Here is a 288,358-nt window from a genome sequence, read left to right as displayed (position 1 = left end):
GGAGGGGAGGGGCCTGGAAGGGGGCGTGGCTGGGGAAGGAGGAGGGGCTGCAGCGGCGGCCCTGGCCACGCCCCCTCCTATCTATCTCTGTCTATATAGACAAGTATGCTTGAGACGTATATATACAGTATATACAGATGTATTCAAACACACATATATACACTTATATATACATATATATATATATGTATCCATACACTTATATATACATATATATATATGTATATGTATCCAAACACACATATATACACTTATATATACATATATATATATATATACACACACATATACACTCAAGCGCACACATACTGTATACACATACATACTTGTATATGTGTGTTTATATATATATATAATATATATATACACACAAACAAACATATATATATATATATATACACACTCAAACACTTATATAGACCTACATATACATGTATACATATACTATATATATATATCCACACACATGCACTCTAACATATATACACACATATATATACACAATGAGGCACACATATATACATGTACATATATATATATATGCACGCACACACTCACACATTATATATATATATACACATACACTTAAACACACATATACTGTATACACATAATACTTGTATATGTTTGTGTGTGTGTGTATATATATATATATATACACTCATATATATATATACATACACACACATTCAAACATATATATATATAGACACTCAAACACTTATATAGACCTACATATACATGTATATATATATATATATACTGTATGTATATATATATATATATGTATGTATGTACACATAAACACACATATATACAAATATATATATACACACACACACACATACATTCAAACACTTATATAGAATGAGAATCATAGAAGTGTGTTCAAGTGTATATGCTATGTGTGTATATATATGTGTGTATGTGTGTGTATAGACATATATATATATATATATACATACACACACACTCATAGTTATATAGACATATACATATAGAATGATAGAGTTGGAAGAGACCCCAAGGGCCATCCACTCCAACCCCATTCTGCCATGCAGGAACTCTCCATCAAAGCACCCCTAACAGATGGGCTAGACTACCTTTTTAGATCTCTTCTGATTCTGGGCCTTGGTATCATGAGACGTCCGTGAAATGTCAGGTGCAGTTGGGGTGCCAGAAAGATCTCCTAACGCTGGATTTCCACATTTTCCGTCCCTGGAAGCTGAGGACGTAACTCATTGCTTGGGGAAACGGCAGGAAACCTGGCCTCTGGCAAGAATAATTTGTAACTGCGCATGAGGATAAATGTTGAAAAGGCGTTTTGGAAAGATAAATCTGTGCGCAATGCTCAGGAGAGGCATCCAGGAGGGTAGGCAGCGGGAAAGGTGGGACCGGGGGAGGATCAAGCTGATAAATCTCAAAATGGGCACTTAAAGCCTGTCTGTCATAGATCTAAGGTTGCGCCTGCACTCTGTGCACATGCCTTTGAGGGAGTAAATCCCATTGATTCAGCTTCCGAATGCAGACATGATGCGCAAGGTCAAGGTGTAAATCTGCTTTCTGAGAGGAGAAGATGCCAAGATATCCCTCTCTTGGGAGCTTATCAGACAAGGGAAATTGGAAGTATAATCCAATAGCAATCCGAACGCAATCATGGGGTTTCACGTTATTGCATGATAGACTACCACACGCAGTTTCGGGCAATGGGAAGTCAGTCCGAACGCAATCATGGGGTTTCACGTTATTGTGTGAGAGGTGATCACACGCAATTTCGGGCAATGGCAAGCTATTGTTGGGCAATGGGAAGCCAGTTCGAACGCAATTTGAATTCACGTAAATTCGCTGAACTAGCGACTTCACATGAATGCGTTCTGGCCCCACTTTCTTTTCATTCCAAATCAAGAGTGCGATAAAGTCCTGTGTGTTATCTCCCAAAGCAAATTGCGCAGCACAGGAAACTTGCGTCGGTGGGTTTCTCGTCAGGATGTCTGGCTATATCGCGGCACGTGACAATGAGCCAGTCATTATATCAAAGTTGGTATATCACAGTGGGGCTAATTTCAGCATTAAAGATAGATTCAAGCCCACAAATGAAGCAGAAATGGTGCGCGATCGTTATCACACGCAATTGCGCACATAAAGCAATGTCGGAAACACAGTTGCCGAAATCCCGAAAGTAAAAAAGGTGCGCGGTAATGCTTCTTTGCGACCACTTTAATGGCGGGTAATGAAAGTCACTCAGATAAAGTCACTCAGATCCGCTCCGACTTGGATGCTAGAGTTGCTGCAATGTCAGTGGATGTAACCTTGGCTCCTATCAGTCCAGTGTCAATGCATACTTTTCAACTTGTGCATCCTGATGATGTGGACAGGATCCTTGGAAAGGTAAGAGCAAGGTACTGGAACGTGTGGTGGCTTCCCAACTCCAGGGGTTTCTGGATGAAGCGGATTATCTAGATCCATTTCAATCTGGTTTCAGACCTGGCTATGGAACAGAGACAGCCTTGGTGGATGACCTACGCAGGGAACTGGACAGAGGGAGTGTGTCCCTGTTGGTTCTCCTGGACCTCTCAGCGGCTTTTGATACCATCGATTATGGCATCCTTCTAGACCGCCTCTCTGGGATGGGGCTTGGAGGTACTGTTCTACCATGGCTCCGTTCCTTCCTGGAGGGGTGAACTCAGAAGGTGGTGCTGGGGGACTCCTGTTCGACCCCCTGGCCATTGACCTGTGGGGTCCCTCAGGGGTCTGTGTTGTCCCCTATGCTGTTTAACATATACCTGAAACCGCTGGGAGAGGTTGTCTGGAGTTTTGGGGTGCGGTGTCATCAATATGCAGATGACACTCAACTCTACTGCTCCTTCCCATCTCAATCCAAGGAGGCTGTCCTGGTCCTAAGCCAGTGCCTGTCTTCAGTAATGGACTGGATGAGGGCAAACAAGTTGAAACTTAATCCAGACAAGACAGAGGTGCTCCTGGTCAGTCGGAAGGCAGATCAGGGAATAGGGTTCCAGTGTGTGTTAGATGGGGTCACACTCCCCCTGAAGACACAGGTTTGCAATTTGGGGGTACTCTTGGACTCAGCTTTGAACCTGGAGGCCCAGGTCTCTGCTGTGACCAGAAGTGCTTTTGCACATTTAAAACTTGTGCGCCAACTGCGCCTGTTCCTTGAGAAGCCAGATCTGGCCACGGTGGTACATGCCTTGGTTACATCCAGTTTGGACTACTGTAATGGGCTCTACATGGGGCTGCCTTTGAAAAGTGTTCGGAAAATTCAACTGGTTCAAAGAGCCACTGCCAGGCTGTTAAGAGGGGCAGATTACAGAGACCATACAATGCCCCTGTTGAAACAGCTTCATTGGCTGCCAGTTTGTTTCCGGGCACAATTCAAGGTACTGGTTATAACCTACAAAGCCCTACATGGCTCAGGTCCACACTATTTGGCAAACCGTTTCTCCTGGTATGAAGCGGTCCAGACTCTGAGATCCTCTAGAGAAGCCCTTTTCTCCATCCCAACATCATTACTAACACAGTTGGTGGGGACACGAAAGAGGGCCTTCTTGGTGGCTGCCCCTAGACTCTGGGACTCTGCCCAGGGAATGGATCACAACGGCTCCCTCCTTGATGGATGGCCTTCCGCCGGCAGGTGAAGACCTACCTATTTACACAGGCATTTAGGGAATTACTATAAGGACAGACTGGGATGTTCGATGTTGGACCAGTTTAAAAAAATGTTCAATGTACTTTTTATTTTAGTGTACTATTTTTAATTAATTTATTTTAATACTGTGAAGCCGCTCTGAGTCCCAGTCCTGGGAAAAGAGTGGGATACAAACAAACAAACAAATAACAACTGTAACAGAGTGGTAGAATTCATATATATAGCCATGTTTGTCTGTAGGATTAATATGTAGGTGCTACAAGATCCCTCTACAGTTACTTTTATAATACATTGGGACCTTGTTATACGCTGCAGTTTGGTTCCAGGACCCTCCATGGATCACAAAATCCATGGATGCTCAAGCGCCATTAAATACAATGGCAGAGCAAAATGGTGTCCCTTATATAAAATGGAAAATCAAGGTTTGCTATTTGGAAATGTATACTTCTTTTGAATATTTTGAAGCCGTGGATGCTCGAATCCATGGATAAAAATAAATCCATGGATAAGGCGGGCCGGTTGTAATGTGGGGGTCCCCTTGCTAAATAATGGAGGACGGAGAACGCATGGTTCGCATGCTGCTTTGTACTGTTGCCTCATGTTTGGAGGGATGAGAGTATATATATCTTTTTAAAGTGTACACAAGTGCACCCACACAATGGCAGTTTTATAATAACGGGCTGTTTGGCTTAGAATCATAGAATTGTTGTTGTTGCTGTTTGATTTTTATCGTTGATCCTAGGCAAGAAAATGTTACTTACTTGGATTCCCCCCCCCCCCCATCCTATGTCTTTTCCTTTTTTCTTTCTTTCCCCACACAAAGGAACATCTTTCAATGCTCTCGCTAAAGAATCCCAAGCACTTCTGGCAGTACAATGCACATTGCTAGGGCACTTACTGCACAAGAGATTTTGAATCCCACTCAAGGAGGGTACTAATGTGCCTGAATCCTCCAACAAAAAGGGCATCTTGAGAACTGAAAGCACAGTCTATCCCTCTTGATCTAATACTTACCACAAAGGCAGGGGCTTTCTGGCGTCTGTAAGCATCCTCTAAAAACACAGCCGCTCTCCTCTCCAGCCATGTTCCCTTGACATCAAGGCCTTGTTCCTATTACCTTTTAAATTGGATCGCAAATCGGTTTGAATCGCAATTGACCCGATTACTGAAGCGATTCGGAGAGGGAGGCCATGCGTAGACCCATTTAACCCGCTTCTTTTCGACGCCGATTCTTTCCGCCTCCTTTTAGATGAATCGATTCCCCGCAAGTGTGAACCAGATGTGGATCAGAATCGATTTAAATTTGCCCTTCAGCTGGCCGGAGCGGGTCCATTTTGAATCGATTCATGCGTCATGCAGCAAGAAAATGTGATCGGAGCAAATGTGGTGTGAAACACGCTCCGCTGGCGAACCGATTCGCCGATTCGGTTCACCAAGCAATGTATTTGTAAGTGGGAATGCAGCCCAAAAAAGAAAGAACATGTTTATTTGGAAAGCTGAAATGGGTGCCAGTGACGGAGCTCTCACAAGGGATATCTGGAGCATCTTTATTTACTGACGCTACAACTCCCAGGGTTTCTAATGGGAAAAGGTGCCCCACTTGCTCGTTTTTGCTGTTCTGAACTGGCTGATAACATTACAGAGCACCTTTTCTCATCAGAGACCTGAGATCTGTGGTCCAGTGTCATTTCCTAGTGGAAACACATGCTTCAGGGGTCTATAGGAGCAGCAACCTGTCAAGACTGGGATGTGGGTCTGGAGCAAGTAAAAAGGCAGGAACCATCTTGATTTCAGTAAGACCTTTGACAAGGTTCCCCATTACATTCTTGCAAACAAGGGTGCAAAATGTGGGCTAGACAAGGCAACTGTTACATGGATTTGTAATTGGTTGACCAGCCGAACCCAAAGGGTGCTCAACAATGGCTCCTTTTCATCCTGGAGAGAAGTGACCAGTGGAGTCCCACAGGGCTCTGTCCTGGGGCCAGTGCTATGCAACATCTTTATCAATGACTTGGATGACAGAATTGGGAGCATACTTATCAAATTTGCAAATGACACCAAATTAGGAGGAGTAGCCAATACCCCAGAGGACAGGATCAACATTCAAAACGACCTGAATAGATTAGAAAGCTTGGCCAAAGCTAACAAAATGAACATCAACAGGGAGAAATGTAAGGTACTGAACTTAAGGCGGAAAAATGAAATGCACAGATATAGGATCATGGGAGACACCTGGCTGAAGGAGAGACTTATACGTGTGAAAGGGATTCATGGCGGAATACAGACCACCCAAAAAGTGCGGTCTCCCGCCGCCCAGGTCTGCTGCGCGAGGGAGCTGCAGTGGACAAACCGCGCGGCTCCCTCGCGCAGCAAAAAGAACCCACAAAAAGCAGGTTCTTTCTGCAGCGTGGTTGTGATGCTGCAAGGCGCCAATGGTGCACTTGCGGCATCACAAAGGCACCGGAGCGTACAGACACTAGGCATCCGTCGTGTCAAAATGGCGGTGCCCGTATATACAGGGCACTGCCATTTTGATGCCCTCATCACGTGCGAGGGTCAAGTCACATCTGGAAACGCTGCCCCTCGCACCTAACGACAGCGCCCCGTAGGGCCCGTCTGTCCAGCGCCTAGGGGTCCAAGTAGACCACAGCTAACAAGGCCAATGCGATTTTAGGATGCATCAATAGAAGTATAGTGTCTAGATCAAGGGAAGTAATAGTGCCGCTCTATTCTGCTTCCAGGCCCCTCCTGGAATATTGTGTCCAGTTTTGGGCACCACAATTCAAAAAGGATGTGGAGAAACTGGAGTGTGTCCAAAGGAGGGCGACTAAAATGGTGAAGGGCCTGGAAACCATGTCGAATGAAGAAAGACTCAGAGACCTGGGGAAGTTTAGCCTGGAGAAGAGAAGGTTAAGAGGTGACATGATAGCCCTGTTTAAATATTTGAAGGGGTGTCATATTAAGGCTGTTTTCTGCTGCTCCAGAAAACAGTCCATGGAGCAATGGATTCAAACTACAAGAAAAGAGATTCCACCTAAACATTAGGAGGAACTTCCCACCAGTAAGAGCTGTTCAACAGTGGAATATTCTTCCTTGGAGAGTGGTGAAGTCTCCTTCTTTGGAGGTGTTGAAGCAGAGGTTGGGTAACCATCTGTCAGAGGTGCTTTGACTGAGATTTCCTGCATGGCAGAGGGTTGGACTAGATCAGTGATGGTGAACCTTTTAGGGGCCGAGTGCCCAAAGTGCAACCCAAAACCCACTTATTTATTGCAAAGTGCCATGTCCCTTTGAGCTTCTAGCAACAAACTCTGTGCTGGGGCAATGGCACCTATGCCCACAGAGAGGGCTCCGAGTGCCATCTCTGGCACGCGTGCCATAGGTTCGCCATCACTGGACTAGATGGTGCTTGGGGTCCCTTCCAGCTGCATGATTCTGTGATTCTACCTTATTTCTTTACAGGTCTCTCTTGTTGAAATGCCCTGCTCTTCTCCTCGTGTGCATCTAAGTGAACCTCCCGTGCTTTAAAAATAAGTCCACTCCATAATGGCCATGCCTTCAGCTCCAGTTCAAACAATGTACCCTGGTTTCCCATGCCATAAGGAAAGGCAGAAAGCCTTAGAACAGCTCTATACATCTGCTAACATGCATGAGTGGATAAATGGTCCGAATTAGAACATTTCACTAGCTGGATGCCTTTGGCAACACTAATGGCTTACCAGCAGCACTTCTTGCTGTGCCCACCACTGTTGCCTTCTAATGTTTGTGTGTGTGTGTATGTGAGAGAGATCATGAAACGGATAATCTACTAGCTCATCCACGTTCGTTGCACTCCAGCTTCATTTATTGCTGGAGAGAAGAAGTATGGCCTGCAATAACGGCTGGGTCCTGGGTCCTGTTTTATTTCTCTCCATTGCCGGCCTGAAAGCATCTTCCTTCATCACTTGGTTGCTGTCGAAACGTGCGATCGCCGGTGAAAGAGAAATTCTCCAAATAGAGGCAGCGGAGAGGCAAAGCAGGTGGGAAATTGGGAAAAGGAAGCCGGCACTAAAAAAGAAAGCGATAATATGATGAATGCTAATGGTCAGATCTAGCCGGATGAGGTGCATATTGGCTACTGGTTGTTGTATGAGATGAGCAAAGTGCTCTATGAGCAAAGGAAAGGTCGGATGGCGAGGGAAATGGAAAAATACTTAAAGCTAAATGGCAGTGCGTCATTGCAGGGCTGTAATGAAACTCCCTGGCCTGGGTCTGAAGATGCTATCAGACCCAGAGCTTGCCTCCTTCGGCTTTGTTTGAAGGAATACGGGGAGGTGGAAAGGTGCTCAGAAATAATATCCCTGGCCAGACCGACATTTAATTACGTTCAGTTGCCCTTCGCTACATCCTGCATATAGACTATTATAATGTGTTTTACAGGGGACTGCCTTTGAAAAGTGGGATCAAATGTTAGCAACTCTAGCCAAACTGCTTTCCTCTTTTGGAGGAACATTCAGCACAGAAACATGTAAGGTACTGCACTTAGGGCACAAAAACCCCCATGAAATGCATAGATTTAGGATGGGGGACACCTGGCTTAAGGAGACTTATACATGTGAAAAGGATCTAGGAGTTAGACCACAGGTTGAACATGAGTCAACAGTGCGATGCGGCAGCTAAAAAGGCCAATGCAATTTTATGTTGCATCAATAGAGGTATAGTGTCTAGATCAAGGGAAGTCATAGTGCCACTCTATTCTTCCTTGGTCAGGCCTCATCTGTAATAAGACTGTGTTCAGTTCCGGGCACCACAATTCAAAAGGGACATTGAGAAACCGGAGCCATGGGTCCAAAGGAGGGCGACTAAAGTGGTGAAGCCCTATGAGGAACACCTTAGGGAGCTGGGGATGTTTAGCCTGGAGAAGAGATGGTTAAGAGGTGATATGATAACCCTGTTTAAATACTTAAAGGGGTGCCATATTAAGGAGGGAGCAAGCTTGTTTTCTGCTGCTCCAGAGAATAGGACCTGGAGCAATGGATGCAAGCTACAGGAGAAGAGATTCCACCTCAACATTAGGAGGAACTTCCTGACCGTAAGGGCTGTTCAACAGTGGAACACACTCCTTCCTCAGAGTGCAGTGGAGGTCTTTAAACAGAGGCTGGATGGCCATATGTCGGGGATGCTTTGATTGAGAGTTCCTGCATGGCAGAATGGGGTTGGACTGGATGGCCCTTGGGGTCTCTTCCAACTCTACAGTTCTATGATTCTATGATCATTTGCATGCTTTCGGACGGCTAGGTTGGCGGAAGCTGGGACTAGAGATGGGAGCTCATCCCATCATGCAGCACTTGGACCTCGAACTGCCAACCTTGCGATCATCAGAACTGGTGTCTTAACCACTAAGCCACCGCATCCCCTTGTATTAGACTACAACACTTATATTCAATGGAGAGAGCAAAGCCAGGCACAGTCAGCTGGGCCTTGAAGTGAGATGCACTGTTCAGTGCATCTGAAGAACCGGATTGAAATCCACAACAGCTCATGACGAAACAAAACCAGCGTCCATGGCGCTGCTGGATCCGTTCAGTTCCCCCCATTTCGATTTGATACTCTAACAGACAAATGTGGCTGTGTCTCTTTCAAAAGTACAATCACAGTTGTTCATCTCTCTTCTCAGATCCTCCTTTTATCAGTTGCGTCCATCCCTCCCTCCTTTAAAGCTGAAGGTTAATTTCCCGTCTCCTAATTAGACAACATTCTGAGGCTCTAATTTGTTATCCTATGTTCACAAATCTTTTTAATTACAGCATATGCCTTTGATATGCTTGTCTTTATTTAGCACCAGCAATTAAACAGTTCAGCAACTAATTAACAAACAGGGGGGGAAAAAACAACTCTCCATTAAACGGAAGGAAGGAAGGAAGGAAGGAAGGAAGGAAGGAAGGAAGGAAGGAAGGGGAAGGATGGATGGATGGAAGGAAGGAAGGAAGGAAGGAAGGAAGGAAGGAAGGAAGGTGGGAAGGAAGGATGGAAGGAAGGGGGGAAGGAAGGATGGAAGGAAGGAAGGAAGGAAGGAAGGAAGGAAGGAAGGAAGGAAGGGGGGAAGGAAGGAAGGATGGAAGGAAGGAAGGAAGGAAGGAAGGAAGGAAGGAAGGAAGGGGAAGGATGGATGGATGGAAGGAAGGAAGGAAAGGGGGAAGGAAGGATGGAAGGAAGGAAGGAAGGAAGGAAGGAAGGAAGGAAGGAAGGAAGGGGGGAAGGAAGGAAGGAAGGAAGGAAGGAAGGAAGGAAGGATGGATGGATGGATGGAAGGAAGGATTTTTCTTGGAGATGCTGATGCATACCCCAGTGACCCCGGTTATGCGCCAACTCTTTGGAAAAGTGGAAATATTGTTTTTGGGGACCTTCATGTTGTTACTTCCAAGTGTCTAGGGATGTACGCACAAGTAGATGACTCTGGCAGATTGTAAAGCAAAGAGATATGGAGCGTGAGGCTGTACCACGTTGTAGTGGTTTGCATTTTGGACCATGACTAGGGAGATCAGGGTTCAAATCCCCACTCAAGCATAAAAATACACTGGGTGACCCATTCTCTCAGCCTCAGAGGATGGCAATGGCAACCCTCTTCTGAAGAAACTTGCCAAGAACACCCTACGATAGGGTTGCCATAAGTTTAAAAAAATGACTTAGAGGCACACAACAACAACAACAAGAACAACAAGGGTAAGTGAACAACCCAATCCAAAATTGTGCAAATATACATGCAAGCTGCACTTATGCACAGGAAAGTTACTGTGGGGGAAGCCATGTAGGAGATGCATAACAGCTTTTCAAGTGGAATTCAAAGATATAGCCGTGTTCGTCTGTAGACTCAGTACATACAGAGATCTTGTATCACCATTGAGACTAACTGAAAGAAAGAAGGTGGCAGCATGAGCTTTCATAGACTTCAGTCCACTTCATCAGATGCATTTGATTTTCAAGTAACTCATGAAGACAGATCTTCAGTGGAGTCATGGTTAGTACATTTGGAGCAGAGCAAGGAGATTGTCACGTTGTTCCTTCCATGTCCACGTTCTTGAACATAACGTAGGGGCTATACAGACGGGCGGCTGTGCCCATATTTGCCCCTGGTTGGTGCCGCGGCAGCCGCATGCTGCAGCACCAGTCTACTGCCTAAAAAGAAGCCGCTCTAGGCAGCTTCTTTGAAGGGGTGCCATTGTGGCGCTTGTGCACCATGAAAGTAGGGCTGGGTGCAGGTAACCGCTCAGCCCTATCTCCCTTGCATGTTCTGCCTCCATCCCAGCAGACTCCAAAGCAAAGGGAGGAGTTGGCCTAAATTTTACTGGCGCTCCCAATAAGAGCAGGACAGTTGCAATGGCAAGTCAACCCTTATCTATCTTCCATTGATCCAATGGATTTGCGCCAACTGGGACAAGCTATAGGCTGCCACTTCTTTCACTCTGACTTGGCTTGAGGATGGTCAAAGCGTTCAGAACAGGAGGCTGCACTTCTATGTTGAATCTCAGCACCCAGAACCAACGATTCCCACTACCGCCAAGATTAAATAATAAGGATGAGCATCCCAAAAGTTTATACTTTTGCTTTGGGCATCTACAAAAAAAAATGCTTGTGAATATCTAGTTCCATTGCCTAAAGGCTTAGCAACTTTCTTGTAGCATTCAGGATGCATTTAGGAGCCCCTATGCCAGGAGGAAGGTAAGATATAATAATAATAATAATAATAATAATAATAATAATAATAATAATAATAGATGATGATGAAGATGACGACGACGATGTTTTAGATCACTGACACAATATATATTCTCAATAGTGATGGGGCTGGGACTGCAAGTCTCAGCATCCCCGGCAAGAAATGGATGCTATTCATGCCATTTTCCATGGAGAACATCTTCTAGAAATGAGCGTCTTCTTAATATTCCAGTGCTTTTCTAGACTCCATGCTCTGCTTTGGATACCAGAGGATGCAATACAAAAAGCACATTTCCCTGACCATCCCAATTGTTCGGATTGCTTTGAGACTTCCAACTAAATCTACACCGGTTTTATTTCTCCATCTGTTCATCTCTTCCAGCATGCTTTCGTTCTTCAGACAACGCATCAAGTAGTTCACGTATCTGGTTCTCTGCTCCTCTCCCTTTACATCCATCACACCTGAGTGTGAGCTTCCACTTCGAAACACAATATTTGTGATCAGAGCTCAGCTCAATAATTCTTTTTTTTTTCCTTTCCTTTTCTTCTTTCGTTTCGTTTCGGAGGGATCAAAACAACTTCCTGGCAGTCACTTCCCTTTTGATGTTGTTGTATATTTTAGTTTGGCGATGGAGCACGCCAGATCTTGCGTGTCCTTCTTACAGAAGGCAGCATTAGATGAGCTGACTGTTCCTTACAACCCACATACAGCTGCTCTGATAGCCTTTTGGCTGAAGAGCAGGGTATAAATAAATTATTGTTATTATTATTATTATTATTATTATTATTATTATTATTTACCAAGTTGCCGCTCCAATGACAGCGGCAGATCAAGGGTAGCACTTGGTCTATACTGAGAAGGGACTGAATTTGTTCAGAAGATTTGTGGGCAGGATCAGAAAAACTGATTTCGGGGCTAAAACTCCCCATCAGTCTATCAGATTGGCCCTTGACCATGCTGGCTGTGGTATTCTGGGAATTGTCATACAGTGTAGAACAGATAATGATCCCTCCCTCTTTCCCTTCCTTCCTTCCTTCCTTCCTTCCTTCCTTCCTTCCTTCCTTCCTTCCATCCTTCCTTCATTCCTTCATCTTCCTTCCCTCCCTCCTTCCTTCCTTCCTTCCTTCCTTCCTTCCTTCCTTCCTTCCTTCCTCTTCCTTCCTTCCTTCCTTCCTTCCTTCCTTCCTTCCTTCCTTCCTTCCATCCTTCCTTCCTTCCCCTCCCTCCCTCCCTCCCTCCCTCCCTCCCTCCCTCCCTCCCTTCCTTCCTCTTTTTCCTTCCTTCCTTCCTTCCTTCCTTCCTTCCTTCCTTCCTTCCTCTTCCTTCCTTCCTTCCCCTTCCTTCCTTCCTTCCTTCCTTCCTTCCTTCCTTCCTTCCTTCCCCTCCCTCCCTCCCTCCCTCCCTCCCTCCCTCCCTTCCTTCCTCTTCCTTCCTTCCTTCCCTACCTCCTTCCTTCCTTCCTTCCTTCCTTCCTTCCTTCCTTCCTTCCTTCCTTCCTTCCATCCTTCCTTCCTCTTCCTTCCTTCCTTCCTTCCTTCCTTCCTTCCTTCCTTCCTTCCCCTTCCTTCCTTCCTTCCTTCCTTCCTTCCTTCCTTCCTTCCTTCCTTCCTGAATGTTTATCTGGGCAGCTTTTGACGGAACTGTCACAGTATGAAAATAATTCTGGGGCTTTCTGCCATGTTGGTGGAGGGTTGGGGGCTATGAAATTTATGATTCATTGTATTGTATTTTTATCTTTTTATTGTAAGCCGCCTCTATCCACAGGGAGAGGTGGGCTAAAAAGAAGGAAAGAAATTATTATTATTATTATTATTATTATTATTATTATTATTATTATTATTTAATGCAGGGTAGGTTGACAGCTGGCCACGTTGTCTTGGGCAGATATAAAATGTGCCATCCAAAATCTGGAGCGCATCCAGATGCTTACCATGGAATCAATGAGTGAAGAATATCACATAGATGTGCTGGACTTTTTAAACGCTTTATCGCTTTTTAATGATTAGTGTGGCATTTCGAAATTAATTGGTAGTTGAATAGCATGATTAATTTAATTCCAATCTCTCTTTCTCTCTCTCTGTGAATCCTTTAAAATATGATGGAAGGTGCCTTATTGCCCACACTTGGGAGATAGCTGGGAGAAATCAAATCAAATTTAATTTAATAAAACTGATATCCCACTTGCTCATGTGGTTTTGTTGTTGTTGTTGTTGTCATAGAATCATAGATTTGGAAGAGACCTCTAGGGCCATCCAGTCCAACCCCATTCTGCCATGCAGGAAATCCAAATCGAAGCATCCCCGACAAATGGCCATCCAGCCTCCGTTTGAAGACCTCCAAGGAGGGAGACTCCACTAAACTTGTTGTTGTTGTTGTCACTGGATTTATACCTCACCTCTCAGGATATAAATCCTCCCAAGTCACCATTTGAATTATATGGGCTGCATGGTTTCCAGACCCTTCACCATTTTGGTCGCCCTCCTCTGGACACGCATTAAAGGCTTTCAAACAGAACCACTTAGGGCCCAAACAGAGAGGCCAAAATAAAGCTGCTTCAGGTCACTTTGGAGGCATGCTATTTAGATGCTGCATGCGTCCGAAGAGGCCAGAAGCCGCTCCAAAGCTGTGCTCAAGTCCTGAGGAAACGGTGAGTGATTGCGCGAGTGATTATCGCACGCAATTGCTCATATAAAGTGATACCGGAAACACATCATCACGGAAATCCCGAAAGTATAAAGATGTGCGTCAATGCTTCTTTGTGACCACTTTGTGTGATAAATTCCTTATTTGGAGTCTGGAGTACTGATTCGTTTGGATAGCTCCTTTATTCAGGCCTTTCCTGAATAGACGCCCGGCCACCAAACAGAGAAAGTAATGGATCGACCCCGTTGGCTGTTTATTTGTTTATTGTTGTTTGTTTGTTTTTATTTAGTGTTCAAGTTGCTATTTGTCTATTAACATGTTTGAATTGAAAATGTAAAATATTTGATTTTATTTTAAGAGAGGGAGGGTTGGGGGGTATGATTTGTATGGTTTTAATGCTCTAACCCGCTCTGATTGCCTGGGTGCAGATGGGGCGGGATATTATTATTATTATTATTATTATTATTATTATTATTATTATTATTATGTTCTGTGAACATTAGTGTAACCATCCCCAATGTGTGAACTTCCACTTACTCTGCACACTCAAAGAAAACTGCCAAAATTTACATGCAGGAAGAAGTTGGCAGCATGAACTTTCATAGACTTAAGTCTACTTCCTCAGATACAAGCAGTGGAGTGGTAAGCCAGAGACAGATATTTGCACATCGGGGATGATTTCACTAACTAAGGCCTGTCACAGACTGCCAAAATAAAGCTGCTTCGGGTCTCTTTGGAGGTATGCTGTTTAAATGATGCATGAGTCCTAAGAGTCCGGAGGTTGCGCCAAAGCCACACTCCATTCCTAAGCACTGGAGGGCAGCTTTGGTGCAGCTTCCGGATTCTTAGGACGCATGCATCATTTAAACAGCATACCTCCAAAGAGACCCCAAGCAGCTTTATTTGGGCAGTCTGTAACAGGCCTAACTAACTAGTGTGTGTGTGTGTGTGTGTGTGTGTGTGTGTCTGGCCCTGGCTTACCATTCCACCAAATGGTGACGTGGCAAAGGACCGAGTGCGCAAACCTTTCCTTTTACAACGCCACCAGTGCCTCCTGGTTCCTGCAGTTCCTGAGCATCACTTGCCTTCGGGGTCTTATTTCTGTGCAAAGCAATGGAGAGATACCTTTCAACACAATCCTTCTGCGCAAGTGCTTCCAGAAAGGGTGAAATTGTAGCAGAGAAGGGTTATAATCACAATCAATGCGGTAAATGGAGGTATCAAACTAGAAAAAGATTGCATGGCATTAAGGATAAAGGCACCACTCACTCCAGCGATGGGGTTATCGGGCTTTGGCGAGAGCATTTTCCTGTCTGTTGCATTGACATCCTTCGAAAAGCTCATTGATTCACAGCTAATACAGAGTTGTCATAGTTTCATGAATAAGCGTGCCATGGCTCAGGGCATCAAAGCTTTCCTTCCCTGCCTCAATCAATGAGAACAGATTCAGCAAGATTGCCTGAGCCCCACTGCGAGACAAGCAACACATTTAGTTGTAGGCTGTAAAAACTGAGGAGGGCATTGAGAGGCATGGGATGGAGACATACAGATGTGCGCGCGCACGTAAATGTGTGTAAGTATGGATCACGATGAAAACGGCAAAGGTGACGATCGGACTCACTCAGCTGCTATTCCCCGCACTCAGTCATATTCAGAGATATTGCTTTTGGATGTGAAGGTTTGACTTCATATTCTTGCTTGTAAGGTCTTGATAGCATATCCATAGAATCATAGAGTTGGAAGAGACCCCAAGAGCCATCCAGTCCAACCCCATTCTGCCAATCAAATCATCCAGCCTCTGCTTAAAGGCCTCCAAGGAAGGGGACTCTGCCACTCTCCAGGGAAGCATCTTCCACTGTTGAACAGCCCATATGGCCTGTTACAGACTGCTTCAGGTCTCTTTGGAGGTATGCTATTTAAATGATGCCTGGGTCCTAAGAGTCCGGAGGTCGCTCCAAAGCCACACTCCATTCCTAAGCACCGGAGTGCAGCTTTGGTGCAGCTTCCGGATTCTTAGGACCGATGCATCATTTAAACAGCATATCTCCAAAGAGACCCCAAGCAGCTTTATTTTGGCAGTCTGGAACAGGCCTTACTATCAGGGAGTTCCTCCTAATGTTAAGTGTAATCTCTTTTCCAGCAGCTTGCATCCATTGCTCCGGGTCCTGTTCTCTGGAGCAGCAGAAAACAAGCTTGCTCCTTCCTCAATGTGACACCCCTTCAAGTATTTAAACAGGGCTATCATATCACCTCTTAACCTTCTCTTCTCCAGGCTAAACATTTCCAGCTCTTTAAGTCGTTCCTATTAGATTATGTCTGTATATTTTATATATTGTTTTATTATATTAAGAAAATACACATATTTAGCAGGAGGGGGGGGGGATTAAATATATGTTGGTCATCAGTCGGAGCTCTCCTTGTGATACATTCCAAATGTCAGGTTGTATATTTGTTGGATTTTATATTAAACATAGATGGAATCAGCCTTAGAAAGACTGCTAACAGAAGTCAAAACCGAAACAGATGACAATTATTATCAAGGCCACAATAAAACGTATAGTTTCTTCCCTCCCAGCAAAATATGACTGTCATTATTCAAACTGCTCTGGGTATTAATTCCCGAGAGAGGAGTAAAAGTCATGAACTACTAAGGAGTAATCTTTACTTATTTTTTGAAGCTGCATATTCTAGTTCAATTGCAAAGCTGTTTTCTGGTATTTCGCCACTATTTATTTTGCTCGGCTTGGAAGAAAAGAAGATGCGGGGAAGAAAGGCGGACTGAGAGGGTTTAGAGAGAGAGAAAGCAAAAGACAACTGCATACCTGAATATGTCAGCTACAAATTAAATGCACATCTCTGCAAACCCCATAAGTCACTCCAGTCCAAAAAGACTGTTTAGTCTAATATCAGTCACCATTTTCTGTCATAAACCAGCCGAGCGGAAAGTGGTTTGAGGCAAGAATGCAATTATTTCGCATAGTCTCCCGCTGAATTGTTGTGGTTTATTCCCTCCCCGAAACCTGAATGATCAGGCCTCTAAGAAGTAAATATAACACATATAGTCATGCTGTTGAAGAGAGGAGAAATGAGAGGAGGGGGGAAAAAGGCTCCTGGATGCCTTCCGAAAACTCTGTGGTCCTCGATCCCCAACGGCAAGAAGAAGCAGATTCTTAACTGTTTATCTTGTCCCAAAATATACCTGCAAACAATCTATACCAGGGGTAGGCAACCTTTTTGAGCCGGGGGCTGGGTTGCTGTCCCTCAGACAACTGGGGGGCTGAACTCAAAATGGCGTCCGGAGTGGCGCGGAAGCTGCGGCGGGGGCAGCAATTGGCGGCAGGACCGGGCTGGGGCCGGACCCAAGGCCTCACCAGGCCGGACCCGGCCCATGGGCCGTAGGTTGCCAACCCCTGATCTATACTGTCGTTTTTTGTGGGTTTTTCGGACTATGTGGCCATGTTCTAGCGGAGTTTCTTCCTGATGTTTCCCCAGCATCTTCAGAGAATGTTTGCCTGGAAAGGACTTGGCTATATTCTCTGACGATGCCAGCCACAGATGCTGGGGAAACATCAGGAAGAAACTCTTCTAGAACATGGCCACATAGCATGAAAACCCCACAAAAAACTATGGCTGCCGGCCATGAAAGCCTTCGACTTCACAATCTATACTATAGGTTTTTTGGGGTGGGTTTTTTGGGGTTATGTGGCCATGCTCAAGAAGAGTTTACTCCTGACCTTTCTGGGATGTTTATCCTGGAGAAGAAAAGATTAAGAGGTGCTATGACAGCCCTGTTTAAGTATTTGAAGGGGTGTCATATTGTCATATTGAAGATGGAGGAAGCCTGTTTTCTGCTGCTCCAGAAAATAGGATCCAGAGCAATGGATGGCAAGTTACAGGAAAAGAGATTGCACCTAAACATTAGGAGGAACGTCCTGACAGTAAGAGCTGTTCGACCGTGGAAGGCGCTCCTCAGAGCGTCGTGGAGTCTCTTTCTTTGGAGGTCTTTAAGCAAAGTCTGGATGGCCATCAGTCGGGGATGCTTTGACTGTGAGTTCCTGCACGGCAGAATGGGGGTTAAACTGGATGGCCCTTGGGGTCTCTTCCAACTCTATGATTCTATGATCCTATGATTCTTGCATTTGCATGCTTTCGGACGGCTAGGTTGGCGGAAGCTGGGACTAGTGATGGGAGCTCATCCCATCATGCAGCACTTGGACCTCGAACTGCCAACCTTGCGATCATCAGAACTGGTACCTCCTTCAACAACAGCCAAGAAATTGGACACCTTGTAGGTCTTAGAGACTGGTGACTGATGGAGATGGAAAGGCTCTCCGACTGAGTAAGCAGGCTTCTGTTTGCTTGGGTAAACCAGAAACTCTTGGGAAGCGTACCAAGTTGCGCACCTATGTAGAACACATAGGCATTGCCTGTATGAAGGCCTGCTCCATGTCACTTGGCCCATGGGGCTCTCTTGCTGAGCTTGTTCGTTGCCCAGAGGGACTGCTGCAGTTGCCACTCAGTGAATGAAATATAATTCAATCTTTGTGCTTGCTCACTCATGGGTTTTCTTTGAGCAGTTCCTGAGCCAGCCATGCTGAAAGTCAGCCTGGAAATAATGTGCTCCATCTCTCTCCCTCTTTCTCTCTCCCTCTATAATGCATTGCTTGAGTTCAAGTGCTGCGGATTTTAATTCCGCCTTTGACCTCGAGCCACCCGCGGTGTAAATAAAAGTCAAACGCAATGCCTAGATGCTCAGGAGAAGTGAACAAGGTTGCCCTGGGAGAAAGCAGATCCTTTGCTTCTCTACAGATTTTGTGTCTGCAAATGACGAAAGGGTGGCATTGGTTTTGCACCTCAGAGTCGGACCTGGCTTTTGCCGAAACTTCATGAAGCCAGTTATTATGAACATGTCCAATGTCATAATAACTGACATCTTGGGCCACTTTAGTGGCAACCGGTGGCTCTGATATTGAGGTGCTGAACCTATTTAGGAGCTGGAGTCCTGAGTCGATGGAGAGGAAAATCCAGGTCAATCATGGTTTTTCCGAAACCAGTTGGAAATCCTTGTCTACATGGCCTGCTCCCAAGGTGGACCAAACATCCAGACCACATCAAGCCACACTTAATACAGAGGTTGCAGAGGTGGACAATATATATAATTGTCTGAGCTGACTAAATGCAAAATACAGTATGATATGATAGCCCTGTTTAAGTATTTGAAGGGTGTCATATTGAGGAGGGAGCAAGCTTGTTTTCTGCTACTCCAAAGAATAGGACCCAGAGCAATGGATGCAAGCTCCAGGAAAGGAGATTCCACCTCAACATTAGGAGGAACTTCCTGAGAGTAAGGGCTGTTCGACTGTGGAACACTCTTCCTTGGAGAGTGGTGGAGTCTCCTTCTTTGGAAGTCTTTAAACAGAGGCTGGATGGCCATCTTTTGAGGGTGCTTTGATTGTGAGTTCCTGCATGGCAGGAGTTTGGATTGGAGGGCCCTTGTGGTCTCTTCCAACTCTATGATTCTATGAGTCTACAATTGGCAGCATCTGGATCCATTTGTGGGTTACAAAACTGATTATATATATATATATATATATATATATATATATATTTCTTCCTTATTAAACCAAATTATAATACAGTGTGCCCACACTGTACTCAGGCTCACCATACATGGACTTGATGTCATGTGGACAGCAAGCCCTAATATGCTGAATGGGGTGCTCACCTGTGGCGTTCCATTTAAATGAATGGGACTTGATCATACACATAATTTGCTTTACTGCAGGGGGGGGGGGGATCTGGAATGGATCTCCTACATAAGGCAAGGGCAGATTGTATATTGAATTGGTATACAGTCAGGGGTGTAGCTAGGATTTTAGGAAGGGGGGGGGGGTCCAGATTAAGTGCCACCATTATAATGGGGCTTGGGTGCGGCGGCACAGCAGCACACACCATTCATTTTTCTAATGGAAGGGAGGGGTCCCGACCCCATGAACCTCCCCCCTTGGCCACGTCCCTGATACAGTTGCCCCTCTTAATGCACGGATCTTAGATCCACTACCTTGATTATGCGCGGAGGGGCGACCTCCATTAATTCTAATAGCAGGTGCGCCCTATTCAAGCCTGTGAGGCTTGAATACACATGACCCTCCATTTTCACAGGGTGGTGGTGGTCCAGAATGGATCCCCTGCACAAATGGAGGGCCAACTGTACTTTCCAGCTTATATACATCCCTATGTATCTATCGTTTACCCTGTATACCATAAAAACTAGAGAGGTTATACAAAAAGCATATTTTCTTTTCTTCTTATTGCGTACTTCCTATTAATACATTTGTTTGTGTGACGACAAGCTTGTTTTCTGCTGCTCCAGAGACTAGAACACGGAACACTGGATGCAAGCCCCAGGAAAAGAGATTCCAGCTCAACATTAAGAGGCACTTGCTGACAGTGAGGGTTGTTTGACAGTGGAAAATGCTGTCTCCAAGAATGGTGGAGTCTCCTTCCTTGGAGATCTTTAAACAGAGGCTGGAGGGCCATCTGTCAGGGATGCTTCGAGTGAGAGTTCCTGCATGGCAGGGGATTGGACTGGATGGCCCTTGGGGTCTCTTCCAGCTCTAGGATTCTACGATTGATGTAGTAGTTCAGAGATCCACAAAACTAGAGAGGTCAAACAGGGTTGCATGGAAGTTTGGGAGCTATCGGCAGCAATGGAATGGGATGAGATGAGCGGATTTTATAGCCGGTACTTAATCAGCTCAACTGGCCTCTTTAGCTCCATATCCTGTAATTCAAGTCAAGCAGAGGGTTGCCTGGCCTTTTGCTCCTGGTAGTTTATTTTGCAAAGCCTCTGTATTCTCTAAATCCAATATGCAGCTGCTGCCTGGGATGGATCAGACTCGGCCGCTGCCGCTGCCATGACAGGATTGCTAGTCTGTTCTGGGTCCATCTTGGACCTGTCCATAGAATCATAGAGTTGGAAGAGACCCCCAAGGGCCATCCAGCCCAACCCCTGCCATGCAGGAACTCACAATCAAAGCATCCTTGACAGATGGACATCCAGCCTCTGCTTAAAGACCTCCGGTTAGCTTGGCACATCTTCACCTTTCTTTGTCTGAGGAAGCCTCCTCCAGGGACTGATTCCCACTACCTTTTAAACCGGATCACGAATCGGTTTCATCCAGTCCAAATGGCCCTGGTTCCCACTTGAACTGAATCGCTGAAGCCATGCGCCAGACCCATTTAACCCGCGTCTTTTTGACCTGGATTTCCCCCCCGCGTCTTATTTAATACATCGATTCTGCACAAGTGTGAACCAGATGCGGGTCGGAATTGATTTAAATATTCCCTTCGGCCAGCCGGAGAAGGTCCATTTTGAACTGATTCATGCGTTAATGTGAACCGCAAGTGGGTTATTTTTAATTATAACACAATACTAAAACTGTCCATATAACCCGCCGCTTGATCTTTGGATCTGCGACGCCTGTCATGAGCCAATGTGCATATCTTCTCTTAACCTTACATGATATAAAATAGCACCGATGCGCTTGCTTTAATAAATTCTGTTTTGAGTTCGTCGCAATCAAAGTCTGTCTACATTTGTGTCTATCAACTGCCAGAGCGCGGCACGTTTCCCTGACATATGCATATTTGTGTACAGCTTTCCTTTGGAGAAGGCTGCCTCTAAATTCTGGTTGCGTTCTGGGTCGCCTATGGAGAATATGGTAAATTCTTATTGAAATGCTAATTGGATGAAATTCTCCCCATCACTGGCGGAGCACATGATGCGCATGCAGAAAGGCCCTGTTTTGATCTCTGTCATGTCTAGTGAAAAGGGATAAGGGAGCAAGAGATGGAAAAGACTTCTACCCTACGACCCAGGAGGCTACTTAGAGTAAATAACACTGAGACATACAGGCAAGCCATCTGAGCTGGCGCATAGTACCTTTCTATGGCCTGAATCCCTAGTCAAACTGAATTCATTGTTGGCTGGTGAGGTCAGTTCCACTCAATCAAAGGTTCTGATCAATTTGAGACTAATAATAATATCTGGGCCTATGTTACCTGATGTTCACATATCAACCCGCACCCATGACAGATAGTCAATGGAGTAGAATATAGTGGCATGTTGGGATCATAGAATCACAGAGTTGGAAGAGACACCAAGGGCCATCCAGTCCAACCCAATTCTGCCGTGCAGGAACTCACAATCAAAGCAACCCATCCCGCCTCTGTTTAAAGACCTGCAAAGAAAGAGACTCTGCCACTCTCTGAGAGAGTATATTCCATCCAAGTCATTGATCAAGATGTTGAATAGCACTGGGCCCAGGACAGAGCCCCACTGGACACCCCACTGGTCACTTCTCTCCAGGATGAAAAGGAGCCATTGCTGAGCACCCTTTGGCTTCGGCCGGTCAAACAATTACATGTCTTTGTGTAGGGACAGCAAGCCCAACAAAGGTATCCAAAGCCCACAACGTGATCACTCTTAACATTCCCTTCCCACCCCTTTTTCCTCATTGCCCTGCGGAGAATCCACTTTGAGAATCGCTGATAGAAAGGAATGCTGTGATTACTAAGAAGCAACATGGGGTTCTTACAAACCAGTAGTAGCAGACTGATCTTATGTCTTTTTGATAGCGTTCCAGGCTTGGTAGATCAGGGGAGTGCTGTGGGTTTCATTAAGGCTTTCGACGGGGTCCTATAAAATACTCTTACAGACAAGCCAGTAAAATGTGGGCTGGACAGCACTAATGTCAGGTGGATTTAGTATGTAGAGAGATCTTGTAACCCCTTTGAGACTAATGGAATGAAAGACATTGGCAGCATGTACTTTGACCATATGCATATCTAGACTTCAGTCTACGAAAGCGCATGCTGCCAATGTCTTTCATTCCATTAGTCTCAAAGGGGTTACAAGATCTCTCTACATACTGATTCTACAGACTTTGAATGCTACCATTAGGTGGAATTGAAACTGAATGATGGACTGAATTCAAAGAGTTCCTGTTCATTGTGAAGAGAAGGAACTAGTGGTGTGCTGTTTTGGGGTCTGTTTTGTGCCTTGTGTTGTTCAACATCCATACGGTTTAGATTGCGGCACAGAAGGCACGCTTATAAAATGTGCACAAAGGGTTGCCATAAGTCAGAAATGACCACTACTACTTCTACTACTACTATACATGGGATGAGTCCTTCCTGAATCGTCGTTCGCAAAGCAAAGCCAGAGAGAGAGATCATTTACAGCCCAGCGGATGGGACCAGAGTTAAAATGAAATGCTCAAATATAGGATGCGTAGTAGACTGCTTGCCTTGGCAGAAAAGGCTCTAATTGTGTCTTGGCATTGACTTTACTAGCAGAAAAAATCTAGAATGATATTGAGAGGAACTGTGCATTCAGAGGTGAGAGATGATGTGATCCTAGCACTAAGGAAGAAGAAAATGATATAGAGCACTCCGGTTCATTTATACCATCTTCATTCATTTATATCCTGGGATCCTTCTTGACATCTCGCTGCTTGAAAGGAACCGTTCCCGGCGACTGCGGAACAAGAAAGCTTACATAGTGTTTGCTTACGCTATCCAAATGCACTGTCCACGAACGCTGGCGGAGAAGACATTTCCGTTCCGTATCCCCCAGCCTTATCTATCTTCCTTATCTATCACCCAGTTTTAGATCCAATAGTTACTTTCATCTTGGCCTCTTAAAATAGGAGGCTCGGAGTTTTCTTTGCCTTTATTTGAAAGGCATTAAATATTGAGCAGCTTCCTAAAGGCACCTTGGGATGAAAGCACCGAAGTGACAGAGCTGTCATTGTTACCCTTCTTAATCATATTTCTCTTCGGGAAAACAACGCGCACCTTGTTGGCAAGGCAACTCACAACTGGAAAGAAAGCCATACGTTTCAATTATCAGAGGTGTGGTTTTTTATAAGTTAAGGCTAAGAAAATGGTAATATATATATATATATATATATAGAGAGAGAGAGAGAGAGAGAGAGAGAGAGAGAGGGCGCAGGGGGTTGTTTAAAAGACACTTGCATTTAAAAACTGTTTAGTGAGGTTGTTATAGGACGGGAGGACATGGCAGCTGAGAAGGGAAGGCTCGGATTTCAGAAGTACATTGCAGAGCATCTGGTCTAGCCCCTGCTCATTGCAAGGACTCTTAGGCCTGTTCCAGACTGCCAAAATAAAGCTGCTTGGGGTCTCTTTGGAGGCATGCTGTTTAAATTATGCATGCATCCGAAGAATCCGGAAGCTGCACCAAAGCTGCCCTCCAGTGCTTAGGAATGGAGTGTGGCTTTGGCGCGACCTCCGGACTCTTAGGACCCATGCATCATTTAAATGCATACCTCCAAAGAGACCCGAAGCAGCTTTATTTTGGCAGTCTGTAACAGGCCTTAGTAAGTTTATTGCACGGGGCTTGGAGATTGGGAACGGAGCAGAACGGAGGGGAACAGGAAGGGAACGGAACGGAATGGAACGGGGGGAAAACACATATTATCTCATGGGAGAATGCTGCCATTGCAGCCGGGAGTCCCCAATCTGTTCCCCATCCGTCCCACAGCAGCTGATTTTGCAAGAACTGTTCAGAATCGTTCTTCGAAATCGGCTCCTCTGGGACAGATGGAGAACGGATTGGGGACTCCTGGCAACATCAGTGGCATTCTCCCATGTGACAAGATGCATTCCCCCCCCCCCCCCGGTTCGGTTCCATTCCCGTCCCATTCCCTTCTGTTCTGCTCCGTTCCCATTCTCCAAGCTCTGTGCAATAAACTTATTGGGCCCAGATTCTCTGCAAAGACTGTATTTACCTGGGCTCTAAGGTCCACCACTATCACAGACAATAGATGAGAAAGGTGAGCCAAAGCTAACAAAATGAATGTCAACACGGAGGCTCACGCATATTCAAGTCCCATAGGTGCGCCCCATTAAAAATAATGGTTTTTAAAAAGGGTATGGTTTCCAGATGCTTCACCATTTTGGTCGCCCTCCTTTGGACACGCTCCAGTTTCTCCACATCCTTTTTGAATTGTGGTGCCCAGAACTGGACACAATATTCCAGGTGAGGCCTGACCAAAGCAAAATAAAGTGGCACTATGACTTCCCTTGATCTAGACTTGATGCAGCCTAAAATCGCATTGGCCTTGTTAGCTGCCACATCGCACTGTTCCAGTGGCACCTCACTGGTCACTTCTCTCCTGGAGCAATAGGTGAGCACCCTTTGGATACATGTTGTATATTGGATTCCACACTAGGAGAAAAGCTAGAAATTAAAGCATCTAAACAAACAAACATTTAACTGAAGCTGAGGTGTCCTAAGCTCTACAGGCAATGGGGCGCAGCGCATGCGAAGGAAGCATGTGGTTTGCATTTGCTTAACGTGCTTGCATGGAGATCCGTGGGCGTCTGTCCAGAAACATCAGATGCGTGGATGCCCTTTCATTCATTCCGCTGATAACCAGTCAGCTCCATCCCTGTTACATTATTCACTGCAACCCACCACTTAGAATTTCCCTGACACCTCTCTTATCTCATTGCCCTGGGATGCTTCTCTGTGGTTGACCTTCTCAGTGTTGCACATTTGGATCGGCGGGCTTGCCATGTGCTTTCACTGTTATTAGCCTCCCGCGGTGGGAGGGAAGCAGCTTCCAATGTGAATGCAAAAACACCCCCAAAAAGAGCACGGCTGTGCTATTACAATCAATCACCATCTTTCTGACAATGAATCGGGTATCGCAATGATGATGTATTGCCAGGCGGAGGTTGGCAAGAGACCAGTGCAACCCTCGAAGGTCAAACAGCCAGATGGGAAATGGGATAAACATTTCCAGCCAGGCTCTTATTATAATCTTGTGACTCCACTTTGGCTGTCAAATCACTGCGATGATAAAAACCACCCGCGTGATCTACGGCGCATCTTTCGCAGGAAACAATTTGGAAGTGACAGGGGGAGCAATGGAAATTAAATAGATGACCTGTGCCAAGATCATGAAGATCAAATCTTTGAGGGGGATGATTTAGAAGGAAAAGGTTGAAACTTATGATCTGCCTGCCCTTTGGTTGCGCTGCGTCTTCTTTTGTATCTCTGACAGTCAGAGCAGGGAATAATTAATTGAATAATAATGATAAATCAGAGTCACATTGACCAGAGGTGCGCCATACTGAACTGAGGAATCAGTTCATATAATCATATAATCATTATTCAGGGGCCTTCTGATGAAAGAGTTAAAAACAGATGAATGGCCTTCTGGATGGACCTATTATTATCCTGGAGACAGTTGATCTGCACTCTATATGGTAACATCAGCTGCCATTACTTGTAGCCTACACCATCAACATGAGAAAATGGCATCAACTTCTATGGTGAAATATTTAATCACCATACATATAGCTACCAATGAAACTGCTAATGAAAAGCCCAATGTAGTCCCAATCTCCCCAAATTCTGCTGTAAACCAAGGCCTGTTCCAGACTGCAAAATAAAGCTGCTTCGGGTCTCTTTGGAGGTATGTTGTTTAAATGATGCATGCATCCTAAGAATCCGGAAGCTGCACCAAAGCTGCGCTCCAGTGCTTAGGAATGGAGTGTGGCTTTGGCGCGACCTCCGGACTCTTAGGACCCATGCATCATTTAAATAGCATACCTCCAAAGAGACCCGAAACAGCTTTATTTTGGCAGTCTGTAACAGGCCTAGGTTTAGTACTTTCTTTAAACCTGGGATGAGGTGAGCATTAACCTTGAGATGTTCTTGGACTACAACTTCCATCATTTGGGACTTCTGAAGGATTTGGGCAGTTGCAAAACGAATCCTTTGGGACTGATCTGGCTCATACACTTAGAGATGTTTTGCTGGACCTGGTGGTCTTTGCACGATTACCATCAACACGCCGATATGTCTATTGCTCGATTATAATAGGAGTTGTCGTCCAAACTCCATCTTGGTGACTCCAAGATCCAGTCATTGCTCCATCCTTTGCATCCTTGAAATGTTCCTGGGGAGCGGATTTTCTATGAACGCAAAGGAAATCCACTCCCGCTGCGACGATTCAGGAATGTTAGAGGGAGTGACATTTCCCAGGCGATTGAGGAAGTGCACCTGGCTTCCAGACATATGCGCTCCTTCCACCTTTTCAGGACGTTTGACGGACATTTTAGAAGCGATGGAGTCAGCTGTGGAAATCTTCTTAGCGTTATGTGTATTAACATTTCAAAAGACGTAAGCATACAGGGAGGGCATGGTGTGCATGCTATCTCCAGTCTAGGGCCAGGTGAGACTCACCGAACTTATGGCAGTGCCATATGCCTTAGGTTTGGTGGCAGAATATTTTATGCCAGCATTTGATGATGATGATGATGATGATGATGATGATGATGATGATGATGATAGGATTTATTTATATGCCTCCCAATCACTGGGAATTTAAAGCCATCAAATGGGAAGCTAAGTAAGAAAATAGATTGGTTTCCAGAGAACGGATTCCTCCATTTGGCCACATTCAAACATCTCTGGGGCAACGTTCCTCTTTTCCATTAACCAGTTATGATCTAAAAATGTGGACATGGAAGGAACAACTTGACAATCCCCTTGATTTGTTCCAAATGTACTGGCCATGACTCCACTGAAGATCTGTCTTCATGAGTTACTTGAAAATCAAGTCTATGAAAACTCATGCTGCCAACTTCTTTCTTTCCGTGAGCCTCAGAGGTGCTACAAGATCTCTCTACATACCGATTCCACAGACTAACACGGCTATGTATTTGTATTCTACTTCTATTTATATGTTATCTATACATTCCAGTTATGGGTTGGCGGTCCTGACACGAATGGTGGCGACACGGTCTGGGTGCGGACCTTGTGCGCCTTACATACACCCTCCTCCTCTTCTAGTGTATGTATTCATTGTTTTGCAGCCCAGTAGAAATCACATTGGAAAGGAATGAGGAAAATTACCATGTTGACATTCTCCAACAAGCAAGCTGTTGCTCTATGTACTCAACGCATACGTCCCACTACTTATAAATGGTGCCCATGGTCCATTTAGCTTTGCACGCGCGCAAAAAGATTACTCACCATCTTGCTCTCGGGAGCCATATAGAGTCCAGATGGGGAACTAGGTTGCCTAGCGACTGCTGGGACATCCGAGTGCGCTGATAAATCAAGTCAATGTGGAGCCGATGTGTTCCCGGCTTTTGGAAATCGAACCAGAGCCTTCTCCACAAATCCTCAAAGCTGTTCATTCTCCTTCTCCCTTTGACAGAATGAGGCATGGTGTGTTCTTCTTCCACGCCATCAGTGCGTATGAAGCCTTGACAGAGTTACATGCGCTGCAGAGACAGGCCTATAATAGGAAGGTAGGAAAAAGGCTGGGAAAAGGCCATTAACCATATTTAATGTCTGTTATAGCTAGAATCACAGAATCATAGAGTTGGAAGAGACCCCAAGAAGGGCCATCCAGTCCAACCCCATTCTGCCATGCAGGAACTCTCAAGCAAAGCATCATGGACAGATGGCTATCCAGCCTCTCTTTAAAGACCAAGGAGGGAGATGCCACTACACTCCGAGGAAGGAGTGTGTTCCACTTTTGGACAGCACTTACTGTCAGGACGTTCCTCCTAATGTTGAGGTAGAATCCCTCAACAAGCTTGATCCATCCTCAGTATGACATCCCTTCAAATACTTAAACAGGGCTATGATACCACCTCTTAACCTTCTCTTCTCCAGGCTAAACATCCCCAGCTCCCTGAGTCTTTCCTCATAAGGGATTCATGGTTCCCAGGCCCTTCACCATTTTGGTCGCCCTCCTTTGAACACGCTCCAGTTTCTCAACGTCCTTTTTGAATATTGGTGCCCAAATTGATTGAAGTGCCCAAATTGATGCAATTTTAACCATAGAGTAAGTCATTCTCCTGGTATTTCTTTAGGGAGGTTGATTTTTTAAAAACGTTGTCTTCTGCTCTAGTAGGCTCCAGGGGCCACAAAATTGGATTAGGGGACACAATGTGATTTTTAGGCTGCGTCAATAGAAGTATAGTGTCTAGATCAAGGGAAGTAATAGTGCCACTCTATTCTGTTTTGGTCAAGCCCCACCTGGAATATTGTGTCCAGTTCTGGGCACCACAATTCAAAAAGGATGTTGAGAAACTGGAGTGTGTCCAAAGGAGGGCAACTAAAACGGTGAAGTGTTTGGAAACCATGTCCTATGAGGAACACCTTGGGGAGCTGGGGATGTTTAGCCTGGAGAAAAGAAGGTTAAGAGGTGATATCATAGCCCTGTTTAAATACTTGAAGGGATGTCCTATTGAGGAGGGAGCAAGCTTGTTTTCTGCTGCTCCAGAGAATAGAAAACAGAGCAATGGATGGAAGCTGCAGGAAAAGAGATTCCAGCTCAACATTAAGAGGAACTTCCTGAGAGTAAGGGCTGTTCGACAGTGAAACACACTCCTTCCTTGGAGTAGAGTGGAGTCTCCTTCCTTAGAGGTCTTTAAACAGAGGCTGGATGACCATCTGTTGAGGATGCTTTGATTGAGAGTTCCTGCATGGCAGAATGGGGTTGGACTGGATGGCCCTTGAGGTCCCTTCCAACTCTAGGATTCTATGACTCTAAGTAATCCCCCAGTTATGTGAGTCCCTTCTTTGCTTTCAAATGAAGATTCCTTCCACTTTCCCGTGTGCATATCTGCTTTTTAAACAAACACCCACCGAGAAAAAGGGAGTTGACTGGAGAGAGGGGTTGATAAGAAGAGACGAAAATAATTACAGGTGAAAACCTGAAGTTTTGACGTGGTTCTGAATTCTCCGAATGCTTCCGCACACCAGGCACGAACTCCAAGGCGGTCTGAGCTCTCTTTTCCCCACCCTTTTTATCATGCCTGCCGTCAGTCAGCCTCTTCCCTGTTATTTTGCGCTGTGCAGGGAGCCCGAGCATTGAAACCGAAGGGTATAATCACAGGTGCCAGACGTGGGATGAAGACGAAACAGCGGAAGCAGGGTAAGCAAGTCTGCGGCGAAAAGCAAAGTGGGGAAGGAGTAAAACTTACGCTGAATAAAAACATATACATGAGTTGTAAAAATGACATCCAGGGGTCTGGAAAAGATGGGGAAGGAGGAATCAAAAGGAATCAAAAGGAAACCCGATAGCCAGGTTTTCATACAGAGAAGCCTTAGAATGGAATTGGGGAGCAGGAGTTGATGTGCATTTTGAAAAGCTTACCAGGGCTCCATTCCCACCACCTTTTAAACCCAATCGTGATTCGATTCGAACCGGTTTAAACAACCATGGTTCCCACTTGATCGAAATCGCTCCAAGAGGGGGGCCATGCGCTAGACCCATTTAACCCATTTGGACGCTGATCTTTTCCGCTTCTTCGCCAATAAATCGATTGCGTGCAAGTGTGAACCACAAGTGGATCAGAATCGATTCAAATTTCCCCTTTCGGCCAGCTGGAGCTGAATCATTTTGAACCGATTCTTTTGTGAACGGGAACGACAAGTGGGTTCCTTTGGTGTCAGAAAATGCGATCGGGGCAAAAGTAGTGGGGACCACGCTCCGATGCCAAATCGATCCATCGATTTGGATTGCACACCCTTGAGACTAACTAAAGAAAGAAGTCGGCAGCATGAGCTTTCCTAGACTGAGGTCTGCTTCCTCAGATGCTGTATTTTATGGCCTTTCCTGCAACATAGAAGCATAGCTTTGTTGTTGTTGTAGCTGTGTACCTTCAAGTTTCCAATGGGAGGAAGATGGGATGGATTTATGGACGGACATATTTGAAACGGATACAGAATGGAAATAAACCGATTTATCCATCCCTCGCTATCAGGTCAGACTTCTAACATGTGGCTGGTTATTTCACTGTTGTCGTGTACTGAACCAAGAAACAATTGTCCATTGGCCAGAGTTGGCTCATGCGCAGCCAGTTGACCTGGCAAAGGCTCGTGTTGTTTCCAACTTCTGTATTCTTTGCCAGTGATCCATGATAATGACTCTTGTAAAATGTCGCAGAGAGAGAGAGAGGTGAGATTTAATAAAAGCGGGCTCAGAATAGACAGAAAACCGTGAACTTGCCCATCCATGCGGCTAAGAATTGTGCTGAATGCTAAAATGGGAGTTTACGCACTCGGGCTGCTATAAACGCAGTGTCTCTTTGCCGCATGGGCCACTTTTAAAAGGATACAACACTACAGTTATGCAATCTGTTTAAGGAGGCCAACGTCCTTAATGGCAGAAGGGAGAACAACATGATACGTGGGGTTTGGGAACATTTTTATTATTATTGATTTATCATTAAATTATTGATTTTTTTTCTTCTGCATCACCTCTTTTGTCCTGCATGAAATAAAGTGGCATTAAACAACAGTTGATGGGAATGCTGATTCCTCTGTAAGTTAGGAGCTCATTGTAGACATGCTCTAATCGCTTCCTTACGGCAGTCCTTTCTTGCAAGTCAGCCAGAAAGGCACAGTTGTTTATCTTATCATGGAATCATAGAATCCTGGAGTCGGAAGAGACCCCAAGAAGGGCTATCCAGTCCGCCCCCATTTTGCCATGCAGGAACTCAAAATCAAAGCACCTCTGAGAGATGGCCTTCCAACCTGTTTAAAACCCTCCAAAGAAGGAGACTGCCAAAATAAAGCTGCTTGGGGTCTCTTTGGAGGTATGCTGTTTAAATGATGCATGCACCCTAAGAATCTGGAAGCTGCACCAAAGCTGCACTCCGGTGCTTAGGAATGGAGTGTGGCTTTGGCGCGACCTCCGAACTCTTAGGACCCACGCATCATTTAAACAGCATACCTCCAAAGAGACCCAAAGCAGCATTATTTTGGCAGTCTGGAACAGGCCTGTAACAGTTTACTCAGAATTCTGGAACCAAGTCTAAATCTCCTTCCCATGATACTTATTCCATCCAAATGCACAGATATTCACAGGTCTCCATCCAGCCTCCAATTTCATGAACACATGTGTGTTGTCAGGGGTGAAAATTAAGCATACTATTAAAACAGATTTCCAAACAATGCCATGTATCACCAGGCAAATGAAAATAAATGCTGCTAACAATGCTCCTGTGCATGGGGTTTTTTCTTATTATTATTTAAATTATGATTATTTATAACAGCATTACAAAATTTCAGGAAATTAAAGTAGATGTCAAACTGAATGTAATAATTTTTCCCCCAGGGTTTAACGCGTTTGGGAGTCTGACAGCTTCCCATTTTTCTTTATTTCCGCTTAAAAAGGGAGGCCGGCAGGGCTGTGTTTTCACTCCTCACTTTGTTTGAGTTGGTTGTAAATTAAAAAGAGCCTGGAAAACAGGGACTGGCAAAAATCAATCCAGGAGGTTTTGCGTTTCTAAAATATCTTTGATTGAAATGTATGCGAAGTCTTGGGTCGTTTGAATTCTTCTCCCAAACTATCCCAAGGGTAGGTTACAATCATGCCTTCTGTTTCTCAGAGGTGTATGTGGGTCAGGGCAGATAGCCAAAATGTGTCCATCAACACAGACTAACACAAAAGAAAGTATGCTTGCGAGAATCTGCAGATTTGCTGAAGACTTAAAAATCAAAAAAGGAAGCAGGGACGTAGCCAAGGGGGGGTTCTTGGGGTCCGGACCCCTGTCTTCCATTAGAAAAATGAATGGTGTGTGCTGCTGTGCCACTGCTCCCAAGCCCCATTATAATGGTGGCACTTAGTCTGGACCCCCCCCCCTTCCTAAAATCCTGGCTACATCCCAGAAGGAAGGAAGGAAGGAAGGAAGGAAGGAAGGAAGGAAGGAAGGTAGGTAGGTCCCTATCAGCAAAATATTCCAGGGCCTCATTCTCACTTACAGATAAATTGCTGTGTGATCCGAACTGATGGATCGATTAGACAGCGGAGTGCAGTTCCCACTACATTTGCCCCGATCGCGTTTTTCCCCTCCAAAATAATCCACTTGTGGTTCACATTCATGCGTGAATCGATTGAAAATGGAGCCGCTCCAGCCGGTCGAAGGGCACATTTAAATCGATTCCGATTTGCATCCGGTTCACGCTTGCGCGGAATTGATTTATCGAAAAAGACGCTGTAAGCACCAGAGTCCCAAAGATGTGGGTTAAATGGCTCTAGTGCAGTGATGGTGAACCTTTTCGAGGCCGAGTGCCCAAACTGCAACCCAAAACCCACTTATTTATTGCAAAGTACCATGTCCCTCTGTCTTTCTAGTAACAAACTCTGGCAAACTCTGTGCTGGAACGATGGCACATGTGCCCAAAGAGAGGGCTCTGAGTGCCACCTCTGGCATGTGTGCCATACGTTCACCATCACTGCTCTAGTGTGTGGCCCCCTTCTTGGAATTGCTTCAGTGAATCGGTTTAAGTGGGAACCAAGGTTTGAAGCGGTTCAAACCGATTTGCGATCCGGTTTAAAAGGTAGTGGGAATCAGTCCCAGATTCATTGTGCAGTATTTTGCCCAGATTTCACTGCTTATGCCACACTGTCTCATAAAAAATGAGATTCAGATTGTATCAATAGCCATATATTTTTTTCAAGACAAAATCAAACTGGTTCAAAAAGGTGCTTCCTCCTTTTCTTCCTTCTTCCCCTTCTGTGCAATCATAAACCTGTCAAGCAATAGCCTTTATTGTTTTTCTGCCACTCTTCCCACTTCATTTTCACACTCATTGAGTGGTTCCCACATCTAATCCCCTTACTCCCTTTGCAACCCAGCGAGTAAATAAGGAAACTTTAAACACATACATAGGATGGCATGTGAGTCTCCTGTAAGGATATAAGGAACAGATGGACATGTGGAGGGGTGTTCGCTCAAGGGGGAAATAACCGCTTGGCTAGAGAATGCAGGTTTATTGGAGGAAGAAACGGGTACAAATTCCATCAAGTCCAGTTTGTAGAAACCCTGAATGCGCTTAAAGTGAACATACAGTACATGAGAAAGGTGGGTAAATAAGAAGGGATGCAAGAATGATTTTGCTTATTATTTACAAGATGGGACATTATCAGACTGGGCACAAAATATATATTAATAAACAATATCGAGGTGAAAATATCTCCGTCTGCAATTGTTGGCATATGTTTGAAAACTAATCCGGCAGTCCTCCACCCCACGAAAGTAACCAGCTGAGATGCACGGACACTGTAGTAGTAGTAGTAGTAGTAGTGGTGGTGGTGGTACTTTCTCTGTAAGATGCGCTCAATAGCAAGTAGATTTGGACGCCTCTCATTTGTGAGAGTTAAGAGATACTATTCGCGCTGAGGTTTGCATAAGTTGGCCAACAAGTTTGGAACAGTTAGACCACATCGACTTTTGACAATCATTGACTTTTGACAATCTAGTTTTAATACCTGTTTGGTTGCTTGATGACTCTCCCATTGAGATGGAATGTGCAAGTGTGCATATAGCTTAGGAGTAAAAGGAAGGTATATTGATGTAGACCCACCAGGCATCAAAAATAAATGCGTTCACTTCAAATCCAGAGGAACGACGCATCAAGCATCAAGGTAAGTACGAATTATTTTACATGTGTGGATTCAACCAAAGTGAAAGAGAGAGAGAAGAAAACCATTAACAGCCATGTGTCCCAGCTTGAATCACCCTTTCAGCTGGCAAACATAAATACTGCCCTATTGACAGTAAGAGGAGTTTGGCAATTGCCTAGAAAGTTGCTGGGGTCTTTCTCTCCGGGTATCTTTTTCGAAAGGCTAGACAGGTACCTGCTAGGGATGCTCTAGCTGAGATCCTGCACATTTTCGAAATATGCTCGTGGTTTTGTGCATACTGTATAAACCAAAAATGCCCTATCGGCATCAGTGGCCCAGTCCAGATGGGCCAAAAAGGACACCCTCATCACATGCGAGGGGTGCCTCGGGGCGGCACTTCTAGATGCCCCTCGCCCCTCGTACGGGACGAGGGTGTCAAAATGGCGGCACCCTGTACAGACAGGCACTGACATTATGACGTGCCAGATGCATAGCGTCTACATGTCACAGTGGCATTATGACATCACGAGTGCGCCATTGGCGCACTGCAATGTCGTAACGGCGTCGCAAGAAGAACCTGCTTTTCGCAGGTTCTTTTTGGTCCGCGGGGTCTGGAGGCTGCGGCTTCCCTGCGGACCAAAACTAGGCGCCGGGAGACCGTCATTTTTTGGGCGGTCTGTACCCCGCCAGTGATATGTGAATGCTCAATGCAAGTGCGCATTTCCTCATAATAAGTCTCAGGAGATGCAAAACTGCTACTTTTGTCAAGCCTGTTAAATCCAGTGAAACTCTTCCCATCCTTAGAGGAAAAACCTGAGAAACAGAATGGAGCATTGCGGAGGAGAACCTTGCTGACTGGCGAGCGATACAAGTGAGCGGCAATCCTCAGTGCTGCAAAACTTTCTTGCAGGCCCCGTTTTTGTTAACCTTTGGGCCTGAACAGACAGACCAAAATAAAGCTGCTTCGGGTCACTTTGGAGGTATGCTGTTTAAATGATACATGGGTCCTAAGAGGCCAGGAGCTGTGCCAAAGCCACACTCCAATCCTACGGAGTAGCGCGCAGCTTTGGCGCAGCTTCCGGCCTCTTAAGATGCACATGCCATTTAAACAGCATACCTCCAAAGTGACCCAAAGCAGCTTTATTTTGGCCTGTCTGTTTGGGCCCCGTTCTTATCATGAATTTGCTCAGCTGGAAGGTGACCCCCCCCCCCCCAGGTTACTATTTCTTCCTCGCCCATCCTTCAGTGATGCTTTCCCAAAATTTGCGCCTTTAATAGAGCCATCAGAGGAGCTGCAATTTGTGGCAACAGACAAGCTCTCTCCTGCTGATTCCACCCATCTGCCATTCCAATCTGCATTTCACCTTGCTCAGATGCAGAAAAATCACAGGCTATAAATAAAACAGCTCCAGCGTGGTGAGATTGTACATACAGGATGGAACGGTGGCATGCCAGGTTCATTTCTGTATTGTTTGGACATTATATTCTTCTGCTAGCCACATGGGGCTCAAGATGGAGAGCTGTATAAATAGGCAGAGAACACCCTGATAATGACAGCTGGGCCCTTGCAGCAACTGAGAAGTAATCAGGAATGACCAAAGGCAATACCCTCCTTAAGACTGACGCCATTCCCACTTACAAATGAATCGCTTTGCGATACGGATCGGTGGATCGGTTCAGCAGCACAGTGTGGTTCACACCACATTGGCCCCGATCGCATTTTCACGCTGCAAAATAAAATAATAACAATGTGGATTGCATCGACAAATGAATCGATTCAACGTGGAACCGCTCCGGCCGGCCGAAGGGCAAATTTAAACTGATTCCGATCCGCCTCTGGTTCACGCTCCCGCGAAATAGATTTATCCGAAAAGACGCAGGGAAAAAACAGCGTCAAAAAGACACGCGGATCAGAAATGATTTAAATTTCCCCTTTGGCTGCCTGGAACCGAATCATTTTGAATCCATTCATGAATGGGAACCACAAGCGGATTATTTGGGGGGGGATGCGATTGGGGCAAATGTGGTGGGAACCACGCTCCGCTGTTGGATCAATCCATCGATTCAGATCGCACGCTGATTTATTTGTAAGTGGGAATGGGGCCTCTGTTCACCACCTTTTGGTGTTAGTGGATCAGTACATACTACAAGCGAAAGCAGGGACGTAGCTAGGATTTTAGGAAGGGGGGGTCCAGACTAAGTGCCACCATTATAATGGGGCTTGGGTGCGGTGGCGCAGCAGCACACACCATTCATTTTTCTAATGGAAGGGGGGTCCGGACCCCAAGAACCCCCCTTGGCTACGTCCCTGGCGAACGGATTTTTTAAGGGTGTCCATTATAAGACCATTAAGTCTATAGAGTCTAAAAATACATAAGCATACCATTGCTAAGGGCTCTGTCTTTCCCACCCTCTGCTACCTGATTCTTTTAAGCTGCAATGCTGAGATCAAACAGGAGATCTTGTTCATCCCAAATATGTGCTTTGTCATTGAGTTTGGGTTCTCTTTTAAAATCGTTTCGAAATGGCCATATGAATTGGCCGCCTTCCCATGTCCTGCGGTGGCATTTTTTGCTTGCAGAGGGGCTTATTAGGTCATGATGAGGACAGAGAATTAACTGGGCAGATCGAGAGTGACAATTTATTATGACGCTGACAAGGGAAATGAATGGTCTTCCCTGCATGTCACTCTCTCTCCCCCACTTTCCATCTTCTTCTTCTTTTTGCCCTGAGCAAATTTAATTTGAGTTCCTCACAAAACACCAGCAGAGTAGCCCACTCCTGATATTGGAAAGGTCACCGACAGCCATGGCAAACATGATCTTCTCACTTTCAGACAGCAGTGCCAAGCTACCAGTGGCTCCTATGCTTCTCTAAGCGATTGCGCATCCGACCGCCTCGTCTGCTGTTGCTCTCCAGGTAGATCCAGATATTTACCAACCTTTATTTCATTCATCCTCACAGAAGCGCTGTGGGCACATTCATTGGCACATTCTGGAAATGCACTGAAAGGCATGAAGGAATGCAACTCGGTTTAAAAGTCGGGAAGGTCATGCTCAGAGGCTGCAGAGGTGGCGCCAGTGCGTTTCTTGTTTCTGCTGCTGCTGTTGTTGTCCTTGTTTTTCTTCTTGAGTCACGTTTGGCATGGTGACCCTAGGAATGAGAGACAAACAAATGACCATGTCATCAACAGGTCTTGCAAACTCAGGGCTATGGCTTCCTCAATCGAGTCGATCCAGAATGCAGTCTTTCTATTTTCCTGCTGCTTTCTACCTTGCTCAACGTTATTCTTTTTCTAGTGAGCCATGCCTACTCATGATACGCGGTTGTTTGATTTGATCTGCCTTTCTCCCTGCAAGGGGACCCAAAACAAAATCATAGAATCATAGAATCGGAGAGTTGGAAGAGACCACAAGGGCCATCCAGTCCAACCCCTCGCCATGCTGAAAACATGAAATATATAACACAATTGAACAATATACACACAACACAGACAGACAGACAGACAGACACATATATATATATATATACTCATTGTGCCCAGAAGAGTAACAACCCCTTACGAACATTTCATCAAATACAGCTAGCCATGACACTTGAGTCACAGAGGTACTCCTCCTAACCATTGAAATACTCATGAAACCTATGCTGTGTATCTTCATAGAAGCAGACCCGACAGACCAGAAAGAAGGATAATATAGAGACCGCGTCCTTGTTAATCCTTCCCTACCTATCTCCCATTATCATATCTTATGAGGACGTCCCATAGACTCACTGTTTCTGCTCCGCTGGAGAGAGGAAAACGATGTCTTAAGGAGAGATGTGCCCTAGTGCCGATAAAGGACCGTTCTGTTCATCCTTCGTAAGAAAAGAGAATGCCAGGCAGGGTCTGTCGAAGTACGTTTCACATCATCTGACGGCATGCGTTTCCCGCCAGCATTTCCAAAACGCACCAAAATGTATCAAAGCGAAAGGTGGCCAAAAAAAAAATCAAGCATCATCTTTCACTCCAAAATAGGGGATCCCCGGCGGATGAAGCAAAGGATGCCTTAGGCCTGCTCTACCATTTTGACCAGGCCTATGAGGAAAGCAACTGATTGTTGTTATTTACTTGTATTTTAAACCCTGTTGTTACCTGCCTCGGTCCCCAAAAAAGGAAGAGGCGGGATATAAATACATATATTATTATTATTATTATTATTATTATTATTATTATTATTATCTTGCAAAGTCAGAAGTGAACTTTTGGCTAATACCACAAAAAAGGGGGGCATTTTTGGCACTCTGTCCTCTTGCAGGTAAATTTTGGAGAAAGATCCGCGACACAACAAATGTGGCATCTTTATAAATAAAAAAACGGAAATGTTCGTTTGTTCTAAATCTTAAATCTCCTGAAGTTCTTCACCGATTGCTTTGAAAGTTTGATACAACGTTCCATTCAACTACACACATGTTTTTATGCACATATACCTACTATTATATCGATGTCACACCTGTGACAGGTAAAAATATGTGGTTTTGGAAAAACAGCGCCATCTGTTGGACGTAACAGCAACACACGCTCTGCTAAATATTCGACTGGCGTTTGCCATCACCATCAACAAAGCTCAGGGCCAATCTTTCGAATTATGCGCTTGAGATCTAGACGTGGATTACTTCTCACACGGATAATTATATGTTGCGTGTTCTAGAAGCGGCAAACCAGACAATCTCTGTATCTACACAGACAGTGGAACAACAAAAAATATTGTATACCCACAAGCATTGTGAAAGGAGTGTAGTGGAGCCATGCAGGAACTCTCAACCAAAGCATCCCCATTGACAGATGGCCATCCAGCCTCTGTTTAAAGACCTCCAAGGAAGGAGACTGCACCGCTCTCCAAGGAAGTCTTTTCCACTGTCGAACAGCCCTTACTGATAAAAGTCTATATAGTAGAAGTGGAACGCCAACACCAATATGTCCGAAATATAGCAGGTACACCTCTCGCATATTAAGAGATAAAAAGGTAAGCATATCCACTTGATAAGCAGCATATTGGAGCGCATCTGCCAATGATGTATCCTGATATTCATAGTCAATTGAGCCACTAGATTTCTCTGGCTGAGGATTCGAAAAACCCCTTCCTAGACTGCAGCTCCCAAGCATCCAGAGGATATTGTCATGGCAGTTGAAATGGGATCATAGCACAGTAAGTGTGTAATGTGGATGCCAGTCATGAAAGCCTTTGACTGCACAGTGCTATCAAGATCTCTCTAGATACTGATTCCACAGACTAACACGGCTATATCTTTTACTTCTTGCATATTATCTTTGCAGGGGAGGAAGAGAACTGACCTTTTAAAGAACGAAAAGCAGACTCCCAATTATGGACCGAGTTGGGAAGGTTTGTTCCGATGCTATCTGGGATGCTAAATATGATATAACCAAATGAAGAAGGACCATTGTTTCTCATAACCATTCAGAGTCCCAGAAGAGAAAAGCAAAAACTCGTCGGGAAATACAGTGCGCCCGCCGGCGCACTTTACGCGGCTTGCAGCATATGCTGAAAGACACGCAGGGAGGAAGGGGCGGCATGTCCCATAGGGATGAATGGGGTGTGAACCCGTGGCGCACGCACGCCACCACATCGCCGCGTGCATGAGTGGCATTCATTTAAAGGGGGCTCAAGAATAGGCGAATTTTATTTTACGCGGGGAGTTCAGAACGGATCGCACGCGTAAAATAAGGGCGCACCGTACAACACATGAGAGCAAATATTGAAATAGCACTGATATCTTCAATATAGCTGCTGTGGACATGAAGGAGCCTTTCAACTTCGAAGGTTGCTTTCTCCTAGCCGAGCGCCAAACGATGCTACTGATATTACTTAAATATCTCTCCGAACAGAGTAAAGAGTCTTTCCTTCAAATAAACCAGAATCATCCAGTGCACCTAGATTTAATTTCATGCTGAAGAGTCTGTGAATATCCGTGTTAAAAACAAATCACCGACAGCCTAAATTCAATTTGCGCAACTGAATCTCTGCAAAAAGCAAGACCCTCTTAAAACGACCGTTCAAAATCCTGGAGAATATTAATGAATCTTTATAGCATTACAGCAGCGTTTTTGGTTTTTGTTTTTTTAATAACCAATATAAGCTTTTAGTTTAAAATAGATTTCATTATGAATGAGAACGTGTGTGAAAATTAAGAGCCGCTCCATTATTATTTGAAACTAACATTCATGATGAAAAGACTATGGCTTCTCTGAAGGCATCATAATTATTGTAGGGGAAGGGAGGGAAGCGCCTGAGTCTCGGTAGATAACATAAACACAGTGGCACTCTTTTAAAATTATATATATATATATATATATATATATATACACACACACACACACACACACACACACACACACACACACAGATACACACTCCTCCATATTTGTGGATTTGATCATTCACGGATTTGATCAATACGTTCTCTCTAGGAATATCTAGGTCCTCCGGCGCAACTCTATTATCAACTGTAACTAAAAGTTGCATTGAAAGGCCTAGAGCAGTGATGGTGAACCTTTCAGAGGCCGAGTGCCCAAACTGCAACTCAAAACCCACTTATTTAATGCAAAGTGCCATGTCCCTCTGGCTTTCTTGTAACAAACCCTGGCAAACTCTGTGCTGGGGCGACGGTACATGTGCCCACAGAGAGGGCTCTGAGTGCTACCTCTGGGCACGCGTGCCATAGGTTCACCATCACTGACCTAGAGATCCCTAGAGAGAATACTCTACTAGGCCTTTGTAGCTCCTCCAGCGCAGTTCTATGGTCAGTGTCTGTCGGACGTTGACCACAGAGTTGCACTGGAGGACCTAGAGATCCCTAGAGAGAACACTCTACTAGGCCTTTGTAGCTCCTCCAGTGCAGTTCTATGGTCAGTGTCTGTCAGACGTTGACCACAGAGTTGCACTGGAGTACCTAGACATCCCTGGAGAGAATCCTCTACTAGGCCTTTGTAGCTCCTCCAGCTCCTCCAGAGAAGGAGAAGAGTTAAAAAACACTACTTATATTGACCCATGTCTAGCTTTCTCGGTCTAGATTTATGCATGAGCATATACAGTATTTCTACGGCAGGAGAAGGAATCAAGCAGCTCTTGAGATATCAGCGTAATGTAACTCGGAGAACTCACCACAGTCCATGCTCACTAATGCTGCTGGGCCATTCAGTCCAATCACATCTGAAGGGCATCATGGTTGCCATACTTGCTCTAGATGAATGTCATTATTCATTTTCTACCTGACTACTTAGCCAAGGGGGTGAAGAACCATAACCATATCACCCATTGTTCCCAGCCATCTATCATACTGGTTGTGGCTGATGGGAGTTAGAGTCATGCAATATGTGGAGGGCAACAGGCTTCTTGTCCTTGAGTCAAGTAAGGCGTCATATGTGCAGCCAATGATGAGTCCATGTAATGGCTCAATATGGTTGTGTCTCTCAATGTGTTTGTGTCTTTCAATGTGTTTGTGTCTCCATGGCTGAAGTATGGTTAACAGAGTGCGATAATGTAAAGGAGATTACCTTACTAGGGCCAGTTCCACAACAATCACATTTCTGGAAGACAACAGAAGCATAGCGCCATAGCGATCGATATTTCCACAGAGTCGCACAGTCACTCTATAGCAACGATATAAAAATGAAAGAATGCAATTACATTTCGCACACATCATTTGTGTATTGTCATGGTAGCGTTATTGAATATTTCACACATGCACCGTATCGACGCTACTGCGCATGTCTGAAAACCATGGCTCTGTCCCGAGCGCAATGAAATAAAATGTATATATTTCCCTCCATTATTTTTTTCCGGTTCAAATCAAGGCATTCCCTACACATCAAAATAAGGGAGGAATCCACTTTTAAAACCATCCTAGCAATGAGAATGAATTGCCTGTACCGAAATGCACTCTGGGAAAAGTTGCTGGATTGCTCCGCAACAGCGCAAATTGGTTTCTGCACCTTCGCAATAACACAAATGAAGCACTGTTCATGGGGTTTCCCTGTTAATTACTGTTTGTTCACAGTAGAAGTACTGGATGAGCGCTACGTCGTGTGAAAATGGTCATGCGATCGCGCAATCGTGGCGGGAGCATTTCGTTTTTCTCCCGTTTCTTATCCCCGTGTGATAATCTCCCATTCAAAGCCTTGCGATGTTTGCCATGGGCAGAAACCAAAATAAAAAGAGAAGCAGAAGGAAGACATTGGTCTGTTACAAACTGCCAAAATAAAGCTGCTTTGGGTCTCTTTGGAGGTATGCTGTTTAAATGATGCATGCGTCCTAAGAATCCGGAAGCTGCACCAAAGCTGCCCTCCAGTGCTTAGGAATGGAGTGTGGCTTTGGCGCAACCTCCGGACTCTTAGGACCCTTGCATCATTTAAACAGCATACCTCCAAAGAGACCCAAAGCAGCTTTATTTGGGCAGTCTGTAACAGGCCAATCTCTCCTGCCATGCGCTCCAGGATCACGAGAACCGGTTCTGTTTCAAGTCTACATCGCAAAACAACATATTAGATTCATTCGGATTCGATTGTCAAAAACGATCCCAGGCTTCCAAGCATGTTCCAGCCGTTTTTGAATGGCTCCATCTAAATGCAAATGGGCATCTGTTCGGCTGACTCAGGAGCCAAAAGCATTTTTGCATTTAAAAGGTATGAAGGGGTTTTTGTGTGTGTGTGGGGGGGGGGGGGGGGAGATTAATTCAATGCTAAAACATTTCCTTGGCTGGGAAAAAATATTTTCTCTGCGCTTTGCATTGTTTCCTACCCATGGAGTCCCCAGAACTGGCAATATCACAGATCTCTTATTCTAACCCTCCTTACTCCAACCCTTGGCTGCATCCATACTTAAGGGAACCACAAAAATAATTTGTTTCCAAAAACGGTTTTATCGCTAGCACTATATCAACTAAAATGCAGATATCTGTATTTATTTCTTCCCGAGAAATGCCCGGGGGAAATGGGAAACAAATGGAAGATGGCAGCAAAACAGGAGATTGTTCACACATGTACAGTTTGCAAAGTGAGAGCAGTTCCGCTGGAGCACTGGTAGTAAGGACTGCCTTTGGGAATAGGCCCTTCCATTTATAAATCTTCCCTGTAATCCAGGGATGGGAATGGCATGGTGTTGCTGGACTGCAATGCCCAACATTCCTCACCGCTATCTATACTGGTTGGGGCTGTTGGGAATAGCTGTCCCAGTCCAACTGTCCCTGATGGTCACCTAATCCAAGTCTTCATTCCCACTACCTTTTAAACCGGATCGCACATCGGTTTGAACCGGTTGAAATGACCATGGTTCGCACTTGAACTGATTCGTTGAAGTGATTCGGAGAGGGGGGGTCATGCGCTAGATTCATTTAACCCCAGAAGATTTTTTCCCTGCATCTTTTTGGATAAATCGATTCTGCGCAAGTGTGAACCAGATGCGGATCAGAACTGATTTAAATCTGCCCTTCAGCCGGCCGGAGCGGGTCCATTTTGAATCAATTCATTCATCATTGTGAACCACAAGTGGGTTATTTTATTGGCCTTTTTAGCTGCCGCATCACACCGTTGACTCATGTTCAACTTGTGGTCTGCTAGGACTCCTAAATCCCCTTCTCATGGACTGTTGTCAAGCCAGGTGTCCCCCATCCTATATCTGCGCATTTCATTTATTTCTCCCTTACATTTCCCCTTGTTGAAAAATGTTTTCCTTGATATTCTGTTTTTTGGAACCATATCACAGATCTTTTAAAGATCTTTTATTTGAACTCCCCTTACTCCAACCCTTGGCTGCATCAGGGACGTAGCCAGGATTTTGGGAAGAAGGGGGTCCAGACTAAGTGCCACCATTATAATGGGGCTTGGATGTGGCGACGCGGCAGCACACACCATTCATTTTATCTAACGGAAGGGGGGGGGGGGTCCGGACCCCAAGAAACCCCCCCCCCTTGGCTACGTCCCTGGCTGCATCCAAATAAATTGTCTAGCTTGCATCCAACTGTTTATATGAATTTCTCTCCCGATGTCCTTTTTGTGCTCCGCTACGATATTGTTTTGGCTGCATCTGGGTAGACTTGTCCCCAGACTGCGCTGGCAGTTGGCTTTCCCCTTGCCAACCCTCCATGGCACTATCCAAGGAGCTGAAACTTGGCCTCAAAATAGGTGCGGCACCCTGGACAGAACTTCTAAAGCTATCCAAAACCCAAGCTGGTTTCGCTGCTCCGTAATATGGGAGCCACCACCTTCTGAACAAAAACCTTGCCTCGCACTTCCCCAAAACCCAGGCCCTTCTGACATTGTGGGGAAATGTTAATGATAGATGGGGTTAACTGGCAAGACTGGGTCGGAGGGCCTTGATCGCTTGCTTCTTGTTAAACTGACCCACCAATGCAAGGAAACGCTGGTGCCACATCACCGCTCTGCGCAAGAACATAGTCTCCTAGCTGGCAGTCTGTACCCGCTATTCATTTGCAACAAAGCACAGCAAGGCAAAGGCCGAGCCCATCAATCATTAGCCATTTCTAATAGGAGGCATAACAAAGGCTACTCCGTATTATGCCTCCGTCTGCCCTCCCCCACTTTTTATTAGAAAATGATGAAGCAGAAAGCTATCTGAGAGCATCTTGAAATGCACTGCCGAGAGCAACCCACCTTTGTTCAGGAACAAACCAATGGCATGCCAGTGGCATTTTGTTCATGAAACGTTGAAGATGTTCTGACCGGATGGAAAAGGACCAGTTAGCTTTGAATCAGAGGCTGGTTTTATTTCCTTCCTAACTTGAGCCACACATTTCTGGGAGAAAATTTTCCCGATGCAAAGCCAGCGGTGGGCATAGTCAAAAGAGAGTAAAGCTGTATCATCTCCAATTCCTGGCGGTCTCACATTTATACGTCAACCATGACCTGATGGCAAACAAGTGTATCACTGTTTTGTGGGGTTTGGAAGAAACTGTACTAAACTATACCTAGTTGTCCAGGTATGCAGCCAGCTCTTCATTATCCTGTGGTGCTTGACTACGGAAACAGAAGGCTCCCATATTTAAAACAAAACACCCAACTTGAACGATCAATGCTTGGCTTTAATTATTTTTTGAAGGGTCTTTCATCAGGAAAGGTTAATCAGAGCAACAGCAGGGTAATAATGGGGCTCCAGCAGCTGCCATAACCATATCATTGACCTCACTGATATGTTAAGTGCCCTGTACTTCACCTTGCTACAGTGGATGGCTTTCCCCAGTCAATTATCCCACCGTGATCACAGCTTCGGAAGGGCCACAAACGGGAATACTAAGTACATGTTCAGATCACTCAGCCCTTTCTGAATCTGAATTCTGGCATGCACTTTTTAACCTGTCCCCAACACAATGACATGCACAGAGTTTCCAAGCCTAGGGCTAGTGTCTCCCCTAGGCAGGGCTACCCCAGGAATAACAAAATCTGTGGATGCTCAAGGCCTAATTCCCGCTACTGTTTAAACCGGATCCTGATTCCATACAATCCGGTTTAAACGGACATGGTTCCCACTTAATCCGAATCGCTTAAATGATTCGGAAGGGAGGGCATGCTTTTTGCCCATTTAACACGGGTTAAAAAGACGCTGATTTTTTCTGCGTCTTTTGGGATGAATCAATTTATTGATATCCACAGCCAGCGGATTTGAATCCACAGCCAGTGATAGGGGCGGGCAGCTGCAATGGCCTCAGCCTTCTCCCGTCCCCGGCTTCTCCGACCCCGAACCCTTGCCTTCTGGTTCCCGCAGCCTCCCCTTGCAACTTCCTTCCCAGTTTCCCCAGTGTCTTGCGACCTCCTTCCATTCCCAGCTAACCCAAGGAAGCTGGGAAGGAGGTTGCAAGAGGCCAGTCGCAAGGAGAGGCCGGTAAGGAGGGTCGCAGGGAAGCCATTAAAGAGGAAGCGGGGGAAAGAAGGCAAGGGGCCAGGGACAGAGAAGCCAGGGATGGAGCAGGTATTTGGTGGAAGGAAGAAGGAGGGAGGCATGGTCAGAGAGACCGGGAAAGCCAGGATGTCGGCATGCCGATTCCTGAACTGATTCCTGAAACCAGTGCAAACACAGTGGGAACTACTGTGTTTGCTGAACTGGTTTCAGGAATCGGTTCAGGAATCGGATCAAAAGATAAGTGGGAATTAGGCCCAAGTCTCATTATATACAATGACAGGGGACAACATGCTGAACCCTTCTCCAAAATAGGTTCAGCATTTTAGATGGCTTTTTCAATGTTGAGAGTAAAGACCCCAGCAGCTGGCCGCCTGCCAGCCCTGGCACCAAGCCGCTGCTTTTCTCATCCGTTTCCAATGGTCTCTGGAACACGTATGAGAAATGGTGACACAGTCAATCCCTTTCCTTGTCAGCTGTGTTGCGCTAGTGTGTGTGTGTGTTTTAAGACATCTGAGTGGCCCTGCCACTTAAAGGTTTCAAACCGCAGTAATGCCCACTGGGGAGAAACCCTTTAAAAAGGTCTCTGGAACACAGGAGCCGTGGCAGCTGCCATCATTTTCACAGCGGTCCCCTGAGTAAGTGATGGCTTTTTCCTGCTCACATGTCACCTTCCTGTTATTGGACTGGTAGGGCACTTTTCCTCTCTCTCTTAGGCCCCATCCATCGGAAACTCCCGTCTGCTGCTTGATCCCATGAGCTTTAGGATGGGAAATCCACTGCCTTCACGCCTCTTGCAAACCACAACCTACTTTCACCTCGCATTCCTTGAACCTCTCCTAGAAGCCCAACAAGGATCCCAAGTCAGCCAAAGGAAAGGAAGTGAGCAACATCGCATCTGGTTTTGATTTTGGGCAAGTTTTCAACGGTTATGGGGCCTTTTCAAGGCAATTGGAAAGGCTGGGAGAGGGGACAAAGCCTCAGCATTTTACAGGGGTTTTCATAGAATCATAGAATCATAGCGTTGGAAGAGACCCCAAGGGCCATCCAGTCCAACCGTCTGCCATGCAGGAGCTCTCAATCAAAGCATCCCCATTGACAGATGGCCATCCAGCCTCTGTTTAAAGACCTCAAAGAAAGGAGACTCGACTCCACTACACTCCGAGGGAATGTCTTCCACTGGATGGCCATCTGTCAGGGATGCTTTGATTGAGAGTTCCTGCATGGCAGAATGGGGTTGAACTCTAGGATTCTATGATTCTATGACAGTAGTTAAATTAAGGGAAGGTTATATTTTGTGTGCATCAGGCATCTTCCTCCCCAGACTCTTTCACCTGCCATTTTCCCCTTGAGATTCCTTCCTGAACTTGACAATCGCAATGGATCGTCCATTGTGTATCATGCAGCACTAGAGCACTTAAAAGCGCATGGCTTTCTCCACAAGGACGCCGGCTCATCGCATTTTCCTGCTCTTAGCTCAGACCTTTTTATTGTGATAGCTAAACAGTTATTTTGAAAGCTTCCAGGAGTGTCATTAAAAGATCACTCGAACTGCGCTGTTCCAGGTTGAATGGCAGTGGCTGGTGCGCTACGCAACCATTGGAATAAAATGAAGACGGTACTCCGCTGTGTTTCTGCTGCCTCTCTGAGAAACTTTGGATGAGCACCGTATTGCTCTTCTAATAGCTGCCAGAAAAGGATTCACAAGCTGTCAATACTGTAATGATGATACAATAATGATTGGACTTAAAATGTTTCGCTTAAATATATGTTTTGAACGTCATATAAACTTTAATGCTTAGTCGTGTTTCTTTACATAGATCTAATATTAATTGTCATCCTTGAGTGGCTAAGGCTAAATCACTAGTAGATCCTAGCAATGCCATTCCTCCTCTGTTTTATCTCTCTTATAATAGCTGTCAATATATCTAGCCTTTTAGCATCTCTTCAATTGATTATCAATTCCTCTTCCATAGGAATTTGGGTATTTTCCCAATATTTCCCACAGAGGTGCTCCATTTGAAGCAAGCTTGCTTTCTGCTGCTCCAGAGAATAGGACATAGAATCATAGAATCATAGAGTTGGAAGAGACCCCAAAAAGGGCCATCCAGTCCAACCCCATTCTGCCATGCAGGAAATCCAGATCAAAGCATCCCCATTGACAGATGGCCATCCAGTCTCTGTTTAAAGAGCTCTAAAGAAGGAGACGCCACTATATTCCGATTGGACCTGCGTCAAATTTTGCACTGTATGCGGATGATCTGTCCATCCCTTCCTGGAGATGCACAACCTTCTAAATTCTTCCACCGGCGAGTTGGTGAACAAGCTGCTATGCTACGATGGGCGCTTGCAGTTACAAATGTCATTGAATGAATCGAGGATGGGCCTGTTCATTTTATCCACAAGAACAGGATGTTAGCATATTTGATCGGAATACAGAAAATTACATCTCCGTTCATAAAGGCCTTTTTATCAATCTCTTGGGGAAAATCAATTAGCTACAGACCCTTATGGACATACTTTATATTACCGACAATCTACACCTCCACAGATAATTAACCTCCCTGTCTGAATTAGCTGCCAAGTAAGCCCATTATTAGATTTCTTCTAATGACTAGAACTCGATATTTTGGATAGCTAAGCACTCCGGAGTTTAATTTAAAGCAGGCATACAACAGCCATCCCTAAAGTGTTCTTCAGGCCATTAATACTTTTCAACCCTCCACCGTACACTGGACTGACAACGTTTCCTCCAGAGCGCTCTGATGGCAGAAACCCCCTTGAAGCAGCCTGCGGTTTGGTCTCCCAAATAAGAGCTCCTTGATATCTAAAAGCCTCCAGCTAATCTAATCTAATCTTGGATTCCTTCTCGTTTCAAAGAAAATGGAGGGGAGGTCTTATGACCGTATTAGATTAGAGGAGGGCAAATGTTATCCCCATCTTCATAAGAGTGGTGGAGTCTCCTTCCTTGTAGGTCTTTAAACAGAGGCTGGATGGCCATCTGTCTCGGGGATGCTCTGATTGAGATTTCCTGCATGGCAGAATGGGGTTGGACTGGATGGCCCTTCTTGGGGTCTCTTCCAACTCTATGATTCTAGGGACTCTGGAGTAGTCCCAAAAGTAGCATCCTTCTCCGCATATGCAACAGTTTTAAACAGAGGCTGGATGGCCATCTGTCTCGGGGATGCTTTGATTTAGACTTCCTGCATGGTAGAATGGGGTTGGACTGGATGGCCCTTGAGGTCTCTTCCAACTCTATGATTCTACGATCCTATGCTCAAGTGACACACAAATAATCGTTGGCATCAGAAACACTGGGAGACTGAGAAAGAGGAAAGAAGATGATGAAATCTACACCTTTCCCCTTCAGAACTGGAGCAATTGCTCTGCTTGCATGGTGGGTTGTTACCACCAAGACCCTTTGAACGTCCAAGACCCTTTGAATGTAAGCCATGCCTTCTTTGTCCTCTCCCCATTTCCCCCTTTAAGTGTCATGTTCTTTCATCTCATCTGTTTGAATTTCTGTAATACTCTTTTTGTAAGTCACTCGTCACTCCTCTAGTTCTTTGTTTCACAATCCTCCGTGGGTTTGTTTCGTTGGCATGTATCTTCCACCTTTTTGAACACAGAGGTATAAACACCGCCATGCACATTTATTCCATCTGCCAGCTGCTGCTTTTATCAACGAATGACATATTTTCTTTCCCAGAGGCATCTTATTGTACTTGCTGAACCCTTTTAACAAGGGTCCGTGTGTTATGTCCACGGTTTACACATTTTCTTTCCACCGCGGCTGCATTTGCGCTCGTTGTTTTCTCGTTTATTGCACAGCCTCTTTCCTCCTATCTGTAGTGGATGCTTTATCACTTCTCTATCTTACTTATCCTCTTATATGACTCTTCATTGCTTTGTTATCACTATTGGTCTTTCCCAGGCAATAGGAATATTGATAACCGCCTGGAAGAAACCGGCTTCGGATTACAGCTTATTTCTTTCCTTACAAGGAGATAGCAGCCCTTTGGCGGCTGGTAATTCCCAGTCCAGTAGATCACTGAATCCAATCTAGGTTTTCTTTCATCCCAAACCAAATTATACTTCCTTCTTTTGATGATTCGGCGCTTATCCCTTCTTATAAACCTTCACTTTCGTTTTCTTCCGCCTCTATGTAACTTTTTACTTTCGCCATATTGGAGCTTATCCCTTGTTTTAAACCTCCACTTTCTTTTTCTTCCTTTTCCGATGCCTCTATGACCTCATTCCCACTTAAAGATAAATCGGTGTGCGATCCGAATCGATGGATCGATTCGACGGCGGAGCATGGTTCCCACTGCATTTGCCCCAGTCGCAATTTTTTCCCTTCTAAAATAACCCACTTGTGGTTCACATTCATGCGTGAATCGATTCAAAATGGACCCGATCCAGCAGGCCGAAGGGCGAATTTAAATGGATTCCGATCCGCATCTGGTTCACGCTTGCGCGGAATTGATTTATCGAAAAAGACGGGGGGAAATCAGCGTCAAAAAGATGCGGGTTAAACGGGTCTAGCGCATGGCCCCTCTCTTGGAGTCCCTTCAGCAATTTGGTTTAAGTTGGAACCAGGGTCGTTGGAACCGGTTCAAACAGAATTGTGATCCGGTTTAAAAGGTAGTGAGAATGAGGCCTATGTAACTTTTTACTGTCGCTATATTGGAGCCCTGGTGACACAATGGTTAAATCCCTGTACTGCAGCAACTCTCTCACAAACCACAAAGTTGTGAGTTCAGTACCAGCCAAGAGTTCGGGGTCGACTCAGCCTGGCATCCTTCCATAGGTCGCTAAAATGAGTATCCAGCTTGTCGGGGGCAATTACACTTTGTAATCCGCTTAGTACATTGGTAAGTTGTATAGAATTGTACTTGCTATTCCTACTTGATATGTGACTTCAGAAGCTTTAACATTCACACTAAAACCTACAGCAGGTTCACTGCCCCACAGTCATGGGAGCCACCAGCCGCCATAGAAATGGACTCCATTTTGCTCTGAAACAGTCCTTAAGCCATTCCGCTGTGTAGCCTTGTACTTGACAAGCCATGAGTGTGGGTCTCCCAGGATAGGGGTCTGTCTGTTTAAGGCACAACGTTCCTTTTCTCTTTTGAAAATAGGTAATAAACTACTAATTCTAAAAGCTACAGATCTGACTTTTGCGGATTTGATCCTTTGCGGTTTCGATTCATACGTTCTCTCTGGGAATCTCGAGGCCCTCCTGCGCAACTCTGCCAGAAGTTGGTAAACAGAGTTGTGCTGGAGAACCTAGAGGTTCCTAGAGAAAGCACTTCTCTAGGCATTTGTAGGTCCTCCAGCATGACTCTATGATCAAACTCTGGCGGATATTGACCACAGAGTTGCACTGGAGGACCTGGAAGTTCCTAGAGAAAGCACTTCTCTAGGCATTTGTAGGTCCTCCAGCATGACTCTATGATCAAACTCTGGCAGATACTGGCCACAGAGTTGCACTGGAGGACTTGGAAGTTCCTAGAGAAAGCACTTCTCTAGGCATTTGTAGGTCCTCCAGCATGACTCTATGATCAAACTCTGGCAGATACTGGCCACAGAGTTGCACTGGAGACCTGGGAATTCCTAGGGAGGTGTTCTCTTAGGTAAAAAGAGATAGCCCTGTTTAACTATTTGAAGGGGTGTCATATTGAGGAGGGAGCAAGCTTGTTTTCTGCTGCTCCAGAGAATAGGACATGGAGCAATGGATGCAAGCTGCAGGAAAAGAGATTCCACCTGAACAATAGGAGGAACTTCCTGATAGTAAGAGCTATTCAACAGTGGAAGATACTCCCTCGGAGGGTGATGGACTCTCCTTCTTTGGAGGTCTTTAAACAGAGGCTGGATGGCCATCTGTCAATGGGGATGCTTTGATTGAGAGTTCCTGCATGGCAGAATAGGGTTGAACTGGATGGCCCTTGGGGTCTCTTCCAACTCTACGATTCTATGATTCTATGTCCTGTTCTCTGGAGCAGCAGAAAACAAGCTTGCTTCATATGGAGCACCTCTGTGGGAGTTTTGCAAGGACCACAGCTACTTGCTGGCGCTTGGTAAATTATCACCAACAACTCTCAGCTTTCATATCAAGTTAATTTTCACCCGCTTTGGTGTTACTCCGTTTAGTTATGTGTTTTGACATTTGTGAAGCTGCGCTGTAATATTTCCCTGTTCTTACAGGACGATTATTGCGTAGACTTGATTCTTGTGTGTAAAGTGTCCACGCAAACGCTTCTGCGCAGGCATGTGTTGCAGAAACTGATCTGCTTCCCGAAGCGACACTGAGGTCCAAAGTGTCCTTATTTGTGGGTATTCATAGATCCTGTGTGAAAATGTCTCACGGGCCTCATCTAACATAAGGCAGATGTGCGTATTTATATATATAATTTTGCATCGTGAGTATATACTATTTGTAAAGCCCATCTTCATTTTTGATTCCTCCTTTCTTCTCAAACTGACTGCCATCCTCCAACCCTAAAACCAGCCATTTGGATCGCACACCGATATATCTATAAGTGGGAATGAGGCCTTCGAACTGCAGAAAGAATTTGAATATTGAAGAATGCTGGAATGCTAGAATCATAGAGTTGGGAGAGACCGCAAGGGCCATCCAGTCCAATCCCTTGCCATGCAGGAATTCTCAATCAAAGCATACCTGAAAGATGGCTGTCCAGCCTATGTTGAAAGACCTCCAAAGAAGGTGACTCCGCCATCTTCCAAGGCACCATCTTCCACTATTGAACTGCTCTTACTGTCAAGAAGTTCCTCCTAATGTTGAGGTGGAATCCCTTTTCCTGTAGCTTGCATCCATTGCTTTACATCCTATTCTCTGGAGCATCAGAAAACAAGCTTGCTCCCTCTTCAATATGGCATCCCTTCAAATATTAAACAGGGCTATCATATCATCTCTTAACCTCTCCAGGCTAAACATAACCAGCTCCCTGAGTCGTTCATCCTAGGGCATGGTTTCCAGACCCTTCACCAGAGTGGCACTATTCCTTCCCTTGATCTAGACACTATACTTCTATTGCTGCAGACTAAAATCACATTGGCCTTTTTAGCTGCCGCATTGCACTGTTAAGTACAGTGTGCCCCTTGAGGAGTATTATCTAAACCAGAGATCATTGGCAACGGGCATAACAACACAATCTGTTTATGACACTATATCTAGGAAGCGTATATGAACTGTCACAACTGCTGATTGTTACAGTCCCCTCCACACATGACAACAACTTGGCAGCCTCAATGCTGACTGCACAATTCACCTTCCCCAAGCCACCTGGCTACTTTGATTTATGGATCCTCTCTAGTCCCTATTTGGATTAACCACATTTCCACATCCATATATTTGACATGCTGTTGAGTAAGGCATTTGTTATCTTTCCCAGCGACACACTTGTAGCTCGGTAAATCTATCTCCAGCCTGTCTCCCAAGACAGATCCCACAATTGTTCCTTCTGAGACATCAGTTTATCTGACGCAAGGGACAAGATATGTAACAGATGTGAAAAGAGTCTTTAGACACCTCGACATTAGGAGGAACGTCCTAACAGTAAGGGCTGTTCGACAATGGAACAAACTCCCTCGGAGTTTGCAGGAGTCTCCTTCCTTGGAAGTCTTTAAGCAGAGGCTGGATAGCCATCTGTCGGGAATGCTTTGATTGAGAGTTCCTGCATGGCAGAATGGGGTCGGACTGGATAGCCCTTGGGGTATCTTCCAACTCTATGATTTGGCCCATTTGGACAGTCTCGTCTTGCTGCCTTCCATACTCACAACACATATACAAAAAGTTACATCCCCTTTTCACAAGTTACTTCCAAGCTATGGATGCCAGGCCAGCAGTTCAACAAGGTGGTGCCCTTGGGAAACACGGCGTCCGTCTGCAAAGCTTGCGTCAAACACACATCCCTGCGGGCAGGTAGTAAAGTGATGGAACCTGCCTACTAGGGCTTGTATGAAACACAGGCCGAGCACCAAACAGACATGGAAATTACAGGGACAGATAGTAGCTCCCTTGTCAATGAGACAGTGGGCCCAAACAGACAGGCCAAAATAAAGCTGCTTCAGGTCACTTTGGAGGTATGCTGTTTAAATGGCGCATGCGTCCTAAGAGGCCGGAAGCTGCACCAAAGCTGCGCTCCAGTCCTAAAAACTGTAGTGCAACTTTGGTGCAGCTTCTGGCCTCTTAAGATGCGTGTGTCATTTAAACAGCATACCTCCAAAGTGACCCAAAGCAGCTTTATTTTGGCCGGTCTGTTCAGGCCCAGTGACTCCAATCCAGGTTTTAGTTTGAACTTTAGATGATGCGGCCAGTTTTAGCAATCATGTTCTACTCTTAAGATAGCCAAGGTTCATTTAAAGGTTTAATGAACATGCATAATGAATTCACAGCCCCACCGACATGAATGCCCCCAGCTGCAACTTACAAAACATCCTGGCATTATGGGGCTGAGCAACACCAGCAACAGGAAACAAACTTTGAGTTTGTTAAGATTTAATTGTTAGCCATGCAGATATTCACTGTCAGCGTAATAGCTAGTTTTCCAGTGGGCAGATGGAGTAATGAATAGGCTGCAGAATGCACAGAGAAAAGCAAAGGCATTTATTTATTCATTGCTTTTGATATCCTAAGACACTTGCTCTCCAGAGCTTTCTTCTCCTATCATTTTTTATTTAAAACAATTGTAAGCCTTCATAGTGTATCTCTCTCTCTCTTTTACTCAGTCTTTGTAAACATGCATGCGCAACTTACCTTTCGTAGCAGGGCGATAAAACTTTTACAGCAGCAGAACTATTGTGCCAAAACAGAACTTTATCGCACCCGTTTTTGTCTCCGTTACGGGTACGGAAAGCGGACGCTCATGTGTGCGTGCGTCCTGTCAAAAATGGATTTTACCGCACGCCAAAGCATCCTCCAAAAGGCCCCGTTTCGTCCCCCGTCACCAAGCCGTCCCGCTTCAATGCTGATGGGCACCATTTTCCTCGGTCGGAAGACTTCCAACCAGAACTTTTCATGCGCCCAGGCACTGAATGGGGACGGCTTGGTGCCAGGGGATGAAACGGGGCCTTTTGGAGGATGCTTTGGCGTGCGGTAAAATCCGTTTTTGACAAGTCGCTCGCGCGCGCGCACATGAGCATCCACTTTCCGTACCCGTAACGGAGACAAAAACGGGTGACTTTACAGTCAGGAGCGTCATTATGTAGTAATTAAAACAAGTTCAAGTACGTGTAAATATTACATTGCGGTAGCCGCAGCGAGACACATACAGGATCTCTGGCAGCACCTCTTTAAAAATGAAACGCTGGCAATTAATCTGTCTTAAAAGGCTGAGGATGTGGCATCCGACTGTTTGACTGTGCCAACGTTTTGTAATACTTGACTATGCCAATGTCTTATAATAATGTGTGAATTTTGTGATGCTCTGGGGGATGGGACTGTGGGCATTCTCCCCTCCTACTTGGATGTATAGATCTCCGTTGGAGGAGAATGTATATATATTTGTGCTATGACAGTACACCTGATGTTATATGTTTTGTATTTTTGCTCTATTTTGGTGCTGGCCATGCGCTGTAATAAATTCATTCAATTCAACACATGGTTGGAGGTCACCACAACATGAGGAACTGTATTAAAGGGTGGCAGCATTAGGAAGGTTGAGAACCGCTGGCAGTGGAGTTTATCAGACGAGGGAAATTGGAAGTATAATCCAATGGCAATCCGAACGCAATCATGGGGTTTCACGTTATTGCGTGATAGACTACCACACGCAATGTCGGGCAATGGGAAGTCAGTCCTAACACAATCATGGGGTTTCACATTGCGTGATAGACTACCACACGCAATGTCGGGCAATGGGAAGTCAGTCCGAACACAATCATGGGGTTTCACGTTATTGCGTGAGAGGTGATCACACACAATTTTGGGCAATGGCAAGCTATTTTCAGGCAATGGGAAGTCAGTTCGAACGCAATTCAAATTCACGTAAATTCGCCGAACTAGCCCCACTTTCTTGCTGAGTGGTATAGAAATGTTCATGCTATGGCTATTGCTATATACTCCAATGTCATCCTACAGTCCCTTAAACGCCAGGAGCCTTCAAATCCTTGCATATCAAAGTCACCCTTGTAACGCCAAGCATTGCACTACTGACATAGTGACAGCTTTGCAACTTTGTGCAAAAGTCAACCATTTCCGAAACCCAGCGGAGGGTGCGCCTTCCCAAAGGAGCCACAGGAATGAGCGGCCGACCGCCGCGCTTGTTAATTCATTAAAACCCGGTTATTTATCCTCTCAGGAAATCACAGCTTTCACACTTACTGCCAGGTAATAATGTTCAAGGGCTGCGCTGTTGCTTTTGCTCACAATATCAATTATTCCCTTTTCTGCCAATTCCGATTAGGTCTCTCCGGCTGCAGAATGTACACCGAGTTATTGAATTAACGCGCGCGCGTGCGCAGGCGCGCATATGTATGCGCGGAGCTTTAGAAAAAGCTTTGGGGAATTCAGACTAATTAGAATTTGTAAACCTCTTTTTTCATGGTAATTTGTTTACAAGAGTCGCTCAACCTTTTAATTATAGTCTGTTTGCAGACCGCCGACTGTACCTCCAATCCTTTCTCTCTTTTTCTCACGTGCGTCGGTTGGATTTGAAAAGAACAAACGTGGTGAAAGTGATTTTTGGTTTAATGAGCGGCGCTGACTTAGTTCTGTAGTGCTTGACCTAAAATGCAAGGATGTTTAATTATACAGATGGAAAATTAAATGCCATGTGTGCGGCAATGGATATAGGCTCTGTTTCACATCTGCCATCCCATGGAAACCCTATTGGTATGAGACAGCTGCCTCAGGTTATAGGTTTTGGGTGGTATACTTGAGGCAAAAACCTTGAGTCATCGGGGAGAATCTATAGGATGTTACCGAATTAGGGAGGGATTCATAGCATCCTAGAGTTGGAAGAGACCCCAAGGGCCATCCAGTCCAACCCTGTGCCATGCAGGAACTCTCCATCAAAGCATCCCCAACAGATGGACATCCAGCCTCTGTTTAAAGACCTCCAAAGAAGGAGACTCTGAGACTACATCTTCCACTGTTGAACAGCCCTTACTCTCAGGAAGTTCCTGCTAATGTTGAGGTGGAGTCTCTTTTCCTGGAGCTTGCATCCATTGTTCCGGGTCCTTTTCTTTGGAGCAGCAGAAAACAAGCTTGCTCCATTCTCAATGTGACATCCCTTCAAATACTTAAACAGGGCTATCATATCACCTCTTAACCTTCTTTTCTCCAGGCTAAACATCCCCAGCTCCCTAAGTCATTCATCATAGGGCATAGTTTCCAGACGCTTCACCATTTTAGTCACCCTCCTTTGGACACATGGCTCCAGTTTCTCAATGCCCTTTTTGAATTGTGTTGCCCAGAACTGGACACAATATTCCAGGTGGGGCCTGACCAGAGCAGAATAGAGTGGCACTATTACTTCCCTTGATCTAGACACTATACTTTTATTGATCCAGCCTAAAATTGCATTGGCCTTTTTAGCTGCCGCATCGCACTGTTGACTCATGTTCAACTTGTGGTCTAACCAATTTACTAATTAGTTCCTTTTGCATGCGTTCACCCAAGTCCTTACTGTTTCGTTTCCACATCCAGTTCTGCATTAACCTCACATTTAAATACTCTATCGCACATTTTGTTTTCATGTGCCTTTTATAACTGGTGCTACAATCCACCGATAGCCGCCTTACTGCACCGTAACCTGGGCTATTCTGAAATGTTTAATATCAAAATGCTGTTGCAAGAAAAAGAATGCATAAATATTACCTTGTCTGTTGCAAATTCTTTTGTCTTTAGCTGTTAAAATTAAAGAGATCGGATGATCAAAAAGGGGTCAGGCTAATGGCAAGGGACCCTTAGACCTTTTATTATATTACCAAAAATAATCTCCAACGTCGTAACCGAACCCGATAATTTAATTTTATGTAAACTTCCAGGTATATTTTTAATGTAACCTTCCTATTTTATATGGTTTTAAGTTATATGGAACCCTTCTATTTTATATGGTTCTAAGTTATAGCATGTCTCGCCGGGTCTATTGACCATGAATAAAGACTGGATTGAATATGGAGAGACGTATCTCTAAATGTATTTTTTCCTCGCAAAACGTGCATTTCTAAACCGATTTGTTTTCCAAATGCATACCTTAAAAAGATATTGTGATATGATTTTTTGAGATGAGAATAGCACTGGGACATCGGACAATCGAGGGTCATTCTGTAGATTCATTCAAGAGGAAGGTGCCCTTATAATGGTATCATTTCACATAATGCTCTTCTTATTTGTGCCTAGGACACACAACCAGACTCAATGGGAACCTTCACGTTGTTTGATTTTAAGTCACTTCCGACAAGTTTATCCTAATAACGCAATGCTATCGTAGGGCTTTCTTGGCAAGGTTTGTTCAGAAAGGGTTTGCTGTTGCCTTCCTCTGAGGCCGAGACCAATGAGTTTCCATGGATGGGATCTGAGATTCGAACCCTCGTCTCCCAGTCTTTGTTGCCCTAAAACAGTGGTTCCCAACCTTCCTAATGCTAATGCCGCGACACTTTAATACAGTGCTTCATGTTGTGGTGACCCCCAACTATGTGTCTCGTTTCCTAATACCGTCAGAAATATGTGTTTTCCAACAGTCTTAGGCAACCCCTGTAAAAGGATCGTTCGACCCCCAAAGGGGTAGTGACCCACAGGTTGGGAACCACTGCCCTAAAACCACTATAACCGCACTGGTTCTCAGCCTTTATCTAAAAAGCAAAAAATCTATTGCCCCAACTAAAGAAAGACGTTGGCAGCATGAGTTTTTGTAGACTTCAAATGCATCTGAGGAAGTAGACTTAAGTGTAGGGATGCTCCTGCTGCCAACGTCTTCCTTTAGCTAGCCTCAAAGGCACTACAAGACCTCAATACATACTAGAGGAGCTTTGTTTGGCTGCATTATCTACCATGCAACGACGAATCAAGTCAGGGTTCATCTTCCTAATGTTAAGTGTATACGCACTCATACACACACACACACACACACACACACACAGACTTTTGCGTGTGTGAAGTCAAAGGCTTTCATGGCCGGCATCCATAGTTTTTTGTGGGTATTTTGGGCTATGTGGACTCATTCTAGAAGAGTTCGTTCCTGACGTTGCGCCGGCAGCTGTGGCTGGCATCCGCCACATGAATGCTGGCATGGAAGTGAGTAGGGTATGTGTGTGTGTGTATATATACATACACACACACTGTGTCACTCCTCCCTACCCAGGGTACACAGTACACACACACACACACCACTCTCTTCCATGCCAGCATTCTCTGAAGATGCCAGCCACAGATGCTGGCGAAACGTGCGTGTGCATGATGCGCCCATCCCCTTCGTGGGCTGCGGTCCTTGCTTCCTGCTGGTACTTTTTCCCCCCCTCCGGAGTGTTCATACCCCGCATGTTCGATACTCAACTGTTTTTATTTAAAATGCATTCAGAGAGCTCTGCCTAAATCTTTTAATCCTATTTGATCTACAAACAGAGCGGCAACATGACAGGTCGGATTAGCACATTTGGGGCCGGCGTGAAATTATGGCTCTCAAGCCCCGTTACAAGGAAACCGACAGCTGTAACGTCAGATAGAGTTTTGCCCCCCTGCTTTTTGTTTGTAACCCTGGGCTAGACAGAGGTAAGCCTCTCCATCTTCTATCTCCCTGTGATTGAAAGACAGGCGTCCGCTAAGTTACAGGCTCAACGGGAGATTGATTTTCTGTTGGGGCTTTGAGGCTTATTCCAGGATGCTTCTCGGGGTCACTTAATGTGGATTAGTTAACCTGAACAGAGCTACCCCTCTGTACAAATGATAAGGAGTGTTTCCCATTGGTATGCACCATCCTGGTGGCTAAGCTCCCAAACCACACATGCGTTTCCATTTTGGCCACTAGCCAGTGGCTAGTAGGCCCCAAAGGGTAACGTTCCCAAGGTCTCCATCCAGCTGGCCCTCATCACAGAGGTCAGTCTGCCTTGGAAAGCATACTCTATTGGACATCACCATTTGGTCTGAGACACTTTTGAATCCTGGATGGCCATCTGTCAATGGGGATGCTTTGATTGAGAGTTCCTGCATGGCAGAATGGGGTTGGACTGGATGGCCCTTCTTGGGGCCTCTTCCAACTCTAGGCTTCTATGATGCTATGTCTCTACACTAATCGTTCCCACCTGGTGTCACAACTCCTTCGTGGAAAAGCTCTAATCCAGTTACCATAACCACAGGGGTGTTGCTGCCTTTCCTTTGGTTTTTGGAGCCATCGTGAATCCTCCCATGTTCCACATCAGCCTCCCACAGCTGGAAGTCACAGACGGACAGGGGATGCGCCTTCATCTAATTAAAACGCCTTTGTGCTTCGCAGGTTGGAAACGCTTCTTGGTCGAAACAGCAGCTGTTGGTTACATAAAGCTACGCAAATGCTTTTGCAATCATGGCTGGAGTTGGTTAATCGCAGGGTTGGAGAGTTTCCTGCTGCGTTTTCCATTACCTTGTAATTTTCGTCTCGTTCGCTGTCGCTGCAAAGCCCACTCGCTCCGTTCTGCTTTGAATTCTTCCAGCATCTCCTGCTCATCTTCCACCCCCATATATATATATATATATAGTTGCATGCTTTTGCTCTGGGATTTATTAAACCCAGTTAGGTAAGTTTGGCAGTAAAGCAGGCTTCTGATATGCTACTTATCTCCCAAATTTACGTCCTCCCTTTTGAAGGCCCAAATGTAATCTGAAACAATTTGTTTAGGGATGGCATTTTAAAAATTCATAATTTGCTTATAAAATGTGTGTGTGGCAGAAAGGGAAGGGAGAGGAAAAACCCACAGCATTTGTGGCTCATTACCAGTAGATTTGCAAAACATCTGGCTTTTTCCTCTCTCTCTCTTTCTTTGATGGAATTGCATATTGCCTAAAGTTTTGCATTCATTTCACGCATTTCAATGAAACTCACAATTGCTTTGCCAAGAACTCATTAAACCTACAAGTCAAATGGTATAATCCATCAAATGTGCTTGCGCAGAATTAGGCGTCTTCTCCCCTCCGCAACACCCTTCCAGACCATTTTTTGGTTCCTTGTATCGCCCGGACAAACGCAAATATCAGCGTCCACAAATTGGAGTCCTCCCCGTTTATCTTTAAGGGGTCATCTTATAGAAATGAATAGAAATGCCTGACTTGGCCACGGAGTGTGTAAAAAAATAATAGCGTTCTAGGGTACCATGATGCCTTATTGGCCATCTACTCCAACCCTCTGCTCTCTCGGAACTCATCACCAACCGATACTTTTATCACCAACAGATGCTAAATCATCACCAACAGATACTTTCACCAACAGATACTTTCACCAACAGATACTTTCATCACCCACAGATGAAAAGCTCTGGAAACCAGGTCCCATGGAGAACAATCGAAGGAGTTGGGCATGTTTAGCACGGAAAAAGGAAAGAACCAGAGATTATACGATGCGTTGTTGTTGTTGTTGTTTTGTGCCGTCAGCTCATTTATAATTTATGACGGACCCTAAGGTGAACCTATCGCACCGTTCCCTTGACATGATTTTTCAGAGCGGTTATGTTTTTGCCTTCCTCTGAGGCTGAGACAGTGAAATTGCCCAATGTTGGTTTCAATGCTTGAGTGGGGGGTTCAACGCTGGTCTCCAGCTGTGAAGTCGAAGGCTTTCATGGCTGGCATCCATAGTTTTTTGTGGGTTTTTCGGGCTATGTGGCAGAGTCCAACGCTCAGACCATTACACCAGCTCTCTGAGTGGTATGACAGGCAAATACAGTGGGCCCTTGTTATCCACTGGAGTTTGAGACAGGGAGAGGTGGCCGGGAGGTGGATGTGAAAGTGACAGAGCAGGTTACCCGATGCCCAAGGAGGGAGGGCTGGCCTGCTCCACTACAGCAAGGGCGAGGAAGGCTTTCTGCTGGCGGTACTGTTGCAGGACCCAGCCTGGGACGGAGACTTAGGGGTCAAGAAGGAGAGCTGGTATCCCTTTCCATCAAGAGGAAACCCAGACAACCTCGAGGGCACCTGGTGGGATGCGAAGGGACAGTGCTGGGAGCATGGACCCCTTCCCAAAGCGACAGAGAAGGCCGAGCTGGAAACCAGCGAGAAAGGGCGACGAAGGGTGTGAAGTGGGTGAGGCGTGCAAGAGGGAGAAGTGAAGTAACTTCCTCCCTCCTCCCATGGACAGTGGTTGTGGGGAAGTGGGTTTACTTTATTAAAGGGTTCCTTGCACTGCAGCACGTGTGTAGAGCGTTTGGTTTGGTACTCATGGAGGTGAGGAGCTCCGGCGGAGCCCCGGGAGCACAAGCCACACATAGTAAAAGTCAGATAGTACAGGGACGTAGCCAGGATTTTAAGAAGGGGGGGGGTCCAGACTAAGTGCCACCATTATAATGGGGCTTGGACGCGGCGGCACAGCAGCACACACCATTCATTTTTCTAATGGAAGGGGGGTCCGGACCCCAAGAACACCCCCCCCTTGGCTACGTCCCTGGATAGTAGGAACCATAAAAGACTGGATCTAGTAGGCCTGAAATGTATCTTAAACCAAAACCTATAAGTTATGCATTCAATCCCAGTTCCGCATAGAGAGTCAGATGGTGCGCACATGGAGGTACAGAAAATAGTCTCCTGAAAAAATGCCCCTGCAAACGTTCAATCTCCTTGTTAAAGGTGAATATGCGGTAAAGTAACTGCGGTCTCAACTTGGCTTTGTAACATTTTAAGGCCGCTAGAATATCCCGGGTGTTTTCAAGCTGTGGATGCTTGAATCCGTGGATTACAAAGATCCATGGATAATCAGGGCTGACCGTATCTGGAGTGCGATCGTATGAGAAATGTTGTTTTCTACTGCACCGGAGGGGACGGCTATTAAACTGATGGATTCAAACTGCAAGAGAAAGGAACAGAGCTATACCCACCTTTAGATCTGTTCTAAAGGCCTTTGTGCAGGTAAGAAGGAAGCCTATAATCCAATAATATTGTTGCTAATTAGTCCGATTTAAATGCCAATGGAACATTTGGCAGACTTGCGCTTTTCACGCTGGAGGGAAAGCGGCTTTTGAAGAAAAACGGTCCGATTAAAACTAGCTTTGCCAGTTGTTCTTTGCCAACGAATCCCCGGTCTAATTAAACGCACCGGACAATTGATTTAACTAGTAATCAGCGGTTGTAATTAAAGGTTGCTGCAAAGCAGATGCGTTCTGTGCGTCTCCCAAACTTCTTAAACTCTCCCTGTTTCCTCTAAGCGGCTTACAATTATATACTTCAAAGCCATGCCTGGAGAACATTTTAATCGGTCTGTGTTTGGCGTGATAGAAATGTGTGCATTTTGTTGCTGTGTATCCGTATCATGATACAGCATGATTTGGGTTAGAAGGTTTGCAAATCTTCCCCTTGTTTGTTGTATCTCTTCACAAGAGTGCATAGAATCATAGAGTTGGAAGAGACCCCAAGAAGGGCCATCCAATCCAACCCCCTTCTGCCATGCAGGAACTCTCAATCAAAGCATCCCCGACAGATGTCCATCCAGCCTCTGCTTAAAGACCTCCAAGGAAGGTCTACCAAGCTGATAATTTTATCAAAAAAGAGATTAGATTTGACTTGTTTCTCTGAAACCCATGTTGACTTTTTGTGATTACGAAACTGCCTTCGTGAAAAGATGGTTTTCTCAGTCTAAGCACCTCTGAAACTTTCTGAGATCAGTCATTGTTACAATGGCTACAAATCACATATGACTTCTGGCGAGCCTACGGTGAGGTTCCCTTGGGAAGATTTGTGCAAAGGAGATCTGCCATTGCCTTTCTCATGCGCTAAGAGAGTGTGCCTCGGAGCATTTCTATGGTTCAGCAGGGGCTTAGATTCAGATCCAACACTCAGACCACTACACCACACTATCTCTCCATATTTATGATGATGGAACCAAAGAAATCAGGTTTAATTTTTGTGAGAGTAAGGGCTTATGCGTAACATAATCGATGAAAAATGGCACCGTCAGTGGCCACCATCGTCATTGGACCTAGTCACGATAGACATAGGTCAGTGATGGCGAACCTATGGCACGTGTGCCAGAGGTGGCACTCAGAGCCCTCTCTGTGGGCACATGTGCCATCGCTCCAGCACAGAGTTTGCCAGAGTTTGTTACTGGAAAGCCAGAGGGACACTACACTTTGCAATAAATAAGTGGGTTTTGGGTTGCAATTTGGGCACTCGGCCTCTAAAAGGTTCACCATCACTGACATAGGTATTCCTCTTGATACCACATTGCTTGGAAACATGAGCAGAAGACCTCTTCTTCCCTCTTTTCTGGTTGGACAACTTTTAGAGATGGACCATAGAACTCTTGCAACTCTATTATTTTCATAGGATGCAAGATGAGAAAAAAGGTCTTAAGTTGAGGATAAAGACAGACAAGCATAAGAAGGGTCTTGAAGTTCTCCAGATATCCGACAGTGACAATATGAAATTGGCATGACGCATGATGTCTGATCCATACTGGAGACCACCATGACCAGTAGCCATTGATTCCTTGGGCCTCTTATGCCTCAGAGCAGAAGCAATGGCTCTGGAGAAAAGCATCAGCTGGACTTTTAAGTTGAGTTCAAGGGTGATTTAATGGCACCTGGTTTCCCTGTTTGTCTGGATTGTCGATTCCTTCTGTGTTAAAACGGGGTTTTGCAAAACTATCTGGACCTGTGACCGTCTGCGTATGGCTTTGGTCGCACAAATTAACCTCCCAAAAATACCGGACTCCTAGCTATTACTTGTCTTTAGAAATTCCCTTCAGAGCTGTGCTTTGCTCAATTCCACTGTAAGGGTGGAAAAGATTGGCCAGAGGACTTGGCGGCGCACCGTTTTCTGCGGGCGGCAGTAAATCAAAGCGTACATAATTTAAAACAAATGCTGCATAAGGGCTTGTAAAATAACAACCCACCGCAGCCTTAAATTTTCCCAAGTGTCAAGCAGTCCGTTTGCTTGCCAGAACGCCAGCTCAGAGGTGTGCTGTGGCCAAGCATTTAAAACATACCTATCTGGATACGATTTGGGAGCTGGAGACAATGCTCCTCAGGAGGCTCCAAGAACTGGGTCTCTGAAAGGTCAAAGATGAATAGAAGGATCGTGTCTAGATCAAGGGAAGTCATGGTGCCACTCTATTCTGCTTCGGTCAGGCCCCACCTGGAATAATACTGTGTCCAGTTCTGGGCACCGCAGTTCAAAAATGGATGTGGACAAACTGTGTCCAAAGGAGGGCGACTAAAATGGTGAAGGGTCTGGAAACCATGCCCTATGAGGAGCAACTTAGGGAGCTGGGGAGGTTTAGCCTGGAGAAGAGAAGGTTAAGAAGTGGCATGATGGCCCTGTTTAAGTATTTGAAGGGTGTCATATTGAGGAGGGAGCAAGCTTGTTTTCTGCTGCTCCAGAGAATAGGGCAAAGAGCAATGGATGCAAGCTGCAGGAAAAGAAATTCCAGCTCAACATTAGGAGGAACATCTTGACAGTAAGGGCTGTTGGACAGTGGAACACACTGTCTCAGAGGCTCCTTCTTTGGAGGTCTTAAACAGAGGCTAGATGGCCATCTGTCAGGGATGCTTTGATTGAGAGTTCCTGCATGGCAGAATGGGGTTGGACTGGGTGGCCCTTGGGTCTCTTCCAACTCTATGACGATTCTATGATCTCTGCAAAGGTAGGAGATAAATGTCACAAGAGGCCATCCAAAGTGACAGATGTTTTGCACAGGTTTCAGGGGAACTGTCACCTGTGCTGCGATGGGAGGCAGCTCCCACTCTCTAAGTGTATTCGGGGATGCTTTGATTTGGATTTCCTGCGTGGCAGAATGGGGTTGGACTGGATGGCCCTTGCGGTCTCTTCCAACTCTATGATTCTATGGTTGAGATTGCTGGGTAGAGATTACCAATGGCAGATGGCTTACCAGCGAAACTGAAGGGACGGCTCTCCAAATCCCTTTGGACCCTTAAGTAGCTTTTGCCGATCCCTTTGTGGCTTGTCTTGTTTTGAGACAAAGCATCTGATCCCTATTAGTGAACCAGCCAAGCAGGGCAGGTAGCGTCAGATTACACTAACAAGCCAATTTCGAGGTCTTATCCAAGGAGACTGGCTCAGCAGACCAAGGGAAAGTCGAGCCGCTGTAACAGTGTGGGAGGCTGCTGTATATCAGCCTAGATGCTAAAGTGGGGACTTAATCCTTTCTGTGGCCAGCCTTGTAAAGTTGGCTAGATGGAGTAGATCTGATTGCCAACTTTATATCTGTAATCCTATAAGATACGTCCAAGTCTTCTCAATGGATTCGTTCCAGTCTCAGCCGTATTTTGCAGTAGGTCATTTGAGCCACTGGGACTTATTGTATATAGGGCCTGTACAGACAGGCCAAAATAAAGCTGCATTCTAGTCCTTAGGCCTGGATTGTGGCTTTGGTGCGGCTTCTAGCCTCTTAGGGTCCATGCAGCATTTAAACAGCATACCTCCAAAGTGACCCAAAGCAGCTTTATTTTGGCCTGTCTGTGCGGTCTCTATATTCGACTATATGTCAACCTCATGTATAAGTCGAGGGCAGGTTTGGGAATTCTGATATGACCCATGGATAAATCGAGGGTAACGCTTAGGGGCATGCAACATAGGCTGAAGCAAAGAAAAACGATGCCAAAGCGCTTACAAAATTCCAGCGGACATTAACTGTTTGTGCTCATCCTAAAGGCCAGATGCATGAGAGAGTAAAGGGGATCGATGCTTCTTTGAGATGCTCCAAGGAGGCATGAAGCTCTCCCCTTTTGCAAGGATATGGTTCCTTTGTAAAATAAGAATTAAAGTACTGTACCTACATGAAACCATGGACAAATCGACCCAGGTTTTTGGGGTCAATTTTTTGACTAACATTTCTAGACTTATACATGAGTTTATATGTGCGTATACATGCGTGTGTGTGTGTGTGTGTGCATGTGTATAAGTTAGTTGTGAAGAAGGCTCTCAATTTCGAAAGAGAAGATAGCAAGGTCAATTCGAAAATTCACGCAATTACGTGATTCCTTATCACACCTTAAATTTGGACTAATGGCCTCCCCGAACGCAACCCAGATTCTATGCAAAGTAAGCCATGTCCAAAGGAGCCATGCACCTCATGCCAAACAACAGCGCACTGAGTGCAAAGTTGCGTAGGAATAGGGTTTGTGACTTCGCTAGTTCACCGAATTTACTTAACTGTGGACTGATGCGTGATTGCATTCAGAGTGCATTCGGGCTGCCAGCGATCGCATGTGGTAACCTTTCACGCAATAACGTGAATACGTATGATTGCGTTCAGGATGACACAGGATTATACTTCCAATTTCAGTCATGTGATATCCTCCCTTGGCAGCACAAAATGGAGGGCCTTCCAGGGAAAGCGTGGAGGATGTGGCCAAAGAAGAAGCTCTAGAGTCTAGAGTCCAAGGGTCCTAGGTGACCCCTGCTGTGAAAGGGTCCTGCAACCCCCAAAGGGGTCCCGACCCACAGGTTGGGAACCACTGTCTTAGGGAGTGCTTAAGTGCCCTGATAAGCGGTATAGAAATGCACTTGCTATTGCTATTGCTAACCCAGCAGTAAGCGCACACAGCCCTATGCATGGCCCTAGTGCTAAGCCACACAAAGTAGAGAATTGGCATAGCTCTTTTTATTATTTTAAAACAAGCCGAAGCAAAATCAAAACCAAGTGAGGTGAGTACGTCCCTATCATCCCCATCTTAATTCCACATATCTTGTTCTTTGGAGAGCAAATGTAAAGATAACAGAAGTAAATCAATGCTTTTGAGATGCTGACACCCGAAGAGACATTTCATGCAGATAGTTCCATAACCGGCTTCTTTCCGGAACAGAAGATCTAATCTCAGCATCTTCTGATCCTTTTCCATAGTTCATTACTTTCTAATCACTTATAGCCCTTATCGAAAAGGAGCTCTGAGCCTCTCTCTGACTGGAACAAATCCATAAATCAAACTGAGAGCTCTAGCAGAATGCCTTTTCTTCCGGATTTCACTTGCCTCGACGCCGAGAACTGCAGTGTATGGATATATATATATGGATGTAACTTCCAGAAACGGAGCTTCACTGAGCATTCTCCCATTCATATTTGTTGGCATCAAGAGTGGAATATTCAGGTGGAGGATTAATCCCTGGGAGGTGATAAGATAGCCCTGTTTAAATATTTGAAGTCATATTGAGGAGGGAGCAAGCTTGTTTTCTGCTGCTCCAGAGAACAGGACAAGGAGCAGTGGATTCAAAGTAAAGGAAAAGAGATTCCACCTCAACATTAGGAGGAACTTCCTGACAGTAAGGGCTGTTCGACAGTGGAAGACACGTTCGGATAGTAGTAGAGTCTCCTTCTTTGGCGATACTTAAACAGAGACTGGACGGCCATCTCTTGGGGTTGCTTTGATTGTGAGCATGGCAGAATGGGGTTGGACTGGATGGCCTTTGGGGTCTCTTCAAACTCTATGATTCTATGACTTAAATAAAATGATAACTGCAGGGATCAATAGCTTAATCAACCCAGTTGTTCCAGATCCCCTATGTTTCTTAGGGTATCCTTTATTAGAAGCATAGAATCCTAGAGTTGGAAGAGAGCGCAAGGGCCATCCAGTCCAACCCCCTTCTGCCATGCAGGAACTCACAATCAAAGCATATCAAGCAGATGGCCATCCAGCCTCTGCTTAAAGACCTCCAAGGAAGGAGACTCCACCACAGTCTCCAAGGAAGTGTGTTCAACTCTTGACAGCTCTTGTTGTCAGGAAGGTCCTCCTAATGTTGACGTGGATTCTCTTTTCCTGGAGCTTGCATCCGTTGCTCTCGGTCCCATTCTCTGGAGCAGCAGAAAACAAGCTTTCTCCATCCTTAATATTCAGATATTTAAACAAGGCTATCATATCACCTCTTAACCGTCTCAACGCATGGCTAAACATGCCCAGCCCGCTAAGTCTCTCCTCATAAGGCATATTAGTTTGAGTCATTAGCCACGATAGTTGTTAAATTAAGGGAAGGTTATATTTTTGTGTGCATCAAACATCTTCCTCCCCAGGCGCTTTCACCTGCCATTTCCCCCTGGAGATTCCTTCCCTAACTTGACAATCGCAATGGAGCATCCATGTCGGTTTCCATTAGGCGAGTCCGTCAGAATATTAATGTGAGGACGGAGTTTGGCCTTGAAAGGAAGCTGATTCAGCAGCAGCCCTCGGAGTCCACATCGTACGAGACTTGAATTTGCAACTAGTATTCCGATGTGCTTCTGTTGTAATGAGTCCGTTTGGGATATTGGTGCTCTGGTGCATCTAGGTATGCAGTAGTTGCTCTCCTCCTCTGAGTAGAACTGCAGAGACAAAATGACAAATGTATAAGAGCAGGTGTAGCGCACAGTGTTGCTTTCTGTCTGTTCGGCTGCAGATCTCATAGATAGGAGTAAAGGTAAAAGGTAAAGGTAGTCCCTTGATATGAATGTCTAGTTGTAACCAACCATAGCGGGTGATGCTCATCTCCATTACTAAGCCGAAGAGCCAGTGGTGTGCAAAGACAACTCCAGTAGTCATGGGGACTGCACCGAACACTGTTACCTTCCCATCGAAGTGGCACCTATTTATCTACTTCCATTTGCATGCTTTGGTTGGCAGAAGCTGGGACTAGTGACAGGGGCTCAAAATAGGCACAGACCTATTTTCATTTATCATTTCGCAACAGGCAAAACATGGCTTGAACACTGTGCAGAGGACAGATTGTGGCTGAAGCAATAACTCAATGTCTTTGCTGATGAAGCATCTGCATTTCCCCAATTGTACAGCCACCTCTGAACACATACATTTCATGGGATTGAAAGAGGATGGTTCGAAGGAAAGGATTTACTTCCGCCTTATCTGAATAATGCATGGAAATGTCTAAGTTCAGGTCCATTGGATTGCTGGGGGTTAAAAGACAGAAAGAACAGAATACACACCCATCGTGTGAGCCAAGATAGGACAAAATACATAGAGGGCCTGTACAGACAGGCCAAAATAAAGCTGCTTCGGGTCACTTTGGAGGTATGCTGTTTAAATGATGCATGCATCCTAAGAGTCCGGAAGCGATGCCAAAGCCATGCTCTGATCCTAAGGACTGGAGCGCAGCTTTAGTGCCACTTCTGGCCTCTTAAGATGCATGTGTCATTTAAACAGCATACCTCCAAAGTGACCCGAAGCAGCTTTATTTTGGCCTGTCTGTATGGGCCCAGAGATGGGGTTTTCAGGCTATGTGTCCATGTTCTAAAAGAGTTTATTCCTGACGTTTCGCCTGCATCTGCAGCTGGCATCTTCAGAGAATGCTGGCATGGAAGTGAGTGGGGTATATAGGGTCACATAGTATAAATATACCCCAGCATTCTCTGAAGATGCCAGCCACTGATGAAGGCGAAATGTCAGGAATAAACTCTTTTAGAACATGGCCACATGGCCTGAAAAACCCACAAAGCTATGGATGCCGGCCGTGAAAGCCTTCGACTTCACATATCAGAGAGTTAAAAGGGACCCTATGGGCCTTCAGATCCAACCCCACGCTCAATGCAAGATCTCCAGGTAGAGCATCCTCAGCGAAAGATATCCTGAGAAGGAGACTCCATCGCCTCTCCAGGCAATTGTGGAACTGCTCTCACCCTGAATGTCAAACCAATGTCCAGTCAAAACCTACCCTCTTCTAATTTAAAAAACTCATTTTGAAATATCTCCGTAGCTACCAAAAAGATCACATCTGAATCTTGGCCAAGGTGATCATTCCAACCTCCGTCGACCTTTCCGTTGATCACGTCGCAAGACGGATTTTGATATGTCTGCTTTTCTGGACGACGATTGCTGGTCATTGACCGAATAAAAACATATCTATCTGGACCACAACTCCTATAATTCCTCAGATCACATTCTGAGAATTGTAGTCCAGAAAAGCTACTTCTAAACTCTCAAATCATGCCAAGGAAACCTCATGAGATGTTCGCCTTAGAGTAAATAGGATACAACTTGGAAGCACACAACGGAAACGCTGTCTTCTATGGATGGGTTCATGTTGTTCACCATCGTGGATACAAGATCCCAGCCATGAACAACTTTAACTATTGGAAGAAGAATTTGACCAGTCTCCATAGTGAAGGAGAAATCGACTCCGTGGTTAAGACACATCTCAAAACCCACTTACGTTTCTCCGGTCACTTATTACATGCGTCGATTCCGTTTTTAGCATTTCTAATGCATGCCGCACCTATGCAACGTCAAACATTTTGGAACACCTTGAGTAAACAGGTTCGGTTTAGCATTGTGAATTGCATGCACCTCTTGCTGGCGCAAAAAGCAAGAGTGCCTGCCTCCGTAGCTACTTAATTCAATTTGATTATTAATGTGTCATTTGGCAATGAAGTAATGAGCATGGATTGGAGAGGGACTTTCTCTCTCTCTCTTGATTTATGCGTTTGTTTATTTACTTGTAAGTCTAAATGTTCCCTGTTGCATTTCACACATAATCCAGAAAATCAAAAGGATTTGTTTCTGTTCCCCGGTGCTATTGATTAGAAAAGTCAATGCTTTACACAAAGGATTAAAAAGAGACATCGCTCCTTATAAAAAGCTATTATCTTGCAGCACACTCTCAGGCATTCAGAAATGTGCATTTTGTCAAGCAAAGGGAAATGAATGGAAGAAGAAGGCAATGCAGGTTTTTCACGCAAGGTCACTGGAGGTTGGTTTTATTTTATTTTATTGAAATGATATCCCACTTTTCTCCCAAAATGGGTTTTCAGGAATGAGACAGTTGTTCCGATACTAAAAATAAATAAATAAATAAATATTTTATTCTAACTTTTCTACACTTTCTGGAATGTACTTTAAGAAGAAAGCGTTTTCTGGGAGGCTCCATAAGTGATAACTGCTGTTTTAAATGGGTTGCGCTCCTTTCGGTGGCAGGAAATCTCTTTTTAAAGACAAAATCAGCCCTTGAAGTTAATCCAATTTGAAGTTAAACCCCAAATGGTACTTCGCCCCGTCGAAATTGCAAGAACCACTAACAACACGTTAGTAAGGGCGAGGGCGCATATTTGCACATGCGGATGGCATGTGCCATAGTCAGAGAATGAGACGTTTCGTAAACCTATCAAAGAGACCTGGTTCCCTTTCCAAATGTCCAAACCCGGCAGTTTATCCCTTGGGTTCCTGGGACGACGTTATACAAGAGGTTTCGTAAAGGAATCATACTCCGAGACGGTAATAGAAGACCGTTAATTTCTCCTCCTAAGTATAATTTCGGCCTTTGAAACACAGCTTCTCCAGACTATTTTGTCGTATCGTCGTTTGTTGGTGGAACTGCCAAGTTTGTTCTTACTGAATTCATGCCTGTTGGCTTGACTGATCTTATATAATTACAGCCAACATTACTTCACAACATTACAGCCACATAGCCCCAAAAACCCACAAAAAACTATGGATGCTGGCCATGAAAGCCTTTGACTTCACGACGTAAATACTGTTTGACAGATGGTAGTCATTCATTAGTATGCACAGCGGTGGATGCTGTATCAAACAGCTCTAAAATACTAGAGACTGGAAAGAAAGGTCTCTGATATTGTAGAGGCAAGTCCAGCAGACAAGTCAGTTAAACTATCATGCCCAGAACCTGCTTTTTAAAAAATACAATAGAATTGGTAATTCAGAGAGTTAGGGGCTCGGCAGACAAGCAGCTCCATGCCGCCTGTCTTTGCGCCAAGTCGGTGCTGCAGCAACCACACATTGCAGCACCGATGCGCTGACAAAACAAAGCTGCCTGCAGCGGCTTCTTTTTCACAGCACCGCAAGCAGGAAAGGGCGCCGCGTTGATACCGCTTCCTGTCTGCGACGTGCGGACTGGAGGCCGCCATGATGGCACAGGCGCCGCACACTAGGGCTCTGGAGCATGCGGCTGCTGTGCGCTCCCGGATCCTAGTTTCGGACCTTCCCATCCATCTGTACCAGGCCTTAGTTACAATTCTCCACTACAGAATATACTAGCATGTGCATTGAGCATATACATTTCTATGCCACTTATCAGTGCACTCAACACTCTCTAAGCAGTTTACAGTCTGTAAACCAATTGCCCCCAACAAGCTGGGAATTCATTTTACTGACTTAAGAAAGGATGGAAGGCTAAGTCAACCTTGGAGCCCATGGGATCGAACCCTCAACCTTGTGGCTGCATGACCAGCATTTAACCACTGCACCACCAGGGCTCCCTTGACTTGCAATGCTCACTCAGTACGCTCCCTTGCACTTCTGAAATGCAGCCTGATATAATCTACAGCACCTCTTTTTGTGGTACTTGTGAATGCACTAGAGCAAGGGTAGGCAACCTTTTTGAGCCGGGGGCCGGGTTGCTGTCCCTCAGACAACTGGGGGGCCAAACTCAAAATGGTGCCCGGAGTGGCGTGGAAGCTGCGGCAGGGGCGGCAATCGGCGGCAGGACCGGGCTGGGGCCGGTCCCAAGGCCTCGCCGGGCTGGATCCGGCCCGCGGGCCGGAGGTTGCCAACCCCTGCACTAGAGCCTGCTAATGTAGAACTCAAAAGTACTTCACCAAAGGACTCTTTAGGACAGTCGACAGCTGTCAGAAATATTTTCTTTACAAGAGAGTTACCATATATACTTGACTATAAGTCAAGAAATTTGTGCCACAAAACTGACCCTAAAAACTTGGGTAGACTTATATAAGGGTCAATACAGTCGAGTCTCTCCTTACGCGGGGGATCCGTTCTGGGCCCTCCCCACATAAGGCGAATTTCGCCTATGCTTGAGCCCCATTCAAATGAATGGAGCTCATGTATGCGGTGGCCCTACAGCTTGAGCATGTAAGCTCAAAGTATAGTGCACTCGCGTATAATGCGGGCACGCTGTACATCAGTAGTTCTTAGAAAGGTCCTAAAGCAAGCAAGCCTGACGCCCCAATCTCCACTGAACACCAATTCCTTCCCCCTCCAGTCCGTTCTGCAAGCCTTTGCTTCCAATCGGAAAAACCTCTCCATTTAAATCCACTTGCTTCTCTCTTGCTCCGTTTTGCAAGACAGGGACGTAGCCAGGATTTTAGGAAAGGGGGGTCCAGACTAAGTGCCACCATTATAATGGGGCTTGGGCGCGGCGGCGCAGCAGCACATACCATTCATTTTTCTAATGGAAGGGGGGTCCGGACCCCAAGAACCCCCCCTTGGCTACGTCCCTGTGCAAGACCTGGCTTCCCATGGAAAAATATGCCCATTTAAACCCATTTGCTTCTCTCTCTGGTCCCTTTTGCAAGACCTTGTTTCCTATTTAAAAAACGCCTCTCCATTTAAAACCATCTCTCCAGTCCATTTCGCAAGACCTTGCTTCCTATGGAAACAACTCTCCATTTAAATCCGCTTGCTTCCTTTCTCAATCCGATGTTAAAACCTCTCCTTCTGCACCTGGGAATCGGTTGAGAGAGGTCCAGAGAAGGAGGAGGAGGGACGGAAATGGGATTTCCCCCTTTCCATCCTTCCTTATAGCCCCCTAAGTTTTACTCTTGACTTATCCATGAGTCATATACAAACTCAAGATTTTGACCCTGAAACCTTCCCTTGAGGTATACATGAAATCAACTTGTACATGAGTATATAGAAGTGTTTGCTGTGGTGATAAACCCCAGATTGTCATGCTACCGGATCAAGTTGAGTTTGTACTCCATCCACTCATCTATCATCACCTGTGGAAGATCTGTGGTTTTGCAAGCTGGTCCGTTTTGCAAAACTAGAAAATGCCCGGAATAATCTTGTCTCCCCACCCTTGACATCTTGCCCAATTTGTTTCGCCATGAGAAAAGCCTAGTATGGCCTTGTTTCCCTACCCTGGTTTTGTTTGATCTCTCTCCCTCTGTCTCTTGGAAAATGCTGGTTTCGAAAGCACTCGCTTCCCTTTGACCAAAGCGCTCCAGATTTCAACAAGACGTGCATCTTTTATTTTTGAACCTAATTAGACGATGGTAATTAGTTGTGGGAAGAGGGGATTCTGATCGTGGAGAGACAATCGAAGGAAAGATAGTCTATTTGCAGCTCCTCCCTTTTATCCGCGCACTGACGACAAAAAGGGAGCATTTCTTGACATTCCTCTGGAGTGCGCTTGACAAAAGGCAGCAGTTTTATTTTTGAGAAGGAGGGCAGATCTTCTTGGTCCTGTTTGCAGCATCACTGCGATGTGACTTGGGACCTCAGTGAAGCCAGGAAGCGGTCCAGCAGAGCAGAAAGCGAACCGACGGAAATATTGCTGAAGCATCCAGATGAGCTGAACACAGCGATGGAGTTAGGAAAACAAAATGCATGCACAAGCAAAATCAAAGGAGGAACTGAACGCCTTCCAGAGAGCGACTCATCGGCTCTTGTTTAAATTGCTGATTCAGTTTTCCATCTTGACCAAGCTTTAGCGTCAAAGGTCCCACCATCTCAGAGGCCCTGGGGTGTTTGCACAGCGATAGGAAGGCGTTCGGATAGCAAGTTGGTGGCTATAAATTTACAAGTCAAAAACTGAGTTGAGCCAGTCTGTCATTTATTGCCAGGTTGAGTCCAAGTCGAGTCATTGCACCAATGCGTCTGACTTGAGTTTACGTCACTGAGGTGCAGACAAAGCCACCAGCGCCTATGATCCCCCCTATGATAAATGGCTCAGTGCAGGGAGCTATGTAGGGTTGGGGGTCATGCATGGATCTGTGCACTTGGTAGCTTCTTTTTATTTTTAAGGGTCTGATTTTTAAGGGTCACAACCCTCCTACTGGTTCTGGGTCTTCTGGTTCTGGGTGTTCCTAGCAAAGAAATGGTGGGATGGGACTTTTTCCACCCGTTGACGGAGCAGTCTGCTCTTGCCCCCGGAGAATTGCTTGCTCCAAAGCAAAGAAACATGTACTTGGCTCAGAAGAGAGTCTGCTCTTCACGGCGGAGACAGTCCTCGCTGCGCTCCCTTGACATGTACAGCTTCAGCGAAAAGAACAAGCGGATTGTTTTGTGGGTATTACTGGAGGAACACGGTATAAATCAAAGGAGAAATAACGGCTGTGATATTAGACAGAATATTTATACCCACTTGTCATGCCGTTTCAAGAGGAAATAATTGGTCTTGAGAGGAGCTTGTGCCGCGCATACAAAATGGCACCAAAGGCCCCGGAAGAGAGAGTGCTCTCATCCGGATTATGAAATTTCGGTAATGACAAAAAGGCCATGTACACACATTTGTTCTGCTATCTTTCAGGGGTTTTGTCAATTGGGATACAATCCTTTGCACACTAATGAAGGAAGGAGACTCAGCAAATGCAGCCAGCCTTCTGTATCCACAAATCCTTTATCCGTGGATGCAGCCATCCTTAGGAATATTGCAAAAAGACATACATTCCCAAAAGCCGGCATTCATAGTTTTCTGTGGGTTTTTTGGGCTATGTGGCCATGTGGTGAGCATGCACAGATGCTGGCGAAACATCAGGAACAAACTCTTCTAGAACATGGCCACATTGCCCGAAACACCCACAAAAAACTATGGATGCCGGCCATGAAAGCCTTCGACTTCATACTTAATTGCTGTCACCAAATGGTCCTTTTTTTTATCCCAGTTTCCTTGATTTAATTCAGGGATGCTTTCCAGCCAGTGGCCAGAACATCCCCTTTCAGCTTAACTAATGAAATACATAATTAATCTATATTAACGGCTGTTAACGGTGCCCCAAAGTCAATTGGCCGAAACCTTTTAATAGCTTCCTTTCGAACAGGGATGTCCAGGACTGTCTCAAGCGATAAGAGCAAGCGGCAAATAGAGGGGAAACCTCTGTAGGTTTCTCCTTAAGGAGTGTGTGGGCCGTCTAGCGGATCTTGCTTGGCGTCTTGGATAAAATGGCTGCCTCAAGAAAACATGCCTTACTGGGTTTGGGGCATACAGTTAGTCCTTCATATCCACAGATTCTGCATCCACAGGTTCAACCACCCACAGCTTGTAAATAATGATGATGATGATTGCCCCAGAGAAGTATGTTTGGCCTGGAGAAGAGACGGTTAAGAGGTGATATGATAGCCCTATATAAGTATTCGAAGGGGTGTCATACTGAAGAGGGACGAGGAAGCAAGCTTGTTTTCTGATGCTCCAGAGAACAGGACCCAGAACAATGGATGCAAGCTGCAGGAAAAGAGATTCCAGCTCAACATTAGGAGGAACCTCCTGAAAGTAAGAGCTGTCCGACATTGGAATATGCTCCCTCGGAAAGCGGTGGAAACTCCTTCCTTGGAGGTCTTTAAACAAAGACTGGATGGCCATCTGTCAGGAATGATTTGAGTGAGAGTTCCTGCATGGCAGAATGGGGTTGGACTGGATGGCGCTTGGGGTCTCTTCCAACTCTATGATTCTTGGTTATGGGCACCGCTCTAGAAATGAATATCCTCTTTTTAAAAGAAGGAGATTTCACCACTTTCCGAGAGAGCGTTGTTCCATGCTCTGTTCTCTGGAGCAGCAGAAAACAAGCTTGCTCCCTCCTCAATGTGACACCCATTCAAATACTTAGACAGGAGTATCATATCACTTCTAAACCATCTCTTATCCAGGCTAAACATTCCCAGCTCCTAAGTCTTTTCTCATAAGACATGCTTTCCAGACCCTTCACCATTTTGGTGGTCCTTCTCTGGACACGCTCCAGCTTGCAGCAGGTTCTCTGATGAAGAGCATGATGAAGAGGCCATAAGATAAAACACCGCCTGGTGCAACATGACAAATCAAAGCAGAAGAACATCCACATTAGTTGCTGGGGAAGCCACAGTTTTGCCAACGGACACGTCAGCTTGTTGCTTAAATTTTTCTGGCCAGTTAATCCTCCCACCCTGAGGCCTTGCCATTCAACAACAGAACAATACAAAGATTGTTTCTTGTGCGTTTTTGGGGCTATGTGGCCGTGTTCTAGCAGAGTTTATTCCTGAAGTTTAGCCAGCATCTGTGGCTGGCATCTTCAGAGAATGTACCCAACTCTCTTCCATGCCAGCATTCTCTGAAGATGCCAGCCACAGATGCTGGCGAAACGTCAGGAAGAAACTCTTCTAGAGTTATAGTTTTTTGTGGGTTTTTTGGGCTATGTGGCCATGGTCTAGAAGAGTTTCTTCCTGACGTTTCACCAGCATCTTCTAGAGTTCCTGCATGGCAGGCGGTTGGATGGCCCTAGTGGTCTCTTCCAACTCTAGGATTCTATGATTCTGTGAGAGTTCCTGCATGGCAAGGAGTTGGACCGGACGGCCCTTGGGGTCTCTTCCAACTCTACGATGCTATGATCCGATGAGAGTTCCTGCATGTCAGGGAGTTGGACCGGACGGCCCTTGGGGTCTCTTCCAACTCTACGATGCTATGATCCGATGAGAGTTCCTGCATGTCAGGGAGTTGGACCGGACAGCCCTTGGGGTCTCTTCCAACTCTACGATGCTATGATCCGATGAGAGTTCCTGCATGTCAGGGAGTTGGACCGGACGGCCCTTGGGGTCTCTTCCAACTCTACGATGCTATGATCCGATGAGAGTTCCTGCATGTCAGGGAGTTGGACCGGACAGCCCTTGGGGTCTCTTCCAACTCTACGATGCTATGATCCGATGAGAGTTCCTGCATGTCAGGGAGTTGGACCGGACGGCCCTTGGGGTCTCTTCCAACTCTACGATGCTATGATCCGATGAGAGTTCCTGCATGTCAGGGAGTTGGACCGGACAGCCCTTGGGGTCTCTTCCAACTCTACGATGCTATGATCCGATGAGAGTTCCTGCATGTCAGGGAGTTGGACCGGACGGCCCTTGGGGTCTCTTCCAACTCTACGATGCTATGATCCGATGAGAGTTCCTGCATGTCAGGGAGTTGGACCGGACAGCCCTTGGGGTCTCTTCCAACTCTACGATGCTATGATCCGATGAGAGTTCCTGCATGTCAGGGAGTTGGACCGGACAGCCCTTGGGGTCTCTCCCAACTCTACGATGCTATGATTCCATGAGAGTTCCTGCATGGCAGGGAGTTGGACCGGACGGCCCTTGGGGTCTCTTCCAACTCTACGATGCTATGATTCTATGAGAGTTCCTGCATGGCAGGGAGTTGGACCGGACGGCCCTTGGGGTCTCTTCCAACTCTACGATGCTATGATTCCATGAGAGTTCCTGCATGGCAGGGAGTTGGACCGGACAGCCCTTGGGGTCTCTTCCAACTCTACGATGCTATGATTCTATGAGAGTTCCTGCATGGCAGGGAGTTGGACCGGACGGCCCTTGGGGTCTCTTCCAACTCTACGATGCTATGATTCCATGAGAGTTCCTGCATGGCAGGGAGTTGGACCGGACAGCCCTTGGGGTCTCTTCCAACTCTACGATGCTATGATTCCATGAGAGTTCCTGCATGGCAGAGAGTTGGACCACATAGCCCAAAAAACCCATAAAAAACTAGGGATGTCGGCCATGAAAACCTTCGACTTCACAGTTAATTTGGTACCCAGGACATCACTGGTATCTGCTGCTTTGATCGGAACAGCCAACTCAACAGAAGCATGAGTAATTGTGTTTTTAGGCCACGTAATTCAATTGGAGTTTTATTGGAAAGGGACGAGCAGCTGAGAGAAAAGAACTACCCTTTTAATGTCAGGAATTCTTTATCTCATTCAATGTCTTCCGTTGTCTACTCCAGACCCACTGCCAGCAGGCAACAATAGGCCATAAAGGGCTGCTTAAAACAAAAGAATGGTGTCCTCTGGATTTGGTTTTGCCTGCCAAACCTTTACGTTGTTTCCCCACCTGCCCGTGTTTTCTTTCATCCCTGCCATGTTTTTATTTGCTCCGTTTCCAGACTTACAAAACCCAGACAACCTTCTGTTGCACCAATTAAAATGTGAAAGCTAGATCGCACCTCTCCTTTTTTTACATTCATTTATTTTTAACCAGCGTTTGTCTTTTTTCCGATCGAAAGAGGAATACCCGTGCTGCTTTTATGGGCTTGAATCCTATATGCGCCATTCTGGCGATTGGTCGGTTTTGCTGCTTAATAGCCCTGCTATTTTTAATGTAATTTGGAAAGGAAAGGCTTTTGGAAGAGCTAGCTACAGCAAGGAGAAAGAAAACAGATGAGATTATTTAGATGTTGGACTTCAGCCCCAGCAAATGGCTTGCGATCAGGGTTGACGGGTATTTTAGTGCCGCCGCATGGAAAGGAACAGATTGCCCACAACTAGTTTAAAACCAGAACTCTTGCATGTTCACTTTATAGTGGGAAAACAAGGATTTTCAGCATTGGCCCGGCCACAAAAATGATGGGTCATGTTCTTATATAGCTTAGTCAATAAGTGATGTGGTGGCTAGATTTAAATTGGAATTTTACTATGCTCAAGAATTGGGAAATTATAGTACTGAAATATTGAGAGCAAAGGTTGTTATTCAGGCCATGTCAAATTCTCTGCTTTGGAATGTAAAATATTTGGAAATGGCTCCTAACTTATAATTATAAAGGATCTAGGAGTCCAAGTAGACCACAAGTTGAACATGAGCCAACAGTGCAATGCGGCAGCTAAAAAGGCCAATGCGATTTTAGGCTGCATCAATACAAGTATAGTGTCTAGATCAAGGGAAGTAATAGTTTCACTCTATTCTGCTCTGGTCAGACCCCACCTGGAATATTGTGTCCGGTTCTGGGCACCACAATTCAAAAAGGATGTTGAGAAACTGGAGCCATGTGTCCAAAGGAGGGCGACCAAAATGGTCCAGAGAATAGGACACAGAGCAGTGGATAGAAACTACAGGAAAAGAGGTTCCATCACAACATTAGGAGGATCATCCTTACTGTAAGAGCTGTTCAATAGTAGAAGACACTCCCTCGGAGTGTAGTGGAGTCTCCCACATTAGAGGTCTTTAAGCAGAGGCTAGATGTCCATCTGTCGGGGATGCTTTGATTGAGAGTTCCTGCATGGCAGAATGGGGTTGAACTGGATGGCCCTTGCGATCTCTTCCAACTCTACGATTCTATTATTTTATAACCCAAATAAAGGAAGTACTGCAAGAGGCAGTTTAGAAACAAAACATATCAATAAAAGATTGATTGATGGCTAACCCACGTGAGACAGAGACGTAAGTTAGGACATCCGATGAATATACAGGGGTGTCAACGTTCAATTCAACGTAACCGATGGAAATGTGATTTGTAGTTTCCTTTGTTCAAAATACTGTGAAAACTTGGTTCGCTTTAGAATCATGGCCCCAGAATTTGGAATATGGTTTTCCTCTGGGAACAATGCTGCGGCTAAATAAACTATGGGGCTTGACAGTCTGCCCCAAAAGGACGGGATGGAGCTGTCCATTTTTGCTGCTGAGGGACGCCGCAGCTAAACCGCACGGCGTCCCTCTACAGTAAAAACGGTGTAGTCCAGACGCCATGAATGCTCCATTGATGCACTGCCATGCATCCATCACATAAGCGCGGCACAGTGACATCTGGATGCTGCGTCATGCTTGTGTCGCCATGAAGGCCCCCTTGTGGACGAGAGGCCTTACAAACTGGGATTCATGAGCGTGCGGATGCTGTGCACTCCCGAACCCTAGAATAGGCGCTGGCACGCCACTTACCGCAGGTCTGTACCAGGCCCATGTTTCCTTTTCAATCATGACACCTTGGTCTCTCTAAGGAAAAGAAATCCACAACATGATAATGTACTCAGGCTTGAAGCAGACAGGCGGCAAAGTGCCATCTTAAATATTCCAGTCTATCCCTTCTATAAAACTCAGACTAAATTCCAGAGCAGATGTATCACCCTACCGACATAAAAGCCATCGGCTCCCACTGGTTGTCAAAGACGTGGCCCCACAGTTATGCGCGAGCTCCAAATTCGAGGAAGGGCATGAGTTCGGAAAACAAAAACCCACGCGTCAAAGGTGTTGCGTGTGCATCTTCATCCTTCACGGCAGCCCTGTAATACAAGAGGCAGCATCTCCGCTGGCAAGGAAAGAAAAAGTCGTGCCCCGTGGGCAATTTTCTCTCATTGCTCTTTTATTACAGGAAGTAAGCCCTCGGTGATCGGAAAATGAAAGCAAGTTAAGCTAATTTTCTCTCCAATAAAACCTGTAATGTTTTTCCGCCCTCATCATAAAAGTGGAGGACGGTTGTCTTTGCTGCTTGAGTGTGCTTTTCCCCAACGCTCTTTATATTCCCGTGTTTTGAGGAGCGATCAGAAAGGATGCCTCTTCCTTTTCCTGGTCCAAGGTGATAAAAACCAGGGTTTTTCTCCACCTGCTTGTCACCATTCCATGTAATGCAGTCTATGTATTAATACTTTACAGAGAGGCTGGATGGCTATATGTCGGAGATGCTTTGATTGAGAGTTCTTGCATGGCAGAATGGGGTTGGACTGGGTGGCCCTTGGGGTCTCTTCCAACTCTAGGATCCTATGATAAATCAACACAGACATACAACCCAAACCCTCACAGCTCAGCAGACCTTGGCCTCCTATAGGTTAGTCCCATCAGTTGTTAAATGGTGATGCAATGCAATGGTAAATCCCATTGTCACAACAGGCTGTTGGGACTTCCAATGGGATTCAGATGCATATCACACCCACCAAGACACAATAGGTACTTCCCTGCAATGTGTTTTGTGCTTCATGTTGTATTTCTTGGCAAGAAGACATATCTCCAGTACAGACACCTTCTCTAATGCCCACATTATGAAGGTAGGTATAGTTGTCTCCAAACTGGGCTCTTTAAAGGATTTTGGACTTCAGCTCCCAGAAACCCTGACTATGGGCGAAGATGGCTGAGGCTTCTGGGAGCTGAAGTCCAAAGTCTCTTAAAGGGCACAGTTTGGGGACCACTGAGGCCTGTTCCAGACTGCCAAAATAAAGCTGCTTCGGGTCTCTTTGGAGGCATGCTGTTTAAATGATGAATGCATCCTAAGAATCCGGAAGCTGCACCAAAGCTGCCCTCCAGTGCTTAGGAATGGAGTGTGGCTTTGGCACAACCTCCGGACTCTTAGGACCCATGCATCATTTAAATAGCATGCCTCCAAAGAGACCCGAAGCAGCTTTATTCTGGCAGTCTGTAACAGGCCTGAGATAGGATATTGTCATATCAGTTCCATCAGCATTGGCTGATGGCGTCAGGAACTGTCCTTCCGCTTGTCTGCCATAGTTCAGAATAGTTTGGCTTGTTGATCATAGCTTTACTTTGCTTGTTCGCAATGCATTATAGATACTCTTGCTAAATGATACGGACATGTAGTAGTAGTAGTAGTAGTAGTAGTAGTAGTGTGTTAATTGCAAAGACTGTTCCCATTCCTTTGTGATTAATGAACAGGAGTTGAGGCTATGCCAGGAGATGCAAGGTCAGATGGAGTGAAAGCAAAAGGAAAAGTACCTGTGGGGAAAAAGGAGAAAGGAGAGTGTTTTAATGTGTGACAAATAAGAATGTCATATGCTTAAAATTTAAATTATAGTATATGCATTTGTTGTTGTTGTTGTTAACTGCCTTTGCATTGATCTCGACCCATGGCGACCCTGTAGATGAGACATCTCCAAGTCTTCTACTGCTCTGCCCAACTCCTGCAAACCCATACTCCTAATCTCTTTAATAGAGTCCATCCATGTAGCATGAGGCCTTCCTCTCTTTCTGCTTCCCTCCACCTTTCCTAGACTTATTGGTTTTTCCAATGATTCATGCCTTCTCATGATGTGTCCAAAGTACGACAGCCTCAATTGTGTCACCTCGACTTCCAGGGAGATTTCTGGCTTGATCTGCTCTAGGACCGATTTGTTTGCCTTTTTGGCCGTCCATAGAATCATCAGCGCTCTTCTCCAGCCCCACGTCTCAATGAATGTTCTTCCTATCTTCTTCCTTAATGGTTCACCTCTCACATCCACGCATGGTAATAGGGAATCCGTTAACTAGGCTTAATGTAATGTGGTGGCTTAGCGGTTAAGAAGCCAACTCATAACTACAATGTTGGCAGATCCGCAGTTTGAGACCCAAGCACCGTGTGCCAGAGTGAGCTCCGGTCACTAGTCCCAGTTTTTGCTAACCTAGAAGTTGGAAAGCATGTAAAAGGACAAGTAGATAGATAGGTACCACTTTGGTGGGAAGGTAACAGCATCTATGCGCCTTGGCATTTAGTCATGCTAGCCGCATGACCACAGAGTCATCTTTATCCCAGCAATTGAACCTGCAACCTTCTGAGATTATAGACCTTGGGATCTCTTGGACTGACTAATGACTTGTGTTTTAATGATGTATCTGCTCCATTTGTCACACGTTTGAACACTTAATTAGCCTGCATTGCAAGGCCATTAGGTACCAAATTAGGATAAATTAAACTTGCTGGCTTTCAGGGACATGTAGAAACCATAAACGGAAAAAAAGATGTGGTCGTGGTCTATAAACCTCTTAAAGGATCTGATCACGCTCGCTGTTTAAAGATCTATGAGATGGATACAACTGTAAGTATCTGACACATTGGAAGGGGCTTCTGCACCCATGGAGTAGTGAATGTGCTCTAAGGTTGAGTCCAAAATGCAAAGGCGCTTTCCAAAACGCTGAACCGTAATCCACAATTGGGTCAACTCTTAGACAGCGTCTTTTAAGCTTGGACTAAAACCTATAGCAGATTCACTGCCTCATTGACATGGCAGCCACCAACTACCGATGGAGGCAATTCCATCCGTGGAACACTATTCCAGATAAAGTTGATGGATCATAGACTCATAGCATCGAAGGGTCATCGTGTCCAACCTCCTTGCTCAATGCAGGATCTCAAATGCAGCAGGTAGTTGTCCAGCCTCCTTTTGAAGCCATCCAGAGAAGAAGAGGCCACCATCTTTCTAGGCCAGTGATTCCCAAACTTTTGGACTTCAACTCCCAGGAGTTCTGTGATATGGTCAAACTAGTTGAACACAAGCCAACAAGAAATGCCCCAAGAGCCATCAGGAATTCATCTGGATCCATAAATCTCCTGGGGTGGATTATCTGCATAGGCTCCGTGTCCCAGGGAGTCTTTTAACCCTACCATATAGTCCATGACAACGGAGCTACTGAAAGTTCCTCCACATCCATATCACCATCATCTTGCTCGGAACAGAAAACCAGGCCCAGTGTGTCCCTTGCAGCATGGAGACCACCACTTTGAACCATCCCATTGCTGTCACGGCAGACTTGAGGTCCTGAGCTTCTCCTGACAGAGCAGTCTGTGCATGGCTATCCAACATACTGAAGTCTACATATATATGTAGACTCAGGACCTCAAGTCTGCCGTGACAGCAATGGGACTGTTCAATGGTCTCCATGCTGCAAGGGACACACTGGACCTGGTTTTCTGTTCTGAGCAAGATGACGGTGATGTGATGGTGATGCTGAAGCCTTCTTTGAAAGCTCACGCCGAACGAGTCTGGAAGAGAAACGACGACGTAGAAAGAACCCCAACCCGGAAACATCACCCAAGGAGACGTTCTGCTGTGCTTTCTGCAACCGGACTTGTTTATCTCGGAGTGGCCTTTTTAGTCATCAACGCGCACATTTTGAACTTGGTTATGTTCTTATGGATCCGCACAGTGATCTCCTTCTCCTTCTTCCTTTAATCTGTAAGGAGCCTGACCGACATTGCCAATGGAAAATTGACATTAAATCTGGCATATTGGGAAACCGTAGAAAATAAGTCCAGTCTCTTGCACCAAATTAACTCTCCCTGCCTGCATCTTTTTCTCTTTTGGGGCGGGGAGGCGTGATTATTATGAATCTCACTCTTGTTCCTACCACTCCGATGATGATCAACGTCCCTTTTACATCCTGTCATTTTTTAAATTGCCATGCCTGGCATTGCAACTTTGCAGACTTGGGGGCGATTACAAGCGTACAAATTGCCACTCTGAGGAAAGCTCGCTGCTTTGGGGGATGACAAGCATTGATTTCCAATCTCTTTCCAAAACGACTCTATCATTTGGGAGAGTCAAGTCAAACAATTTGCTTCCCTTTTACACTTCAGGACAAAACGCCCAAACAGGTAGATTGAAGCTCTTCAGCAGATGCTTAATTAGAAAAAGCAAAAGCAAAGGGCAATTGTAACTCAACATCTCCTTAGCATGGCCATGCCATTGATAGTGCGCGCCTGCTGGCATCATTCATACTCCAGAATGCCAGAGGTGCCATCCTGCCCTCTGTCTTCAAAATCCCGTCTCACAATAATAACATTCTTCTTTTCATTTTCGTTGAGGGTGAAATCCTAAGGCACACAATTACTTGTGAATAAGTCCCATTGAGCTTACTGTGGTTGTGAAGTCGAAGGCTTTCAAGGCTGGCATCCATGGTTTTTTGTGGGGTTTTTGGGCTATGTGTCCATTTTATAGAAGAGTTGATTCCTGACGTTTCGCCAGCATCTGTGGCTGGCATCTTCAGAGAATGCTGGCATGGAAGTGAGAGGTAGGTGTGCATGCGTGTGTGCGCACGTGTGTGTGCATGCATGGGTGCGTGGGTGTGTATACACACTCCTCCCTACACATGGTCACACTGTATAAATACACCCCCTCTCTTCTATGCCAGCATTCTCTGAAGATGCCAGCCACAAATGCTGGCAAAACGTCAATGGCGAATGGCAACTTCAAACCAGATTTCATTGCCACAGAGAGATTCGCTGCCTTGAAACGTAGTGGGAACGGTGAATCAACTTTGATTCTATGATTTGGATCATTGTATGATTCTGTGAATCGATTCACGGATGCGAATCTCTACGTGCAAAAAAACGTAAGTGTGACTGACCCCTGTCTTTTTTTATCTTGAAGAAGGAGGGAATTAAATCTCCACATTATAGGAGGTTTCAAAGTGTCATGTAAGTTGATGTCTAAAGTTATGGGGGAATGGTCTGAATATAATATTGATTCGCTTTTGGTTGAAACTACTTTTCCCATTAATTAATTGTGTGTGTGTGTGTGTGTGTGTGTGTGTGTGTGTGTCAATATGGGAATAAGAGTTATGGACAGAGGAACAGTACGTATAATCTTTAGTAGTCGGATGGAGAGTTCTCCAAGGATCTGTTAAGACTGCATCGGTTATCAATTTCATTGATTTCGAATTTGGATGTATTGGATCTATCCAAGGCATTATTTAAGGTTGCATTAGAGTCTCCCCCCTAATAATATTTCCCCTTTATGCCACAATGTTTACAGTTTGGAGAAATGTTTCCATTTTAATGTGTCATTTACATTGAGCATGCTGTGTTGTGCGTTTTGTTATTGGCCCACGGATGATGCGCCGAATCTTAATTTTCCAGCCTGGTTGTTGATGGACATCTTTCTGAATTCATCTTGTAGTGAGGTGGCAACATGGATCAATCAAAGGAAATATGCAGTCTCCTTGGCATCTGATTTGGCGCCGTACGTTTTCGCAGGAGGAGGAAAAACGTTGCGCTTCCACCTTGCTTTCTTCATTTGTAAATTCACCCGGTATCATCTATCATCCTAACTACAGCGCTGCAGCAGTCCATATGCACACAGCCCTGAGCCAAGGGGCACCAGAAGGATCACAGGAAGACAGATGGGACCCTTCAGGAGTCACATCAAGGCGCACAGTGGGACCTCCCAGCCCAAACAGCACAGTGCGCAAATAAATCATCTTTACGCTGAAATGTCGGTGGTCTTTTCCAAAGGAAAACAAAAATCGCTGCGAAGTGACCAAATATTTTTATAGTACAGATCTTGCTTGACTTTGCAAATTTCATTTTGCTGCAATGGTCAGGGAACGATATTAACAGTGACAGTAGGAATAACACTAGCATTTGTACAGTGCGCCCGCATCATACACAGGTGCGCGATACATGGCTTATTCTGAAAGCCGCGTGACAAAGAGGAAATGGCGTGTGTGCCCATGGCGCATAGTTTCAATGAGGCTCAAGCACACATGGAACTTGCCTTACACGGTGGGGCCTGGATTGGAGCCGCCATGTAAGACAAGGACGCACTGTATAAGAAACAGTGTATGTAAGCGAGAGAAAGGGAGAATGCATATACACATGTGCCTGAAACTGTACGGTCTTCAATGGCATGCCTTCAGTATTTTATTGGACTATAGTTCATTGAGCACTGCCCTACTATCTTGGCCTGCAACCAATGGGACTAAGTTGGATGTAGTGACCAAAGGGTTGTGCTTAAATTCTCATGGAGATCCTGGGCCAGTCATTCTCTCTCAGCTTGGCCTTTCCATGGGGTTGTTGTGAAGATTAAGGTGGATGGAGAAGAACCATGTATGCCACCTTGTGCGCACTGAAAATGTAAATGTTGGCTTCATCCTTTGAATGTGTGACCGCCATGAGCCCCAAGTCGGCCTTCCTCCTTCTTGCAAGCAAGGGATTTCTTGAATCAACCCATCTCTAATGCAGTCTTTTCCTACTGCCTTTAGTAGCAGGGACATAACCAAGGGGGGGGGGGTTCTTGGGGTCCGGATCCCCCCTTCCATTAGAAAAATGAATAGTGCGTGCTGTTGCGCCGCCGCGCCCAAGCCCCATTATAATGGTGGCACTTAGTCTGGACCCCCCCTTCCTAAAATCCTGGCTACGTCCCTGTTAGTAGGAAAGCATTATTGTCGCTTCCATTGCATCGTCCATTGAGCCTCATGAGTTTTGGCTTCTAGGGAGAGTTCGGGCTTGATTTGCTCTTGGCCCCATTCATTTCTCTTTTGGGCAATCCAATTGTATCTGCAGAACTTTCTTCCGGCACCACATTTCACATTAATTTCTTATCTATCACTTGTTCTGGGTCTTTCGGTTTATGTGGCCATGTTCTAGAAGAGTTTATTCCTGACGTTTCCCCAGCATCTGTGGCTGGCATTTTCAGAGAATGCTGGCATGGAAGAGAGTTGGGTGTATATATACTATGTGACCCTGGATAAGGAGGAGTGATTTCCATGTTAATCTGTGCGTTATTCTGTTGTCGATATGCCTTAGGGATATGCAAGGCCTCAGGGATATGCAAACGTTTACATGGAAATCACTCCTCCCAACCCAGGATCCTACAGTATGCATATATATTATACCCAACTCTCTTCCATGCCAGCATTCTCCGGAGATGCCAGCCACAGCGGCTGGCGAAACGTCAGGAATAAACTCTTCCAAGACGCGGCCACATAACCCAAAAAACCCCACTAAAAACTATGGATGCCGGCCATGAAAGCCTTCGCCTTCACAGTTTATTATCTCTTTGTCAGGTTTCTTCACGTTCATAAATATCCTCTACTAGAAGTACTACGATTCTGACTTTGCTATTTTGCGATACATATCTTTACAGTTGAATTTTGGTATTCAGTGATATATCTTTATCCGCTAATGTATTTATAAACATTTATAAAGCATGTATTATGATATAAATATTTATGAAGTGATGGATGATTAATCGGTTCAGTCCTCGGTCTGTTGCAAAGATTCACACACACCCAAACATATAGCTTCAAAGGTTTTTGTGCTTTTTGTGGTTAAAGTGTGTTTTACTGTAAAACGGAAGGGCTAAACAAGAACGGAAGGTACTCCCCGTCCATAATTGATTTTCAGGCTGCATGGATGATGACGCATTGATCTTTTCTCCAAAGCAGGAATGAGAGTTTCATACAAAGTGAGAGGATGAAAATTAATGCTTTCCCTCACAAGTCCATTTACTGGCTGCTAGTGCCAACAGAACTGTGCTTGGTTTTGTTTTTTAGATGAGAGACAGATCTGAAGTGAAACGGCTGAAAAGATAATACACTCGCAACTCCATATTCGCTGGGGTCGGGGGCACAAGACCCCCGTGAATATGGAAGAACCGCAAATAACAAAAACGCCACCTGAGAGGACACCTCTCTAGGGATCTTTAGGTCCTCCAGTGCAACTCTGTGGTCAACGTCCGACAGACACTGACCAAAGACCCGCGTTGGAGGGGCAACAAAGGCCTAGTAGGGTATTCTCTCTAAGACTCTCTAGGTCCTCCAGTGCAACTCTGTGGTTAACGTCTGACAGACACTGACCATAGAACTCCAATGGAGGAGCTACAAAGGCCTAGTAGAGCATTCTCTCTAGGGATCTCTAGGTCCTCCAGTGCAACTCTATGGTCAACGTCCGACAGACACTGACCATAGAACTGAGTTGGAGGAGCTACAAAGGCCTAGTAGAGTAATCTCTCTAGGGATCTCTAGGTCTTTCGGTGCAACTCTGCGGTCAACGTCCGACAGACACTGACCATAGAACTGCGCCGGAGGAGCTACAAAGGCCTAGTAGAGTGTCCTCTCTAGGTCTTCCAGGGCAACTTTTAGTTAAAGATGACCATAGAGTTGCATTAAAGGAGCTACAAAGGCCTAGTAGAGTATCTCTCTAGGGATGTCTCGGTCCTCCAGCGCAACTCTGTGGTCAACGTCCGACAGACACTGACCATAGAACTGCGCCGGAGGAGCTACAGAGGCCTAGTAGAGTATTCTCTCTAGGGATCTCTGGGTCCTCCAGTACAACTCTGTGGTCAACGTCCGACAGACACTGACCATAGAACTGCGCCGGAGGAGCTACAGAGGCCTAGTAGAGCATTCTCTCTAGGGATCTCTAGGTCCTCCAGTGCAACTCTGTGGTCAACGTCCGACAGACACTGACCATAGAACTGCGCTGGAGGAGCTACAAAGGCCTAGTAGAGTATTCTCTCTAGGGATCTCTAGGTCCTCCAGTACAACTCTGTGGTCAACGTCCGACAGACACTGACCATAGAACTGCACTGGAGGAGCTACAGAGGCCTAGTAGAGTATTCTCTCTAGGGATCTCTAGGTCCTCCAGCACAACTCTGTGGTCAACGTCCGACAGACACTGACCATAGAACTGCGCTGGAGGAGCTACAAAGGCCTAGTAGAGTATTCTCTCTAGGGATCTCTAGGTCCTCCAGTACAACTCTGTGGTCAACGTCCGACAGACACTGACCATAGAACTGCGCTGGAGGAGCTACAGAGGCCTAGTAGAGTATTCTCTCTAGGGATCTCTAGGTCCTCCAGTACAACTCTGTGGTCAACGTCCGACAGACACTGACCATAGAACTGCGCTGGAGGAGCTACAAAGGCCTAGTAGAGTATTCTCTCTAGGGATCTCTAGGTCCTCCAGTACAACTCTGTGGTCAACGTCCGACAGACACTGACCATAGAACTGCGCTGGAGGAGCTACAGAGGCCTAGTAGAGTATTCTCTCTAGGGATCTCTAGGTCCTCCAGCACAACTGTGGTCAACATCTGACAGACACTGACCATAGAACTGCGCTGGAGGAGCTACAAAGGCCTAGTAGAGTATTCTCTCTAGGGATCTCTACGTCCTCCAGGGCAACTCTGTGGTTAACGTCCGACAAAGACACTGACCATAGAACTGCGCTGGAGGAGCTACAAAGGCCTAGTAGAGTATTCTCTCTAGGGATCTCTAGGTCCTCCAGTGCAACTCTGTGGTCAACGTCCAACAGACACTGACCATAGAACTGCGCCGGAGGAGCTACAGAGGCCTAGTAGAGTATTCTCTCTAGGGATCTCTAGGTCCTCCAGTACAACTCTGTGGTCAACGTCCAACAGACACTGACCATAGAACTGCGCCGGAGGAGCTATCATTCTGCACAACTAGGCAATTTTTCCGTACTGTTTTATTGTTATTGTTTACTGTTATAATTTATTAGTTATGGGGGGGGGGACATTGTATTTTATTGTATTTTAACACTTTTAATGCTGTTAGCCGCCTTGACCTCATTGGAGAAGTGGGGTATAAATAAGAATAATAATGATTATTATTATTATTGGCAGCATTGTTTTATTTTATTTTAACTGATTGTATGAATAGCACTGTGTAAATTTACAGAATAAATAATAATAATATAATAAAAACATTATTTTCATCCCGCCCCTTGGCACAATAAGGCATCTGGGGCGGCTTTTAAATAAATAAACAGTGCTTAATAAATAAAGCATAATAATAATAATAATAATAATAATAATAATAATAATAATAATTTCAGCTAAGAAGATTGAAACCGCACAGATGAGGTTGCCGGCACGCTCCGACTTTTGCTTAATCCGTTATGGCAAACACTGCATCCTAACACAAAACAAAATACTAAATGTGTTGTATGTGTCACCCAAAAAATGTCCATGGAATAAACAGGCAATCCAGCTGCTTTGAGTGACATTCTGTGCTCAGTTCGGACTTGCGCGATTTGTTCTTTGTGTGTCTGCTTTGTTGAAACAGCCCCAGAGGGGCAGCTGATAGCGACACGGGGTCAAAAGAAGTCAGGTTTTGGTGTGTCTTTCCAACAGCCTCCTCTACTTTGCATGCCGACTTCACAAACACCATTCATTTTGCACAGGCTTTGCTTACTCCCGCAGCCATTGCTCTTCCTATCCTCACACTTGTTGGCAGTCTCATATCTCATAAGTCAACAAATGTACAGTGCAGATACAGGATCGTACATGAAAGCCTGTCCTAGTGGCAATCCACTAGACAAGTATGGTGACGAATATGTGGTGATACATATAGAATCATAGAGTTGGAAGAGAGTGCAAGGACCATCCAGTCCAACCCCATTCTGCCATGCAGGAACCCTCAATCAAAGCATCCTTGACAGATGGTCATCCACCAAATGAACATGAGGAACTGAATAACAAAGCAAGCGGTCCATGCTCCAGTTTTAGAATTCAGTTTAGAAACCATTTTGGAGCCTATGGGCCTCATGGGGTCCTTCAAGGCTACATTTATAGCCCCATATTTATAGTTGTGCACAATTTTTGAACAGGGTTGCGCTCCCATCATTGGAGAAAGGGGAGATGTGAATAAAATATAAATGATCTGAGAATGGCATTGCAAAATTGGAAGAGTGCAGAAGTTATGTTCCTATCCACATACTATTATTACGTATTAGGATTTTATTTCATTATATCCCGCCTTTCTCCCGAAGAAGGGATTCAAGGCGGCGAACGACAAGCACAAAACCATACAATTTAAAAACAGTACAACGATTTTAAACATATATAAATATAACATTTAACGCACTGCTCCACTCTGAGAATGAACTTAGGTCACTTAAAAATGCGTACCAAACAAGCTTCTTCCAGCATTCCTAATGCGTTGTTTGCGAAATCTAGAGCTACCATGCGCAGGCCTCTTCCATGCGGCGCATCACTGAGCATGCTGCCTCTGTTGTCGCTAATTCAAACGCCGAAGGTAGACACAGAGGGACCAAAGATTTACCAGGCCAGCAGACTTGAACAAATATGAACAAATGCAATAATATAATTTGTGCTGACAAGTTTTGGGAGAGGTATTCCCAACAGACGGACATCTGGCTTCCAGTCACATAGTGCTTACACTTTGTCAATAAACCAGCGAAGGAAGGTGCAAATGAATCTTATTTCATTGGACAGGCAGCTTGGAATACAGATAAGGCAATGGGAGCATATAAACCTTTAATAAATGTCTTGGAAGGAGAGGATTGCCATTGATCCCAATCTTTTCTGACGGAAAATCAGTTCCTCTTATGCGCTCCAGGCAACAAGCTCTAACTTGCATAACTTGCATCTGTTCCATATATATATATATATATATATATATATATATAGGTTCAGTCAAATAAATATGTTGTCATTGGTGATTTAATAGTGCCAGTGAATGCCCCACTAGATTATAGTTTCATTGAAATATTATACTGGATAGTGGGTATTCTATGAAAAGTATTGTATATCCTTCTTAGGATGTAGACCATTCAAGGCTGGTCTTCGATGACAGTGTTCCTCAGCCTTTCTTAAACTGACGCAGGTTTCAATGGTGGCCAAAAGTGGCAACTGGTGGCTTCCATGTCAGTGGAGTAGTTGATTTACTCAAGGTTTTGACTTAAATCAGTAATTCATAACCTTTGGGCCCCCAATTGTATTAGACTTCACGGCCCAGCATGTGTTGCTATTGGGCACAACTTATGGCAACACTAAGGCAAACCTATCATGGGGTTTTCTTGGCAAGATCTGTTCAGAGGACATTTGCCATTGCCATTCCCTGAAGCTGAGAGAGTGTGACTTGCTTAAGGTCACCCAGTAGATTGACATGGCCAATCTGGGAATTGCAGTCCAGAGTCATCGTCCAACATTCAAACCATGCTGGCCCCCATATACCCAAGCAATGAAACACTCCTGACATCAATCCAAATCAGTAATGTAACAGTAGAAATCTAGAAGACAGCAGCCATAGCCCTATGCGCTTGGAGAACCCATAGCCTCACACTTTGAGGATGCATTTACTGTTGCTGTTTACACTCATAAGCATACTCCTTCCAAAGAGGAAGCCATTAAGGCTTCCAGGAGGTACATATACCCATAGATGAATTATTGTCGACCTTTGGTTCCCTGAATACGTCAACATTGTCTAGGCTGGTGAAGACCTCCAGGAACTGAAGTCGAAATTGCCTTGATGACAATTAGTAATAAAAGTCTAACCCAATCACACTATGGAATTATAGCACTATTGTGCCACGTTAACTTCCATGGTTCTGTCCTATCGAATACTGGGATTGACAGGTCGGGGCACATCAGAGCACTGCAGTGCGTCTCCAAATTACAAACATGGATGAAACCACGGCTGTTAAAAGGAATAGCAGTGCTCTAATCACTGAGTGTGAATGGGGCCCAAGGAGTCGGGGTGCCTCTGATCCACAAGGCCCCATTTCCACTTACTGATCAATTGGTGTGTGATCAGAATCGATGGATCGATTCGACACTATATTTGCCCCAATTACATTCCCCCCCCAAAACATACAACCCTACCCTTCGCCATTGCCTTCCAGCTTGTCCCACCATTGGCGCACTGTGACACGTTCATGATGCGAGCACAGTTTTCGGTTCAAGGATGCATATACCACCTGATTTCTCCTCATTCTGTGATAGCATTCTAAGATATCGCATCCCCCCCTGTCAGCTCCGAATTATTCTCTGCCTACAATCCAGATCCCATACAGTGCCCACCGGCATCTGAGTTCGCCAGGCAGTTCCTCTGTACCCCAAACCAATGTAAACGGCAAAAGATTTATACGATCCGAAGAGAAACCAGGGTTTAAACCAATAGTCAAAGGAGTAGCCAGCTTGTTGGGGGCCATTGGCTTATAGATTACAAACCGCTTAGGGAGAGCTAGTTCACTGATAAGCGGTATAGAAATGTATATGCTATTGCTATATATCTATATATAGTTTTATAAACAAGCTCCTGGCTGCAAAAATTCTCTCTCTTTTCATAATTATCTTTATTGCTCTGCCATACTTTCTCTGGCTTTTCAAAAACGAGACATACGTTTAAAAGCATGATCTGATCTTGCTTTGATTGCGGCCGCATTGTGCGCTGGGTAATTACTATTCATTTGGTTTTGGAGGGCGCCGAATGAATTTTCCACATGAGATTCCTTAATTTGTACACATTTTATTACTCGGAAATACACACATTGGCAGGATGCCTGAACGGCAGAGGAGCCCGCTATAAATCCCTCTCGACCCCCCCCCCCCCTCGGTTGGATAAAAGCAAATGAAGTGTGACCTCAGAGGCTTAAGGGATTATGTCCCCTAGAAAACATTTTCCTTGCTCTCCTCTGTATCGCCCTGACATGGGATTAATCGGGAAGCAGGTGAGATTACAGTCTCTCTGTTCTGCTTGACAACATTACATTTCTGGGCATTTCCCTAGAATCATAGTATCGTAGAGTTGGAAGAGACCCCAAGGGCCATCCGGTCCAACTCCCTTCCATGCAGGAACTCTCATGGAATCACAGCATCCTAGAGTTGGAAGAGACCCCAAGGGCCGTCCGGTCCAACTCCCTGCCATGCAGGAACTCTCATAGAATCATAGCATCCTAGAGTTGGAAGAGACCCCAAGGGCCGTCCGATCCAACTCCCTTCCATGCAGGAACTCTCATCGGATCATAGCATCGTAGAGTTGGAAGAGACCCCAAGGGCCGTCCGGTCCAACTCCCTGCCATGCAGGAACTCTCATAGAATCATAGCATCGTAGAGTTGGAAGAGACCCCAAGGGCCGTCCGGTCCAACTCCTTGCCATGCAGGAACTCTCATCGGATCATAGCATCGTAGAGTTGGAAGAGACCCCAAGGGCCGTCCGATCCAACTCCCTTCCATGCAGGAACTCTCATCGGATCATAGCATCGTAGAGTTGGAAGAGACCCCAAGGGCCGTCCGGTCCAACTCCCTGCCATGCAGGAACTCTCAGAGAATCATAGCATCGTAGAGTTGGAAGAGACCCCAAGGGCCGTCCGGTCCAACTCCTTGCCATGCAGGAACTCTCATCGGATCATAGCATCGTAGAGTTGGAAGAGACCCCAAGGGCCGTCCGATCCAACTCCCTTCCATGCAGGAACTCTCATCGGATCATAGCATCGTAGAGTTGGAAGAGACCCCAAGGGCCGTCCGATCCAACTCCCTTCCATGCAGGAACTCTCATCGGATCATAGCATCGTAGAGTTGGAAGAGACCCCAAGGGCCGTCCGGTCCAACTCCCTGCCATGCAGGAACTCTCATAGAATCATAGCATCGTAGAGTTGGAAGAGACCCCAAGGGCCGTCCGGTCCAACTCCCTTCCATGCAGGAACTCTCATCGGATCATAGCATCGTAGAGTTGGAAGAGACCCCAAGGGCCGTCCGGTCCAACTCCCTGCCATGCAGGAACTCTCATAGAATCATAGCATCCTAGAGTTGGAAGAGACCCCAAGGGCCGTCCGATCCAACTCCCTTCCATGCAGGAACTCTCATCGGATCATAGCATCGTAGAGTTGGAAGAGACCCCAAGGGCCGTCCGGTCCAACTCCCTGCCATGCAGGAACTCTCATAGAATCATAGCATCGTAGAGTTGGAAGAGACCCCAAGGGCCGTCCGGTCCAACTCCTTGCCATGCAGGAACTCTCATCGGATCATAGCATCGTAGAGTTGGAAGAGACCCCAAGGGCCGTCCGATCCAACTCCCTTCCATGCAGGAACTCTCATCGGATCATAGCATCGTAGAGTTGGAAGAGACCCCAAGGGCCGTCCGGTCCAACTCCCTGCCATGCAGGAACTCTCAGAGAATCATAGCATCGTAGAGTTGGAAGAGACCCCAAGGGCCGTCCGGTCCAACTCCTTGCCATGCAGGAACTCTCATCGGATCATAGCATCGTAGAGTTGGAAGAGACCCCAAGGGCCGTCCGATCCAACTCCCTTCCATGCAGGAACTCTCATCGGATCATAGCATCGTAGAGTTGGAAGAGACCCCAAGGGCCGTCCGATCCAACTCCCTTCCATGCAGGAACTCTCATCGGATCATAGCATCGTAGAGTTGGAAGAGACCCCAAGGGCCGTCCGGTCCAACTCCCTGCCATGCAGGAACTCTCATAGAATCATAGCATCGTAGAGTTGGAAGAGACCCCAAGGGCCGTCCGGTCCAACTCCCTTCCATGCAGGAACTCTCATCGGATCATAGCATCGTAGAGTTGGAAGAGACCCCAAGGGCCGTCCGGTCCAACTCCCTGCCATGCAGGAACTCTCATAGAATCATAGCATCGTAGAGTTGGGAGAGACCCCAAGGGCCGTCCGGTCCAACTCCCTGCCATGCAGGAACTCTCATGGAATCACAGCATCCTAGAGTTGGAAGAGACCCCAAGGGCCGTCCGGTCCAACTCCCTTCCATGCAGGAACTCTCATCGGATCATAGCATCGTAGAGTTGGAAGAGACCCCAAGGGCCGTCCGGTCCAACTCCTTGCCATGCAGGAACTCTCATGGAATCATAGCATCGTAGAGTTGGAAGAGACCCCAAGGGCCGTCCGGTCCAACTCCCTGCCATGCAGGAACTCTCATAGAATCATAGCATCGTAGAGTTGGAAGAGACCCCAAGGGCCGTCCGGTCCAACTCCCTGCCATGCAGGAACTCTCATCGGATCATAGCATCGTAGAGTTGGAAGAGACCCCAAGGGCCGTCCGGTCCAACTCCTTGCCATGCAGGAACTCTCATGGAATCATAGCATCGTAGAGTTGGAAGAGACCTCAAGGGCCGTCCGGTCCAACTCCCTGCCATGCAGGAACTCTCATCGGATCATAGCATCGTAGAGTTGGAAGAGACCCCAAGGGCCGTCCGGTCCAACTCCTTGCCATGCAGGAACTCTCATAGAATCATAGCATCGTAGAGTTGGAAGAGACCCCAAGGGCCGTCCGGTCCAACTCCCTGCCATGCAGGAACTCTCATAGAATCATAGCATCGTAGAGTTGGAAGAGACCCCAAGGGCTGTCCGGTCCAACTCCCTGCCATACAGGAACTCTCATGGAATCACAGCATCCTAGAGTTGGAAGAGACCCCAAGGGCTGTCCGGTCCAACTCCCTGCCATGCAGGAACTCTCATAGAATCATAGCATCCTAGAGTTGGAAGAGACCCCAAGGGCCGTCCGGTCCAACTCCCTGCCATGCAGGAACTCTCATAGAATCATAGCATCGTAGAGTTGGAAGAGACCCCAAGGGCCGTCCGGTCCAACTCCCTGCCATGCAGGAACTCTCATAGAATCATAGCATCGTAGAGTTGGAAGAGACCCCAAGGGCCGTCCGGTCCAACTCCCTGCCATGCAGGAACTCTCACAGAATCATAGCATCGTAGAGTTGGAAGAGACCCCAAGGGCCGTCCGGTCCAACTCCCTGCCATGCAGGAACTCTCACAGAATCATAGCATCGTAGAGTTGGAAGAGACCCCAAGGGCCGTCCGATCCAACTCCCTTCCATGCAGGAACTCTCATCGGATCATAGCATCGTAGAGTTGGAAGAGACCCCAAGGGCCGTCCGGTCCAACTCCCTTCCATGCAGGAACTCTCATAGAATCATAGCATCGTAGAGTTGGAAGAGACCCCAAGGGCCGTCCGATCCAACTCCCTTCCATGCAGGAACTCTCATCGGATCATACCATCGTATAGTTGGAAGAGACCCCAAGGGCCGTCCGGTCCAACTCCCTGCCATGCAGGAACTCTCATGGAATCACAGCATCCTAGAGTTGGAAGAGACCCCAAGGGCCGTCCGGTCCAACTCCCTGCCATGCAGGAACTCTCATAGAATCACAGCATCGTAGAGTTGGAAGAGACCCCAAGGGCCGTCCGGTCCAACTCCCTGCCATGCAGGAACTCTCATAGAATCATAGCATCGTAGAGTTGGAAGAGACCCCAAGGGCCGTCCGGTCCAACTCCCTGCCATGCAGGAACTCTCATCGGATCATAGCATCGTAGAGTTGGAAGAGACCCCAAGGGCCGTCCGGTCCAACTCCTTGCCATGCAGGAACTCTCATGGAATCATAGCATCGTAGAGTTGGAAGAGATCTCAAGGGCCGTCCGGTCCAACTCCCTGCCATGCAGGAACTCTCATCGGATCATAGCATCGTAGAGTTGGAAGAGACCCCAAGGGCCGTCCGGTCCAACTCCTTGCCATGCAGGAACTCTCATAGAATCATAGCATCGTAGAGTTGGAAGAGACCCCAAGGGCCGTCCGGTCCAACTCCCTGCCATGCAGGAACTCTCATAGAATCATAGCATCGTAGAGTTGGAAGAGACCCCAAGGGCCGTCCGGTCCAACTCCCTGCCATACAGGAACTCTCATAGAATCATAGCATCGTAGAGTTGGAAGAGACCCCAAGGGCCGTCCGGTCCAACTCCCTGCCATACAGGAACTCTCATAGAATCATAGCATCGTAGAGTTGGAAGAGACCCCAAGGGCCGTCCGGTCCAACTCCCTGCCATACAGGAACTCTCATGGAATCATAGCATCGTAGAGTTGGAAGAGACCCCAAGGGCCGTCCGGTCCAACTCCCTGCCATGCAGGAACTCTCATGGAATCATGGCATCGTAGAGTTGGAAGAGACCCCAAGGGCCGTCCGGTCCAACTCCCTGCCATGCAGGAACTCTCATAGAATCATAGCATCCTAGAATTGGAAGAGACCCCAAGGGCCCTCCGGTCCAACTCCCTGCCATGCAGGAACTCTCATGGAATCATAGCATCGTAGAGTTGGAAGAGACCCCAAGGGCCGTCCGGTCCAACTCCCTGCCATACAGGAACTCTCATAAAATCATAGCATCGTAGAGTTGGAAGAGACCCCAAGGGCCGTCCGGTCCAACTCCCTGCCATGCAGGAACTCTCATAGAATCATAGCATCCTAGAGTTGGAAGAGACCCCAAGGGCCGTCCGGTCCAACTCCCTGCCATGCAGGAACTCTCATAGAATCATAGCATCCTAGAGTTGGAAGAGACCCCAAGGGCCCTCCGGTCCAACTCCCTGCCATGCAGGAACTCTCATGGAATCATAGCATCGTAGAGTTGGAAGAGACCCCAAGGGCCGTCCGGTCCAACTCCCTGCCATACAGGAACTCTCATAAAATCATAGCATCGTAGAGTTGGAAGAGACCCCAAGGGCCGTCCGGTCCAACTCCCTGCCATGCAGGAACTCTCATAGAATCATAGCATCCTAGAGTTGGAAGAGACCCCAAGGGCCGTCCGGTCCAACTCCCTGCCATACAGGAACTCTCATGGAATCACAGCATATTAGAGTTGGAAGAGACCCCAAGGGCCGTCCGGCCCAACTCCCTGCCATGCAGGAACTCTCACAGAATCATAGCATCGTAGAGTTGGAAGAGACCCCAAGGGCCGTCCGATCCAACTCCCTTCCATGCAGGAACTCTCATCGGATCATAGCATCGTAGAGTTGGAAGAGACCCCAAGGGCCGTCCGGTCCAACTCCCTGCCATGCAGGAACTCTCACAGAATCATAGCATCGTAGAGTTGGAAGAGACCCCAAGGGCCGTCCGGTCCAACTCCCTGCCATGCAGGAACTCTCATAGAATCATAGAGTTGGAAGAGACCCCAAGGACCCTCCGGTCCAACTCCCTGCTTTTTCCTATTCAGACCTAGCAAAAACAGAATGCTGGCTAGTCCTTCAACATTTGCAAGTCTAATCCAGCATATCTATTTATTAAAACACAAACTGAAACCTCTTGATGCATATTGTCTCACTTCTCAAGACTTGGACAGGAATAAAAATACTCCTGGCCTAACCCTAACCTCTGTGTAGTTCATTAATGAATGCTAAAGAGCATTATGTTTAATTCTGCTCCTGGGTTGACATCAGTATTATCGACAGCCGCACCACCTGCATGGAAATGGTGCAATACCACCCCCGTGTGCAATAAATCTGTCTAGCAGCAAGAACGCAAACAAAAGGCGCACCTCTTCTTTCACATCCACTCACTGCACAAAGCCAGAAGTACAAATAAATACACGACTTATTAAAGCGCCATCAGGTCCGGAAAAGATGCTGGAATGGATTAACCCTTAAGAAGCTTGCAAGATGTTCAGGTTGGAGGGAATCTGTCCGGGTGCATTTGGGAGGCAAGATGCATGTTGGACGCTTGGTAAAAAAGAAGGCAATCGTGAAAGAGGATAAACACAAACCAGATGGATGGATTAAGTGAGATATAGATATAGATATAGATATAGGAGTTTATGACACGGGAGGAATTTCTCTTAATTTCGTTGGAAAGGAAGGTGGGCCAGAACACATTTATGTGAATTTGCTAGTTCAGCGAAGTTATGTGAATTCGAATTGCCTTCAAACTGACTTCCCAGTGCCCCCAAAATAGCTTGCCATTGCCTGAAATTGCGTGTGATCACCTCTCACGCAATAATGTGAAACCCCATGATTGCGTTCGGACTGACTTCCCTTTGCCCAAAATTGCATGTGGTAGTCTGTCACGCAATAACATTAAACCCCATGGTTGCGTTCGGATTGCCATTGGGTTATACTTCCCATTTCCCTTGTCTGATAACGTCCATAGATACAGATATTATTAAGTGCTATATTTTATGTTAGTGGTGGGTTCTGGACTGTGAAATTTTATGATTTACTGCATTGTGTATTCTATTATTTTGATTATAACCCACCTCAATCTGCAGAGAAAGGCAGGCTAATAATAATAATAATAATAATAATAATAATAATAATAATTTATCCCCCTCTCCCTGTGGATCGAGGTGAGTTACAATAAAAATAATAATGTACCGGGAGATGCCTAGAGAGGTAAAAAGAAGATGATTTTATTATTATTTGTGGTTTTTCCACATTCTCAAGGGACCTTCATCCCAACCCTAGAGATTGTAATTGGTTTTCTGGTCTCTGCCATTGATATGGAAATTGAGAGTTATAGGCCCTTGCCCCTAAGGAGAAACATCACAGCAAGGAGACAACAAGTCTGGACATTCCATCAAGCAAAGAAGCAGCAGCTGCAGGGATTTTCCTTCTCTACCATTGCCAGAAACATCTAGTCCCATAAACTATGTTGGTTGGTTGGTTGGTTTGACAGTATTACAACATGGTTGCATTCAAAGATATAGCCATGTTAGTCTGTAGAATCCTACAATTCTAGAGTTGGAAGAGACCCCAAGGGCCATCCAGTCCAACCCCACTCTGCCATGCAGGAACTCTCAATCAAAGCATCCCCATTGACAGATGGCCATCCAGCCTCTGTTTAAAGACCTCTAAGGAAAGAGACTCCACCATTCTCTGAGAGAGTATATTCCATTGTTGAACAGCCCTTACTGTCAAGAAGTTCCTCCTAATGTTGAGGTGGAATCTCTTTTCCTGTAGCTTCCATCCATTGCTCCGTTTCCTATTCTCTGGAGCTGCAGAAAACAAGCTTGCTCCCTCCTCAATATGACACCCTTCAAATACTTAAACAGGGCTATCATATCACCTCTTCTCTTCTCCAGGATAAACATCCCCAGCTCCCTAAGGCATTCCTCATAAGGCATGGTTTCCAGACCCTTCACCATTTTAGTTGCCCTCCTTTGGACACGCTCCAGTCCCAATGTCCTTTTTGAACTGAGATGCCCAGAATTGGACACAGTATTATTCCAGGTGAGCCCTGACCAAAGCAGAATAGAGTGGCACTATTACTTCCCTTGATCTAGAATAGATACATCTATTGATGCAGCCTAAAATCGCATTGGCCTTTTTAGCTGCCGCATCGCACTGTTGACCCATGTTCAATCAGTATGTAGAGAGATCTTGTAGCGCCTTTCAGACTAATTGAAAGAAAGAAGTTGGCAGCATGAGCTTTTGTAGACTTCAGTCTACTTCTTTCAGATGCATTTGGTCTTTTTTTGTCCTTGAAGAGGTTGATGGATTTCCACTCCGCCCACTCCATCAAATGTATCTGAGGAAGTAGATTTAAGCCTACGTAAGCTCATGCTGCCGACTTCTTTCTTTCCATTAGTCTCCAAGGTGCGACGAGATCTCTCTATGCACTTTCTGTGCAATATGGGAGCACTTTGGCCAACGCTTCGCATCAGGCATGTGGGGGACTAGCAATTATTTGTCGCCAGCGTGCCAGCCGGGACCATCACTACATTTGTGCCCATAGGATGCAACTGTTTCCCCCGCTGGGAAGATGCCAGGGACCAGCAACCAACAGCTCAGGGACTGGCACTGGTCCAGGGACCACCGCTTTGAATAGCTTCTGCATGGATTTGTGGCAGAGCCGAGATCTGCAGGCTCCGTTTCCCACGCCATCAAACCCTCTGGGATCTCCCTTGGCTTTTGGGAAGGTGGGCCATAGTCCCTCCAAGAAACATTTACTTCCTAGACCTCCGGCGCATCTCCCCACACATGCACACACATGCCTCCTGTGTGTTTTTTGCTGTTCATGAATTTAATATGAGCTGCTTCTCTGGAACCATTCAAGGAGGAAACCATTGCCAGCTGGCGTCGCCCAGAATCATGCATTGCTTTGGTTGCTGAGGCCTCCTGCTCCGAAAGCGGCATTTCCACTTTTTGCAATGCTTCGCGTCCCCAAAGCTAGGCATGTTCTGCTCAGAAGCCAATCTCAAACTTTTCAGTGTGAAGGAGGATTGCATCCTAAGGCCTCATTCCCACTATCTTTTAAACCAGGTTGCAAATCAGTTTGAACTGGTTTAAATGGCCATGGTTTGCACTTGAACCAAATTGCTGAAGAGATTTGAAAAGGGGGGGAGGCATGCGCTACACTAGACCCATTTATCCTGCGTCTTTTTGGATAAATCGATTCCGCACAAGCGTGAACCAGACACGGATCGGAATCGGTTTAATTAGAAGGTCCATTTTGATCCGTTTCAACCGTGAATGTGAACCACAAGTGAGTTGTTTTACAGGGGAAAAAACCCGATTGGGGCAAATGTAGTGGGAACCATGCTCCGCTGTCAAATCGCTCCATCGATTCGGATCAAAAATCGATTTATTAATAAGTGGGAACGTGGCCTAAGACTAGTAATAATTGAATTTTTTTTTATAGGAGGTGTGTTATTGCTTCTGCTGTGTTTCTTCAACTTGTTAACTTACGTTGTAAAGTTCAAAGACATAGCCATGTTAGTCTGCAGAATCAGTACCTAGAGAGGTTTTGGAGCATTGAAGTCTAGGCAAGCGCATGATGCCAACGTCTTTCTTTCCGTTCATCTCAAAGGGGCTGCAAGATCTCTCTACATACCGATCAGTACAACGTATCGCTTGTCGGCCGATTCAAGAATCGGTTGCTTGAAAGAAGGGGATGAATTCTCCAACTGCAGATCTTACACATGTTTACTCAGCAGCCAGTCCCCCTGGGTTCAACGTGGCATACTCTCTGGCGAGTGCTTTAGGACTATCATTTGCATAAATACACCGCTAACAACATTTCGGCATCCCTCAAAAGGCCTAAGAGATAAATAAATGGGAACGCCATTTGTCAGGGAGCGGGATTAAGAAATCAGAGTTGTCCATGGCTGATGGGGACAGGAGAAGAATATGCCCTCCAGAAATGATAGGAGTTTGGGAAGGCAGGAAGAAAGAGTCAAGAGGAGACAACAGTGTCTAATCATTTGAGGTTTGGGTTCCCCCCTGAAGACAAAAGCCTGGTTTTCCAAAGACATCTGCTTCCCGAACTTACCTTCCTTGCTGTTTACCGCAGGCTGTCTATCTGTTTTAACAACCTCCGGAGGGATTTTGCACACCTCATTATGCAAAATTGCTACTTACGCATTCGCTCCGGCGCTTGTCTAAGTAATCTGCACACGCACAATGCCTTCCATCAAAGATCACGCAGCATCCTTCTTCAGAGGCGGCCGATTAAAAAAAGAAACACACCGGGAAAAAGAAAGAAAGAAAGAAAGAAAGAAAGACACACACAAAAAGTCGGCTATGTCGCAGCAAGACAAAACAACACCTCTTGTGTATCACGGTTGTGATACAGGGCTGATCTGAACCTCTGCTTGGCATTATCTATTTAAAAAGAAAATAAGACATCTTTCTCCCTGTGCTCATACACAAGAGAGATATAACTACATTCGTTCTATTTTAACTCATTATTTATTTCCTTCCTTCCTTCCTTCCTTCCTTCCTTCCCTCCATCCCCAAAAACTGGTGTTAAAGCATTTCTTATAGGAGACTGGACTGGAAAGAAAAGAAGAGAGAGAGAATGAAAGAAAGAAAGAAAGACAAAAGGCTAGCACATTTCAGATTTGATGTCAGGAACTAAGAGAGACCTTGTGGCACCTTTGAGACTAACTGAAAGAAAGAAGTTGGCAGCATGAGCTTTCCTAGACTTCGGTCTACTTCCTGAGTCTATGAAAGCGCATGCTGCCAACCTCTCCATTTCGGTGAGTCTTGGTGCTCATTCCCACTACAATAAGCTCCGAATCTTGATATGATTAATCACAAAAGCAATAGATTGGTAAAGCAACTACTTGCAAGGAGAGACCCCGGCCCTGATTCCTCCAAAGCCGGCCGCCGCTTGCCCCGCTGCCGCCTGGCTCCCTGCGCTGCTGTCTGCCGTGATGATTGACAGATGAGCGACGCCAATGGGAACGACTTTCGGGACAAAATAAAGGCATTTCGCTCCCAGTAAGAAAAAGACCTGCTTTATATTGGGAACTGGGGACCTTCTGAATTCGATTATCAACATGGAGCGGAGCCGGATTGGGATTTGGACTATACCGTAAGTGGGAATGACCCCTCGAAGGTGCTACAAGATCTCGCTACGTACTGATTCTACAGACTAACATGGCTACATCTTTGAATTCAGCAACTAAGGGTCTGTACAAACAGCCGCCCCTCCTTCATCCGGATCGGGGCCGCAGCAACCTCACACCATGGCCCCAATCTGGCCTCTGGAGGGTGCAAAAAGGAACCACAAAAAGTGGGTCCTTTTTGCACCCGACAAAGAAAGCCATAGCCGCAGCGGCACGTATGGAGCCCCTTTGGCACTGCGTCATTTGGATGCAGCACCGGAGGGCGCACCTGTATGGCGCCCCTTAGGTGCTGAGTCATTTGGATGCAGCACCAGAGGGCATACCTCTATGGTGCCCCTTTGGTGCTGAGCCATTTGGATGCAGCACCGGAGGGCGCACCTGTATGGCACCCCTTTGGTGCTGAGTCATTTGGATGCAGCACTGGAGGGCATACCTGTATGGCACCCCTTAGGTGCTGAGTCATTTGGATGCAGCACTGGAAGGGTGTTATGATGCCGCACGCTGTCTGGAGTGGCGCGTGGCATTATGGCACCCTAGTGGCATCAAGTGCATGCGTCATCTGGATGTGATGCCCTGTACAGGGCCTCAGTGTTTGTATTATGCCATTATCTTTCTAAAAATAGGACGTTTTACAAAAGCCATGGCTCCCTTGCTACCAGTGGGAGATCCAGAGACATATATTGGTAATTTATATGAACTGTGTACATGTGCATTGTATAGTATGTTCTCCATACGTCTTAAGGTCAACACTGCTAACCCCTGCATTTGTATGCCATATATTTACCTCGGCCTCATTCCTTCCACTCTTTCTGGACACCTTAGCTTTTGGCAACCCGTAAATGTGGCCAAAGCCATTTCCCCATCTACTACATGGCTAATAAACGCCCCGTGATTCACGTCATGTTTTGATTACCTCTTATAAAAGCGACACTTTTGCTGTGCTTTCCCAATTACTGCCTCTCTAATGTCCAATTATCTCCCCAGTATTAATATTCAGCATTAAATACATTAAATAATGTTTCCATAGCAATGCCAGCCTGCTCTAATGTGGCTTTCGTTTGGGCTGTAAGAGGAGGAAATCCCATTTTGGTTTTAATCCGAAACGGAAGACAGGAGCTTCGGAAAGGCCGTGACCCTTTTGCTGCTGTTTGGACACCGAGAGTCCGATCGCAATGTACCACCTTGCCTTTAAAATGCAAAATGCTTTTACTTTACTGATGGAAAGCAGCAGAAAACAAGCTGGCTCCATCCTCAATGTGACATCCCTTCATATATTTAAACAGGGGCTATCATATCACCTCTTAACCATCTCCTCTCCAAGCTAAGCAAACCCAGCTTCCGACTTTATGATCACACTCCATTTTTCACCGGATCCGGGCAAGGGGTGGACACAGGCTTAAACAGGTGGAAATGGATCTTATCTAAAGACAAGATAGAACGGATCTTGTCGCATGCCTCCTTGCCCAACTCAGCCACATTGAGTACCCGATCCAGACTTGTGACATACCTTTCGAAGCATGGAAAAGTATTGTTCAATGGAAAAGTATGCCAGGGGTATGGACTGGGTATGCGATGCGGCCGAGTTGGGCAAGGAGGCGTGCGACAAGCTCCATTTTATCAACTAAGGAATATAGCTTCGTTTTGAATTGACTGTTTATGGATCAGATGCATCGGGGTAAGAATACACAAAAGCTTCTATTCGTAAATTAGCGTCCTAAACCTTGTATCTAAAAGCTGCCCCAAAGAACGTTGGCAGTTCCTGCAGCTTGCATCCATGGCTCCAGGTCCTATTATCTGGAGCTGCAGGAAAAAAGCTCGCTCCCTCCTCAACATGACATCCCTTCAGATACTTGAACAGGGCTATCATATCACCTCTCAACCTTCTCTTCTCCAGGCTAAACATCCCCAGCTCCCTGAGTCGTTCCTCATAGGGCTTCATGGTTTCCAGAATCGTCACCATTTTAGTCCCCCTCCTTTGGACACATGGCTCCGGTTGTTCAACATCCTTTTTGAATTATGGGGCCCAGAACTGGACACAGCATTATTCCAGGTGGGGCCTGACCAAGGCAAGGGGCCACTAAAGGACAAAACTGCAGGAATGCGAGAGCAAGAGACTCCAGCACCATCCACAAACTGGTTTCTTGCATCTCGAGATGGCTCCTTCTCCATTGAACGCAAGTTTAGTAGCCAAGAGATAGAAACAGAGAAGCATCAGGACATTTGGTTTCTTACCAACAGCTGGCCAATTGCTGGGGGACATTATCGTTCTCCAAAACAGCCATGTCTTGCACAGCTGTTTGCAGCCAAGGGCCTGGCAGTGTCTCATCTCCTCCGCGTTCAATATTCATCTGTTCCATTGGCCCTCGGAATACCTTGGGCTCCTGGTAAACACATTAAAATTTAAAGAGATTCTTCTTAACTAATCGCATCAAGCGGCATTTGCGTAATGCAAATATTTGCTTTGTTCCTCCGGCGCGCTTCCAATTACGTTGACAATTTCCGAGGAATCAAATTATGGCAGGTTTAATATTAAAAAGGAGGCGGGGTGGGACAAAATGGAGAGGGATGGGAGCCTGCAAACGTCTAAAGGGGAAATCAGGTTTGATTTGGTTTGCAGACTCCAAATGAACCAGGTATTCCCTCGCCGGTTATGCCAGTGTCAGAAATGAAAATTACAGGTAATAAGACAAGCGCTCTTTAAATTCGAGGACGCAGGGGGAAACGATCACATTTCTGCATTGTCTGTTTTCTACAGGAGTAAATGACATGTGATTAGCTCTCCCTTTAATCTCATTAAACTCCGTCTGTCCATCAAAACACAAATGACAGTTTGCGGTAAGACAAGCAACCATTTTGTTTTCTCCCCGAGCTGCTGATGGATCCGGATAAAACGCTTGTTTGTGCGGACCTCAACTTCGCTTATTAGAAAGTGACATCCAACAGAACTGTTATGAAATACAGCAAGGAACAGGGACGTAGCCAAGGGGGGGGGGGGTCCTTGGGGTCCGGACCCTCCCTTTCCATTAGAAACATGAATGGTGCGTGCTGCTGCACCACCGCACCCAAGCCCCATTATAATGGTGGCACTTAGTCTGGACCCCCCCCTTCCTAAAATCTTGGCTACGTCCCTGCCAGGAATATTCATAGGCCTAGACTTAATAAAGAGATTATTTATTCCTAGTCAAGAATAGGGACGACTTGGAACATGGGGGTGATTAAAGCATCCACTGGACAAAATAATCTGGTTCTGAATGCACAGAGCAACAACAAAATCCTCATTTGGCACCCAGAACAAAATGCTGGACTACATAGGCTTTTGTCTGATCTAACTTCAGGGTATTTTTAATATTATTCTTTAGACTCCCAAAGTGTTAAAATGTTAAAATAGTAAAACAAATGTGAGGAGGAAGAGGAATGAATGTACAGTGGGGTCCTTGTTATCCGCTGGGGTTTGGTTCCAGGATCCCCCGTGGGTAAGAAAATCCATGGATGCTTGAATCTCATTAAATACCATGGCATAGTAAAATGGTGTCCCTTATATAAAATGGAAAAATCAATGTTTCCTATTTGGAATATATATATATATAGAGAGAGAGAGGAATATTTTCAAGCTGTGGATGCTTGAATCCATGGATAAAAAATCGGTGGATAAGGGTGTAATACAAAACAGGAACAGGAGTAGTATAACAATACTTCCAGTTCTAGCTTCAGCTCCGATGTTTTGGATGTCCTTCAGTCCCGACTTCTGTCTTTTTCATCAACTTTGTGTCGTAGATTGACATCCGGTACTAGTATGTCCCATGGTTCCTGGCTCCCAGCTCCTAGTTCATCTCTGGCTGCTGCCCAGAACCCAACCCTTCCTATAGTAAAGAGATGGGAGAATGACATAATAGTGGGGCTTGACAGACGGGCAGCTCAGTGCCGCCCGTCTTTGCCCCGCATCACTGCCGTAGCCGTCAAATGGCAAGGCAACGATGCTCTGCCGGAAAGAAGCTGCCTAGAGCAACTTCTTTTATGCTGTGACATAGGTGTCCAATGGTGCCACTTCCTGCGAACGACGTGTGCATGCTGCACGGCACACGTGTCATCGTGGCGCCACGCCGAGTGGGTAGCGGCAAGCCATGATGGCTGCGTCCTCGCAGACTAGGGCTGCTGGGCATGTAAATGCCCAGTCTCATCTAGCCCTAGTTCACGGCGAGGATGCTGCAAAATACCTGTTTGTACCGGGCTTATTATTATTATTATTATTATTATTATTATTATTATTGGTTTTATTTATATCCTCTCTCTCTCTCTCTCTCTCTCTCTCTATATATATATATATATATATATATATATGGTGAATGGCAAGAGTTTAATCTGCCCTGGAAGCACTGACCCCCCTCTACTCTCTCATCCATCCAGCCTTTAGTATGAGCACAAATAGTAATGCCTGCTGGGATTTTGTAAGTTCTTTGGCACTGTTTTCCTTTGCTTCATCCTTTAGAGCCTTTATTACATGCCCCTAAGTTTTATCTTAGACTTATCCATGGGTCATATCGAAATCCATAATTTTGGCCCCCAAACCTGCCCTCGTCTTATACATGAGGTCGACTTATAGTCAAGTATATATGATACATACCTCTCTAGCACAGCTACTACTCCACATTCCGGCTTTGACTTTTGCGGACTGGATTATTAGCAGTTTTGGTTAATGTGGGCTCTCTAGGAATCTCTTAAGTCCTCCAGCACGATTCTGCGAGAGGTTGACCATAGAGTTGTGCTAAAGCAGCGCACATTTGGCTGTCAGGTTGTTCCCCAACCCCTCCATGCTTCTCACCAACATGAATTCCAAAGAAGCATGGGAGGCAGTGCACTTTATAGGTTTTCATGCGGGGCCGGTGGCTGCCTGTCTTGTTCCATCTCAATTAGCAAGTGGGGAGCACAATTAGAGCGTTGACAGCAACTATTTGGGGAATAAATGATCACTGATTTATGAATATTGAGTGGCATCCCAGCAACCCAAGCTGAGCAGTCACTCATAGACGGCTATTGCTCTCCCTGCCATTATCGTCTCTTGTAGTCACTCAAAGACAGTTAAATGATCTTGATTTATGACCTTAACCTACGGAGGCCGGTGCGTTTGCTTTATCAGTGTGTAAATTCCTCCGACGCAATTCCCTGCCCTTCCAAAGAGCCAATTTAAAAGCAACATTATGCATGAGCTGGGCATTCTGGAACTCTCCAAACTCTTTCTTCCGCTCATTAAATTTGCACCAAACAATATTGCAATTAAAATTTCATATCGATTTCCTACTTATGATTGGCATTTGGCCTTGGCTTTTTAAAAACACACACACACACACACACACACACACACACACACACTCAGATTTTGTTCCCTCGAAGAGCTTAAAAGTGGCTCGCTTGATCTCAGCGCACAGCAACGAGAGAGGGCTAATGTCGTAATGAGGGTCTGTGACCCGCTTGTGGCAGTAAGAGGGGCACAACGGCATGGTTCTCTATAAAAATCGGAAGTGAACATGAATCCATTTGTCAAAATGGTGCACCAAGGATTAACCTCACCAATTCATTCCTCAAAACGGAACGAAGAAATAAATTAGGAGGCATCTTGGACCGTGCCAACCCAGAAGGAACCTGACCCTGGCACAGAAGGAAATCCCCCTAAATAAAGCACCTGCCATCTTTAAAACAGCATCTATGCTGAATAATATGTACCTACTTTATATACTCATGTATAAGGCCTGGTATACACCACCAGGAAGCGGTGTCCTGACAGCGATATTAGGGCTCAGGACTGCACACCAACCACATGGGCCCCAGCCCTACTACAAGCAGGCAGCATCCTGATGGCGGGTGTTCTGTCCACACGAGCACCGCAATCTTTACGTAAGGGACACACAGCGTCCGCATGTCGCTGCGCTTCTGTTACACAAGTGCACATAACCCAGGCATCGTAAGAACAACTCAGAAGTACTGGGTTCTTTTTACTCCGGAGGGACATTGCACTGTTTGGCAGCTGTGGCGGTCCTCCGGAGTTAAAATGGGCGCCTGTAGACCGCCGTTTTCAGGCGGTCTGTACTGCGCCGAAGTATAGAAATGTAGGTGAAAAAATTGACCCCAAAAACCTGAGTCGACTTATCCAAGGAGCAATGTAAGTACTGTATCTTAACTCTTCTTTAAAAGAAGGAACCATCCCCTGGGGAGAGGCAAGAGTATAATCTGTCCTGGAAGCACCGATCCCCTCTATTCGCACATCCATCCAGCCGTAAGAGTAAGCACAAAGAGTTATGCCTGCTGGAATTTTATAAGTGCTTTGGCATTGTTTTGCTTTGCTTCATCTTTTAGATCAGTGATGGTGAACCTTTTACAGACCGAGTGCCTAAACTGCAACCCAGACCCCACTTATTTATTGCAAAGTGCCACATCCTTCTGGCTTTCTAGTAAGAAACTCTGGCAAACTCTGTGCTAAGGCAACATCATGTGTGCCCACAGAGAGGGCTCTGAGTGCCATCTCTGGCACGTGTGCCATAGGTTTGCCATCACTGTTTTAGATCCTTTGCTCCATGACCCTAAGTTTTATCCTTGACTTAGCCACAGGTCATAGCAAAATCCATCATTTTGGCCCCAAAACTTGCCCTTGACTTATACATGAGGTTGACTTATAGTCGAGTATATACAGTAATTTCCCCATTACACAGCAATGCATCTGCCACAGTTCAAGCATTCCCCATGTGCACAGACTACAATCCTCTCTCACGCACACATGCATGCACACCATGGTTCTGTCTAGCAAAGGAACCTCAGCTCTAAGGATGAGTATGGCTCTCCATTGGGTCCCAATCTGGTTGTCTGGGGTTCACCTGATGGCCACATCTTCATCATGACACCACTGTTTGTTGGTTTCCCTCATTATGTATTTCCCCCTATTTTTAAAAGGTTGCATTGGTTCCCTTAGCAAGAACCTTAACCTAAGCTATGCTGTATGTAAAGAGCTCTTGTAGCACCTTTGAGGCTCACTGAAAGAAAGAAGTTGGCAGCATGAGCTTTCCTAGACTTTAGTCTACTTCCTCAGATGGTTTTGGTGCGGATTTGCAACTTTGCAAGGTCGATTTTTGCACATTCCCCAGCAACCCATCTCTTCGTTTCCTCTTGTCCCCATTCTGTTTTCTATCACTGAAGTTTGGAACACAAAGGACCTATGGAAAAAATACAAAAGCAAGGAGTGGGGATGGTGAGACTGACGGACGTAAGAAAGCTGACAGTTACATCTCAATACAAGATCTCAGTTCCTATCATTCCCATTGACAAATACTTCACACCGAAGGGTTTCAAAGGAGTGGGATGTCAGGAGAAGACGAAGTGGCAGGAGGAGCGTGGAAATGAGATAATTTTATAGCAAAAGATCTCTTGCAATATCTCTCTCTCATATATATATATATATATATATATATAATGGCAGCATGCCTTATATGTGCAGGCCTGTCATGGTGATCTATAGCTCTCAGCTCGCATTGCAATATAAGCCAAATTGCCCGCGTCAGAAGCAGCGATAGAGCCATTCCGCAGGAAACTGGAAATCAATTCCTGTCATCAGTGTTCATTAACTTCTTTATCAGTTCCAGAATACCAGCAGAACACAAGGGAGAGGAGCGGCATGCCAGCAAATCACGACAGCGTCAGTTCACGCATGAGCGGAAATATACACACACAAATCCACACAGGAGACGTCCAGTTTGGCTACGAAGGAACCATTTGAAAGAAAGGTTCAGAAAGCCCAAACAGAGTCATCTGCTTCCCTTTAAAATGCTTAAAGAGATGGTGATTGTGATTGTTGTGAACCTTTTTTACTCCCTAATAGTAAGAGCTGTTGGAGAGTGGGACACATTCCTTCGGAGAGTGGTGGAGTCTCCTTCTTCGGAGATCTTTAAACAGAGGCTGGATGGCCACCTCTCAGGGATGCTTTGATTGAGACTTCCTGCATGGCAGAATGGGTTTGGACTAGATGGCCCTTGGGGTCTCTTCCAACTCTATGATTCTATGATTTGATTAAGGAGGTCATGGGTATGAATGTGCAGGATCTGAGCAGAGCAGTGGAGCATAGGGAGTCTTGGAGATGCCGTCGTGGGTCGAGATCAACTCGAGGGTGGATAACAACAACAATGATTCAATGAAGGTTGTGAGTTCGATCCTAGAAGAAGGCTCCTAGGTTGACTCAGCCTTCCATCCTTTCATAGGCCAGTCAAATGACTCCCCAGCTTGTTGGGGGCAATTGGCGTACAGATTGTAAACCGCTTAGAGAGTGCTGAGTTCACTGAGAAGCGGTACGGAAATGTACATGCAACAACTTACTCCGTGTTTCAATCTAAACTTTACAAGAGCAACCCGAGACTCCAGTCTTCGCAAAGAGCACCTCAGGCCCAAGACAGACCGCCCAAAAACGGCAGACTGGAGGCGTCCATTTTAAATCCGGAGGGACCCCGCAGCAGCCAAACCGCATGGCATCCCTCCGCAGTAAAAAGAACCCGGAAAAAAATGGTTTCTTTTTGTGGTGTCTGTGGCACACGTCACAAATGTGCCATAAGCGACACACAGTGACGTCTATATGCTGCACGTCACTTATTTCAAGATGGTGGCCCCCATATGGACAGGAGGCCGCCATTAGGCCGCCACTATGATATGCTAGGGCTCGGGAGCGTGCGGTTACTGTGCATTCCCGAGCCATAGTATCGGTGGCACACCACTTCGGGCCCGTCTGTCCTGGGCCTTCGATAGCTCCTTTAAAGTCTGGAGTAAAACCTGGAGCATATTCACTACCCCACACACATGGAAACGAGCAGCACAGGTTGCCCTGGTTTCTTCTTCTGGAGAGCATTTGGAGGTAGTTAAGCAGAGGCCCGATGACCATTTAGCAGGAATGCTGTGACTCCACTGGGATGGAGGCTAGGCTTGATGACCAAGAGCATCCATTTCCAAACAACATTTCTTTCTATCTGCAAGCTGAGCCTCAGCAACAACAAAGCAGAGGTGGGTTGTGTCAGAGCCAAAAAAAGCAATGAGGATTTGTGTGTGGCAAGAGTGCCATCACCTGGAGGAAAACAGGTAAGAGCTGTAATGGGAGGGTGCCACAAGTAGGTTGGTGTGTTGGTGGTGTGTGTGTGTGTGTTGGTGGTGTGTTGCTCTGTGATATTTCCATGCGATGTTAGAAGCATTGCTTACAAGGCACTAGCCAGGAGGGCCAGCGGAACAGATTTGATACCCAGGAATTTAATCTATAGGTTTCATTGCTTTTCTCAACTCTATGGATCTTCTTCTGGCATGACATACAACAATAGAATACAGTGCTGCGAACACAAGCATAAACACACACACGGGCGCAAACCCGAAACAGTAACAGGTAAAATACAATGAGGAGGCATCCCAAACCCAAAGCCTGATCGGGAGAACATTTACTCCAAGTGCACCAGCGTGCTGCTGCATCAATACACCATAAACCACACTACTTCATTTTCCTATAGCATACAAAGGCTTAACTGTCGGTTGGGCAATACAGTTATGAAGTTCCTACCAGGGTTTTATGGGTTGGCTCAAGACAAGCCAGCTTTAGACCCGACCCATTTAAATTGGTGAAATTTGAATTAATTGTGATTCATCGAGTCTCACTGTACTTTCAGTGGTTCTCCTCTAAATACAATTATGTCTGGATCCAAGCCTTTGCTTCCAAGATGCCAAAGACCAGGGAGCCTTGCCAGGAGAAAATATACTTGGCACAGCTGAAGGACTTAATGAACTCCTGGCACCTCCGCAGAATATGTACAATCCCTTTTCTCTAGACATCTGCTCTCGCGCCATCTGGCAAAATATGAATAAAGGTTACGCTTCATGGTTTCCAGATCTTGGGTTTATTAAACCCCTTGCTATAATACGTCGGCCAAGACTCAAGCTGCTGAGGTCCTCAAACCTTCATGTACATAGTTTAATATATATCCTGTCATCTGCTTTTAGAGGTGCTTACATTTTAGCGATCCCAAGGCTGCTGCTGTTTCGCTGCCTTCGTTTTACGGGGGCTCTGTTAATACAAATTTAAACAGGTAGTTCAGAGATCAATACCGCCTGACAGTTTGGGGACTGAACTAAATCACAGATCAGGCTGGGAGTAAGCCCTACCCACCCACCGAGCACACTGTGATCCCCAAAGAACCATGGATTTATGCGCCATGACATTTCCAGTTGTAATTCTCGGAAGCACTTGTGCCTCTCTTATGGCCCAGGGTTCATAAAGAGAGAAAAAGAGAGAGAGAGAAGGAGAGCAATGACAAATTGATATAATAACGCAAGACCAATTAGTCATTGTGACAAACACTTGCTATTTAGAGCTTTGCTGCAAAATCTAAAGTCACCTGGGACGCTTGAATGACTAATGTGCAACCGGGAAGAATGTGACATCTCATGGAAGGCTGCAGAAGTAGTCCTGCCATAAAATAATTCTCCCTCCTGTATAGGACGGAGGAAGGGCAAACGGGATGAAACTTCTTTGCCTCTGTGTTCTCAGAAAAGGCAAAGGGTGCTCAACCTGAGGATAAAGGAGCAGAGGACAGAATAGGGGGATTTCAGCACAGAATAAGTAGAGAGATAGTACAGGAATACCTTGGCCTGTTACAGACTGCCAAAATAAAGCTGCTTTGGGTCTCTTTGGAGGTATGCTGTTTAAATGATGCATGCACCCTAAGAATCCGGAGGTCGTGCCAAAGCCAGACTCCATTCCTAAGCACTGGAGGGCAGCTTTAGTGCAGCTTCCGGATTCTTAGGATGCATGCATCATTTAAACAGCATACCTCCAAAGAGACCTGAAGCAGCTTTATTTTGGCAGTCTGTAACAGGCCCTTGTTAATCTAAATGAATATAAGTCTCCAGGACCAGATGAACTCCATCCAAGGGTATTAAAAGAACTGGCAAATATAATATCGGAGCCATTGGCAATCATATTTGAGAACTCCTGGAGAACAGGAGAAGTCCCAGCAGACTGGAGGAGGGCAAACGTTGTCCCCATCTTCAAAAAGGGGGAAAAAGAGGATCCCAACAATTATCCTCCAGTTAGTCTAACATCAATACCAGGAAAGATTCTGGAGCAGAGCATTAAACAGAGAGTCTCTGAACATTTAGAAGGCAATTCCATAATCACAAAAAGTCAACATGGCTTTCAGAGAAACAAGTCATGCCAGACTAATCTGATCTCCTTCTTTGATAAAATGACCATCTTGGTAGATGAAGGGAATGCTGTGGATATAGTATATCTTGATTTCAGGAAGGCCTTTGACAAGGTTTCCCACGACATTCTTGCAAACAAACTTGTAAAATGTGGGTTACATGGATTTGTAATTGGTTGTCCAGCCGAACAGAGTGGTGGAGTCTCCTTCCCTGGAGATCTTTAAACAGAGGCTGGATGGCCATCTGTCGGGGATGCTTCATTTGAGAGTTCCTGCATGGCAGAATGGGGTTGGAATGGATGGCCCTTGGGGTCTCTTCCAACTCTATGATTCTACTTCCTCAATAACCTATGAATATCAGGAGAACTGGCTAACTTTGGATTTTAAACGCTAGCCCCATTTAACCTACGTCTTTTTGGCACTGATTTTTTTCCCCGCGTCTTTTTGGATAAATTCCACAGAATCGATTTAAATTTGGCCTTCGGACGACTGGAGCGGGTCCATTTTGAACTGATTCCTTGGTGAATGTGAACCCCAAGTGGGTTATTATACAGGGGGGGAAATGCAGATGCAACGAAGCATGAACCCAAACACGGCCCTGTTATTTCTGACACCATTTTCAGAAGAAACGGTGCTACAAGATCTCGCTACATACTTCGGCGGCAAAGCCAAAAAGAGAAGAGAAGAGAAGGAAAGTATGTTTTCCCCTGAGAAGCTTCAATGATCTGACTAATTCTGACCGCAGACTTGTGAGCCACCCTTGCACCAACCGCTGGACTGACTTTTTTAGAAGACCTTTACAGCTTTTTCCTCGCTCAGAGGCATGTTATGACCAGATCAATGGGCACAAACTGAGTTCATTATGTATGACTTACCTTGCCCGATTCTTCCCCGTTTCTGCCTCGGAGGCTCTTCCGAATGCACTCATGGCCTTGCTGGGGAATGCCATTTAATATCTTGGCAGCGCATTCAATTCCTCCTGTCATATCCTTCAGGCGGACCTATAAATAAAGGCCAGCGCAACTCATTACTGGAGTCAGCAAAAAGAGCTGTAGTCGCAACAGGCTAAACCCCACAGGTCTTGGTGAAGACATCCACTTTCAACTGGGCCAGAGATGAGAAAAGCTCCCGCAATCTCCTGACTGTGCTGGGAGTTGTAGTCCAGCAAAGAATGGCCTGTTACAGACTGCCCAAATAAAGCTGCTTCGGGTCTCTTTGGAGGTATGCTATTTAAATGATGCATGCACCCTAAGAATCCGGAGGTTGTGCCAAAGCCAGACTCCATTCCTAAGCACTGGAGGGCAGCTTTAGTGCAGCTTCCGGATTCTTAGGGTGCATGCATCATTTAAACAGCATACCTCCAAAGAGACCCCAAGCAGCTTTATTTTGGCAGTCTGGAACAGGCCTAACTTTCCAAAACTCCGATACTAGATTATCTCGAAATATAAAGGAAGGAGGATAATAAACCGATACAGGAGGATTGGGAATTGATAACGACGTATTGGAAAAGAAAGTTAGAATCAATGTAAGTAAGGTGCAGTACAGACCGCCCCAAAAAGGCGAGGTGGAGCCAGGCGTTTTTCTTCCGAAGGGACAATGCAGCAGCCAAACTGCGTGGCGTCCTTCTGCACGAAAAAGAACCCAGAAAAACCAGGTTCTTCTTGGGACGCCGCGCAAATGTCATGGGTGCGCCATTGGCACACAGTGGCACACCAGTGACGCAACTGACGTCAGTGCCACACAGCGATGTCTATACCAGTGGTGGTGAACCTATGGCACGCGTGCCAGAGTTGGCACTCAGAGCCCTCTCTGTGGGCACATGCACCATTATCCCAACACAAAGTTCACTAGAGTTTGTCACTACAGAGGGACACGGCACTTTGCGATAAATAAGTGGGTTTTGGATTGTAGTTTGGGCACTTGGTCTCTAAAAGGTTCAACATCACTGGTCTGCACATCACTTACGTCACAATGGCGGCCCATGTGGACTGGAGGCTGTCAATACGCTGCCGCCATCACATGCCAGGGTTTGGGAGTATGCGGTTGGTGCGCGGCCCCTAACCCTAGAATCGCCGCTAGGACACCGCTTCCTGGCGGTATGTACCAGGCCTAAATGAAGTTGTGAATGGTATTAGATATATAAATATGTATGAATAAATCTAAATTTACCCATAAACATCGAAAGTAAATCCAAAAAGAAAATAGAGCATATAGAGACGTAAGATCTACATAGACGTAGAAATTTTCTAATGGTAGTCCTTATAGAATTATATTTCTAAAATATAATTCAGAGTTAACAAAAACATCATTTTTATTTGATATGACAAATACGATAAATATGACTATAAAAGTCACGTACTGAAAACTGCAAAAATTTGCTGATGTACAAATATCTCTGTTTTTTGTTAATTTTTACTATGGAAATAAAGTTTATAACAAATACTGAATTCACCCTATATATTCCAGAGGAGAAACGCTGCAAGAAGCAGCAACAACAAATTCAACTTCCTTATAAATGCAAGAACATTCCTTGCATTTATAAAGGTAGGCATTCAAGGAGGCAGGCCTGAACCTAGTTTATTCCAGAAGTGCCGGAAGACAGAAGGGACATTTTCATCCTACACAGATATAGCGCTGTGATGCCACATCGTCCGCCAAGGTTCTCTCCTATTGAATCCTGGGATCTGATGTTTACGGACGTTTCCACATTTACGAATATGTATTTGGAAGTCTCAACCAGGGAGCACTGATGCCTCACCAAACTGCAACCCACAGGTTTGCATTTGATGTAGCTGTCAAAGTGGAGTCGTAGGAGCCGTTCAGATGCGGATCACCGTAATGATGCATATCACGTTTGTTCCCATTTGGTTTTGGGGTTCGCGAATCTCTTCGAGTCATTATGTAGAGAGATCTTGTAGCACCTTTGAGACTAACTGAAAGAAAGAAATAGGCAGCATGAGCTTTCGTGGACTTCAGTCTACTTCCTCGGCTTAATAAATAATGCTTAATACGATGCCTCTGGATGTAGTGATGGCTGCCAACTTAAGATTTAAGCATTGATTGAGAGTTCCTGCATGGCAAGGGGTTGGACTGGATGACCTTTGTGGTCTCTTCCAACTCTATGATTCTATGATTCTAAGACAGCCAGATAAATTAATGGAGGTTAAGGGGAGCCATGACTAGTGGTGAGGATGGCTATATATCATTGGTTTCAGAGGCAATGGGCTTCTGTACCAGCTGTCACTGGAGAGTGAAAGATGGAGATGAAGCCGAACTTACCTCCTGCTGAAAGGCTTCCCATAAATAAAGTCGCACCAATGTAAACAGCACGTTGGAGTACGTAAACCTTTTGGTTCTGATGGAGCAAGTCTCTTTTTATGTTCTTATTTACAGTGCTTTCAAGTCTGCAGAACACTTCCCCTTCAGAGCACTTCTTGGGGCCTTTTCAAACTACTCAGTTACAGCACTATGGTCCCATTCCCACTACGAAAATAAACCAGGATGAATCCAAGTTGAATCCTTGTTGTTCGTAGACTTCAGTTTACTTCCTCAAGAGCAATCCAAATCGATCCTGAGGTCTTTTAAACAGAGGCTGGATGGCCATCTGTTGGGGATGCTATGATTGGGAGTTCCTGCATGGCAAAATTGGGTTGGACTGGATGGCCCTTGGGGTCTCTTCCAACTCTAGGATTCTATGATTGTAAGTCACTGGCCAAGTCTCTACAAACCCTCCGCAGAATCCCCCATCGCAGCCCCATTGGGCAAGTCATACTCTCTCACCCTAAGAAAAACTCAGAGGTAAACTACCTCTGAACTACAGCCAAAACAAGTGCTGGCCTTGCTCCTGTGCAACATCTAAAATGCAAACTACTAAAGGTCCATTAGCTACATTAAAGATTTAACAGATTATTTTCATCACCGTTTGTGGCACACCAGGGGATGGGGAAAAAGAAGCAAGGTCAGTCCATTCAAGAAAAAGAAAACAGAAGGGGCACAAATTGCCATCATCAGCTTCGCATGAAGCTGTTCTGGGCTTCATTTTGGATGCCAAGACTGGCAATGTCTCTTTTGTATGTAACCCCTCCGCATCTCAGATTTGGTCTGATTCTCATTACTTTTTAAACCGGATCACAAATTGGTTTAAAGCAGTTCAAATGACCCTAGTTCCCACTTGAAGCAATTTGTTGAAGCGATTCGGTGATGGGAGTCATGCGCGAGACACATTTAACCCACCTCTTTTTGACTCTGATGTTTTCCACATATTTGGATAAATTGATTCTGCGCAAGTGTGAACCAGACGCGGATCAGGATTGGTTTAAATCTGCCCTTTGGCCGGCTGGAGCAGGTTCATTCTGAACCGATTCATTTGTGAATGTGAACCACAAATGGGTTATTTTACAGGGGAAAATGCGATCGGGGCAAATGAAGTGGGAACTCCGCTCCGCTCTCGAATCGATCCATCAATTCGGATGGCAAACTGCTTTTTTTGTAAGTGGGGATGAGGCCTTTTTTATTAGCCATGAAGAGTGCTAATGGAAGAGCAAAGGTAATAATAGACCACCGAAAACAGCAGCAGCTCTCCGCTTGACATAACCATCCAAAGCCCTTCAAAATAACTGGAAAGGACAATTGCTCTCCGAGGATAAAGTTCATTCTGCAATTGGATTTTGCAGGTCTTTAACAAGCCAAAGAGATGGAGATACATATCCATATTTCCCTCGATAGTGCATAGGTTATCCTTGTTAAAAGAAACAAAACCAACCTTACCTTCTCCTTTTGACTTGATTTAACCGATTCTATTCTCAGAGCCATGAGTGACTATCGGTGTCACATCTTGTTCCTTCCTTGAGGATGGCTGGAGATTTCCGACGGAGGAAGCAATTGCAAGAAGCTGAGTCGATGTGTCATTCCCCCAAATCAAATGTTGAACTTTAATGCGGCAGCACTTGTCAAGTGAACTTTAGACTCAGCCAGAAAATAAGTGGTACTCTAGGAAGGGATTTCCCCCCCCAAAAAAGTAGTGCCACGCCGCACTTGGAGAAGGGTGAATCATGTTCTTTCCCGTGCCACACATTCTCCCACAGCCTTCGGGACATCAAACCTGCAAGCAGATTCGCTTGACAGGTTTGCTGTAGTGTCAAAGGATAGAAATAAATGACAACAGGAATGGACTGTGGCCTTCCAGATGCTGCTAACCCCAGGCCCTGCCAGCGTGGCAAATGGTCAGAGAAAATGGGAGTCCGAAAAGACAGGTTACCTTGTCCTGTTGTTAAAAGGTATGTTTCTGGCAACTGATGCTTTGCTGGACTAAACATTTCAGAAAGTCTAATACCATGCGGTAGAATTCAAAGACATAATAGCCGTGTTAGTCTGCAGAATCAGTATGTAAAGAGATCTTGTAGCACCTTTGAGACTTAGGCTCTGTACAGACTGGCAATTTGCACCAGCCTGGGGCCGAAATTAGGGTTTAGTAGAGCTGAGCGTCCACACGCGCCCAGCCCTGCTATCAGCATCCGTGCACCATATTGCCATGCTTCCGTCCACATGGGGTGCGCCATTATCACCCCAGGTTTCCTTAGGATGTCATAATGGTAGTTTAAGTAGTGTCGGCACTAACAATTTAGTGCAGATTACGTGTCTGAACACCCAAACGGTGCTCGCCGGAAGTGGCGGCATCATGGCATGCGAGCGCCATTATGATGCCCCTAAAAAGAAGCCGCCTAGAGCGGCTGCTTTTTAGGGAGCGCGTCGGTGCCGTGCCATACAGCTGGCACAGTACCGACGAGGGGCAAAAACGGGTGACGTGAAACCGCCTGTCTGTATCCTCCCTAACTGGAAGAAAAAAGTTGGCAGCATGAGCTTTCGTAGACTACAGACTACTTCTTCAGATGCATTTAGATACACTTCTAATACCATATGTAAGCCAGTCTACGAGGCTGCCATAAGACTCTGGTTAATATATATTTGTTGTTGTTCTTATCTGCCCTCGAGTCAACCTCGATTCACAGCAACCCTGTAGATGAGCTACCTCCAAGAACCCCTGTCTCAGTGATGGTGAACCTTTTAGAGACCGAGTGCCCAAACTGCAACCCAAAATCCACTTATTTATTGCAAGGTGCCATGTCCCTCTGGCTTTCTAGTAACAAACTCTGGCAAACTCAATGCTGGGGTGACGGCACATGTGCCCAAAGAGAGGACTCTGAGTGCCACCTCTGGCACGTGTGCCATAGGTTCGCCATCACTGCCCTATTTTCTACTTCTCAACTTAGTTTCCGCAAACCCATGCCCATGTCCCCTCAACTGAGTCCATCCAACTGGTGTGTAGTCTTTTTCTCTTTCTTCTGCTCTCTACCTTTCCTAGCATAGAATCATAGAGTTGGAAGAGACCCCAAGGGTCATCCAGTCCAACCCCATTCTGCCATGCAGGAACTCTCAATCAAAGCATCCCCAACTGATGGCCATCCAGCCTCTGCTTAAAGACCTCCAAGGAAGGAGACTCCAGTGACTGTTGTCCAGTGATCCTTGCCTTCTCATTATATGGCCAAAGTACGTCGGCCTCAATTTGATCATCTTGGCTCCAAAGGAGATCTCTGGCTTTATCTGTTTCAAGACCCATCCACAAATTTCCCAACAACCTTGTGCAGTTGTCTAGTTGAGAGTCAGGAGTCCACAATCACATGGCGATTTTTGGGTTTGGGGGCTGTCCACGTTTTCTTCTCCAGCACTACATCTCAAGTGCGTTGATCCAGTGGAGAAGACAAGGGACACGGATCCATAAAAGTTGTTCCATTGGGGAAAACAATGGAGTGGATGGCGCAGGGACGTAGCCAAGGGGGGGTTCTTGGGGTCCGGGCCCCCCCTTCTGTTAGATAAAATGAATGGTGCATGCTGCCACACCGCCGCACCCAAGCCCCATTATAATGGTGGCACTTAGTCTGGACCCCCTCCTTCCCAAAATCCTGGCTACGTCCCTGGATGGCGCGGTACATACCACCCCGAATGGTGGGCTGGAGGCATCCGGTTTTCTTCCGGATGGATGCTGCAGCAGCCAAACCGCGCAGCGTCCCTCCGCACTAAAAAGAAACCGGAAAAAACGGGTTCCTTTTAAGGCACCCGGCGCACGTCACAAGTGCACCATTGGTGACGTAAGCGACGCGCAGAGACATCTAAACGTTGCATGTCTCTTATATCACGATGACATCCCCCGTGTGGACGACAGGCTGGCATGATGGTGGCAGCGGCACGTTCTAAGGTTCCAGAGCGTGCGGTTGCTGTGCGCTCCGGAACCCAGGAATTGGCGCCGCCATGCCACTTCTTGCCCGTCTGTCTCGGGCCGATGAGTCTAACATTTCCATACTCTCCATCCACCATAAACTTCACCAGCGCAAGCACCCAATCTAGAAATTTTGGACTTGACTGGGAGAAGAATTAGCAGCCAGTAGCTTTCCTATATAGCTGCAGTCTTAGGCTCTGGAGCTTGGCGAAGAGGTTTGGAAAACAAGAGCGTTTTAGATGGTTGTGGAGGAAGATACAGCAGATGAGGAAGAAAGAGTGTGTGAGACTGAGAGAGCGCACAACACATCTCCCTACATTTTGGGGATTCCCTTTGTGGTTGTCGGTGTAGGCACTCCCACGGGGAGGGTGTGTAGTTCAACGTATCCCATTACATTTCGTAGTAATTTGGGTGACTGCTTTTGTAAAGTGCATCCAAATTGATTTGGTTAAACTGAACCCCGGGCTCTGAAACGTTTGGTAGTTCTTAATTCAAATATCATGTGTATCCAGATGAACACCTGAAATTAAGAGCTAACCACCAAGAGCCCCTGTTGTTTTCTACCTCTCTTTAAATAATGTGGAGGAGGAGAAATCCTAGCTGCCCCACCTTAAAAAGGGTTTGTTAAAAAAATTGTGATGAAGCCACAGAGTCATCTAGTGGTCATTCCCTGTGAAGACACATGAAAATAGCACATGGTAGCCAGCTGTATGCTGTCTTTCCACCTAGAATCATATAATCATAGAATCCTGGAGTTGGAAGAGACCCCAAGGGCCATTCAGTCCAACCCCATTCTGCCATGCAGGAATTCTCAATCAAAGCATCCCCAACAGATGGCTATCCAGCCTCTGTTTAAAGAAGGACATTCCACCACTCTCCACGGCAACATATTCCAGTATGGAACAGTCCTTACTGTCAGGAAGTTCCTCCTAATGTTCAGCTGAAATCTCTTTTCCTGTAGCATGCATCCATTGTTCTGGGTCCTGTTCTCTGGAGCAGCAGAAAACAAGCTTGCTCCTTCCTCAATATGACATCCCTTCAAATATTTAAACAAGGCTATCATGTAACCTCTTAACCTTCTCTTCTCCAGGCTAAACATCCCCAGCTCCCCAAGGTGTTCCTCATAGGACATGGTTTCCAAACACTTCACCATTTTGGTTGCCCTCCTTTGGACACGCTCCAGTTTCTCAATGTCCTTTTTGAATTGTGGTGCCCAGAACTGGACACAATATTCCAGGTAGGACCTGACCAAAGCAGAATAGAGTGGCACTATTACTTCCCTTGATCTAGACACTATACTTCTATTGATGCAGCCTAGAATCACATTGGCCTTGTTAGCTGCCACATCACATTGTTAGCTCATGTTCAACTTGTGGTCTACTAGGACTCCTAGATCTCTTTCACACGTAGTTTCATTCAGCCAGGTGTCCCCCATCCTATATCTATGCATTTCGATAGATAGATAGATAGATAGATAGATAGATAGATAGATAGATAGGAATGCTTCTGTCAATACCTAACAGACAAGTCAAAACTAGATAGACTACACAAGAAGAATCTCACCCAGGTTTTAGCAAAAGGTGTGTTGATGGGTCTAAAGGAGGCAAGGTCCTCTTGAGGTAGAGCCAGGTGAGTAGAACAACAACAACAACAACAACAACAATAAATGTTATTTCTATACCGCCTTTCCAAAGGATCAAGGCGGTTTACAAAGTTACATAAAGAAATACATGAAATAGATAAACGATTTACATGAGCAAATACATAAAATACCGAAACAATACACAATGTGTACAAACTAAGGCTCCATCCCATGGTCTCAGGAGTGTGGGATCCTTTGCGTGGCCCTTGGGGTCTCTTCCCAACTTCATACTGTTTTCATTTATTTATAGGCTTTGGGATAACTTTGGAATCTCCCTCCGCTTTCCGTACCCCAGTTTTCCTGTTATTAGGAGTAATAATACCCAGGGAAGTCGAAGGCTTTCATGGCCGGCATCCATAGTTTTTTGTGGGTCTTTCGGTTTATGTGGCCATGTTCTAAAAGAGTTTATTCCTGACGTTTCGCCAGCATCTGTGGCTGGCATCTTCAGAGAATGCAACTATAAATAAATACATTCTTTCTTTCCTTTCCTCCTTCCTTCCTTTCCACCCTCTCTTTCCTTTCCTCTTTCTTTCTTTCCTTCTTTCTAGAGAATGTACCCCACTCTCTTCCATGCCAGCATTCTCTGAAGATGCCAGCCACAGATGCTGGCAAAACATCAGGAATAAACTCTTCTAGAACATGGCCACAGAGCCCAAAAAACCCACAAAAAACAATACCAAGCGACTTCTGTGATGGAGGTAAAATGTATTTGGGTCAAATAAATGAATAAATGAGATCCGCACCTAACATCATCCCAAAAAGTATCTCTTTATCTCTTTGCAGACAGTGATTTGGTGTTTAAAAATCTTCTGGCAGAGACTTTCTGGCAGTATGATCTGGAGAATATACTGTATGCAAGACACCTGCCCTTCAAAGCAGAGGAGGAAACCACATGGCAACCCTCTGGTCAGGTTTTGAGAGTAGCTTTGTGACCCGGAACCTAGCCTTTGTTCTAGACACCAGCTGAAGCACTGTAGCATTTGCCTGGTGACTTTGGCCCTGTTTTGGGAGTCTGGGTGTTTTGAGAGTGTTTTGTTTCTGAGAGTCGGCTTGGCTGGCACTGAGAACCTCAGAGACACCATGCACAATGCGAAGAGTATCGCCAAAGTGAGTAGCGCCACTGGCCACAAAAGGCCTTGGAGGGGGAGAGGTCAAGGCTTTGGCTTTTTAGGGTGAGAATTGGGAACATGGGTCTGGCCAGTCATCCCTTTTCTGGCACTCATGGATCTCTTTCTCACTCTCTGTTTGTAGGGGATTTGGAAGTCCGTGAAGAGGACATTTGCGCGTGGCACGTCCAAGAAGAAGGTGGCTCCGATGTAAGTCCCCATTTCCTCCCTCCCTCCCTCCTTCCTTCCTTCCTTCCCAGGTACCCAGCCAAGGGGATAAAGGCTGGGTGCCCATTTTGGGGAGCCAGTCCTTTTGGTTGGCAAGGGAGGGTATACTGGCGTTTAGGCCTGCCAGTAATAGCATATTTGCTACAAGGAGGGCCATGGGGAAATACTTGTGTATGTTTTTAATGTGGTGTTATGTTTAATTTTATATCGTACGTACATCTTATACGATTGTAGATGTGATTTCATATGGAGACGTTTTTAATGGCTGGATGTTATTTCGGTTTTGAATGCGCGCCACCAGTGAGCCGCTTTGGGTCCCTCCGGGGAGAAAGGCGGGATATAAATGAAACAAACAAACAAATAAATAAACTATGGAGTCAAAAGCTTTCATGGTCGGCATCCATAGATTTTTGTGAGTTTTTCGGGCGATGTGCCCATGTTCTAGAAGAGTTTATTCCTGACGTTTCGCCAGCATCTGTGGCTGGCATCTTTAGAGAATGCTGGCATGGAAGAGAGTTGGGTACATTCTCTAGAAAGAAAGAAACAAAGAGGAAAGGAAAGAGAGGGTGGAAAGGAAGGAAGGAGGAAAGGAAAGGAAAGAAAGAATGTATTTATTTATAGTTGCATTCTCTGAAGGTGCCAGCCACAGATGCTGGCGAAACGTCAGGAATAAACTCTTTTAGAACATGGCCACATAGCCTGAAAGACCCACAAAAAAACTATGGATGCCGTCCATGAAAGCCTTCAGAGAATGCAACTATAAATAAATACATACTTTCTTTCCTTCTTCCCTTCCTTCCTTCCCTCTCTGCCTCCCTCCTTCCTTTCCTCTTTCTTTCTTCCTTTCCTCTTTTTCTTTCTTTCTTTCCTTCCTTCCTTCCCTCCCTTTCCCCTTCCTTCACTCTTCCTTCCATCATTCTCTCGCTCTCTCCTTCCTTTCCTCTTCCTTCCCTTCCTCTTCCTTCCTTCCTTCCTTCCTTCCTTCCCTCTCACCTTCCTTCCCCATTCATTCCTTTCTTTGGGCATTGAACTGTATAAATGTCTTCATTATAGAAAATCATACCTTGAGATCATCTAGTCTGACCCCAACTAAAAGTAACTTGAGGGCCTTGGTTTGAACCAAACCCTATCAGATATCAATGGTTCACTGTAATAATAATAATAATAATAATAATAATAATAATAATTCCCTTTTCTTGCCCCTGTTTTAGACTCCCACGCTCCCCGTGTCCCCAGTGCTCAATCTGTAGCATCATCGTAAGTGTAGCATCATCGAAGGCCCCATTGTATGTAATGGGACTGGAGCATCCATGGATTTTGGTGCCCATTGGGGTTTTAGAACCAAACCCTAGCAGATATCAAAGACCCATTGTAATAATAATAATAATAATAATAATAATAATAATAATAATAATATTTGGGGGGAGCCAGTCCTTTTGGATGACAGGGGAGGGTATACTGGTTGGGCTGGTTTGTTTTGTAGGCCTACCAGTAATCGCCTATGCGCTACAAGGGGGGCAAGGGGGAAATGCCTGTGTGTTTCTAATGTGGTTTGATATTCTATTTTATATTGTGGGTATATCTTATATGATTTTACACGTGGTTTTATATAAGGATGTTTTAATTGTTGGGTTTTATTGCAATGCTAAATGTGAGCCACCTGTGAGCCGCCTTGGGTCCCTCTGGGGAGAAAGGCGAGATATAAAGGAAACAAACAAACAAACAAATCAATTCCTTCCTTCCTTCCTTCCTTCCTTCCTTCCTTTCCACCCTGTCTTTCTTTTCCTCTTCCTTTCCTCTCTTTCCTCCCTGTTTCCTCCCACACTGTCTTTCCTTTCTTTTCTTCCTTCCTTTCTCTTTCCTTTCCTCTCTCCCTCCATCATTTCCTCTTTCTTTCTTCCTTCCCTCTTCCTTCCTTCTCTCTCTCTCCCTCATTCCTTCTTTCTTATTCCTTCCTTTCTTCTTTCTTCCTTTCCTCCCTTCTTGTTTTCCTCTTCCTTCCTTTCTGCCTTCCTTCCTTTTCTCACTCTCCTTCCTCCCCTCTTTCTTCTTCCTTTCTTCCTTTTATATCTTTCTTCTTCCTTGCTTCCCTCCCTCCTTCCTCCCTTCTTCCTTTGCTCTTCCTTCTGTCCTTCCCTCCTTTCCTCCCTCCCTCTCTCCTTCCTTCTCTCTCTTCCTTCCTTTCTTCCCTCTTTCTTCTTCCTTCCTTTCTTTTCTTCCTTCCTTTCTCTTTCCTTCCTTCCTTTCCTCTTTCTTCCCTTCCTTCCTTCCTTTTCTCAGTTGGGTGGGTAACTGGTGGGAGCCTGGCAAGTGGCCTTCTCAACAGTCCTGGCTGTAGTCCAGGGGTTCTTAACTTGTGGGTCACAACCCCTTTGGAGGCCGAACAACCCTTTCATAGGGGTCACCTAAGACATATTTCCAATGGTCTTAGGAACCGAGACAAAAATAACATTATGGTTGGGGGTCACCACAACATGAGGAACTGTATTAAAGGGTGATGGCATTAGGAAGGTTGAGAACCACAGCTGGAGACTCAAAGCGTGGCACCGAAAGATGCCCTGTGTCCCCCAATTCACTTTGTATAACATCATCATAAGAATAAGAAGGCCCCATTGTATATAAAAGGATTGGAAAATCTACAGATTTTGGTATCCACTGGGGTCCTGGAAACAAACCCTAGCAGATATCAAGGGCCCACTGTAATGGTAATAATAATAATAATAATAATAATAATAATAATAATAATAATACCCCATTGTATACAATGGGACTAGAGCATCCATAGATTTTGATATCCACTGGGGTCCTGGAAACAAACCCTAGCAGATATCAAGGGCCCACTGTAATTGTAATAATAATAATAATAATAATAATAATAATAATACCCCATTGTATACAATGGGACTAGAGCATCCATAGATTTTGGTGTCCACTGGGGTCCTGGAACCAAACCGCAGCAGATATCAAGGGCTAATAATAATAATAATAATACCCCATTGTATACAATGGGACTAGAGGACCCATTGATTTTGGGGTCCATTGGGGTCCTGGAAACAAAGCCCAGCAGATACCAAGGGATAATAATAATAATGATGATAATAATAATACCCCATTGTATATAATGGGACTAGAAGACCCATTGATTTTGGGATCCATTGGGGTCCTGGAACCAAACCCCAGCAGATACCAAGGGCCACTGTAATAATAATAATAATGATGATAATAATATCCTTCTCCTGCCCCGCTTTCAGATTTCCAGAACCACGGAGGATATTTGTTAAGCCATATGTCCCTCAGCCTGGGTCGAAGCCTGTGTCTTTGGTGGTAAGGAATCATCATCATCATCATCATCATCATCATATGATAATGATAATCCATAGACTGGGTCATCCTTTCCCCTCGTGCCCCATAGTGCCTGAGAAGGGACCACATTCTGTGGTCAGGCAGTGAAGGACCCTGGCTGCACCTCTTGAGGGTGCCCAGGCGTCCTCCTTTTCCATGCCCTACGTGTCAACCTCCTGACCAGGAGGAATTCCAAAACTTCCTCTGCTGAGAGCATAACTAAGAAGCATGAATTTCCATTGCTGTTGGTGCGCTTTGCTTCTATTTTGTAATGTCCTGCATTTTCCTTTCCCAGGCTAAAAGGGCACCACCTGCTTCGAAGGAGGCAACTCAGCGTCCCCAGGATGACCTGGAAATGTCAGCACCAGCATCCCCAGAACCGGAAGACACCAGTTTCTTGGAAGAGACTGAATCTGACATTTTGTGGGTAAGCCTCACTCTTTGCTGGGAAGCAAATATGTGGCAAGCCTTGCAGAGGGTCAGCAAAGGGGAAGCAAATCTGTGGCAAGCCTTGCCAAGGGTCAGTCGCAAAGAGAACCTTGCTGACCTTGGCAAGGCTTGCCACACATAACAAATTGCAGTTCTCTTATGTTTCCCCCTCTCTTTTTTCCTCCTGACAGACCAAGGAGTATCTCCACTGCCTCTGCCAGCGGTTCTTTAGTTTGGACCCTGAGAAGCAGGAAGAAACTGCAGATGCTGTTGCTTTGGAGCATTTTGACCTCTTCGTTGAGCATGTTTTTGAGTCAACGGAAAGGTCAGCAGATTCTCCCATGCCCCCCTATTTTTGCTCTTGGGGGCTAGAAGGCCGACAACAATGCAACTCCACGCTTCTTCCCTTTTTCTCTTGGCAGTGCCTGCGAAGAGTTCATGTGCTACGTTGTCAGCTCGCCCCACTGCAACGTGAGGGAGGCCATGAAATTCTTGGTGCCCAAAGCGTATGGCAGCGAGGAAGAGAGCAAGGAAGAACTCATAGGCGTGGTATGGAAAAGAGCCAGAAGGGTCTTCCCATCTGCACCTTGTCCTTTTAGCAAAGGGGCAGGTGACCCTCTCTCTTTCCTTATTACCTGCAAGAGTGGTCCTCTTACTGAGTCTTGCGTCTCCTTCTCTCCTCAGTTGAAGGCAACTCGACAGATCGGCGCCATCATAAGGTACGGCAGTGATCTGGAGGAGCTCAGCAAATGGGTCCGACCCATCTACATGGTCTTCACCAAACGCCTGTTGAAGGCACCCGAGCGACCACCGGGAGAATTGACCAGAGAGGACTACAGGACCTATATGAATCAAGGGTATGTTTGTTTACAAGGAAAGGGTCGGGGGAAGAAATTGTCTGCAGAGCTTCTAGCCCTCTTAATGGGGCTAGAAGTAGGGATCCATAGAATCATAGAGTTGGAAGAGACCCCAAGAAGGGCCATCCCCATTCTGTCATGCAGGAACTCTCAATCAAAGCATCCCCATTGATAGATGGCCATCCAGCCTCTGTTTAAAGACCTCCAGGGAAGGAGACTCCACTACACTCCAAAGCAGTGTGTTCCACTGTTGAACAGCCCTGACTGTCGGGAAGTTCCTCCTAATGTTGAGCTTGAATCTCTTTTCTTTGAGCTTGCATCCATTGCTCTGGTTCCTAGTCTCTGGAGCAGCAGAAAACAAGCTTGCTCCCTCTTCAATATGGCATCCCTTCCAATATTTAAACAGGGCTATCATATCATCTCTTAACCTTCTCTTCTCCAGGCTAAACATCCCCAGCTCCCTAAGGTGTTCCTCATAGGGCATGGTTTCCAGACCCTTCACCATTTTAGTCACCCACCTTTGGATGTATTCCAATTTCTCCACATCCTTTTTGAATTGTGGTGCCCAGAACTGGACACAATATTCCAAGTGGGGCCTGACCAGAGCAGAATAGAGTGGCACTATTATTTCCCCTGATCTAGACACTATACTTCTATTGATGCAGCCTAAAATTGCGTTGGCCTTTTTAGCTGCCCCATCGCACTGTTGACTCATGTTCAGCTTGTGGTCTACTGGACTCCTAGATCCCTTTCACACATATAAATCTCATTCAGCCAGGTCTCCCCTACGTGGGAACAATCTTCACATGTACAGATTCAACCTAATTTTGATTACTCTTAGGTCCCTTTTACAACACTGCAAGGTTTTTCCAGAAAACCTCATGGGATTTGGAGGAAGCACAAAAAAAAACCTTCTAAATGAGCCTGGATGAGAAAGTTCCCAGCTCACCAATTTATAGGGTTGCCACCTTTTCTCATCTGGTCCCACCAAGTGGCAGTTATGCAGCAGACGCACTTCCTTGGCAAGGGAGGCATTCATTCGGGAAAAGTCCTATCATGCTGCTGTTAAAGGAACAAGGTGTGTGTTTGGGGGGGGGGGGGGGTTATAGGAAAGACATAGCAATGCAACAATATGGGTGCTGCCAATCTGATGCCTTGCAAGCACCCCATTCAGCATGTCCAACAGTATCGTAGAATGAGTGTTGTGTGACCTAAAAACATCTCCAGAGTACTCATTGACAGGGTTTCTATGGCACACTTAGGCCTGTTCCAGACTGCCAAAATAAAGCTGCTTCGGGTCTCTTTGGAGGTATGCTCTTTAAATGATGCCTGGGTCCTAAGAGTCCGGAGGTCGCGCCAAAGCCACACTCCATTCCTAAGCACTGAAGGGCAGCTTTGGTGCAGCTTCCAGATTCTTAGGACCCATGCATCATTTAAACAGCATACCTCCAAAGAGACCCGAAGCAGCTTTATTTTGGCAGTCTGGAACAGGCCATAATTTCTCTGCTGGAGAGTCCTAGCACCATAATTCAGTGAAGTATGATAGAGCCCTCAAGTAGAGAATTCTGGGTACCTTACCAAATGGCAAATCTCTGTATTAAACATCCCAGTATATTCTGTGGTATAATGTTGCTCCATGTCTTCTGCACAGGCAGAATCCATAATACCCAAAGCCAGAAGAAGAGATGCTCATGTGAGATGCAACACTTGTTCTGAATAGCTGCCAGTCCTATTTCTTTGCAAAAACAAATTAGAGCCAACACAAATGCAAAACATTTGTTGTGAGGATTTTTATCTCAACCCCTTTTTGTCTGTAAAAAATAACACAACACCCCAATCCTATATCTGTGCATTTCGTTTTTCCGCCCTAAGTGCAGTATCTTACATTTCTCCCTGTTTAAGTTCATTTTGTTAGCTTTGGCCCAGCTTTCTGGTCTATTCAGGTCCTTTTGAATTTTGATCCTGTCCTCTGGGGTATTAGCTATTCCTAATTTGGTGACATCTGCAAATCTGATAAGTGTGCCCCCAATGCTGTCCTCCAACGTTGAATAGCAGCTGTCGAATAGCACTGGGCTAAATCTCTACTGCAAGTTTTTCTGACCCCTCTCACTTTGCTCTCTCTTCCCTGCAGCGAAGCAATGAACACGATACAGGCCTTCATGAAGAGGCTCCATCTGGTCGAGGATATGAAGTTCAGGCTTGCTGGGCCCTCTGATCTGGACAAGTGAGTCTGGGTTCCCTCTGTCTCTCTCTGGGGGAGACTTGGCTTTCCTTTCCAAAGGGAAGATGCCCAAGTCAAAAACGTCTCTGTTTTCTCTGTTGGTTTTCAGGTACATGGAATTCCAATCTCCACCCGGCAGTAGCCCTACCCCCAGCTCTTCCTTGGAGAGCACCGGAGTGAACTCTGGGCCCCCTTGCCCAGAGTCCTAGGGTAGAGGATATCAGCAGAATAGCAGCAGCTCCATATTAGGACCCTTTAATAATAATAATAAATAATAAAAACTTTATTTGTATACCGCCCTTCTAAAAACCAGGGCGGTGAACAACAATTCCGAACAATATAACAACAAGTCATACAAAACATTAAGAACAGATTAATAAAAATAACAAGATGTCCATGCCGGCAAGACAGTGCTGACAAGGGGAGGGGGGGAGAGTAACTGGTCAGGGGTAAGCTTGTTCAAATAAGTGGGTCTTTAGCCCCTTCCTAAATTGGGCTAGGGAGGTGGCTGAGCGGAGCTCGAAGGGCAGCGCGTTCCAGAGGTTGGGGGCTGAGATGGAGAAAGCCCTCCTGATGGTAGAACTATATTTCGCCTCTGGAACGGTTAACAATAGCTGCCCTGATGATCTGAGTGTGCGGGGCGGATTGTACGGAGAGAGGCGGTCCTCCAGATACCCTGGGCCCAAGCCATTTAGGGCTTTATAGGTAATAACCAACACCTTGTATTGCGCCCGGAAGCGAATAGGCAGCCAATGTAAGTCTTTAAGGACTGGTGTTATATGACTGGCCCTGGCAGTGCCAGTAACCAGACGGGCTGCCATATTCTGCACAAGTTGCAGCTTCCGGGTATGGTACAAGGGTTGCCCCATGTAGAGCGCGTTGCAGAAATCCAAACGAGAGGTTACCAGGGCGTGTACAACCGTTTCAAGGTCTCCCCGGTCGAGGTAGGGACGCAGCTGGCGTATCAGCCGAAGCTGATAACAGGTGCTCCTGACCGTCGCATCCACCTGAGATGTAAGGTGAAGCGACAAGTCAAGGAGCACCCCCAGGCTGCGTACAGAGTCCTTCACGGAAAGCGTGATTCCGTTCAGGGCTGGTGGAACCACCGCCAACCCCGGACCGGGGGAACCTATCACGAGTACTTCCGTCTTCTCTGGATTCAGGCTGAGTCTGTTGTCCCTCATCCAGCCCATTACCGACTCCAGACAGGCCACGAGAGGAGAGACGCCAATCCCGGTCACTTTGGGGTCTTGGGGAGAAGAAGGCCCCTTTCCCATCCTTCCACACTTTCAGTTAGAGGTTGGGTGGGTTAGGCACCCGTCTCATTTAACTTCTCCCTGTAGCATCATCAAGGGTACCCATCCCTTCCCCAGCCAGAGGCTACTGCCTCCCCTCCCCTCCTGGGTACCAAGGGGTCCAGGGGGCAGGAAGGAGGAGAACACCCAGGCAGGCGTGGGGGAACCAGAGGCAGATGGGTGTCTGCCCCACCACTGCCCAAGACTGGAGCACTGCCCAGGGAACTTCCCTTCTTTCAGTGCCAGATCCAGTCTCAGGTGCAAATGTCCTTTCTCCTCCTACCATCAGGTTGCCCTTTCAGAGAATGTGAGGCACCAGCTCCCTGCACTTCTGGCCAAAGCCCTTCTGATGCTGGAAACTGGAGGAGGCATGGAAGAAGCGGAAGCAGTGGCCAGAAGACTAGGGAACTGGTTCCTCACATTCTCTGCAGGGCAACCTGATGGTAGGATGGATAATAATAATAATAATAATAATAATAATAATAATAATAATAATAATAATAATTTATTTGTACCCCGCCTCTCCCTGTGGATCGAGGTGGCTTACATAGATAAAACATGCTACATAATACATGGAATCCATACAGTAACCAATAACATAAATTAAATCCTCTATCCCCATAGTCAAATAATCCAGACCTTAAATTCCACAAAATTAACACAAAAACCCCTTTAAAAATCTATAAACTCTATTAAAACCATTGGGACATTCACGACAGGGCTTCATGGGATACAACAAGGGCAAACCACATATTGGAGATCTCAAGACATAGGTGCAACAGTCAGTCAGGGAAGATCTGCCGGAAGAGATCCGTCTTGACGGCTTTTTTGGGAACTAGTAAGGTTCGTAATTTGACGGATCTCCTCTGACAGGCCGTTCCATAGGTTAGGAGCGGCCGATGAGAAGGGAAACCGTAGCCAACCTTGTTTTAGTAGGCTTTAGTAGGCTCGTCCCAGATAGGGCATTTACACCTGAGACTGGAGCTGGTGCTAGAAGAAGGGAAATTACCTGGGCAAAGAGGATGGCAACCTGGCAGTGCTCCAGTCCCAGGTGGAAATGTTCTTTCCCCTCCTACCATCATGCTGGCCTACAAGGAATGTGAGGAACTAGCTCTCTGGTCTTCTGGCCAAGGCCCTTCTGGTGCTGGAGAGTGGCCAGAAGAGCAGGGAGCTGGTTCCCCACGTTCTCTGAAAGCCAGCCTCATGGTAGGAGGGAATAGGGCCGTGCTGGTGAACCTATGGCATGCGTGTCACAGGTGGCACGCGATGCCATTTTGCCAGGCATGGGCCAGGCAGAAGAAGGAAGAGGTATGCATGTGTCTGTTCCTCCTCCTCCCTGCCTTTTCCTGGCCTCCAGATGTCTCTCCGAAACAGCTGGAAGCCAGAAAATGGTGCTGGCGCATGCCTCTGCCTCTTCCTCCCAGCCTTCAGCTGCCTTTTCGAAACAACTAGATGCTAGGAAAATGGCGGGGAGGGGGGGAGGAGTGACTGGTGCGTGCCACTTGCTCCTCCCCAGAGACCTTTACCAGTCTCCAGCTATCTCTGGAGGGACAGCTGGCAGCAGGGAAAGGTCCATGGGGTGGAGGAATGGCCATTTGCCGGCTCTTTTGCCCCACGGGCCCTTCCTCGCCCATAGCTGGCTCCCCAGGGACAGCTGTGGGTCAGAAAAGGCCCCTGGCGGGGAGGACTGGGCCCGTGCCCATGGCTCCGTCCCCTCGTGGGCCTTTTCTGACTGACAGCTGTTCCTGGAGGGAGAGTTGTGGGTCAGAAAAGGTCCATGCGGGAGAGGACTGGACCTTCGGAGGGCGGAGGTCCCGCCACCGGCATGCAGCCCCATCCTGGGAGGCAGAAGTCTTGGTACACAAACCTGAAAAGGTTCACCGTCACTGGCATAGGGCCTTTCCATCTGAGACTGGAGCTAGTGCCGGAGGCAGGGAATTTCCCTGGGCAAAGAGGATGGCAACCTGGCATTGCTCCAGTCTTGGGCAGCAGTAGGGCAGAGACCCATCCGCCTCTGGCTCCCCCACACCTGCCTGGGTGTTCTCCGCTTTCCTGCCCCCCGGACCCCTTGGCACCCAGAGTCTGGCGTAGGGACGGAGGTAGGGGGACTCCGCAGGAGGGGAGGCTTGGAGAGAAGAGGAAGAGAAGCAGTAGCCCCTGGCTAGGGAAGAGGTGGGTGCCCTTGATGATGCCACAGTGCCCAAGGGTGAAGGCAGAGGAGTTGAGGGAAAGAGGTTAATGCAGACGGGTGCCTACCCCACCCAACCTCCAGGTTAAAGTGTGGAAAAGATGCCTTCCCTTCCCCTACCATCAAGGCTGGCCTGCAGAGAGTGTCCACCGGCTCCTGAGATTATTGACCGCCCAGAGAGTTACCTCCGTCTTCCAGCAGTTGACCACAAGTGGATCCCTTAAAGGAGGCATTTATGAGGTTTGTAGAAAACCAGACAATGGATTTGGATGCTATGGCACAGACGTTTTGCTTCAAATATCCAAAGCACACTGTGGAAGCAATTACTAGGGAATACTAAGGACAAACGTACTCCCAACCAGATAACAGAGAAGATAGAAATTGGTGATCAGAGAGAGAGGTCCGACATCCTCGGAAGTGTGAGAGACGGACACTCTGCGATCCCGCCATTAAAGGAGAAAGACATATCAATTGCAATGATATTCTTCAACCTAAACAAGTGACTTTACAAATATTAACGAAGGGAATCAATAAGGGAAGATGGGGATCAAGAAGCGCCGCCGTTTCATCTCTAAGTCAACTGCTATATTGCAAAAGACAATCAGCGAATCCACAGAAGGCCAAATGGCTTCCACCCAAAAGAGGTTATGGAAGAATTTTACTCATCTTCAACAGATATACAATTCCAGATATGTTGCTTAAAACAAGGCCTTTGTACAAAATCTTTTTGCAATCTCACCAACACGAGTCTTTTGCACAGAGAGATTAAAGTGCACTTTTAACTCAATCTGAGCCAGAGACAACCATCGCCCCAAAGATCAAAGATGTCAATTTAATTCCAGATAACTTCAGAGATAGTCTATCTGTATTATCCTTGAATCATGTTAATCTGGGAAAACAATTGGTCCCCCCTTCAACAAGACAAAGGGAAAATGAACCTCTGGAAGAGAACCTGATTAACTCCTTCAGAGTTGGAACAGACTGATATTATGGATAGATTGGATGACCTATCAGAGATTTTAATGGTCATAAAACAGCTAAACCATTAATCGATCTGGCTATACCAACTATTCAGTTGGCAAATACAATAAATGGAAGAATATTCCAGACAACTTTACGATGGGTTGCACTAACCAAAGTCCAGAGGAAGGCTCTTCATGTACAGAAAATGAGGATAGCCTGCTTTTGCGCGACAAAAGATCCCCGCTCTCCAGAGAAAACAGCATGGGTCAACCAAGCATCTGCAGAACCAGAAGACAGACGACTCTCCATCAAAAGAGTGTTATTATACTTAATAACGGCGGCAAGAATATGTATAGCTAACATATACATATAGACATTAGAGGATTGGACAACAAAAATACGAGATCTAAGAGGAAGAGATTAAGGGCCCTTTGTGGTGTGGCGGCATCGCAACTAGGGTTAGGGACTGCATGGCAACAGCACGGTCCCTAACCGTGGCAGGTATTGGCAACACTACAATGGTGGTGCCCTGGGTACACAGGCGTCACCATTGTGACGTAACATATGTACAGTATCTGCACATCGCACCGTGCCAGTTAAGTCACAAGCGCACAGTTGGCGCACTCATGATGTAAGTGGCAGGAAAAGAACCCAGTTTTCCGTGTCTTTTTTCCTCCAGTGTGAAGCCGCGCAGTTTGGCGACTGTGGCTTCCCTTCGGAAGAAATTAGGCCACCGGCCAGCTGCCCTTTTTGGGTGGTTTGTACCACGCCATATTTAACAATAATAATAAGATATGACAACTATAAGAAAAAGACATGTATTGGTATATGTTTTACTCTGTTTTGTTTTTTCCTTTTTATATTGGTTACTACGACAGTAATAGGAAAAGGTTAACCCTAAAAATACAAATGTACAGTGCAATTATAGATGCATTTAAATGTACAATTGCACCTTTCTTAAAATATATATCCAAAGTGAATAAGAAAAGAGAGGTGTTTATAACAGGCATGGAAATGAAGGCATAGGAAGGAATCTTATTCCAACTTAAAGGATTGGATTTCAATGAACTCAATGCATAGGGTCAAATAATCAGTAAAGAACAATAAAACCTGATCCCAAAGCAAAGCAAAGTGATGAAGTGAAGTCACACCTTTAAGTAATGGAGGAAAAGAAATATGGTTCAGACAAGCAAATGGGAAAACCAAAGCTGTCCTGAAATATGAATGGTATCATTTACAAGCAAGGAAGTCAAGCAATGTTATGCAACAAGGATCAGCGTTGTTGTTCTTTGCAAGACACTTGTTTCCATGTTCTATCTTTGTATTTTTAAAAATTCATTAAAACTTAATAATAATGTTTTAAAAAAGAGTGGAAATCCTTACTCACCGGAGATCCTCATTTTGCATCCCACGCAGCTCTGGTCCATTCAGGAACCTCTGTCGAACCAGAACAAAATCTAGGTAAGAAAACCTCGACTGCACCACAAGAACCTCTTGCACTAGAGATGCTACAACCTCAACAATAGGAGCCACCATCTACAAAGAGTACATTGTCTCCTACAAGGTTGCATACTCATCTTGTAAATGGAACAGTAAATAGCTTTTTGTGGGTTTTTCGGGCTATATGGCCAAGGCCCCCTGACTCTGAGTGGTTTCCCATTTCCATTTGCTGAGTCCTCATTTTGCTATTCTTCAGGACTGGAAGCCAAACTTTGGCATGTTACAGACGGCCAAAATAATGCTGCTTCTGGTCTCTTTGGAGGTATGCTATTTAAATGACGCATGGGTCCTAAGAGTCCGGAGGTCGCGCCAAAGTCATACTCCGTTCCTAAGCACTGGAGTGCAGTTTTGGTGCAGCTTCCGGATTCTTAGGATGCATGCATCATTTAAATAGCATACCTCCAAAGAGTTCCGAAGAAGCTTTATTTTGGCCGTCTGGAACAGGCCTTTGTTCACTTTGGGGGTTTCTTCTTTCTGGTTGAAATTGTCCAGATGTTTATGGATTTCAATGGCTTCCCTGTGCATTCTGACCTACAATCATAGAATCATAGAGTTGGAAGAGACCCCAAGGGCCACCCTTTCCAACCCCATTCTGCCATGCAGGGAATCACAATCAAAGCATCCTCAACAGATGTCCATCCAGCCTCTGTTTAAAGACCTCCAAGGAAGGAGACTCCACTACAGTCCAAGGGAGTGTGTTCCACTGTTGAACAGCCCTTACGGTCAGGAAGTTCCTCCGAATGTTGAGGTGGAATCTCTTTTCTTTGAGCTTGCATCCATTGCTCTGGTTCCTAGTCTCTGGAGCAGCAGAAAACAAGCTTGCTCCCTCCTCAACATGACATCCCTCCAAGTATTTAAACAGGGCTATCATATCACCTCTTAACCATCTCTTCTCCAGGCTAAACAGGCTCTTAGTAGAAGACCGTAGCTACTATGCTCCTAGAAAGTTTCAAACACACAACCAATGCTTTCAGTTGTACCCCAGAAGGAGAACGGTCGGCACCGCGGCTCTTTTGGAGAGGTCCCATGTCTCCAACCTGGAAGTAGGTACAATGGTGCCCACGAGTCATGGCACAACATGGGACACTGTTACCTTCCCACCGAAGTGGTACCTATTTATCTACTTACATCTACTTGGAGTTACATGTTGCAAGCTTTCGAAGTCACACTGGCCTCTTCATCAGGTGTGTGTGACTTTGGAAGCTTGCAACAAGTAACTGTGTATTTTGGTTGGCCAAGTAAAGGTATCATTGTTTGGATGTTATTGGATTTGCTATATGGCCAACATGACTACCCCTAGATGCTACTTGGAGTTGTTTCAGTCACCTGCAAGGTATGCTGAAGCATTGTCGGGTTTTACTCGTAGATGCAATGGCAATGAATAAACTGTGCTGGAGATACTAACTCCCTGAAGTGAGAAGAACCTCCTGACTCAGGCAGATGAGTATTTGTTGCTACGTTGCTTGCTTTTCGACTCCGAGAGGGGGATCTTTCACAAGAGCAAAGGCAGCCATTCAATTGCTCTTAGGCAACTGCTGATAAGGTGAATTGTGTGTTTGCAGAGGAGCTAAAGATGGAGCCTGGGATTTAAGCGTTAATCTTTTGTTTGCTCACACAAACCCTTGAGTGCCAGCGCCAGGTTAGCCTCCAAAACAAAGTGCTAACCTTTATCTATGGCAGCCGATGGTGACACTGGCTCTTCCTTGCTCAAAGCTGCGGTACGCAAACATATTAATGGCTCCCCTGGAACAACACTTCCACAACTTACACCCCAAAAATGGTATTCTAGCTGAGATGCAATTTTCATTCTACCAACAATGCCAGCCTCTTAGAACAAACCGCACAACAGGGTCACTTTCTTTTACAAAACATATAAGCAACATGTTATATCAAATGCCCGCTCTCTGGTACAAAATAACATGCCCGAAATGCACTAGTCTCTGATACACAACCCATCTGCACATGACAAGAACTCAAAAAGCTCAGGTATTTCTCAACGTACAATATCCCCCCCCCCCCCCCCCAATGAGATTAACAAAGAAACCTAAGGCAAGACTGTTAGGAATAATCCACTGCTAGATATACTCCGGACAGAAAAGGACACAACTAGCTGTCATCCGCTGGAACGACTGAAGTACATATTCAATGGGCTAAAACACATTTGGGGCAATAATGCCAGTCGCTCACAAAGCTTGGAGAGCAGCCCAAGCTGGGGAGGAGAGCCAGCAGCTGCACTTCATTTTGTGATCCATGGGAGAGTCCTAGAACCGAACCCAAGCAGATAACAAGGACTTATCTGTCCGGAGACATGGGGCGCGGGGTTATCAGTACGCTGATGACACCCAAATCATTTTCTCTATGTCTCCGACTGATGCAGTGACTGGGGATGGCGTCTCTCCTCTCGCGGCCTGTCTGGAGTCAGTAATGGGCTGGATGAGGGAAAACCGACTCAAGCTGAATCCAGAGAAAACGGAGGTACTAGTGATAGGTTCCCCTGGTCCAGGAATGGCGGTGGTTCCACCTGTCCTGAACGGGGTCACGCTCCCTGTGAAGGACTCTGTGCGCAGTCTGGGGGTGCTCCTTGATTCGTCGCTTCACCTGACTGCTCAGGTGAACGCGACGGTCAAGAGCACCTGTTATCAGCTCCGGCTGATTCGCCAGCTGCGCCCATACCTGGCCCAGAGGGATCTAGAAACTGTTGTACACGCTCTGGTAACTTCGAGATTGGACTTCTGCAACGCACTCTACATGGGGCAACCCTTATACCAAACTCGGAAACTGCAGATGGTGCAGAACATGGCAGCCCGGCTGGTCACTGGTGCTCCCAGGACCAGCCATATAACACCGGTCTTAAAGGACCTCCATTGGCTGCCCATCTGTTTCCGAGCTCAATATAAGGCGTTGGTAATTACCTATAAAGCCCTAAATGGCTTGGGCCCAGGATACCTAAAGGACCGCCTCTCCCCGTATATTCCGCCTCGCACCCTCAGATCGACTGGGCAGCAGCTATTGAAGGTGCCTGGGGCTAGGTTAGCCTCCACTTCGCGGAGGACGTTCTCCACAGCTGCCCCAGCCCTTTGGAATGCGCTGCCCATTGAGCTCCGCTCGTCTACCACCCTGGCCCAATTTAGGAAGGACTTAAAAACCTTCCTTTTTCAACAGGCATTCCCCAAATAGATATCCTGTGGGCCTCCCTCCTCTTTTCGTGGCCAAGAGGTTGGGTCATGGGGCTTTTTTAATTTTTTAATTTTTTTCCTCTACTGTAGGATTGTGTATTGGATGTTTTTATTGTATTCTTATTGTAATTTTTATTGAAATTGTCTGCTTTTACTGTTGTGAGCCGCCCTGATCGAAGGAAGGGCGGCATACAAATAAAATTTATTATTATTATTATTATTATTATTATTGTATTCAAGTACAGTGCCACATCCCACTTTAGCTGCCACGGTTCAAGCCTGTGGCATCCTGGGATGTACAGTTTGGGGAGATGCATTTAGATTTCTCAGGCAGAGAGCTCTAGTGCTTCCCTGGGATTTTCCATGATGCGACCATGGCCAGGTCTCTTTCACTTCAAGGAATGGATCACACGGGGAAAATTTGAAGGCTAACCAAAGATTAACCCAGGGTCATCCAAGGTATTTTACATAATGTCGCAAAAGATTTTCAGATGACATCGCATGCAAACGGAAGGCAATCCAAACACAATCAGGAGACATCCCAGGAATAGCTGAATTCGGGGGGAAAAGCAAATTTATAAGTGCTTTACCATTGCAAATTTGCAGTCAATTCGCATTTGCGTTAGTATGAAATGCATCTCCTGTCCTCCCTGCGCATGCGCAAATGCGCTGATTCGAAATCAAGAAGCCAATGGGAACCTTTTTGGAACCTTTTGGGATCCATCAGAACTAATGCGACAAGTTCATTCGCATTCACATTGCTTTCTCTTTCGGATGGACGCTGTGTTCGTCTGTGCGTGTGATAAGCTACTATGTAATATATGCATTTTTTTGGATTGCCCCCCCTTTGTCTTCTTTTGGGACGGTGATACGTTCCTCCATGTGAAAAAGTCCTATGGCCGCTTTCACTTTTCCGAAGTCAAAAACATAAATCCCATGATTGGAGCCATGACAGCTAAAGTGATATCGAAGTGCTTTCCCTTTCGTTCACTGAAGCACTTTGATACCACTATAGAGGCAGTTTTGGGACAGGAGGAAGCAAGGAATAGTTGGCCGCCCTTCCAGCCAGGTCAATGCAGAGGACCATATATGCTCACCTCTGACCAAGCCAGACAGAATCGGATAGTCTTCCAACAATTCATTGGTATTGATTCATTAATATAGGCCCTATACAGACAGGCCAAAATAAAGCTGCTTCGGGTCACTTTGGAGGTATGCTGTTTACATGATGCATGCTTCCTAAGAGTCTGGAAGCTGCACCAAAGCTGCGCACCAGTCCTTAGGACTGAATCGTGGCTTTGGTGTGGCTTCCGGGGTCTTAGGACGCATGCATTATTTAAACAGCATACCTCCAAAGTGAAGCAGCTTTATTTTGGCCTGTCTGTATGGGGCCATAGTTTTGACAAACTGACTTGGTTTGCATTGCACCCATTTCTCCTAGATGCTAACATCCCCCAACCCCGGTTTCACCGAGAAGGAGGCAATATTAATACACACACCTATTCCTATGAATCACAGCCCTAGTTGAGGAAATCGATAAATATTAGCAGAAGACATTCAGGAGTTGGAACAGTTAATAAGATGAAAGTGCAAAAGGTAGGTCTGATGCTGAACATAAAGAAAACAAAAATAATGACCGGAGAAGAAATACACAAATTCAATCTAGGCAACGAGAACATTGAAATAGTCAAAGAATTCCCATATCTAAGATCAGAATGGAGACTGCAGTCGAGAAAGAAGAAGAAGACTAGGAATGGGAAGGGCAGCTATGAAAGAATCAGAAAAGATACTGAAGAGCAAAGACATACAATGGAGCACTAAAGTCAGAATCGTCCAGGCCACTGTATTTCCCATCATCCCCATGTATGGATGCAAGCCCTGGTCAGTGGAGGAAGAAAATCACCTCATTTGAAATGTGCTGGAGAAGAGTGCTGAGGATCCCATGGACAGCCAAGAAGACCAACAAATGGGTTCTAGAACAGAGCAGACCAGGGTTCTGGACCTTCCTTGCATCAAGTTGAGAATATCGTACTTTGGCCACAGAATGAAAAGGCACGGATCACTAGAAAAAACAATATTGTTAGGAAAGGTAGAGAGTAGAAGAAAGAGAGGCAGACCACAAACCAGATGGATAGATTTGATCAAGGAGGTTATGGGCAAGAGGGCTTGCAGGATCTGGGCAAGACTGCATTGGAGAATAGGGATTCTTGGAGATGGTGCATGCCATGAGTCGGAACCGACTCGAGGGCAGCTAACAACAACAATTCCATTATTTGTAGTTTCCTGCCACCCAGCTTGCTGTGGAATAGATTTAGTTTCCTGTCTAACCTGGGGTCCGAACAGACAGACCAAAATAAAGCTGCTCCGGGTCACTTCGGAGGTATGCTGTTTAAATGACACCGCATCTTAAGAGGCCAGAAGCTGTGCCAAAGCCGCCCTCGAGTCCTTTGGCTTTAACACGGCTTTCGGACTCTTAGGACGTATGCATCATTTAAACAGCATACCTCCGAAGTGACCCGAAGCAGCTTTATTTTGGCCTGTCTGTTGAGGCCCATACTTACGTTCACGTTTTGGGAACCTTTATTTTATATCCCAGGGTTTAACCGAAGACACTCCGCTCCTAAATACTGGATTTAGCTCAGGCAGTCTCTCTCTCCCTGTGCGTGTTTATTACATCTCCTTCTTCGGCTTAATAAACATGATTGCATGTTATTTGGCCTTTCGCCATTCTAGATTATTTGAAAGCATTTCCCTCAAACTGTGCCGAGCGCAATAGCTCTAAAGGCTCCCAAGACTGCATCCCATGGCTCAAATGACAGAGGAAAACCAAAGTTCACTGCAAACAAATAACAGCCTAAGGAAGCCCAGGAAGAAAAGATACAACCGCGGAAGTCAGTCCGAATTGCACTTGGGGTTCGTTTTAGAGGAATGCGCTATCATATGTTTGCACAGAAAGCTCTTGAATATTCATGCCGGCAGAATTCAAAGATATAGCTGTGTTAGTCTGTAGACTCAGTAGAGAGATCTTGTAGCACCTTTGAAACTAACTAAATACTATTGTATGTAGAGAAATCTTGTGGCACCTTTGAGACTCACCGAAAGAAAGAAGTTGGCATCATGAGCTTTTGTTGACTTAAGACTACTTCCTCAGATGCATTTGGAAGTAGACTTCAGTCTACAAAAGCTCACGCTGCCAACGTCTTTCTTTCAGCGAGTCTCAAAGGTGCCGCAAGATCTCTCCGCATCATGTGCCATGTGGGCTTTCAAAGCAGCACTGGCTTCTTCATCGGCAAAAGACGTTTAAACAAACCATACAGGAGAAATCATGCACACTGCTTCTCCTTGCACCCCCCTTCAGCAACTATTGCACCCTCCCTAGGTAGGGTTGCCATAATGTGCCACCACTAAACCGGGACAAAACATAGAAACAGTGTAGGACACAATGTAGGATAAAACTCTCCTCCCCCAAATGGAGAACACAACCATCTCTGAAGATGCCAGCCACAGATGCTGGCGAAACGTCAGGAATAAACTCTTCTAGAACATGGCCATATATAGTCCAAAAACCCCACAAAAAACGATGTATTCCGGTCGTGAAAGCCTTCGACTTCACAAACATGGAGGAGATTTTGACGTTCTTACTAGACAGAAGGCACACAACCACAGACATGATAAAATACATCTGTACCAACCTGTGAGACGAAATGCATCTGCCGCTGCTGGAGGAGGCCGCTGGGGGACTCCTTGGCACAAGGCTTAGGGTTGCCATAATTGTCCACTAATAACCCGGGACAAAATGTAGGAAGGGCCTTTCTGTAGCGGGCCCAGCGGGCTGGCTAGGCCTCCAACGGCTCTCTCGCTGCTGGAGGAGGCCTCGCCGCGGCAAGCTCCAGGAAAAGAAATTGCAGCTCAACATGAGGAAGACCTTCCTGACCATATGATCTGTTTGACAGTGGAAGATGCTCCCTTGGAAAGTGGTGGATTCTCCTTCCTTGGAGGTCTTTAAACAGAGGCTGGATGGCCGCCATCTGTCAATGGGGATGCTTTGATTGAGAGCTCCTGCATGGCAGAATGGGGTTGGACTGCATGGCCCTTTTTGGGGTCTCTTCCAGCTCTACGATTCTATGGTTCACCCGCAAGCATCCCTACAGATCTGGGGTTTGGATTTCTAAAGAAGAAAGGATGTGCCTCTTTCCAAGTCTCCATTTCAGCAAAAGGACTTTTATGCGAAGATTTTGCTGAGTCTTTTAGCTGGCCAAGTGGGGGGACAAACACAACACTTTGTTCAAATACCAGGGACAACGAAGTGGGGGGCAGGGGTGGAGAGGAACATAGGGGAAACGTTTTTGGCCCTGGGCCACTGCCAGCTGCTCCAGCCTGCTCTGGAAATTTCAGCCCTGCTGAGCTCGGCACGTTCCTCGGATGCCGTTGTGTTGCAAAGCCAAAGATCCAGTCAACACCCCACACAGGGAGAGAAAAGTTCCTGAAACAGAGGGGACGGCGGTGGGTCCGTTTGTTCCTGCTCCCTGGTCACAATCTGGGCCGGGATTCACAGAGTTGTGTGCCCACAACCCATCCGCAGACCATGGCCAATTCTTTCATAGCTGCATTGTGCAGAAAAGGGAAAACATTACCTTAAATATAAGTAACTATAAGTAACTATGATGGAATGGTTTTGCTTTTCTGCAGAGGAAGGGTAGGCAAATGCAGAGGTGGCCAGTGGCTCCCATGTTTGAGGTGCAGTGAATCGACTCTTGGGTCTTATTCCAGATTTTAAAATGCACTGCACCCCTGACATAGGAACCACTCTTAGCTTAATCTAAATTAATTCCAGTCTCCAGGGCCTGATGAACTACAGCAGAACCTTGTTCGGTTCCAGGATGCGCCATGGATCCCAAATCCGTGGGTCCTCAAGTCCCATTAAATACAACGGCATAGTCAACTGGTGTCCCGGCCTTATATAAAATGGCCGAATCAAGGTTCGCTTATTGGGATTTATACTTATGGGGGAATCTTTTCTTTACCACTTATGGTTGTTTCCCCCCGTTATTCGTATCTATATAAATCTTATTTCGTATTCTCCTCGAACAATGAGATATACATGGACATACTAATAAACTCCCAGAATCCCCGACTATTAGCCAACATGGCTGAGGCTTCTGGGAGCTGAAGTCCAAAATCTCTTCAAGGGCACAGTTTGGGGACCACTGCCCCTGTGGGTTCTGAGGGCCATAGGCCGTATTATGTTCTCACATATGGACATTTTATTTAGTCATGTCTGGGATGGAACCACATTTTGGACCTGACTCCAGTGGCCCCCATACTGGGCCCTTGAGGTGCTTTTGGACTTCATCTCCCAGAATCCTCAGCCCTGTTGGCCTATGGCCTGGGCTTCTGGGAGCTGGAGTCCAGAATCTCTTTAAAGAGCCCAGTTTGGGGACCACTGCTTCAAGGGAACTCTGTGAAAACTCTGGTTTTGTTTTCCTTTCCCTCACAAGCCTTGGACTACATCTCCCAGGATGCTCCTCTCCTCCGCGCATGCGCAGTGGCAGCCTGGGCTTTTGAGTGGCAAGTTGTTTGTCTCATTGTGGAGCTTTCTCTGCCTTTGCAAGGATCCCGACTCTCTCTCTCTCTCTCTCTAGCTTTCCTTCCTTCCTTCCTTTTCTTCCTTTCTTTGCATCTTCTTCTCTTCCTCCAAGAAACTAGCTCTTTCACTCTCTTTCCTTCCTTCCTTCCTTCCTCCCAAAAAAGAAAAAGTCCTTCAAAAAGAAGGATATTATTCAGATCCACAAACAAACAAACGCGCATCTGGCCCGGGATCGACTCGGATGAGCTCCCAATGAGAAGGAGGAAACGATGGAGCTGCACATCCTGGAGCACCGCCTGAAAGTGGCCAGTGTGGCCAAGGAGAGGATCCAGGGGTTCACCTATGGGCTCATCAAGCTGGCTTTCCTCGCCTCCAAAACCAGGTAAGGAGGGGAGGTGAAAGGCACGTCTGGATGCCAAGACGCGTGTCAGGCCCCTACACGCGTCTCTGCATTAGGGGCTATAGAGTGTATATCCCTGTGGCCAGGGTGGGGTGTTGTTTTGGCCCTATACACGCCCCCTTTTTCCTTCTAGAAGCATAATGGAGGTGGAAGAGACCCCAAGGACCCCTCCTGCCATGCAGGAACTCTCAGTCAAAGCATCCCCATTGACAGATGGCCATCCAGCCTCTGCTCAAAGACCTCCAAGGAGGGAGGCTCCACCATCTTGAGGAAGTAGCCCTTAGGATGTTCCTCCTAATGTTGAGCTGGAATCTCTTTCCCTGCACTTTGAATCCATGGCACCATGTCCTATTCTCTGGAGCAGCAGGAAAAAAGCTCACTCCATCTCCATCTATTAGTCTCTGGAGCAGCAGAAAACAAGTTTGCTCCTTCCTCAATATGACACCTCTTCAAATAGTTCACATATTTAAGCAGGGCTATGATATCACCTCTTAACCTTCTCTTCTCCAGGCTAAACATCCCCAGCTCCCTGAGTTTTTCCTCATAGGGATTCATGGTTTCCAGACCCTTCACCATTTTAGTCGCCCTCCTTTGGACACGCTCCAGTTTCTCAATGTCCTTTTTGAATTGTGGAGCCCAGAACTGGACACAATATTCCAGGTGGGGCCTGACCAGAGCAGAATACAGTGGCACTATTACTTCCCTTGATCTAGACACTATACTTTTATTGATGCAGCCTAAAATCGCATTGGCCTTGTTAGCTGCCGCATCACACTGTTGACTCATGTTCAAGTTATGGTCTACTTGGACCCCTAGATCCCTTTCATACGTATCCCATCCTATATCTGTGCATTTCATTTTTGTTCCCTTACATTTCTCCATGTCGAATTTCATTTTATTAGCTTTGGCCCAGCTTTCTAGTCTATTCAGTTCATATTGAATTTTGATCCTGTCCTCCCTTTTCTTCTTATGTCTTATTATTATAATTATTATTATTAATAAAAAGAAGAAGAAATAAGATATAATAAGAAGAAATTATTATAAGAACCAAAGAATGTTTTAATTAAAAGAAAAAAGAATGATTATTAATATTATTATTATTAATTCATTTTCCTATAAATTGATAAACAAATTTTTCTTCCCCCTTTTCTTCTTATGCCTTATTATTATTATTAATTCATTTTCCTTTTAATTAAAAACATTTTCCTCCCATTTTCTTCTAATGCCTTAATAATAATAATAATTCATTTTCCTTTTAATTAAAAAAACAAAATTGTCTTCCTCGCTTTTCTTTGTATGCCTTATTAATTAATTAATTAATTAATTTTCGATTTAATTAAAAAACAATTTTTGTACCCCACTTTTCTTCTTATGCCACAATAATAATAATAGTAATGATAATTCATTTTCTTTTTAATTAATTTTTTTCCTCCCCCCTTTTTTCTTATGCCTTAGGCATAAGAAAATGAATTATTATTATTATTATTATTATTATTATTATTAAATGAATTATTATTATTAATTCATTTTCCTTTTAATTAAAAAACAATTTTTCTTCACCCTTTTCTTATGCCTTATTAATAATAATAATTTTATTGTTGTTATTATTATTATACCCTACTTATAATATAATTATATTATAATAATATTATAAAATTATATTATGTTATACATTATATTATATATATATATATATATATATATATATAATATACATTATATATTATATATATAAATAATATACATTATATATTATATATATAATATATTATATTATAATATAATAAATATAATATAATATATAATATAATTATATATAATATAATAATACTTATACCCTTCCTCTTTCTTCTTCATCTCAAAAATGATCCACTTCCAAGCGCTTGCACTGCTCTGGCGCAATGCTGTGGAATTCTGGGAACTGTCGTTTTGTGAGACGCTGAGCCTCCACTGTCTCTGGCGCCACAATAAACTACACTTCCCAGGATTCCCTAGCGCTGAGCCAGGGCAGTCAAAGTGGTCTCAGACTGGATTGTTTCTGCGTTTTGGATGTGTATTTATTTATTCCATTGGTATGGCACCTATTAATCAACTTCAATAAAAGTCCAATAAAATTCAAAACAAGTCATTTTTGACCTATGGCACCTTATGGCAAATCTAAATCTTGCCATGATAGGGTGGCCTTAGGGTGGCCATAAGCCAGAAATGACTTGAAGGCATGCAACAACAAAAGCCAAACCTGTCATAGGGTTTTCTTGGCAGGATTTCCCATGACCGTCGCCTGAGGCTGAGACAGTGTGACCTGTCCATGGTCACCCAGTGAGTGCTTATGCTCCACCAGGGAATCGAACCCTGGTCTCCAGAGTTGTAGTCCCACGCTCAAACCACTACACCATGCCGGCTCTTTGTTGCCCATGGAGCAAAGTATGGCAACATCCAACATCCACAAAACAGTGATGCCTTTATGGGGCCAGCTGAAACGCACAAAACAAGTGTGTCCAAAGGAGGGCGACTATAATGGTGAAGGGTCTGGAAACCATGCGCTATGAGGAATGGCTCAGGGAGCTGGGTATGTTTAGCCTGGCGAAGAGAAGGTGAAGAGGTGATATGATAGCTGTGTTTAAATAGTTGAAAGGATGTCATATTTAGGAGGGAGCAAGCTTGTTTTCTGCTGCTCCAGAGAACAGGACCCAAAACAATGGATGCAAGCTCCAGGAAAAGAGATTCCAGCTCAACATTAGGAGGAACTTCCTGACAGTAAGGGCTGTTCGACAGTGGAAGACACTGTCTCAGAGGCTCCTTCTTTGGAGGTCTTTAAGCAGAGGCTGGATGGCCATCTGTCTGGGATGCTTTGATTGAGAGTTCCTGCATGGCAGAATGGGGTTGGACTGGATGGCCCTTGTGCTCTCTTCCAACTCTGTGATTCTATGATGCAAGCGGTGGTGCTTTGAAAGCGTGCATCACGTATTTGGTGCGTTTGGGTTGGCCCCATAAAGGTATCACTGTTTTGTGGATTTGGGCCGCTGTTGTGCTTAGATGGAAATAGTTCGACTTGCAGATCCAGAGTAAATATAGAGATGACACACAGAGACATACATACTTTTCCACTCCATTATACGCATCTGAAGAAGTAGACTGAAGTCTCGGAAAGCTCATGCTGCCAACTTCTTTCTTTCAGTGAGTCTCAAGGGTGCTACAAGATCTCTCTACATACTGACTTTATAGACTAACATGGCTATATCTTTGAATAATAATTATAATTATATGCATCTGAGGAAGTAGACTGAAGCGTACAAAAGCTCATGCTGCCAACTTCTTTCTTTCAGTGAGTCTCAAAGGCGCCACAAGATCTCTTTACGTACTGATGCTAGAGACTAACAGGGCTATATCTCTGAACTCATACACACTGTTGTTTATTTAATGCTGATAGACTCAGAGGTCAGTTTAAGAGAAAGAAGATCTAGAGTCTATTTCCCACGGGGGCATTTCTTTTTATTAACATTAACAATTGAGCGCATGCCATCCGCTAACATTTAAAACTTTCTTGCATGAAAATGTTGGACTTTGAAGATCGGTGCGCTATAATCTCTGCGTCCTAGATTTGGCAGGTTTTGGAGCCCTGGAGATACTTCGGCAATGAAGTCTGGAGAGCTGGTGCGGCGTAGAGGTCCAAGGGTTGGACTAGGGCTCCAGGAGACCTGGGTTTGAATCCTAGCTCAGCCATGGAAACTTGGAGGCCATGGAAACTTGGAGCCATGGAAGAGGAAGGCAATGGTGGCAAATCTTAGAATCATAGAATAATAGAATTGTAGAGTTGGAAGAGACCTTGAAGACCACAATCCAAAGCCCTGCCATGCAGGAACTCTCAATCAAGGCATACCAAACAGATGGCCATTCAAGGAAGGAGATCTCTGAAGAAGTGTGTTCTACTGTCAAACAGCTCTTACCATTAGGAAAATCTTCCCCAATATTTGGGTAGAATCTCTTTTCCTGTAGCTTCCATCCATTGCTCCATGTCCTGTTCTCTGGAGTAGCAGAAAACAAGCTCTCTATATATATATAGATATGTATTAGTCTCTGGAGCAGCAGAAAACAAGCTTGCTCCCTCCTCAATATGACATCCCTTCAAGTATTTAAACAGGGCTATCATATCACCTCTTAACCTTCTGTCAGGGTTGCTTTGATTGTGAGTTCCTGCATGGTAAGGGGTTGGACTGGATGGCCCTGGAGATCTTTTCCAACTCGATGATTGTTCTAAGTAGCTGATCTAACTGCATAATCACAGTAGTATATTGGGAGGATACCACTCCAAGTGAAAATTACATGTTTGTATGTTGTCCCCTTCGCCCGGTCCCCCAAATAGCCTCATCCTCTCCCAGCAGTCTGAACACACTTGTTCCTGACATGCTAGTGCTCCAGGTGCAGGGAAGTGTGCTTGTTTTCCACCTCTGAGCAGGATTTCAGTAGTCCAGCCTCACCTACAGAGTGACTAATACAGCTAGAGGTGAGTGTATTATTACAACTAGATGGTGCTCTATGCATGGATTCTCAACCAGCCCAGGTTTGATCGTAGTTCGAAAGGTTGGGTTCATATTCCTGAATAATAATTAAATTAAATTAAATTAAATTAATTTAATTAAATGATATTTTTTTTAAAAAATTAAGGTAAAATCCCATTAAACTTATTTACTTACTTACCTTCCTTCCTTTCTCTCTCTCTCTCCTTCCTTCCTTCCTTCCTTCCTTCCTTCCTTCCTTCCTCTATTTTGTTTCTTCCTTCCTTCTTTCCTTCCTTGCTTCATTCCTTTCTCTTTCTCATTTCTTCCTTCCTTCCTTCTTTCTTTCGGATAAGGAGAGTTTTCTTATGGAGAAGCCACTTCCATACATTCTTCCAAATTTCAGTAATATATTGCATATATTTTTCTCATTTTGTAGAATGTACGCTATAGGTTTCTTTTTGTCTATTTTATTAATTGTATGTACAGCGCTGTGTAAATCTACAGCGCTATAATAATAATAATAATAATAATAATAATAATAATAAATGACAGAGTATTCTGTGGTTTTAAACATGCTTACTCTGAGGTCTAGTCCTTATTTTATGCTCTGAGGAGAGCGAAAGTAGTCCCCTTCTTTTCCCTATTCGCAAAACGACTGACCATTGTGCATCGGTTTTGTTTGTGGGTTTTTGTTTTGCTTTGCTTTTACTGTTTGATCTGATCTATTCGGTTTGCTCACATTTTTATCTCATGTTCACCAAGCACAACCATGGAGCATATGGGGGCTTTCCTCTTTTCTTCTTTATGGCAACTATCTGAGTAGTGGCATCACTAGGGTTGGCATCACCCGGTGCGGTAACTCATATTGTCACACACACATACCCCATTGATCTTCGCTCATACTACACCATACGGAAGCCTTAGTAATATTTTTCGGTACCAACATTACCCCTAAATTGTGATTCCCATATATAGTATGCCCACGCATACACTGAAAGCCATGTGGGAAGAAGTGGCGCCGTGCGCCAGAAAGACTAATGGTGCATGCCATTACTTTTCATGGGGCTTGAGCATACGTGGAATTTCCCTTGGATCCCCTGCGTAAGGGAAGGAACCACTGTATCACCGAATGTATTGGTAACAGTTGTGACGTAACCAATGAGCAAAACTAAAATGATACCTTTTAATTACAGTGCGCCCTTCCCTTATGCAGTTCCAGACCCCCCACGTAAGGAAAACCATTGCTTCTTCCAGTGCACGGCTTTCAAAGTATGCTGAAAGCCATGTATGGCGCACCCACGTATGGCGCGGACGCACTGTACAAAAGCATGTCTACAGAATGAATGTACACTCATCCCTCCATATCTGCAGCTGATATTTGCGGCTTTGATTATTCACGGATTTGATTAATGCGTTCTCTCTAGGAGTATCTAGGTCCTCCGCAGCAACTCTTTGGTCAACTCTAACTCAAGGTTGCATTGAAAGACCTAGAGATTCCTAGAGAGAATACTTTGTAGCTACTCCAGCGTAGTCCTATGGTCAGTGTCTGTCGGACGTTGGCCACAGAGTTTAGGTGCCACCTTTTAAGGTGTCACCTGGTGCCCTAATGCACCCCCCTAATGCCACTGTCTGTGAGGTACACAATGGAAGACGCTCCTTTGGAGCATAGTGGAGTCTCCTTCATTGGAGATCTTTAAACAGAGGTTGATGGCCATCTGTTGGGTATTGATTGAGAGTTCCTGCATGGCAGAATGGGGCTGGACTCAATGGCCCTTGTGGTCTCTTCCAGCTCTGGGATTCTATGAATCCTAGGTTGGACATCAAAGCCATTGGGTGACCTTAAGTGAGTCACACGCTCTCAGCCTCAAGGGAAGGCAGTGGCAAACCTCCGAACAAGCCTTACCAAGAAAACCCAATGATCGACCTTAGGGTCGCCATAAGACGAAAACACTTGAAGACACAGAACAACAACAACTAACAATGTATGTCCTTATCTACTGCACAACACGTCCTTCATTACGACACTGTTGAGGCAGCCAACATTTTCCTTCTTTTCACTGCTCTGTTAATACTTGAACGATTTTTCTGTACTCGAAGATGGATCCCAGTTACGAGGTCCAAATTCCATCCAAACAGTTAGGTATTGCATTGGTGTCCCTGTATTTGTCTTCATAGACAAAGGCTAACCTGAATACGCATGGGCACTGTCTGCCAAGGCATGTGGCATCAAACGTTGGCCCTCCTGAGGTTTTGGATCTCACCTCCATAAAGCTCCGGCAAGCAGGGATTCTGGGAGACGGAATCCAAAACATCTGGACGGCCACCGCTCCAAAACCACTGTGCTGAAGGATGAGGCGTTCCCCTGATTAGTGAATTTGCATTGAGGATTTGGTAGTTATGATACAAAACATGAGTCAACAGTGCGATGCGGCAGCTAACAAGGCCAATGCGATTTTAGGCTGCATCAATAGAAGTATAAATACTTGAAGGGATGTCACATTGAGGAGGGAGCAAGCTTGTTTTCTGCTGCTCCAGAGTCTAGGACCAGGAACAGTCCAACCCCCTTCTGCCATGCAGGAACTCACAGTCAAAGCACTCCAAACAGGTGGCCATCCTCTCTGTTTAAAGACCTCCAAAGATGGAGACTCCACCAAACTCCAAAGGATGTGTTCCACTGTCAGACAGCGCTTACTATCAGGACATTCTTCTTAATGTTGAGGTGGAATCGCTTTTCCTGTAGCTTGCATCCATTGTCCTATTCTCTGGAGCAGCAGAAAACAAGCTTGCTTCTTGAGTAGACTATACTCTGAAATCAATCTTATTACTAAAGAACAATTAAAACTCTTTCAATAACCTTCATATTGAAAACAGTGCTGTATTTAAAACAGTTTGAAAAGATTTGGTGGAGTCTCCCTCCTTGGAGGTCTTTAAACAGAGGCTGGACGGCCATCTGTCCAAGATGCTTTGATTGAGAGTTCCTGCATGGCAAAATGGGGTTGGACTGGCTGGCCCTTTGGGGTCTCTTCTAACTATGATTCTGTGAAGGGCAGAACCTTAGGTCCCACATTACCTTAGGTCCCGCGATGACCAAGTGGTACCTCAGATCCGGTCACTACTTGAACTTAACGGTTAGCTTAAGAGCAAAGTTGCCGACGCAAGCAAGAAAACAAACTAGCAGAATAGTCGTTCAGGAGGGTGCTTTTCCTAGCATGTACTGCTTGCACAACCTGAGGTTTTGTGGTTCCTGGGACGTTCCCCTCCTCTCTCCCCTGTTTTGTGTTTCTTTGAAAGCCGAGCACTCTAGGCTCCCTCTGTGCGCTCTGGCGTGCCATCAGGACTTGCGGAGTGGAGCATATGCTTTAGCTTTAGCTCTCATTGTTTGTGTACTTTTTAGCTGCAAGAGCGTGTCTGTCAGCAGTTCTGTGGCACAGGCTTGCTATTTATCTCCGTTCAATGGAAGCTTCTCTTTCTGTCTGTCTTAAGGAACTCTGGTGGCGCAGTGTTTAAATGCCTGGTCCTTCAGCCATAACGTTGTGAATTTGATCCCAGGGCTCCAAGGTTGACTCAGCCTTCCATCCTTTCCTAGGTTGGAGTACCCAGCTTGGCTTGCTCATTGTAAACCATTGAGAGAGTGCTTACTGTGTATACTTTATATATGTGACTATAAGTCAACCTCATGTATGGGGCCAAAATTATGGACTTTTTCTATGACCCATGGATAAGTCGAGGGTAAAACTTTGGGCCACGCAACAAAGGATCTTAAGGACGAAGCAGGGAGAACAATGCCAAAGAACTTATAAAAATCCAGTTTGTGCACACGGTAAATGCTGAACGGATGAGAAAATTTGGAAGGGTCAATGCTACCAGGACAGACTATGCGCTTGACTTTCACCAGGGGATGACTCCTTTTTAAATAGGAAGTAAAGCATAGTACATATATCGACCCACAGATAAGTCGATTCGGGGTTTTGGGGTCAATTTTTGGACTAAACTTTCTAGACTTATACATGAGTGCTTAAAGACCTCCAAAGAAGGAGATGCCACTACACTCCAAGGCAATCTATTCCACTATCGAACAACTCTTACAGGTTTTTGGTGGGGGTTTTGGGGCTCTGTGGCCATGTTCTAGAACAGTTTATTCCTGACATTATGCCAGCATCTGTGGCTGGCATCTTCAGAGAATGCTGGCATGAAAGAGAGTGGGGTATATATAGTGACCTCTTCCATGCCAGCATTCTCTGGAGATGTCAGCCACAAACGTCAGGAATAAACTATTCTAGAACATGGCCACATAGCCCAAAAAACTATGGATGCCAGCCATGAAAGCCTTTGACTTCACAACTCTTACGGGGTTTTAAAAGAAGTTCTTCCATAAATCCTTCTTTCCATGCCGTAAATAAGTTTATTCTTGACTCCGGAGCGTGGAGCATGGAAAGGAGAGACAGAAATATCATATTGCACAACCTGTTCTTTGCTTTCTTCAGAAAAACAAGGCCATTAAGGAAGAGGCAAAGGGTCAATCCTCCCTGGAATGGAGGGATTTGCACAGAGGTGGTAGCGGAGGCGCGTCCAAAGTCTTGGATCGTTCCCAAACTGGGGAAGACTGGGTTGGACCAAAAAAAGAAAAGAAATAAAACTAAAACCTCAGCAAGAATACTTCGGCCACTTGGAAACAACAAGCTGTTTGAAAATATTTCGAAGGCTCTTGTGGTGTGCATTACTTGGCGCATGATGCCTTATGCCAAGTAAAACTTGTTAGTATTTGTGAGATGCAAGAGGCTCTGTTGTTTTTGCTCCAGCGGACTAGCATGGCCAGGCCCTCTGGGAGTCAGAATAAATGTTGGGGTTGGGGGCTTGTTCTAGAAGTCTTCGCTCCACAGATGCTTATTATTTCTCCTTGTGGGTTGGCTTAAACATGCCGAGTAGACCTGGGATGTTCTCGCCAGGCCTATGAGAACCACAGCTTAGAAGGGTTACGGTTATTAATTTTTGCAATTTTAGGTTGCATCAATAGAAGTATAGCGTCTGGATCAAGAGAAGTAATAGTGCCACTCTATTCTGCTTTGGTCAGGCCTCACTTGGAATACTGTGTCCAGTTCTGGGCACCACAATTCAAAAAGGACATTGAGGAACTGGAGCGTGTCCAAAGATGGCCGACTAAAAGGGTGAAGGGTCTGGAAACCATGTTCTATGAGGAACGACTTAGGGAGCTGAGTATGTTTAGCCTGGAAAAGAGACGGTTAAGAGGTGTTATGATAGCTCTGTTTAAAAACTTGAAGGGATGCCATATTGAGGAGGGAGCAAGCTTGTTTTCTGCTGCTCTAGAGAACAAGACACAGAGCAATGGATGCAAGCTGCAGGAAAAGGGATTCTACCTCAACATTATGAGGACCTTCCTGACAGTAAAAGCTGTTCAACAGTGGAATACTCCTCCTTGTAGAGCAGTGGAGTTTCCTTCTTTGGAGGTCTTTAAACAGAGGCTGGATGGCCATCTGTCGGGGATGCTTTGATTGTGAGTTCCTGCATGGCAGAATTGGGTTGGACTGGATGGCCCTTCTTGGGGTCTCTTCCAACTCTATGATTCTATGATATTTAATGGGGAAGGCTTTCTCAGCTGTGGCACGGCCTCACAGCCTATTGGAAACACCCCCTTAAAACTTTGCTGCCCTCCTAAACATTCAGTTCAGAGACAAAACTTGTCTTTAGATTTGAGTTCTTTTCTTGAATTGAATTGTTAAGTTGCTTTAAAATGTTATCAAAACCTTCTTTTTTAGCAATAGCATTTACATTTCTGTACTGCTTCATAGCAAACTCAGCACTCTCTAAGCGGTTTACAATCTGTGAGCCAATTGCCCACAATAAGGTGGGTACTCATTTGACCAACCTACAAAAGGATGGAAGGCTGAGTCAACCTTGGAGACCAGCCTGGGATCGAACTCACAACCTTGTGGCTGCCGTTCTGGCATTTAACCACTACCAAAACTTTTAGTAGCTTTAAACATTCAGGGGTAGCTGTGTTGGCCATTTAACAAATACAAACAAAAATCCATCAGTGGTACCTTTTTTGGCCAACTGAAATGCACAATATACTTGTTGCAAGCTTTCGAAGCGGACTGTCACACATTTTTTGACATAAAGTCTATAAAATCTATTGATATGGGAGGTGGTTAAAAAACATTTGAGAGGTGTGTGTAATGGGAATGTGTATATAAGAGAGAAAGAAAATACACGTTGTGTGCATATATGTTTGCTTGCATGGCGGATGGTGGCTCTCATGTCATCCGTTTCAGGTTTTAATCTAAGATTTAAAGGAATTTTCTAGGATGCTGAATTCTATTCCCAAAAGACATTCAGCTCCTTTAATGCTATCTCAAATGTGAAGCGGATTCACTGCCCAACTGACATTCATCCCTCTATGTGTGTGCATGCACAAGTGTGCTCACCACACATGCAGAGAGTAAGATATAAAGTTTCCAGGTTCAGATTTTGCTTTATCATAGTACAGTTATTTCAGATGGTGAGAGTCCAAGAGTTTCCAGGTTCAAGATCTGTATCCTTGTCCTGTAGTGCTCCGCATACATACAAAGGAGTAAGTATGTTGGAATTAAATCACTGGGTTTGATGTTGGATTAAGGATGCAGAGGACGTCACTTGTTCAACCCGTGAATAAAGCGAACTCTTCTCCTTTTTCTTTTCAGGTGCAAATTCTTCAGTCTGACAGAAACACCTGAGGACTACACAATCATAGTGGATGAAGAAGGCTTTCTTGGTGAGTTACTGCGGCACATCTCACTCACTTCCTTCTGTTTATTGGCCCACTGCAGTTGGTTCGTATGTTTTTAAAATTGCAAAACCAATTAGGTCAGTGATGGCGAGCCTATGGCACGCGTGCCAGAGGTGGCACTTAGAGCCCTCTCTGTGGGCACATGTGCCATTGCCCCAGCACAGAGTTTGTTACTAGAAAGCCAGAGGGACATGGCACTTTGCAATAAATAAGTGGGTTTTGGGTTACACTTTGGGCACTCGGTCTGTAAAAGGTTCGCCATCACTGAATTAGGTTATCCAGCATACCAGTCTTCTTCAACCTTGTCCTCTTCCGGACATATATTTTGAACTACAGCTCCCATCAGACCCACCCAGACTAAGCTGATGGGAGATGTGGGCCAAAACATGTGGAGGCACACCAAAAATGAGTTTTGGGTTGGTTTTTCGGACTATGTGGCCATGTTTTAGAAGAGTTTGTTTCTGACGTTTTGCTAGCATGGCCATATAGTCCGTAAATCCCACAAAAAGCTATGGATACCGGCCACGAAAGGCTTCGACTTCACACTAAAAATCGTCTGAGGTCTTTATGGTGGCCACTTATGATGGTCACAAAAAGAGACCCCAAAAAGACAGTTCCAAAAAAAATGTGCATACCGTATAGACTCAACCATAAGTCAACCTCGTGTATACCATATATACTCGACTGTGAGTCGACCTCATGTATAAGTCGAGGTTAAGTTTTGGGGCCACAATTATGGATTTTGCTACAACCTGTGGATACGTCAAGGGTAAACTTTAGGGGCACATTGCAAAGGATCTAAAGGATGAAGCAAAACAAAGCAATGTCAAAGAACTTACAAAATTCCAGTAGACATAACTCTTTGCGCTTACTCTTAAGACTGATGGATGAGAGAGTAAATGGGGTTGGTGCTTCACATATTATACTCTTGCTTTTCACCAGGAGATAGTTCCTTCATTTAAATAAGAGTTAAAATACAGCACCCCATTAATATTAATAGCTGTCTCCCCTCCGCAGATTTCCAAGTCCACACATTTCAGGTTCACAGACTTGGAGGGGCAACTGTATAGATATGGATTTGGACACAATTGCTGTAATCTCATACTCTCTGAACAGAGGATCCACATGACTGCTTAATAACTAGGATATCATAGGATAACTATGGATAGGCAACATTGTCCCTTCAGCTTTTCACTGGACAGCTGTTCAGTTAGAGGACTGTCCTCTTTAAAGTGGTCTTCACTAGAAGTCTTTCCAACCCATTTTAGAGCTTAACTGCCCTGCTTTGCCCTTTGGCTACTATGGTTCTTGGAAACGGTGCCAGGACGACAATTGCGTGGGCAGCCTCCGCGAAGACACAGATCCTGAGACGAGAGATAAAACTGGCTAGATCCTTCCCGCTCCAGCTATCGAGCCAGGAGACAATGAACAATGAGAGATAGAAACTCAAAATCTTGCACGAATACGACAACCGAGGCCAAACTCATCGGCGATTAGGCTGACTTTATCTTCTTGCACATGGTCATGTGTTTGCGCAAAAGGATTAGCCAACAGGGCTATGTTAAATGCCTGGCCGTTGCAGCTCCTAATGTGGAAATGCGCACAGCGTTTAGCAAAACAGCAAAAGCAAGTGTTGATTTAAACAAAAAATAAGTCCTACTTATAAATGTCAGGGATAAATGGTGCGGAAAATGCTTCCAACTAATGGTCTGAGAAATGTTCCGCAAAAAGCTATTTTCTACCCTCACTTTCTAATTGCATCTTGAACAGTAATAGCTTCAGCAACCAGAGAATCGCATGCGTGCTAATGTTACGGTTCACTTGGAGCCATTGGTTTCATAAGATCATGAAGTGTATCGAGAGAAGTTTGAGAGGGAGGAGATACTGGGGATCTGGCTGTCTTGAAGGAAGGAATCTATTGGTTTTATGAGGAGGTGGAGAAGAGACTAGGATTCGAATTTTGGATGTGACACTTCTGCCGGGATCCAGCTAGAGTTGTTAACACCACACCTCCATTTTTGTCCTCCATTTGGCCTGTTCTCCTTGAATCTAATGTCACCCTTGGAGCTGGGAATCATATGGACATCCTGATATTGTTGAACGGCAACTCCCAGACCAGTTCTGTTCCACCGACAGCCATTTTTGTAGAGAGATCTTGTAGCACCTTTGAGACTAACTGAAAGAGTGAGCTTTCGTAGACTTTGGTCTACTTCCTCAGATGCATTTGCTGCAGTGGAAGCCAGGCACGGACTTATGTATGCCATTGGTGCGTGAGGACGTCAACTCGAATTGCAAATCCTTTGCTCATAGAAATGAAGTTGCAGGTCTAGTTTTAAGGATGGTCGCTAGTGCACAAAGGCATTGGAAACTAGCCTTTGTGTGTGGAGACGAACTGGCAGATCCAGTTTGGCAATGGGACTAGCCTGTGGTGAGGAAAATAGATGCATGTAGGGCAACCTCATAAGGACGGGGTCAGATAGTGTTGAAGTGTGTGTCAGGAAACCATTGTTTTTGTTCAACCCATTGCTGATGGACTGTAGTTTGTGGGTGAACGCCAACTCTGCTGTTTCTCTTTGTAGTTCTTTTGTTCAATGACTGCTGTTCTGAGGCCTGAGATGGAGTGCCCAGGGGAACTGAAATGTTCTGCCACCAGTTTGTGTGTATTCCCATTTCTAATGTCTGATTTATGTCCTGTTTGCCCAATGTAGAGTGCTGAAGGGCAGTGCTGAATGGCATACATCACATTGGAGGACGAGCACCTGAAGGCCCCCCTGATATTGTGGGTGATGCCATTAGGTCTTATGATGGACAAATGTATGGGCAAAGTTGGCATCTTGGTTTGTGGCAAGGCTTTAGTACCTGTGTCTCCATTTGTGTCGTGTGTCGTCCTGTAGCTGAGTACCTGTTTGAGGTTTGGAGGCTGTCTGTCGGTGAATCATAGAATCGTAGAGTCGGAAGAGACCCCAAGGGCCATCCAGTCCAACCTCCTGCCATGCAGGAACTCTCAATCAAAGCATCCCCGATAGGTAGCCATCAAGCCTCTGTTTAAAGAGTTTCTAAAGGTTGCCATTCTTGATATTTGTTTTGTGCCTGTATTTCTGCACTGTTTATGTATCTCGGGCTTCTCTTTTGCCCCCCTGGGAACCTGTTCGTCCTGTCGAATGGTTCTCTGTCACTTAGGAGCTTGCAGAACCTTTCATCACCAGAAACTGGTTGCATGTATCCAAGAGTACACAAGGCTGCCAAGAGGGCATGGTTGTGTGTGCCAAAGAGGAAAGGCCTCGTTCATTGCTAGTTCAAACAGAGAGAGAGAGGCTGCTCTTTCTCATATAGCATTTTTTCTTTCCCTTTCTGCTGTTTGTCTTGGAAATGACACCTGTGTCAAAAAATAGAACTGACCCTGAAAGATCAAAATTAAAAAGGTAGAAAAGAAACACTTAGTCACAGTGTTGTTGCTGCCAAACAAGAATTTGGCACAAGAAACAGTCATCAGCAGCCCCTGTGGTGTGATCTGAGCTCTCATCAGGACAGCAACAAGGTGTTGTTGTTAAGGTTCTTTGTGCAGTCAGGTTCAGTTTTTGGGGGGGAGGCTATACAGTTCAGTAATGTAGTGTGCACTGGATCCCTGGCACATCTCTAGGTAGGGCTGGCAGGGAGATCCACTGAAAAATTTGGAGAGACATTGCCCATCAGTATAGACAATACTGAGCAAAAGGGATAGTAGAATCATAGAGTTGGAAGAGACCCCAAAGCCATCCAGTGCAACCCCATTCTGCCATGCAGGAACTCTCAATCACAGCATTCCCGACAGACGGCCATCCAGCCACTGTTTAAAGACCTCCAGGGAAGGAGACTCCACTACAGTCCAAGGAAGGGGTTTGTTCCACTGTTGAACACTCTTACAGTCAAGAAGTTCCTCCTAATGTTGAGGTGGAATCTCTTTTCCTGCAGCTTGCATCCATTGTTCCGGGTCCTGTTCTCTGGAGCAGCAGAAAACAAGCTTGCTCCCTCCTCAATGTGACATCCCTTCAAATACTTAAACAGGGCTATCATATCACCTCTTAACCGTCTCTTCTCCAGAGTAAACACTCCCAGCTCCCTAGGTTGTTCATCATAAGACATGGTTTCCAGGCCCTTCACCATTTTAGTCGCCCTCCTTTGAACATGCTCGTTTCTCAACATCCTTTTTGAATTGTGGGGCCCAGAACTGGACACAAGATTATTCCAAGTGGGGCCTGACCAAAGCAGAATACAGTGGCACTATTACTTCCCTTGATTTAGACACTGTACATCTGTTGATGTAGCCTAGAATTGCATTGGCCTTTTTAGCTGCTGCATCACACTATTGTCTCATGTTCAACTTGTGGTCTACTTGGACTCCTAGATCCCTTTCACACATATAAGTCTCCTTAAGCCAGGTGTCCCCCGTCTTATATCTATGCATTTCATTTTTCCTCCCTAAGTGCAGTACCTGACATTTCTCCATGCTGAAGTTCATTTTATTGGTTTTGGTCCAGCCTTCTAACCTATTCAAGTCATTTTGTATTTTGATCCTATCCTCTGGGATAATAGCTCTCCTCCTAATACGGTGTCATCTGCAAAATTGATAAGCATGCCCTCTATTCCTTCATCTGAGACCTTGATAAAGATATTGAATAGCTGTGGGCCCAAGAGAGAGAGGGAACCGTCCTCCTCCATCACCCTTTGCTCAGAAGGTGATAGCATTGGTTTCTTTTCAGCACCAGGTCAAGACATGGCTTTTTATTAAACCTCGGAGGCCTAATTTACTTTTAAGCATGTACATCCTTTTCGAACACCTTTAAAGCTGCTGCATTGTCAAAGGGCTCTTTCTTTGGAGGGTTAGGCTGGATGGCCATCTGTCAATGGGGATGCTTTGGTTGTGAGTTCCTGCATAGCAGAATGGAGTTGGACTGGATGGCCCTTGCAGTCTCTTCCAACTTTACGCTCCTATGCTTTGCTAGACTCTTCTTTACTTATTTATCGATGTGTTACTTACAACTCAACTGACGGTGGAGCATTTGTGTCACATGTAAGCATCCTGGGTTTAATGCTTGGCATTTCCAGTTTGAGCAAGGACGTTTCCCTGTTTTAAAGGTTGGGGACCTGCTACCCATCATTGCACACAATGCTAAGAAGGGCTTTCAGCAAGTGTAGCTTCAGATCAAGCCAGAAATCTCCCTGGAAGCCATGATGAGAGAATTTAGTTTGGCGTACTTTGGACACATCATGAGAAGGCACACATTGTTGGAAAAAGCAGTAATGCTATGGAAGGACAGTGAACATGAGTGCAGGGACGAAGGAAAAGAAAGTGGAGAGGGAGATGGAGAAAGTCAAAGAGAGAAGGGAAGGAGGAGATGTTTGCCAAAGCATTGGGGATGGAGGAGGAGGGTAGGAGAAAAAGGAGGAAGGAAGGAAGGAAGGAAGGAGTCAGTAATTGGCAATAGCAAAGAGGAAAAGGAATGAAAAAGAAAACGAGAGATGTGAAATCAAGAATGAAAAGAGAAGGGAATCAGTTGCTCAAGCACAGCTGGCAACAAAGGTAAAACCACACGCAACTGTGACGAAGAAAAGGAAACTTTACTGTGGCTGAAGAAGGTGGAAACTGCACTTTCCAAGTTAACACTAAGATAGCAAAAGGCCACGAAGCAGGAATCCTTTAGTAGTCCGAAAAAGCATTTCCCGAGGCAGCTTAGTATATTCTTGTCTTTATCTACTCCCTCTCATTGAGCCTCTGCTGCCAGCTGTTGTTTTGGGATTTCAGCTATCTCTTCTCTTTTGTTATCCCCTCGGCCTTGGAGAACATCAGGGTTTCGGTCACACGATCCGAGCGTAAAGATTAACCAAGTAGTAAACATGGCCCTTGCTACCAGGAGATGAGATATAAAGCCCTTGTTAGCATTGTGGCCAAATGTTCGCAGCTGTCCAGATCAATTTCTATTTAGTAGGCTATTTGCATTTAGTAGGACACTGTTCTTCACATTATGAGTAGGTGGACCTCAACCCAAGGAACCCTATTAACCAGTATGGGTTTGTCTACTGGTGTTAGCCATGAGCTTGCCTGGATAGAATTAGTTGCTTGGTTCTACCATTTGCCATGAGTACCATATATACTCGCCTATAAGTCGACCTCATATATACGTCGAGGGCAAGTTTTGGGAACAAAATTATAGATTTTGATTTGACCCGTGGATAAGTCGAGGATAAAACTTAGGGGCATGTAATGAAGAATGTAAAGGATGAAGCAAAGGAAAACGAGGCCAAAGACCTTTGCACTCTAAACCTAAGGATCTAAATCAGTGGTTCTCAACCTTCCTAATGCTGCAACCTTTTAATACAGTTCCTCACATTGCGGTAACCCCCAACCATAAAATTATTCCTAAGACCATAGGAAATATATGTTTCCCTATGGTCTTAGGCGACCCACAGGTTGAGAACCACTGATCTAAAGGATGAAGCAGAGGAAAATAATGCCAAAGAGCTTCCAAAACTCCAGCAGGACTCACTGTTTTTGCTCACTTTAAAGGCTGCTGCTTCCAGGGAATGCATTCACTATTGTACTCCAGCTGCTTTATCATTTGCCACCAATGAAGCCTATCTTGCAGCTGGGATGTTATCAGGGTTTTGTTGTACAAAATGAAGAGACACACACTCACCAGAATATGTCATGCTAGTCAGGGTTAGAGCATCCCAGATTCAACATCTTGCATCTCCAAGAAGAAGGACTTGTGTGGGAAATACCTCTCCGATCTCAGTCCTTGGACAACTGCTGTCAGTCAGAATCCAAGAGATCAGAGTTAGGGCCCGAACAAACAGGCCAAAATAAAGCTGCTTCGGGTCACTTTGGAGGTATGCTGTTTAAATGGTGCATGCGTCCTAAGAGGCTGGAAGCCACACCAACACCATGCTCCAAACCTAAGGACTGGAGTGCAATTTGGTGCAGCTTCTGGCCTCTTAAGATGTGTGTGTCTTTTAAACAGCATACCTACAATGACCCGAAGCAGCATTATTTGGGCCTGTCTGTTCAGGCCCTTAGATAGTCCAGCAGCCCAACTAAACATCTGGCAGCTGAATCTACTGTATGTACAGTGGGCCCTTGTTATCTGCTGGGGTTTGGTTCCAGGGTCCCCCGTGGATAACAAAATCCGTGGATGCTCAAGTCCCATGATTAGCAGCATAGTAAAATGGTGTCCCTTATATAAAATGGAACATCAAGGCTTGCTATTTGGAATTTATACTTTTTTGGGGTGCACTGGCTTACACAAACACAGGGTTGTGCATATGCGTGCCTACATGTCGGTATCTACATGGGCACATATGCACATATGTATTCCCATGCATGGTATTGGGTTGTTTTGATAGGATTCCTCTGCTTTGTTGACGGGGATTCCCGATCTAACGTGACGGAGGGATTTTTTATTTTTAAAAGGTCCACATCAGAGCGGCTGCGCTTGAAGCAAACCAAACCAAATGCCCACAACTCTAGGGTTGGTTACATAATGAAGCTTACATAAGCAAGTGGCAACTAAAAATACACTGGGGTTTTAACGTCTAATGCAGAGAAGCATGGATTCATGATTCCCCTTCTAAAGATAGAGAGTAAGAAACTCCGACCGTCCTCCCCCTCATTCTGAGACTAGTAAATCCCATTGACTGATAAGGACAGATTTGTACATTCCTAGATTAGATTCAATCCAGGCCTTCAAGATAGGGTTTGGCCTGATAGCTTTCAAATTTTGGTCTCCATAATTGAGAGCTTGTAATATTTGCTCTGCTCTTGGATCCCTTCAGTGCCATTTGTTGCGTCAGGGAGCTCCTGACCTGGTGATGGTCAGCCATGTTCTGCAAGCAGAGCCTGGAGAAGTTCCTTTTTTACCCCACAAATCCCAGAATTGCTATCCACCATGGGATGCGATGTCCAAAAATGTTTTCGTCTGCTCTGGAGAATAGGACACAGGACGATGGATGCAAGCTACAGGGAAAGAGATTCCACCTCAACATTAGGAGGAACCTCCTGATAGTAAGAGTTGTTTGATTGAGGGTGGCTGAGTCTCCTTCTTTGGGGGAGGCTGGATGGTCATCTGTCGGAAGTGCTTTCATGGTGTCATCCTGCATTGCAATGAGGTTGGACTAGATGGCCCTTGGAGTCTCTTCCAACTCTGTGATTCTAAAGTATGTAATCTATAACCAATTTCCAACATCCGCGATGGCAGCTACCAATATTGAGTGCCTTTGGCAAGAGGGGAACAGCAGCAGAAGCTCCTATTGTTCCCTTTGAGAACCAGTGGTAGTCAATGCTGTTTCGGAGGTAGGCAACTTTGGTGGGTCTAGGGATACAGTGGGCCCTTGCCTTACACGGGGGATCTGTTCTGGAACACGTAAGGCAAGTTCCACGTATGCTTCAACCCCATTCAAAATAATGGGGCTCGTGCATGCGGCGTGCGCACCATTTATTTTATGTTGTGCGGATTTCAGCGTAAGCTGAAAGCCACGTATGATGCGCCTGTGTATGACATGGGTGCACTGTACTTGTCTGCCCCTGGGACCTTCCAATGGCCTCATGGCCTACTCAATGAGATTAAAAACCAACGCTTAACAGGAATTGACCAAGAGTCACTCCAGAATTTGCAACCAAAAAATATGTTTGTTTTCAATGGAAATGCTAAAGGTGGTTGCCAATCCTGGAAGGTTCCAAAAGAGGCAATCTAGTCTGTCCCACCCCTCCATTACTTCTTTGGCGACATTGTTCACCCACCCAAATCCCTCGACACCTGATCAGATTGGCAGGACCCTCAAATCCTAAATGCAGCTGAGCATAAATTTTGCACTTGGGGGGGCATCCAGCCAGTCTGTTGGCTTCCGCAGGCTCTGGTTTGGATGTAAACACATTCTTGATCTGGGGAAGCCGGGCGAGCCAAAGTGAGTCTGCCTCTCATAGCCCTAAATATAGAAACATGGGGACCTGAAAGACAGGTTTGGATTGTGTCCTGGGGATGACTTGGACTTTGCTTATCTTGGGCATCCTTGTCCTGGGGCATGCTGCATTCAAGGAATTGATCACACCCAAGACTAGACCTCCTGTGACCCTCATGAAGGCCACTGCCGAGCCTGAGAGCATTGCACTTGCTGCTGTCAATAATGCAGTCAGACTCGAACATCTCCGATTATCTATGACTGTATCTGCTGTACACATATGGATTTGTTTGTGGACATGCCTGCTTAATTCTCATAGCAAAGCTGGGGTGGGCAGCCATCTGCTCCGAGGACAGATTTAGCCCTCTGGGGTTCCCCAGAGACCCATCCCTCCTCCTCTTCGTTTAAATATTTGAAGGGATGTCATATTGAAGAGGGAGAAAGCTTGTTTTCTGCTGCTCCAGAGAGCAGGACCCAGAACAATGGATGCAAGCTCCAGGAAAAGAGATTTCAGCTCAACATTAGGAGGAATGTCCTGAGAGTAAGGGCTGTTTGACAGTGGAACACACTCCTTCCTTGGAGTGTACTGGAGTCTCCTTCCTTGGAGGTCTTTAAACAGAGGCTGAATGGCCATCTCTCGGGGATGCTTTGATTTGGATTTCCTGCATGGCAGAATGGGGTTGGACTGGATGGCCCTTGGGGTCTCCTCCAACTCTATGAGTCTATGGTTTATGCTCCTTTGCAGGGAAGCCTTTTGCAGAACATGGGTGGGAGGTCATGGAATGGAGGCTGCCTTTCATTGTCCCCAAAACACTTGGCGAGAAATTCATTTCTGCCCTAATAAACATGTATCTCTTCCTGTGGCCAAACCAGTTTGAAATGCATCTGAGGGAGTGGACCGAAGTCTACGAAAGCTCATGCTGCCAATTTCTTTCTTTTGGTTAGTCTCAAAGGTGCACCAAGATCTCTCTACTTCCACTTTCCGTCTGGTTCGTTCTTATCCGGTTTCCGTTCTTCCCTGAGGCTGGGAAAAGGAGAGCGAGAAAACCTGGGAGCCTGGGAAGAAAATTTCTAGAGGACATCTTCTTTTCTCCCTCCTTCTCCATGGCTCTTTTGTTCTTGTTTCAAGTGGACCTCTTCCCACTGTGGGAAATCCCAGGTTGCCGTGAATGAAAGGGTACCCAGCCGCTTTCCAGATGTTGTCTCCGAGAGCTGTTTTGTTGAGCGCAGAAATAACTGCGGGGAAGAACGTCCGTCGACGGAGCTTTAGCATCTGCCGCTGTTTTTCAGCCTGGAAGGTGAAGGGAAGGTCAGAGAAAGGCTCCCAGGATCCGGCGTTTCCCAATGCAAGCGATAGCAAGGTGTTGTTTGGGAAACCGTCCCTGTTTCTTTGCCGTTGGCTACTCTCAGCAGAGCATAGAAATCTTTTGGAAAGCACAACGCAATGATACAAACCCGCATGTCAGAAGGGGTTGGACTGGATGGCCCTTGCGGTCTCTTCCAGCTCTATGATTCTATGATTCTATTTAAACAGGGCTATCATATCACCCCTTAACCTTCTCTTCTCCAGGCTAAACATCCCCAGATCCCTAAGTCGTTCCTCATAGTGCTTCATGGTTTCCAGTCCCTTCACCATTTTATTCACCCTCCTTTGGACACGCTCCAGTTTCTCAATGTCCTTTTTGAATTGTGGTGCCCAGAACTGGACACAATATTCCAGGTGGGGCCTGACCAGAGCAGAATAGAGTGATAGTGATGACTGACAGCGGCAATGATGATCACTTTGACTGCTTCTGTTTCTGCCGTTTCTGCCTCACTGAACGCTGTATTTTGGGACTCGCTGTACTCTATACGTTTCACAGCGTCCTGAGCAAGGAAACCATCCTGCAAATCGGTTTAGGATGTGTCTCCTTCGATCGCTTTCTGCCCCTTTCCGAACGGCGCTTGGTTGCAAACCTGTGCTGTATTTTTCCATCCCTCGGCTTAGCAGGAGCTGTGCCGAAACGCTTGAAATTTAGACCCTCTCTGAAAGGCTCTTTTCTTCTCGTTTTAACAGTAATTGACTTGTTTACAAGGCGAGGGTTACTTAAGCAAGCGGACGGCGAATGGGCTTTTTAAGAATGTGTCAAAGCCGATTAAGCCAACGCACATTCGCAGATGGGAACGCGCATGCCCCTTACATACAAATGCACGGCTGTGACGACCAATGTAAATAAGGATGCTAAGCTGTTTTGGGGTGTGGGAAAACGGTGGTTGCTCTGGGTAAGCAGAAAACCATGCTCCCTAAAATGGTGCATTGTATAAAGAATTAATTAATGTGATTGGTTGACTGGCCGAACCCAAAGGGTCCTCAACAATGGCTCCTTTTCATCCTGGAGAGAAGTGACCAGTCGGGTGTCCAGTGGGGCACTGTCCTGGGCCCAGTGCTATTCAACATCTTTATCAATGATTTTGACAACAGAATTGGGAGCATACTTATCAAATTTGCACCAAACTAGGGGGAGTAGCTAATACCCCTAAGGACAGGATCAAAATTCAAGATGACCTGAATAGACTAGAAAGCTGGGCCAGAGCTAACAAAATGAATTGCAACATGGAGAAATGTAAGGTACTGCAATTAGGGTGGAGAAATGAAATGCATAAATATAGGATGGGGGACACCTGGCTGAACGAAACTACATGTGAAAGGGAACTGGGAGTCCAAGTAGACCACAACTTGAACATGAGTCAACAGTGCAATGCAGCAGCTAACAAGGCCAATGCGATTTTAGGCTGCATCAATAGAAGTATAGTGTCTAGATCAAGGGAAGTAATAGTGCCACTCTATTCTGCTCTGGTCAGGCCCCATTTGGAATATTGTGTCCAGTTCTGGGCACCACAATTCAAAAAGGGAATTGAGAAACGAGTGTGTCCAAAGGAGGGCAACTTAAAATGGTGAAGGGTCTGGAAACCATGAACCCCTATGAGGAAAGACTTAGGGAGCTGGGGTTGTTTAGCCTGGAGACGAGAAGGTTAAGAGTTGATATGATAGCTCTGTTTAAATATTTGAAGGGATGTCATATTGAGGAGGGAGCAAGCTTGTTTTCTGCTGCTCCAGAGACTAGGACCCGGAGCAGTGGATGCAAGTTGCAGGAAAAGAGATTCCACCTCAACATTAGGAAGAACGTCTGGATAGTATGGACTGTTCGACAGTGGAACAAACTCCTTCCTCCGAGTGTAGTGGCATCTCCTCCCTTGGAGGTCTTCAAACAGAGGCTGGATGGCCATCTGTCGGGGATGCTTTGATCTGGATTTCCTGCATGGCGGGGGGTTGGACTGGATGGCCCTAGCGGTTTCTTCCAACACTTTGATTCTAAGATCCAATGGGATTCTATGGCTGAGCAAGGATTTGAACCCTGGTCTCCAGGGTTCCTTGACCAGCACTTAAACCATTATACAGTGTGCCCTTGCCTTATGCGGGGGATCTGTTCTGGACCCCCCCCCCCCCTGCGTAAGGCAAATTCCATGTATGCTCAAGCCCCATTGAAAATAATGGGGCTTGTGCACAGAGCTGCGCACCATTTCCTGGTTGTTGCATGGTTTTTAGTGTATGACGCGGCTGCACTGTACTATGCTGGCTTACAACCCTGTTATTTGAGATGTAGAGATCTTGTAGCACCTTTGAGACTAACTGACTTGAGAGTAAGACCACTGAACAAAGTGTGGCTTTATTTCTGCGTAAATATGCATATAGTGGCACTATGCGCTTCATTGCCTGCAGATCAGCAGAGCATGGAGAAGTTGCTTTCGTTCTCCAACCCCAGAGTTTCTCCAGCAAGTTGGTCTTATTACAGGGGGTCCTTGTTTTCCGCTGAAGTTTGGTTCCAGGATGCTCCATGGATTGCAATATCCGTGGATGCTCAAGTAACGTTAAATACAATTTTAATATTGATCATCAATTTAATAGTTGGTTGTATCACTTTGCAATCAGGTTCTACATGTTTACGGTAGTGTTTTATTGCTTTATTGGTCTATTTTTTCCCTGTGTCCCATAGTGTAACAAAGCAGCTGAACTGCAGACAGACAGACATATATACACACACCTGGAAACAGGTGGTTTCTTGCTACACAGACAACTTGGTTTGGCCTCAGGCGACTTAAACCTTGCAGGTCATTCAAGAAAGCTCTCCTTTGTCTTTCCTCCCTTCAGAGCTCCCTTCATCTGAGCACTTGAGCGTGGCGGATGCGACATGGTTGGCGCTCAACGTGGTTTCCGGCGGAGGCAGTTTCTCCAGTTCTCAGCCCATTGGGGTTACCAAGATTGCCAAGTCTGTGATTGCTCCTCTGGCGGATCAAAACATCTCAGTATTCATGCTCTCTACTTATCAGACAGACTTCATCCTGGTAAGGAAATGCAAGATATAGCCATGTTAGGCTGCAGAATCAGTATGTAGAGAGATGTTGTAGCACCTTAGAGACTAACTAAAGAAAGACGTTGGCAGCGTGAGCTTTCCTAGATTTGAGTCTACTTCGTCAGATGCACTTAAGGAACACTGCTGGTAAGGCAATGTGATGTAAGCAGGCTTTGTGGGAAAGCACATTCCCTCCATGGAAGACCTAGTGTGCCTTCATGCTACACAGTTGTAGCGCTGTGATTTTGCTTTTACAGCCATGGCAATGTTGCATGGAATTCTGGGGCTTGAACTTTGGGGAAGCATTCCTTTTTGGGGGGGTTTAGGATTCTGCATCCCTTCCACATGTGGTCCTACTATGCTGAGCCATACTGGGTTCTGGTGGGGCTTCCCCCATCTTCCTTGGCTTAGGTCCACATGTCGTCCTACTATGCTAAGCCATAGAGAATTCTGGTGTGTCTTCCTCCATCTTCCTTGGTTTAGGTCCACAGGTCGTCCTACTATGCTAAGCCATAGAGGATTCTGGTGTGTCTTCCTCCATCTTCCTTGACTTAGGTCTACATATGGTCCTACTATGTTGAGCCATACTAGATTCTGGTGTGCCTTCCTCCATCTTCCTTGGCTTAGATCCACATATCGTCCTACTATGCTAAGCCATAGAGGATTCTGGTGGGGCTTCTCCCATCTTCCTTGACTTAGATACACACGTGGTCCTACTATGCTAAGCTATACTAGATTCTGGTATGGCTTCCTCCATCTTCCTGGGCTTAGCTTTGGGACTTAACTACGCAGAACCCAAGAACCAACTCCACTCCGGATTATTGGCTCCCAATGACGATATATTGGCTAAGATGCTGTATATTAACACGGTGCATGTATTCACAAGTAATTTTTCTCCCTCTTTCATTCAAGGTACGCGAGCGGGACCTGCCTTTGGCGATGCACACGCTGGCTTCGGAGTTCACCATCCTCCGCGTCGTGAATGGGGAGACGGTGGCGGCCGACAGCTTTGGAATAACAAACGGATTTATGAAGCCAAAACTAGGTACACTCCCCTAACTCTTTGGTCTCCATTTGGTTTTCCCAAGATTTAGCGTCTCTTCTCTGGTCCCTGTCCATGGAAATTGGGTTTCCCTAGATTTGGTTTTATGGGAAATTGGAGCTAGGGAGGTTTAAACATGCAAGATAGAGCAGCGCTTAGGCAAGTTACTCTTTTGGACTACAACGCAACTTTGGCCTTCTCAGTTGTGACACTGTGATTGTGAAATGCTTGCTTGGCACCAATGCGGATTTCACATTGCCAAATGAAAGTTAGTTAATTCAACTCCTTGAACCTCCTTTTGTGGTCTCTGCAGTGGTCCAGTCCAGACGCCAGTTTCCACTGTTAGTAACAACAAAATCTCTCTGTCTGTCTCTTTTTCTCAGTTCAGAGGCCTGTCATCCACCCGCTTTCCAGTCCAAGTAACATGTTCTGTGTCACCAGCCTAGATCCCGACACCCTTCCCTCCGTCGCTACACTCCTTATGGATGTCATGTTTTACTCCAATGGGTATGTTCAGAATATTAAACGAATATCCTTGCGTAAAAACCATCTCTTTTTGCTTCTGATACTAACAGGGATGACGAATCTTTCCTTGCTATCCAACAGTGTTGTTTTGCGCTTGTAGGCCTTTCTCCGTTGTTTGTGATCTTTAACGGCGGTTCATCATTTCCCAACCTGTCAGGACTCTGAATGTGATGCACAGTAAAATAGATGGGAAGCTTCCTTTCAAAGTGGATTGATAGCAATAGCAAGTAATTTCTTGGAACAAGAGGAGTAGCAGATACCCCAGAGGACAGGTTCAAAATCCAAAATGACCTGAATAGACTAGAAAGCTGGGCCACAGCTAACAAAATGAAATTCAACACGGAGAAATGTAAAGTACTACACTTGGGGCGGAAAAACGAAATGCACAGATATAGGATGGGGGACGCCTGGCTTAAGGAGACATATGTGTGAAAGGGATCTAGGATGTGTTAACCAATTGCCCCCGACAAACTGGGGACTCATTTTACCGACCTACGAAAGGATAGACGGCTGAGTCACCCCTGGAGCCATGAAATCGAACTCACAACCTTGTGGCTGCAGGACCGGCATCTAACCGCTGTGCCGCCAGGTCTCTGCTCAGAGGAAAGCGATGCAAAGGCATCTCCCATCTGCAGTCTTGAAGGCTTTCTAGCACTCTCTCTGGCTTCTTCTTTCCCTTAGAGTCAAAGAGTCTGCGGCAGCCAACGAAGACTCTGGACACATCCGCTTCTTCTCATTTTCTCTCATTGAGGGTTACATTTCTTTGGTGATGGATGTTCAGACACAGAAGAGGTAAGGCTTCCGACTTTGTTCGCACATCATGTTCACAGAGCGTTTTCTTGCCGGGAGCTTTTGCACACAAAGGGTTACTCTTGAGTTGCTGGTTATCATGTCCATGCCATTACAGCCTCAAAGAGCACCATCTCTCACCAAATCAAAATGAGTGACAGAATTCAAAGCCATGTTAGTCTATAGAATCAGTATGTAGAGAGATCTTGTAGCACCTTTGAGATGAAATGAAAGAAAGACATTGGCAGCATGCGCTTTCCTAGACTTCAGTCTACTTTCTCAGATGCTTTTTCGGCATCTTTGTAAAAGCATCTGAGGAATTAGACTTAAGTTTATACATACCAAAACGAGAGTTAACCTAAACCCAGAACTTGGAAATGTTCATTTTTGGAATACTGTTCCCATTGTCCCCCTTGTTGGCAGAGAGGTTCTAGGGGCCAAAAACCTGGGTCGACTTATCCATGGGTCAATGTAAAAAGTGTACTTTAACTCTTACTTAAAAATAAGAGTCGAGTGACCAAAGGTGAGTGCTTTGTCCATCCTGAGAGCACCCAAAAGAAACATCGGCCACCTCTTCTCTTATCCATCCAGCCTTTATCATGAGAACAACATTTATGCCCGACCGAATTTTGCAAGATCTTTGGCATCGTTTTCGTTTTCCTTTGCTTCATCCTTTACATCCTTTGATGCGCGCCCCTACGTTTTACCCTCGACTTATCCACGGGTCGCATCAAAATCTGTAATTTTGTTCCCAAAACCTGCCCTCGACTTATACATGAGGTCGACTTAGAGCTGTATATATATGGTATGTGTCGTTGGTTGGTATCCTGTTGGTAACACAAGCAGGCATATGTCTAGTTTATGGCCGCATGTGTCTTGGAGACCTGTTGTTGCAGCGTTTGCTACCCCTGGAAAGCCCGGCTTTTTGGTACTGTGCCCTCTCCCACAGCAAATGGGAGATCAGGAGCCAGCTAAGAAGTGTCTGGCTATCTCAGTATATAGCCAGGTGCAATATAGCTTCTTCCACAACCTGTCTAGCATTTTGCAGGCATCCTGGAAGATGCTGCTATCAGCCAACGGATAGCACAGAAGGAAGGTAGGTCCTAAAGGAGGAGAGACATATCATATGGCGGAACTTTACATCTCCTTTTACATGTTGGCCATTCTTTTGAAACTAGTGTTAAGATGGATTTTGGTGTTTTTGTGTGTGTATTTTTTCATATTCTCTCTCTCTCTCTCAGATTTCCTAATAATTTGTTGTTTACAAGTGCATCTGGAGAGCTCTGGAAGATGGTTCGCATTGGAGGGCAACCCCTCGGCTTTGGTACGTTGCCCCGTTATGGTTGGCTGCTAGCGTCCTGCAGTCGAAATCTTGCCTTAGTGTTTGTTATATACTCTTACCCCACTTACAATTTAGACTTTCTAGACTTATATACAGTGCGTCCTCGCCTTACGCGGGGGATCCGTTCCGGATCCCTCCGCGTAAGGCGAATTCCGCCTATGCTCGAGCCCCATTGGAAATAATGGGGCTCATGCGTGGCGGCGCAGGGTGCAACGGGCGCGTGCGCCCATTCAATTGAATGGGACGCGCCACCCCTTCCGCCCCGCGCGCATGCCGCGGCTTGAGCACATACGCTCAAGTCCGCGTATGGCGCGGGCGCACTGTACATGAGTATACAACTACGAGCCCCTTTTCTTTCTTGCCTTGTAGTGGATTTCTCTGTCTTGTTCCTGAAACCTTGCCTAGTGTTGCAGTGATGGAAATAGTTCTTAGGACTGTTTGAAAATGACAGATGACACTAAACCTATTTCAGAGGACGTTGCAGGGGTCCCTCCACATTTGCTGGTTTTAGGGGTGAACCTCCAAATGCCTAGAGAAGGGTTTTGCCTAAGAACGTCTAGGTTCTCCAGCGCAACTCTATGGTCGACATCTGGCAGAGTTGCGCTGGAGGACCTCGGCATTCTTAGAGAGAACATCTTACTCGAACCCCCAAAAACCTGGGTCAACTTATCCACAGGTCAGTGTAAGTATGGTACTCTTCTTGGGCACAGTTTTCCTTTGCTTCACCCTTGAGATTACGTGCCACTAAGTTTTGCCCCTGACTTATTCACAGGTCTCACCAAAACCCATAACTTTGTCTCCAAAGCCTGCCCTCTACTTATACACGAGGTTGATTTATAGTCAAGTACATATGGTCGATCCCCAGAATGCTTTAGTCCACTGAGGCCTAGAAGGTTAAGTCTTCCCCAGTGCGCTTTAGGATGGCAATTAGAATAGCCAATACATTCTTGCCTGTTTATTTCATCATTTGAAGTCCCATACAACCTGAATATTTACACTAGGCTGAAATGATATTGCCATCTCAGTCCTCAAGAAGATGTGGCTGGCATCTTCAGAGAATGTACCCAACTCTCTCCCATGCCAGCATTCTCTGAAGCTGCCAGCCACAGATGCTGGCGAAATGTCGGGAATAAACTCTTCTAGAACATGGCCACAGAGCCTGAAAAACCCACAAAGAACTATTGTTGTATAGGATGCTGCAGTTCTTATGAGCTTCCCCTTTTCTTCTTCCAGATGAGTGTGGAATCGTGGCACAGATCTCGGAGCCTTTGGCAGCCGCTGACATCCCAGCGTATTACATTAGTACTTTTAAGTTTGACCATGCACTGGTAAGTCATAGGCAGCTGTCTTGTTCTGAATCTAAGACAACTGGCTCATCTTAGGGCTCAATGTTATCTACACCAGGGGTGAAGAACCTCAGATTCTGGGGTCTAAACTGGGCTTCTCTGGGATTTCCCAAATGACCACACAGCCTTCCCCATTGAATCATAGAGTTGGAAGAGATGACAAGGGTCATCTAGTCCAACCCCTGCCATGCAGGAACTCACATCAAAGCATCCCTGTGAAGGGTCTGTAGACCATGCCCTATAAGGAACGACTTAGGGAGCTGGGGATGTTTAGCCTGGAGAAGAGATGGTTAAGAGGTAATATGATAGCCCTGTTTAAATATTTGAAGGGATGCCATATTGAGGAGGGAACAAACTTATTTTTTGCTTGGAAAAGTTACTTTTTTGAACTGCAGCTCCTAGAATCGAACATCTGGCCGCGTTGGCTAGGGCTTTCTATGAGCTATAGTTCAAAAATATAACTTTTCCACACTTTGGGGATGCCTTGGAGCAGTGGTTCCCAACATGTGGGTCAGGACCCCCTTGGGGGTCAAACGACCCCTTTCCCATGGGTTGCCTAAGACCATCAGAAAACACATATTTACATGTAGCAATGAAAATCGTTTTATGGTTGGGGGTCACCACAACATGAGGAACTGTATTAAAGGGTGGCGGCACTAGGAAGGTGGAGAACCACTGCCTTAGAGAGTGCGCAACCTTCATTTTCAGGGGGTCCCTGTCAAATTGTTCTAAAGAGTTTGTGTCTCCAAAAAATGCCCCAGTTCAATCTCCCAGTGGTGGCCATTGCCATTATAACACATTAAGCCTCTTTCTGTGGCCTGACCTCTTAACCCATTAAAAGCTAAGGCAGCAAACCCAAGTAATGTCTCCCCGCTCCCTGTGCGCACTTCAGTCTTTTCCCTATCCATGTCCCCATTTTCCCTAGTCTGGCAGCTCTGATGTGTACACACCGCAAAAAGTCAACATGATCTCAGATAGCAAAGGTCAAACGTTTAGCTCGGTTTGGTTTATTCAGTTGAACATTTACCTCCCCGATAAGATAAAGACCTATCGACGCCTATCTGAAAGCTAACACACTGGCTTGTTTCTCACTCATGCGATAACGTCCGCTTCAGTCGGAGGCAGAGATTACTGAATGCGCCTTCATCCACAAAGAATCCATATGCGTTTGGGGGAAAACTAGGCTAGGACACGTCTCCTTGGCATGCTGTGGCCCGGATCTAATCGGTCTGACCCAACTCAGTTGAATGTACCCTGCCTTGGAAGTCTTTAAACAGAGGCTGGATGGCCATCTGTCAATGGGGATGCTTTGATTGAGAGTTCCTGCATGGCACAGGGTTGGACTGGATGGCCCTTTGGTCTCTTCCGACTCTACGATTCTGTGATTCGATGAAATCATGCAACCTTCTAGACCAATGGTCCCCAGATTTTGGGGGGCTATCGCCATCTTTTATCTTCACTGACAACGTTAGCACCCCCCCCCCCCAAATCTCTGGATATTAGGTCTTCTTTTCCAAGCCTGCTGCTCCCAAAGTGAATGGATGGCAATGGGAGCAGTGACCCAGGGGTCATTCCCACTACGATAAGCAGCGCAAATGGGGACGAAGAAAAGAAAACCGATTCAAGCGACATTAACAAAAAGCTCCCCTTTTATAGTGAGAACGAGGGATCTGTTGAAATCGGTTACAGACAGTGGATTCGAATCACAACCTGTGTTATTCTGCCAGTGGGATTGGCTGTTTTAAATTTGCGGTAGAACAGTTATATATACATATTTGGTCAGTGACCAGCAAGACTTAAAAATACAAAGCATGATACCTACATAAGTGCGTCAGGGGATACATAATAAAATAAGAGCGATATAAAGACACACTCTTCTGTGATTTTATAAATTTCACGATAACGTGAAAATACAATCACAAACCTAATATCCAGAGACGGGGTCCACTGCTATACAAATATAGTAAGCAGTAAATTGCCCAGCAATGCATGCGCAATGCATGCGCAACATTGCAGCAATGCATGCGCAACAACCATTCCGTGCGTACCCTGCGTCTGCAACTTTGCTCTGATTCCAACTCTATGCCTACCCAATGTTTCTGTCCAACGTTCCTATGCAGACATAGTGCCATAAAATTGTGCCATTTTCCTTTCACGATTCAGCATCCTAATATTCTTTTTTGTCCTCCCTCTCTCTGCCATGTACAGGTACCAGAAGAAAATATAAACGGTGTTATCAATGCGCTCCAAGTCAGCCAGGCTGAAAAGCATTAGCAACCTTTCTGAACGGGACTTTTCCCGCGCAATGATTCTCAGTATTTGGGAGAAGGGGATTATTATTATTAATTGTTATTATTTAGTTACTCCAAAGAGAGCTTGGGAGAAACGTTGCCGTGCCATAAAAAAGCAAGCAAGGAAACAAAAAGACTGCTGACTTGGCAAGTAATTCCTATAGCTTTTTCATTTTGTAAAAGGAATCTCTTGGGACAAACAGGGAGGGCATAGAGGGGACGCTTCCAACGTTCAGCCTCGAAGCAAAACGTAATCGTCGTGCTGGGTTTTCCCTCCCTTTCTTTGGCACGACGGCGGTGTGTGCGAAGGCTGCGTCTCTACAAAACTGTGAATGAGAATTGCTGAGACCTCTGACATTTAGGAAACCAGTGGCACGATGGTGGAGTGTGTCCAGTCGCGCCACTGGCTCCTCCAAGTCTTGATGGCGCCAGGAGCCAGAGTGGGCAACACTTAGCGTTACATCTGGACTGAGACTCTTGGCTTGCCTTTTCTCCAACACACCAGAATTTGATGTTGGTTTACCGTTCCAGGCTTTTCTTAGAAGACTAGCCATCTAGGACCTGGATTTGGACCCAATCTCTGGTTGTTTTAGCCACTCCTGCTTCCCAGAAGAACCAAGTGGGAGAATGCGCTTGCAGTTATCAATGCACTCCAAGTCCTCTGTTTCTGGAATGATGCTTTGGCATCTTGTACGAAGGCGGACACTACGCGAGGCTCAGATGGACAGAGAGCGCAATGGTTCCTCGAGTGAGCAGAGAACTCCTGCGAGGAAGGAAAGCTGCTTCCTATGACTAGGAACCGGGAGACATACACCACAGAAGGACTCTCAATCGGGGGGAAGAAAAGAGATACTTGGAGGAGTGCTCCTCCCTCTGCAGTCCTATACACACTTTACTAGAAGTCCCAATAAATTCAGTAACTTCTACATATATTGCCATAGGATTGTGTTGCCGGAATGTGGATTTGGTGGTAAAGAAATAACAGGAATTGACACTAGAAGGTGAAGGGAACAAAAGCTCTGCTATATGTGAGACCATGGCCACAATTTTGTTGGCCCACTGACACAGTGTTAATCTCAACCAGTAAACCTAACACTGATGCTCAGGACAGAGGGAAAGCTGATACCTCTTTCCTAGGTTAGTTCAGGGCTACCCCAGTACAAGAAACCAGCATGGCTCTGGCCTAAAGGTCTATGTAATCTGGCATCCACTGGAGCCAGAAAACTGTTCTAGAAACCCCCACAAAGGCACGCATGTTAGTAGCGGGCCTTCTGCACTGCGCGCATTGACATCTCAGCATGGTGGCCGTTTCACTCTTGGGGATCAGACCTGCTGAGAGTGACTCTGTGCATTTGCCTGACCCAGAGCTTAGAAACAAGACAGATGAAACAGAGAACAATAGTGACTTCAGGAGACAGACATGTCTCCTGTTACTCTATTGGTGCCCCATGTCTTTTGCTTTCTGAATACATTTAAAGACAGTTTTAATACATTTTGAAATGGTCACTGCAAAGGCTCCCCCGGTGCAGAAAGTAAAAAGAAAATATAACGAGCCACTTTTCCAGTCGCACAAGTAACTAGTCGAACCTTGCGAGGCGTTACTGTCAAAAGTGACTTTCCATACTCCTTGTCTATTAAGATATCCTAAGCCCTGAATTCTATTTCTAGTCCCAGCTACAGTGCAGATTCTTTGAACGAATGAGATTTACGTAACTATTACCTTGCCATTCAGCAGTTTTGAAGCCGTGGGCTGTTTAGCTGGCGCTACCAATCTGGATTCTCCCTTTTATTCAGAAAGGTCCCAAAAATCAGACGGTGAGTAATACAAAACACTTTCCCCTGCTGGTCACAGATAGTCAAGTCGTCCATCTTGGTACAAAAAAGTTTTATTCCCCTTTTGTTAGGCCGCTTGTTAAACTAGTGCTTAACTGAGTAGACTGGTATCTCATTTGCACAAGGGGTAGGAGGTGTGGGATTGTACCGCAGCACTGCTTCACATTTGTGTACCATTGGAGAATTACAGGCAAGAACGATCTTGCAGTGACATTTCCCTGAAAAAGGGAGGGCGCTATCCACCAAAAATACTTCACTGCGCAAGAGAGCCATGCTCCACCTCCCAGAGCGCTTCCTAGCGGACCGTGCCCTCCATGCAGAAACCTGCTCTTACGCACCCAAGTCTCTGGCTCAAAAAGCAAAGTGGATGTTTTGTTGTAAACATTCCTCTTGGAACCAAGGGGCAAAAAATATTATGATCTGAGAACAAAGAGGCTGACTTCTGAACATTAATACTTATGCCAACCCTGGGACCCAGTGCACACCGCACCAGTCCAGACTGGGCAGGAGCAAAGGCAGAAGTGGTAGGAAGCCTATTTTTTGATACCCTGAATCTCTTTTGGAGGATTTCTTTCACCAATGTATGGCATAAGGAGGGGGGCACTTCACAGTCTAAATGAGCATCTTCATTCTCAGATGTTTCTATGAGCAGAAATGCTCACTTTTGTACAAGAACAGAGCAGATCCAATTCCCAAGTCTTACATTTCCCTATTATTCCCCACTGTTCAACATTCATTCCCTCTATTTCCAATGCTCAGACTACACAAATTGCTCCTGATATAATGCAGACAGCTCAATTTTGTCCCACATACTGAATAGGACATCAGCAGGCTGAGGCTGAACCCAACTGCTGAAGGCAAACCCTTATGGGAAAAGGCCCCATGGGGCATACCCCAAAATGCTGGGTCAGGACAACAAACTATGACCCTGTTCCCGGTCCCACTTGCAAAGTAACAGTAATCCACGTTTTGTGTAGCGTTTTCAAATATACAAATGGCACCATCAAGCCGAAACCTCTACAACCCAATAGGTTACTCAATATGGGCAACCGGGCAGCATCAAAAGCCAAAGGAGGGTTTCCTTGCGTTGCAGCTTAACTGGTTAGCTATCCGCCTCTACCTTTCCCAGCATGACCACAACGGGACCAAGAATTGTCACCTCAGTCTTGACTTAGTCCCAGTTTAGTAGAGCATGCTAGCCTTCAATCCACTCCTTCATCTTCAAGTCAATGGAAACTCAAAATCTGAGAGATGCTCCATAACTGCTTGGAGCTGGAGGGAAGCAAACATTCACTTCTTATCCCAGAATGCCGTCTTGAAACACAGAAACCATGTTCCATTTTGTTTGATACTAAATGCCACTGTTTTGACCCCCGACGCACATTGCACAGTCTTGCCTCACAAGCCCTGAGCAGCCACTTACAACACTGAGCACGACTTGTCTCCCCAACTAAAAGGCGTTCGGTTACAAAGATTCTGGGGGAGCTGGTTTTGCCTTGCAGAGAACTCAAGTCTTGCCGCAAAGGACCAACAATTGTTCAATGAACCTCTCTGTTGAAGCACTGCTGTCTCCAGCCTAAATAAAAGATTTCACCAGTGTGACCATGTGGTCCACCCCACACGCCACATCTGTCACCTCGCCTGGCAATGTCACCTAAACAAGAAAGAAAGGAAACAGGATATCAGCAAAAACAAATACTTTCCTTGGGTGGCGACAAGAGCAAACCCTCAAAACAGCTCTTCCTTTCCCTGCATGGCTGCTTTCTTCTCACTCCAGCTCCCATGATACAACACAATGTGCCAACAAGAAGGCCTATCCACAAACATCCCCAAAACTCTGTGCAGTTCAGCTAATCCTGTCCTTTTCATCCTGGATCAGGAGCCAGGCAGATTCAGGGACTAAACTACATTCTACCAAAATCCCACGGTTACATGTTTGCACCCCATTTTGTCCTGTTGAGCCCCATTATGTGAGTCTGAAGGGTTGGGAGCAAACCAACGCCGGTGAGAAAGCTCATGTTGCTAACATCTTTTGGTTAGTCTCAAAGGTGCTACAAGGCTTCTCTACATATCTATGTGCCCTTTGAAAGACAAAAAGCTGCCCATCTCTCTCCTAAAGTATAATTTACCACCAGTTTTCCTGTGCTTGGGTGCCTAAAAATTGTTGCCTTACTATTTGCGTCATCCCAGCGAGATACAAGATTCTGAAATGCCAGAATATTAAGGCATGAAAAGGCATCTCCTTACCCTCCATGGGAAGTACTGGTCTTCCATTCTGCCAATCCCCAGGCATCCTCTGACATTCTTACCCCACACAAAGAGCTCTCCTCGATCTGGAAACCAAAGGGAAACACCAGTCACTCAAGACAGCCTCCATGGGTAAAGTCATTACTTTCAAAGAATCATAGAGTTGGAAGAGACCCCAAAACGGGCCATCCAGTCCAACCCCATTCTGCCATGCAGGAACTCAAAATCAAAGCATCAACAGATGGCCATCCAGCCTCTATTTAAAAACCTCTAAGGAAGTAGACTCCAATCCACTCCAAGGGAGTGTGTTCCACTGTTGAACAGCCCTTACTGTCAGGAAGTTCATCCTAATGTTTAGGTGGAATTTCTGTTCCTGAAGCTTGCATCCATTGTTCCGGGTCCTAGTCTCTGGAGCAGCAGAAAACAAGCTTCTTCCCTCCTCAATATGACATGCCTTCAAATATTTAAACAGGGCTCTCATATCACCTCTTAACCTTCTCTTCTCCAGGCTAAACATACCCAGCTCCCTAAGTCATTGCTCATAGAAAGATTTTTAGACCTGCATCTGTACTTATACAACCGCTTCAGGTTTTCTTCTACCCCCGTGCTTTTTGAAAGCTATTTAAAAATGAAATGTGACAGGCTATCTATACCAACCCTGAAAACTGGCGTTACTCATAGGTATCTCAGTTTGAACATTTCTCTACCTCTCTGGGAGAAAATGCACGCTTGCCAGCTCCCACTTTGTGCTGCGATGCTGCCCGCTGCAGTTGGCACACAGCGTTTCTCCATTCCAGTTCGCTGGAGACAAGGGGCACAAATCATTCGGGGCTCTGGCGTTTGAGCAATTCTGGGAACCTCATTCTGTTTGTGAAACAAGACTGAAAATAGGAAGAGAACGTGTGCACAAAACCAGAGAAGCTGGTGTGGAAGGTGTTGCCTAAAACAGAAGAGGGGCTCCTAGGATTCCTTTAATACCAAGGCCTTGATTTCCTGACAGATTTGTGCTGGTTGTCTCCAGTAAATGGGAATGCAAAAAAAGAGGTTGCATATTAAATGCACACAAGACCTCGCGAGTCTTCTTTCTCTCCACTCTTCTTCGTGCCTCTGCCCACTTATCACCTCTTTCTCCATACCTCCACACAGCTTTTCCTGGCTTCTTTGTCAGGCAAAGGTGTTAAAACCATACAGGAGAAACAATAATAGGATCTTAGTCCCTTTTGTGAGGCAGAGAGGGAGCCACTGGACTAGGAGTTTCCTCTTTGAGGCTTTTACCCCCAACAAAAGTAAAACTTTATTTTTAACTGGGGCTGCAGTTGGCATGTTTTACCTAAACAGCACCTAAAGGTTTTCCTAGCGCAACATCAGGCCCTTGTGGTCTCTTCCAACTCTACGATTCTTGAGAAGTTCAATATTTTCTGTCTAACAGAGGAGCTGGCAGTCTCACAAAGGACGGAGGCAACCTGGATCTCAAAGGAAGTTATCTTTTTTGCGTTGGTAATGGAATTTAAATGTTGTTTCCTGGATTTTGCAGCTGTTTGTCTCTGAAAACCCATGCAGCCGGAGGGAGGGGTGGCCTGCTTGCATGGATATCCCTCCATACTATCTTAACTGAGAGCGACAACAGCAGCAGCAGCATCTTGACAAAATGCAGGCCTGTGACTAACACTGTCATATTTTTGTCTCTCCTGTATAACCTTTAACACATTTGTGTTTAACCTATTAACCCGTTAAGTTTTACCCTCAACTTATCCATGGGTCGTATCAAAATCCATGACTTTGACCGTGAAACCTTCCCTTGCCTTATAATACATGAGGTTGACTTGGACACAAGTATACATGATAAGTCTCACGGAACTTATTTCTGCATAGACATGCAAGGAAGTTCGATGTAAGACACTCACTGGTAACAGCAGCAAACTGGCCAAGTCCACAACGGATCCGAGCCACACAGACGTCCGGATTGAAGTCCGATAAGCCAAAAAGGGAAGGCGGGATCATCTCAGGAACGGCTGTTTCCATCAGTTTTGGTCCTTTCCCAAGAATTCCATAGCCCCACACAAAGACGTGGCCTTCCTCTGGGATGGGTTTGAGAAAAGAAGTCCATCAATGTTTTTCCTCCTTTGCGATGTGAAACCAACTAGACTCTTTCGTCAAGAAGCCGGAAACAACCGAGGGGGCTGACGCAAAATGAAACAAAACTACCACAAAATACCGCCTCCTCATTGGCATGTGAGAGCTCTTGGAAGACTCACCATGCGCATGAATGCACAGAGGCACAAATGGCAATTACTTTTTATCACCCCAGGAACTGCGCCCACCCATTTTCCAGCAGCATCTGAACCAACGCAAGCCACATTCACATTTTTTAAAAAGGAATTACCTGCAGGTGATTTCTAGTTTTTTGTTTAAGAAAACACCATTTGGGGCATTAAAATGGTGGAAGGGAGCATTTAAATGGACAATCATACTCCCAAGCTGACTCTGGTGACCCAGACTCTGGCTACCATCCAAGGTCTTCAGAGGCTGTCCCAAACATAGCTGCAGCCCATAAGTTACACAAGCCACATCTGTTTTGAACTCTCCTGCTAAACCAGTTTAATTGGTCTAACTGGTTTAATTGGCCTGTCTGGGTTATCTAGCCCCCACACTATCGTCTGCTCAATTACACTTGTTTTGCTTAAGGCAAAATCCTGGTTTTAGAGAGGCTTAAAGAAGGGGTGAACTCACCATTTAAGAGTGCATTGACTGTCCCTCCACAAGCAGCTTCCTTCACTCTCCCCACTTTGAAGGGCAGGTGCCTTGGCACATTGACCTGTGAAAAGGGACATTTGGGATGTGATTTCAATATAAGCTTTCATTTTAAAGGATCTCATACAATCTCAGACCTCCGACCACTGAGCCTGAACCTCAGCCTTAGCCACTTCTCTCGGCAACAATACTGCTTTTAAGCTTCTGCCCTAAAACTCAACCCCTGCCAGAGTTATTCTAACAGTGTGCTTTTAGCCTTGCTGATCCCTGGACCCTGGGGTGAAAGCTTGAATGACTTTGGCTTGCCTTTGGATGGCTTGAATTCCAGACCCTCCAATGCTTGAAGCCTGACATTTGCTGACATAATCAGACTTAGTTATGATTAGGGTAAACACTGAAATCAACAGGGCTTCAGTGATTCAAAAGGTTTCTGTAGTTCTGGAAGCATGACTACATCTGAATCTAACCCAGAGTTATCTGAATCTGAATGTTCAAGTAAGTTAAAAACCCACAGGAGGATGGCCAACGGCTTCTATTGCTTGAGGCACCATGTCACCTAGACATTTATATGCTGTAGATCGGGTCTTGTGTATTCAGACCTGGGTTGACTCTGTCACGGACGCCAGCTGCAGATATTCAGAGTTGCCCCAACCAAAGAGTTCGCCGTCCTCTGACACGGCAAGGCAGCAGTCGCCGTAGGTGGCAACCTGAGAGATGCGGACACCAGCGACGTCTCCACGCAGTTTTGTTGGGGTGCTGACAATATTGTAATGGCCAAGGCCTGGTTTAGAAAGAAAGGGTTGGGAGGAAAAGAGAGAGACATCCTTATATGTATCAAATGCAAAACGGCCAAGTGCATATCTAACCACAGAGCTTGCGTTGTTCCAGTTTTTGTTGTTGCTGCTGCTGATAATAAGACTAAGAATGTTACGTAGATCCCACGTTTTCCCTGTTCACGGCACACAACAGTCAAAACAAACATAGCTAAAAAGTCACACCATATAAAAGTTAAAAATGTAATTCAACTACAATAAATAAATAAAACCAATTAAAACATACATAGTTTTTTAAAAAGCCAATAGCCAATCCCACACACTATGCCAGTCCCATTCCTCTAAGCCAGTGGTTCTCAACCCTACTAATGCCATAACTCTTTAATACAGTTTCTCATGTAGTGGCGACCTCCAACCATATGTCTCGGTTCCTAAGCGCATTGGAAATATGTGTTTTCCAATGGTCTTAGGCAACCCCTGTGAAAGGGTTGTTCGACCCCCAAAGGGGTCCCGACCCACAGGGTGAGAATTGCTGCTCTAAGCAGCAGTTGAAGGCCTGCTGGAAAAAGAAAGTTCTCCGCCATCCTGAAGAAAGATAGCAAGGAGGGTGCCAATCTAACATCTCTGAGAAGGGAGTTCCAGAGCCTGGAAGAAGCAACTGAGAAGGCCTCTATGTTTCCCTACAGATTACACATGTAAAGGCAACGGGGGCGACGGGCCTTACCAGAAGATCTCAAACATGGGTAAGATCATAAGAGTCCTTCTCATAACCTGGGCATGAGCCATATAGGGCTTTAGATCCATACCTCTGAAGCAACAGTTTGAATTGTGCCCCAAAAAACTGGACTGTCAGCCAGTGGAGTTGTGTGCTCCCTGTAGACAACCCCAATTAAAATGTTGGCTGCGGCTCTTTGGACCCACCAAAGTATCTCTGCCAAGCGGAAGGCTCGCCCCAGGCCCCAGCGCTGAAAGCTTCCCTGGCCCAACCTCGCCTCTGCTCAAATTGGTACAAAAGGGAGAAACTTCTTCACTTTGAAAGTAGAATGAACGATAAAGTCCTTTTGGGCACTCTTCTCTTTTTTATTTATATCTGAGATGGGTATTTCGAAGCCCCACAAATACCGATGTGAAAGTCAAAGGCTTTCACAGCCAGTGTCCAGTGTTTTGTGGGGTTTTCAGGCTACGTGGCTGCGTTCCAGAAGGGTTTATTCCTGCAGGCGAAACGTCAGGAATAAACTCTTCCAGAACACAGCCACGTAGCCTAAAAAACCCCACAAATACTGTCGGACTGCAACTCCCAACACTCCTTACCTCTGGCTACCTGAAGCAGGGCTGCTGGAAATGATAGGTTCAACAATATCTGGAGGGTGGCAGAGTTCCCATCCTGACTTATACAGATCCTCCTGCGCATCAAACAACTGACCTGTTTGGCCATCAGCTCCCCACCCACAAGAATAGACATCTCCTCTCTCTGTCCTAAAGAGGCTGTGATCCTGTCCACAGGCGACCTGCAGCCAAAAAATAAAACATGCTCAGAGGGAGGAAGAGAACAAGGAAGAAAATTATCCTCTAGCTAGCCCTTCTGCTAAGACAAGTACTTGTTCCGTGCTGAATTCTGTCAAAACGACAACACATCTATGTAGTATTGTGCTGTCCTAAACTTTCCCAAGCCATTGTGTTCCTCATCACCATGTATGGATGTGAGAGCTGGATAGTGAAGAAGCAATCAGGGAGATCATGGGTCTGAATCTGCAGGACCCGAGAGAGAACAGAAGTCTAGGAGATGCCTCACCCACCGGTCACCATGAGACTGGATTGACCCGAGGGCAGTGAACAACTACAACAACATGGTCAGGGTGACAACAGTTAAGCACAAAAATATGTCCCCATGAGGCTTGTTGCACCCAAACAACTACATCTGTTGGCATCCCCCCCCCCCAAAGTTTGCAGGTTCAGGGTGGCCCACATGCCCACAAGCAGCACAACTCCTACTCCTGGCGTAGTGGTTACAGCAACACCCCTGTCAACCTGATATTCCCCAAGCTGTGTTGACTACCGTTCTCACCATTACTGCCCAGCGTGACCATTTGGAGGGCACCGGGTTAGGGATCTAAAAGACCACCTGAAATAATATAGGAGAGGGGCTCTTTGGCAGTTAGACATTTTGCACTGTTTGTTTAGGAAGGGGAACAGTTCAAGGTAGTACTCTTGCACTGCATGCTGAAGGCTGCAGGTTCAATGACCAGCATCTACACATAAGGAAAAAGGCAGGGGGGAAAGTCTTACATCTGAGACCCCCAACCAAAGGAGATATACAATACAGTGCTAGAGGAACCCATGCTCTATCCTGATATAAAATAGCTTATTTGAGGATGCACTTTAAAAAAAAAAACTATGCAAGGCTGCAAAGTGATACCGAAGAAATAAGAAGATGAATTTAGAAAGGGATCACTTACTTGGACAACTCTGTCTTCAAATTCCTGCAGCCTGTTAATGATCTGGCTATCGCTGCATTTTACCAGGAAGAGGTCAGAAAAGGAAAGATAAATGAACCAGCAAAATACAGTTTGATATATTAACAATTCTAAAAGGTTTACATTATAATTCTAATACAATGTAAACACGAAATGAACGTAATTCTAAAGATAATAATCATTTAAAACAATATACAGAAAATAATGTAGCTGTCATCAACTGAGGAAGGCAGCAGAAACATGTGTGTTTTCAGGAGATATTTAAAACTCAAAGCAGTCCCCATCTCTTGGACCACTCAGGAGAGGTGAGTGACACCACCGAGAACCATACAATACTGGAAAGACCTGTCTTTTTAACATCATGCAATGGCATTCCCCAGACCAAGGTACTATGGGCTACAATTCCCATCATCCCTGACCACATACCACAATGGCTAGGGCTGATGGGTGTTCAAAACACATCACTGGCACCCAATTAGAGGAGGTCACTTTACAAGAACATAGCCAATTAAAATGGGAGGACGGTTCTCTCACCTGTACACTTCCCTTTCGATCACTTTTCGGCCACACTGCCCATAGGAATTGTTGCCCATGCTGAACACTGAAACAACGTTATGGGATGCTGTTAGAGAATTACCAAGTACCACCCCCCTACAACAAAAGAGAAAGAAAGAGTGAACCAGGCTAAGTAGAGATTGTTGTTTTCCATACGCCTGCTTGCACACCATTTCCAACTAACAGCCATTGTGTATCTGAAAAGGCCACTCTGATAGCTTAAAACATGGTAGACAACCCACCTGCCCTGCTTTAGACGACAACGGCCATGCATCCTAGCCAGAAGTCTGAAACGTCTGGAGATAACTGTGTTGCCTCCCCCAGCTTTAAAAAGGTGACCCTGTGGTTCTATGCATGGGACCGCCTGCAAGGACTTTTGTGTTGGAAGTGCAGAAAGATGCAACACTTGCGTTGGGTGTCTTCAAGGGGCAACAATGGTGGAGATGGACAGTTAAGGCCACATGGATGTTTGCCTCTTTAAACTGCTGACATGCCAGAAAAGGAAGCTGCCTTCTACTGGATCAGACCAATCTAGCACTGTCTGGCAGCTGTGGTTTTCCAGGGTTTCAGACAGGATGGCTTCCTAGTTCTACCTGGAGATGCCTAGTATACCCTGATGACCTCCCATCCAAGGACTGAACAGGCCTGGCCCTACTCAGCTTCTGAAATCAGATGAAATTAGATGTATTGAGGGTGGCATGGTGATCTAACCTAAACTTATACTCTTGGGAATGAATTATCTCTTCATTCTCCCAAGCATGTAGCCTGGTGGTTAGCTAACACTTTGTAAACTGCTTAGTAACTCGGTAAGTGGTACAGAAATGTACTTGCTATTGCAATTCTTTACATTTCTAGCTCAACTTCCATGTCTAGATAGTGTGCCCATAATAAAGTTTCTTTCATATTTATTCCCAACTGCGTTTTCTGCCTAAACAAGCGCTAGACATCCATCTACATCACCAGAATTTTGCACAACCACGTGCAAAACTGACTCTTGGGACTGTTTTTTTGTGACTGGGGGAGGAAGAGCCTGATCAGAAGTAGCCCTGGCACACCCAAGATCAAAAATACATCCATACATGAAACAGTATACTTACCGTATACTCAACTATAAGTCGACCTCAGGGGCAGGTTTCAGGGCCAAAACTATGGGTTTTGATATAACCCGTGAAAAAGCCATGGAAAAAAACTTAGGTGCACATAATAAAAGATGTAAAGGATGAAGGAAAGGAAAGGAGCTGCCACTACCACCGTTTTCCCAGCCAGGCATTCAAAAAATTCAGAAGCGGCATCACAGTGGTGAGAACAGCGGTGGTCGATGATATTTCTAGGTGCGCCAAGCGCTCACCATTCTACTCAGAGAAGGGGACAGTTCCTTTCTTTGATAAGTTACAGTATTTATACCGACCCATGGATGAGTCAACCTAGGTATTCTGGGTCAATGTTGGACTAAAATGTCTAGACTTATACATGAGTATATATATATATATACCAGTGATGGTGAACCTTTTCGAGGCCGAGTGCCCAAACTGCAACCCAAAACCCACTTATTTATTGCAAAGTGCCATGTCCCTCTGGCTTTCTAGTAACAAACTCTGGCAAACTCTGTGTTGGGGTGATGGCACATGTGCCCACAGACAGGGCTCTGAGTGCCACCTCCGGCACGCGTGCCATAGGTTCGCCATCACTGGTATATACAGTAATTAGAGTTTGCAGGAGTCCCCTCTTACCTCCTTCTGTGTCCGTCAGCACTAAAGAATGCGCTCTCCCACAGGACACTTGCGAGACCCGGGTCTGCTGAGGCTTGTCCAGAGGCAGTGGGACCGGGCTGGGCTTCAAAACATATTCATAGCCTTTTGCTGTTCCAAAAATGTGTATGTAATAAAAGAAAAGACAAAAAATACAAAGTCAATAAACCACAGTAAAATACCCCACATACGCAATAACAGAGCAGCATCTCAAAGTACACAAGACTATCGGGTTAACAATAACAACTGGCAAGTTTAGGATGATGTGCCTTCAAACCAACTCTGGTTTATGGTGACCCTCTTTGTTTGTGTGTATTGCATGCCTTCAAATCGCTTCTGATGTATGGCAATCCTATCACGAGATTTTCTTGCCAAGGTTCGTTGCCTTTGCCTACCTCTGAGCCTGAGAGAATGTCACTTATCCAAAGTCGCCAAATGGGTTTCAATGGACCAGTGGGGATTTGAACCAGAATCGCCAAGAGTCCTAGTCCAAAACTACTACACAACAATGGCTCTCCCCTTTATGCCTTGTAATCTTGTTGTCAGTTACCTTAAGTCCCAGTGCTAGGAGAAAGGTGGGATAGGAATCAAATAAAGGCCAGGCCAAAAGATCTACTATTAACAGCAGTCAGGCAAAAGGTTCTGGGAGACTTATGGGCAGAGCTTGACAGCAATAGTCCTCCCAAAGTACCAGACTTACACTGACCCATGGATAAGTCGGCCCCACCATAAGAAATGACTTGAAGGCACGCAACGATGGCTGAGAGATCTGGAGTCTACATAAATGTCCGCATTTCTGGTGTCCTTTGATCTGGCCAAAGAAAAGGTATTACGCCAACATCAAATGAGAATCTTTTCTTACAGCCAAACGTAGCTCCCTTGCACACTGAAATCAGTTTAATTTTAAACAACAAGAATAAGGTGTGTAGTTGTTTTCATTGCAATGAGGATGATCTGAAACTTCCTGGTGTTACAACGGGTGCTTTAAGAAACTAAGAAGAAAGTTAAAAACAGGAGTAGAGTGTAGTAGTGTATGATATACTACCAAACCGGAGTAGTATATGATATACAGTGGGACCTTGTTCTCTGCTGGGGTTTGGTTCCAAGATCCCCCATGGATAACAAAATCAGTGGATGCTCAAGTCCCATTAAATATAATGGCAAAGCAAAAAGCCTTCATAAAGATGGTATTCCTGTAAAGGGATACTGTCCCCCGAGTTCACTTGGTGCCTGCCTTATTCTCTTTGCTTGGTACTCAAAGGACCCTTTGAAATCTTCCCATACTTTTCAGAAGCAATTTTTAATTCTGCTCACCCTTTTATTCGCCTTATATCGCTTTGTGACATTTGTGACATTTTATTGTTTTCTGAATAAAGTGTGATGTTTAAAAAGACTAATAATAAAACCATTCCTGTTGAAGCAAAAGTAGAATGAATGGAGATGCAAGGACAGCACTGAACACTTCAAACATTGCTTTTTGTGGGTTTTTGGGCTCTGTGGCCATGTTCTAGAAGAGTTTATCCCATACGTTTCCCCAGCATCTGCAGCTGGCATCTTCAGAGAATGTGCCCCACTCTCTTCCATGCCAGCCTTCTCTGAAGATGCCAGCCGCAGATGCTGGCGAAACGTCAGGAATAAACTCTTCTAGAGCCCCAAAAACCCACAAAAACCTATGGATGCCGGCGATGAAAGCCTTCGACTTCATTCCAAACCTTGTCAAGCCTCCGCTCTTACTTACTCCGCTCTCTCCTGCTCTGGTGGAATCCAATCTGAGAATCCTTGTTCAGGCCCATGCCCCAAACCTTGGTCACATCAGTAGTTCGGGAGGAGAGGAGCGTGAAGCCGTATCCACAGGCGGCAGATGAGATCTTCCAAAGGAAAGTAGAAGTCAATGATTAGTTGCTCCCTCCTCAATACGGCATCCCTTCAAGTATTTAAACAGGGCTGTCATATCACCTCTTAACCTTCTCTTCTCCAGGCTGAACATCCCCAGCTCCCTCTACAAAGGGCATGGTTTCCAGACCCTTCCCCATTTTAGTCTCCCTCCTCTGGAGATGGTCCTATGGCTGTGTCTTCCTTCCTGCAGGGCAGAGGGGTGACCCTGACTGTGTGGCCATCTGTCAATGGGGATGCTTTGGCTGTGTGTTCCTGCATGGCAGAAGGGGCTGGGCTGGGCGGCCCTTCTTGGGGGAGTCTGTCCCATCGCTCTCTGGCTCTAGGGCTGTGTGTTCCTGCATGGCAGAAGGGGCTGGGATGGGGTGGCTAGCCCTTGGGGCCTCTTCCGTCTCTCTCTGAGGGGGAGTTCCTGCATGGCCGAAGGGGGCTGGGCTGGGCGGCCATCCCTTGGGGCCTCTCCAGTCTCTCTGAGGGGGAGTTCCTGCATGGCCGAAGGGGGCTGGGCTGGGCGGCCATCCCTTGGGGCCTCTCCAGTCTCTCTGAGGGGGAGTTCCTGCATGGCCGAAGGGGGCTGGGCTGGGCGGCCATCCCTTGGGGCCTCTCCAGTCTCTCTGAGGGGGAGTTCCTGCATGGCCGAAGGGGGCTGGGCTGGGCGGCCATCCCTTGGGGCCTCTCCAGTCTCTCTGAGGGGGAGTTCCTGCATGGCCGAAGGGGGCTGGGCTGGGCGGCCATCCCTTGGGGCCTCTCCAGTCTCTCTGAGGGGGAGTTCCTGCATGGCCAAAGGGGGCTGGGCTGGGCAGCCATCCCTTGGGGCCTCTCCAGTCTCCCTGAGGGGGAGTTCCTGCATGGCCGAAGGGGGCTGGGCTGGGCTGGGCGGCCATCCCTTGGGGCCTCTCCAGTCTCCCTGAGGGGGAGTTCCTGCATGGCCGAAGGGGGCTGGGCTGGGCTGGGCGGCCATCCCTTGGGGCCTCTCCAGTCTCCCTGAGGGGGAGTTCCTGCATGGCCGAAGGGGGCTGGGCTGGGCTGGGCGGCCATCCCTTGGGGCCTCTCCAGTCTCCCTGAGGGGGAGTTCCTGCATGGCAGAAGGGGGCTGGGCTGGGATGGGCGGCCATCCCTTGGGGCCTCTCCAGTCTCCCTGAGGGGGAGTTTCTGCATGGCAGAAGGGGGCTGGGCTGGGCTGGGCGGCCATCCCTTGGGGCCTCTCCAGTCTCTCTGAGGGGGAGTTCCTGCATGGCAGAAGGGGGCTGGGCTGGGCGGCCATCCCTTGGGGCCTCTCCAGTCTCTCTGAGGGGGAGTTCCTGCATGGCAGAAGGGGGCTGGGCTGGGCTGGGCGGCCATCCCTTGGGGCCTCTCCAGTCTCTCTGAGGGGGAGTTCCTGCATGGCAGAAGGGGGCTGGGCTGGGCTGGGCGGCCATCCCTTGGGGCCTCTCCAGTCTCTCTGACGGGGAGTTCCTGCATGGCAGAAGGGGGCTGGGCTGGGCGGCCATCTCTTGGGGCCTCTCCAGTCTCTCTGACAGGGAGTTCCTGCATGGCAGAAGGGGGCTGGGCTGGGCTGGGCTGGGCGGCCGTCCCTTGGGGCCTCTCCAGTCTCTCTGAGGGGGAATTCCTGCATGGCAGAAGGGGGCTGGGATGGGATGGGCGGCCATCCCTTGGGGCCTCTCCAGTCTCTCTGACGGGGAGTTCCTGCATGGCAGAAGGGGGCTGGGCTGGGCTGGGCGGCCATCCCTTAGGGCCTCTCCAGTCTCTCTGAGGGGGAGTTCCTGCATGGCAGAAGGGGGCTGGGCTGGGCTGGGCGGCCATCCCTTGGGGCCTCTCCAGTCTCTCTGAGGGGGAGTTCCTGCATGGCAGAAGGGGGCTGGGCTGGGCTGGGCGGCCATCCCTTGGGGCCTCTCCAGTCTCTCTGACGGGGAGTTCCTGCATGGCAGAAGGGGGCTGGGCTGGGCGGCCATCTCTTGGGGCCTCTCCAGTCTCTCTGACGGGGAGTTCCTGCATGGCAGAAGGGGGCTGGGCTGGGCTGGGCGGCCGTCCCTTGGGGCCTCTCCAGTCTCTCTGACGGGGAATTCCTGCATGGCAGAAGGGGGCTGGGCTGGGCTGGGCGGCCATCCCTTGGGGCCTCTCCAGTCTCTCTGACGGGGAGTTCCTGCATGGCAGAAGGGGCTGGGCTGGGCGGCCATCCCTTGGGGCCTCTCCAGTCTCTCTGACGGGGAGTTCCTGCATGGCAGAAGGGGGCTGGGCTGGGCTGGGCGGCCGTCCCTTGGGGCCTCTCCAGTCTCTCTGACGGGGAATTCCTGCATGGCAGAAGGGGGCTGGGCTGGGCTGGGCGGCCATCCCTTGGGGCCTCTCCAGTCTCTCTGAGGGGGAGTTCCTGCATGGCAGAAGGGGGCTGGGCTGGGCTGGGCGGCCATCCCTTGGGGCCTCTCCAGTCTCTCTGAGGGGGAGTTCCTGCATGGCAGAAGGGGGCTGGGCTGGGCTGGGCGGCCATCCCTTGGGGCCTCTCCAGTCTCCCTGAGGGGGAGTTCCTGCATGGCAGAAGGGGGCTGGGCTGGGCTGGGCTGGGCGGCCATCCCTTGGGGCCTCTCCAGTCTCTCTGAGGGGGAGTTCCTGCATGGCAGAAGGGGGCTGGGCTGGGCGGCCATCCCTTGGGGCCTCTCCAGTCTCTCTGAGGGGGAGTTCCTGCATGGCAGAAGGGGGCTGGGCTGGGCTGGGCGGCCGTCCCTTGGGGCCTCTCCAGTCTCTCTGACGGGGAATTCCTGCATGGCAGAAGGGGGCTGGGCTGGGCTGGGCGGCCGTCCCTTGGGGCCTCTCCAGTCTCTCTGACGGGGAGTTCCTGCATGGCAGAAGGGGGCTGGGCTGGGCGGCCATCCCTTGGGGCCTCTCCAGTCTCTCTGAGGGGGAGTTCCTGCATGGCAGAAGGGGGCTGGGCTGGGCTGGGCGGCCGTCCCTTGGGGCCTCTCCAGTCTCTCTGACGGGGAATTCCTGCATGGCAGAAGGGGGCTGGGCTGGGCTGGGCGGCCATCCCTTGGGGCCTCTCCAGTCTCTCTGAGGGGGAGTTCCTGCATGGCAGAAGGGGGCTGGGCTGGGCTGGGCGGCCATCCCTTGGGGCCTCTCCAGTCTCTCTGACGGGGAGTTCCTGCATGGCAGAAGGGGCTGGGCTGGGCGGCCATCCCTTGGGGCCTCTCCAGTCTCTCTGACGGGGAGTTCCTGCATGGCAGAAGGGGGCTGGGCTGGGCGGCCGTCCCTTGGGGCCTCTCCAGTCTCTCTGACGGGGAATTCCTGCATGGCAGAAGGGGGCTGGGCTGGGATGGGCGGCCGTCCCTTGGGGCCTCTCCAGTCTCTCTGACGGGGAGTTCCTGCATGGCAGAAGGGGGCTGGGCTGGGCGGCCATCCCTTGGGGCCTCTCCAGTCTCTCTGAGGGGGAGTTCCTGCATGGCAGAAGGGGGCTGGGCTGGGCTGGGCGGCCATCCCTTGGGGCCTCTCCAGTCTCTCTGACGGGGAGTTCCTGCATGGCAGAAGGGGGCTGGGCTGGGCGGCCGTCCCTTGGGGCCTCTCCAGTCTCTCTGACGGGGAATTCCTGCATGGCAGAAGGGGGCTGGGCTGGGCTGGGCGGCCATCCCTTGGGGCCTCTCCAGTCTCTCTGAGGGGGAGTTCCTGCATGGCAGAAGGGGGCTGGGCTGGGCTGGGCGGCCATCCCTTGGGGCCTCTCCAGTCTCTCTGACGGGGAGTTCCTGCATGGCAGAAGGGGCTGGGCTGGGCGGCCATCCCTTGGGGCCTCTCCAGTCTCTCTGACGGGGAGTTCCTGCATGGCAGAAGGGGGCTGGGCTGGGCTGGGCGGCCGTCCCTTGGGGCCTCTCCAGTCTCTCTGACGGGGAATTCCTGCATGGCAGAAGGGGGCTGGGCTGGGATGGGCGGCCGTCCCTTGGGGCCTCTCCAGTCTCTCTGACGGGGAGTTCCTGCATGGCAGAAGGGGGCTGGGCTGGGCGGCCATCCCTTGGGGCCTCTCCAGTCTCTCTGAGGGGGAGTTCCTGCATGGCAGAAGGGGGCTGGGCTGGGCTGGGCGGCCGTCCCTTGGGGCCTCTCCAGTCTCTCTGACGGGGAATTCCTGCATGGCAGAAGGGGGCTGGGCTGGGCTGGGCGGCCATCCCTTGGGGCCTCTCCAGTCTCCCTGAGGGGGAGTTCCTGCATGGCAGAAGGGGGCTGGGCTGGGCTGGGCGGCCATCCCTTGGGGCCTCTCCAGTCTCTCTGAGGGGGAGTTCCTGCATGGCAGAAGGGGGCTGGGCTGGGCTGGGCGGCCATCCCTTGGGGCCTCTCCAGTCTCCCTGAGGGGGAGTTCCTGCATGGCAGAAGGGGGCTGGGCTGGGCTGGGCGGCCATCCCTTGGGGCCTCTCCAGTCTCTCTGAGGGGGAGTTCCTGCATGGCAGAAGGGGCTGGGCTGGGCGGCCATCCCTCGGAGCCTCTCCAGTCTCTCTGAGGGGGAGTTCCTGCATGGCAGAAGGGGGCTGGGCTGGGCGGCCATCCCTCGGGGCCTCTCCAGTCTCTCTGAGGGGGAGTTCCTGCATGGCAGAAGGGGCTGGGCTGGGCGGCCATCCCTTGGGGCCTCTCCAGTCTCTCTGACGGGGAGTTCCTGCATGGCAGAAGGGGGCTGGGCTGGGCTGGGCGGCCATCCCTTGGGGCCTCTCCAGTCTCTCTGACGGGGAATTCCTGCATGGCAGAAGGGGGCTGGGCTGGGATGGGCGGCCGTCCCTTGGGGCCTCTCCAGTCTCTCTGACGGGGAGTTCCTGCATGGCAGAAGGGGGCTGGGCTGGGCGGCCATCCCTTGGGGCCTCTCCAGTCTCCCTGAGGGGGAGTTCCTGCATGGCCGAAGGGGGCTGGGCTGGGCTGGGCGGCCATCCCTTGGGGCCTCTCCAGTCTCCCTGAGGGGGAGTTCCTGCATGGCAGAAGGGGGCTGGGCTGGGCTGGGCGGCCATCCCTTGGGGCCTCTCCAGTCTCCCTGAGGGGGAGTTCCTGCATGGCAGAAGGGGGCTGGGCTGGGCTGGGCGGCCATCCCTTGGGGCCTCTCCAGTCTCTCTGAGGGGGAGTTCCTGCATGGCAGAAGGGGCTGGGCTGGGCGGCCATCCCTCGGGGCCTCTCCAGTCTCTCTGAGGGGGAGTTCCTACATGGCAGAAGGGGGCTGGGCTGGGCGGCCATCCCTCGGGGCCTCTCCAGTCTCTCTGAGGGGGAGTTCCTGCATGGCAGAAGGGGGCTGGGCTGGGCGGCCATCCCTCGGGGCCTCTCCAGTCTCTCTGAGGGGGAGTTCCTGCATGGCAGAAGGGGGCTGGGCTGGACGGTTCCTGGGAGTCTCCTCCTATCTATTCCCGCCCAGCAAATGCCCTGCTATGCAAGGCCTATGGAGGTGTCTCTGTGTCCTCCGCCCTTCACCTTCTCCTCCGTCTCCAGGCGACAAGGGACGGGCTGGACCCTCCTCGGCCTCTTCCCCGCGTCAGGGACGACGAAGGAAGGGAGGCCCAGGGCCCCGGAGAAGCAGAAGCCCCACACGAAGACGCGCCCTCTCCGCTTGGGCTGCTGCCCGGCGTAGCGGTAGACGGGGGCCCCGGCCTCGGCCTCCTGCAGCTCTCTGGCGCTCCGCCTTCGCCCCGCTGCTTCCGACAGGCCTCTCCAGGGGCCCAGGGCTGCCCTCAGAGGCCAAGGCCGCCTCAGCGGCACTGAAAGTAGCGCCATGACAGCCCTTGCGAGCCCAGATTCCGCTTCCCCGGATGTTGCGCATGCGCGGCAACGTAGCCGCCATCTTCTTTCACCCTCACGCTTCATTGCCCCGGATGCTGCGCATGCGCGGCAACGTGGCCGTCATCTTTTTCCCCTCTCACCTTTTGCGTCCCTGGGTTCTGCGCATGCCCAGACGCTATTTCATCTTTAGCTCCTTCTGATTCTGCGCATGCGCGAGAGCCCGGGCGCCATCTTGCCCCCTCACTTTTCGCCCCCAAGGATTCTGCGCATGCGCGGCGGTGTGGGCGCCATTTTCTTTCCCCACCCTCACCTTTCGCCCACTCGGATCCTGCGCATGCGTGACACCTTTACCGCTTTTCCAGATTCTGCGCGTGCGCAGCAATATGCGCGACGCCATTTCCCCCTCTCTCCCCTTTGGATGCCTCGGATTCTGCGCGTGCGCAGTAGCGTCCCCCTCTCCCCCTTTCGTTCTCCACTTTGCAGGCGACGCCATATTTTTCCCCTCCTCCTTTCGCTCCCTCAGACCCGCGCATGCGCAGCAGCGTGGCCGACGCCATCTTCCTCACCGTTCGCTTGCCCTGTATTCTGCGCATGCGCAACAGTGTACCTATCTTTTCAATTGCCTCTTCTGAGGAAATAATAATAATAATAATAATAATAAAAATTCAAATATATAATATAATATAATATAATAATAACCAAAAATAAAAACTTGTTCTTGTCTTAATCCTTGAATTCTTGTTTGGATGTTGGGTATTTTCTGAATAAGAGAGAATTTATATATATATATATATATATATATATATATATATATATATAAATTGTATTCATTTGAAACAAAAGTAAACAACAAAGACAAATAAAACATACATTTACATAATAACAAGTAAATACACTGACTAGCTGATATACACACACACACACACACACACACACACACACACATATATGCTAGCTCTAAACTAATACAAATCCACCAAAAAGCTATTACAGTCTCAAAAATTCCCATCTATAGCATTATGAAGCCATTTACTTAGATGCAGTATGCACTGTTTCTTCCCCGTGTTTCTCCTTTAAACAAGAGGGGATGTTTGCCTTTTCCTAGGCAATGACAGTCAAGAGCAGCAGCTGACGGGTCTTCGGGGTTTTCCTCAACTTTCCTCCTTTCTCCGATGATGGCTGCTCAAAACAACACCGTCCGTGACGCATTTCACATAAAACAGCCCAGAAACATCATTTGGCTTTATGTAGAAACCATTATGCCATCATGTGATATCATATGACTTGACTCTTGAGGCGGGAAATAAGGGGGAATCCCAGTCTATCCCAGTTCCTCTTTTGGTCATCTACACAGCTTTCAAAAAGCACACAAGTGTCTGACAATCTGGTCCAGGGACAACTTGGAAATGTTACATTTCCATCCAGTTCTCTATCCACTGTGTTGCAACATGCATCGCAACCAGCATAGTCCTAGTAGACCACAAGTTGAACATGAGCCAACAGTGCGATGCAACAGCTAAAAAGGCCAATGCAATTTTAGATCAATAGAAGTATAGGGTCTAGATCAAGGGAAGTAATAGTGCCACTATATTCTGCTCTGGTCAGGCCTCACCTGGAATATTGTGTCTAGTTCTGGGCCCCACAATTCAAAAAGGATGGAGAGAAACTGGAGCGTGTCCAAAGGAGGGAGATCAAAATGGTGAAGGGCCTGGAAACCATGAAGCCCTATGAGGAATGACTTAGGAGCTAGGGATGTTTAGCCTGGAGAAGAGAAGGTTAAGAAGTGATATGATAGCCGTGTTTAAATATTTGAAGGGATGTCATATTGAGGAGGGAGCAAGCTTGTTTTCTGCTGCTCCAGAGAACAAGACCCAGAACAGTGGATGCAAGCTACAGGAAAAGAGATTCCTCTAAACATTAGGAAGAACGTCCTGACAGTAAGAGCTGTTCAACAATGGAACACACTCCTTCCTCAGAGTGTAGTGGAGTCTCCTTCTTTGTAGGTCTTTAAACAGAGTCTGGATGGCCATGTTTTGGGGATGCTTTGATTGAGAGTTCCTGCATGGCAGAATGGGGTTGACTGGATGGCCCTTGGACCTCTTCCAACTCTATAATTCTATTATTCTATGATTCTAGTGATGGGAACTAATCCATAAAAAAACATCAATCCGGTTATCAATTAAGTTATGAATTCTGTTTGAGCTGTGCTACCAGAAATAGTTCTAAGGCAAGAATTTGCTGCATGCCCCACCAATTAATACTCTACAATCCAAAGATATAGCCGTGTTAGTCTGTAGAATCAGTATCTGGAGAGATCTTGTAGCACCTTTGAGACTATTAAAGAAAGACGCCAAATGCATCTGAGAAAATAGACCAAAGTCTTTGAAAGCTCATGCTGCCAATTTCTTTCTTTAGTCTCAAAGGTGCTACGAGATCTTTTGTAGACTTCAGTCTACTTACTCAGATGCTTTGGAGGACATAGACTTAAGTCTACCAAAGCTCATGTTTTTGTAGACCTAAGCCTACTTCCTCCAATGCATCTGAGGAAGTAGACTGAAGTCTACGAAAGCTCATGCTGCCAACTTCTTCCTTTTAGTTAGCAGGTGCCTGCCTGCAAAAGATATCCTCCCCATTGCAACATCTTTACTAAGGACTGAAACAACACACAGGCATCTGACTAACATCTCCAATTGTTGTTGTTTTCTCCTGTGAGGATTTCCTGTCTGTCTCAACAGTTGTCCTTTCCCCAGATCGGCCTACGCAACTTTTCCTTCCCCCAAAGATGACTGGAAATGCTATTTTCATCCCAACTTATTTATTCGTCTAACGTGTGTACGTGTTGCATAAGCATATTACAACCACCATATTTATCCAGGACAAACATCCTATGACAACTATATTACATATCTGTTACACAGATAACAAGTAGTAGTAGTAGTAGTAGAATCCAAACTTCATCCCCTCCCCTGCCTTTCCCTCCCTACATTTAGATGATAGGACTAAACCGACAGACTTTCAGGCCCCGATGTCAGGATTTAGAACCACGGGATACTATCCGAGTCAAACTAATCCATAAGGTTTTCAGGTACAAGAGGTGGAAACAATGAAGCACTAGCATAGCACACCTAGATAAACCCTTGCAATGCTTCTACTTTGTAGTATTACGCCCAAACGCAAGGCATACGTCATCGATGCGAATGCAAGTGAGGTCCAGGAATAAACTGGTACAGAAGCAAGAATAAACCTTTACAGGGTCCACTCTGGCCAGCAAATTCTTTGCAGGTGTTGCGATGCACGCGAACGGGAAAGCCGTGTGTTTCCCTCCTCACTTGATTTTGCTCTTTGTGCTCTCGGAGCACCGGGTCAAGATCAGATCTTTACTGGGCCGCGGAGGGATGGCGGGTTGAGCTTTCGCCTGGTTGCCTTCCGTCTCCTCCTTCTCCACTATAAAATAAAAACACACACATGAGTTTTGACATCTATCCATCCACCTGCCTTTCTTTCTCCTGCCCTGCGCTCTCAGGATAGTCGCCAGGGCGTCTTAGATCACGTTTCGAGAACTAGTGAGATAACAGCATCACTTTTATCGATCGGTTGGCATGGTCTGAGTTCTTAAATGTTTTCTTTTTAAGTAATAAAACAACAATAATAATCCATTCATTCAACCAAATGTACAATATTCAGCAAAACCATTAAACAAGGACAATTGTCGGAGATCTGTAGGACCTGACTCAACAGTAATGGGTTTATTCCTCAGTTTGCCTTCCCATCCCCTTCTTCCCATTTTGTTGTCTCACAGTGCCATGTTTCTAAAAGAGACTTTATGCTCTTGGAGGAAAGGAACCAGTCTTTAGGTTTATGTGGCTCTGTGAAAGTATAGTGAGGCCGGTCGATAGGACTATAGACAAAATGGGGCTACTAAAAATGAGGGAATGGGCCTGTAAGGTTTGTACGGTGAACATATGTGAGAAGAAAAATATCCAGTGCCTTGGAAAGTCCCTTAAAGCCTGGAATAAAAGGTGATTCCCTGGTATGGCAGGAGGAGGCTATTTGAAGCCCAGTAAAAGATCTTTGGGAGGGATTAGCATTAGAAAGTACATTTTTTTCCACCTGCAAGTGCTTCATTCTGGGATTCAAAACGTTAGGGGGCTGTGATCCCTTGGCTAAAACGTAGGAATCTTCAGTGCAAGCCATGGCTAAGAGGCAAAGTGTCTGGGAAGGGCCGCCTTTGTAACGCGCCAATGTGAGTCAAATGAGATGTTTTGGGGAGGTCCCAGCAAGGACCCCCCAAACTTACCGATAGCGCTGCCTTTGTTCAGGAGGTTGCTCCTCAGCTTCTTTCTGCTCTGCACGTATTTCACACTGTTTCGCCGGTAGGTCTCCTGGCTGATCTGCTTGCGGTTTTGATTGTGGATGCTCTTGATGTTTCGGATGGTGGATCTGCCAGGTTGGAAGAGAAAGAGAAGAATGAGTTTGCGCTCGGTTAACCCGGTAGGGGAGAATGGAGAGGTGTCTTCCCAGTAGGCTTAGGCAAAAGCAAACCGCGGCAGCTTCTCTAAGCTTGTCTGTTCTGCCGCTTTAATAATGTTTGCCATCTTGGCGACACTCTGAGGTTGTCCCTGTTTTCATCTGTGAAGTCCTGGAGGGTATAGAAAATGTCTTCCAAGAGACACATACCTTCGAGGTGGGGCTACTTTGTTCTTCAGCTGGTTGTTGTCTGGGGTTTTCTCTTCGCCTGCTTTCTGCAGGTACATAGACGGGTAATAGCCGGTGGCCTCGTCCTTCCTGCAATTTAAGTTGCCACATTGTTTTATTTGCAAATAAGACAGGAGCAAGTGACATGGCAGACGCTGCTACTAAACCGAAAAACTATGACCACTGGTCTGGGTTGGTTTGTTTTTCAAAATGATTGAAATCTCCATACCGAACACAAGTGAAGATGCAACTCACTGAAAGGAAAATGTTGGCAGCATAAGCTTTCATAGACTTAAATCAACAAAAGCTCATGCTGCCAACTTCCTTCTTTCAGTGAGTCTCAAAGGTGCTACAAGATCTCTCTACGTGCTAATTCTTGCCTACATACCTATGTTTTATATAGTACTATAAATCTATACTAACATGCTTCCCATTCTTGCTTCCTCCTTCCATAATCCTCCTCTTCCCCATCAACCAAGCATCCTCTATACTTTCTTCACACTTACACAAACATTCACACACTTCCCTTACACATTTTTCACCATGACCTCCTCCCTTGCCTTATCTGGTTCGTTCCCCAATTCAAACTATACTTCCTAAATCTAAGACATAAAGTTGCTACATATCTTTTGTTGGCCTAAATCTTTTATGATGTCAAAGAAATCCCCTTTCAAACCTTACACTGAATGCGCCGATGGGGCACCAAACGTTGAGAGCAGGAGGTGTGGGTGGAATTCAGACCAAAGTAAACCTCTAGTAATGATTGAGTAGGAGCCACGTGGTCCATTCATCTCAATGGTTTCCAGAGATGGGACTCCAGGTTGGGTAATAACTTCCAAAACCAGGTTTAGTGGTCAAGGATTTTGAGAACTGTAATATTACAACATCTGAAAACTGGTGGTCCATAGTGACCAGTAGCAGCTTTCCAAGGCCTGTGTAGAAATGTAGGGATTGGACCTGGAACCTTCCTGCTGTTTGCAGAGCTTCTGAGATACAACCTGACGGATACAACCATGGCAGAAGCCTCAGAAATGGATAAAAGGAAGGATCGGCCTCTTGTAAAACGTCTCATGTGTGCATTGCCTGAGCTGATGGCAAATGCATTTTGCTTCCCAGTTTGTGTGGTGTGAGAGTTTGGATTCCTTGGGGCCCTGTGTGATGTTTCCAAAAACCCCTTCTCACTACTGGAATAACTTGTCCCATATATATTTTTTACAAATCATACTTCAGAGTACTTGGAGGCTTCAGTTGATTTTCCTTGTGTGCCTTTCTATGATGAACGGGAACCCAACAGGATGATCCATCTCAGGATCCTCTTGCCGCTAGGTTTTGCATGGCAGAGGGTTGGACTGGATGGCCCTTTGGGTCTCTTCCAATGCTACAATTCTGGTGTAATGGTTCAAATGTGCTCCATTCCTTGTCGATTGTGAACACACACACACACATATGCAGTGTCCCTGGGTTCTTACTGATCTCTGCTTAGGAAAAGCTGTAGTCATATCTAAACCAGACGGTGATGTCTATGGAAGTGATCTAAAGCTAGCTATTGGAACCTAGGCCCCAAACTTTATGGTAACATTGATCATGATGACCATCTGTCAGGGGTGCTTTGTGGTTCTGTATGGCAAGGGGTTGGACTGGATGGCCCTTGGGGTCTCTTCCAACTCTATGGTTCTCTATTACTTTATGCAGTGCTCAGTTAACGTATGGAATCCCTTTTCACTATCAAATTTTAGAAGAGTTAAATTCAGAATCAACTGATCCATCAAAGGTTAATGGACAGGTGATGGAAATAATTGCAACCTCGCTATTCAGAGACAAGATATCTTGGATTACTGGGTGCTATGGGAAGGGGAAGAGCATTAGACAGTTCCTCCGTTTGAGTATCCATGGCTGGCAATCTCACCTGACAACCCACCATCCATCGAGCAATTTATGGATCACTTCAATGGTCTCTCCTTCCTTCAGTGTGATCTCATCTTCCTGGGCAGCCATGTAGCCTTTTCGGACTGTGTGGAGCTCACCTGAGTGGGGGGAACAACACTTGAGGTTCATGTTGGATTCAAAGTTAGCATTAACAATGCTCACCAAACATGTCACTGTTATCCATAACACAGTTCCCCACTTTTATAGCAACAGCGTGTACGTTTCTATACCATTTCATAATGAACTCAGCCCTCTCTAAGCAGCTTACAGTCTGTAAGCCAACTGCCCCCAACAAGCTGGGTACTCATTTTACCGACCGACGGAAAGATGCAAGGCTGAGTCAACCCCTGGGATCGAACTCACAACCTTGTGGCTGTAGGACAAGCCACCAGGGCTCCTTATTTTGAGACGAGATTCGCCTAAATAGAGAAAGTTATTTACCTGCATAGTTGGGTTCCTGGTCTTCAGATTCATCAGGACCATCCATAGGTTCCAGGTAGGCAGCTGGGACCCAGCCTCGCTTATTCCTTTGTTGGCAGAACCACCAGCCTGGAAAAGTAATTGTGGGACGGAGAGGGATTATAAAATGTTGCTGCAATGTGCTTTCATGGAGACTGTTTAGGAAAGGATTCTTGATGGAAACAATCCCCCTTCAAAGCTTGATTCGTTTAAGTTTAAATTGGAGAGCCAGTGTGGTGCGGCGAGGCTTCCAAAAGAACAAGGTTCAAATGTCTATTTGGACATGGAAACCCACTGGATTCCTTTGGAAACATCACAATCTCTCAGCCTCAGAGGAAGGCATGAACACACACATACACACACACACACAGCCCCCAAGCTGGTTGGGGCTTCTGGGAGCTGACCAAAGTTTGGGAACCACTGCTCTATGCGGTTTACCATGTGGAAGCCAACAAGCTGGATATTCCTTTTACCAACCTACGAAAGGATGGAAGGGTGAGTCAACCTTGGAGCCCCTGGGATCAAACGCACAACCGTGTGGCTGCAGGACTGGTATTTTAACCAAAGCTTCTGGTGGGAGAGGGGGAGCTCAACATTGCTGGTCTCTCAGGAGAACGAGTGCAATTGTGTTATTTCCTTTCCAGATAAAATGGCAACAGGTGGGAAAGACTGGCTTTGCAGCAGAGGCCATGTTGGAAGGCATCTGATACCATCCTTTCCTGTTGCCACTGATGCTGGGATTCCTCACATGCTGCCTGCCCTTTTCTAGAAACCCCATAGAAGTTCCCACTTCGGCTTTTCTCCATGACATCCACAGCATATCTGCCTGCCCTTTTCTAGAATCATAGAGTTGGAAGAGATGCAGGAGCTCTCAATCAAAGCATCCCCAGCAGATGGCCATCCAGCCTCTGTTTAAATACCTCCAAGGAGGGAGACTCCACCAAGTCCCATATTCACACTACAAAAATAATCCAGGATGAATCCGGGTTGAATCCTTGTTGTTCACACACGTCCTGAATGCACACAATGCACTTTTGTGGGGGCTGTCAAAAAAAACCCCACTTAACCTGGGTTTTTCAATACCGTGGTTTTCCCCGAGTTTTCCTGAAAGATCCGCATCTACGGCAGTGCGAATAAGCTTCTGAATCGATTCGTATCGTTCGAAGGAATGGAGGCAGCTCCATTTTATCCCAAAACGATGGCACGTGTGACTAACAAAGGGGTTACAACAGGGACGTAGCCAAGGGTGTGTGTGTGCTGAATGGTGTGTGCTGCTGCGCCACCGCACCCAAGCCCCATTACAATGGTGGCACTTAGTCTGAATCCCCCACCCTTCCTAAAATCCTAGCTACGTCCCTGGTTACAATGACTCGAAGAGAAAACAAAATGGAGACAACAAACCCGATGTGCATCAGCGCGGCAATCCGCATCTCTTCGGGACAAAAAATATGAGCGTGAATGCCCCTGTAGTGTCTGTTTTCAGCAGAAGTGGTGTTGTATGTGCTTAAAGGTTGCACTTAAGCCTGTTGTCAAAAGTCAGTGGCAGAAGCACTGACAACATACTGTCAAATAAAAAAGATAGCTTTTTACCACTTTCGCTTTTCTCCACGACATCCACGGCGTCCCCCATCTTGACACCCATCTCAGTGTTGGAGCTCTTCTCATAGTCAGCGATCGCCCGGTAGGTCTGTAGGATGATGGGCCCTGTGATATCTATAAGAGAAGAGAAGCAGCGATGAGAAGGGAACGCCCAAAGGGCAGGTTTGAATCTGGGGTCTCTGGGGTGACCCTCCCCAGATTTATTTAGTGGCATTGATCTACCCATGTGCAAACTTAACACACGGCATTGGTATCTCACTTCTTCCACTTATACCCCTAGGAAGTGTCATGACAAAAGATGAAAACTAAACCAGTGATTGGCTGTTATCTAATTAATTAGTGATTTTTATAGTCATATTTAAACCAGTTGCATACTTAATTCTTAGTTCATAACTCTTTTAGTCATATGTAAACCAGCTGCATTATTATTATTATTATTATTATTATTATTATTATTATTATTGTTTATATTCTGCCTTCTTCCCAGTACAGGGACTCAAGGCAGATTAGTCATGGATAGCTAACCATAGTCACATTGTAATGCTCCTTTTTTACCTTCTGCTATCTTCTTGGAGTCCTTTGGCATTAAATAGGTTTCTGGCTTCTTGATGCTGGGAAGAAAAGAGGGCAAGGAAGATGAGAGCTTTAGAAATGTCATACACTGTATAATACGATGTATAATAATACTAGCCTACCTAACACAGCTGTTGTAAGGAATCAAAACAACATTTAAAACCTGGGTTATCTAGAATCAGAGTAGGTCCTAATTCTGCTATTGAACCACGTGGTAGAACGAGAGAGAGAAAGAATGAGAGTGAGAAAAAGGATGAAATGTTACTCGTTTTTACGCGTTAACGGTGCATTTTTAATATCTTGGTACTTGTTTTAGTGGCTGCATCTACACTGCAGATTTGATGCAGCTTGGCACCGCTTTAACTGCCATGGCTCAGTCCTATGGACGTCTGGCATTTGGAGGGAGACTCAAGCAGATTGTGAAGCCACAACCCAACCGTGCCGGGCACATTGTACACCTTGACAACACTGACAACATTGTGAATTTGTGAGCTGCATGCATCTCAAACAAACCAGGGCCAAGGAGATTCTTGGGGATCTTGGTGTGGTGTACATGGCCAAGCCATCTTTGGTGGTCTCTAGAAACAGAAGTTGGTTGGGCATCTTTCAGGAGTGCATCAGTCTTGTATTCATGCATGGCAAAATGGGGTTGGTCTATGTGGCCCTTGTTGCTCTACCAACTCTACGATTCTATGATTTTATGACTTGTGTATTAAAAAGCAAGCCAGACGTACACTTGGTTTGCAGCAGTAGTTGAGTTGGAAGTGGAGTGTGGGTGTTAACTGTGTCTGTCTGGATGTTAGCATGGTCAGATGGTGGATGCCAAGGGAGCCAAAAGGTAAGAAGAGGTGATAAAACAGATACAGATTAGCTAACAAGTGGCAACGGCACCTCAATCCCTCATTCTAAAGAGAATAGGGGTGGGGAACCGCACTTGTCGAACAGTATTAAGTATTAAGTATTAAGTCTCAGTGAGTCCTGTAGTTCCCGCCACACACATACTACACTGAGACATCATCACAGAATCGTAGAATCATAGAGTTGGAAGAGACCGCAAGTGCCATCCAGTCCAACCCCATTCTGACATGCAGGATGGACGGCCATCCAGCCTCTGCTTAAAGACCTCCAAGGAAGGAGACTCTAAGGGGGTGTCTTCCACTGTCAAACAGCCCTTACTGTCCAGAAGTTCCTCCTAATGTTGAGGTGGAATATCTTTTCCTGGAGCTTGCATCCAGTGTATCCATTTTCTATTCTCTGGAAGAGCAGAAAACAAGCTTGCTCCATTCTCAATGTGACACCCCTTCAAACACTTAAACAGAGATATCATATCACCTCTTAACCTTCTCTTCTCCAGGCTAAACATACTCAGCTTCCTCATACAGCATGGTTTCCAGTAGACCCTTCACCATTTTGGTCCCCCTCCTCTGGGCACCCCCCAGCTTCTCAACATCTTTTTTGAATCGTGCCCAGAACTGGGCACCACAATATCAAATCCTTCTGTTTTGCCAGTGTCCCACCAATACTCACTGGCCTGCTGTAGGTGGATTGAGATCATCCGGTTTGACTCTGAAGAAGTTCAAGACATGCTCACACCGGGAGATTTTGCGGGGAAGATTGATCAAGGCGGAGGAGTATTCGGAGAGCGTGTTTTGTCTGTTCTGGGTGGACCGTTGGTTGTCAAACCACCTGGGTGCTAGAAAAGGTAGAAAGAAGGAAACCCAAGACAGATGTGTAATTCCAGGTGACCGACAATATACACACTACATTATCAGACGTGGGCAAAGCAGTCATGCAAACGTGGCATAAGCGTTGCGGAAGCGCCAGGGATGTGATAATCCATGGGGCTTCTAAAGTGTAACTGAAGCTTCCCGCTATGTTTCCCGTCATGGAATCGTTTTCATAGAGCCTAGGAGAGTTACTTTTTGGACTACATCTCCTAAAATACCCAGAAAGCATGGCCGCTGGGGGATTCTGGGCGATATAGTCAAAACTTCCCAAGCATTGGGTTGTCATCCCTCATTCATTCATTTCATTGCAGTCAAAACCTCCCAAGCATTGGGTTTTCATCAATAGTTCATCAATTTCATTGTAGTCAAAACCTCCCAAGCATTAGGTTTTCATCCCTTATACTTCTATATTGAATGTTTGGGGGAAAGGGAAGGAAAAAGACCCTTTCCACTCTGACTTCACCCCAAAAACCCACATAGATACAGTGCTTTCAGACACAAGATACCCCACAACCAAGAAGCAGTTCACTCTGCAATGAACCCACTCACCTGGCAAATGTGGAATGATCCTGTTTTCTACGTTAATATCCCCGGATTCAATCGGAAACATTTCCTTCAAAGTTTTCTAAGGAGATAAGGGAAAGTGATCACGTTATTAAAAACTAGCTTACAGCCTTGTGAAAAAGTCATTTGGGGTGTTCAGGCTTGAGAATGAGCAGTTTAGTGGCATGCATCCAGCACTACAGATCCTGTGCCAAAGCAGAAGGGTTGGATTAGATATCCCCCACAACATCTTCTGACTCTATGGAGATTATTGCATTGCTCTTTTCTGTCCTTCCTTCCTAACCTAGGCATGGGTTTAAAACTTCTTAAGCATGGGTTTTATCACATGTTTTTGTGTCCAGGTCAGAGGCATCCGGTACCCGATCATGGCATCCCATACCCAACCTGGACTTCTCCCATACTCCAAAAGTGCCGGAGAAGTACGGATCAGGTATGGGATGCCACCTGGACGTCTCCCATACTTTGCAAAGAATGGGAAAGTATCATTCTTTCAAAAAGGGACGGAGAAGTCCGGATCGGGTATGGGATGCCTCTGAGCTGGGTACGGAGGCATGCAAAAATATCCGTGCTTAAAAGGTTTCAGCCCAGTAGGGAAGGATGGAAAAGTGCGGTGTGATAACCTTCTATGACTCTTTTGTTCAGTGAGGTATGCTGTGCAGAAGAGATTCAGGAAGCTGCACCCCAGTTTCAAAGGCTTCTCTTGCCCTGCAGCTTGGAAGCGCAAAAGCCAGGCACAGAGCTAACTAGCAAAACGTCGCTTTGCACATGTTCCAAAGCAATCGCCTCCTCTTGGCGTTTACTTTGCCAAGGCTCATCCTTCCACTCGCTTGGAAAAGTCCGAAACATTTTCATTTCCTTTTATGTGCCCTAATGGTTAATTCTCCCATCCTTTGTAGAGAGAGCTTGTAGCACCTTTGAGACTTGCTAAAAGAAAGAAGTTGGCAGCCTGAGCTTTGCTAGACTAAAGTCTACTTCCGACTTAAGTCTACAAAAAGCTCCTGCTGCCAACTTCTTTCTTTAATTCTGTCTCAACGGTGCCACAAGATCTGATGTTAGGCCAAAGTTGTGATTCTGTGCCGGCTTAAATCTGGAAGGAATAAGCCCTGTTACATTTGCACGCTGGTCACCAAGCTGTTATCCAATCCATGCTTCGTTTGTTATGGTCACAGCCTTAACCTAACCCTCCGAAGTTGGCACAAATCTGTACTTACGTGGAACTCGTATATTTCCGTGAACTTCCGATACACAACTTTTTCCGTGAGATCGTGCCATTTGACCAGGAACATGTAAACCTGGCGACAAGAACAAGGGAGCATTCAGAACTGGCAGGAGCACAGACTACAGAGTCCGGGGATTTCCAAATGGAGGAAAGGCATTTAAAACAAAGCTGGCCTATCCCCAACATGAGAAACATTGTGCTAAAGTCCAATGTAAAATGCTCAAACAGCATCAGAAGACAAGAGAAGCATTTGCCTCATCTCCAAAACACAGGCGTCTGCCTGACACCCGAAGGGCGTCTCCGCTCTTCCAAATGAGCCTCTTAGAGCTCATGGCAGGAAACACGGCACTGAATAATAATAATAATAATAATAATAATAATAGTAATAATGAAATGCAGAGATATAGGATGGGGGACACCTGGGTTGACAAGATGACATGTGAAAGGGATCTAGGAGTCCAAGTAGACCACAACTTGAACATGAGACAACAGTGGGATGCGGCAGCAAAAAGGCCAATGCGATTCTAGGCTGCATCAACAGAAGTATAGTGTCTAGCTCAAGGAAGGTAATAGTGCCACCCTATTCTGCTTTGGTCAGCTGGAATAATATCATGTCCAATTCTGGGCACCATAATTAAAAAAGGATGTTGAGAAAGTGGAGCATGCCCTGAGGAGGGCCACCAAAATGGCAAAAGGTCTGGAAACCTTTTGAGGAAAGAGCTGGATATATTTAGCCTGGAGAAGAGACGGTTAAGTGGTGATATGATAGTCCTGTTTAAGTATTTGAATGAGTATCACACTGAGGACGGAGCAAGCTTCTTTTCTGCTGCTGCAGAGAATAGGACCTGGAACAATCAATGCAATCTACAGGAAAAGAGATTCCGCCTCAACATTAGGAGGAACGTCCTGATGGTAGAGTTCTTCAACAGTGGAAGATGCTACCTTGGAGTGTGGTGGAGTCTCCCTCTTTGGAGGTGTTTAAACAGAGGTTGGATGGCCATCTGTCAGGGATGCTTTGATTGAGAGTTCCTGCATGGCAGGATGGCCCTTGTGGTCTCTTCCAACTCTAGGATTCTGTGATTGAACCTGAAATCTTCTGCATTCAAAACCAGTGCTCTCTTTTGGACAAGGGCTGGTTCCCAAATGCCTTCCTACAAGCAAGAAGGCTTCTTGATCGCACAAACCTATCTGTGCCACTGCATCAGTCCATCACATGCCGCTATTGTCTCCCGTGAGAAAAGATGGAGAAATGGTTTTCTTTGATCAGCCAGGCTTGGGGATTCTGAGTGCTGCAGTAGGACAAAACTAACACCCCTAAGCTCTATGTTGGGATCCCTCAGGTGCACTGTTACGCTATTCCACCACGGCATTGAGCTCCGGGTACTTACATAGTGTTGGCTCGGGAAAAATCGCTTCTCAAAGCCAAGTAGTTCAATGTGTCTGATATAGGCCCGCGAGTCCCCCATGATGGCAGCTGGATCCTTCCAGGTGCTTTTTGGCTACTCCTCAAAGTCTCCACTTGCAGCTCTCGCTCTTCTCTCTCTCCAAGTAGCGGGGCTGTGCCTGCAGCTTTTATCATTGACAAAAAGGGAAGTCTGATTTCCCCACATTGCTTTCCTCTGATGCAACTTGACTTCCCCACCCTTTTCTTTTCTTGTAACATGCCGCTTTCTTGTTTTCTGCACCTGTGGCGCATCTCCAGCGCAGAAGAGTGTGAGTCTATGATTCTAAAGGGACAACCCTGGCTTCACAGCTCGGGTGCTCTTTCACGCCAGCCAGTTATAGCCCTCCGATCCCGACTGTCAAGGCTGCATCTTATGGGGCCCTGGGATTTGCAGTTTGATAAAGTACATCGAATTCCTCACGACAGACAAAACTACACATCCCAGGACTCTGCAGGAAGCAACCACAGCAGTTAGTGCAAAGAGCGCTATTGCTGTGCACAGTCCAGTAGTTGAATCCATGGATGAAGAATCCATGGATATGGAAGGTCGTTCCATATCGACGGATTCTTCATCCGTGGATTCAACTATCCACAGCTCAAATACTCAAAACAATATAAATCCCCCTCCAAAAAACCCTTTATTTTGTGATTTTATGTAAGGGACACCGTTTTGCTATGCCTTTGCATTTAATGGGACTTGCGCATCCACGGATATCTGCAATGGGTCTATGATTCTGTGACACGGGAGAAATTGAATGTGAAGGCAAACCGGACCCATCCTGGCTTTTGGTGACCCTTTTTAAAAGCAGAATGGGGTGAGCTGAGATGGCAAGAAAGAATTAATCCGGATTGTCTTTGCCCAGTCAAGACAGTTGGAGGGTACGGTCTTGCAGTCCTAAAATTTTATCCTTAAGAAGCATTTTAAAACTGAAAAAATGAGCCACCTTTCAGGCACGACAATGAGTAACCGGGGAAAATTAAGTGTGTGACATATCCTCCGAAGCTCTGCTTCCCAGTAAGTTAAACTAAATATGACACATTGCATGACCTGATGTCACCATAGTGGTCAATCCCCAACCTCTGCAACGAAGAAAAAGTGAGGCACAGAAAACGAATCCCACAACGACATGCAATGTGTCATAGTTTGTTTAACTTCCAGGGACTCAGAGCTTGGGAAGTTATGTCATACACTTACTTTATTTTCTCATATGTCTTTTTAAACAAAAGGTAACCAGGGAGCCATGACACGTTAAACACAAGCCAATGGGAGGAAAGGTGACTGCATTTTCTATTTGCTTTCCTTTCCTTCCCAAGAACAACAACCCTGGGAAGAGGGTTTGGAAGAATGACTGCTGTTGGACTGAAACTCCAGAAGTCCCTTCCTTGGCCTTCTGTATGCGTGGATTCAACCATCCACGGCTTGAAAATATTCCCAAAAATATACATTCCAAAAAAGCAAACCTTCATTTCACCATTTTATATAAGAGAGACCATTTTACTATGCCACCATACTTAATGGGATGCGAGCATCCGCGGAATTTGGTATCCATGGAGTGAATAGCAACGGCCCACCATACAATAAAAAGGTCCTTCTTACCATGTGGCACTACACTTGTCCCTCCATATTCGCTAAGGTCAGGGGCACAAGACCCCCGTGTATATGGAAAAACCACAAATAACAAAAACACCATGTTTTTATCTGAGAGGATACCTCTCTAGGACTCTCTAGGTCCTCCAGTGAAACTCTGTGGTCAAAGTCCAACAGACACTGGCCATAGAACTGCCCTGGAGGAGCTACAAAGGCCTAGTAGAGTATTCTCTCTAGGAACCTCTAGGTCTTTCAGTGTGACTCTGTGGTCAACGTCCGACAGACACTGACCATAGAACTGAGTTGGAGGAGCTACAAAGGCCTAGTAGAGGATTCTCTCTAGGGATCTCTAGGTCTTTCAGTGCAAGTCTGTGGTCAAAGTCTGACAGACACTGACCATAGAACTGAGTTGGAGGAGCTACAAAGGCCTAGTAGAGGATTCTCTCTAGGGATCTCTAGGTCTTCCAATGCAACTTTGAGTTAAAGTTGGCCATAGAGTTGTACTGGAGGGCCTATAGTTTAATGGTCTTTGAGTCACAGTTTTGGAGAAGCACAGCTTTTTTGGGGGGGAAAGTGTGGTATGAATACAATAATGCACTATTGCACAGTAAGCCAGGATTTCCTAGAGGGTTTGATTGAGGCTAGCAACTGACTCATTGTCCATATGAGTGATTTGATCATGCTTTCATTTGTGTTTTAAGCTGTCGTTAACTGTTCGGGTAAAATATAATTTTCCAAACATTTCTGGGGAGTAGCTGGATCAAACCCAATGGGGCAAACGCTATTTTAGGCTGCATCAATAGAAGTATAGTGTCTAGATCAAGGGAAGTAATAGTGTCACTGTATTCTGCTCTGGTCAGGCCTCACCTGGAATACTGTGTCCAGTTTTGGGCACCACAATTCAAAAAAGATGTTGAGAAACTAGAGCATGTCCATAGGAGGGCCACCAAAACGTTCAAGGGTCTGGAAACGGTGCCTTATGAGGAAGCACTTAGGGAGCTGGGAATGTTTAGCCTGGAAAAGAGATGGTTAAGAGGTGATACGATTGCCCTGTCTCAGTATTTGAAGGGCTGTCACATTGAGGAGGGAGCAAGCTTGTTTTCTGCTGCTCCAGAGACTACTAGAACAATGGATGCAAGCTCCAGAAACGGAGATTCCAGCCACATTAGAAGGGACATCTTGACAGTAAGAGCTGTTCAACCGTGGGAGACATTCCCTCGGAGTATGATGGAGTCTCCTTCTTTGGAGGTCTCTAAACAGAGGCTGGATGGCCATCTGTCAATGGGGATGCTTTGATTGAGAGTTCCTGCATGGCAGAATGGGGTTGGACTGGATGGCCCTTGGGGTCTCTTCCAACTCTATGATTCTAGGAAGAGTCTAGTGGTTCTTTCAAGACTGACAAAGCTTATTTGGCATAAGCCAGCTAACAGACCGCAGTCCACAAAAAGGCCAAGGCTTCAGTCCATCATGTAAAACTTAAGGTGCCGCTAGATTTTTTTGGTGCTGGTGTTTTGGTTCTTGTGAAACCTAAGCATTTCTTTTTGTTTCACTCCTATTCAATGTGATGGAGGCCTGTGTTAACATGACTGAGCATGGATGCAAGAGGTCCGCATTTGTGTACGTGCCAGAGGCACGGCAGCTATAAGGGACGAGGAAAGAAATTGCAGCACAACTGAGAAACAAGTGTTGACTAAGACTGTGGAAATCATGCAACATGTTTACTCAGAAATACGTTGCATTGCCAAATCCATCATAACCAACTCCCTTAGAGTTGATTTTGCGGTTAGGACTGCCGCCTTTAAGCCAAGAAAGGGTGAATCCGGGGACACGGCACTATTATCTGCGGGGGCATTCACACTCACTCTTTTGTGCCAAGGAGATGCGGATCACCATGTCGATGCATATGAGGTTTGTTGTTCCTAATTTGTTTTGGGTTCACACACCTCTCTGTGTCATTGTAAGCCTGTGTTACTCACACATGCCATCGTTTTGGGATAAAATGGAGCCACCTCCATTTCCCTTGTACGATACAGAGTGATCTGAATCGACTCAGAAATTCACACCACACTGAACCATAGAGGTGGAAGAGACCCCAAGAAGGGCCCTCCAGTCCAACCCCATTCTGCCATGCAGGAACTCACAATCAAAGCATCCCCGACAGATGGCCATCCAGCCTCTGTTTAAAGACCTCCAAAAAGGAGACTCTGAGGGGGTGTCCTCCACTGTCAAACAGCCCTTACTGTCAGAAGGTCCTTCCTAATGTTTAGGTGGAATCCCTTTTGCTGTAGCTTGCAACCACTGTTCCGGATTCTATTTTCTGGAGCAGAAGAATGGGGCAGTGCAGCTTGTACCTGTGAATGCCCCATTTTGGCTGGTCTGTTTTTGCAGAAGAAGCAGGCAGTACAGGCTGCCTCTGGGTCTTCAGCCCATTGTGGGAACCAGCAGTGTGATCAGTGGGTTCATTCGCAAATCAGGAAACCCCAGAGGGAAGCCAGCACTGAAGGCTGGACCTTCAGAAAAAATATCTTCTCTACTGGTGCCATGCATTGCTTAAGAAGCAAGCATTTCTACTTGAGTTCATGTCACAGGCAAATATGTCTAGCCGGGAAGCACCGGTTATATCAAAAGTGTTATCAGCGACAAGAGAGTAGGATGCAAACTTGGCTCCATTTTAGAATCATAGAACTGTAGAAGCGACCCCCAAGGGCCATCCAGGCCAACCCCATTCTGCCATGCAGGAACTCTCAACCAAAGCATCCCCGACATCCAGCCTCTGTTTAAAGACCTCCAAGGAAGGAGGATTTTCTCGCAAACCGTTTGGTATCTCCTCCGCCACGTCAGCTTGAAACTCTTCCAAGGGGCAAGCTGCCTTTTGTAATCATTTTCAAAGCATCTGAGAGCTTTCGGTGCCAGTTGCCGGTATCTCTTTGACAAATTTACCACCACCATAAAGATGCAATTTCCTTCCCAGAGAGGGACTGAGAGCATAACTTAGATGTTTTCCTGCTCTTCCTCTTTTTGGGGGGTGACAATCTGTTGGTGTGTTGCTAAGTTGTTCATCAGAACAACTGCATTTTGTGGGAGAAAGTGCCTTTCAAGACTGGGATTGTGCATCATAGCCAATGACTCCTCACAAGTAAATTAGACAGGGGAAAGCACACACAAAAATGCTCCAAATCTGGGAAATGTTCTCCCTTTCCACCATCTTCCTCTTTTAGGCAGGAAACATTTTTGCAGCAGAGGTTTGTAACAAGAGGAATATGTATCTACAATCGCTTCCCCATCCTGCCATGATTTCGGCAATACTGCCCCCCAATAACTTCCCCAGAAGACTACCCCCATCACTCACACTTGAACCGTTATTTGTTCATGTATTTGCATTTGTTAATGTATTATTAACAAACAATATTTGTTACTGGATTTGTGAATGGATTATTAAATTTCAATTTATCAATCTGTTATTAAAAACTAGCAGCACACACATGTAAAAAGAAACAACCAAGTCAGGGAAGCCTTCCGTAACTAAATGGGGCCTTCGTTGACCTCGAAGGCTCCTTCCAAAATACATCCAGGAATGATTTTCTTTCACCAGCTTCCACTTTTCTTATTATATATTATACACCGGAGACGTTTTCCGGGCTATGAGGCCATGCACTAGAAGAGTTTATTCGTGACGACAAACAACCACCCAAAGGGAAGGTATTTTTACCAAACATCAACGGAGTCACAGACAGAATAGGGAACCTGGTGAGGAAACAACCTCCAAAGGGTTTACAAACCAACCAAGAAAATCCAGCACATGCTGTGCTTAGCAAAGGGCAAGAGAGACCCTCTCACAGCCACAGGAGTTTAGCGCATACCATGCAGCTGGACAAGTCTGCATAGGGATCATCGAACGCAGTGTTCAAACACGAATCAAGGAACACGTGAGACACTGCAGACTGGGCCAGCCAGAAAAATCAGTAGTAGCAGGACATGTTATACTATGGAGAGGCAATACGAGCAACAAAGAACTCGTTCTATGGTGCTCGTATTGCGTCCGCTGAGTCGCGTCCGGCAGAGTTGTTCAGGGTGGTCAGGGAGCTAACTCAGCTCCCTCCCGCCCTGAACCAGATCCTTGAACCTTCTAAGGCCTGCTGTGACTTGTTTAACGACTTTTTTGCGGATAAAACTTCTCATATAAGCGAAGGTCTGAACGCCGACATTATAGCAGAACCTAGAGTAGAAGTGTCCAGAGCCTCCGTGGACTATGTTAAACTGGATCAGTTTGAGTTGGTGAGTACCGAGGATGTGGACAAGATCCTCGGAAGTGTCCGGAAAACAACCTGCTCTCTTGATCCCTGCCCCTCGTGGTTAGCAGCCCAGGGGGGACCGGCGGTAACATTGTTGTTACGCCGGATAATTAATACATCTCTGAGGGATGGGCTATTTCCATCGGATCTTAAATTGGCCATTGTAAAACCGATCCTAAAAAAGCCCTCCCTCGACCCCCTGGTTCATAATAATTATCGGCCTGTTTCGCTGCTACCGTTTTTGGGAAAGGTGATCGAGAGGGCGGTTGCGATCCAGCTTCAGGCGGTCTTGGATGAAACGGATTATCTGGACCCATTTCAAACTGGCTTCCGGGCGGGTTACGGGGTTGAGACTGCCATGGTTGCCCTGGTCGATGATCTCCGTCTGAGCATCGATGGGGGAAGCGTGTCCCTGTTGGTGCTCTTGGACATCTCAGCGGCTTTCGATACCATAGACCATGGTATCCTTCTGGGGCGCCTGGCAGAGGTGGGGATCGGGGGCACTGCGCTCCAGTGGTTCCGGTCCTACCTCTCCGGGAGGTCCCAGATGGTGCAGCTGGGAGACGTGTGCTCTGATGAGAGGCCCCTTAAAACTGGGGTCCCTCAAGGAGCCATTCTGTCTCCCATGCTATTTAACATTTACATGAAACCGCTGGGAGAGATCATCCGGAGACATGGGGCGCGGGGTTATCAGTACGCTGACGACACCCAAATTATTTTCTCTATGTCTCCGACTGATGCAGTGACCGGGGATGGCGTCTCTCCTCTCGTGGCCTGTCTGGAGTCAGTAATGGGCTGGATGAGGGAAAACCGACTCAAATTGAATCCAGAGAAAACGGAGGTACTAGTGATAGGTTCCCCTGGTCCAGGAATGGCGGTGGTTCCACCTGTCCTGAACGGGGTCACGCTCCCTGTGAAGGACTCCGTGCGCAGTCTGGGAGTGCTCCTTGACTCGTCGCTTCACCTGACTGCTCAGGTGAATGTGACGGTCAGGAGCACCTGTTATCAGCTTCGGCTGATTCGCCAGCTGCGCCCATACCTGGCCCAGAGGGACCTAGAAACTGTTGTACATGCTCTGGTAACTTCGAGACTGGATTTCTGCAATGTACTCTACATGGGGCAACCCTTATACCAAACTCGGAAGCTGCAAATAGTGCAGAACATGGCAGCCCGGCTGGTCACTGGTGCTCCCAGGACCAGCCATATAACACCGGTTCTGAAAGACCTCCATTGGCTGCCCATTCGCTTCCGAGCCCAATATAAGGCGTTGGTAATCACCTATAAAGCCCTAAATGGCTTGGGCCCAGGATACCTGAAGGACCGCCTCTCCCCGTACATTCCGCCTCGCACCCTCAGAACGTCTGGGCAGCAATTACTGAAGGTGCCTGGGGCTAGGTTGGCCTCCACTACACGGAGGTCATTCTCCACAGCTGCCCCAGCCCTTTGGAATACGCTGCCCACCGAGCTCCGCTCGTCTACCACCCTGGCCCAATTCAGGAAGGATTTAAAGACCTTCCTGTTCCAACAGGCATTCCCCGAATAAAATCCTGTGGGCCTCCCTCCTCTTCCGTGGCCAAGAGGATGGGCTATGGGGCTTTTGTTGGTTTTTTTTCTGTATGATTACTGTTTTGTATTTTAACTCTTGTCTTGATGTGTTTTGATTGTATTTTAACCCATGTTGTAAGCCGCCCTGATTTTTAGAAGGGCGGGATATAAATAAAAATTTTATTATTATTATTATTATTATAAACCATCCCAGGCATAAAATACTGTTAACACTGAAATCCTGGACCATGCCAAGAACTATCAGGTCAGGATGCACAGGGAAGCAATTGAAATCCATAAAGATGTGGATAATTTCAACTGGAAAGAAGAAACCCCCAAAGTGAACAAAGTCTGGCTACCAGTCCTGAAGAATAGCAAAATGAGGACTGAGCAAATGCAAATGGGAAACTATTCAGAGTCAGGGGCTTTTCCAGCAGATAATGATCACCTATTAGCAGACATTGATCCTCTTTTGCATTAGCCTCCCATCCTGAAGCCCTGGCATCAAGAACAGAACAATACACACACTCACCCGGCTCTCTTCTATGCCAGCATTCTCTGAAGATGCCAGCCACAGATGCTGGCGAAACGTCAGGAATAAACTCGTCTAGAACATGGCCACAGAGCCCCCCAAACCCACAAACAACTACAGATCAGTGTTTTTTAACGTGCTGCTATGAGCTGGCGAATCAGGCTTACCTTTTATCGCTCTTTTGCTCTTCCTAGACGCTTAGTAGGGGAGTTTGCAGGCAGGTGTTGTTTATCGTGTTGGTTGCAAGAAGGTGCACACGTGGCTGCTGTGGTGGATTCAGCTAGAGGAGCTCATTGCTTGGTTCACTGCGGATCTGCCACTCTGCCTGTCATGTTTCTCCAGTTGTCTATCCTCTGTCCCAATACGGAGGCAAGAACGAACAAAGAAGCAAACCACCTTCCAGCAATACACGGAAAGGGGAAAAAACGGGAGTCTAGGCATGCATTTGTAAAAAGGAATTGGCTGTCAGAAGCTTTAACCGAGGTCCGTCTGCACATGATAACTTGAGACAGCAAATCTGATGGCATTTGGTCTGTCTCTGTTTCCTCCCCTGATAAGAGCCAACTAATGGCTTGAGCAATGGACTGAATCCCAGCTCAGCCTTGGAAGAACGACCATGGATTATTTGGCAAACGTTGTAATCTGAATGAACTGTTTTTAAAAATTGGATGGGAATGAGGGAGGGAACAGTTGGGAGATCCTCGTGTTTTCACTTCGGGTTAAACAAGGGTGCTCCTGAGCATGTTGAAAGTGCCTTCACCCCTGTGGTGAAACCACAAGATATTCACGTGAAACTGAGATTAGAGAGCATGGAGCACAACCCCAGAGGGACTTCTCTGACAACTCTTTCCACTTAATGGAAGCAGAGTTTAATCCACGAAAGCCCATGCTGCCAACGTCTTTCTTTCAGCGAGTCTCAAAGGCGCTACAACATCTCTCTACGTGCTTATTTTTACCGGCTCACATGGCTATGTCTTTGAATTCTTCCCACCTTGTTTCTGATACCATTTCTTCCGCCAAGGCACGGGTTCAAAAGTGGGCAGAGCCGTGGCAAAATTTGTTTTTTAAATCGAACTTCACCACCTTTTGTTTTTCCTTTGGCTGCTTTGAATTTGCAACCAAGCTTCCCAGAAGACTTCACAAGAGACCCAACTTGCCTGGAAATCAAAGTGTTTTAAATGTGGCTTCTTTCGTTTCCCGTTCTTTCTTAAAAATGCCAGAAACAAAAGCGACCAGAGCTCTCATTCAGGAAGCACATTGCGTGGGGGGGACATCCTATAAAAAGAAACAAGGCAAGCATTGTGCTTATAAGTGAACCTAAGCACCTGCGGGGAATTGCCAAGTTTGCAGACTATGGAAGGAGCCCATAAACTGGCAAGAGAAAAGAAAGGGTGGTGGTGATGGCGATCTTCTTAAGAGGAGCAAGTCAGAAAGGAAGGCCTGTTCCAGACTGCCAAAATAAAGCTGCTTCGGGTCTCTTTGGAGGCATGCTGTTTAAATGATGCATGCACCCTAAGAATCCGGAAGCGGCACCAAAGCTGCACTCCAGTGCTTAGGAATGGAGTGTGGCTTTGGCACGACCTCCGGACTCTTAGGACCCATGCATCATTTAAATAGCATACCTCCAAAGAGACCTGAAGCAGCTTTATTTTGGCAGTCTGTAACAGGCCGAAGATGATGATAATAATAATAATACTTTTATTTATATCCTGCTTCTCTGTCACTAGGGCAACCGAAGCGGCTTACAATTAAAATTACACAGAATACAATCCTAAAATCTAATCTTCCCTCCCCCCCAAAAAAAACAACAATTAAACCCATTCCTAGTTTAAAATAATCAACTAAAATAACCAGAGATGGGTAAATGGTTAGAGAGTACGTCATTCACTTGGTAGTAAACTCAATCTGAGGATAAAGTGAGCGAGAGATGCCCTGACTTGGAGGAGAGAGCAGGGCTCAGGGGTCATGGAAAGCTTGGAGACGTTTCCCCAAACAGCAATATCATTGACATTTCTGTACCACTTCAAAGCGAATTAGCACTCACTCCCTAAGCACTTTACAGCCTGTAAGCCAATTGCCCCCAACAAGCTGGGTACTCATTTGACCAACCTACAAAAGGATGGAAGCCTGAGTCAACCTTGGAGCCCTCTGCTAGGATCAAACTTACAACGTTGCGGCTGCAGGACTAATACCTGACCCACAATAAATCCCCTCCTGTTTTAGAAATCTTTCAAGGGCTGCAACAAAGGTGGAGCTGTCCCAACCTGAGTGCCCCAGATTTCCTGCGTACGTTTATCAATGTACGCATTGCCGCTTGCTCAAGCGAATGGGGTACCGGACAATGGAAAGGGTTGTCACAAATGATCAACGGTGTTGGTGGTCTACATTCCTTGGAACGGTTAATGAGGAGTGTGACTCTTGCCATGTCCTTTTCCAGGACACAGTTTGCACTTTCCACCACTGAACCATAGGTATTCCATGCTCACAAGTCTTCATGGGATATTTGGGTCCCCCTGACTCTCCGAATTTGGAGTTTCACATAAGGTTTTACCGTTGTTGTCGAGGTCCGTCAAGACAGCAGCTTGATAAAGAGTTGAGGTTTTGTCCTCTGCTAGGAAGACGGCCTGTGACTAGAGTTGAGGAGAGCCACAATAAACCTGATATATCAGTATCAGAGGATTTGTCGTTGTTTACCACGAGGCCAAGGGAACTCCAAAGGTCCAGTGTGGTATCAAATGTGCACAGATCCCATTTTGTGTGAGGCAGCGACCATGAAGAAGAAGTACCACCTTGAGTGTGTGTACCTTTTTGCATCAATGTCTATCTGCATCCAACTCAAGACCACCTTGTCAAAGGCTCTTTGGAAGGATTTCCCAAAGTACAGCTGCCAGTGTTCCATTCAAAAGCATGGAACACCTAACTGCATCCTCCTTTTTGCTTCCCCCTCCAGGTTAAGAGTCTTTGTATCTGTGGTGCAATAATAAATAAATACAACAGCATCTCTTTCCCTCTTAAAGAAACCTTTTTTCTTTCTCTAAGTCAGAGATGCCTCCAGTAGATGGTGATTTTTGTAGTTTTGTGGGATATTTGGCCTTCTCTGTCAGGGAGTTCTGGTGCTACAAGAAACTACAGATCCAAGAATTCCCTAGCATTGAGCCTTGGCAGTTACAATAGTGTTGAACTACTGTATATACTCATCTATAAGTCTAGAAACGTAGGTAAAAAAATTGACCCACAAAAAACCGAGTTGACTTCTCCATGAGTCAATGTAAGTACACTTGTCCCTCCATATGCGCTAGGGTTCGGGGCACAATACCCCTGTGATTATGGAAAAGCCGCCAATAACAAAAATGCCATGTTTTTACCTGAGAGGACACCTCTCTAGGAATCTCTAGGTCCTCCAGTGCAACTCTGTGGTCAACGTCCAACAGACACTGTCCATAGGACTTCGCTGGAGGAGCTATAAAGGCCTAGTAGAGTATTCTCTCTAGGGATCTCTAAGTCCTCCAGTGCAACTCTGTGGTCAACGTCCGACAGACACTGACCATAGAACTGCGCTGGAGGAGCTACAAAGGCCTAGTAGAGTATTCTCTCTAGGGATCTCTAAGTCCTCCAGTGCAACTCTGTGGTCAACGTCCGACAGACACTGACCATAGAACTGCGCTGGAGGAGCTACAAAGGCCTAGTAGAGTATTCTCTCTAGGGATGTCTAGGTCCTCCAGTGCAACTCTGTGGTCAACATCCGACAGACACTGACCATAGAACTGTGCCAGAGGAGCTACAAAGGCCTAATACAGTATTCTCTCTAGGGATGTCTAGGTCCTCCAGGGCAACTCTGTGGCCAATGTATGACAGACACTGACCATAGAACTGCGCTGGAGGAGCTACAAAGGCCTAGTAGAGTATTCTCTCTAGGGATCTCTAGGTCCTCCAGTGCAACTCTGTGGTCAACATCCAACAGACACTGACCATAGAACTGTGCCAGAGGAGCTACAAAGGCCTAATACAGTATTCTCTCTAGGGATGTCTAGGTCCTCCAGTGCAACTCTGTGGTCAACATCCAACAGACACTGACCATAGAACTGTGCCAGAGGAGCTACAAAGGCCTAATACAGTATTCTCTCTAGGGATGTCTAGGTCCTCCAGTGCAACTCTGTGGTCAACATCCAACAGACACTGACCATAGAACTGCACCGGAGAAGCTACAAAGGCCTTGTATTCTCTCTAGGAATTTCTAGGTCTTTCAGTGCAACCTTTAGTTAAAGTTGACCACAGAGTTGCACTGGGGGACCTAGAGATTCCTAGAGAAAACATATTAATCAAATACGTGAATAATCAAATCCACAAAAATCAAAACTGCAAATATGGAGGGATGAGTGTACTGTATCTGAACTCTTATTTATAAGAAGGAACCATCCCTTGGTGAAAAGCAAGAGTATAATCTGTCTTGGAAGCACCGACCCCTTCTACTCTCTCATCCATCCAGCCTTAAGAGTAAGCCCAAAAATTTGGAATTTTGTAAGTTCTTTGACATTCTTTTGCTTTGCTTCATTCTTTGGATCCTTTGCTATATGGCCCTAAGTTTTACCCTCGACTTTTCCATGGGCCATAGCAAAATCCATAATTTTGGGCCCAAAACTTGCCCTCGACTTATAGGCAAGGTAGACTTACAATCGAGTATACATGGTACATTAATTCTGCAGTGTGATAGTGCCCTCCTCTAAGATACACCTTCAAACCTGATTATCCTTATTAAACTGTATTGCTATCCTTATTAAACTGTATTTCTATCCTTATTAAACTATCCTTATTAAGCTTTCCTACCACGTCTGTTTCTGCCGCTGCGTCCCTGGCCTGCGTCTCCTTCCATACCATGTCCGTCTTCTCCCCGACAAACGTCCAAACAGAACACGCCGGCGTATCAAGACCAGTGCGACCAGCGTCAGGAAAATCAGTTTTTATTTGTTTATTAAAAACATATGAGTTGAGAGATATATCATAGGAAAAAAATTATTTCAAATATACAGATACTATTGTCCAATTAGCCATTAAAGGAGAAAGGGAAAGAAAAGTTTCAGTGGACACATTTCAACTGCTGCCACCAACGGATGGGGAAAGAAAAATTAAAGTAAAACCTGAACTACGGGAGACGACTTTCTTCTTCATTAAAAGCCCCGATGCATCTAAGGGCTGTTACTTAGAAAGGCAGGCATTTTAATTTTATCTTTTGCAAGTTCCTGCAGGTCTTAATGACCCCAAAATGAAAACAAAACACCTAACAATCATCAGTCATATATGTCCAGCATTTCCTTCTCCATTTAGGTCTTTGAAATATTAAAAAGGCGTAGTGAAGACGTCTCACTGCTTTTAGGCCAATTCCCAAGGACTTTTTTGAACAGAGCAGACAATTTCTATCTAAAGAGTAGAAAAGAAAGGGGTTGGCTAAGGAAAAGGTGGGGATGAATGGATAGAAGGTACTTCTCTTATACAGTTATATTACACAGCCCAGGGCCGTCCCAGCAAACTCTTCGCAATCCTGGATGCTTTTGACTAGAGAGTGAGGAGGAAAAACAAAACGGCAGAGGTTGAAATCAAATCAACTTGAGGCTAGCCATTCTACAATATATATATATATATATATTACTACTTGATACTAAGGTTTAATATTTTTGTTTCTTGAATGCCAAAGGTTCAGCTGGGCTAAAATTAAGCTAAAGTGGACCCAGGGACAAAAAGGAGCACAACAGGGACACTGCCAAGTTAAAGGACCTACAGAATGACAGGCCGCTAGAAATGGACGTTGGACCGTGAACTCTGCGATAGCTCTGAGATTTAGGGTCCGTCTCCTATCTTTAAAAAAAGCATCCGAACACCACCCTCTGCTCCCTCTTCTTTATGACTATCCTTTTACCCAAATGCCGGCAAGGTCTACCACGTCGACTCTGGCTCCTGTTTTATCTGAGCGTTGTCTTCAGTCTGTACCGAATCTACGGAGAGAAAAGAAAGAAGGGTCTGCAGATATTTTTCATCCTTTAAATAAGTTCCTACGGAATTCGTAGGACGCTTTATTCGTTATTGGCTCCTAATGTTCTTGCCCTTATAGTTTATTTCCAAAAATTAAGCTTTTACATTTACATGGTTACAGAAAATAGCCCCAACCAGGGGCTACAAAAATTGATCTGGCCTTACTCTAAAAATGAAGCCATGTGGTTAATATTCTCTCATTATTGTTTTGGTTGTTTTATGGACAAGGAATATATGTTCAAAAGAACAGCTGCTTTTTTTCCCCTTATCAGTTAATTTTACTTACCTTCCTCTACTGATACTTGTACTATTTGGTCTGGTTCAACCGGCTCTGAAAAAAATGCATTACAATCATTTTTAAAATATATATAATTATTTGGGTTATTTTTATTACAGAGAACAGGATTGGGAACACATAGCTATCTAGAAGTTGTTGCACTGCTACTCCCATCTTCCTTTACATATGCTGACTAAAGCTGACGGAAGTTGCTATTCAATAATATTTGGAGATCCAACCATTTTCTACATTGATTTGGAGTTAACTCTATCAATAAGACAGAGTGAATATGCGACCTCAGCTTGTGAATGCTTGCAGATACACCCATTTTCGGAAAAGAAACTAATGACCAGCTCCTTTGAAGAGTCAAGCTATATTAGTAGTGGGCTACACTGGACTTAGTTTCACAATAGCGCCACATAAAATGGCGCCAACAGCTGATCCATGCCTATTTACCTTGTACCACCGGCTCAGGTTCAGGCGCAGCTGCCGCCGCCGCCGCCGCTGCTGCTGGCAGTTCTGGTTCGGTTTTCTCAGGAATTTCTGTAACAACAAGCAAGGAGAGCACTCAGGTTTACAAGGTTACATTCCTACAGTAGAATGTGTTTATACTTAAAAGTACCGTATATACTCAACTATAAGTCGGCCTCATATATAAGTCGAGGGCAAACTTGGGGCCAAAGCAATGGGTTTTTGATATGACCCATGGATAAGTCGAGGGTAAAACTTAGGCACATATAATAAAGGATGTAAAGGATGAAGTAAAGGAAAACAATTCCAAAGAACATACAAAATAATATAATATAACACTTACGGTTGTTCATTACAAGTCCAGGGAATGGTCTGTTGGGAAAAGGGAGAAGGCAATATTTCAGTGCTAAGAGATCTTCTATATAAATGCAAGACTACAGGGCAGGGGAGGTTGCAATTGTAGAAGGAATAGCCTTCTAAGGTCTGGGGGACAACGACAACAAGCCCCCCTAACTGAGTTGCCAAATGTTTGGACTACAGCTCCCATCATTGCCAGATAAGAATGAAATGCACAGAACCAAAGATTGATCGATTGATCCTGTCACACCCGGAACTACAAACCTACCCAGCAACGTCCAGGAAAAGCAACAATCACTATTAGCAAGTGACCTTGTTTTAACACTTCTATACCCAATCCATTTCAAAGGACTCTATTGCAAAAACCCTCCCACCTCCTGGGTATCTGTCATTTTCTGTATTTTCTGCTCTGAACTTTTGCTAATTGAATGGTAAATTATTGAACGGCACAGTGTTCCTCTCCCCAAAATATTGGGCCTGAACAGACAGGCCAAAATAAAGCTGCTTCGGGTCACTTTGGAGGCATGCTGTTTAAATGGCACACGCATCTGAAGAGGTCAGAAGTTGCGCCAAAGCTGCGCTCCAGTCCTTAGGACTGGAGTATGGCTCTGGCGCGGCTTCCAGCCTTTAAAAATCATTTAAACAGCATACCTCCAAAATGACCAGAAGCAGAAGGTATGTTTTTGGGATGCATCTAAGCAGAGCAAGATGACAAGAATACCCGTAATCAAGTTTCATTTTTAGTTCTTCTGAAAGCCACTGACAGGTCTATTGCCTGTGTTTTCACCAAATCCTCTTTTAAGATCCTCTTGGCCATATCCAAGAGGGTTGCAGGTGAGTTTGGTCACAGGCACCAGTCTTCCCCTAACTGTAACTGATAAGAGCGGCTACTTTTCCCAACATGATCTGAAGCGTAAATCCAATCCATTACCCAGGACCCCGAACAACCTAAGTCTAACCAATGCCTTCTGCAGAGGCCAAAGATAATCGTGATCATATTGGATATGGTTGAAAACTACATACCTAATGACAGTGAATTTAATGAACTCGGCTGAATCCAAAATCTTCCTCATAGAACTGATTTCAAGGTAACTGGGAGCTTTGAAAGACACGCCGGGGGGCATGCCATCCACCACCACGCAGCCAGGGTTGACGGTAATTTTCCGATATGGGACTTTCACAGGATACCCCATGCCAATGGCTTCCCCTGAAGAGGCAGAATTGGGAGTTAAGCCAAGCAAGACCAAGCAAAGATAAACTTCCCGATATACAAAGTAAAATACACCATTGTGGTACTAGACTGTAATAAATATAGGATGGAGACATCACGAATGCAACAAAAAGAGGTGAAGTGACAGTCAAATCAAAGTTGTTTTTGAGAGACGATTCTGACTAGCTGCTCACAATGTATGAGAAAAGCCTCTCAAAGCATAAGCACAAGATTACTTTAAGTGGATCAGACTCTTCTGGAAGGGCAAGGAATGGGGAATGGCTCTAGGGAAGGCAATAATTCTCAAATGTAGGAGGAAGATACTTGGGGGAATGTGACACACAGAATCAGAACGATCAAGAACTTTGTGTTTGGAACTACAGAACTGATTTTAGGCTCTTCCCTTCATTGGGACACATGAAGCACTGGAACAGACACATCCAGAGATACAGTGATATATATAAGCATATAACTATGTCTATATATTACTATAGCTATAGCTATGGATCACATTTTAGCCATAGCTAAAAACACATTAAAAATAAAAAGCAAGTTCTAGTTTGGACTCTGCACTCCTTTGTTCCAACTTTTCCAAAGTGCAAGAGGTCTGTCTCACCACTTCTGTTATTTTATGTATCTGTTTGGTCTTTTGCTTCAGGTGGTCTTTTTTCATTTAGTATTGATTCTGTAATTAATTGCAAAATAAATAAGAAAATAAAAATTACCAAACTTCCGACTGAACAGATCATTCACTTGCTCTCTCAACTGCCGGGCCTTCTCTACTTTGGAGGTTCTCTCGTCGTCATCTGTAAGATTTAAAGAAGCAAGCATTAAATTTCATTTGGAGTGCGGCTAAATAGAGAACACAGTACTCTTGAAAAGCTAGCAAAGCTTGTTTAAGTTTGCCTGATGCTTTATCATCTAGAGCAGTGGTTCTCAACCTTTGGTCCTCTAGATTTTTGAGACTTCAACGCCCAGAATTCCTGAACAATGAGCATACTGACTGGGACTTCTGGGAATTGAAGTCCAAAACATCTGGAGGCCCAAAGGTTGAGAACCACTGATCTAAAGGGTTGCCAAGTCAGCCTTTGCCCACCTGATCAGAACAACTGCTCCCTGGTAACAATTTGTGGTCTACAAAACAAGTTGCCCACCTATAACTGTGTGTTCTTTGAGTGGTCATTTGTGAACTTACACACATAGGTCATTCTGCACTTGTAGGGAAATCTTCAGAGGCTGCGCACATATAAGCTTCATGGGGACACCTGGAGAAAGGGACGGCATCAAGAGGCGAGGAGAGTGGGGTTTTGCAAGTTCATAGATGACCACTTGAAGAAAGTCAAGTCGAAGGCTTTCATGGCCAGCATCCATAGTTTTTTGTGGGTTTTTCGGGCTATGTGGCCATGTTCTAGAAGGGTTTATTCCTGACATTTCGCCAGCATCTGGGGCTGACATCTTCTATGCCAGCATTCTCTGAAGATACCAGCCCTAGATGCTGACGAAATGTCAGGAATAAACTCTTCTAGGACATGGCCACAAAGCCTGAAAACCCCACAAAAAACTAACTGAAGGACCAAAGTTACAGCTGGCAATCTGTTCTTTCCACGATAGCACTATTATGAGATAATCTGAATGGATCTAGCTTTGGTGCAACGGTTCCCTAAGAACATTTGTACTGAGGCCTTCTGTGAGAGTGCTGTGTCCGGTAGTAGAAATGCTTTGGACTCTATGGAATTGAGCACTGCCCCTATAAACTCGATATGGCAAGAAAGACTTAGTGAAGACTTCTCCCAATTTATCATGAAATTCATGGGCTGCAAGGAAGGACACCACAAGGTGTCTTGCAATGGAAAGAAAGGGAAACTATCACCCAAGCCGCTACCATAACCAGACATTTTGTGAAAACCCTTGAGGCCACTGCAAGGCCAAAGAGGAAATGAATAATGTGCCAGTCTGGCACAAAATTGGAGGACGTATCTGCTGGTGTGGAGGATACTGATACAAAAGTAAGGCCTGTTCCAGACTGCCAAAATAAAGCTGCTTGGGGTCTCTTTGGAGGTATGCTGTTTAAATGATGCACGCACCCTAAGAATCCGGAAGTGTGCACCAAAGCTGCCCTCCAGTGCTTAGGAATGGAGTGTGGCTTTGGCGCGACCTCCGGACTCTTAGGACCCATGCATCATTTAAATAGCATACTTCCAAAGAGACCCGAAGCAGCTTTATTTGGGCAGTCTGTAACAGGCCTGCGTGTCCCACTGGTCTATTCAGATGAACCATTCTTCTCTACAGAGGAGCAGAAGGATATTCAACAGGGTAAGTAGCCTGAATTGCTTTTGGAAAATGAAGGCATTAACTTTTCTCAGAGCCATGATTGGGCACAACCCTCCATCCCATTTGGGGATTGTGAAGTACAGTGCACCCTTTTTTTACACGGGGATCTGTTCTGGACCCCCCTGCATTAAAAAAAACCCATGTATGCTTGAGCCCCATTGAAAGTAATGGGGCTCGTGCATGTGATGGCGGCGCAGTGACACACACGCGCCATGGGCGCACATCTCATTAATCTAAATGGGATGCACTGCCCCTTGCGCCCTGTGCGGGGCTTTCAGCATATGCTGAAAGCCGCATATAGTGCATCCGCATATGACGCAGGCGCACTGTACCTCGAGTAGAGAGGTGGCAGGTATGGGTGGACTCACTCTATTATATCCTTTCATAGAAGTGCAGTGAGCTTCTGGTTCAGTGGGTCAAAAGGCTGCTTGGCTTCTGGGAGCAAGTCACAGAACTCTATGAAATACCCTTGTTAAAAAATACACGGAGGAACCATGCACTAGTAGTGACTATATGCTATTTGCTGAAAAAGGGCACCAAACAACTGTGGAATGGAAAGTGAAGTAGCTGCTGAGTGAAGGGAGAGGTCAGAAATGGTGTTTAGAATTGGGAGTCTGTTTCCTGACGGAAGAGTAATGCTTTGAATAACTATAAGAATGCTGAGAAGAGAAGCTTTGAGAGGGAGTTCTAGAGTGCTGAAGAGATCTGTGTAGGCTTGAGCCAGTATGGCTTAGCCTTAGCCTTTTGGTAGAAGGTAAAACAAACCCTGCTTAATAATGGTTGACCTTACATCTTGGTTTGGACCTGTGGGATATAGTCAGGTACGTCTATGAAAAGTGATGGCATTAGCCATGGTCTTTGCATGACAGTATACTGCATACTTTGCTGTGGTAATCTGCTGAGCCTCCAATTTATGTATTTCAGTGTTGAAATGCCAAGCTACCAATGATCATCAACATTTAAAATCAAATACTTATAAAGGCATTTGGCAAACGAATGTTAATAAATTAGTATCTGAAGAGACAAAAATATCCCACTAGGAAAAACACACTCTAGTAAAAACCAGACGGAGTACCTGGTATGGTCACTTGAATGATGTTCAGATCTTCCACTCCAGAAGCTGTGTTCACTATAGGATCCGGCATGCTTACAGTATTTATCATGGTGTTAGATAAGCTGCTTCTTCCTTTCAAAAACATAGGAATTCAAGCCATTAGCGCCAAATGGACCGATGAGTCCCATTCTTTGTTTCTGATTATTAAAACTGCACCACAGCAAAGTATCTAGACTGAACCCAAGGTTGGTCTACACACCAGTCAAGATGTTACCAGCTAAATGAAGAACATCTGTGGGATCATCTAAAGACACCTGGAGAAAACCCAGTGCTTATTTTCCATGATAGGAGAGCCATCCCTTACTTGAGTGACCACAACACATCACTCCAAAAGGATAAGGAACCCTTCCAAGACAGACTCAAGTGCTCTAACATTTGTTTCAAATGCTCTCAGATGAACTAATTTTGAGAGGGCCAGCATTATTAGTTCACCCTTCGCTGGATTCACAGAATGCAATTCTAAAGTTTCAGGTATATATGTACAACGTACATGGGATTTTGGGGTGCTGGTGGAGTGGTTTCGAGCAAAACAAATCAGGTAACAAGTATCATTGCCTTACTTCTACGTTATTTAAATAATAATAATGATAATAATAATATTTGTGCAGAGTGGTCAATCTTTATGAGACAACAGATGACACTCACTTGGAGGGGTTGGAATAGCAGTGGTGCTTTCCTTGACTGCTGCCTCGAACATCTCAGGCCTGCAGACAAACAGTGAAGTTTTGACATAAGAATATATAAAAGAGTGAACCCAAAAAGGGAAACACACAGTTTCATTTCCCTCCAAAGACAAACAAAGAAATCTTACAGGGTACTTAATATAAATATCAAATGCAGTAAGTGAACATGGAAGAAATCACACAATCATAATTCCAATGCTGCTTGCTTCAAATTCCTTTTGCTTTTTGGATACTGCTTCCCTAAGACATCGCCTAGTTTAAGGACAACTTTACAGAACTCTTCCAAATCTTTCCAGAGAACCTATCACTGTGGGCCATTAGTATCCACTTCAGTTTGGTTCCAGGACCCCGCCAAGGATACCAAAACCAATGGATACTGAAGTCCCAATGGCAACCTCTGGCTGCAGGGACTAGCAGCCAGTGGTTCAGGGACTAAGACCAGGTTATGGACCACCACTTTAAGGAGTTTTGTTCTATGACAGTGTTACTCGGTGTGGTGGTCTGAGGACCGATGTCAGTCCATAAACCAGAGATTGCCAATCCATGGTGTTTCCTGGCAGTGCTAACATCTCCCCCCCCACCTCCAGCTACTGGAATAAGTGCAAACTCTTTACTTTCCTCATCAAATACAAGAATGATCAGTTAGAACACTAAGCTGAGATCTTGCATGGTGCACATAAGAGCATCGCCACTCCATGCATGCAGTTCTCAGCTGCCATTCTTTAGAGACAAATGTGTAGATAATGGCAGCAAGAGCAAGAGTCAGTCTGCACTATGCGGTCACTTGCTTGCTTGCCGCACTGCTCCCCCTTCATGGGACTTGGCAGTTGCCTGGGAGCAGAATGGCTTTGGATATGGCTCAAGGTGTTCTGGTTAAAAGAGGAAACATATGTGCGTCAAACATAAGGGAACCCTGGTAGTGCGATGGTTAAATGTCAATACTGCAGCCACAACGTTGTAAGTTCAATCCTTGAGGAGGGCTCCAAGGCTGACTCAGCCTTCCATCCTTTCGTCGGTCAGTAAAACGAGTCCCCAGCTTGTTGGGAGCAATTGGCTTACAGACTGTAAACTGCTTAGAGTGTGCCAGGTTTACTATGAAGCGGTATAGAAATGTAAAATGCTAAACGTGTCACTAACAGCATTCTGGCCTACATATGGCTGGACGGCGAATGTACCTCCAAGCGTTGTGTGACAACCATCATCACCCTCACAATGGTTTACACTGCCCAGGGCTGACAGGAGTCACAGCCAAACATCTGGTGAGTCAAACTGTGGCCAAAATAAAGCCGCTTCGAGTCTCTTTGGAGGTATGCTATTTAAATGATGCCTGGGTCCTAAGAGTCTGGAGGTCGCGCCAAAGCCACACTCCATTCCTAAGCACTGGAGGGCAGCTTTGGTGCAGCTTCCGGACTCTTAGGACGCATGCATCATTTAAACAGCATAACTCCAAAGAGACCCAAAGCAGCTTTATTTTGGCAGTCTGGAACAGGCCTATGTATAATTTGCTTTCTTGATCTGACAGTGCAATGAATAAACCAGAAAACCCTGCTATGAGTCACCAACTCAGGTTTAGTGGCAGATATGGATCTCAGCTCCTCTGATTCAATTCCATTGCCTGCTACTTATTTAACAATATTATTCCTGAGACAAATGCGAGCAAAGAGCAGCTCAACACTTGCCTCTGCTTTGCTTTTATTGTGCCTGGGCAACAACAGAGGCAATGAAGAAATATTACATGGAAAATAATGTTGAGTCCAGCTAGGCTCACAAATATAAAATACAGCCTTAATTCCAATGAAATGTAAGCCTTCGTGAAAGATTTAAAAACAGCAATACAAAATGGGATTAAAGAGACAAATACAGAGCAGGAAATCAGAAGAGGATGTCAAAAGGAGAGAGAAAGATTGCTCCCACACTGTCCCCTCTGAGGAACTGAGACCCTGAACATAGAGACTGATACTGACAACTGTGTCTCTGTGCAACACATTTATAAAAGCTAAGCAGATATTTGCAGCTATATCTGGCTGATCGGTCTTTTTGTACATTGCAAAGTTGACTGTACTTCCTAACTAGAATCAGTGTCGTTTCCAGTATCCTAGCGGGGCTTTCCAATATTCCTTACTTCTATTCCTGCTCTTTCAAATAGCAGGTGAGCCGAAGTGCCTTGAGTCACTTCCAGGAGTTTGTACAGCAATATTTAACGCCGCATCTGCCAACGTCATCCAGTTTAAAAACTATTATGCATGTTTGAATCGCAGAATCATGAAGTTGGAAGAGACCTCAAGGGCCATGCAGTCCAACTGCCTGCCAAGCAGGAAGGTACAATAAAAAAGCATTCTCCATGACACTCTGTCACATTTAAAGTGCTGTTTACTAAAGTGGAAACTTTCCTTTGTGGAGAATCTATGGAACACACTTCCTCAGAGTGTAGTGGAGTCTCCCTCCTTGGAGGTCTTCAAACGGAGGCTGGATGGCCATCTGTCAATGGGGATGCTTTGATCTGGATTTCCTGCATGGCAGAATGGGGTTGGACTGGATGGCCCTTGCGGTCATTTTTATTCATAGTCTTCTCAATACAAGGAAGAGTTTAGCTTGCTTGACAGAGGCCTGCCACAAGTCTAGGTTCAGCTAATCTAAAACACACTCATGTCGCTTTGGGCTGGGCTGAACTCTGAGCAGAGGAGCCACTCGTATGGTACATATTGCATTTGGCTTACTTTTTAATGATAAATTTTATCTTAGCTTTGTTTCGGAGAATCTTTTCCAATCTCGGAATGCCAAACGTAGACGGGCGACGGAACGGCACTCCCTCCGGAAGGCCTTCGACGTAGAAATCTTCGGGGTAAGACTCAAAGAGCGCAAAAGGGACTTTCACGGGTTCGGTCATGCCAAGCGCTTCCCCTAAAACAAAACATAACTTAACATCTTTAAGGAGCTTGTCTCTTAAACTTAGGCCTGTTCCAGACTGCCCAAATAAAGCTGCTTTGGGTCTCTTTGGAGGTATGCTGTTTAAATGATGCATGCGTCCTAAGAGTCCGGAAGCTGCACCAAAGCTGCCCTCCAGTGCTTAGGAATGGAGTGTGGCTTTGGCGCAACCTCTGGACTCTTAGGACCCATGCGTCATTTAAATAGCATACCTCCAAAGAGACCCGAAGCAGTTTTATTTTGGCAGTCTGGAACAGGCCTTACTTTTCAATACTTGGTTCCAGTGTTTGCTAGGGAACTAAAACAGTGAGGCAAGTTCCTTTGGTGAATAAATTTTGTGGCAAGAAAAAATCCACCATTTAGAGACACAGCAGAGACAGAACAGGTCCAAAAACAGGAACCTCCTTTAAAGTATAACAACTTATTTTTAAAGAGGCTATTAGTAATAACATGTTTAATATATTAGTGTCACAGCTCCTCTTGGGAAAAGTCGTCGTGATAGTCACAGGCCTGGTTTGCATAAAATATTAAGCCCAGATTTGGTGTTATGCGCATGAGTAGAAAGCTAACTACGTGAGCCACCAACCGTGAGCACCACCCCTCTTCTTGGAAGAAATAAAGCTAAATTTCTTTTCATATTACTTTGTGCTTTAAAATTAACTGTAGTCAATTGCCAAACCAACCAAGCCCCTCACTCTGGGTTAGTTTTCCCCTCTTCTTCAGAAAACCGAAAGTTCCCTTTAAGATATGATTCCCTGTTTGCATGCAACAAAAAATCAGGAGTCTGCCAAAGCAAAACTAAATTCTGGTTTGTTCCTCCTGAACGAATGTGAGGAGGAGAGAACTTCTATCTAAAGGGCCCAGTACTCTTCATGATTTACTTCTGCTCATGCACTCAACATTACATTCTGGTTGAATATCATGTCAGAATTGGCCAGGAGATACAGATGTAGCTCTCACCCAAGTGTTCAATTTGTTTTTGATTTATGAGCTCACAATGTATATAATATTTTATGTCCCTGGGCCCTCCAGAGGCCACATGGGCTGCCAAAAAGCATGCAGGCGAGTGAACAACCCCCAAAAAGGAGGTGATGGCCTGATGTCCTCTTCTGGTTTTCACCAAAAGCTTTTTTTAAACGTTAAACAGTGTACTGGGCCCCTGGAAGGAGCTAGAAGGTGTAGTCTTAAGAGGCTACACTGAGAAACACACTACGAAGTTGCATGATCCCTTCCCTGGCCTTCAATGGACGGCTCCTTCTTTGCTGGTAGAGAACGTCCTTGTGGGCCACACTTGGCTATCACACGAGACAACTCAATCTCAACATATAAGGAGTGTGGCAAAGGGAACCATTCCAATTTGTTATGGCCATGCAACATCACTGACTGTGCTGGTGTGGGACTTTCAGTGTGGGAGTCTTAGCAAGTCATTTTCCCAATCTACGCCAGGGCATACAGATGCTACTGTTATAAAACCCTCTCTCTATCTCAGTTTAGAAGAGCCATAAAATTTGGAATTGAGACAACTGCTGGGGAAATGGGAATTTTACTCCAAACCTAAACGATGCTAACTGGAAGCTGCTGCTATTTTGCTGAAGTACACTGTAAAAAAAAGCTTTGCGTACTTACCACATTTCTCATTGAAAAGGTTTTCAACTTTTAGTTTCAGGTCAGTGATCTTGGCATTCCAGGCCTCTGTCAAATAACCAAAAGGATAAGCTGAGTATTTTAGACACTGTGCAGTTGATGCAACAAGAGAATCCTATGCTCCTTGTAGTCAGCTCCACTTAGCAACTTGGTCTTTGGGCCATCTGATGTTTCTGAGCACTTTTCAAAGGCAGCCCTACATAGAACATATTACAGTAATCCAAATGGGAGGTAATCAAGGCATGTACCAGTGTGGCCTGATGCGACTTCCCCAGGAACAGGTGCAGTTGGCGCACTATCTTTAACTGCGCAAAAGCACTCCTGGTCACTGCCAAGACTTAGGCCTCTGGGCTCAGTGCTGAATCCAGGAGTACGCCTAAACTGTGAACCTGTGTTTCCAGGGGCAGCGTAACCCCATCCAACACAGGCTCAATCCCCATTCCCAGATGCGTCTTTCCACTGACCAGAAGCACCTCTGCCTTTTCTGGATTAAGCTTCCAATGTGTTTGCCCTCACCCATCTATTACAGCTGCCAGGCACTGGTTTCGCAGTTAGATGGAAAGACGTCATAGATCTGGGTATCACCACATACTGGTGACACCTGCCCCCAAACCCCAGACAACCTCTCCCAATGGTTTAATATACATGTTAAATAACATATGGGATAGGACTGAACCCTGAGCGACTCCATAGGCCAATGGCCAGGGAGCCAAACAGGAATCTCCCTCTGCGAGTGCTCCTCCAGGAAAGAATGGAGCCACTGTAGTAACAGACTGGTACAGACAAAGAGATAAAACCTGAGCAATGTATAAGCTATGAAATTTGCTGTCACCATGTGGCATCACTCACATCTTACGTAAGATGGATTTACAGCAGAATCAAGCTTGTTAACATAGCAAGACAGATTTACCAAAGGCTGATGGTTTCATGGAACCGCCAAATTCAGAGTATTATGTTATCAAATATTTGCCGTGAAAGAAAACCAGCGAGAGGAAAACTGCCAAGAAGAAGGCCTTCTCCTGTGTCCCACTATCCTCAGAGGCTCATCTGATGAAGACACAGGCGATAGTCTTCCCTGTGAGTGCTCCTAAGCCAGTGGTGGCGAACCTATGGCATGTGTGCCAGAGGTGGTACTCACAACTCTCTTTGTGAACATGTGTGCCATCACCCCAACACAGAGTTTGCCAGAGTTCATTACTAGAAAGCCAGAGAAGTGAAGCACTTTGTGATAAATAAGTGGGTTTTCGGTTGCAGTTTGGGCACTCGGTCACTAAAAGATTTGCTATCACTGTCCTAGGCTATGGAGAGAGACTCGGTTGGCTATCTTTCTGCTCTCTTTGTGCCAGCAGGCAAAGAACTTTTTATTTAAACAGGACTCTGTTACACTGAACTAGGAGTAGCCTTCTGTCTTCCAGCTCCAAAAAGTCCATCTGCTGCAGCTGTGAAGGAAAACACCTATCCTACTCTGAATCTTTAAGCACCATTCTTCCGAAAGCAAGCCACACAAAGCTGCCATTGATGATCAAAACCAGGGGCTGCTAATTCATTTATTAAAAGCACTCTTCTGTCTTTCAATATATGGACATGCTTGAGCAGTGACTCCTGGCCTGTGTCGGAGAACTTAGGAGACACAGAGGATTGAGACGTCACAGAGGTGTCATCCTCAAGACAAAACTAATAGGGAAAGTGGGGCAGAGAAATAACAGGTGAAAGAATAGAAAGAAGGAAAGGATTTGTCTGTTTGTGAAGCCGAAGGCTTTCGTGGCCAGCATCCAGTTTTTTGTGGGTTTTTCGGGAGATGCGGCCATGTTCTAGAAGAGTTTATTCCTGATGTTTCGCTGGCATCTGTGGCTGGCATCTCCAGAGAATGTCCGTTTTGTCTGTTTGTTTCAAACAGTACGTAGAAGAAATTAAGGAAACTGAAAGTATGGAAGGGAAGTGAGGCTGAAGGGGCGCAAAGATTTGAGCTGGGTTGACCAAATGGGAAATCATAGGGAACAAGTGTGATAAAAACAGACTCCATTGTCTAGCAGTTAACCCAGTTCCTAGACGGAGGTTAAACCATTTCCTAGATGCGTCCTTCCTGCAATCTGAGAACAGTTTCCTCCTGCAATACGTTTGCTCAAAACTTACCAAAAGAAAACTCTCTTCCTCTTGGCTTAAAGCCCACATTAGATCCGTTGGTTTGAGGATTAGCTCTGACTTCTGGGGTCGGTGTCTTTCTAGCAAGGCCTGCATCATAACATACAAACAAAATTGCCATCTCATTAGTGACCAGAGCAACGCCAACAGCAATAAAGTGGTACAGCTTGAACGTCATCGGGTTTATTATGAACATGTGGGTCTAGAATTTCCAACTACAAACCCAGTCATATACAGAACCAGTGCCATCTGAGCAGCAGGTAAAAGAAATGGCACCAACAAGAAACAACAGGCTGCCTAGTTATTATGGAATGCCATACCTTCATCTACAGTAACTTCGATTTCTGGAACCTTTGAGTTGCTTACAGGACTTAGTGCCGAGTTTGAACTGTTTGGAGACTGGGATCCTACAGAGTAAGACATAATGTTTACTGCTTTGATCAAAGGCTGCCTAAAGAATAGTTAGAGATAATTTGCCATGCATAGCCTCTTGGATGAAGTGGACTATTGGGTTAAGGAACAAATCAAAACCATTCCTGAAGATAAACAGTGTATTTCTGTTTACAAATTTGTGTATACATAGTGTGCAGAAGTGGCACAAATCCCAGCAGTAGCAGGCATCAGATGTGTTCCTACCTTGACAGAGCGACAGACTGGTCTTTTGAACCTTTCTAATCATATTTCTACAATTTAGAAAGTCACTGGATTTCATGATGTCCTGGACTGAGATGGAAGCTACATCTGTTACACTTGTGTAAAAAGCGGCTATGTGTGCCTATCGATAAGCTGATCTTTTTGTTAAGCGGAGCTCTGCTCTGGGGCCACCACAAACTACCATTCCCAGAATTCCACAGCATGGAGCCATGGCAGTGAAAGTGGGCTACTGCTGGGATGGCAGTTAAAGTGGGCCCAAACCAGATTATTCCTCCAGTGTGGATGCAGCCCAGAACACACTGCTGAAATAATTCAGTCTGAGATCTCTTTAACTGCCCTGGCTCAATGCTGGGGAATGTTGTGACCTGTGGTATTATTATTATTATTACATTTATTTATATAGTGCCATAAGCTTTACATAGCGCTTTACAAAGGTTTTGTGAGACACTTAGGCTTGTTACAGACTGTCAAAATAAAGCTGCTTGGGGTCTCTTTGGAGGTATGCTGTTTAAATGATGCATGCGTCCTAAGAATCCAGAAGCTGCACCAAAGCTGCACTCCGGTGCTTAGGAATGGAGTGTGGCTTTGGCGCAACCTCCGGACTCTTAGGACCCATGCATCATTTAAACACCATACCTCCAAAGAGACCCCAAGCAGCTTTATTTTGGCAGTCTGGAACAGGCCCCAGCCTTTTTTGTCAGAGAACTTTGGTGCCATAATAAACTACCATTCCCAGGATTCCCTAGCACTGAGCCAGAGCAGTTAAAGCAGTCTCAAACTGGATTATTTCTGCAGTGTGTTTTGGAATGAAGGTTGTTTGTTCCAACAGTACTAGGATCGAGGTGATTTAACTTGTGTAGATTCAGCCAGGGTCCTCCAGTCCAAATAATGCGCACTCTTGTATCACAGAAGTATTTATTCAAGTGTAAGATAGATAGTAAATTAATGCCTGCATGGAAAGTATGTGAGGACACCTACTAGAGTTCAACTGTCATAGAATCATAGAGTTGGAAGAGACTCCAAGGGCCATCCAGTCCAACCCCCTGCCATGCAGGAACTCTCAATCAAAGCATACCCAACACATTGACCATCCAGCCTCTGTGTTGCTTTTAAATCTGTGAAGCACTGTGCAGTATACGAAGTCACTCACCTGAAGTATTCACTTTACTAGCCAGCCCAGGAGGTAAATACGAGGTCACAAGATCTGGCCTATAAATTAGACAACACATTTGTTTTAACACGGTGATAGCGTAACAATGCAACCACTTTTGACTTTTTACAATCTATTTTGAAAGTTTCATCACACCAACAATATTTGGTGGCGGTGCCAAGATTTTGGCAGCAGCCAAAAGGGCTAGGCAGCACAAAGAGAAGAGATCGTGCAGCCTATGTAATACTATCTGTGTCTTAAGAGACATCTTACCTACCCTTTATTAATGGTCAGACACCTGGGAAGGGAGCTCAAGTGCTGAACATGAAACCTGGCAATGGTAACACCCCCGTCAAACTCCATGCTTTGGTCATAGCCATATCACTATCGTATTCACACATGTGCAAGTAGGGTTTATGAAAGGGGCAAAAGCTGTTCTTGGCATCCCCTGTGAAGGTGGCTAATGTCTTCCAAAAGCCTCCATACATGAGTCAAATTTAATGTTTCCCCATTTGGAAACTTTACCTTATTGCAATAAGTCACAAAACCAGCAAGATAAAGGTGAAGCCATACATTTTTTGTATAGTTAAAAGAGCTTACTTCTTCACAATAAATTTGATCTTTCCACTGCCACGGACAATTCTTTCCAGCCGCGGGATCCCAAACCATGTAGGGCTTCGAAACGGGATGCCTTCTGGCAAACCCTCTACGTACAAATGCTCAGGGTTTGACTCAAAGACAGGGTAAGGAACCTTCACTGCTTCGCTGAGACCTAGGGCTTGTCCTGGTGGGGGGAAAAGACATTTACAGACGTGGCATGAAATGTGGTTCAGCTTGTCCCGCTTGCCACCTCCAAGGCACATGAGGAGCTAAATAAACCATGGACTTTCCATCACTGTGAAAACCATGTTACGTGAAAACCATGTTGTTACATGATGCTCTCCTGACAAGGCAGAATAATGAACTATCCTTTTTCACTGGCTTATGACCGCACTGTATTCATGTATTTATTTTAAACATTTAGAAAACAGTAGAATTGGGAGAAAGATATTGTGCGCTAATGACAAGTAAACCAAGGAGACAAAGTCTATGGTTTCTTTAGTTGCTCTCCCTTATCCAAAATACTTGGGACCAGAGGTGTTTTGGATTTCAGAGTTTTTCAGATTCTGAAATATTCGTATGTACACTTGTTGCTCCATATGCGCTAGGGTTAGGGGCACATGACCCCCGCGAATATGGGAAAACTGCAATAACAAAAACAGTGCAACTCTGTGGTCAACATCTGACAGACACTGACCATAGAACTGCCCTGGAGGAGCTACAAAGGCCTAGTAGAGTATCCTCTCTAGGAATCTCTAGGTCCTCCAGGGCAACTCTGTGGTCAACGTCCGACAGACACTGACCATGGAACTGCGTTGGAGGAGCTACAAAGGCCTAGTAGAGTAATCTATCTAGGAATCTCTAGGTCCTCCAGCGCAACTCTGTGGTCAATGTCCAACAGACACTGACCATAGAACTGTGCTGGAGGAGCAACAAAGGCCTAGTAGAGTATTCTCTCTAGGAATCTCTAGGTCTTTCAGTGCAACTTTTACTTAAAGTTGACCATAGAGTTGCACTGGAGGACCTAGAGATTCCTAGAGAGAACATATTAATCAAATCCATGAATAATCAAATCCGCAAATATCAACGCCATTCTGCGTGAAACAGAATTTGTGTACACTGAACCTTCGGAAAGCAAAGGTGTCACTATCTCAGCCACCCATGTGGACAATTTTGGAAGAGTTCAGAATCCCTGATAAGGGAGACTCAACCTGTTATAGCGACACATCCAAATTGTTAACTTACCAAACTTTAGATTAAATATCTCTTCAACCTGCTTCCTCAGTTTTGTAATTCTGACATTCCAATCTTCTTTCACTGGGATTTTAAAAAACAAACCACCAAGAAACAATTAATATCTTTACCATCATATAACAACTAGGTGAACAATTCATTCAAACTTGCCACCTACAAATTTGCGTGTATGTTGCAACAACAAATTTGATATTAATGTATTTATTGGCTACTTTAAAAATGTTTATACGTCTTTTGCATTCCTTTACTATACAGACATATTGCTTTGTAATATTCTGAAATATTTTAAAAGAAACATATTATCCTCTTGGTCTTTCAACTTTTGGTTATCCATTCAAGAGATCCTTTTCTTAAAAGCTCAGGTCTTGCAAACTCAGTTATGGCTTCCTTGAGTCTATAGATCTGCAGCGTGGGCTTGCTTTTTATGCTTTTAATAACCTTTATTAACTTGCTGTACTTGCAGAAACATTATTGATGACACTCCAATGATAAGTCACTTAGGAGCAGGTTTCCCAATCCAGAGCAATCCAGACATTCTGGACTACTCCCTCCATGGTGGCTGGGGATGATGGAAATTGTGATCCAAGACATCTGAGGGTGACCAGGATGGGGAGGCTACTCTAGAGACATTAAAAATAAAAAAGGAAGCTTTTAACCATGCCAAAATGATGTATGAATTGCCATATCACAGTTTGCAGTGAACTGGACAACTAGAGATGGATATTATGGTTTGAAGTGGTTTTTCACACTGACATCATGAATGGACAAACCAGCTGCTTTAGGGTTTTTTTCTGGGCCTGTTATAGCCTGCAATAGGTTTTTAGGGCCAAAATTTGGCTCCTTGACCACTTGAAATTGTCTATCCCTAGAAAATGGACAGGACAAAACCCGAACCAGCTATGATTTGCCTGTAGGTATGGGAACTTACATCATCAGAGAAGCCACAGCTATAAATCTCCAAGAGCCGCCTCTCTTTCTACTATCCTCTTTTCTAATGAGTCATACCTTCTCAAGATGTGGCCAAAGTCAGGAATAAACTCTTCTAGAACATGGCCACATAGCCCCAAAAAACCCACAAAAACCCATAGATGCTGGCCATGAAAGCCTTTGACTTCACATTACAACAGCTTTAGTTTCGGCATCTTGGTTTCCAGGGAGGGTTCAAGTTTAATCTGTTCAAGGACCCATTTATTTGTCTCTTTGGTTGTCCACGGTATCCTTAGCACTCTTCTCCTCCAGCACCACATCTCAAATGCGTTGATTTTCTTTCTGTCAGGTTTCTTTACTGTCCAACTCTTACATCTGTACATGGTCATGGGAAATGGCAATTCTAACCTTTGTGCTCAGTTGTATATCTTTACACTTTAGGGCAGTGGTTCCCAACCTGGGGGTCGGGACCCCTTTGGGGGTCGAACAACCTTTTTACAGGGGTCACCTAAGACCATTGGAAAACACATATTTGCATGTAGCAATGGAAATAATTTTATGGTTGGGGGTCACCACAACATGAGGAACTGTATTAAAGGGTCACAGCGTTAGGAAGGCTGAGAACCACTGCTTTAGGGTCTTACCTCGTTCCTTCATGGCAGCCCAATAATGCCTGGTAATGCTTTAAAAACATGGAAGAAGGCAGTAGAAAAGTGGGGAAGGATGAGACCACATTACAGGTGGGTGGACTCAACCAAAAAGCGCCAAGTGTGCAAGACCTGAGCATGGCTGTAGATAACAGGGCGACTTGGAGGTCTCCCATTCATAGGGTCAACCAAAAAGCGCCAAGTGTGCAAGACCTGAGCATGGCTGTAGATAACAGGGCGACTTGGAGGTCTCCCATTCATAGGGTCAACCAAAAAACGCCAAGTGTGCAAGACCTGAGCATGGCTGTAGATAACAGGGCGACTTGGAGGTCTCCCATTCATAGGGTCAACCAAAAAGCGCCAAGTGTGCAAGACCTGAGCATGGCTGTAGATAACAGGGCGACTTGGAGGTCTCCCATTCATAGGGTCAACCAAAAAGCGCCAAGTGTGCAAGACCTGAGCATGGCTGTAGATAACAGGGCAACTTGGAGGTCTCCCATTCATAGGGTCAACCAAAAAGCGCCAAGTGTGCAAGACCTGAGCATGGCTGTAGATAACAGGGCGACTTGGAGGTCTCCCATTCATAGGGTCAACCAAAAAGCGCCAAGTGTGCAAGACCTGAGCATGGCTGTAGATAACAGGGCGACTTGGAGGTCTCCCATTCATAGGGTCGCCATAAGTCCAAGTCAACTTGATGGCAGTTGACAACAGCAATCAAAAAGATGTCTCACGTATACGTTCCACATATGTAGAGATTTCCAATCTAACTGTACCAACAGAGCCAATGGCAGTATAGAATATCCCTGCTCAGCCTCATCGGACATATTCCATTAAGTCAGTCAAGAATCTGACATGGACAAACTGCATGGCAATAAAGACATGATTCTTAGCAATAGACAACTTTCCCATCCATCTTCAGCCCCGTCTGAAGCACAAACCTTACCAGGCATGTTTGTCCTTGGCTGAGTAACCTCTGTAGGAGAGACTGTTAGTAGGTCTGGCCTATAATTTAAACAAAAAAGTTACTAATAGTGATAATGTAGTAGTCTTTACCATGCAAATCTTGAAGGCTTGTTCTGTAAAATATATCCCCTGAATTACTAACCCACATGCTCTATGCTATGAAAATGAATTTCTATCGAACTCATCAAACTGCAGCTAAAAGCAATGCATCTTAAAGTGCAAAATAATAAAAGACTGGCCTAAGAGTTTCCACAAGCCCATTTGAAACACATAAAGTAATAATCCACAAGATGAAATGCATATATACAGATCTCAGAGTAAACATGGTAACACCCAAAGTCATGTTTTATTGTTTGCAGCATCATAAAAAGCACCCTCAAACACCTTTAGTCCTATCATGTGGCAATCCTGAAGTAATGTGGCAGAAACACATCCAAGCAAGGCTTCTGATATCGGAAGAATCAATTCAAGGATGAAGGAGATCTCTTCTAACAGAGGCAAACGACTGGATCGATCAGAAACAGCAAATTACTAGCACTGCTTACTGGAAACTGTCTGGGCCCCAAACCCAGACAGAACTGTGGCCTCTCACAAGACATTCATAGCCTCTTAACACTGATCAACTTGGTGGAGTTGTATTTTGGCATGGCAAGATGTAATCTCAAAATAATGAAATGCAAAGGTAGTTAGTTCTCTTACTTTTTTATTACAAATTTTATCCTGTTGCCCACTTGTAGTATTTTCTCCAGCCGAGGGATTCCATACCAGGACGGACTGCGAAATGGGATATTCTCTGGCAGGCCCTCCACATAAAGATCAGTGGGGTGTGCCTCAAATTTTTGGTAAGGCACAGCTTTGGGTTCAGTGCTTCCCAGGGCCTCGGCTGTTAAAAGAGATAAAGTCACATAAATCTCACGTTCATAGCAGGAGCAATGTTCAAACATGGAATACCCTGATGTTTTGCTCCCTTTCTTAGGTCTTAGCTTCTACATTACATTCATAAGTAAGAATGCTGTGCTGGCCAGTGAATCTCTTCTTTTTAGAATCATAGAGTTAGAAGAGACCCCAAGGGCCATCTAGTCCAACCCCCCCCCGCCATGCAGGAACTCTCAATCAAACCATCCAGCCTCTGTTTAAAGACTTCCAAGGAGGGAGACTCCACTATACTCCAAGGGAGTGTGTCCCATGATTGAACAGCCCTTACTGTCAGGAAGTTCCTCCTAATGTTGAGGTGGAATCTCATTTCCTGGAGCTTGCATCCATTGTTCTGGGTCCTGTTCTCTAGAGCAGCAGAAAACAAGCTTGCTCTCTCCTCAGTATGACATCCCTTCAAATACCTGAACAGGGCTATCATATCACCTCTTAACCTTCTCTTCTCCAGGTTAAACATCCCTAGCCCCCTGAGTCTTTCCTCATAGGGCATGGTTTCCAGACCCTTCACCATTTTAGTCACCCTCCTTTGGACATGCTCCAGCTTCTCAAAATAAATTTTAGTGACCAAAACTGGACACAGTATTATTCCAGGTGGGGCCTGACCAAAGCAGAATAGAGTGGCACTATTACTTCCCTTGATCTAGACACTATACTTCTATTGATACAGCCTAAAATCGCATTGGCTTTTTTAGCTGCCTCATCGCACTGTTGACTAATGTTCAACTTGTGGTCTAACTCTTAGATCCCTTTCACATGTAGTCTCTTAAAGCCAGGTGTCCCCATCCTATATCAATGCATTTCATCTTCCCGCGCTAAGTGCAGTGCCTTACATTTCTCCATGTTGAATTTCATTTTGTTAGCTTTGGCCCAGCTTTTTTCAAAGTGCATTTGAGGAGTGAGAATTTACACCTAATCCAGGATCTTCACTGGATTCTACCTGCTTGCATTACAGCCGGAAATCTGTGGGGAATGCAAGGCCCCATATTCTTCCAGAACTACTTTCATGAGATTGCATTCCTGGTCTTCCTTTCACACAAAGAGAGAAAGACAACGCTGGGAGGGAGTGTGTTTGCACCGCTGCTCTGTGTGTTCCTTTTGTTATTAAAACAGTTGCTTCTCTTACTGAGCCAGATCCATGTTTAACCACTTGATCTGCCGCTGTCAAATCTGAGAATGCCTCATTTTGACCATTTGTGCTCCTGATTCAAACAAGGAAATGTTGAACTTGCCACAGCTGTGAACCAATCCTCATCCTTTCACGGCTGGTAAATGGAAAGTGAACTCTGTCTGAAGGCATGCCAGTTCTCAAACTACCCTGTCCATCCTCTGCCTCCCAAAGTGCTGTCGAGTGGACTTACCAAATTTTCTGCAGAACAGCTGATCTACCATCTTCCTTAGCTTCGTGATTCGAGCATACCACTCTTCTTTCACTATCATCAGTAGTATTACCAAAAAGAAAAAGGGAAAAAAAAGACTTTATTAACATAGTTAACATTTCCAAGACAAATGGAAAGTTGGACTTACTGTGAAGATTCTTTTTCAGCAGTGGGAAGGAGGTCAGTCTGGAGTGGGTTATTCCCTCTTGCTACTCCAGTAACAGGGCTAACCAATTTGATATTTCAGCCTTCTGAGTCCTTTGAGCAGTGGTTCTCAACCTTGGGTCCTCCGGGCATTTTAGACTTCAGCTCCCAGAATCCCTGATCATTTGGGCAAGCTGGCTGGGACTTCTGGGAGTTGAAATCCAAAACATTAGGAGACCCAAAGATTGAGAACCACTGCCTTATAGGGAAGTAACCTGCAGTAACAAGGCATCAGACATTAGATACAGACGGGAAAATCTTAACCACTCATCTAATGTCCAACATGTGCCATTGCTTTTTCCTCTCTGTCTTCAGGTAAAGACAAAATGAAGGTAATCCCACATCTTGTTGGCAGAATCAAAAGATGTATCTACTTGAGGCCTAAAGGTAGGGTCTAATAAAAAAATTACAGGATCAAGAGTCGAAAACACAACGACTGTTCGCTGAGCATGCAACCAACTCAGAAACCCTACAGGGCTCACATAATCTATAAATGTTCCTTACACATGTGCATAGCCTTTTGGACGCACTGCAGGGGTTGCTATTCCTTGCCTCCAACTGCAGCACCCAACATGGCCTCTGAAAGTCCCCTCACAGCCATTTTATGCTCTGAAGGGAGTGGGCAAGATCAGAGAAGTGAAATGATAAGAGCAGTGCTGAAACCACCAAAGGACCCTGGCAGATCTTTGTGCGGCTATAAACATTTTGCATCTGGCTACAGGGATATAGTTGGATGCTTCATTGATCATGTCTGCTCCCTATGAGACATGAAATGGCTGCACAGAGAGGCTTCATAGGCTGCCTGGTAAGCCTAGGTGGAGGTGGTATATGGTTCAGTATGGCATACATCCACATACAGGACTACTATGCCCCTCTGAGCTGTACAGGATTGCAGCAAAGGAACCAATAACAACAAGCAGCACTAACAAGTCACAAAAGAGTAAGAAAAGAAAGCCTTCGCTGAACGCATGCAAGTCTACGCATGCCCAAACCCACATCGCCACAGATGAGGTTTCCTAAGGAGAGTTTCACAGATAGGGCACCTCAATCTAGGACACCAGTTGATACCTCCCTCATCCCAGAAATCGAAGTCAAATGTAATCCAAAAATGATAGCCCATAGTTAGGGCAATCAAATTCATGCACACTTACCTCCTGCTACAGGTTTGTCTAATGGCAGGTCTTCTCGTGTTGAATTTAGCAACTCGTGCCTACAAACATACAAGCAAGCATGTTGTCCTTCCCAGTTTTGTATTACCTGTACTCTTCAGTGTACAAAAAGCCACCCACTAAAACTACGTGATACTCACTATTGTCGATATCAAACAAAGCAGACGGCAAGCTATCAAAGCACCGTCATTTTTATCATATTTTGATTTTTTGGATTAAAAACCAATCCACCAGATCGGGCTACTTAATGATATCAATGAGAGGAAACAAAGCTTTACCACAGAGTTTATACCTCATAGATTTCCTCAGAGACCATGGGATAGTGCCATTATTCCTATTTTACCCATACAGCCACACTGTGAAGTAAACCAAAATTTAGAGATGGCGACAGGGCCAAGCGGGAATTTGAAAGCCGCACTTTCAGATCCAACCCTGGCATTCAATGGCTGATTATTAACTGAAGGTAGGCCCAGCATCAACAGTCAACACTCTTGGGTAGATGCCCGGTCCCAGGCATCTTGGCAGGACTTGCCAGCACTAATGCCTACAAGTCAGTGTATTGTATCAGGAAAGCTATCACTTAAAATTTTCCATAACCCTGTAGGGTTATGTGCTCCAAGGTATTGTGGGAAATTCATAAGAGCACCTTCCTAGCCTCAACAGCTGCTACATCTGCAGAATGCACCAAATGGTATATGATGGGACGACCCTCCAACTTGCAGCCAGTCTTGGCCGCGTGTTGTGTTTCATCTAATCTCTGGAGCTCTCTCAGCTTTCTTCTCTCTTTGTGTGATGTACTGCAGCCCAGTAATATCACCATGCAACGAAACAAGAGCAAAGCATACTCAAATAGAATGGGATAGGCCTGCAAGGCATCCACCTGGCTTCTCTGGACCTAACAGACCCAAAGGGGTAAGATACAGTTGTCACTGTTCTGAGAGAACCTAGAAGAGCAAATGGGTTAACTTAGGCCTGTTCCAGACTGCCAAAATAAAGCTGTTTCGGGTCTCTTTGGAGGTATGCTATTTAAATGATGCATGGGTCCTAAGAGTCCGGAGGTTGCACCAAAGCCACACTCCATTCCTAAGCACAAAATAAAGCTGCTTTTGGTGCAGCTGCCGGATTCTTAGGATGCATGCATCATTTAAATAGCATACTTCCTTAAGTATGCACTTTTAGCTACAATGTCAGTTCTGATATTATTGTGTTTCTTCACCTCCTTTCTACTTTGCCTACTCTGCAGATGATGTGTACAATCCAGGCAGCAGTCACTGTTGGATTATTTGTGGGATGCTTTTTAGGCATTGACGTTTCCCTGAGTCCTGCACTTGCTTAAGCTCAAAACTAAAACAAATCTACCTACTTCTTAATTACAAATCGTATCCGTTCCTTTGCCAGCAAAATCCTTTCGAGGCGAGGGATCCCATAAGTGGAGGGCCTCCGAAAGGGAATTCCTTCTGGCAGTCCTTCCACATACAAATCTTCAACATGAGACTGGAAGAGTGGGTATGGAATAGACACCGGGCCTTTTGCATTAATAGCTTCAGCTTTAATGTAGAAGAGAAGAACAAATGAAACACTGGTTAGCATGGCATGCCAAACTATCTGTTTTTAATGCACAGTGAATATGCATCTATACATGGAACTTGCTTTAAATAAAAGAGAAAATTACCAAGTTTGCAGGCACAACCTAAGACATGAAGTTGAAATGTGAAGTGTGTTAACCTTAGACAAGAATCCAAAGTCTGGTTGTTGTTGTTTTGAACTTCTAATAGATAAACAAGCAAACTGAGGATAAGAATCGGTTATCTGTGTTTTGCTTTCCATCAGTTCAGCCCTCTTGTCTGTGTGTGCAGAGGCAGAGGAATTGTTGCAAGTCTGGTCCCAGTCATAGTTTGGAAACCTAATGTCAGATTGCATTAAAATGTTGTTTTGCCAATTCGGACAAGACTACGCCAACAGACAACAAACGTACTCTACTATTTAGACATTACAGGTCTAGAGTTGTACATCACCCTATAAAAGCAACTGTTCCCTCTTACAGGCAAGGTAAAATAATTCAGCCAGGATCATTCTCCGGAGGAGAAATATAGCAAAGAGAGAGCAACTGACCTACTGGATGAAGTGAACCCTGCCTTGGATTGGAAAAAGAAAGAGAGAAAGAAGAAGGGGGCTTTAGATCTTATTCACCTGGCAGTGCAAACAATGGCCTGTTCCAGACTGCCAAAATAAAGCTGCTTTGGGTCTCTTTGGAGGTATGCTGTTTAAATGATGCATGCATCCTAAGAATCCGGAAGCGGCACCAAAGCTGCCCTCCAGTGCTTAGGAATGGAGTGTGGCTTTGGCGCAACCTCCGGACTCTTAGGACCCAGGCATCATTTAAATAGCATACCTCCAAAGAGACACGAAGCAGCTTTATTCTGGCAGTCTGTAACAGGCCAATGAAACTTTTCCTTCCACATTTCTAGTCTTCCAGAGGAGACATGGGATGTTACTGGACCACAGTTCACTCAGAACGGTCTCCATCTAACTTCAGAACTGCCTGGACTCTACACCAGACAATGAATGATAAATGGAACATAAAGGAAATAGTATCAGGAGAATTTTAGGCTCAAAGTTTGGACGGGGAAGGATTTCAGGGACCTCTGAAGTTGGAGGTTTGGCTGATTTGCCATCCAGTAGCAGAAAAAACGCTACTGTCTCTCCGGCTAATATTTTGTTATTCTCCTTCCTCTTCTCCCCTCAACAAAAACCACAAGCTCCATTCATCGGAGCTTAAATATTTTTTTGCAACATTTTCAGAGGGCTAGAGGAGCTGCCATAAGGAGGAGTGAAGTCTACTTCTGGCAGCACAGTTGCACGCACCTGAATCTGGATCCAACCACACATTAGTGCTGGTCTAACCCTCATATAAAATTCAGAGCCCAAGCTAGAAAAATATTGACCTCTCATTGAAGAGACATGCAGTGCCTATTGCTACCTCTCTAATTCTACAAAACCAAAACGGCTACAAACACCCTCCTTGGACAACAGTAGGACAACATGACATAAGAATTCAGACTCAATGTGATGTGGAATACAACACTTTGGAGGAGATAAAGAGAGTGTGTGAACACATACCGTATTTTCTTTCAAATAACTCTTCAACTTGTTTCCTCAAGTCTGTGATGCGAGCGTTCCACTTCTCTGAAAGGAAAAATAATGTTAGCCCAGTAGAAGATATATCAAGCTTCCCATATATTAACCATGCAATTATGGATTCTGTAATCCTGTTTTCCATGCATAAATATCAAAGGTAAACCCTTTAAAGGAAACATTCTGGAGACTTTAAAAATCTATGGCCTGTTAACAGACTGCCAAAATAAAGCTGCTTTGAGTCTCTTTGGAGGTATGCTATTTAAATGATGCATGGGTCCTAAGAGTCCGGAGGTTGCGCCAAAGCCACACTCCATTCCTAAGCACTGGAGGGCAGCTTTGGTGCAGCTTCCGGATTCTTAGGATGCATGCCTCATTTAAACAGCATACCTCCAAAGAGATCCGAAGCAGCTTTATTTTGGTAGTCTGTAGTTCTTCATCTTGAGAGTCTAAGAGCCCATACAGACAGGCCAAAATAAAGCTGCTTTGGGTCAATTTGGAGGTATGCTGTTTAAATGATGCATGCATCCTAAGAGGCCGGAAGCCAAGCCAAAGTCACGCTCCAGTTCTTAAGATGCACGTGTCATTTAAACAGCATACCTCCAAAGTGATCCGAAGCAGCTTTATTTTGGCCTGTCTGTAGGGGCCCTAAGTATACGCAACAACATTTGCACCCACCTGAACTGGCTGAAACTGGTCCAGCAAAATGGGTAAGGAGGAGAAATGAAGGGCCACGTCACCCTAAAACTTACCGAAATTGAATTCCCTAGCTTTTCTTCTTCCAGCGTTGGCAGCATCGTTGATGACTTCTGTGTTCTTTGTTTTCTTATGGGGCGGCAAGTAGTCATCATCGTCTTCAGACAGAAAAACACACAGATGCATCACAGCTGCTGTTATGCCATGGGTGAATGTCTTTCAAGATACCATGGCTTCAATTCAAATTCTCGGATGCTGGAGTAAGCTATTCCACAGCTAGGAATGCGGCATGCATTAGGTTTAATGGTCAGAGCCTGGCATCTAACTTACTCATTCAACATTCGAATTATGCAAAGAGAATGAAAACATGCAATGTAAGCTCCACTTTCAAGGAGGCTCTCTTTTAATCGTAAGAGACACCAAGCAACTCTACTGTGGAGCTTCGGTACTAAATAAATCGAATTTAACCAATTTAACGAAACGAGATGAATTTAGAAAAAGAAAATAAGTAACACGATGAAGCATCTCCCAGATCCAGCAGTTCAATAATAAAAAGGGCTGGCTAAAGAATATAGCGTGTGACTGAGAATGAGGAGACAGAAAGCTGGTTTCTATTCCAATACCAAACACAGAAACAGAAATTGCAAGCAACAAGGAAAAGACGGGAAAAAGCTGAAAAGACTTTTGAAATGGGTTTTATATGCAGAATAATACTAATGCGTGGAGTTAAATCTGCTGAGATGAATCATTCATTCCAAAAGGAAAAGAAAATGGAAACCTATGTCGGCAGGGAGAGTGTTAAACTGCACATTTAATGATACAAACATCAGCTCTAAGATTACTGTGAAGACAAATGCATCTGAGGAAGGAGACCCAAGTCTACAAAAGCTCATGCTGCCAACTTCTTTCTTTCAGTTAGTCTTAAAAGATGTTAGAAGATCTCTCTACATGTGAAGACAAAGAGAAAGTTGGATGCCAAAGGTCCATAGCACACACTGGATGGTTCTATCAGTTTTGCTTTTGGGTCTCTCCTTGTTTAGACCCCAAACATTGCCATGTTTAAAGAAAGAGCCAAAAGACTACTGAAAGCCAGATGGAGAGATGCTCCAGTGAATGGGGTCAGTCAACAAAACAGAGAACTGCCATCACAGGACTTGCACTCTTATGCTTCAATCGGTTTATTCTTTAAAACAAATTAATGGATTGGCATAAAACTGAAAAGAGACAGAAACATTTACAGGCTATGGATCCTGAAAGTGAACGATCTGGCATTGCTATTCCACTCCATCATGCCTCTTCTTCTATCAGCACTTCAAACAGATAGTGCAAGGGAGATAAGCAAACAAGTGTCCAAGGGTCCAGTCTCACCAACTTTATTCACGAAGTCCGTCATGATATCGAGGCTGTCGTCCCTTGGCTACTCATGCCAGAAAAGCTATCCACAATCTTACAGGGAGAAGCATGCTTCTGAAATACCCCACTACATAAGCAAGAGTACTGGCAACTCACTTCCCAAAAGCTCTCTCAAGGGTCTTTTCGACAACCCTGAACTCAGCAGCAAAATTTAGTCCAAACATAAATGAAGCTTTGGCAGAGGGCTTCCCCGAATTTTCTCAGCAGAGTTCAACCAACTTGGCCGCTCACTTTGCAAGCCCTAGTACAGAAACTATGAGCATGCACCAGCAACAGCCAACCTGAGAACCATTTCTAATTTAACCATCTACTTCGGTACTTCAGCTGCCTTCATCTTGCTTGCTTTGTTTCTCCTTTTGTGAGACTAACGTCACTTTTGACACCCATCTACTACACTCATCCCTCCACATTTGCAGCTTTGACTTTTGTGGATTTGGTTATTTTTTTAAAAATATCTTTATTCAAATTTACATAGACCATATTAAAACATACTCGCCTCCAAAGGAGACAGAAACATATCTATAATTCAAAAAATCTTACATAAAACTACCAAACCTACGTTTCCATTCCTTCAACCTTACATTCAAACTCCCATTCTTTTAATCCTTTTCTCTATCTTCATTCTCATTCCTTCTCTATACTTTCTATCCGTACTTCTCCTTCCTTATCTCTTCCATCTTTAACCTTCTTCCTTTCCTTATTTTCTCCTCCTTCTCTTCCTTTCATATCTCTGTCTAACCCTACTCTTCCCATCTCACCCTTCCTCTTCCTTCTTTCTTTCCCCTTCACTTTCTTTACCTTTCCCCTTCACTTCCTTATACATTCTTCACATACTTGTACCTTCTCCCACCGACCTCTTCCATCATCATCTACTCTCTTCTATACTTGATCCCTATCCATCTCTTACCCAAAAAACCTGAGTCGACTTACCCCACGGGTCAATATAAATGCAATATAAATCCCTTCACATTTGCGGCTTTGACTTTTGTGCATTTGATTATTCACAGATTTGATTAATATGTTATCTCTAGGAATATCTAGAACCTCCGGCGCATCTGTATAGCCAACTTTAAGCAAAATTCCCAATGAAGGACCTGGAGATTCCTAAAGAGAACAATCTACTAGGCCTTTGTAGCTCCTCCAGCACAATTCCATGGTCAACGTCTGGCAGATCATAGAATCCTAGAGTTGGAAGAGACCCCAAGGGCCACCCAGTCCAACCTCATTCTGCCATGCAGGAACTCTCAATCAAAGCATCCCTGACAGATGGCCATCCAATCTCTGCTTAAAGACCTCCAAGGAAGAAGACTCCACTACACTCCGAGGAAGGAGTGTGTTCCACTGTCGAACAGCCCTTACGGTCAGGAAGTTCCTCTTAATGTTAAGGTGGAATCTCTTTTCCTGTAGCTTGCATCCATTGCTCCAGGACCTATTCTCTGGAGCAGCAGAAAACAAGCTTGCTCCCTCCTCAATATGACATCCCTTCAAGTATTTAAACAGGGCTATCATATCACCTCTTAACTTTCTCTTCTGCAGGCTAAACATACCCAGAATCACCCTAAGTCTTTCCTCATAGGGCTTCATGGTTTCCAGACCCTTCACCATTTTAGTGGCCCTCCTTTGGACACATGGCTCCAGTTTCTCAATGTCACTCATCTGTTCTTCTACCACAAAATGATATTGGAGATTTCAACTGCACAACAAAGCATATCCAGTTTAAAAAAAAGGCCTACCTCAAAACCACAATACTAACCAGTTTTACTATCTACAGTGTTGTAACCAGATTGTCTGCCTCACTGAAGACCTAACACTGCTAAGAGAAATCTTTCTGAGCATGACAGCTTGCTTCCAGTATTTTGGAAGGATTAGCTTGCGCAATAAAAAAATAAATGCTGTGATATGAGAAGGATGTGTGTTTTTTTCTGTAGGGAGGGGAATGGAGGAGATGTACACAACGCCACACAACTGAGATTCTTCTGAAACAAGTGAGCAAAATAACATTAGCTGAGAAAATGGCCAACCTTCAATGGTCACTTCCACTTCAGGATCCTCACTTGTTTCAGAAGTGGCATGTTGAGAAGAATCTGAAAAAAGCAGAACAAAACACCAAGTCTGAACAAGCGCAGGCACACTGTAAGAGTGGCTTCAGCGCCACAATGGCAAATTGACATGTGTGTTTGCACTATGGATAAAACGCACCCACAAACACATTGCTCAAGTACTTTTTGTCACAAAACGATGGAAGGAAAGTGGGAATTCCTAAGCACTACGTTAGGCAGACAGCGGGTACCGAAAGCTTCCTTCCTTTAGAGTTAGTGGGATTTGTACCATCGCAAATTTTCTCACTCTTACAAGGTGGTCGACACAAGACAAAATTACAATGGCACACGCAAAGTATAAAAATTGCAATACGATAATATGGAGAGGGGAGTGCATTAACACCAAACAGCCAAAATGTTCAGGCTATATCTGGAAAAGGGCATCTTCTTTAAGAGCTCAGGTTAATTCCACTATCTTCTTCGCCTACTGAGTGAGCAAATGTCTTATTTTCAGGTACATTTCTTCCATTTTCACCACTTTTTCACAACATGACAACATGCCAGTACAAGGATGGCGTTCCCATTACGTAAATGCAGACTTGGGAGGTGTGGAAAGTACTACATTATGGTTCTGTCATCCTGGAACATGTTGCTGTTACTCCTTTTCTTAGCCTTGATGCCAGCCAAAAAGAGAGAGAGAGATGAAACCACAAATGACCAGACGACTTTCAAGATACTCGAATGGCCCAGAGGAGGATACAGGTCCCAATGTGGAGATCGCACCAACAATTAGAATCTGGTTCTATTGCCATTATTGCTGGCTCTATCGAAAAGACATGAAGCCACAAGTATCTAGAAGAATGACTCTCCAGACACTCAAATGGCTCAGAGAAGGATACAGGTTCCAATGTAAGATGTCACATCAACAATTGTATCCTAGCTCTATTGCCGTTATTGCTGGCTCTGTCAATGAATCGGATTGCTCCGTCCATTTCTAAATACGCATCGTTTTGCCAGGAGAGATGGAGCATGCAACATTCCAGGATCCATCTTCATTATGAAGCATTACTCAAGAAAGCTCTGGCAAAAAGAAGCAGAGGCAGCGTGGGATGTAGTTTGCTTCCATCTCTCCATGGTGACATAGACAAGAAAGCTCAAACGACTTCTCTAATGGGATTTTTGTCTCCACCACATCTGCCCTTAAAGTTCAGCAAAGGCTGGTTCATGTCACGACTGCAAAAATATTTGCAATGGAAGAAAACTGGGTTCAAAAGCAAATGAACCCAAGAAGATGACTATCCTTCAAAAGCGGTGAGAAATGATATGAAAGCTGTAGCTATACAAAGCCCTGTTTGGAGAGCTCCCCTTGTACTACAGTTTGTCTTGTCCTTTGAATGGGTTTTCTGGCAACGTAATTGACTATATGTACCGTTTCCAGCACCTGCTATAAATGTCATGAAGAAGAGCACAATTGCGTAAGTTATGAAAATCTACAGGGGCCTGTTACGGACTGCCAAAATAAAGCTGCTTGGGGTCTCTTTGGAGGTATGCTGTTTAAATGATGCATGCATCCTAAGAATCCGGAAGCTGCACCAAAGCTGCCCTCCAGTGCTTAGGAATGAAGTGTGGCTTTGGCACAACCTCCGGACTCTTAGGACGCATGCATCATTTAAATAGCATACCTCCAAAGAGACTCAAAGCAGCTTTATTTTGGCAGTCTGGAACAGGCCTAAGACTCCTTCTCATAATACTAAATGGTGGGCTGAATCAGTTCAGTACAAGTCACACACCAATGAGGAAAGCATCTATACATTCATGATCTAGCATGCTCAGAACAGACTCAAGACACAGGAGATACCTATAGAAAAGGAATGTTTAATATAGTAAATGAAATGCAAAAAAACCCTAGAGAACATCCAAGGCATCTGGTCAAGATCCTATAAACGAAGGTTTATTACTGAAAAGACGTACACATTAATATTTCGGGGTACTTGGCAGCAATGTGTGCCTCAATGAAAACAAGCCTGCACAAATTTGTAATGAAAGCCTGTTACAGACAGCCAAAATAAAGCTGCTACGGATCTCTTTGGAGGTATGCTCTTTAAATGATGCATGGGTCCTAAGAGTCCGGAGGTCGCGCCAAAGCCACACTCCATTCCTAAGCACTGGAGGGCAGCTTTGGTGCTGCTTCTGGATTCTTAGGATGCATGCATTATTTAAACAGCATACCTCCAAAGAGACCCAAAGCAGCTTTATTTTGGCAGTTTGTAACAGGCCAAAGAGTCTCTAAAGTCTAATACTGGTCAGTGAAACATATGTCCCTTTCATGCATGAGCCTAAGGCAGTAAACTGTTGCTTTCTATTCTGCAGGTTCCTCCATCCGTTTTCTAAGAAGGCATATTCTCTAATGCATTATTTTTAAAGAATTAACCCACCAGCCGAATGGCTAATCTTGCTCACCGTTTTGGGAATGCAGGTGGATTTTAAACAAGGCTTTTAGTCGATCCCATCTGCAGAATTTCCATTTGCAGATGCAAATCAGGTATAATGTCATTCGTTTCCAGATGCAGCCCAGCGAAAGGTTTAAAAAACGGCAACAACAAAACAGAATTCTGGACAGAACACAGAGATGTTGGGACACACACACACACACACACACACAACTGTTCAAAAATACGGCTGAATGAAGCGGAAGCAGCACAACTGATCAAGCGGACATCTTCCTTATCTTGATATTTTCTCAAGCCCAAGACAGAGACATTCCCAGGGTTCATTTCTAGCGCATAGGGTCAGCTCCATAAGCACCGTGCATGCCAGAAACTAGCCTAATTTTCTGCAGAGGTTTTTCATACCAATAGCAATAGCACTTACATTTTTATACCATTTCTATAGTGCTAAGCACTCTCTAAGCAGCTGACAATCTATAAGTCAATTGCCCCCAATAAACTGGGTACTCATCTTACCAATCTATGAAAGGATGGAAGGCCGAGTCAAGGATCGAACTCACAACGTCTTGGCTAAGGTACCAGTATTTAACCGCTGCGCTACCAGGACTATAAAATAGAAATGATGGCTCACCAAGAAGTCCCTGACCCATACATTTCTTAAATCCATTCTTCATACAACTGCACTCAGCAGTGTGCTAATTCATGGGCTGTTTCATGGAAAGATGCTTCTGAAACACAGTTCATACCCAACCGATTCAGAACCGCTAAACGTTAGGCAGCCTAGAGCTGCTAACACCGCTGCTTTCAAAGCAACTGAAGAGTCGGCTTCTTCTTTTACAAGGACAGAGATGTATTCCCAGGTGCTGCAATGTCCTTCACTTCAATAAGCATTCAAACTGGTTATCTTAAACATTTTTCCCCTACCATACTGGGCTAGCAAACTCTTAAATTATGAAGTCGTCCTTAATCTGGGGCATTTAGGCCTGTTACAGACTGCCAAAATAAAGCTGCTTCGGGTCTCTTTGGAGGTATGCTGTTTAAATGATGCATGGGTCCTAAGAGTCCGGAGGTTGCGCCAAAGCCACACTCCATTCCTAAGCACTGGAGGGCAGCTTTGGTGCTGCTTCTGGATTCTTAGGACCCATGCATCATTTAAACAGCATACCTCCAAAGAGACCCAAAGCAGCTTTATTTTGGCAGTCTGGAACAGGCCTTAGTCTCAACCTTAACTTCAAAACCACAAATTATTCCTTCTGTTTCTAAACTTATCGGACTGTGCAATAGTGTTACCTCCTCGGAGATGCTACATACTACAAAGTAAAAACCACCACATGTCATGGATGCAGAAACAGAAAGGAGAAGGCCAACTTTGTTAGTTAGCGCTTGTTTCTGTGGCTTACTAGGAGATATCGGAAGAGAAAAAAAGATCTTATTTCAAATGCTTCTCAGTAGTTATTTACAACAAACATGCAGGGTCACAATTCATGGGAGGAAAATAAAAACACAACCATGTGGAATATGGGGGGAAAAAAGAATACAAGTCACAGATGCAATGGATACGTTTTGCACTAAGGACTCCTTTAAAACACCTTCCCGGAGATTATTTTCTAGAATTTAAAAAGATGTACGTATCTCTAACCTTCTATTGGCAATTCCACATCTGTTCCTTCACTGCAATCGGAACCCTGGTTGTTCCCTTTATAAACATAAATATAAACATACCATCATACAAAAGAGGAGGATGCTAGTTAAGACGAGAAATGTCAGAATCAGTATCTCAGTCGAAGCGGAAATCGTATGACACTATGGCCTGTTCCAGACTGCCAAAATAAAGCTGCTTGGGGTCTCTTTGGAGGTATGCTATTTAAATGATGCATGGGTCCTAAGAGTCCGGAGGTTGCGCCAAAGCCACACTCCATTCCTAAGCACTGGAGGGCAGCTTTGGTGCAGCTTCCAGATTCTTAGGATGCATGCATCATTTAAACAGCATACCTCCAAAGAGACCCCAAGCAGCTTTATTTTGGCGGTTTGTAACAGGCACAGGAGTCCATGCGCAGGGGCCATGCTAATCTCTCCACTCCCTTATGCGCTCTCATATAAAACTGAAGGATGTCGAACTCTCCGCAGACGGTGCCCGTTGTGAAATGAAAAAGCATTGATTCAAGTTATACACACAATTTGGACAGTACGGTGCTTGGAAGCAGATGACGCTGGAACAAAATGCTTCCATTTTCTGACATAACGCCATCAATCCTTTTATTACATGTAAAAACCTTTCTCCTGCCAGACTTACCGAGGTGAACGGTTACTCAAAAAACTAAGATACGTGATTCAAAATACCCCAAATTTGATTCTGATAAGTAACTGTATGCCTGTATGAATTTTCTCAGATCACAGGATCCAAAGAAGGAAGGTATCTCTCTCTAAACCAAGTCTCAAGCTAGGCAAGGGAAAAGACAGGGAGGAATCACACGTCTCTTTCTCAAATCTGGACCATGGATGTCAAAACAAGTTTGGAAGTACCCCTGGCTACTGAGGCGTCAATGTTGTTGTGAGAAACAGCACTGGGATGATGAACAAGTGAATTGCTGTACCTGTGTAAGACTTTGCCATGGCGATTTTCTCATCAATCGCCGAAGTTTGGGAAGGACCTGCTTTGGTAAACAAAGACAGCCATAAAAAAAACACTTTCCAAGACTTTCCTCTTGCTATTATGAGAGAGCATGCTCAGCTGAACCACCAAACTGGAGAAACAAATGACTGTTTCACAGGATTACAGCAAGAGGATCTTCCAGATCTAGGTCATGGAACGGCAACTCAGCGCAGACATACCGCCCAACTCACCGTGTTTGAGTTCCTAAAGGTATATCACAGCATAGAGCTGCTTTGTCTGCTTTTATTCCCATGCGCTCGGCGTTTCAGCTCTTAGGCATGTATTTCTTGAGATGCAGCAACTGCCATAGACAGGTTTGTCAGCCCATCACATGGAACCATAGCTCAGAATGTGTAAGTAACTAGTTTCAAAATGTGAGTTATTTGTAATTAATCCATTTACTAATAATGAAGGTATGTTTATGTACCATAATGACCATAGCATAATGACTTGTTTCCTCTTAATCAATAACGAGAAAACAGAATGATCAACTGCTGGTGTATTTATCTTCCAATACAGAAGATTTAAAAAGAAAAAGGAAAAAAAGCCTGTTCCAGACTGCCAAAATAAAGCTGCTTGGGGTCTCTTTGGAGGAATGCTGTTTAAATGATGCATGCATCCTAAGAGTCCGGAAGCTGCACCAAAGCTGCCCTCCAGTGCTTAGGAATGGAGTGTGGCTTTGGCGCGACCTCCAGACTCTTAGGACCCATGCATCATTTAAAGAGCATACCTCCAAAGAGACCCCAAGCAGCTTTATTTTGGCAGTCTGGAACAGGCTCACAAAATGAATACACATTAAAGAACCATGACAATTTCTTTTGTAGTAAGAGAATTCTCCTGTTCTTTGAGAACGAATTCTCCTATAGAATAGGCTTGTATTTCAGAAGTATTCAAGGTATATTTTTTCATGTTTAAAATACCCATACCTGTATATTATTCTGGAGTATCAGAGGTCTGGCCATACAGTGATTCTCTCGTTCATCCAACCATCTGTCAGATTTTCTCTTATTAATCCTATGGATGTGAAGTCGAAGGCTTTCATGGCTGGCATCCATAGTTTTTTGTGGGTCTTTCGGTCTATGTGACCACGTTCTAGAAGAGTTTGTTCCTGACGTTTCACCAGCATTTGTGGCTGGCACCTTCAGAGAATGCTGGCATAGAAGAGAGTGGGGTACATTCCCTGAAGATGCCAGCCACAGATGCTGGCGAAACATCAGGAAGAAACTCTTCTAGAACATGGCCACAGAGCCCCAAAAACCCACCAAAAATCCTATGGGTATTTTTTGTCATTATATCCTCTGTGCTTCTTTGTATGTGAAGTTTTAATACTACCTCAGTGGTTTGTACCACAGGTCAGCAGCTTGTAACATTTAGAAGCATCAGGCAAGTAAAAAGATAGTTTAATAAAAACCGCAACTATGCAAGTCGGTGGCAAATCTTTCAAATATAACTTACGTCTATAAGTAGGCCATGCTATATGCATACTCGATATTCCAAAGCAACCTGTGACCAGCAATTTGTGTATCCAGTTTTGAAAAGAAAGGGGAAAAAACCCTTTAAATTGGACGTGTGAATTGGGTTTCAACTGCTTTTTGAAAATGACATGCCACGTTGCCCCACTGTCAGCCCATGTTATAGGTCAGTGATGGTGAACCTTTTAGAGGCCGAGTGCCCAAACTGCAACCCAGAACCCACTTATTTATTGCAAAGGGCCATGTCCCTCTGGCTTTCTAGTAACAAACTCTGGCAAAACCTGAACTGGGGCAACGGCACATGTGCCCACAGAGAGGGCTCTGAGTGTCACCTCTAGCACGCGTGCCATAGGTTCGCCATCACTGTTATAGGTTCACACTTCCCACTTCAAACCTGGCGTTTCGAATTTCAAGTTTCATAAGTGGTCACAAACTACAGCTGTTAGTTCAGTTCTCATATCAAACCGCTGTCAAATGTCTAGTCTGACATGATCTCTGAACTGAAGCAAAGAGTGCCTCTATTCCCCCCCCCTTTTAAATACAAAGACCAAACATCCTATCCATTTACAGCCGCCTCTCTGTTTTCATGGGGGATCCATTCCAAGAAAACGCAAACCGCAATATTCTAACCCCACTGTCTTGGATGGTGGCGTGTGGTCATAGGCACCCACAGGCATGCGCCCCATTTTGTGCCCCTCCATTTGATGCTTGCGCAGTGAGGGACGCGGACCCCAAGTCCGCGAAAATGGAGTGGCAACTGTAAATTGTGACCAATTTAGATTGCAACAGAAGGATTCCTTCTAGCAGACTCTTCCCAACCAACAACTACCACTGCGAACAGAATTCAGACTCTAAAAACAATCTTGCAATACATGCAATATAATCTACAGGAGGCTTTCTTCTCACTGTGCTGCCAGGCCACCTCTCTGTTAAACACATCCCACATCTGCAAACAGGGTTCATTCACAATCCCAAATAACCTCCTAATCCAAGCTCAGGATTTATCTGAATGTGAAGGAAATCACACTGGAAAGCAACCTCTGGCCGACCAATAAGTACCCCTTGACACTCTTCTTCATCTTAAGGTTAAGGGATCAGGCAAAACAAGAGGAGCATTGTCATTCACATGAGGGACCACAGAAACATCTCCCACTGACAACCAACCATAACAAAAAAAGAAAGCAGAGTCCATCAATTTGGTGTTGTCTGTGTATTCCTTTTCAATAAGGACAATAATCACACCAGCACTAGATTATAATCACACTTTCTATAACACTTATCAGTGAACTCACACTCCCTAAGCCATTTGCAATGTGTAAGTCAATTGCCCCCAATAAGCTGGTTACTCATTTCACCGACCTACAAAAGGACGGAAGGCCGAGTCAACCTTGGAGACCTCCTCTAGGATCGAACTTACAACGTTGTGGGTGCAGCATTGGCATTTAAACACCACACCGCAAGGGCTCCTTAGGAATCCCACTAGGAATACACTTTCAGGTGTCTGCCTTCTCACTTGTGTTCCAGCCCTCTTCTTCACCTTTAAGGATGCCAGAGAGTGCACAATCCCTACCATCTGCTTTTGACCAGCGACACTGCCACAACGGAAGGCCTCAACAGCAATAAAGCAAGGACATTTGCTGAAGAATACGTCCTCACCATCTTAGGACAAAGAGCAATGTGATGTTGTCACCAAGGCATAGGAAGCCAACTATCAGGAAAGCATTGTAAGCACAGTTAGCCACCGACTACCTAAATAAATCCAAGCATGCTTCTGCGAGGAATCACTGAGCCTTGATTCATTCAATTTACTCTTGGTTCTCTTCCACATTAGCCATTAACATCAACTGCTTTTGGGCATTCCCACCATTCGGTGTTCACTTGCACTTGCGCTACTAGTACGAGGCGACGGGTCGTAACACTGGACTGGCGCCTATTTCATCATTCATTCTCTTTTGGCAAAGCGTACTTCGTTCCCTTTTTCCTATTCCGTTCCCTTTTGGCAAAGCAACATTCATCATTCAAAACTCGTCCAAAGAAACGGAGGGGAGGAGAAGTGAAATCCTGACCATATTCTGTCGCATTCAGTTTGAAGCCCAGAACGACGAAAGGTGATTTCCTTCTCAGTTAATAAGCCACCACAAACTGAACAGGGAAGGCAGAAGATAACAGTTTGGTTTGATTTTTTTAAAAAGCAGTTATTGCTCTGTGACAAACAAAAAGAGGGATAAGACTATCATTAAAACGGTTATAAAGCATTTCCATAAGAGAATTCAACGTGGCACATAGATTTCCAGACAGACTTTGTCCAGGCCCCAATTGGGCTCAGACCTGTTTGACATCATGAACCATGGGCTTTTATTACAGACCAAACCGGGACCCATAGGCCTGTTCCAGACTGCCAAAATAAAGCTGCTTGGGGTCTCTTTGGAGGTATGCTATTTAAATGATGCATGGGTCCTAAGAGTCCAGAGGTTGCGCCAAAGCCACACTCCATTCCTAAGCACTGGAGGGCAGCTTTGGTGCAGCTTCCGGATTCTTAGGATGCATGCATCACTTAAACAGCATACCTCCAAAGAGACCCAAAGCAGCTTTATTTTGGCCATAGAAACATTAGTAAAGGCTGGGGTCATTCAGCAAAGAGGCTGCTCTGTGAAGAAGCTTTGCAGGATGTCTGCATATACTGAAGACAAAAGATAATCAATAATACATGCACTCTACTGACCTTTACTTAATGTGGCCAGCTAGGGCTACTTCCACTAAACATTCACATGCTGAACTCCGCAGTTAATTTTAAGGGGGATTAATAGGGATTAGTTAATTTTAATAGGGATTGGGGCTGAGATCAAAGATGTCTTTATCACATTTATTTGGTTTATCCGGTGTTTGTACTTTATATTAACAACAGCCACGCAAAGAACTGTGCATCTTTAGTGTATCAGTCGGTTACCCAGGCCCATTAAACTCAACAGTCACTCAGTGTGTAGAACTTGTGTAGATAAAGAGATGGAAAGGAGTTTGGGAGGAAGGGATAACTGCACATAGCTGACACTTGCGTCTCCTCCAAAGCCATCCATTTAAAACACTAACATAGGAGCCGTTTTGCTCTCAAATGATACTGATAGGTTACTTATTCCACAGATTTTTAAGATACACGTGTTTTTTCAATGCCTAAAATCCATTTTCCAAGGCCACAAGAGATGAGAGGGTGAAATAAAGGGAAGGGCAGAGGCACAGATAACGGCAGACCAAATGCAGCAGACAAAAGAGTAGAAGCCATGCACAGGGGTCCCCTTGGAAAGCAAAAACCTGGCTTGAATAGCATCACGTTCAAAAAGAAACTCGGTCCCCAGTCAATTTTATATATTTTCACTATCTTTTACCCCATTTTTAGTACTTCAAATTTCAGCCTATGTAGCAGAAGTCTTACACTCAGTGTTACCTGGAATGTTAAACTGATAATATTCAGGATCCTCTGATTCTTCTTTGACCGTTATCATCTCGAGTCCTGAAGGAGAGTAACATTTAATAGACAACTTCAATGTTAAAGGAAGGTCCCACACCCCAGCATTACGGATGCAGCCGAAACAAAACCAAAAACAGATTCTTTTTGCGTACAAGGCAATGATCATATACTCCATTATAAGTTGATCTCATGCATATGTCAATGCAGGTTTGTTTGAATTCCTCTTTGGATATTTCCCCCCTTTTCCATTTCTTGTACATGCCCTTTTTAAATCTTAGCTCAGTTGGTAGTTCTTTAGACATCCATCCTAGTTTCTTTAGATATCTCCCATTTTTTTGGGAACCATTTGAGATTGTGCCTTCAGTATTTCACTTTTAAGAAACTCCCATCCATTATGAACTCCCTTCTCTTTCATGGGGTCACCCCCAGTATTTCCCCAACTTTACTGAAGAGTTCAAGTTCATCTTGTTTGCTCAACAGTGTAGAGACACCTAAGACCATGGGCCATTCCTCCTAACAGCACAGACTCTCGCAGAATAAAGATATAGATATTTAAAAAGAAAGATGACATACCAGAATCTTCACTGGGCTCAGTCTTCACCTGGATTGAAGCGCTGGAGAAACATATCAGACAGAACATGTAAAACACATACAATAGGTGTAGCAGCAACAACAATATGGAGATGCCATTTGTATATGGGACCTTCTGTGGATAGACCATACACTTTAGCTATGGGATGGGCAAAGCTGTCCAAATGCAACTCCTAGTAGTCCTAGTCCAGTGATGGCGAACCTATGGCACGCGTGCCAGAGGTGGCACTCAGAGCCCTCTCTGTGGGCACATGTGCCGTTACCCCAGCATAGAGTTTGCCAGAGTTTGTTACTATAAAGCCAGAGGGACATGGCGCTTTGCAATAAATAAGTAGGTTTTGGGTTGCAGTTTGGGCACTCGGCCTCGAAAAGGTTCACCATCACTGTCCTAGTCAGTATAACCACTGGGAAAAAATACAGTACTTGGAATTGCAATCCAAGATCATCTTGAGGACCATAAGTTGTCCAACTTGCTATCATTCAGTGGCCTCCAAACTTTGGTCCCCCAGATGTTCTGGACTTCAACTCCCAGAATTCCTGACTGTTGGCCAAGCTGGATGGGGATTCTGGAAGATAAAGTCCAAAACACTTGGAGGAACAATGTTTGGGAACTACTGTTCTAGTTGGTCCTCATCAGCCAGGAAGCAATACAGAAATCCCAAAAGATACAAATCCTGTATAAAGCCATGTTCATAACACAGCTGAGCACTAAGATGAACTCTAAAAATAAGAGTATTGGTGGAACCTCCCTTAAGCAAAATGCTTGGGATCAGAAGCATTTTGGAGTTTTACGTTTTTCAAATTTGAGAATATCTGCAATACTTAATGAGACGATGTTTTGGAGATGGGACCCAAACCTCAATCATATGCACCTTATACACATAACCTGAACGTAACTTTATACACAATATTTTTTAATAATGTTGTTCACGAAACAAAATGTGTGTACACTGAACCATCAGAAAGCAAAAGAGTGACTGTCTCAGCCACTCAAGTAGACAATTTTGGGTGTTGGAATATTTCCCATTCCAGGTAAGGAATGCACAACCTCTACAGTAAACATTTGGCTCTATTAACACAGGATTGGTTTCATGCTTTTCTCCAGAATCAGACGGAATGGCAATTTATATTATTATTATTCAAAATAGCATCTTTGATTCTCAAAACTAAAAAAATCCTCATTCAAGCAAGAATGGAAGTGGCCATGCCATATATATTCGGTTTGGTACCTACTTTGATGGTCTGTAGACACTAAATAAAAACCGCTCTTTGGGCTTTTAATAGGATTGATCTTGCCAATTAATTAAGCTGTTAATGTCTCTGAACATGTTTTAAAATATTGTTTTTAATAAGCTTTGTATGCAAATGTGCTAATTATATACAGAAGGTAAGAAAAAATGTATATAAATGGAAAAGTACATCAATGGATATCATCTCCCCTCTGCTCTGTTAGGAAAAGAAAAACCCTGCATTTCTGATGCCAAAAAGATGATGAAAATTTTTTAACATCCACAAAAAGGGATAAAATATAACCAACCTTCCGCTGGAGGATGTTATTGTGTGTGATGAGTCCATAATACGAGGTCCTGGAAGGGAAGAAATACAGCTTAGCAATCATAATGTAACATCACTGGGGAAAGCAATTTGAAAATGAATGAGGCAACGTATGACAGGGGAAAAACCCATTATCCCAGATGGTACTGTCAGCACTTGGTGTATGGCATGGAACAGCACCTGGGGCACTTTTCCCTTGAATGGATTATATCCAGAAGCAATAGGTATAGTTAAATAGGTATACTTGACATAAGAGTAATACTGTTCCCCTTCGGACTCATACTAGGGACAGTGCAAGACCACAATCAGAAGCCAGGTGCTTCTACAGTCTCGGACCTACGATACTAGTATCTAAAAACCAGAAGACTAAAGGGATACTGTCTCAAATCCAATTTTAAAATGTTTTGATTGAGTGCAGGCAATTGACGACTTACCTAAATGTTTTTTTGGCTCGAGGAAAGGCCTAAAATAGAAGAGAGAAAAATATGTTATTTTAATAGAACACACCAATGTAGTAGAGTCTGAGTATTCCAAGTACCTCACATACATTCTCTTATAATCCATACTATTACCCTACAAAGCAGGGGAGTACCCTCATGCCCATTTTAGACTGTGGGGTGAATTGAGGCCACAGCAAAGGCAACATCTAAATCAGGATTCACAGCTCAACCATAAGCTGAACATCAGTTGATACAGTTACTTATGCAGTTAGGATAGTTAGTCCTATTCTTCTGGACACTTAACTATGGGGACCTCCTAGATGCCTTCAAAATACTAGTGAGAGGTATCATGCAACATGCACTCACTGGGCATCATCACTCCCTTTATAATATATACCCTATATATTTGATTATAAGTTGACCTCCTGTATAAGTCAAGGGCAGGTCTAGGGGCCAAAACTATAGATTATGATATGGCCCATGGATAAGTTGAAGGTAAAACTTAGAGGCATGTAACAAAGGATCTAAAGGATAAAGCAACGGAAAACAATGCCGAATAAAATTCCAGCAGACATAACTGTTTGTGCTCACAGTAAAGACTAGATGGATGAGAGAGTAGAGGAGGATCAGTGCTTTCAGGACACATGACACTCTGGCCTTTCCCTTTGACTGGACATTTTAGTCAAAAAATGGACTCAATCAACCCGAATCAACTTATCCACAGGGCAATGTAAATACTGTGCTTTAACTCATATATATACATACATATATATATATATATATATATATATATATATATTGTACAGTACTTGCATTGACTCATGCGTAAGTCAACCCAGTTTTTTTGGGTCAATTTTTTAACTTAAACTTCTGGACCACAGCTAACAAAATGAACTTCAACACGGAGAAATGTAAGGTACTGCACTTAGGGCAGAAAAATGAACAGATATAGGATGGGTGGCACCTGAATGAAGGAGACTTATGTGTGTAAAAGGAATCTGGGAGTCCAAGCAGACCACAAATTGAACATGAGTCAACAGTGCGATGCGGCAGCTAACAAGGCCAATGCGATTTTAGGCTGCATCAATAGAAGTATAGTGTCTAGATCAAGAGAAGTAATAGTGCCACTCTATTCTGCTCTGGAATGCTGTGTCCAGTTCTGGGCACCACAATTTAAAAAGGATGTTGAGAAACTGGAGCATGTCCAAAGGAAGGCGACTAACATGGTGAAGGGTCTGGAAACCATGTAGTGGAGTCTCCTTCCTTGGAGGTCTTTAAACAGAGGCTAGATGGTCATCTGTCGGGGATGCTTTGATTTAGTCTTCCTGCATGGCAGAATGGGGTTGGACTGGATGGCCCTTGCGGTCTCTTCCAAATCTATGATTCTATGAATTCCTGTTTGGTGAGGCTCAGGTTACCAGAACGTCAAGTGACATTGGTGAGGGACGAGGGCATCTTTCTTTTTAAGGATTCTGGTTGAGTGGAGAATATGTGCAGCCCTGTCCTCCCAGACATTACGTGATCTATTTCTGAATTTGCACTTTCAAGAAGGAGTGACAGGGAACACTGCATCCATTAATGGGGTATACTCCAAGAAGCAGCAAACACAGTCTACTTCTTGTTTACATGTAGAAGACCTACATGTGAAAACCTGCCCTTGCAGAGACTACAAACTGTGTGTAAACCACTTTTTAGCATACTTTGGGAATCTTTCGTTGAAAAGCAGCATCCCCATATTCCAAATAAACAAATCAAAGTAAAAGGAGAGAACTACAACACCTTTTGATGACGAAGGAGATTCCAGATTTGTTTTCCAGAATCCACTTAAGAGTTGTGACATCGTAATTGGTGGGGTGTTTAAACGTCAGTCCTTCTGGGAGGCCATGTACCACCACAGCAGAGGGGTCCCTCTGAATCTTATCATACGGCACAGGAACGACAGTTGACTTTCCTAAAGCTTTGCCTAGATGGGAAAAGCAAAGTCTGTCAACGAGGGACAACATTTGTGAAAGAAAAAACTGAATTAGGTGTACTGTATATCCCCTTCTTCCTTGCAAACTCTAATTCTGCCTTTGTTTCCCCTAAACTTCTTGTGCCAGTCTTCTAAACAAACATTCATTCCAAACAGATATCAAAAAAAGGAATCACAGAATCACAGAGTTGGAAGAATGAAGGAAGAAGCAGAAGGAAGTACAGGTCCAAACACACTGCAGAAATAATCCAGTTTGAGACTGCTTTAACTGCCTTGGCTCAGTGCTAGGAAATCCTGGGATTTGTAGTTTATTGTAGCACCAGAGCTCTCCGATAGAGAAGGCACAATGTCTCACAAAACGACAGTTCCCAGAGCTCCCTAGCATTGAGCCAGGGCTGTTAAAGCAGTCTCAAACTGGATTATTTCCGCAGCCTGTTTTGGACCTATGCTTACTTCTGCTTCCCTCCAAACAATTAATTGTAGTTTTGTCATATTAATTATTAGCTTTTCATTTTATAGTAACCAATTTCATCATTATCTAAGCCCATTATCTAAGCCCAATCGCAGTATAGGACAGAAGTTCCATATCATCAGTATACAACAGAAAAGACATTTTAAAAGAGAATGGAGTCAAAGCTCTGTTATTCCATGGGTTTCATCAACCCAAACGGATAACGCAATTTTATGCAAACTGCTTGTATCTTTTATGTAACCGTTCCATTTTATATGGTTTTAAGTTACAGCATGCTTGCCGGGTCTATTGACTGTAAATAAAGATTGACTCTATTAATACTCATTATTATGTGGCCTTCATTGATAATATCATTAATACAGAATTGAAACTACAGTATCTAAATTATATTAGGTTAGCTGTCTTTCTGTGAAGTGAGCAGAAACTCACAATGCAAACTAATCTAGTTTGAATGATTTGATATTATATCTTATGTAACTGTCTTCCTCAAAGTGAGGCCCAACCGCATCTCAAATCAGGATTCAACACGGCACAGTCTTCCTGCAAACAGCAACTTGGTATCGTAAGATAAATAGTTACCGTAACAAATGCAGAAGTAATCCTCCACAGACTTCCTGAGGACTTCCATTTCCACAATATCCACGGTCATCCGATTGTCAAGCGGTGTTGACTTTATTTTCTGCAGCTCTGCAGCCTTTGCCTCTTCATTAACACCTACAAAGCATGAACTAGAAATCTTAGACACAGTTCCTTTTTAAAGGTCAAATTGCAAAAATATATCCCATAGGAACCTACTTGGATGTTAAGACTCTTCCCAAAAACTTTGCTGCACCTACTCACAACATAAAAATGAGACCAAGTGTAAGGTCTTTTAAAGAACACTCTTGTATTTTGCTCTGGTCAGACCAAACCTGGAATGCTGTATAATGTTCTGGGTACCACAGAGCAAATATACATATACATATACATAAATATATACATGGACAAGCTGCAACAAAGGAGGGTAACCAATATGGTAGAAGATCTGGAAACCAAGACCTCAGGGAGGTGGGCCTGTTTAGCCTGGTGAAGACTGGCAGCCATATTTAAACATCTGAAAGATGTCATGTAGAACAGTGCTTCTCAGCCAAAGATCTAATGTGCCAAAGATCATCATTAAATTCATGTCTTACTGCTATGGATGTTTCTTCCTTTCCTGGAAATTTGACAGGGGTCTGGAACCAAGGGCTCATGGACTAGCAACTACTACTTTAGGTAGTGCTGGGGTAAAACACAGAGCGTGCTTGGCTTCTCTTCTTCCAGGTATCAGAACATGAACCAAAGGATTCAAATTTTAGGAAAAGAAATTCTGTCTAGACATTAGGAAGAACATCCCGAGGGCAAAAGCTGTCTGATGATGGAATGGACCACTTTTGAGGGTGGTGAGCTCTCCTTCTTTCGGGGTTGGACAGACATCTCTCAGGTGTGCTTTAGTTGTGTCTTTCTGCACAGCAGAGGAATATCTAGTTCACTCATAGAATCATAGAATTGTAGAGTTGGAATAGACCACTAGGGCCATCCAGTCCAACCTCTTGCCATGCAGGAACTCACAATCAAAGGATCACCGACAGATGGCCATCCAGCCTCTGTTTAAAGACTTCCAAGGAAGGAGACTCTACCACACTCCGAGGGAGTGCGTTCCACGGTCGAACGGCTCTTACTGTCAGGAAGTTGCTCCTAATGTTGAGGTGGAATGCTTGCATCCATTGTTCCGTGTTCTAGTCTCTGGAGCAGCAGAAAATAAGCTTGCTCCATCCTCAGTGTGACACCCCTTCAAATACTTAAACAGGGCTATCATTTCACCTCTTAACCACCTCCTTTCCAGGCTAAACATACCCAGCTCCCTAAGTCATTCCTCATAAGGCATGGTTTCTAGACCCTCATCCCTCCATATTTGTGGCTTTGATATTTGCGGATCCGATTATTCGTGGATTTGATTAATATGTTCTCTCTAGGAAAAGCTAGCTCCTCCAGTGCAACTCTATGGTCAACTTTAATTAAAGGTTGCACTGAAAGACCTAGAGATTCCTAGAGAGGATACTCTATTAGGCCTTTGTAGCTCCTCCGGCACAGTTCTATGGTCAGTGTCTGTCGGACGTTGACCACAGAGTTTCCCTGGAGGACCTAGAGATTCCTAGAGAGAATACTCTACTCGGCCTTTGTAGCTTCTCAAGTGCAGTTCTATGGTCAGTGTCTGTTGGATGTTGACCACAGAGTTGCACTGGAGGACCTAGAGATTCCTAGAGAGAACACTCTACTAGGCATTTGTAGCTCCTCCAGCGTAGTTCTATGGTCAGTGTCTGTTGGATGTTGACCACAGAGTTGCACTGGAGGATCTGGAGATTCCTAGAGAGGTAAAAACATGGTCTTTTTGTTATTTGATTTTTTCCCCAAATTCATGGGGGTCTTGTGCCCCTAACCCTAGCGAATATGGAGGGACAAGTGTATTTATATCCAGCAGAGTAATGCAGAGCCAGTGTAGTATGAGCTTGTGGTAGAAACTCAGGATGCTCTTGTAAGGTAAAAAACAGAAATTTACATTTATTGTTTCAAACAATCTTTTTTTCTTGGGATAGGAAAAGAGACAGGCAAGAGAGGTTGACCTCAACTTTGTTAGAAGAGCCCCTAAAAGCTGATTTTCATGTATGGATGTTAGCTAGCAACCATTATGCAGCTGGAGCCTCATGACGCTCCCTTCCCAGACAAAAGGAGAACAAGGACTAACTAACTTCTTGAAAGAAAGGGGAAATGATCTCTGCAGGAAGGCAGGCAGGAAGCAAAAAGCCTTGGGTACTTATATCGAAGAAATAAATAATGGCAAAACAAAAGGGCAGGCCTACTCTCTGGAGTTCCCTCTCTCACTGATCGCTTTACAAAGCCTTGATGTCTCTTTGCTTCCAACATTAGATAGCCTCCAGGATCCCTCCCAATGCTTTGATTCATCCAGCGAAGATGTTCAGTGTGGTCCACAGGCTAAAACCAATGCCTAAGCAGCAATTTTGGTTCCCTGTTAGGTACCTAGCTAACTGGCACTGATAGCTGCTTATTAGCTACCAGTTCAAGGTCTTGTTGCTGACATATAAAGCCCTTAAGACACGATTTCAGGCCATTGGGCAGACTGTGCTCTTATCATATATATATATATAGAGAGAGAGAGAGAGAGGGAGAGAGAGAGGGAGGGAGAGCACTGTTCTCTTATCATATATATTATTATGTTATAGCTAATGTCATTGAGGGAGATCTTGCTGGCTGTGACCTGCAGATTGTCATCTAACAGAAACATGGAAGCAAGCCTGACCAATGGTGGCCCCTGTCTTTTGGAATACCATCTACTACCAACTGTGGCATTTTATACATAAATATTTATTCCAATGTGCTAAAATTAAAAACAAAACTGCCGGATGACTCTATTTCCAAGAATGTTCTCGAAGCCAGCACTTCTCAGGCTATCTGATGCAGCGGACTGGTAATTCGTTTTTTGCAATGTGCCAGAGACTGGCACTATATTTGTTGTGCCCACTGCCTATAATTATTATTTTTTCGTGAAAACTCACCAATGGCTCAGGTACTGGCATCAGTTTCTGGGTCAACTGAGTAGCACTGCTCTAAGCAACTCAAAGGTTTACCATGCCAACAGAGTAAATGGACATCACACCTGCACAAGTCTTTTATGGGCCAAGTACAGGGGGCCAGTGGTCTGTGAGCAATAACAGTATGATTCAGACTTACAGTACTTCACAAAATCCTTCTGAAAATCTTTTCTCGTATTGACAAAAGCTCTTCCTCTCTCAGTTCCCACAACAAACACATCTGTCTCATACACGGCAATGCAGGCGACTTCTGCTTTGGACTTGGCAAGCTCTTTGCACTGCGGAAGAAAAAAGGTTGTTACTCAGACTGGCAGCAGTAAGACACACAGTACAAAGCAAAATAGGTCATTTTTATTGATATCTTATTATCACATACTTTCACAGTAACATTTAGTATTTGAAATACTGAAAGTATGTTTTCCCAAAGCTGTAACAGAGTTATGGTTTATAAAGGGTCACACATTTCAGGGGAAAGGGGTAGAGCGCAAAAGAAAAGCACCTGCTTTGCCATAACATTCTCCTAGATGTCATTATTGGAACTGTCAGTTAAAAGAATCAGACAGTAAAGAACTCTTCCTCAGACATCAGGGAGCTATGATCAGCCAAGTATACTCTGCTAGGGTTAGTAACCTTGTATATGGTACTTTCTGACAATGTCTTGCTGACTGTGTGGTAGGTCAAACCTATTCCCTGTGGAATAAAAGGCTGCCACTTCTACTCCTGGAAACTGCCACATTCAAGGCAGTTCTTATTTTCAGCATCGCAAGCTCTTACAAAGCAGTACAGAGATAAAAGGAAAGGAAAAATGGGGGTAACAGGAAAGCATACTAAAAGGAAATGAGTTGGGACCCAGTCTCCGAAGTTGTTTTTATCAAGACCAGTTAGCATGAAACAATTAAAGAGAGAAAAGCCAAAATTATTAGACTCTCAACTGAGCTGCATGGTACATGGTTTGAGCACTGGACTAGGACTCTTGAAGAGCAGGCTTCAAATCACCATTCATCTACGGAAACCCAGTGGGCGATACTGGGCAAGTCACACTCTCACAACCTCAGAAGGTGGCCATGGCAAACCTAGCAAGAAAATGCTAGGACAGGCTCGCCATAAGTTGGAGTTGACTTGGAGACACCTAACAACCACAGCTGGGCAGAGAAAGTGGCCCTGCTTCCTGCCTCTCCTTCTAATATATCCTGATGCAACTGGAAACCACTGGTCTAACGTTGTCACACTTCTGGCAAGTGAATTGAAAGGAAACAGACACACTGAGCATGTGTATCTAGACATCTACAAAGATACAGCCATAGGCACATTATAATAAACATCAACATCACCTTACCATGGATTCAAGGGCCGACATGAGGAACGTAACCACCATTCTGCTTTCAGATGAGTCCTCATCATGGCTGGATGCCGCCGCCATCGCTGCCTGGGCCATTTTTGCTATAAGTGAATGACAGACAGGACCAAGATATATCCAAATTAATTTACACACATGGAAGAAATTCTTTATTCCTCTGTGGCATGGAAAACACAGTCAACAGGAAAAATAAGCTAGTGGTTCCCAAACTTTGGTCCTCCTGGTGTTTTGAACTTCAAGTGCCAGAAGCCCCTTCCAGTTTGGACAACAGTCAGGAATTCTAGGCGTTTCTGGCAGTTGAAGGACCAATGTTTGGGAGCCACTGTTGTAGACAATCTCATTACTGATAGTAATGTAATTCCATCATTCTCAAGCCATCTCAAGCCATTACTAAAGAGATCTGGGCAATTGTCACATTAGATATAAGCTCTCTTTCTGAGGCCCTTACTAATTTCCCGTTAGGAAAAAAGCCTGATTGGAAAACATGGCTTAGATTTCAATGTAAAATGTGTAACTCTGTGCCTACCAACTATGTCAGGAGAAAACTGAAATCAAATTTAGACTATTACCTTTCCCCCCTCTTCGTTGCTGCCTCTTACACATAGCCCTTCTCATTACAAGGCATAGGAACCCCTCATCCTTTCTGATGCAAATGCAAGAACTGAGAAGCAATGTATGTTTGGCATATGACCCCTGTAGTTCTTAGAAGCTCATTCAGGCAGCAAAAGGGCCAAAATGTTCCTCAATAACCTTTTAGCAATACCATGCCCAAGCTCTCACCCCATCCGTCTGCAAAGATGGCAACGTATTATTGGCTTAATTTTTGATAGCTAACCGAATTCTAGTAGCTAGGAGCAACAGTGAGAAAACGCCATTGCACTGACTTTCCAAGCTTCCTGGAAACATCTGTCTGGCTTTTGGGGGAAGGTGATAGATGAACCTTTTTTAGACTGATCCAACTGGATCCTTTTGTTCCCTTTCAGCAGTGTGAGACGTTCTCTTTAATCCTATTATCTGGCCTCCAATACAATAAGGACCAGTGTGACATAATGATGAAGGTAACACTAGTTTTGAGGAAACACAGGTCCAGTACTTCTTCCCCCAGCCTTTAAGTTCTTTAGGTCTTCTTGGGACGATTGCTCTCTCAGACAAATCAAACCGACCACACAGAATCATTGAGGGAAAAACCAAACGGACCAATGTTCACTGCCTTGAGCAGCGAAGAGCAGAATATAAGCAAATAATGAAATATGTATGTTCTCCTGTATCATTCAGGCCTAGTAGGTCTCTCCCATCCAACCCAAATAGGGTTGGACCTCTGCACACGACATGTAGCTTGTTAAATATGGACATATGAGCACATCCAAATGAGCAGAGAGGAATGCAAAAGGCAGCAAGGCAAAGAATCTCTCTCCATATTCCATGCCTCAGTTTAGCATATATTGTCTGTACAGCCACTTACAAGTGCAACTGCACCTGGCAAAAACAAACGCATGGCTGCAGGGAAGAGCAAAAGCTCAAGGGCAGAGATGGTAGAAGATCCTAGGGTCAATCCTCAGTATCTGTAGGTAAGGGCTAGGAAAGGCTCCCATCTGAAATACTTCCAGTCAATGCAGACAATACTAACTAGATGGCCAACAGTCTGACTTTGTTTAAGGCATAGTTTTTTGTGGGGTTTTCGGGCTCTGTGGCCATGTTCTTGAAGAGTTTATTCCTGACGTTTCGCCAGCATCTGTGTGTGGCTGGCATCTTCAGAGAACGCTGGCATGGAAGAGAGTTGGGTACATTCTCTGAAGATGGCAGCCACCGATGCTGGCGAAGGCTGGAGTGTGGCTTTGATATGGCTTCTGGCTTCTTCGGATGCATGCACTTAAACAGCATACCTCCAAAGTGACCTGAAGCAGCTTTATTTTGCCCTGTCTGTTTGGGCCCTAACTTTGTCTAAGCATGGCACAGTAGATTAAGATTCACAAGCCCATTTCTCTCTCTTTTCCTCCTCTCTCTCTGAAAACCTGGACCTTTTCTGTGCATAGGCCTACGATCAATAAAATGCAGAATTATTTTGCTCTCTCGCATCATCCCATTTTGATGTCCCATACCCACCCAATGCGTTGGAGATACACTCCCAGACGTTATTCTCAAGGACTACTCCGAGTCCAGTTTGTGTCTTCTTACCTATTCTCTGCATTACAAGGATTCGGCACGGCTACAATGGAGCCTGAAAGAGAAGAAAAGCACAGTTGAAAAATGATCATATTTTCTTTTTAAAAAGAAATAAATACAAGCTTGAGGCATTATTCTTAAACACTTGGGACTTTTCCAGGCAGACACTTGTGGGGGAAGAGAGGGAAGACAACTACAATTCAAATGTGATGAGTTATACTCACATTTGTTTCATGGGACACACTATTCATTCCTACGAGGAGGAAAAAGGAAGGTGGAGATAGTACACTGCAGCTGTACACATCCACATAGCTTCTTAAAATTTTGTGTGTACCTGTTATCAAATAAACCAAGCCGAACACTTCCCTAATCCATTTTACCGACAGTCCGATCCCATGCATGCTTACGCACAAGCTTCCACTTAGTTCAATGGAGTTTACTCCCAGGCACGCATGTTTAAGGCTGCAGACTAAAGTTGTAATCCTATACTAATATACCTGGGAATAAGCACTACTGAACACAAGGAGACTACTGCCTTTGAGTAAACATGCACAGGGTTCGTATGTCGAGAGATCTTGCAGCATCTTTGAGACTAACTGAAGTTTTTATGTGGGTTTTTCAGGCTATGTGGCCATGTTCTATTGTCAGTAATATGATTTCACAGTTCCTGATCAATAGCTATCTGAGACATTCCTATTGATGGGGTTTACCTAGAAATTAACATGCCAAGCCTGGATATGCAACTCAAGGAAACAGTTAAGATCAGAACCTATTAAAAATCAGAGAATGCTTTCAAAAAGCAGATGGTTTAGTACTTTCTTTCTTTTTTTAGCACAGAATGCTATTCTTGGGTTAGCAAGATCTGGGCTGAAATGTCGGTTCAGGCCATGAAGGTGTCACAACGTCATGTTAGGTCTGTCACACAATTATGTTCTGTCGAATTATGGACAAGCCATTAATTCCATAGGGTTGTTAAAAGCAAGGAATGCTCAGAGGTGAGTTTGCGAGTTCCTTGACAATTCCTTGGACGGCAGTCTCCGATCTCCCATCCAAGTACCAACCAGAACTAACCCTATTTAGCTTCCAAGATCACACCAGATCTGGCGCATTGAGGGTATTTCGGCAGAATGTGCCATATGTTCACTCTTAAGAATGGCAGGAGATGCAGCTGACATAAATAGGTTTCCAAAACGGCACCAACGCAGAGGACTTTATAAGAGAAGACAGTGACCTGTAGAGATTTCTGTTTGAGAGGAAACTCTTGACAAAGACGTCGCTTCCGACGTTCCCTTGACAATGAAACATCTTTTAAGGTCACAGTTATAACAGTGTCTTATCCTTTTGTTTGTTCTCATTATAGATCCAAGCTATATTCAAAAGAAAAACAAACAAGTGGGTAATAGGCTAAATGCTTGAAGGGATGTCATATTGAGGAGGGAGCGAGCTTGTTTTCTGCTGTTCCAGAGAATAAGACAAGGAGCAATGGATGCAAGCTCCAGGAAAAGAGATTCCAGCTCAACATTAGGAGGAACCTCCTGAGAGTAAGGGCTGTTTGACAGTGGAAGATGTAGTCTCAGAGTCTCCTTCTTTGGAGGTCTTTAAACAGAGGCTGGATGGCCATCTGTCAATGGGGATGCTTTGATGGAGAGTTCCTGCATGGCAGAATGGGCTTGGACTGGATGGCCCTTGAGGTCTCTTCCAACTCTATGGCGGGGTACAAACCGCCGCCGGTAGATCCGTGGGGGAGCCGGAGCCTTCAGACGGCGCGGCTCCCGCGCGGACCGAAAAAGAAGCTCCAAAATGGAGCTTCTTTTTCAGTCGTGTTTGTGACGTAGCAAGGCGCCAGGGGCGCACTCGCTACGTCATAAAGGCTGCGACACGTACGGACGCTCAGCGTCCGATACGTAAAGATGGTGGCGCCCATGTGGAAGGGGCGCCGCCATCTTGTACGTATAGGATACGTACTAGGGTTAGGGGGGTGCGGAAGCACCGCCCCTTCCTAACCCTAGTACGTATCCTATACGTACTATATGGCGGTATGTATCCCGCCTATGATCCTATGGCCTGTTCCAGACTGCCAAAATAAAGCTGCTTGGGGTCTCTTTGGAGGTATGCTGTTTAAATGATGCATGCCTCCTAAGAATCCGGAAGCTGCACCAAAGCTGCCCTCCAGTGCTTAGGAATGGAGTGTGGCTTTGGCGCGACCTCCGGACTCTTAGGACCCAGGCATTATTTAAATAGCATACCTCCAAAGAGACCCCAAGCAGCTTTATTTTGGCAGTCTCTAACAGGCCTACGATTCTGCTGTTACCCAGTTCATATATAGTCTTCCTATTAATCTAGTATTTCCCTTCTAGTTCACCTTGTTCTGAATGCCACATTTTATTACAGTTATAGTGCTACCATATTAAAATAGATTAATTATTATTATTGTTATTATTATTGTTGTTGTTATTATTATGTTTATAATTATTTGGGACAGATAGATAGATAAATAAATAAATAGTCCTTATTCATTTCTCTAACCTAAAATAGTGATTTCAAAAACTGCCATATCCCAATATATGTGGGGAGATGGCAGGTAGATTTATACAAATGTTGGTGGAATTGCAAAGTTAAAGAGGGATTTTGGAAACAAGTGAGGAAATATTGAAAACCAAATCAGAATTAAAACCAGAAAGCTTCTTACGGGGTACATTTGATCGTAAAAACGAAAGGAAACATGGAAAACAACTTTCCTATATGACAACAGTAGCAAGAATATGAGTTGCACAATCATGGAAGGCAAAAGACGTCCCGAAAATAGAACAGCGGACCTTAAAATTAATGGAGATAATAATAGCAATGGACAAAATGACTCAAATAGTAAGAGATGAACGGAGAGGGAATAGATCACGGAGGGCACTGGCATTCGAATATATGAGGAAGCAATATGGAGAGGTGATGGTTTGAGCAATAGGATGGTTGAATTAATGAAGTTTGTCTATTGATGATGATCTGATTTGTGGTTTAAAATTGTATAGACTGGGATATGCTGAGAAAAGCTTAGCATTCGCAATGAAGAAAATGATATAAGTATGGTAAACAGCAAGTAGGTATCGATAGTTAAATGTTCTAGATAAGAGATACATAAAGATACATAGTATTTAAAAGGGAAAGGAAGTCAAAAGGGATGAATGTAGGTCATGAGGGAAGGTAGCAATGAGGGAATGAATGGAGTGGTTTGTGAGTAAGGTATGAAGGGTTAGAGGTGTGTGTATGTGTGTAGATAGATAGATAGATAGATAGATGTGAGTAGGTACTTATATATACTTTTTTTGCTTTCTTTTTTCTTTTTTGTTCTTGTTTTTCTTTGTACTTTTGATTTAGGTTATTATTATTATTATTATTATTATGTGTGTTTATGTGGGGGGGGGGAATTGCTATATCCCACCTTTCTCTCATTATTGGATTCAAGGCGGGTTACAATATATTTTTTAAAATAATAATAATAATAATAATAAAAAAAAAATAAGATGGATAGAAATTAAATAATAATAATAATAATTAAAAAATAAGATGGATAGAAATTAAATAATAATAATAATAATAATAAAAATAAGATGGATAGAAATTAAATAATAATAATAATTAAAAAATAAGATGGATAGAAATTAAATAATAATAATAATTAAAAAATAAGATGGATAGAAATTAAATAATAATAATAATTAAAAAATAAGATGGATAGAAATTAAATAATAATAATAATTAAAAAATAAGATGGATAGAAATTAAATAATAATAATAATTAAAAAATAAGATGGATAGAAATTAAATAATAATAATAATAATTAAAAAATAAGATGGATAGAAATTAAATAATAATGATGATGATAATTAAAACATAAGATGGACAGTAGTAATAACGATAAAATAATAATAAAAAATAAGAAGAATGATAAGAATACTGTATTTCTTTTTAAAAAACCCAAAAAACAGAAGATAAACAACAACAACAACAACAACAGCAATAACAATAACAGTGGGGGGATGGGAGAGATAAATGTACATCAATTAAATATAATGAAATGTATATGAAACAAATAATGTCTCAATCTATAAAAGCGCTGAGGGCCCTCAGGAAGGAAGGAAGGAAGGAAGGAAGGGAGGGAGGAAGGAAGGGGCTTCTTCCCTCAGGGGCCCCCAGAGGCCCTTGCGCGGCGGCGGCGGCGGCGGCGGCTCCTGGAGGGAGGGACCCCCCTCGGCCCCCTTCCTTCCTTCCCTTCCTTTTCCTTCACTCACTGGCTTCTTTCCAATCGCCTGGCTGCTCTCCGCCAACCGCCGGGCCTTTGTTCCCTGAAGTCCGGGGCCTCCTTCTCCTTCTTCCTTCGTCTCGATTCTCGAACCCTGAACCCAGGACCCAGAAAAAGGAAAAGGAGGAGATCAGGGTCCTCAATATTCCCCCCCAACAGTTGGGCCCATTTGGACGCCCGTGCGCATGCGCACAAAACCCCGCGCGCACCTTGGGGCTTGTAGTCCCTCGCGCCGCCTCCCAGCGTTTCAGGGTGACGCGGAGGGACTACGTTTCCCGACAAGCACCGCGCGCTGCGAATAAGGCCTACCTACGACGCCAGTGGAGGCCACTCTCTCTGGCTTCTCCTTCAGGGAGGCTGAGGCAGGAAATATGGCTGAGGGGAAGAAGGAAGGCCCGCACAGAGACACAGTCACACAGCCCCCTCACAAATATAGATAGATAGATATATATCTCCCATCTCTCTAAATAAACGAATAAACAAAATAAATATCTCTGGGTCGTGGTGCTTTGGAAAGGGAAAGGGCTGAGTGAAACCCTTCTTCCTTGCTCTGGTTGGGTCAAATATGAATAAATACATAGAAATATATACTGTATATATATATATATATATATATATATATATATATATATATACACACACACACACACATAAATATTATATACAAATACAATGTTTATACACACACACACACACTTTATATATTTTATATATTTAGATATTTCTGGCTGGGCCAAAACAGAATAAATACATATAAATATTATATAAGCCAGGCAAAATATTTTATATATATATATACACACACACACACACACACACACACACACACACACACACATATATATATATATTTAGATATTTTATATATTTAGATATTTCTGGCTGGGCCAAAAAAGAGAATACATATAAATATATATATATATATATACATATATATATATGTATGTGTGTGTGTGTGGATGGTAAAGAGAAATAGACATTATATATATATATAATATTTATATATATTGATATATTAAAATATATAAAACATATATATAAATGATTGAAAATTATATTAATTTATAATAGTAATATTATAAATTAATATTTATATATAATTAACTTGCTGGGATAGAAAAAGAATTTACATATATATATATATATATACACATATATTTACACACACACATATTCTAAATATATGTCTGTAAACATATTGCTAAGAATTACACACACACACACACATGTATATACACATTGTGTGTGTGTGTATATATATTTACATTTTGTTGGGATAGAGAAAGAGAATATATATAAATATATATACACACAATACATACACATACAATATTATGTGTGTGTATATATATATATGTGTGTATGTGTTCTTTTTACCTTTTGCTAGGACAGAAGATACCATATGTGTGTGTGTGTGCATATACATACAGACACACACTCAGAATATCTATACACACA

The 288,358-nt window shown here is 45.4% G+C and overlaps 4 protein-coding genes across 14 annotated transcripts; 1 reads left to right on the top strand and 3 right to left on the bottom strand.

The window, feature by feature from the left end:
• The first annotated feature begins 149,539 nt into the window (after positions 1–149,539).
• On the top strand, positions 149,540–182,819 carry LOC149287143 (cytosolic arginine sensor for mTORC1 subunit 2-like). Its single transcript, XM_089493235.1, has 9 exons — positions 149,540–149,935; positions 161,151–161,221; positions 174,357–174,550; positions 175,471–175,603; positions 175,984–176,107; positions 176,807–176,917; positions 178,156–178,238; positions 179,490–179,584; positions 181,811–182,819. Exons 1-9 carry the CDS (start codon positions 149,823–149,825, stop codon positions 181,874–181,876), a joined length of 990 nt encoding a protein of 329 aa, XP_089349361.1. The 5' UTR covers positions 149,540–149,822; the 3' UTR covers positions 181,877–182,819.
• A 942-nt stretch (positions 182,820–183,761) lies between these two features.
• LOC149287142 (RCC1-like G exchanging factor-like protein) lies at positions 183,762–202,016 on the bottom strand. Of its 2 annotated transcripts, none has more exons than XM_089493233.1 (11): positions 201,586–202,016; positions 196,013–196,142; positions 194,257–194,385; positions 192,506–192,572; positions 191,954–192,005; positions 190,921–191,005; positions 189,324–189,505; positions 188,704–188,788; positions 187,878–188,051; positions 185,974–186,059; positions 183,762–185,380 (listed from the first exon to the last, which is right to left on the bottom strand). In XM_089493233.1, exons 1-11 carry the CDS (start codon positions 201,973–201,975, stop codon positions 185,303–185,305), a joined length of 1,458 nt encoding a protein of 485 aa, XP_089349359.1. In that variant the 5' UTR covers positions 201,976–202,016; the 3' UTR covers positions 183,762–185,302. The 2 variants fall into 2 exon arrangements, with proteins under 2 accessions (XP_089349359.1, XP_089349360.1); XM_089493234.1 differs by lacking the exon at positions 201,586–202,016 and adding an exon at positions 196,231–196,253.
• Positions 202,017–204,522: 2,506 nt separating this feature from the next.
• Positions 204,523–225,324, bottom strand: LOC149287141 (neutrophil cytosol factor 1-like). Of its 3 annotated transcripts, XM_089493456.1 has the most exons (13): positions 224,222–225,324; positions 218,553–218,699; positions 216,042–216,222; positions 214,646–214,726; positions 213,420–213,495; positions 212,671–212,836; positions 211,126–211,181; positions 210,562–210,684; positions 208,954–209,061; positions 208,493–208,610; positions 206,569–206,676; positions 206,189–206,331; positions 204,523–205,335 (listed from the first exon to the last, which is right to left on the bottom strand). In XM_089493456.1, the coding sequence occupies exons 3-13, from the start codon at positions 216,117–216,119 to the stop codon at positions 205,217–205,219; spliced, it is 1,176 nt and encodes a 391-aa protein (XP_089349582.1). In that variant the 5' UTR covers positions 216,120–216,222; positions 218,553–218,699; positions 224,222–225,324; the 3' UTR covers positions 204,523–205,216. The 3 variants fall into 3 exon arrangements, with proteins under 3 accessions (XP_089349582.1, XP_089349583.1, XP_089349584.1); XM_089493457.1 differs by lacking the exon at positions 218,553–218,699; XM_089493458.1 differs by lacking the exons at positions 216,042–216,222; positions 218,553–218,699.
• A 3,672-nt stretch (positions 225,325–228,996) lies between these two features.
• LOC149287140 (general transcription factor II-I-like) lies at positions 228,997–287,074 on the bottom strand. Of its 8 annotated transcripts, XM_089493462.1 has the most exons (36): positions 286,890–287,074; positions 282,618–282,660; positions 280,422–280,525; positions 279,225–279,363; positions 276,036–276,170; positions 274,792–274,975; positions 273,007–273,035; positions 272,556–272,604; positions 271,001–271,041; positions 270,404–270,469; positions 265,434–265,493; positions 264,479–264,535; positions 260,375–260,437; positions 256,997–257,098; positions 256,230–256,295; positions 254,473–254,656; positions 253,092–253,150; positions 251,719–251,790; positions 250,127–250,310; positions 249,408–249,466; positions 246,882–246,953; positions 245,637–245,820; positions 245,037–245,095; positions 243,553–243,639; positions 243,224–243,322; positions 241,073–241,138; positions 239,239–239,422; positions 236,484–236,542; positions 235,800–235,910; positions 233,119–233,199; positions 232,207–232,390; positions 231,170–231,198; positions 230,812–230,898; positions 230,365–230,409; positions 229,966–230,041; positions 228,997–229,604 (listed from the first exon to the last, which is right to left on the bottom strand). In XM_089493462.1, the coding sequence occupies exons 2-35, from the start codon at positions 282,628–282,630 to the stop codon at positions 229,983–229,985; spliced, it is 3,072 nt and encodes a 1,023-aa protein (XP_089349588.1). In that variant the 5' UTR covers positions 282,631–282,660; positions 286,890–287,074; the 3' UTR covers positions 228,997–229,604; positions 229,966–229,982. The 8 variants fall into 8 exon arrangements, with proteins under 8 accessions (XP_089349588.1, XP_089349591.1, XP_089349590.1 ...); XM_089493465.1 differs by lacking the exon at positions 243,553–243,639; XM_089493464.1 differs by lacking the exon at positions 260,375–260,437.
• Positions 287,075–288,358: the final 1,284 nt, after the last annotated feature.

Source organism: Sceloporus occidentalis, unplaced genomic scaffold (assembly GCF_023333645.1).
Source record: "Sceloporus occidentalis isolate IW3139 unplaced genomic scaffold, rSceOcc1.0.p SCAF_64, whole genome shotgun sequence".
In the NCBI taxonomy this organism is placed as follows: domain Eukaryota; kingdom Metazoa; phylum Chordata; class Lepidosauria; order Squamata; family Phrynosomatidae; genus Sceloporus; species Sceloporus occidentalis.
This window is presented reverse-complemented; position numbering and strand designations above follow the sequence as displayed.

Excerpts from the sequence above, each read along its gene's own strand:
- LOC149287143 (XM_089493235.1), top strand. The coding sequence starts at position 149,823 with ATGGAGCTGCACATCCTGGAGCACCGCCTGAAAGTGGCCAGTGTGGCC. Across the intron at positions 149,936-161,150 it reads TTCCTCGCCTCCAAAACCAG|GTGCAAATTCTTCAGTCTGA; the intron begins GTAAGGAGGGGA and ends TTTTCTTTTCAG. Across the intron at positions 179,585-181,810 it reads TTAAGTTTGACCATGCACTG|GTACCAGAAGAAAATATAAA; the intron begins GTAAGTCATAGG and ends TGCCATGTACAG.
- LOC149287142 (XM_089493233.1), bottom strand. The coding sequence starts at position 201,975 with ATGAAGCGTGAGGGTGAAAGAAGATGGCGGCTACGTTGCCGCGCATGC. Across the intron at positions 196,143-201,585 it reads GCCTGGAGACGGAGGAGAAG|ATCTCATCTGCCGCCTGTGG; the intron begins GTGAAGGGCGGA and ends TTCCTTTGGAAG. Across the intron at positions 192,006-192,505 it reads ATCGAAAGGGAAGTGTACAG|CGATAGCCAGATCATTAACA; the intron begins GTGAGAGAACCG and ends GGTAAAATGCAG.
- LOC149287141 (XM_089493456.1), bottom strand. The coding sequence starts at position 216,119 with ATGGGGGACTCGCGGGCCTATATCAGACACATTGAACTACTTGGCTTT. Across the intron at positions 214,727-216,041 it reads TTTTCCCGAGCCAACACTAT|GTTTACATGTTCCTGGTCAA; the intron begins GTAAGTACCCGG and ends TCTTGTCGCCAG. Across the intron at positions 209,062-210,561 it reads CGTGGAGAAAAGCGAAAGTG|GCTGGTGGTTCTGCCAACAA; the intron begins GTAAAAAGCTAT and ends TTACTTTTCCAG.
- LOC149287140 (XM_089493462.1), bottom strand. Across the intron at positions 243,640-245,036 it reads TAGTAAAGTGAATACTTCAG|GATCCCAGTCTCCAAACAGT; the intron begins GTGAGTGACTTC and ends CTTACTCTGTAG. Across the intron at positions 230,899-231,169 it reads TGGACTTGTAATGAACAACC|AAATTCCTGAGAAAACCGAA; the intron begins GTAAGTGTTATA and ends TTGTTGTTACAG.